Below are 288,358 nucleotides of genomic sequence, written 5' to 3' on the forward strand. Positions count from 1 at the left end.
GTATGAAAGTTAAATGAAATCTGTAGGGTGGGGCCCTGATTTGGTAGGATTAGTTTCCTTATTAAAAGAGGCATTAGAGAGCTTGCTTGCTCTGTCTCCATGTACGTACACTGAGGAAGGGCCACATGAGAAGTTGGCAATTTGCAAGCCAGAAAGAGAGTCCATCCCAGAAACTGACATGCTGACCACTTGATCTTGGACTTCAAGCCTCCAGAACTATGAGGAAACTGTTGTTTAAGCTACCCAGTCTAAATGGGTAGGTCACAATATTAGGATATGAGGATAATGAGGCTCAGAGCCAAATGACTTGCTCAAAGTCTCACAGCTGATGGATTGTAGAAGTAGGAGTTCAATACATGTCTCCCCAATTCCAGATCCCTTTCTTTAACCACTACATTATATTTCTCATGCTTTCATCTTTTGCTCCCAAATGTGTGCTAGAAAACTGGATTTCTGGGGGATGAGGTGTAGAGAAGCTTGATTTATAGTCCTTGGCAATTTCTGTAGTGTAAATACTCCCACATTTTAAGCCACCAATGGTTCAGCAACTGTGAATAGTTTTGTATATTTAATAATTGGCTCTTACAATCCAATGCAAGCTGCCTCCAGCACACCATTGGTTGCTCCCTTCTTTAAGACTCTCTTGAGGGAAGAAAATAAAGGACACTAACAAGAGTAAAGGCTCATGAAGGCAGGAACAATGCTCATATTTTTAATTAGTGCTGTAGATTTTCCGTAAGTATTCGTTAAATATTTATTAGTCACTCAAGAGAGTTCATGTTTGTTATATTTCAGTTAACTAGTGGACTGAGGGGTAGATATTACTATTCTCATTGTAAAGATTAGAAAAATAAGGTTTAGTAGTGTAAGTAACTTGACATCTTTCCGTTCCTATCTTGAAGCAAGGATTTTGCCTTTCCTGTGGTTTCAACAAAAGAAGTTTTAAGTAACAGCTCAGTGAAGACTTGATGCATGACTGTTTGCATCGTCCTGAAAATTCTTCCTCTCAAATCTATGAAACGCACGGTGCCTATTAAAATGGTTATATCTTGTTTTATATAGATGTGTGTGTACATGTACGCATGCACGTACCTAGAACAATATAACAGTAGTTTTCTTAAATCCACATGGAAATATTAAATGTAGAAACAGAACAAGAGGTGTTTTTCTTGGCTTGAGTCTGAGAGTTAAGAATACTCTTCAGTGCCCAAAAGATGAGCCAAATCCGGGGACTGATCTCCTTTTGAGGAGAAAAATAAAAGACAGTGTTAATTGGAACATTTAGTGCTCCTGTGTGGATTTGCCTGGCGTCATTGTTATACTCAACCTGAGACAGACTTCTGTGCCAGACTTGGGGGATCTGGAGAGAAGACATCCAAGTCTGATGAATTTATAGACCTGCATTTAAGTGTGTATCTCCTGGATCCAAAACCAGCGCTGGAAGGGGAAGTGCTGAGCCTCAAAAAGTAGCTCCGTGAGGAACAGCTCAGATCAAAGGGCTGTATGCTGTGTGAGTGGGAAGTCTGATGCAGGAGATAACTACTACATGTGTATTTTACTTGAAATACCATTGGGCTTTCTTGAATTCATTTGATAAATGGAAATTTATTAAAGGCCTAAGGATAAAGTGGGGGAAGACATCCTAATGTCTCAAATTGAGCCATACTGTCTTCTTAATATCTTTGTGTGAAGTAGAAAAAGTTATCTCTGCCTTGAGACACTTTACTGACATTCATTTGGAAATTTTCATAACGAATGAACGTAACTATGATAAACAATATGAATATCACCCCCTAGAGTAGTGCAATGCAGTCATACATTGCGGTCCTGCAGGGATTATCCAAAGTGTATAAACATATGATAGTTTGGAAGACAAAGGAATAATCAGGCAGCATACAAATTTAGTCAAATTAAAAAAGGATTCTTATCCAGAATCCATAATAAGATGTAACTCATATAATCTCCATCATATTCTGAGTGGCGTGAAGAAGTTAAAATCTAATTAACCTCTAATGCACTAATCTGAAGATTATTATATCAATTTTAAATGAATCAAAGTGAATCAGAGAGAGCAAATGCCTGGCCCAAGGCTGTTGAGTGAGTGGCACAGGTAAAATTTAAATGTAACTTTCTCCAGTTCTCTTTGGAAGGGCTTGTTTTTTTTTTTTTTTTCCTCTTGTTTTTCACTAGCCATCCAGATGAGACTTAAAGCAAAACTTGTAAGATATGATGAAAAGTGGCAAAACTGAACCTGAAAATAGGTTTGAAGGTTTAGATAAATTCATAGCTGACAGACCCATAATGGTAACCAAGCGAGATATGGATGCCTGAGAAGCATCCCTAATTATTGCACATAGTAGAAGCACCAAGGATGGCTTTTAAGGGGGCCACTGACAGTTAGAAAACTTAGTTGGGGGTGCGGTGTCTATTTCCTCTCACCATGGGTCACCCAAAAGTTGTGTTTTTTCCCCCCCAAAAGTTCTTATTAGTGGTCTCCTTCCGCCCTTCCCCACCACCTGCCTCTTTCTTTCATTCCTTCTTTTTGTTATTGATTTTAAAATCTCATGTAGATACAGTCTATCCCTGCAAAACAAAACAAAACAACAACAACAACAACAACAAACAGAACAGGGGCTGTATTTCCAAATGCCTCAGAACCACAGAATGATCAGCGGAAAGCTCTCTTCCTGTCTATTTCTTAGAACATCTATGGTGATCCTCGCTTCTACAGTTGGGATATCCTTATTTGGTTGTAGAAGTAGAAAGGCCAGGCCTACTGCAATCCCAGTTTCAATTTCAGCTTCCAAATTTTCTTCATTGATTGACTGCTTTATTAACTGAGTCATTCATTCACTAGAAGTAGCACATAGTTTTGTGTGTATTTGCCTAGGGTCTATAAAGACAAATAAATCACGATTCCCAGTTTAAGAGTTATATACTGATAATGATGATGACAGCCTAATAAAAACAACAACAACAATAACAACAACAGCAGCATATATTGAGGACTTACTACATTTCAGGCACTGAGCTAATTACATTACAGACAGATATTAATCCTACTCAGAATGATTCTGTGAGATAGTTATTATCTCCTTTTTGTAGCTCCAGAAACTGAAGCCTGGAGAGGGGAGGTGACTGTCTCATTACAAAGCTAGTGAGTGAGATAGGGGATATGACATGCAAACTATAAACAAGGAAGAACGTAAGGAGGACTAAAAGAGAAGAATGTACTCTGAAATGGAAGTTCACAGCAAGAGAGATGAGCTCAGGCAACAAAATGATGTCCGAACTAGATCCTGAGGGATGGGTAGAGTTTGGGTAGGTTGAAGTGAACATTCCAGGTGGAGATAATGCGTTGCAGGTATTTGTTGCTTTTGGCTGCCCAACCTCCGTTGATTGTTCTTTTGGTACTAACACTCAGATTTACTTTTGGAGAATTCTCTTCTCCCGTTGGATAAAGTTCACAAAGTTGTCTACCTAGGTGCTCTAATTTTCTCTAACCAAAGCTAGGTCAATTGAATACTCTCTGGAACTGGAATCTGAGTGGGCTGTCAAAACAAAACAAAACAAAACAAAACAAAACAAAACAAAACAAAACAAAACAAAACAAAACAAAACAAAACAAAACCAAAACCTCAAAAAATCTCGGGCTCATGCATTTACTTTGGCTGTGCATTGAAGAGATTGTCCAAAAGTTCCTGCTACTGAGAAACCCGCCTGCTCTGAACAGCTCTGATTTCTGTCCTCTCTGAGCCTTGCTCCTTAGAGTTTCTGAACTTCCAGCATATCCCCTTCTTCCTAAGGCAGCCAGAGTCTGTTTTCTGTGGCTTGCAACAAAGAACTCAAAGTGGCAAGAATAAAGACACGTGTAGGGGACACTGCAGAGTGCCAAACCATCTAGACTGTCAGCAGTGCCGAATGCACGAAAGAGGGTAGTGAGCGATATATCTGAAAAGATAGTTTGGAGCCAGGTTGTATGAAGTTGAATGCCAGGTTCAGGACGTTCAATTTCACTTGGTAAAAAATGAAGAACTATTGAAGCATGTAAGCTGGGGCAATATTATATCTTTCCTTCAATATTAATTTGGCAGCAGTGTGGTTATACAAATTGGAGAATGTGAAATTTGGAGACAAGGTGACCAATTAGGAAGCTCTTGGTCAATGGCCCAGGTAGCGGGTCATGAATGTTCGGGCTTATGGTGTACAGGTAGCAGTGAAAAGGTGGGCATGGAAAGAGCTTCTTGTTTTTCTGGACAGAAGCCAAGGCAAGAGAGTGCTGATCTGTAACAGAGCTGGTGGGGAGCCCATCCCATAGGCATAGAGAGCTGATGAATTCTGCTGCATTGCCCCTTAAGCACCCCAGAGAAGAAGGCTGGGCTCGTAAAGGGGAATGCAGAAACTCAGTCTGGAGAGCAAGTCAGTTGAATTTGAACCAAATTAATATCTTGAGTTGTTGATGCTGAAGCTTCTACCACTCCCTTGACAAATCATTTTTGGTTGAAGCAGCACGCAAGAGAAGTTCCCATTTGCAAGATTTGGTATTTCTGTGGTTTCTTTGCCTGAAAAAATTAAAATACAAGCCTCATTTTTTTCTTAGTGGTTCATAAAATGTTGCAAAAGGGAAAACATTGAGCAATAAAAGGTGTGTTTATGTGTATTCATAAGAAGTGGGCTAGAGGCCAATTCCCATAAATGTGTTCACTTGTACCTTGGATACCGAACAATTATAAGAACGCTTGAGGCTCCTATTTCATTCAGAGGATATAATAGATGCAGCTTTTGCAGCCCTTCCAGGCTAATCAACTTGATAGACTGAATTGGGGAGCCTGCACCTTTAAGTGTTGACAGTAAGCACAATTGTGATACTAGTAAAGATGGTCTTTGGAGCCCATTCTCTCTATTTTCCTCCCTGGCTTGGCAAATGCTTATGTCTAAATGCATCCCCTTGTGTATCCAGCCAGTATCATTTGCTCTGACCCTATCCCAATTGGCAACATCCACTGTTTATCAGGTTTGGGGACACCACTTTCAAGTGACATTTTGTTGTCCAGGCACTATAGCAAGTGTTTTCCATTGTGCAAACTAGATCCTTCATATCCACAGATATAAGATTTCCTTACAGAAAGGGGAGATGGTGCCCTATTCAACAGGCTGTGATATTACTTTCCCTATTCTCTAGGCCCAGTGGGGAATAAGGAGGGACATTTTTGGGACAGTAGATGGGGGACCTTATCCTTCCCCATGAAATCACACTACAGAGACAACTGCTCATTTCATGTAGGAGCAAGGCCAGCTCTGACTTCCACAGTAGTTATTGCCTGAAGCATACAAGTGCCTGGCAGGGGCCAAAGACATGGCCTTGTAGTTGCTTGGTTCCCGTCACTTATAAACTTGCTTGTCACACAGGATTGAAGGCCGTCTTGCAGGCAGAAACTATCAGGAAAAAAAAAGACTTCAATATTAAACTTCCCTTCATTTGCATGTCTTGGATATTGAGTCTATTAGTGTCTTATTATTAGTACTTCTGTAACAAACCTCTATAAATTTGGTGGCTTAGGACAACACAAACGTATTATTTTACAGTTCTGGAAATCAGAACTGAGCTAAATAAAAGCAAAGCATCACCAGGGCCATATCCTGTTCTGGAGGCTCTAGGGAGATTTTTTTTTTCTTTTCCTTTTCCAGGTTCTAGAGGCTGCCCACCTTGCTTAGCCTATGGCCCCCTTCCATCTTCAAAACCAACAATGGCTACTAGTCTTTCTCAGATAGCCTCACTGACACTAACCCTTTTTCTGCTTCCTGCTCCCACTTTAAAGACCTTTGTGATTATATTGGGTCGACTCAGATAATCTAGGAAAATCTCCCTATTTTTAAGGTCCGCTGATTAGCAGCCTTAATTCCATCTGCAACCTTAATTCTCCCTTGCCATGTAACATGACATATTCATGGATGCTGGGTATTAGGATTTGGACATCTTTGGGGGTATTACTATTCTGCCGGTCGCAGTGAGGAAGGATTGAAAAATCTGCCTCCTTCTTGTCTGTATTCCGGTTACTCTTAAAAATTTTAAAACTTCTTAAAATGTATTCCAACTAGTTCACAGTCTTCAGAAGTAGCACACCAAATTTTTCTTCTTTTCAAATGGCTTCAGGGTATGAGGCCCTGTGCTAGGAGCTATTAGAGGTACAAAGGAGAGCGTGTGAGAGTATATTACCTGTAAGGAATTTTTACACACTCTTTGAGTGGATGAGACAGACACACACAGACAGCGCAGCAGAGCAGGACTTGATAAATGTCACGGCCTGGTTCAACCAATTGGTGCCACGGGAGTTCAGAAGACGGAGCATCACTCTGAATCCCATTGACCGAACGTTTCCCCTCCCGACCTACAGTCACTCCTACCAGCGGAGCATTTCAATAGGCTTCACGGGAGCAAATTTTCTCCATTATTTTTTATTACATCAGGTATCCTCCAGCACAGGGGAGGGGGCAGAGGAGAGAAAGACCAAATGCCAATTATTGAGTCAGCTGGCCCTAGACAGCTATAACTTACATGGCCCTCCCTTTATACCACACAACGCTGGAGAGATTTCTTCTCTTCTTTCTAAAGCAGCCAGTTCCTTCAGACTGATAATAAGAGTCGGCAGAAATCTGAGAGCAAGAGTGCAGCTCTTTGGCACAGTAGCCTTGGTAAACAAGGAAAGAGAATCATTTTCTAAAGGGACAGGCGGGAAAGGCAAATTTACTAGAAACCCGTAAGCATTTTCAAATATGACCGCTGGAGAGAAGTAAACAGCAGATATAAATAATTTCTATCACAAATGTTTTGGGGTCTTTTCAGCTGCCTTCATCTTTGAGCCTTCGTGTTCTGGGACTTGACATGGTTGGTGAGGAGATATTTGAAGAGGGGATTGACTGAATATAAGTGTCTTTGCGGATAGCTCATATAACCACTTAAAAATGCAGCCTTTGGGACTTGCTCCTGTCCCTTCTTTATTTGTATAATAGAACAATATACCTACTAATACCAGAAACGTGCTGAAATGACTGCTGTGCTTTACTGGTGTGGTGGTGGGAGCAAGTACACACCTTGCTCCCAAACCTGCCGTCCTCAGCCAGTTTCCTACAGTGGCATCTTCTCCAACAGAACAGGATACAGGAGTGCTTCTCTCTTTCTGAGGCAGCAGCTCCTTCCTTAATCCACCCAAAGGTACATCCTATAGAAATGAAAGTGTGAAGCATGCAGACGTTTCAACCTCAGCAAATACACCTGGCCTTAGTTCAACATTAAAAACATTTCGCAGTGTGTCATTTTAATATGTGAAAATGAAATGATCTCTGAAGAGGCATTCTTTTTCATCCAGAGTGCTTCAGTTTGAGAATTTTTCATTCCTAGTAAATAAACCTGCCAACGGATGAAAAAGCATTCTTGGAGACCTCATCTCCAGCACTGCTGAGGGGAGTCAATAAGAATAAAGCAAGCGAAAGAGGTAATCTCCTAGGTGGCTCCCTTCCCACAGTGACCACCAGCCTCCTAAAGAAGAGCCAAGGCTGAAGGGCTGCCCCCTGATTAATGCCTGTGGTCCAGGGGGAAAGCCTGCTTTCAGGTTGGTTGGGAAATGCAGAGTCAGCAGCAGGTCAGGTTACTGCCCCGTGGCTGCCTTTCAATCTTCTGTGACTTCTTCCTGTGATAGTGCCCTGGTGACACTTGAAGCCAAGAATCTCTTTCCTTGAGTATTCAGAGTGGCAGTAAGCTGTATCAAGGAGGTCAGGTGTGTTACCTAAACCATAACCATACAGGTGATGATTTCCTTTTTACGACTAGCAGAGCTGGCCATGAAAGGGCTGTCGAGGCCAAATGATTTTTGTCATCGGAAAGCAGGCCTATAATCATAGACCTGTCCAGAGGGACGAACTTTAAAGGTTACCAATCTCCCTGCTAAGGGACATATTCCTTCTGCATCCTAGACAGCCTCTATTTGAATATTTCCTATGATGGGAATCTCACAACCGCATTAGTAGCAGACCAGGGGTCAGCGAACTTTTTCTGTAAAGGGCCAGATAGTGAGTATTTTAGGCTTTGCGGGCCTTAGGGTTTTGTTGCAACTACTCAACTATGCCTTTGTGTGTGAAAGCTGCTACGGATAATATGTAAACAAATGTGAGTGGATGTATTACAAGAAATCTTTATTTACAAAAATATGTGGTGGGCTGAATTTGGACCATTCTTTTAGGGGATGGCCTTAGTTGTTAGAAAGTTCTACCTTGAGCCAAACTCTGCTTCCCTTTAAATTGGTCACAATGCTTTATGTCCTTTATCATGCAATACTTTGCTTAAATAATATTTGATTGATTAGCTACCACTCTGCCTTTTGTATCTAAATTATTCATAGCATACATTCTCCAACCTAAAGCACTTTTTTCTGAAGACAGTGTAATTAATTGATTGTTTCATTCGTTCATCCATTTATCAATCATTTATTGAACACTTGCGTAGATGCTGGGGATGTAAAATTTTAAAAAAATCTTTGTCCACCAGGAGTCGGTCTTGTGGGAGAAGATAATAAGTAAATGGAAGAAAAAACTATGGTGGCGATATTCACTGGGAGCACATAGGAGCGGCACCCACCCAGAGGGGTGGACCGTGGGGAGGATGGAGAGGCTTTCTTAAGGAGGTTGCACTTGAGCTGAGTTTTAGGGAGTTGGTCAGATAGAAGCTAGTATTGAAATCTGGGAGTTACACGTGCAAAGGTATGCAACTGAGAGAGACTGCAGCTTTGTGTTTCAAGAACCACAGGTACTTTATTATGACAGGAGTGCAGTGTACTTGAGTGTGAGTGTTAGGGTGGAGGTGAAGACAGAGGTGTGGCTGGAGATGTCGGCAAGGGACCAACCGTGCCGTCCATCTTAAAGTCAAGGAGAGTCAACCAAGGTAAGTGTAACTCTGCTACGGTGGCTGAAAATATTTTAGCAAAGCATTTTCTGAATTGATACACAAAGTTCTGTTTTAAAAGCAAGACATCCTGACCTTAAGCCCGCAGTGGTTTAAAAATACTGTAAGTTTGAAAAACTATGACTGGTTTAAAATATTGTAAAATACTGTCGTTTAAAAATACTGTAAGTAAGTTTGAATAACTATGACAGTAACCTGTATTCATATCCTGCATACACATTTGCAGCATACTTTGTTGGATTCTTAGTTTTGTTCTGGGATGTTGATAATTGATTATCTATAGTCTGCATCTACAAACAAGTGGCAGGGATTTGCCTGGAACTTATCAGAAGACTCTAAGCTAGGTGTTGGATGCGTGCAGGTTCTGTGGTTCCAAGCCATGCCAACTGTGACTGGGTATATGCAACACAGATACACAAGGTTTCCTAACACATTCTCTGACATCCCTGGAAGCTCCTTGTCACAGATTGTACTTTTGACTTTGCTGTAGGTCTTCACACATATTCCTTTTTCTTCCAGGTGTGTTTTCCCTTCCACTTTACAACTGTCCAACTAAACTTTCACTAGGCCTGCAGTGCTCTGAATAATTCCACAGCGCTTTTCTCTTCCTTGCTCATTTCCTGACTTGCCTCTGAGCTCCAAGGCTCCCTGTTGCACATACTGTCAACATATTCAAGGCATTGCATCATTATTGTTTTATTTGTTTCTCTATGACTAGACTCTGAAAGCAGAGACCAAGTCTAATTTTATTTTGTGTTTCCACATGAAGCACATAACTTGACATACAATAATAGTTGTTGAGTCAATGATTTCTAAGTGAATAAATGAATGAATGAATGAACGAATGAATTAAGGATATTTACTATACGTGATAAGCCAGAGTCTTGATTAACTTTGGGTAATCTGTCTGTTATTTGGGGATTACTGTCAATACAGAGTGGTGCAGGGAAGGGAGGCTCACAGTCAGTTCCTTTGGTATGGAGCTATGCTGTCCAATCCCATAGCCACTAGACACCCGTGGCTATTGGGCACTTGCAATGTGGCTAGTTCAAATTGAGATGTGCTTCAGTGGAAAAGACATACGATGTCAAGGACTTAGTATGGAAAAAGAGTAAGATGTCCGGTTAATACTTTTAAAATATTGTTTACATTTTGGAATTATAATATTTTGGACAGATTAAGTTAAATGAAATGCATTCTTAAAATGAATTTCACCTGTATTCTTTTTTCTATGTTTTTAATGTGGCTATAAATAAGTTTGAAATTGTATGTGTGATTGACTTTTGTGAACTGTGTTATGTTTTTATTGGATAGCATTGGTATAGAGAGCAGATCCTCCTCAGAGAAATGGTTGCTGCACCCTTCCATCTCAACAGTTTCCAAGATGGTTTTGCATTGAGATGCCAGGTCCTATTATTCAGATCATGTGTTTTCATTTTGTCTTTAGAAAATATAGTCCCGGTACTACTTCATTGTTGGGGCAGTAACCAGCTCCTTGAGAAGTCATCTGTTCTACAGTCATCTGGTACAAGCCTATTGGAGATGTCCAATTAGACCTGAGAAGGCAGGAACCATGCTCAGCCAGTCCCTGCAGTGCAACTGCACATCAGAGGACATTGTAGCCTGAAATTTTGACTGAACTCCTTGAAAGCTTTTCATGCTCTGCATAAACATTTGTTCCTAACTGCAGGTAGGCCTTAGTCAGCTGGCATATCTCAACAAGGCTGGTTTAATTATTTTCAAAGACTTGTGAGATCAAGGGAGATAGTAATATGAAACAGCATAGTACCCAAGTTAGTTGCTGTCTTTTTTTTTTTTTTTACACTTTATTTATTTATTTTGACATTCAATATTATTTTATATTAATTTCAGGTGTACAGCATACTGATTAGACATTTGTATAATTTCAGAAATGATCCCCCTGACTAGTCTAGTACCCACCTAGTACTATACATGGTTATTACCATATCACTCACCATATTTCCTATGCTTAACTTTACATCTCTGTGACTATTTTGTAACTACCAATTTGTACTTCTTAATCCATTCTCCTTTTTCACCCTGCTCCCCAATCTCCTTCATCTATCACCCTAACAAATCTAGTACCCATCTGACACCATACATAGTTACTACAATATTATTGACTATATTCCTTATGCTATACCCTACATCCCCATGACTACCGTGTAACAACCAATTTGTACTTCTTAATCCCCTTACCTTTTTCATTCACCCTCAAACTGTCTCCCATCTGGCAACCATCAAAATGTTCTCTGTATGTGTGAGTTTGTTTCTGTTTTATTTGTTTATTTTGTTCTTTACTCCACATACTGTATAAGTGAAATCACATTGCATCTGTCTTTCTGTCTCACATACTCCACTCAGCACATTACCCTCCAGGTCCATCCATGCCACTGTAAATGGCAAGAATCCATTCCCTTCCATGGCCAAGCAATATTCCATTGCATATATGTACCACCTCCTCTTTATCCATTCTTCCACTGACAGACACCCAGCTACCTTCACATCTTGACCAAACGATGCTGCAATGAACATATGGATACACACATCCCTCAAAGTAGCATTTTGAGTTTCTTCAGATAAATACCCAGAAGTGGGATTACTGGGTCCTTCTTTGTCTCTTGTTATAGCCTTTGTTTTAAAGTCTGTTTAGTCTGGTATAAGTATTGCTACCTCTGCTTTTTTTCTTTTTTTCCATTTCCATTTTCATGTAATATCTTACTCCATCTCTTTACTTTCAGTCTGTGTGTGTCTTTTGATATGAAGTGAGTCTCTTCTAGGCAGCATATGTATGGGTTTTGTTTTATTATCCATTTAGCCACCCTATGTTTTTGACCGACACATTTAATCCAATTACATTGAGAGTAATTGTTGATAGATGTGTAATTATTGCCATTTTTATTATTCATATTTTGATTTTTTTTCTTTCATCTTAAAGAAGTCCGTCTAAGATTCCTTGTAATACTGGTTTGGTGGTGATGACCTCCTTTAGCTATTTTTTTTTTTTTTTTGGTCTGGGAAGCTTTCTACCTGTCCTTCAGTTTTAAATGATAGCCTTGTTAGGTAGAGTAATCTTGGTTGCAGATCCCGGCTTTTTATCACTTTGAATATTTCCTGCCAATCCCTTTTGGCCTGCAAAGTTTCTGTTGAGACATCAGCTGACAGTGTTTTGGGAGCTCCCTTGTAGGTAACTAACTGCTTTTCTCTGCTGCTTTTAAGAGTCTCGATTTGTCTTTAATCTATGGCATTTTAATTATGGTATGTCAAAGTGTGTACCTGTTTGGGTTCATCTTGTTTGGGATTCTCTGCACTTCCTGGGCTTGTATATCTATTTCTCCTGCCAGATCAGGGAACTTTTCCTTCATTATTTCTTCAAATAGGTTTTCAATTCCTTGCTCTCTCTCTTCTCCTTCTGGTGCCCATATAATGTGAATATTGGTATGCTTGATGTTGTCCCAGAGGCCCTTTAAACTATCCTCAGTTTTTTGGATTCTTTTTTCTTTTTGCTGTTCTGATTAGATGTTTTCTGCTATCTTATCTTCTAAATCATTGATTCAGTCCTCTGCTTCATCTAATCTACTGTTGATTCCCTCTAATGTATTCTTCATTTTAGTTATTGTAGTTTTCATTTCTGAGAGATTCTTATTCTTTTTAATATTTTCTTTCTCCATTTTTGTATTTCCTATTTCTTTGTTAAAGTTCTCCCTGAGATCATTGGACATCCTAATAAGTAGTGTTTGGAACTCTGTGTCTCGTAGATTGCTTGTCTCCATTTTGTTTTGTTCTTTTTTGGAGCTTTGTTCTGTTCTTTTATTTGGAACATGTTTCTTTGTCTCTCCATTTTGGCTGCTTCCCTATGTTTTTTTCTATGTATTAGGTAGGGCTGCTGTGCCTCCAGTCTTAGTAGAGTGCCTTATGCAATAGGTGTCCTGTGGGATCCAGTTGTGCAGTGTCCTTGGTCACCAGAGCTGGGTGCTTCAGCAAGGTCCCTTGTATGGGTTGTGTGTGCCTTCCTGTTGTATTTGAATCTGGTTGCTGTTTGCACATCAATGGGAGGAATTGACTCTCAGGCTGATTGGTTGAGGACTGGCTGTGACTACAGTGGAGGAGCTGTGGTGCAGGGGCTTACTCTACAGAGCAGAGTTCACTTCAATGGGGCCCTGGTGCCTGCCCAGTCTTCCCTTTGGGTGTGTTATGGTCAGGTGATGCTCCTACTTGGTCTGAAGCTGGCCATCAGGTGTGCCATCCCTGGGGCCTCTTGGGAGGGGACCCACTGCAGGCCAAATTGAGCCATAGACTGTGCTCTGCCTGGGTCCACCTGGAATGAGCCGCTAAGCAATCTGCAGATTGCAGCTGCCTTCACTGGGCTTAAAGGTGCCTCAAGAGGCCAGTTTGTGAACTGAGGCCAGCTGTCGCTAGTGTGGGCTTAGGGCTGCTTAGCCAGAGGTACGGGACACTCCAAAGACAGATGCTTCTTGTTTGGGTTTAGTGAAACTTTGAGAGATATTTTGAAAGTTCACAGCATCAGCTAAGACAGGTTATTTATATGGAAAAGCCACTGGAAGCAGCTTAGGTGTGCCCAAAAGTTGGGTGGGGCAGGGCATCAGGGAATCACCAGGAAAGGGCAGACAAAAGATGATAGCCAGTTTGATGGAGACTCAGAAATGGCAGCCACCTGTGTCTGCATGTAGGGAGGGGGAGGGCTCAACAAAGAAACAATGGCTTCCACCAGCTCCTGTGTTCAGAAGAAAGCTGCCCCTCCAGCCCTCATCCTGAAACCAGATAATTCAGTTCCTCCTGTATGTTCCAGACACCTTTTGAGCAGCTGCCCCAGTGCCTGAGCTCAGAATGAGTGAGTACAGACATGTCAGTGAGTAAGTCTGTGTATTGTCTCTTTAAGAGGAATGCCTGGGACCACAGCTGCCTTCTGTCTCACTCAGCCACAATTTCCCGTGGTTTTCACAGTCAGAAGTTATGGAGATTTCTTTCCCCGGCACTGGAACCCTGGACTGGGGAGCCTGATATGGGGTTGGGACCCCTTGCTGCTCCCGGGGGACCTCCGCAACCTGGATATCCCTGCTGATTTTCAGTGGTCACTCACAAGTGTGGGACCAGCCCGTTCCGTGTCTCTGCCCCTCCTATCAGTTACAAGGTGGCTTCTTCTATATGTCTGTAGGTGTGAGACTTCAGTTCTTCTAGACTTCAGGTGATTCTCAATGATGGTTGTTCTGTGGTTTAGTTGTAATTGATGTGGCCCTGAAAGGAGGTTAGCACAGCATTTACCTACTTTGCTATCTTGACCAGAAATCCTAGTTGCTGTCTTTGTGGTTGTTAGTAGCAAAATCTTATCTTTGTTCACAAAAGTAGAGAGAGAAACAGAAGCAAAATTTTACATTATTTGTGTTGTTTGCATGTGTTATGTGATTTAAGGAAGGGGGAAGGGAGGCAACAGAAAGTGGATTTCCTTTACTTAATTACATTTTGCTTAGGCCAGAACTAAAATTGCATTTCCTCGACGCATCTTCTCCATGTCTTTGCTCTTTCTCCTAGCAATGATGTCCTGTGAGCTGTCTCCATTTGGAAATGTCATACTTGTCCCTCAAAATCCAACTCAAATAACATCTCTGTTAAACCTGCCAGTTTGCATCTCCTGACATGGAATTTTATTTGTACCCAAATTCTACCACTTAACAAACAAATGGTACAGATAATTTATCTGTTACTGCTTCTCTTTCCACTAGGCCACATGTTTTTTAAGGGTAGGGACTATCTCCTTATCATTTTTGTATAGTCCATGTCTGTTGCCCTCTTACTCTGCCTAGTGCATAGTAGATGTAGAGTAAATGTTTGTGGAAGAAATGAATGGATGAACAAATGAGTTAATCTGTTGTCTGAGAAGACTAGTGATTGGTAAAAAACAAGTGGGTGACCAGACTTCTATTTTTTAAAATACTGCTTGCCAAATTTACATGCAAATGAAGACAGAGTGTACATATTTACATTTTTATAATGACCACAGTTAGAATAACAAACAACAAGAGGCTGTTTATATATCCAACTGGAATTCCTGAGGCTGCCATATCCATCATAAAACACTGTGTGGAAATGCTTTAATGAGCTCTTAGATTTGCTACACATGGTGGTATAATTTACCTCAAGCTTTGCAGTCTCCAAGGGGAAATTCCCCATAGGTCCCAAATATCACCTGTGTATAAAGCCACCCAAGGGCAGTTGGAGTGTAGGTGATGGGGATAGGGGTGTAATTCTATAAAGTGAGTTCAGCTACTGGCATGCTACCGGTTTCTTATGCTTGATATTTTCTGTGTTATACAAGGCTAGGCAATCTAGCTGGACCAAGAGTGAAAAAACTAATCAATACAGAGAAGAAAAAGTTATTTTTTCCTTTTTAATTTAGAAATTCCTGGATTTTTATGTCATCCTTGCATTTACCCAAATGTGGGATTTGAATAACACGTGAAAAATGTAACTTAACTCATGTCTTTTTAGTTTTTAAATTTTTCTTGCATTGCTGCAGCTATAGTTTTCCAGATGGTTGTACATAGCACAGTAATAGAGGTGGACACACACTGCTATGGTCTTGCTTTAAGCCATAATAGTTACTGGGCAGGTTAGAGCCCAGAGGCACTGGGCCTAAGACTTTTGCATTTGTTTCCTTGAATATGAGCTTTGATATCTTCACACTGTATTTTCTGAATAGTATATTTCTAGAAAAATAGAGAACTTGGGTTGTTATAGAGGTTGTTACCAATGTTATAGAAGTTCTTTTAATACAAATACAATAAACAGATTGAGCTGAAAAAAGTCCCTATGAAGGAATAAAGGATACTCTGTTGCTGTAGATTGTTGTAGGGAAGGGAGGGCAGAAATTTCCCCAGGGTTTATTGACGTATAAACTGCATATGACATGAAAGCATTAGAAGAAGAAAGTCACTTTAAAACGATTCAGGAAGAGCCTTGCTCTGTGCCATTTCTCATGATTACAGGCTGGGGACTTGGAATAAGATATCAGAATTTAATACCTGAGCTAGTTTATGAAAAGCACTAAGCAGCAGGCTTTGTGCTTTAACCTTTTTAATATCCTGGAAGCTAATTGTCCAGACCATCTCCCTTTCCCAAGTTAATGAAGTGGCTAACAGGCCACAATACAAAATGACTACTTAAATTATGACAAACAAGGAAGCAAAACAAAACAAAAAACCAAAACAAAAGAGAGAGAGAGAGAGAACGAGAAAAAGAAAAGAAAAACCAAATGGAAAGGTCTGAAGTTACATAAGCTTTTATTGTCTTCCATTCTGTTGTCTCCTTGTGATGGATTGCAAAAAGAATCAGAAAAGGCCCAACATGAATCTGCTCTCAGGACAATGATTGTAATCAAAATAGGAAATGTTACAAATGTAAGCCATTCTCCTTGCAGTTTAGAGATTATAAATCCCTTATTCATCTGTTATGATCCAGGGCCTACTTGTGATTTTTATAGTTCTTTATACGCTCAGAATTTTAAAACTGTGATGTAAAGGGGCTACAGCTGTTCTCTTTCTGATTTGGATGTTTAATCCCTGCTCGGAGCATTGCTCTCTGGTCTCCCCTCCCTCTGCCCATCTGTAGCCTAAGCCCAGTGCCAAAGCCTTGCACATGAGAAATTCAGCCCACCACAGTCTCTTTCCCTCCAAGTGACTGAAACACGGCACCTACTCCTCCAAGGTTCTCTGGGAAAATTCAGGAGCACTTGCCAAGGGTTTTGCTCTTTCTCAGAGAATCGAACCATTCTCATAATCATTGTGCAATTTAAAATGGTAGTGGGAGATGCAGTAGGTTTGGACCCAGAAGACCTGGATTTTCATCTTTCATGTGCCTCTTTCTAGGAGTATGACCTTCTTTCTCTAAGTCTTCATTTTCTCCCGGAAAATAGTTGCACCACCTACTTACTTCAACACAGGGTTGTTTTGAAGATCAAAGGAGCTAATGCTTTGGGAACTAGGACCAGATTTTCCAATGTAAAGTGCTGTCAGTATTGATAGCTGGCAGTGAGGTGACAAATCCAAAAGGGAGGTAATAATAATAGTGATTTGTGGCCTTGTAGATTTCTTAAGTACATTGAATGCATTGAGCTGGATTTTTCCTGTTTATAAAAGACTCTTAACAGTGAATGGAGTTCCTTGGGAAAGCCAGTTCTTCTAGTAAACCTGAGAGACAGTGGGTATAAGAAAACTGATTTCCTTAGCTGTTAGCTGTGTCGCAGGGAACAATGAGGTGATGCACTCTCCAAGGTGTTCAGCTGATACTCTGGAAGGACCTTGTTCTCATGTTTTTCTTTTTCTTTCCTTCAAATTGAAATTCCTCAAAGATGATCAAGACAAATATTCACCCCCCCCAACTATTTACAAATGCAATGTATGAAGTTTTATGCTTATTATTACAGTGCTTCTAAATTTGAAATGCTCTCTGTTTGTCACCATAGTCTTATTTTTAAAGTGACATCACAGCTCGATTATTGATACAAATTTACCAAATGCATTGTGAATGAAAAAGGGGCTATGTAATAAACCTGGCAAGCTCAGGGGATGCCATGTGGCAGCCTTCACAAGTTCAATGACCAAAAGTAACCACACAAGATGTTCTGATCACAGACTCCTAACTGGGCAGGCCATGGTGGGTACTTATATCCCAGGCCAGCAGCTTGCTTAGCAAAGGCCAGTCTTTACCTGAAGTGAGCCCTGTCTACTGTTCTTATGCATTTAGGACAACTTTGACATGTCAGAGTAATTGTTTTTCTAGACTTCTCAAAGGCACAACCTCAGTCACCAGGAAGCAAGACCACCAGAGCATGAGACCACAGAACCCCTCGTTGTTATCCTGTTCCCCCATACCTTTTCTATATGCTGTAAATGTTAGTTATTAACTATCCTATACTCACCAATGTAAACGAGGTATGTGTTTCTCCATATTGCTTTTTAGTCAATCCTAGAAATTTCCATTTTGCTTTCTCCAACTCCCTTAACCTACCACCAATGGATTTTGTGTAACAGTCTTTAAAATTTCTCCTTTGATTCTAAATTGATAAAAAGAACTGCAAACTTCCATCCCCAGAGCATTTTCTCAGTCCGTTGAGTTCTTGCTTCTGTATATGTCCTCAAAAATTTGGCTCGGATAAACTCTTATAGAACTTTCCTATACGTTTGAACATTGTTTTGTCAACAGCATCCTTTTCCTATTCTTTGAGAAGCCTGCTTTCATCTGGAGTGCCCATCCTTTGAACTTTACTATATTTTTGCCTACTGTGACACTTTCTCCTGGCCTGTACCTTGTTGGCAAGTAGTTCATGTTTTCACCTATGCTGTGATGTCACAATCCTTGTTTTCTAGTCCCACATTGCTCCTCCATTGGCAGCTGTGTCTTCCTGAATAACCCAGGGGGGTCTTTCTACACATGAGGAACTTCTCAATTCCCATGGTCACTGCTGACCAAGAGCCTAACACTCTTACCTATGGGCATCTTTGGGTTGGACGTCCTGATACTTCCACATTTAGGGAGCACATTTTATTCTGTGACTATTTTGGTTTTGCATTTTCTAATTTCATTCACTTCTGTATTTCTTTCATTTCTGATTTCTATAGAGGCAAACATAGTTTTAAGCATTCCTTTTACCAGGTTGTCTTGTGATTTTAAAGAGTCTTCACATATGAAAATTATGTTTTTATGTAATATAATTTTAATAGAAGTGCTCATTTTATGGGGGGGGGAAATGACTGATAAAAATTTGGCTGATTCTTAGGAGCCTCTTATACTCTTTTTATTGCTTTTTGATATGGCTTAATTCGTTAATAAAGGAGGATAAGTTGGAACTGTGGCATGTTTTATCTCCTATCATTATTCAACAAAGGGGAACATTTTTTCCATCAAAATTTTAGAGCAAATTTCTAATTTTCCTTTTCCGAAAAATACATTTAGAAAACAGGAATGACCTTCAACTCGATTCAAAATTGAAAATTTACAGCTGCTCTTTCCATTCATTTACTCCCATAACAGTCCCAGGGAGGTAAGATCTATTACTATTATTTCTCTTTTGCAGATGGGGTGAGTGACATTCAGAGAAACAATGTGGGTTGTTTTTGATCACAGCACAGCCACTTCATCTCTAGGAAGTAGGCTAACAACCAATTGTGATAAATTCTAAACTCAATTGCGAAACATTCCCTTTCTCGTTTCTTCTCTTACCATGCCTGTTTTTCTTTTCTTCTGTGAATATTTTTGGAGAATTTGCTCTATCCTAGACACTTTAAAGAAAGCTTGGGGATAAAAAGAGAAAAAGTCCCTTTTCTCTAAAAGTCCACAATGAATGTAAAGGAGCAAAACGATGTGTATACAATACCTTCTTATAGGATGTGATAGGACTGGAGTTATGCTAATGGTATGAACAAAATGGTCTATGAATGTTGAGAAAGTGGTAAAATCTGCCTGAGGTTGCAGAAGGGAGAAGTGAATGAGTGAAGGCTTTAAAGAATAAGTGACATTTTGTGCTGAGTCTTTGAAGGCCAACGAGAGAAGAAGGGAAAGGGTGTAGGAAGGTAGGCAGTTGTCAGGGTGCAGTGTCATGCTCAGTACCATTGAAATACAGGGTGGTCTGGGATAGGACTACTCAAGAGATGGGCAGGAAGTTCGGCAGGATTGGGAATCAGTCTCAAAGCATCCCAAGTGGTCTAACCTACTCTGAGGAAATGGGTGGCTAATGATTTGAAAAGCAATGCTGTTACCAACACTTGTGATTCTGAAAGACTGCACTGGTCACCACGTGACAGAGGCCTTAGAGGTTGGAGAAACTGGGAGAATGAGGCCCATCAGGAATAATTACAACTCATGGAAGATGATATATGAAGCCTGAGCTACGGCAGTGACCCTGGGAATCAAGAAAGTGGGCAGGACAAATTTGAGATTTTCAGATAGAACAGAAAAAAAAGACAAAAAAAGACACCTAGTTGTAAAGGGAGAAGGGAAGTTTCTGTCTTACCAAGATCTAGAATTCTGGCAAAGCACACATATACTTAGTTTAAAATTGTGATTATTTGAAACACAGCTCATTAAATACCTCAAATAATTGGCTTCTCTGTGCTACACATTTATGAGGATGCCAATGACAAGAAAACAAGCTGAGGGCAATTTTATTTTCAAGGAAGCCATTCCTACTTTTTGTTCTGGGATCACTTCCTCTCAGTTCAGTTTCTTACATCTTCAGTGTCACATTCCTGCACCCTCTTACCTCTGAACATCCGCCTCTGGTTGTCCTGCATTCACACACTCACACACACACAGTCGCACACACACACACTCACACACGCACACACACTCACACACACACACTCACACACACAGACTCACACACACACAGACACACACACACACTCACACACACACACGCACACACACGCAGCAGCCCCTCCTTCCTTTCTGTCACTCTAGAGGTGCACAATTACCCCACTAGCTGTAGCTCTGCCTTAGGTGTCTGTCTCCCCACCAGCTATGGTGTTCACTCTTTCAGTTTTCACTCTTTTATCCCTCAGAGGGAGGGCACTAAGATTGAAAGAATCTCTGGTATGTGTCACACCCTGTCTAGACAATTAAAATACATGATCAACTTAAGACTCTCAACACCCATAGGAGGACTGTTACCCTCGTTTCACAGATTAGGAGACTGAGACCCAGATCACATAATGAAAAACCCAGTGCTTTTTATGTTATTTCACATTACTGTCCCAGTGTCTTTTTTACCTCCTGGCACGTAGTTGGATGTTCCAGTAGATGTTTAATTCACAATACTAAGAGGTGGGTCTTCTCATCAACAGTGGATAGGGAGTCCCTTGTCCCTGGGGTATATGAATAATATTGTGTTTCTGCTTTATTCTGGGTTAAGAGCAGTATTGTGAGTTAGTGCAGGAATTTTGCTTTACTGCCACTTATGTTTTTATAAGATAATGTGACTCAAGGGACTTACAGTGGTTACAAATGTAACCAAGATGTCCTTGACTTCTCCTGGGGTAAGTATACATGTGTCACATTTACAGTAAGATCACAAATTTCAGTGCGCTTTGAGTGTCTCTCTTCCTGTCAGCAGGACGTTTAGTCTTTTCCTTATTTCCTTCTCTCCATGTATTCCCAAGAACCCCTGTTGTGCAAAGTGGGTGGGTCCCATTGTAGTCACCATCTGTCATGAGTCAAAGCAAATCCTACAGTTCTATGGGGTAGAAAGGCTTTATTAGGGAAACTTACAGCAAGGTTCAACAAAGTATGGGGTACATGACTTCTATGAAAGGTGGGCTGGGTGTAGGACACTGCGCTGGATTCATTGGGGGTGTATATTCCATGAGCAGGACCTACCTCCTTGTTGTTTGCTCGTCTTAGAGGCGAGCATGAGAGCAAACTCATCAAGGGGGAACACCAATGAACCAGGGCTCTCACGGTCAGTTGTCTGGGAAAGCAAATTGCTTTGCCTTTGGGGATCTTGGAGGAGCCCATAGTAACTTACAGCTAGGGTAGGAAGGCCAAGTTCCTCTCAGTGCTTCCTGCCAGGAGGAGGGGAGAGCTCCCAGTGCCTGCTGACGTGTTTCCCAGGCCAGTGCTGGTCAGTAGAAATATAATGTGAACCACATATATAATTTTGAGTGTTTTAGTAGCTACAGTAAAAAAAAAAAAAAAAAAGAAAAAGGAAGAAAGAAAGAGAGAAACAGGTTAAATGAGTTTTTAATAATATGTTTTCTTGGAATCACTCTATCCAAAATATTATCATTTCAACGTGTAATCAATATAAAAATTGTTGTTGAGAGATTTCACATTCTCTTTTTAAATAATAACTCTTTGGAATCAGGTGTATATTTTACATTTACAGAAATCTCTCAATTTGGGCGCAAAATTTTTTTTGGAAATACTTGGTCTGTGCTTAAATTTCGTAAAATTTATAGTTGAAAAGTGGATTTTCATGCCCAGGTTGTTCCAAGTATACTTCAAAGTTTTCCAATAACTGAATTGAGTATGAGATTTTAAATTTAACTTTAAAAAGTTAAATTAAAAAAATTGAAGTTTAAATTAGTTCTTGGGTTACCCGAGGCATATTTCTGCAGCTGGATAGTCCTTCGTGACTAGCAGCTACTGAATTGGACAGAGTGAGCTCCTCGGGTCATTTCCGGGCAATCACAGGTATGTGTAAAGCTGATGTTACCTGGGACCCACACGGCCTTAGAAACAGTAACACAAGGATAAAACACAGAGAGGCAGAATACCATGCTTCAACTCTGGGTTTGAACTCTGGCTATGCTACTCTCTAGCTACTTTACCTTCTGGGCCTCAGGTTACTCATCTGTAAAAGGGGATATAATATTTTCCTTCTCAGCTTTGTAATGAGGACTAAATAGGATAATGTCTGGTTTATAGTGAGTTGTCAATAAAGGTAAGGTGTTATTGTTTCAGACTTTAAAAATCATTTCATATTTCATTATCTTATTTGCTCCTTACTGAGACCTCATTAGGTAGGGAAAGAATTATCCAATTTTACAAAAGAGGTAGAACTTGAACTCAGCCCTTCAAACTCTAAGTTCATTTTGCTTTCCACGTTACGATTACCATCATCATGAGCTAACTCGAATTCAGTGGTACCTGTGAGAGGGACTGTTCTTAGGGTTTTACATTTAATAGCTGTGCTACACCAATTTTCCCCTCCCGGTTTTAAGGAAGCAGGGCCTGACATAGCAATTCATAACTGTAAACCTGTTGTACAAGGCTCAGAGAAAAGGCTGACTTGCTGTCAGTACTAGGGTTTCGGTCTTCTCATTTCTCACTAAGTATTTGCCTTTTCCTAAACATTTATTTAGAAAGAAAGTTAAAGTCTGGATTATTAATGCATGTTAGTTCTGCACATTGCCCTGGATCGATAGAAGATCACAACAAAAGAGCATACCCAATATTTAGTTTTCAAGTTTCCATACATTTATTAGAGAATGTACATGGAAAGTGATTTTGAACTCCAGTGACCTCATACAGACTGTTTCAGGCTTCTTTTCATTAAGGCACAAGCAGAATATGCTTACATTGATAACTTTTGGGATATTCTTTGGGTCTGTTTTCTGATTTTTCCTCCCTTTGATGGCTTGTCAAAAATAGGTGCCTACCCCCAGGTGTCATTCCATTCCATGCTGATAATCTGCTACTTGTCAAGATTGCACAATAGTCCTTTGTATCCATGTCCTGGGAGCCCTGGGAACTGCTGAGTGGATCAGGCAACTTGTGAAATATCTGATTGAACTTGGACTCCATCACGCTATCTCAATGAATCAAGCCACTGTAAATCAAAGCTTTGCTCTGGTGGTGGTCTCTCAACTTTCAATACATTTTGATTTAAAGGACTTTGGTGTGTGGTCATATTTTATAAGATGATACCCTGTGAGTACAGGGAAAGTATGAAACAAAACAATCAGAGGGGAAAGCTATGAGGAACAAAAAAAGCAAGGGCGATAGGAAGAACCCATATGTGGTATCAAGTTGCTATTTGTAAAGGCAAGTAAAACACCATAATTGGTGCTCTGTGTAGCAGTCACTTGCATAACCTTTTGGACTGTGTGTCCCAGGGATGTTTGGTGGAGGTAGTCATAAAAAGTTTTATGCCACAAATAATTCTGTCCATAAAATGCTTCTACTAGCCTTTGTCTATGCAACAACAATTATGTGATGCAAATATCAGAATATATATGTATACACTCACACACATGTGTGTGTATGTGTGTGTGTGTATTCTTGTAAATAGGCAAAGAAAAACTGATGTAAATTGGTCTTTCTCTACAGAGTGATACTAAATAATAAAAATATTTTAAAGGATATTTATTCTTATTATCAAAGAACATATACTTATTGCATAATATTAAGGAAAAGATAATAAAATCACCCATAACTGCCTCCACTAAAGATAACCATTTTTAATATCTTATTGTATTTCCTTCCATTCTTTTATATGCATATATTTTATAACCTAGTTATAATTGTGCTGTATATAGTTTTATATCTTACTTTTTTGTTTCAGTATCATAAAAATTTTATGTTATTAGGTTAAACATTAGTTAGACTGTCATAAATCATTTAGTCTATTATGTAAGTTAGGAAATTTTGGTTGAGTTCATTTTATTTTTCTGTTTGAAATAACCCTATGATCAATACCTTTTAACTTTTATCTTTTCACACATATTTGATTATTCCTGCAGCATAGTTTACTAAAAGTGGTATTATTGGGGCAAAAGATATAAACATCTTTAGGGTTCATGAAACATACTGACAAACTGCTTTCTAGACAGGTTTTTGATTTATAAAGTTTTCTGTTCCATCAGAAGCATATAGAAGTGCCTGGCGAGACAGATATTTTTTTAAACAAACATACTGGCATGTAGATACCAGTGTACACGGGTTTCTTTTCAGAGGAGTCACCTTGGAAAGCTGTACCTACTTCAGTGCAGTTGCCTTTGTGTGTGCTGTTACTTCACAGATACACATGATCTTGGACACAGAATAGCATCATTCAGTTGCCCATTGACTTTATTCACCAATTTGAGTTCTGAGTAATTTTTGGCTATTTACGAAAATTGCATCATCTCTTCTCAAAGAATAAAGATGTCACCTTTGGAGATGCACGAAAGTATGAATTACTGGCTCTGAGGTAGTAGCTTGCCTTTGCTACTTGCCTTTTCTTCTTCAAGGACCTAGCCCCTGCTGACTGCTGCTGTGACTATCAAAGAAATGCCATAGAAAGGCCAGCAGTGAAAAAGAGGACAGGGACAGTGTGGTTGGTGTGTGCCAGTCAAAGCCTCTTCCCCAGCAGTTTCTAAGTAACTGTGGCCACTTGGTTAATTTGATGCAGAGGACAAATTGAGACCAGCAAATGGGGATTAGCATAGTATTCATGATAAGGTAATTTAATTAAATGAAACTATTTGGTTTTTCTCTGAAATGTGTTAAATGGATTTTACTTGGGGAGAGAGAAAGAGAGGGAGAGAGAGAAAAAGTGCTATAAGGGGCAGAGAGAAAGCAATGAGGCAAAGGGATTCGATGTGAAGGGTATATCCGTTATATTGTAGTATTCTTTCCACTTTTCCATAGATTTGAAAAGTTTGAAACTGAAAAACTGAGAAAAACAAACATCTGTAGGGGAGGAAAAATAATTTTCCTTCTACCCTTATAGGTTCTTGGCTGAGGTATCCCTGTAATAATAATAATAAAAAAAACCCAGATTAACAGGAGAAAAATTTAATTATTGAATTTTGCCATGTATAATGCACACTTTTTGCCCAAATTTGTGAGGGAAAAATAAGGATGCTCATTATACAGGGATAGTACTAATTCCGTATCTATATAAATGTTTTAAATTCTTTTTTTATACTTATGAATTAAAAGTGTAACTCTAGAAATCAATAATGATATCTGTATGCAAAATAATACCCTGGAAAAATATGATAATCAGTTTTGTTGAACTTTTGATGAACTTGCAACGACGAAGAGTTCTTGGCCTTCTATGATGCATAAATATCATAAATTTGTTGCCAGTACATAAAATTTCTTGTACCTCGTATCTGTTCTTGTGTTTTGTAATTATTTGTTACATAAAATTTCTTGTACCATAAGATCTTAAAAATAAATGATAAAATTCCTTTATAATACAAAAAACAAGTACCTAAATGTAAACAAATAAAATTTTGAATTAAAAAATTAAAACAAAAGATTTTTTCCCTGAAAGTTTGGTCCAAAAATATGGGTGTGCATTTTACATGCGAGTGCATTATATACGGCAAAATACAGTATGTATGTACTTATGAGAGCCCAACAAATATATGAGACTGAGAAATGTGACCAGACCTGGAAGCTTTTTTACCTTAAAGACAAAGAAACAATAAGTCTGCATAGAATTGACAAGGCAGAGGGGTTTGGGTGCGGGGTAGTAGATGGTGAAGGGTTAAGAAGGTTTGTTTATACAGCTTTCTCAGCCCTAAATTCTCTGTCTCTGGTGATAAAAATGTCTTCTATCCTCCTGGTACAGGGAGGGTATGTTTCACATGGGAGATTTATTTCCTGCTCTCAGAGGGATGAAGGAAGATCTGAGTGTCCTTCTTGCACTGGCTGTTTCTCAAGTAACTTTAATTCAAAATAATCAATATGCCAACGTGGCATATTTTAGGGTGACAGATTCTGAACCCCTACACATACAAACTCATAGCACCAAAATGCCCTGAAGAATGATCAAGGAATTGTTGAGAATGATCAAGTGCCTGGCATTAAGGCAGATATTGATCAGCACACATATGATTTTCACGTGGCCATGGGTGGCCTCCTTTGGGATTCCTCCTTTGGGGGTGGGACTTCTGAACTGGAACTATTTCTTACGGAAGAATATCCAGTGGCAGTTCCTCAAGATACATTTTATGGACAGCATTTATCACTTTAATGTAGACAAGTTGGGAAGAATCTGTTTGTATATTTTGAAAGATGCACTAGAGATCAACAGAGCTCGGCTCCCCATCCAGATGCATCAGCAAATGATCCAAGAACGCAGAAGTAGTGGAAGACAAAGGAAGCTGAAATTATAGAAGCATTTAGGGCATGGACTAGCTATATAATTAATCATATTGAAATTGGTCTGCTTATAAAATGTGTATCTTTTCAGCCAATATGTCTTTCTTTTGTTTCAATTAATGTCTTCAAAATATTACAGGATAAAATTCCACATATCTTCAAGAAATGGCTGAAAAAGAGCACATGTCCTATTATCACTGAACTTTAATTTTTTTTTTTTTTGGTGCATAAATCTTTGCAGAAATGATCATATTAGGAGATAATCATTTGGGTCAAAACCTAACAGTGGATACATCATCAGTCTCTGTGTCAGGTTAATTTTGAGCTGACAGAAAAATATTTTGCAATACAGTAAAGAAGCAATTCTCAAATTTTAATGTGCATAAAACTCATCCAGTGATCTCATTAAAATGCAGATTTTGATTCAGTAGATCTGGGGAGGAGCTTAAAATCCTGCATTTCTCACAGATTTCCGGGTGATGCTTATATTGTTCATCCATGGACCATATTTCAAATAGCAAGCAGAGGAAAGAATGAGTCTTGGAGTCATGTAAGGTCTTAACCCTCTTTCTCCAATTGTAATAATGGAGAAAATGTATACACGAAGAAATTGTGAAGCTGAAATAAGATAACCACTCTGAAATTATTTTTGTAAACTTTGCTTTCTCTAGTATTGATTTATTTTATTATTATTATTTTTTATTACTAATATCATATTGCTTTACATGTCCTTCTTGGAAGACAAGTTAAAAACAAGGGATGGGAGTCCAGGTGCAGTAAATTGTGTTGCATTATTGCTCTTCCAGGCTCTTGATGGCAGTGTGGAAACCATGAGCAAAATTAGTTCCTATGGACATTGCTATTGCATCTATTAAGAATTCTTAAGATTTGATACCTTGTTGAAGGGCTATGAATGTCAATTTTTTTTCTGCAAAAATGTTTCAGATTTTGGATCTGAATTCAAAACTTTTGAAAGTTTTGGATTCCTATTTTACATCATCCTTCCTAAAACCAAACTAAAACAGCTCTTTTCCCTACCCAAGCCCCAGCCAAAATAACCAATGGATACTTTGTATTGGATTTGGGGGAAATGATCAAAGAGTGAAGCCATAATTTAAAAATTGTAATTATATCATTTTCAAATATAACATTTAGGTACCGTGGAATGAGAGAAACCTAATTTTCAAAGAAAAAAGGTAAGGCAATTGAACAGCTATTGAATATCAACAGGATTTCAGAAAAGAGCTGCGTAAACAAACAAGCAGTGCTAAGATTCCAATACAATTAAAAAACCCCAAAATTGTTACAGAACGTAGAAATCCATTCGGAAAATAAAATTTGAACACTAAAATTAAAATTCAAAGCTGATAAGCTTCATTTCCTAGAGATATTATGAAGATTTTTTTTTTTTTAATAATGGGAAATATTCCTGGACAATGGTCAGAAGTGATAACAACATCAGTGGTCAGATGACTAGATTTAAGAGCCCATAGAATGAAATTATGAGAACAGAACTGAGATGTGGTGCCAGTGTGAGGTTAGAAGCAAAAAGGAGTTTTTTAAACTCTACAGTCTTTAACTGACTCCAATCGTATTAATAACTTACCTGAGGGAAGTTGATGGCAATGGTGGTGTTCTCTGGGTGGCGCTGGATAGAAAAGAGGGGCTATTTGATTAAAAGAGGGGAGGTGAAGTAAATTGTCCCCAGGGAAACCAAGATCCTATTTTATTTCAGGATTTAAACATATTTATATCTTGAATAATTATGACTATACAAACCTAACATACATTTAAAGCTAAATTATTAACTGATTCCTTTACAATCTCATTGCATAACGAATCATTTAGCACTAAGTGTTTTATTTCTCTTTCCCTTTTCATGTTGTTTATTATCAGTGTACTCTGAGATCCTATTAATTTTTCCACCACTTTTAAAAATTATGGTTTCTTGTCTGTTTTCCTGTGTATCTGACTTCCTCCTCCATAACCTGTCTTCAAACCCCTTTGTTGGTGTCAGCTGAGGTCGTGAGTGATGGCTATTGACTCACTATCTTGTCAAATATGTGCATTGTGTTGAATCATTGAAGGGGAGGGAATATAAAAGATCCAGAGGAAAGAATCAAGATTTTAAAGAGATAACTGATAGCATCAGCCATAACAAATATAACCATCTTTATAAGGATTGAGAAAGTCTATTATCAGTTGTATGATTTTTAAAATTTGCATTTATATTGTTTGTCTATATCTGTATGTAGTACGTGGATAATTCTTAATAACTGCACATGAATATGCAACTATACTATAAGCATACTTGGGTAGTCCTGGCATTCCTTAGTCAATATTGAAGGAATAAGGCAGGTGAAAGAAGCAGCAATGGTTATTTTATAAATGATTTAAGTAAGATGAATTTGAACAAGAGTCGAATCAAATTTGCTGAGAACGTTTATTGCTGCCAGTTGAGATTCATGAATTATAGATCGTCTTTGCTAAAGATGAGCCAAGGGGAGTGCCACCTCATTCCCTTGGTGATAGGCCTTAGTTACTGAACTGCCACTGTTAGGCTGGCAGGATGTCATTGCCCCTTTCTCAGGAATGTCTTGTGGTAGCGCCTGCTCCCCAGTGACTAGCTTTGCTGCACAGTTTGAAGCCGCTTCCTTTTTGTTTTTTGCCTTCGAGCAGTTCTCAGTTTTTTAGTTTTTAAGAAACCATCCTCTAATTGGTATAGAAAGTCTTCAATTCGTCCAACCTAGAAGAAATAAACATAAAGAAGATTTGTTGTTTTTTCTTGGGTTTTGTGTACTTAGGAAAATGGTGATGTATTTAAAATTAAATGGCACATAGAGGTCCATGTTGGAACAGAACTGGCAGAGATGGACACGATTGCACATAAAGGCCTCCTTCTGTTTCCATTTTGAGTCTCCCTGTTTTAGAAACGAAGCAGGCATGAGGGAGTTTTCTTTACCACTCAGTCCTACCTACTGGGTATGGGAATCACTTGCTGTCTTTAATGGTCAGGAAATCTAGGGATTTCAAAAAGAAATGAATGGTGAAACATTAATCTATTATCAAAAAGAATGAAAACAAACAAATCTACCTCCTTCAAGCCAGAGATTCTAGCATTTGTATGGCCCTGGAAAACTTGGAAGAAAAATGAATATTCCACGTTGTCTTAGCAAGAAACATTTCCCTATTAAATCAAAAGCAAATTTTGAAAAAATACATTTTCATAAAAAATGCCACACCTCAGGGAATAAGGTAAACTAATGACAGACAAATCAATAATTCTTAAAAATAAAGTATTAGTCTTTCTCTGAAAAAACTTCTAATTATTCATGAATGTTGGTTGAATGTATTATACAATTTGTCAGAAAGAATTATAGAATAAAACAGTTTACATGTATGCTGAGTTGGGCCCTCATGAAAATCTGTAGATATAACAATTCATACTTAACTCGGATATAGTTAAATTTCTCCAAAATCACATTGCTGTTTATGATGTCTGATCATTGCAGCAATCATCAAAATATTTTGACAGAATATTTTCAGGTCTTGTCAAGAAGTCAATGCATCATTGTATGTATTCCATATATTTATATTATCTAACTTACACCAAAATCATAAGTAAAAAATTAACAGAGCACAATCAAAACAAACATAATAGATGGCACTTTACCATTGCTTCAACTGTTGAATTGATGGCTCACTCATGTTATCCGCACTGAAAATGTATTATTTAAATCAAAGCTCTTTACAATTAGAATGTTTGCAATCAGCCCAAACACAATTTAAAATTACAATCCTAATGCACCAAAAATGCTTCTTTCAGTAATACAAAATAATAATTATTGTGAAATATTCATTAGGTGGCTGCTGTCTTTTTTTAAAATTGTGTTTATTAATAGTAGTGTTGACTAACTGGGTTGCCTTTTATTCCAAACACTAGGGACAAAGGAGAAACACAAAACGTGTTCTTGGAATTGAGAGGACTAATGAATTAAGCTGGGGGGTCTTGAGTACAAATGACAAGTATGTCTCACCTGGCCTGTATTTACTTCCTACCTGGCCTGCTGACATGCTGAATTTTCAATCCATTCTCCTAATGGTACTGGACCGATGTTTTAAAAATTGTAATCCCGATCACATTTTCCCCTTACTTAAAATACTTAAGTAGCTTCCCAAGCCCTTACCATGGCCTGCACAGCTCTGGGTGATCTGGTTCACTTGTCTCTAATTCTGTTTCTATCATTCCATCTGCCTCAGCTGTGTGATACATCGTTCAGATATGTAAGCACAGTGTGCAGTGTTCTCTGCACCCTTGATCTTCCTAATGCTATGCCTTCTGATGGAATACTCCCATCAGAACCCTGACACATCTTCTGGATTTCAGGTTTGACATGTGTGCCTCAGGAAAGTCCTTGACAGCCCAGACCAGATTGGGTCTCTCAGTAACATATTCTCAAAGCAGCCCATGCATCTCTTTGCATATTGTACTTTTTACTTAATTGTTTATAATGATTTGTATCATATCTGTCTTCCCATCTGGGCTGTAAGCTCCATAAGGCAGGAACTAGGTCCGTGTTGTCCACTATTCCCGCGCCTAGGATATGGTAGACCCGCATAATTCTCCTCTCTGATAATAGAGCTGCAGACACTCAGAAACCAATGTGTTTTTCTGTACTCAGAGTGATGCCTGGTGTGGAGCATAGCAAAAGGCTTCCTTTTCTTTTACAAATGAAATAATTACTACTTTCATATGCCACCATTCTATTAGCATTGTTTAGCGTTGTCACTCTTGAGGCAAGGTAATAACAAGGTGTGGTCTCCATGCTTGAAACAGCCAAAGGTAGACAGGGTACTGGATAAGGAGCCAGAGATGTTGAGTTCTGCTCCTGGCCTAGCTTATAACCCTGGCCTGTGACCCCAGAGAAGTAACTTGGACTTTCTGAGCTTCAGCTTTCACCACCCTTTGGTGAGGAAAGGGTTGGCCTGGATAATTTCCAGGGATACACCGAGCCAAAAAATTCCATGACTTGTACTCACATTCAATCGGTTAGTCCAGTCTTAAGATGAGCCCTCACATCTTTTCAAATCAGAGGTTATTCTCTTAGAGTACACCATTAGATGAATGACCCACTATGCAGTAAAGTAAGTCAATTTTAGCTTCTGTACTTACTGAAGTGTAGGAGAGCTGCAATGTGTTTTTAGTAAAGCTCATTCTTTCTTTTCTTTTTTTTTTTAAGTCAAGGAAAGAAAAATGCTGGTTGAAGAGAAAATGGATTCATATAACTAAGATGAACAGATTGCAAATGATATAAATTTCTATAAAGCCCTTAGGGAAATAAAACACAAAGAAATATGTAAGCATGTAAGGAAGGAAATGAGTCAGTTTTTTGGAGCAGAGGCCTTATTAGACTTCCTTTTTGGTACAGAATCTACTCGCTTAACTATATCAGATAGTCTACTCGGTCATTCTGGGTCTACTTTTCCCATTTGGAAAATGGGCAGATACCATTTTCTTGTGTATGTATATGCCAATGCTGACTTGGCATTACAGAGATATGGACAGCTGACCACAGGATCTTGCAGAAAACTTTCGGGTGTCAGATAATCAAGGGGAACTGAAGATCTGAGAAGGAGGGCAGATTCTCACCCACCATATGGCTATCAGTCATAATCCACATCAAAGAGTAAGGAAATTGTTATCAACTAGTTTCTCAGGACATTTCAGTTCTTAATACACAAAAGTCTCTCAGTCATGATTTACTATAGATTCAAAAAGTCCAGAATAAAGATGATTATAAAACCATAAAAGAGAAGATAGCCTGAGGATATAGGAGATCTCAAAACTGAAATTCTAACAGTACAAAAACAAATAATACGAATTAGGAAGAAATGTGGAGGTAACTAAATAGACCAATATATATTACAGGAAAAGTTCTAGTCAGCTCCAATTTCAAAGGAAGTACATTCATCATTTCATGCAAATATTTATTGAACATCTATGTTTTTGGCACTGTACTAAGGTGGAAAGCAAAAATATCAAGACGTTTGTTTATGAAGAAGTCATATTTGTGTAGGAGAGGCAGTTAATGACAAATTATTATAGTAAAGCATGCTGTTTATATAATAATTATGTTCTGTTAACAAAAAGTTCTGTTAACAAAAATGTCAGACCTGTGAATTCTATCTGAAGAAATGCGGAGGTGCACCAAAGGTGATAGGAACTGGGTTTTAACCAGGACAAGAGACACATTCCAGACAGAGAAAATGGCATCCATTAAAGCAAGGTTGTGAGAAAACCTGGGCTACTTGATAGGGATGAGTTGCTGATAGCATAGACATAAGCTTGAGGGCACTGAAACATAGAGACATAGACAGCAGGAAATACAGATTGGGGTCAGCTCATAAAAAGTTGAAAAATACTTAGCTATGTGGCTAGAAAAATCTGATGTCATTATGTGGAGTGGAATGCAGTAAGGGAGACTAAAAGCAGGTGGATCAATTAGGGGGCTAGTGCAATAGGACATGAAAATTACGATGAGGGTCTGAATGAAGGATTTAAGAGACATTAAAGGAAGTAAGAGCTATAGACTTGATGAAGCATTCTGTGTTGGGATAGGAAAGCAGGCAGAATTAGGAATGACTGTGAAGTTTCTAACTTGAAATACTGATCATATCATAACAAGTAAGGAGTACAGGTAGATGAACAGTTTTAGGGAAAAAGAATGAGTTTAATTAGTGACAAACACAAGAGATGGAAAAAAGGCCACAATCAGATATGTATTAAAAAAAATGTACTTGTAATAATAGCCTAGCACTAGGCTAAAAGTCAGAACAATGCAAAACTCCAAATTGAAAAGAAAAAAAAAAGCAACCCACTGTTTTATAGTCTACCATGTGAGAAGCATTCTAGAAGTTAAAAAGTACTAAGAAAAATAAACAAAAAAAGGATGCTTTTCGTTATTCAGAAGAAAAAGGTGGTCATGGCAGAGATATGGCTTACTGTTGAAGTCACATGTGTCTGGGTTGCAATCACAGCTCCAGCATTTTCTTGGTGAATGACTTTGGGCAACCTTATTTAACTTATTGAAATCTAAGTTTCCTCATCTATCAATTGCTTCACTGGGTCCTAGTAAGATTACATTAAACAATTTATTTGCATAGGTGTGATGTATTTGCATAGGTGTGAATTGCTAATATTTAGCAATAGTGTTAATACTTGAATCTGGAAGCGTACACCCCATAAATAGGTAAAATATAAATAAATGGAAAAAATACATACAAAAGTGAAATAAACTAAAAAGCTGAACAATTTTATCTAACGGTCACTGTGTTTTTGGCTTCTGTGTAAGGTATGCTGCCTCACTAACTGTGCTAAGTAGGTATTTGACACACGTTCAAGTCTTGTGATTAGGTCTCAAAATTCCACTACATAAAAGGCAGAATTAGAAGGGGGCAGAAAAGGGAAGGGAGAAAGGTGAGTTTCTGATAGTATATACCGTGTTTCCCCGAAAATAAGACGGGGTCTTATATTAAGTTTCGCTCCAAAAGATGCATTAGGCTTATGTTCAGGGGATGTCCTCCTGAAAAATCATGCTAGGACTTGTTTTCCGGTTAGGTGTTATTTTTGGAAAAACACAATATTAGTTACAAGTTCAATATAAATCAACAGTATTATTACACAAAGCTGATCTGAGTACAGTCTACAATGTTTAAAATACGTCTCTCTCAAAAGAAGCAATGGTTTTCTCTCCTCTGCTGAGTTCTAGATATGTTCAGGGTCTCCACTCCAAACATTATTAAGAAAAGTTGAAGGATACAGAGGTGTTTAATATGGAGAAGAGAAAACACAGCAGGAATCTATGGTACCCTTAGATATATCAAGATTGTTATGTGGAAGAGGTGATGGATTTGTTTGTTAGCATACACACTGGAAAGAGAGTGCTATCTAGAATTAGAGGATGAGTTTGAGTTTCAGTTATGCTACTAGTCATGGGACTTAACTTCTGAATTTTAATTTTCTCATCTCTAGTATAAATAAAAATTAATAATAACAAACATGATCTACTTTACAGGGGTTTTGTGAGGATTTAATGGCTTGATGTTTGTGAAAAGCTCTTCATAAATGACTAATAGCAGTACATTTTGTAGTGCCTGGTGGTTTCATACTAGGTTCTCAATAAAACTTTGTTGAATCAATGAATAACTGAATAATTAGTCAAATGAGTAAAAAAGAAGATAATATATGAATATTAGGTATACCTTTTTCACAACTATATAAAAGTATAAGGGACTTCAGTATGAAGTATGGTGACCCCCCTCCCAGAGACTGGAAATCACACATTAGAGGATGTCTTTGGTGGGAGTGGAGTATTTGTGAGTCGTGTGAGCTGTGGGCTGGATTAAATAAACTTTAAAAATCCATTCCAACTTTAAAGTAGTAATTTTCTGATGTTTAGTTTGGCCTGCATTCATTCTACAGAGATGTGCTCAGTGGAAGGAGGATGCACTGCTCTTTGCCTTGTACCTCACGGAGAAGAAGCACTATGGGAATGAGGGGATCAAACACTTCTGTTGTAATTTTGTCTGTAATGAAAGATACTGAACTGGTTAATATAACCACCCATAGATATCAGGATTCTTGGGCCTCTGCTCTATCCCACTTATAAAATGATCATACCTATAAAACTTACAGATGTATAAGAATTTTATTTTGCATCCAAGGGGTCCTTACAATAGATTAGCTTAACATTCAGAAGGTCATTCGCAGCACATGTTGTTTCTTTCTCATCCTATAACTGCGTTAGATTATTTACTGGTACTAAAATATTTTTCAGTTAATGATTTTATATTTTTCAGCATATCAACACTTAGGATTTTCTACTGGATTCCAAGATAAAAATGCAATGATTTTACAGATTAAAATAATATTTTTCCAACCACTTCATAGTCACTTTTGGTATAGACATGCTAAAGGGTACTTGAATATTTTCTCTGATAATCTTTTACTGTAAAATGGGTTTCTGTCTTATATACCCAACATATTCTTATATGTAGGTGGAAAGTATGGGGGTGGCTTGGGGTCAGGTGAGAGCTTTCTTGTGGGGGAGGATTTCTATTGACTCTCCACAACTTTGTGGTGCTGACTGTAGCTTCATTTGTACATAGATCGAACCTACTTTCATTTGGTAATTGCAGGCCTATGAGCCAGGGGTGAAAGCAACATGACCCCCTTTCATTTATTGTGCGAAGACTGGTCAAGGGCACTGCTGAGCAAGAAACTGAATTTCAGGGCAACAGAGAGTTAGGAAGCTATGGGGCAAGCTAACAAAAGAAATAGCAAGAAACTCAACATGAGCAAAGCTGGTGAGAGGTGATAACAGAAAGGGACAATACAGTAGTGACCTAATAGAGCTTTGAAAGGAGCATAGTTCAGATGTGGCAGATGGGAAGGAGAGCCACTGTGAAGATGTGGTGACCTTCTTCCTTTTCAAGTTATTTAAAATCAAACATTACTGTGATGAGTTGAATTCTGTCTCTCCCAAATTCAGAGGTCGAAATCTTAACTCCCAGTATTTAAAAACGGGGTCTTTACAGAGGTCACCAAGTTAAAGTGAGGTCCTGAGGGTGGACCCTTATCCAAAATGGTGGTGTCCTTATGAGAAGGGGGAATCTGGACACACGAGGAGAATGCCATGTGGACATGGAAAGAGGGATCAGGGTGTTGCTCCTACAAACCAAGGTACAATAAAGATTGTCAGCAAACCACCAGAAGCTATGGGAGAGGCATGGGACTGATTCTTCCTCACGGCCCTCATAATGACATTTTGATCAGATTTCCAGCCTCCAGAACAGTACATTTATGTTGAAGCCACTCAGTTTGTGGTATGTTGTTACAGCAGCTCAAGCAAAATAATATCACTACTAAGCTATAAAATAAAAGGAAGTGCAATTAAGTTCTAATTTTCCCCTCAAACATGACTTGGCTACTTCCTAGAATTCCCTTTGCCCACTGCCTGATGCTCGCTACTTGCTTGGTGTGTCCTGCACAGGTAAGCATATACCTTGGGAACCAGGGTGGTTTCTTTCCAATATTGGCAGTGAGAAGAAGCTGATTTAAAACACAAAAGTATGGGTAGATTTTACACTGAAAAGCAAGGCACTGGGCTTGAATTGGGACTTCCTATTAGATTTCATCTAGTTTGGATCAAGGAGAGAGGATTAGGTATGTTTATAAAGCATTTGCGCATGTTCACGCCTTAGGAATTGGGTCCTCAAAGGATTTTTTTTTTTTTTTTAGTAAAGCTTTTGAAGGCGTCTTTGAAGAAGAAAAACGGTAGATGGAATAAGAATTGGATTCTCTAGGAATAAATATCAGGTTTACATGACTGTAGTGGTGGTTACAGAATGAGAATGTGGTTCCTCTGATTAGCAGCGGGGACCCAAATCCTCTTGGCAAAACAGACATTTCACTCCACCACAGTGGATTTGATACCATTCGTTTCTTTGCTCTGTTCCAGTTTAGTTTCCAGACCAAATGCTTTTAAATATTTATCATCCAAAATGGTTTGAATTTTAATTCTAATTAGAATTACAATTGTTTTCAAACAGGCTTGAAATTAATTTCTAAAGTAAGCTTACTTTCTGAAACGAAATTGTTTCTGCTATTCGTAATACCGTGTTTCCCCGAAAATAAGACCTAGTTGGACATTCACCTCTAATGTGTCTTTTGGAGCAAAAACTAACATAAGACCCAGTCTTGTTTTACTTTATAATATGATATGATATGATATGACATGATACGATATAATATAAAACCGGGTCTTATATTAATTTTTGCTCCAACAGACACATTAGAGCTGATTGTCTGGTAGGTCTTGTTTTCGGGGAAACAGGATATAGCAGTTTTCTTTAGATTTTGGCTAGCATTCAAAACATATAAGCTCCATATTTCTCCTTTTACATTTAGTGAATTTGGCATGTTATTCAGTGTTTTATTTATGAAAGAACAATGTAAACTCTGAGACACCTACTCTGAGATGTTAAAAAGTGTGCAAAAAAACTTCCTGCTAAACTTTATTTCTCTTAACTGCAAATGCCCATAATGATACCACTTTTTATTATCTTTAGTATAAAGAACATTACAAAACCTAGCTATCACTCTGTCTAGGAAACCAGGTATCATGGCTGTTTAAAAATTTATTTTTCAAGGCAAAAATTATTTGAAGGTTTGAATATATATTTTTTAACTTTTTATTTTGAGATTATTATAGGTTCTCAGGCATCAGTAAGTAGTACAGGAAGAACCTATGTACTCTTTATGCAGTTTGCCCAAGGGTAACAATTTGCAAAACTGTGGTAGAACACCACAGCTAGGATATTGACATAGATATACTCAAGATACAGAACAGGGCCGTTACCAGGAAGATCTCTCGTGTTGTCCTTTTATGGCAACGCCCATTTTCCTCCGGGCCCCACCCCCTTTGACTCCTGGCAACCAATAATCTGTCATCCATTTCTATATTTGTCATTTTCAGGTTATATAAATGAAATCATGTAGTATATAACTCCATGTTTCTCTGGAGATTTGGTCAGGTTGTTGCATGTTTCAATAGTTTGTTGCTTAGCAGTATTCCATGGTACGGATGTACCATAGTTTATTGACCTTTGAATGATATCTAGATTACTTCCAATTTTTGGCTATATGAATTAAGTTGCTATAAACATTTGTGTATAAGACTTCATTTCTCTGGGATAAATGCCTAGGAGTGTAAATGCTATGTCATATGGTAGGTGCATTGTATTTTTTTTTTTTTTTTTTTAGAAATTATTGTACTGTTTTCTACAGTGGCTGTACCATTTTCCATTCCTACCATCAATGTATGAGTGATCCAATTTCTCTGCATCTTCACCGGCATTTAGTGTTGCCACTATTTTTTATGCTAGACATTTTGATAGGTGTATAGTGTCTTACCTCATTGTCTTTTTAATTTGTATGATTTCTATTTCTTTCAATTCTGAGGTACGTTTTATGGCCTATTTTGGTGAATAGGCAATAATAATAGCAACAATGCATTTTATTTTATTATTATTATTTTTAGAGATTTTATTGGGGAAGGGGAACAGGACTTTATTGGGGAACAGTGTGTACTTCCAGGCCTTTTTTCCAAGTCAAGTTGTTGTCCTTTCAGTCTTAATTGTGGAGGGCACAGCTCAGCTCCAGGTCCAGTTGCCATTGCTAGTTGCAGGGGGCACAGCCCACCATCCCTTGTGGGAGTTGAACCAGCAACCTTGTGGTTGAGAGGATGCACTCCAACCAACTGAGCCATCTGGGAGCTCAGCGGCAGCTCAGCTCAAGGTGCCGTGTTCAATTTTAGTTGCAGTGGGCGCTGCCCACCATCCCTTGTGGGAGTCGAGGAATTGAACTGGCAACCTTGTGGTTGAGAGCCTGCGCTCCAACCAACTGAGCCATCTGGGAGGCAGCTCAGCTCAAGGTGCTGTGTTCAACCTTAGTTCAGGAGGCGGAGCCCATCATCCCTTGCAGGACTTGAGGAGTTGAACCAGCAACCTTGGTTGAGAGCCCACTGGCCCATGTGGGAATTGAACTGGCAGCCTTCGGAGTTAGGAGCATGGAGCTCTAACCACCTGAGCCACCGGGCCGGCCCATTTGATTTTATATATATGCTTATCTGTAAGTAAAACGAATGACAGCAATGATAGAAGGGGCTAGAAAAATGAATTAAGATTATTTTATTATTATAAGGGACTCACCCTACCTGTGTAGTGGTATAGTGTTATTTGAAAGTGGACTGGAATCAGTTGTAAGTGTATATTGCAAACTTTGGGGCAACCACTACAAAAAGTAAAAAAAAAAACTAAATAAAGTATAATTGATAATGCTAAGAAAGGAGAGAAAATGCAATCATATAAAATGCTTAGTTAAAACTACAAAAGGCAGAAAAAGAGTTGAAGTCTGTCTTTGTTAACGTATTAAGTAGAGCACAGGCTGCTTGAAGTTTATTACTGAGCTCCTGGAGGAAGCACCCGGCCTGCCTTTAGGGGCCACATAGGAGGTCAAGGCGGGTATGAGCTGAGAGACAGAACACGGGGCACAGGCCTTTATTAGGGTCCATGGGTATTGTTCAGATTAGGTCATTTCTATTGTATCTTTATTTCACTGATTCTTTCCTTTGAGCCCTTCATTTTGTTGTTGAGCCCCTCCAATGAATTTTTTATTTTAGTTATTGTATTTTTCAGTTTTAAAATTTTGACTTGTTTCTTCTTATAATGTCTATTCTTTACTGAGACTTTCTATTTCTTTGCTGAGAGTCTACTTTTTCATTTGCTTTAAGGTGTTTGTAAATTGTAGTTCTTCGTGAAAATATTTGTATGATGGCTGCTTGAAAATCTTTGGCAGACAATTCTAGTATCATTGACATCTCTCTGTTGGCCTGTATTGATTATGTTTCTTCGTTCAGTTTGATATCTTCCTGATTCTTGGCATAATGAGTGATCTTTGATTGAAATCTGGACATGTGGGGTCTATATGTTATGACACCTCTGACACCACCCAGTAAGTGCAAAGGGCAAAGGGGGCCTTACCACCCAGTGGGGTTGAAAGTCCAGGTTCCTTATTTGGTCTTCTCTGACACCACCTGTTAGAGTGGGAAGGTTGGGACACCTTGTTATAGCCTTCTGAGAGTAGAAGTATAATTCCTCACGTAACTTTTGCTGACCTGGGTGGGGGTTGGACCTCCATTTTTTTCTGTGGTGTATGGCTGGAGTAGAATGATTATTGTCTAAGAGTTTTCTGTCTTGCTAGGCTGCCCCTTTCCTTGTCCTTTCGCTAGAGAGAGCTGGCTTTTGGTGTGTGCGTGAGTGTGGGGGCTTTTATTTTCTGCACATATAAGTATTTCTCAGTTACCAGCTTATTCAGCAACAAGTGTGAGATGTACAAGACTAAGAAAAGTCCAGTGAACTCACCACTGTGTCATTCCTATGTCATGTCCCAAGGTTGTCTGCCTTTTGCATTCTCTGAAAGGTAGAATGAAAAAGGCAGACAACCTTGGGACATGTTTGTTTTACATATAATGTCCAGGGTTTTTAGTTGTACTTAATGGGAGGAATAGGAAAAGCAAATCTACTCTATATTCCTGGAAGTGGAAATACTCTATTAATGGCTTTGAAAAAAAATGATTTTTGAACCCTGTACCTCAGGAAGATGTACTTTCATTTCTAGAATTACCTTTCCCAACTGCTTCTAAATATCTTCAACAATATAATGAAGTGAATCATTGTGAAGCTGAAGGGGTCTTCTCTCCAACTAAGAGGTCTTGGGACCTTAAAAGCCTCTCAAATTCCTTTTAATTCAATAAGAGAGGGGCCTAACTGTATCTCTAGGGTAGGATCTCTCTAACATAGGTCCATATTCAGCTTTTCACCAGCCATCTCAGACTCCTCTCCACAGTCTTTTCTCCGGCAGAAAGCCATTTCAGCAGTATGCGTAAATTTTATACACACAGAGTTTTGATGATGATAAGAGATATGGGTGTGTTTGTGCTTGTGACACTTGTATGTGCTTTAGATTACAGTCTTGTCCCCTCTTCTACATGCACCATTCTAAGAAAATCATATTCAGAAGGACAAATGACCCATACCTTCCTTTAGGGCTGCATGTCAAGGCACTTTCATTTTTGCCCTTCTCCAAAAGATGCAAGGTACAATGAGTACATTCTAAATGACTGAATGAGCTACAAGTCAATTGCTCTGAACTCTGTATTAATCCCAATTTCAATATAGAATGGAAGATGTCCTATGGTTCATTTAGCTACCAAGTGGTATAAGCTGTTATTCTGTTATTCTCCAGAATTATAAAGGATTGCAAAACTTAATATAAAATATGTGCAATAAAATGCTGGGCCACCAACCAAAGAAGACACATTTTGATAATTTAAAGAGAGTAATTTTTAGAATGAACTGCAAACTTACTCTTCAGTTCAAAACACAATTGAGATATACGCTCTCCTTCCTCGCCCCAGAATATTTTGCTGAACTTCTGAAAGATGCATTTTGAAAAGCTTTTACAAAGATAAAAACACTATTAGGTTTTGAGTAACATGAGCATTTCCAATTTCTGTCCCCTTCCTCTGTTAGCTTATTAGCGAGACAGGCAGGAAGAGATCACGGGAAGTGAAGGAGGTTAATGTGATGTCCAGTCGCAGCCTCCAGGGCTCTGTGCTGTGAGGGTAAAGTTTGGAGGGATTGTGGCAATATGTGCTTCTGAAATTGTGTTTTCATTGAGGCCCTGATGCATTTCAGAACGCTAATTCAGATAACTCACCAGAGAGTGACACTAGTGTGGCAGTAAGTGTACTGTAAGAATGACTAGACTTCCACGCTATGTTCTTGAAGTTCTGATGTTGCAGGAAGAGGAAAAATGGTGAGCTATCAAAGCCAACCTAAACATGATATGTCTACAGAGTGAGGGATGGTGAGAGAGAAGAGAGTAAGAGCAGGATGATCCAGGGGATAGTGTGTGCCAAGGTTTGGGTTTGGTTGGGGAGCTGCTGCAAAGCAGTCTGGGTAAGTCCTCAGCTGGACTGTAAGCTGTGATCTGAAGAAAGACAGAGGATGCCTATGATATCAGCTTCTGAGGCTTCTATCCCACTCACTGCCAAAAAGTAGACTTAAGGATTGTCTCATTGATAGTCTTACAGAGTCTGAGCTTGGGTCAGGCTATGCTTTCTGTGCTATTGATTTTTAGTAGCTGCATTTGGTTTAAGCAAAGCATTCTACCTAAAGTTAAGAACAGAGCCTTGGACCCAACCCATTTGATTCAAAACCAAACCTTGTTACTACAAACTTGGGCTTGTTTCCTTTGTTAATTCTACAAAGTTCTTTTTCCTTTTCTTTCTTTTTTTCCCCCCACTTCTTCCACCTAACCCCCACCCCCACTCTGGTTCAAGCCGTTGTTTCTCAGTCTAGTTGTGTAGGGCACAGCTCCCTGGCCCATGCTGGTATTATGAGCCTTGCGCTCCTCCTGGCTGAGGCAGCTGGTTGATGGCAGCACAGCAGCCCACGTAGCCCACGGCAGCTCATGCCAACCTCCGGCTGCTCACGGGCCAGCCCTTTTCTTTCAAAGGAGAGAGAATTGCATCTCCCTCACAGCTTTGTTGCAATCATTACAATGGTAACTTGTGAAGTGCTTAGCACATACTAAAAGAGCAATAGTAATCATTGATAACATTTATCATCATGACATTATTAACTTAATTATTTAACTGAGATAAGTTTTTCTTTTTTTAGAACATTATTTTTTATTTTTATTTATTTATTTATATTTCTTATTAATTTTATTGGGGCAACATTGGTTAATAAAATGATATAGGTTTCAAGTGTCCAATTCTATAATATATCATCTATCTATGGCTTTGTGAGTTCACCACCCAAAGTCAAATCTCCTTCGTCACTATATATTTGACCCCCTTTACCATCTTCTACCTCCTTTACCCTCTGGTAACTACTAAACTGTTGTCTGTGTCTATGAGTTTTTGCTTATTTGTTTGTCTTGTTCATTTGTTGTGTACAGTTTTGTATCCCATATATGAGCGAAGTCATTATTTATCAGAGATAAACTTTTTTATAGCTTGTTTCAATTGTGATAGCTATTCAAAAGCAAGCTTCAAAAAGACTGACATAGTTTGGTAATTTGTTGAGTAGCAGAATATTTTATTAGGTACAATGGCAATTACCTTTGTCTGCCCCTTGGTAAACTTCTGGTTAAAAATGGCAAAACATTTGGATACATGCTCCCTAGATGAAGGTCACGCTGAGATTCAACTCCTGCCCAGAAATGCTTCTGCTGCAGACATTTCCGACCATATCATCAGAGTTTCAGAAATCATACTTCCAGCCAACAAAGTATATAAAAGAGGTATTTCCAGTTTTGGAGGAAAGGCCAAGTATAGGTGGGAAGTGAGTGATTAGCTAATGTACTTGTTGAAAATGTTTAACAAATTAACCACAGAGTTTTTCCTTTAAGTCAGAGGAGAAAGATACTGTTTGGTTTAAATGATAATTGAAATGTGCCATTTAATTTGGAGTATCTCACAGGGGCTGGGGGAGATGGCCAGAACTAAGGCTGTTGTGTTTCTGCACTTTCCAGGCTAGCCTCAGCTGTGCTGTGGGTGATATTTGAGGATGAGGTCTTCCCCTCATGTCCCACTGCCCCAGGGCTCAGGCTCTGACCACGACAGGAGGTTTGCCAGGGTTTCGGTGGAGACCCCTCTACCACAGCTGCTGGCTTGGACACCTATGGGCACAGACTCATGTATCCCAGGAACTGCAGTGATTTATTCTGTGCACCTGGCCTTTTGGTCCCCTTGAGCCTTGCCTCCCTCCTCATCCTCAGAGCTTCTCCCCTGCGCCCCACCCCCACCCCCAGAGTGGTCATCATCAAGAGCACGTAGGTTGCTCCCCATGGTTTGCGTTGTGCCGTGCACAGAACTGCTTAGCAGTGCTTGGAGCACACACTGTAAAGGAATTTGGGGATATATGAATAGGGAAGCCAATAACTAGAAGCTGAGACGATTCAAAATCAAATTGCAATACATCTGCAATGACTCCTTAAAGAACAAGACACACAGGAAAAGCCTGATTGCTGGAAAAACTGCTTTGCAAATGAGTGGTACGGCTGCTGAATCTTCGGAAAGACAGCAGTACTTTCAGAGAGATGCAGCCGCACGCCCTAACCACATATTTGTCAGCCCAAATGACTGGTGGATGAGTGATACCATAGTGCCGCATGTGCAGTCTCTCTCAGGCGTTTCTGGAAGGATTCAGGAGTTTCTGGAATGCTGATGTGGAAAGTAAATAAAATGTTTCAATTTGCTCTTCTCTCTCCCTCTTCAACCAACTGCCCCTGGCCCATCTCCTGAATTTTTCTCCCTTGCTTGCTTTGCCTACATCAACAGCGTTGAAGAGAGCAGAGCTGCTAAGTGACACACAATTCTATACCATTTTCATCCTAAAAGACCAAATTAGTATACCAATGAATGTCATGCCTGTATGATGACAAGTATGATTTATAAGTTAAGATTTCAAGATAAAAGAAATACAAAAAGGTCAATAATTTTGAGTAAGTCCATATGAGTGGTTTAAAGACACCCACCTATACTCTATTAGTCAGATTCATTGAAGATTATGATGTACTGTTATAATATTTGATGAAATTTAAAAGTAGCATTACTTCTCATGAAAATTCACAGGACAATGATTGTATGCTAGAGTATTTTTCTCATTACTTTAAAAATAACAAAGTGTCATTTCTCTGATTTAGTCTCAAATCAGTGACCCAGGGGCATATCAGAATAAGACATTACTTTATATTGTACCATATTAAATTTTGATCTCAGTGAAAAATTTCAACTTTGTAAATAAAGAACAAGTAACTTTTCTTCTAATTTGCAGACAGAATGTTGCTTAACTCTTTCTTTCAACTGATTCTCTGATGAGAAGAAACAAGAATGTGCCAACTTAACAGTTGGTGCATTTTTTTAAGACTTTTTTTCTAAAGACTCCTTTTTCTATTTATCTTCAGGCCTAGTTTATAAAGCTTCAATGGGCCATAGGATTCAATGCTAAGAAACACAAGATCATAGATTCTGAAGGTGGTAAGGATATAAACGCATTATGTTTCTTAGGAGGGTGTGACTTGCCTAAGGTCCCATGAGTGGGAGCTGAATTAATGGGCAAAGATTTGCAGATTTTGGTGCTGTATTTTTTCCAGTTATAGGTGGAAAACTAAGGAACAACAGAGGAGAAGGATCCTATATAGGTAGATTACATCGGTAGATAAGCAAAAAATTCCTTAGTGACTTCTTTGGCTCAGAGTAAAAGAACTTTATTTTGAGAACTCAAGACAGACAAACTGGGCTAGTTTATGGCCAAATTCCATTTTGATAGGAGGTCACTTTAATTCCCCATTTGGCCTCACACCTATATCTCAGCTATCCATACGACAATGCGGTCAGCCAGGCTTTCTCAGGCAGAACAAAGTGTGGGCTTCTATCAAGAAAGAGTTTAGGCTCCGGGTCCAGATCTAGTCCTGGCTCTGGCACTTGCTGGCTGTGTGACTTTAGGCAAAATGCTAAACTTCTATGTTTAATAAATTATACCTTTTGCCTCATGTGAGGATTAGTGAGTTGGTGTATGTAAATTGAATAGGAGAGTGTTGGCACATATTAAGAGCTCAGTAAACACTGACACTCTTTCAGTTTGAGAGTCTGGTTTTCAAAAGACCCATTCATTGAGAGTTGGGAGGTGGGGAGAACTTTGAATCTTCTAGTTCAATATCTTTATTTTACAGATGAGAAAACTGAGGCCCAGAGACAGGAAGTAGCTTCTGAGTTAATTGTGACAGACCCAGGTCTCTAAATTGCTAGTGTAAGGTGCTTTTTTACTGTACTAGCTTTCATCTAATTAAGCCTTTGTTCTTCTTCTGGATAGAAGACCGTATCTGACCAGCTTCTCACATTGACTGCCATTACCTGGGTGCAGGCTCAAGCCATCCAACCTTGGGTTTAACCCACCTTGGGTTTAAACCACCGTAATTACTCTCCTATCATGCAATAACCTACTAACTAGTCTCCCTGATTCTACCTTTGTCCCCTTCAATCTATTCTCCATTCAGAAGCTTAGATTGTTTCCTTGTTTGACAAAGCATTACATCCTCTACACTCTCACTTCACTTCCTATTACTCGTGTTAATTCTACTCCAGTCACCCTGCCCCCCTGCAGTTCCTTGTACATGCCAGATACGCTCCAATCCTGGGGTTTTGCATTTGTTATTCCTTGGAATGATTTTCACCAGATATTTGCATGGTTTGCATTTCTTTCAGGTTTTTCTTCAAATGTCACCTCCATGAATCCTGCCCTGACTATTCTATTGCAGTTGAAATCATCTGGCATGTTCCATTTTCTTTTCCTGTGTCCTCCACCCATGCCATTTATTACTTACAACATATTCCATATTTCTTTAGGTAGTTTATTTCCTACTTTCCTCTAGTACAGTGTAAACACCACTAGGGCCCTGCTCTTAACAGTGTCTGATGCAGAGGAGGAGCCGGGTAAATGTTTGATGAATGCATGAATGAGTTGTGTGTTAACAGGACCCGTGCGTTATTCAAAAGGGTGTGATTTCCCAGGCATTTTTGTTATAGACTAAAACTAAGCAAAGTGTGATCATCTTAATTAAAGAGTCCTGTGGCATGGGACTTGCTAACACAAGAAAATTTACCTGTTTTTTGACTAACCTACTTAATTTTGTATATGTACGGCAAAATCAAATACATATGCCTTTTTTGAGTTAATTACTGGAAAGAAAATAATACTCTGTAATGTCAAACCAAAACAAAAGCTGACTTCCTAAAAGTCTATAAAGAAGGCTTTTTTTTTTTTTTCAGCATTTAAGAATGTATTTTAGTTCTAGTGAATTAGGAAAAAACACAGTTGCCTCATACTTTCTCTTTCTGGATTCTTAGAGAAATCTCAAAGAAAACAAAATATAGACAGGAGGTCAGCACTCATGAATCAGATTTCATCTTGATAGGCTTTTTATAGACCTATAACAAAGTGGAGCCCTGAAAATTGTGTTAGGTAATGGGGATTCTGACAGTCTCTATAACTACGTGGAACTAGGAGGTACTGCTATAATTCTGCTGCTTCCGACGGAAACTTCAAGTGTTTTCATTAGGTACAACAGCTGTTTCTATTACAGATAACAGATCTCAGAGGTGGTGATACTGATATCAACTTCTAGTAGGCTGAGAACACAGTGTAGCTTGTACAATTAGTTCTTTTTTAGATTATTTTTTTCTGCACACGCAAATTAACTCTGTAGCAATAAAAGAAAATTACTTACTTGCTATGGAATTATCTGAAAGTGATAGGATCATCCTTTGTAGAGTCACATTAACCAAATTAAAAGCCCTTGGGAAAAATTTGGCACCCTGTTCCTTCCCATTCACATCTTCCTAAAGACCTCTCAGGAGCTTCTATTTAGAAAGCTAGGATCATTACGAGGGCTTTTAATTTGGAAAGATTGGCTGCTCACCAGTGAGGCTTTCTAGACACCCAATGGTTGGGTAGAGTGGCTTTGCAATGTTCCGATCTCAGTGGCCTTGAGATGATTATCCTCTTGACTCCTGCTTGCTTGCTAGTAAGTTTTCCAGGCCAGGCAGAGTCACAGCTCTGCTGCTGAAGCTTGTCTCCAAGACGGACACTATCATTTCATTCTGTCACTGAATGCATGTCTACTCCATGGAGAAGTGGAATCTATTCCTCCCACCCTATGAATCTCGGTTGCCCTGTGACTACTTTGACCAGTAGATCTGGTGGAAATTGCTCTGCCAATTCTGGGACTAGCCAATAAAAGGACTGATGGTTTCCACTTTCTTTCTCTTGAAATACTTCCTTTTGGAACCCAGCCTAAGTCACATGGAGAGACCACATTAACGCACTCTAGTCAACTGTCTCAGCTGACTAGTGTCACCTGTCAGCCATCCTGGAGCCCAATGTCCCTAGCCCCATGCACAGAAGGCTTCTGATTGAATGGCATGAGAGACAGCGAGCAAGAACCACCTAACTGAGTATGGTCAGTCCACAGAACTGTGAGAGATAGTATCGAATTGTTGTTTTAAATCACTGTATATTTGGGGGTGATTTGTACCACAGCAATAAGTAACTAAAATAGGGGCAAAGTGGGAAGCCACAGGCTAAGTGCTCCTAAGATTGTGGGCATCAACAACGTAGCCTGTAGGGAGGTGGTATTGCTGGTTGTTTATAAGATGCAGACAGATTTAGATAAATGACCATCTGTCTTCCACTTTTTTGGCTGGTCATCGGAATTTCACAATTGGGCTGTTGTTCTATTATCACTTAGATTTATAAATACAAATATTACTATACAAATGTTGTTTGTATACTGTAAAAACAAAAATATTATTACATTACTGTACAAATGCAAATATTTCTGGGAAGGGTAATGCTCTAAACCAAGGTACAACAAGCTTTTTATGCATAGAGACAGATAGTAAATATTTTAGGCTTTGTGAGCTATACGGTCCTTGTGGAGACTACTCAACTTGGCCAACGTGACATAGATGATATATATAAATAAATGGCATGGATGTGTGACATAAACTTTTTTTTAAATTAAAGTTTATTGGGGTGACCATTGTTAGTAAAGTTGCATAGATTTCAGGTGTGCAATTCTGTAATACATCATCTATATATCACATTGTGTGTTCATCACCCAGAGTCAGTTCTCCTTCCATTACCATATATTTGATCCCCTTACCTTCATCTTCCATCCCCGACTCCCCTTACCCTCTGGTAACCACTAACCTATTGTCTGTGTCTATAAGTTTTTGTTTCTCATTTGTTTGTCTTGTTCTTTTGTTGTTTTCGATTTATATGCCACATATCAGTGAAATCATATGGTTCTCTGCTTTTTCTGTTTGACTTATTTCACTTAGCATTATAATCTCAAGATCCATCCATGTTGTCACAAATGTTCCTATTTCATCTTTTCCTACTACCGAATAGTATTCCATTGTGTACATATACCACAACTTCTTTATCCATTCATTTATCGAAGGACATTTTGGTTGTTTTCATGTCTTGGCCACCATAAATAAAGCTGCAATGAACATTGGAGCACACATGTCTTTATGGATAAAAGTTTTCAGATTTTTTTGGTAGATACCCAGGAGAGGGATTGCTGGGTCATATGGCAATTCTATTCGTAACTTTTTGAGGAACCTCCACACTGCCTTCCATAGCAGCTGCACCAGTCTGCATTCCCACCAACAGTGTATGAGGGTTCCTTTTTCTCCACAGCCTCTCCAACATTTGTTACTATTTGTCTTGTTGATGATAGCCATTCTGACTGGGGTGAGGTGATATCTCATTGTGGCTTTTATTTGCATTTCTCTGATGATTAGTGATGTTGAGCATTTTTTCATATGTCTATTTGCCATTTGTATATCCTCTTTGGAGGGATGTCTCTTCAGGTCCTCTGCCCATTTTTCAACTGGGTTGTTTGTTTTTCTGTTTTTGCCTTGTATGAGTTCCTTGTATATTTTGGATATTAGCCCCATATCAGAGGCGCTGTTTGCAAAAATCTTCTCCCATTCAGTTGGTTGCTTCTTTATTTTTTTGATGGTTTCTTTTGCTGTGCAGAAGCTTTTAAATTTGATATAGTCCCATTTATTTATTTTAGCTTTGACTTCCCTTTCCTTTGGAGTCAAATTCATAAAATGCTCTTTGAACCCAAGATCCATAAGTTTAGTAGCTATGTTTTCTTCTATGCAGTTTATTGTTTCAGGTCTTATGCTTAAGTCTTTGATCCATTTTGAATTAATTTTGGTACACGGTGACAGATAGCAGTCCAGTTTCATTCTTTTGCACATGGCTTTCCAATTCTGCCAGCACCATTTATTGAAGAGACTGTCTTTTCTCCATTGTGTGTTTTTTGCTTATTTGTCAAAAATTATCTGTCCATATTTATGTGGTTTTATTTCTGGGTTTTCAATTCTATTCCACTGGTCTATGTGTCTGATAAACTTTATTTACCAAAATAGATGGTTTGTCAATTTTGACCTGAGGGCTGGAGTTTGCTGACCTTGTTCTAAACAATTATTTCTATATCCAACATAGATATTTGATTATACTGCTCTCATCAGCATTGTATTTGGTTACCTCTAGCTCCTATCTCTCTTGCCATTCCTTCTGAGTCTCCTTTGTAGGTTTCTCTTCCTAAGATGGAAATGTGCTCCTCTAGCCTCTCTTCTTTCCTTATTCTATGCTCTTTCTCAGCCATGTGACCCACTCAAACGATTTTAGTTAATACTAATTTGGCAATGACTGAGAAGTCTTTATTTTTGTTCCGTATTTTATCCAGAACCCTTGAATATCTTGCCAACACTGTACATTCAATGTACTTTTGTGCCAGTTATTAGCTTTAAAGTCTCTCAACTTCAAACTCACCCTTTATAATTAGTTCTTTGATGCTGGGGCTGGAAGTCTGCAAACCCTATTCCTTCTTTACCAGCTCTTAGTCTCTGTCAATAGGGCAACAGAGGGACACTTCAATGCCAAAGGACCAAGGAGGGACTTGCTGCTTCCCCGTTTACTTGCTGCTGACTTCCTGTCTACTTGGGGTTCCTGGGAGCACGTCTTCAGCAAAGCTTCTTCTCTCCAGAAACATGTTATTTTCCGTAATAGCAGTTGAATCTAGGTTTTCCAAAAGTTGCAGAATTACTTGTATTACCACTCCCTCCCCTCTTCATCCCCTACTTCAGCACGAGTGGGTTTGTGCCCTCTCCTCAGAAGTCGGGGGTCTCAGACCTTCAGGACCCCTCCTCCAAGCGCGGAGATACTAGCACCACCAGCTAAGCAGCACCTCCTAGTGGGAGGTCTGAGTGTTGGCCCAGCTGGGTCCCTTTCCTAGTTTCCGTTTTAGTAATTCCAACCTCTTCTCTTTGACTTCCCAGCCCTAATGGATGGTAGATCCTTCCTTTAATTAGTTCCTTTGTGATCAATTATTGTTCTCCTTTGCTTTTTCAGTTACCTAGTTAATAATTTCATACCTAGTTAACGATTCTTTATATTAAATTCCCTTTCAAATATCTGGCATGGTTTCTGCCTCACGACTGGATTCTGAGGGAGTTTATATTCTCCACCAAAAGTGGCTCTTCCAGCAGGGTTTCCTTCCTTAGTAAATGGCACTAGCAAACCTCTCCCTATCCACTGCCCAACAGCTCAAGCCAAATATCTGGGCATTGTTCTTAATTCTTTCTATTCACTACACTCCCATATGCAACCAGTGAACTACAAGGCCTGTTGATTTGGCTTCCCAAATGTTTCTTGTATCTATCTGCTTCTCTCCGTCTCTATGTGCTCTACTGTACATCAAGCCACCACTTCTAACTGAATGTAGCCCCTCCTTCTGTTCTCCCAGTACGACCCTAGAAATGTCTCAAGCACATTTTTCAGTGAAATATTTTCTGAAACATTTCGAATTCTTAACATAACTTAAAAGTCCTTCTGTGATTTGACTTCTGCCTCTGCAGTTCATTTTGAAATATGTTCCTGTGCCTTTGTCAGTTTTTCAGTGTGCCATGCTTTCTTTGCATTCTTGGTAGAAACTCTTCCCTTTGTTTAGAAATCTCCCTTTTCACTTGAATAATGACTACATATCCTTTAAATGTGGTATAAATATCTCTTTCTCAGAGATGGCTTTCCTGGCCTCCCAGACCAAATAATACTCCCGTATTTGCTTCCATAGATTGCTGAACGTCCACTCTTTCACTATAGTATTCAGTAAATGTATAACTAACTGCTTTATTTCCTATATGGTAAGGCCCATCTAGGCAGGCGCCATGCTTGTCTCGCCCAGCACAATGTCCTTAACACCTAGTGTTCTTTCTGGCATAGTAAATATTCAACAAATATTTGCTGAGTTCAGCTGATGTCTGTGTTATACATTTATCATAGGGCCTCTGAATTGATTACAGAAGACACACGTTTCCTCAGATGTACCAGGATCCCTCATGGCTGGCTGACTATTACCTCTTAAACTGAAGGCTTCTTTGATTTGCTTCTCTCAGATCTCCTGACACCAGTTGTCCCTTTGTGGGTTCTTACAATGTTTGGAGGAGACTGAATGGGGAGTGGATTGATCAGAATTTATTACTTTTAGCTGGACTGGAGGCTCAATATTACTCATGTCTATGTTGTCCGAGGGCTGTGTAGTATCACACAAATCTCCTCACACAAGTCTCATGCATACCTGGGGCCAGGTACATTTTGGTGATTGTTTTATTTAAGTTCTGGTAACCATGAAGGGATGTTTCTCTACTTCTAACACCAGTATCTTACTCCTCCCCACAAAACATCGATGTGCTAGTTTCTCTGTTGTTCCCTGAGATGTAGCCATTTTGTAGCCATTTTTTTCTCAAGTGACAGAAAATGGGAGAAAGGGTTGGGGAGTGGACTAAAACACTGATGGAAGGGATTTTTGAAAAAATCTATAATAACCAATAATGAAGAAGCGGATGATGAAAACAGAATACAAAAAAGAGCAAATAGGAAGACCCATGAAAGCATACGACCACAAGCTGTTGGAAAAGAAGCAGACCTGAGGGAATAGGTTTAAAAAATCCATATTTGATTTGGATTCCAGAGAGAGAGCTGCACTTATTTTACAAAAAGAAAACAAATGATAAAACAACCCAAAGGACTTTCTTTTCTTTTTATCTTCTAAACAGATTTCACCAAAGATGGACATTTCTTTAAGACTAAGATATCCTTTCCCTTCAGCTGAAAGTTTTACCTTTTGGATTGTATTCCACACACGTTCTTTATCATTTCTTCTTCCTTCAAGGGTGTCCATAGCATCTGCCATTAGTGACTGCAGCTGTGGCACCAAGATAAAAATTATCAGTGTGGATTTCACACAGAAATAACTTCTCTAAATACACAGATTAAAACCTAATTAAAAAATCATTTGTACGCTGATGATTTTATTACTCATCTTTCCGACAATGAACATTGCTACCTCATCTTTGCTTCAGTCATTACCGAGTATTATTGCAGATATAAAATACTGAAACAATGAAGAGATTCTTCTTGAAAATTTGTAGAAAACATATAGGTTTTAATGCAGTAAATGTTGATGTTTTGTAAAAACAGATTTGGGTTGTAAAGAATGAAGGCGGTAGTTAATTCCCTCAGGAAATGGCAGGCAGTACACGAACACGTTTTTTCTCCTAAGGCTAATGTATCATAATTTTAGGCATCATGCAAAAGCTCACCAGAGGACAATTCTAACATAGTGCTGTTTTATTGGCTCTTAAAGGATCTAGTTCATTTAAGCTCTTTTACTGTTCTTTTCTTCTCTAAAACTTCAAAACAACCAAGTTTTCTTTTTAGGTTCCATTCAAAGGCAAGTTTAAAACATTCTACCCTTTGCCATTTTCCAATTTAAAGCAGTCTTATACACACGCTGCATATGTGGCTGCAAAGTAATGAAGCCGTATCAAGCCATGTGACAGTCGAAACTAAAAAAGAAAGTCCTGTAAAAAAGAACAAATGCCAGTTCAGCTTACTGTGGCATCAAATAGTATGAACCCTCAGATAATCTTTCTGTACTTTAGATACTGCAGAGCTTAAGCAGAAGGGCAGAGAGTTGTCACTCATAACTCTTCTATTGACCAGTCACTGTTTATAAAGCACCATAAAAGGCATTACTAGAATTTATTGTCTAGATTAACCCATGCTTGGAAGTTGAAAAGTGACATCTATTACTTATGGTGATGAAATCTTGCAGGGTACATGATTTAGAAATATTTGACCTGTACATACATATACATCCATATACATTAAATTTTTTTTCTAGTGTGCATATAACATGAAAATATCCTATTAAATCCTATTTTCCAAGGTTTGAGATAGTGGAATATTGCACTAACATATTACTCAGGTTGTCAATAATGCTAGTTTGGCACTCTTTGTGTATATTTTGGAATATAAGTATTTTCAGAAAAAAGAAAGCCGCAGATGTGTGGTTAAGATCTAAGTGCAGATAACTCCCCTGTATTTTTCATTTAAATCTTGCATGTGTTTTTCAGGAAGACAGGATCAACATTGTGCCAGCTTCTTAATTTAACATTTTCTTTTCTTCCTCTTATCTCCGAGGAGCATTAATCATCTAAAATTGGCTGTAATATGCACTTTGAAAGTTCCATACTGACTGCAGTCCTGAACGCCTTATGAATGGTAGGATAAACACTTAGCCTTTTAGAAAAGCATTCTGCTGCACAACCATAAAGGTTTTGAAAGTATTGCTGCCAATTTTGACTTAGTAATTCCTTGATTCATAGACTTTTTCTTTCCCCATAGTTTTTATCTTTAGTAAGCACAGTTTTATTATTTGTCTAGTCAGATGATTTTACAGGCTTACTGTGAATATCAGTATATATTTAATACCCTGTTACAGTTCAGATGAACATTATAAATGTTGGCAGTCCATTTCTTGATGAATTTGTTATAACTTTGAAAATTCAGAGAGGGAGGGTTCCTTAGTTATCTGAAAATTACAGGTGATTGGTTTGGGCTGTTCTCATCCTTGCTATGTGCATTCACTTCAGATCAATAATTAGTTTTATCTACTCAAAGTCAAAAGCCCTTCCCAACAACCCATTAGGATATCCATATAGAATACATGTTGCCTTTCCTCAAATGGCCAGCGCACTGTTTAATAATTGTTTTTCAAACAAGGTGCCATGGTTTCTAGTACTAATTATGGTTATTATATACAAATCTGTTCGAAGATTGTTTGAGACATTCCTTCAACTAGTTTTTGACTGCCTCTGAGTTAATTGGTTAATTCAGTTTAAAACCACAGCTGCTTAACTAACTACATTTTCTCCTCAAATAAGATAACTGTTTTATCTAAAAGTACTAATGTGTGTGTGTATTGGCACTGCCAACTTATCTGTGACACTAGAAATGGCTTTGTAGGCTTGGTTTTCTATACAGAAATTACTTTTTTGCCTCTCAATTTTCCATAGAAAAGAATCATGTATTAACGTATCTTGGAGTTTAAGAAACAATTTATTGAAATTTAACTTTACTCAAAACAAAAAGCCTGACACACAGTATGAGTAATCAGCCCTTTCTTTCGTTTTTACACATCACACAGTTCTTGATATAAAAAATGGAAGCTAGTCAATGTGAGCAAATAAAAAAAAGACATTCACTTTTCTACATTTTCCAGTTTCTTCATTAGAACGCTTCATGAGGGTTGGGGAGTTCACCCTCAGACTACATTTATTATGACAAATTTCTTTCAGATCATATCACTTTGCTGTTGGCTCAGGGCCTATGAAAGCCTTAAACAAAGAAACACAAATGCTTACCAATTCCGCCTCCTGTTGACTGATGTCCTGTAGATAGGGAATGGTTGCTAGCTCTGCCATTACTTGATTGATCACCTGGGACTGCTCCTTTACTCTCTGCAGCTGGCTGAGGAGGCTGGCGTATTGCAACTTCTCCATCACGCCCGAGCACGCATGGAAATTCCCCTAGCCTCCCAGTAAAAGTAAATGTTTTAGAACAAAACCACAGAAATAGACCTTTCTCTGGGGATTAAAGCAAGGGTTTGTTATGTTTACATCCTTTGAAGCAATGGTATCTAGTACAAACAAATGTTTCCTTCTATCATTTTGGAGAATTATCTGTACCTTTCCTTCAAATAGATGAATGTATGTAAGAGGGAACACTTTGCAGGACTATTGACAAGGATTTGCAGGTGGCCCTGCATAAAGAAGTTGGACTGAGGGAAAAAAGGGGACTGAAATTGAACCTGTGCCCCACTCTCCCAGTGGTGATCCCACCGCGCTATGTCTATTCCGAGTGGGGAGACTTTATCTATGTCACCAAGGCATCATAAGAGCTAAGAGTTGCCCACTATCTTGTTTACATAAAATAATATTTGTAAATGCAAGTTGAATCCTGAAAAATGTTATACACACTGAATTCTGTTTACCCCAATGGCTTACATCAAACCTTAGCTCTGCTTTTATCTTTAGATCTCATTTTTGGCCTTGGACACTGGCTCCTCTCCTTGTGGGATTATAGCACTTTATTCTGACTCCTAGGACCATTCCAACAACGGACATGATCTATCTTGAAATAGACCATTGTCTATATTTTTAAGGGCCACCAGCCCCCGCGAATCGACTAGTATTTTGGGCTTTCTTAAAATGGGGCCTACTTATAATAAGGTGGCCCACTTATGTGTTTGCTACTGCCGGTCATGAAAGAGGAAACATTACCTTCCCTAAAAAGTTTAATATACTTTATAATGCTTGATAGGAGAAGCAAAATTTATAATAAAATTCTTACATTTACATTTAGAAAAAAGTATTTCTGACAAAGGGGAATCTCTCAGGGTTAAAAGAAAAGCCTGACTTTCTACTGTTTGGAGGGTGATGAGAAATTGGAAGTCATACGAGAATTTAGTTTGGCAATTTCATGCCACATCCTGGTGCTCAGAAGAGGAAGGCTGGCTGCCCAGTGTCCCTCTATGGCATGGTTCCTCCTGGACCATCTGCACTGGAATCACTAGGCTTTTGTGTTAACTACGAAGAGTCCTGGGCCTTACTCAGTGAATTACAATCTTTCTTTCTTTCTAATTAAATTTATTGTGGTGACATTCGTTAGTAAAATTACGTAGGTTTTACGTGTACATTTTATATAAAACATCATCTATATATTGCACTGTATGTTCACCACCCAGAGTCAGGTCTCCTTCCATCACCATATATTTGACCCCCTTTACCGTCTTCTACTACCCCCACCCTCCTTTACCCTTTGGTAACCACTAAACTGTCCTATGTGGGATAATCTCTTGATATGTGTTTTTAGAAATATGGATTTTAGCTAGGTACCCCAAAATATTCAAATATCGTAAACAAGTTGAAGAACCACCTTAAAGCTTAGTAGTTGAGCAAGGACCATTTTCATTTGTCCATACTTACAAAACAGATTCCTTCCCCCCCAGAAACTGGAGAAAGCAGACATTATTTTTCTTTCTTAAAATAGACTCTCTTCTTAAGAGAAAAATCATTAGAAACCGGCATTACTAAAGAGCATCTGAATTTCAGCTTGAATTTAGAAAACAGTCCTTTCTGAAATGTCATACTCATAGTTTGATTGACACCAACCTCTAGAAGTTGGCACTTTTCTAGAATCTTGGTAATAGAGGAAGGTCGAGCACCGTGGCATTGTGTTTGGCCCTATACCTATCTATGCCATTTGAGTTATAGTCTTCTAGCCCTGCTGATTTGTTCTCTGAAATTAATAATTTATCTGAAAATCTATAAACTTATAGGAGCGATGATTGCAAACTGTGGATTTGGAGTCCTTTTTCTAAATTGACGAAATAGCTAGCCTACCCGTTTAGTTTAAACATGTAACTAAACAATGGATTCTGTCAAATAGAGGAAAGCAAGTTGCAGGAAAAACCGTTTTCTTTCTGAAGAAAAATTGCTTTCTTTGTCTTTTAAAAAAAATAAACAATGGGGCTGCTTGTAGGATAGAGGTGTAGTGACTCAGCTCCAAAGAGCAGAAACAACTGAAGCCTGCTCGGGAACATACTGTATCAGTGTAATTTTCCAAAACATTAGGAAAATAAAACTAGTGGAAGGCAATGGTGCTTTGTTAGCTTGATTGTTGGAGGCATGACAAAACAGGGAGTACGCCATACAAATCAAATACTAGAAAAAAAGAATATAGTTGACTGCTAATAGTCACCCATCCTCCCCCAGCCTCCAGCCAAATGCAATACTGGTTATCAGGAAACTACAGATGAATATTTTACATATACAGGACAATGGTCTTTGAGAGACAAAGTGAAAAAGAAATAAAAATTAATATCTACTGCCAGCAGGAATGTTCTGATGCTGTTGCTTTAAGAAAATAATAAAAAAAAAAAAATGAAGGAATTACCTTAAACATCTAATGCTAGCTAGCAAGGGCTAAATCTAATGGGAAGTAGCCCTCCCAATGAGATTTCACGAGTAATCAAAGGGCTCCTTAGCTGCTGGAGAGAGTGTAATAAAGTGGCAATGATTGAAGCTAAAACCTCACACAGGTACAATGAAGGTTAGGTAAATAGCAAGTTCAAATGAAGGCTTCAAGTTAGAATTGCTAGATTTCATAGCAGGTATGGATAAATGTTTGTCAAGTAAGTGGCACTACATGATAGCACTGAAAAGCACAGCCCAAGTGTTTGGAATATATTTCCATTTAGTATAACATATAGAAATATTCACTGCAAAAAAAGGGGTAGGAAACACATATTATTGTTTATTTCAAATGTGCATGTGTAAACATTTTTTTATGCTTTGCTTGGAAGAAATTAAAAGTAAAGTTAATGAGGCATTAAAATTATGGTTAGTTGGGTCATTTTTTGGCAAGTCAGCCTGTGAAGGAGGTTTCATGCATGGCAAGAGATTTTATTATTTTAACTCTTTAACATTTAGCCTAGGAAGCACGGTACATACGGTTTGAAACTGACAGCAGCCAATAAAGTTAACGAATGGAAAAGCACAGTGCTGTCCGGTAGCATGTGCAATAATTAGGACAAAGATCTAGAGAAGGAAAAGGACCATTAAAGCAGAGTTACGGGTTGAATGGGGCTGAGGTTCAGTGGGATTAAAAGCCACCAGATAGGGAGGTGGTAGAATATTTTAGATTATAACTCTTAAAATGCCAGAATCATTCTTGTTTGGCCATGTGTTGTTGTATGCCTAGCAAAGGAATTTATAAAGATAAGGAGACTGGTGTCAGAGTATAAGGAGAATCATTGCTTAACATGTAGAAACCTCCTTCATACCAGAATGCTCAACTGTGTCTACCACACCTCATGGCAAGAAGTGAAAATTCATGTTCCCAGGAAAGACCTACTGTGTGCAGTAGATCTATGCCTTGAGACGGTACCTCAAATTCTGCTTTTGTGATGCAAAGCACAAAGGTACCTAACTTTTGTGACACTGAACATATCAGTGATCTAAGAAAAAAAATTGGAAATCCACAGGACACTTGCACAATCTTCATTTAGAAGAATATGTGATTTCAAAGTACACAATTTATATAAAGAAAAAGAAAGGTCTGTAAAATAGTCCTCTTGTCAAAGCAAACTAAAACCAATACAAATAACGAAAACTTCTACAGTTTGTAATATTCTACAAAGCGCTTCAACATGGATTATGTACTTTTGGTCTCACAACAACTCTGCAAGGTGGGCCTGGCAGATATCAGCCTATTTTATAAATGAGAAGAAACAGCTCCGAGGTTAAGTGACTTGCCCTCAGATTACACAGCTAGAGCACAAACTTGGACCAAAGCCTTTATCTGCAGGTGCCACAAAATAGGGTAGCAGCTAATAAGGGCAATGCAATGCCTAAGCATTCAAGTGGATGGCATTTGATGTCTGACAAGAAAAAACATACCTCAAGGGATCTGAAAAACACCATTGAGGGCTGCTTGGGTTACAGTTAATGGTACCGCATAGGAATAATTTCTACTCAGCAACTCATTACTTGCTTCATTAAGCTAGGTTACCTTTGCAGACAATTTTATTCGGTCTTGCTTTATGAAGCTATGGTTGGACATATAATAAGAATCTTAAAGGCCAATAGTTGGACATACTTGTGGTCCCTGGGTACTTTCAGGATCACTCACTTCTTTCCATTAAAACTCTCTGAGGCAATCTTTCAAAAACTGTTATTTTCCACAGAGGCAAACATAGGAAAGTTGAAATTCCTTGCAGTTAGCAGAGTGGTACTGACTCATTCTATTGAAGATTGAGTTATTAATTAGATGCTAAAAATCTTAATTACTATAGGGATTTTAAATCTCCTTTATAGACACATAAAGATACATGCATATACAAATTGCAAGTGGTCAGAATGCCATGTGAAAGGTGAGAAGAAAATGAGTTAAGAACATTTTAAAAGTACATAATACCTAGATAGGCACAAGCTGCATTCACTATACACTGTGAGATCTGAGTTGGTAACAGATGATGTGGTCGTTTCCCTGACAAGTGATAAGGTCTGGCAGGTATTCACCCCAAAAGCCAGGGCACAGACAGATCACCTCCACAACGTCCAGCACACTGGCTCCACCAGGCTAAGCATGTGCGGACAAGGTGAAGTAATGCTACATGGTGATGGTTCTTGTTAGCAAAGCTTTCACTGTTTGCAAGGGCCTGATGCTGCCGGTGATATGTGTGTATCTCTAATTAGGGTGGGGAGGTGGGTAAGGGGTTATGTGTGTGTATCTGTGTGTCTGGAGGAGTTTGTGATAGAGGGTGAACTGAAGAACAGTCCCCAAAATTTGTAGTGCAGTCAGAGATAAACTGAATGTTTGTGTCTACCCCAAATTCATATCCTGAAGCCCTAAGCCCAAGTGTGATGATATGTGGAGACGGTGTTTTTTGAAGGTAATTAGATGAGGTCATGAGGTGGGGCCCTTACGATGGGATTAGGGCCCTTATAAGAAGAGACATCTCTGCTAGGTAAGGATACAGCAAAAAAGGTGGCCAATTGCAAACCAGAAAGAGGGCCTTCATCAGAACCTGACCATGCTGGCTCCCTGATGTTGGAATTCTAGCCTCTAGAACTGTGAGTAAATACATGTCTGTTGTTTAAGTCACCCAGTCTGTGGTATTTTGTTAGGACAGCCCAAGATGATTAAGACAGAGATGGATTTCTTATTAACAGAAATATAGAAGAGATAATTGGGTGTAACACAGTTGTGGGGAGGGAGAGATACACAGTAGGAAAATCAGAAAAAATGTACTTTTGTATTTGAAATGCATAGAATTGCAAATAATGCAAACAAATTAAGGGTTTTACAGCTTTTCTAAAATCCTGAATAATGTTATTGAGCAGATAAACTGCTGAACAGATGTTAAGTTGCTATTTGTGATGACCCCCTTGGTTCCACTTGTAAGGTAAGAACATCAAATCACTGATGTAATACAAAATCCACAAAAAGAAAATTCTTTAAAATTTCCTGTTTATAGACCTTTCATAAAATACAGTAGCCCTCACTTATCCTCAGAAGATATGTCCCAGACCCCCAGTGGATGCCTGAAACGACACATATAGAACATTTTTTCCCATACATGCATACCTATGATAAAGTTTAATTTATAAATTAGGCACAGTATGCGATTAACAGTAATAACTAACAATAAAATAGCACAGTTATAACAATATAACAATATACTATAATAAAAATCATGTGAATGTGGTCTCTCTCTCTCAAAATATACTGTAAGTACTGTACTAACCCTTCTTGTAATGATGCGATATGATACAATGCCTACATGATGAGAGGAACTGAGTGACTCAGAATGGTGTGCAATTTAAAATGTATGAATTGCTTATTTCTGGAATGTCAGTTTGATATTTTTGGATCATGGTTGACCTCAGGAAACTGAAACCATGGAAAGAAAAACTGTAGAAAAGGGGCTACTGTATTAAAAAAGAGGAATCTGCAGCCTTTATAGCTTGTGAATGAGAAGATCCCTTTATGTACTTTCAGTACAATGGCTTGAATTTTGTTAAAATAGCAAATTCATTTCTTATTTTGGGCTTTTTAAGACTGAAAAGCCAAAAGGCATATTTTTCCTGGATCAGAAAAAAGGATTAGATCATTTATGTGAAACGTATACAAAGAGTAAGTGTTTAGAGTAGTATTAAGTTTCTCAGTGTGGTGTGGTGGCACTAACTTGAAAAGCTCTGAATTCTCGTGTAGGTAATGGGATGGTTTGAAGGAATGGCCCAATACATGAAATAGGGAAAGCATTGTATTTGCTAAAAATTTTTTATTGATTTGAAATGAGAAATTCACTGCAACCTTGAAGTAGATATCAGGAAGGCACAGCGAAAAGGCTCTTTTAAGAAACACAAGCCTTATAAATGCAGGAAATTGCAACGCATACCATTGGAATATGTTTTAAAATAAAATCATTAGCTAAATTTTGGTTAGTTTTTTGCAAAGGAGGTTTACTATGAAAGTTTCTAAAATCCTCCAATACTTGCAATATTTGCACCATAAACATGCCATACTTCTAGAATTGTCTAATTTTTATACATTGGACAAATATTAAAAGAATTCATATACCTACATTCAACTGGGTGCTTCTAATAAAATCCAATATTGGCAAGATTCTCTTCCCCGTTGTTTCCATTTGTCTCACTGCGTCTTCTCCGGTCAGCAGACCGAAGGGAGTTTTATGTTCTAAAAAATTGTAACAATAAACTTTTGTACTATATTTTCCAGACTTCCATTTCAAAATGCATTCTTTGGCAAGCTATAAACAGATAGCTCCAATGTTAATAGATATAAAATCTTTAGTACAGAAACCAGTCCCATCCCTGGACCACGTGTATAACAATGAAAGATCTATGAGGAGAAAGGCAGAGGAGACATTGCCCTTTAGAGACTATCATTTATTCATTTTGTTGTGTTTTGTGATTGAGAGATCTAAGAGACAGCCTATAACAATTCACCTCTTTCTGCAGAGTATGTTTTCCCTGAGTTGTGAAAAAAATGTTGTCATAAATGTGTCTGATTCTTGTCTTGTTCCTCCCAGGCATTATTCAAGTGTGTAGATCGCATTGACTTTGAATGTAGCTCAAAGTTGAGATAAGCCTCAGAGGATACAGTGCCAAACAAAATACAAATCCTTAATTATGTGGGTAGGGCTGAAGGAATAAATTCAACCTGGTCGTGAATTCAGCCCAGAAGTTTCAGACTTCAACTCCCTGTGACTATTTTCTTGCAAGTTTCAACTAGAATTACAGAACACCATTTAATTAAAGTACTCTTTAGGAGATCTAAGCTCTTGGTTAATTATATAAGAAAAGAGTGGAACTGATATTAATACAATAGCAGATAATCTAAGTGATTTAAGGTTGTCACTGGCTATAGTTTCCATTTCATAAAATAGTTTTATGGCACAATTATCTTCTCCATTTGCTAATTAATGATGACAAAAGCTTGTATTCTTTAAGTGACCTATGAATAGACATTGGTCATAGTATGCTTGGGGTGAGATGGTTGGAATGAGGAAGGTGGATACTCTGAGATTGTGTTTGGTTTTGCAGGAAGCTTTCCTGGAACCAGAATTCCAGGTATTGTTAACTAACCCACAGAAAAGACTGGGAGGAGTTAATTATAACCCAAGAATTTTGGGGGCCCAGGCCTTACTATATGCAAAGCCTTTGTGATGAATAAGACTTAATGAATAACGTACACCTCCTGCCTTATAAAAGTATCGAAAGATAATAACTCCAGGTGATTCACCTGTAAATGTTGGCAGCTTCCTACTTGATACTTTTTCTAAAAATTTCCCATCTTCTTTGTTTTTGAACCCAAGAGTCAAGAGATATTGTTGGGGAGGAAAAGATGACCAGTCAGCTGTCTGAGGCAACACGTGGAATCCTTGAAGGTCTGAAATACAACAGAAAAAGACTAAAGACTGTTATCACATTATTGTTTTCCAAGTATTTTTTTTTTTTTTTCAGATTTCAGGAATTGTACTTGGAAAAAAATGATAAGTACAAACATCAAAGATACAAAGTAAAAGTATGTGCATCAAAGGTCAGTTAGCTGATATATCAAAATCATATTTCATTATTTATATTTTTCTTAAAATATGAATATACACAAGGCATAGTAATAAAATATGGCTAAATTGCATTTCCCTATTTTCAAAATAATAGAAAATTCAGGACCAGCTTGCAGCCTTAATATTTTTATCTGTGACTGTTTTCAAGAAAATCTGATTTTTCTGTTCATGGTTTAAAACTTAAGGAAATAAAGTTACATGAAAGGAAAGAAAAAAATTACCAAGTGAGAATTAAAATATAAGGCTAATGAATTAATTTAGTTTACTATCCTGCCTAGTTGTAAAAGGAAATTTGAAACGATAAATGTACTGACTTGTAATCAGATTAGGAAGTGACTTGAATGTCATGAAAAGGGTTCTTAAAAAAACTCAGCTTTTAATGACTGTAAGCGGTAATGGTTACTGAGTCCTTATTTCCTACCTATGTTGTTCTAAGTATTTTGTGTGCATTGTCTTTATAAATCTTAAAACTTTACAAAATTGGTGATGTTGTCCCTCTGTATAAATATGAAGTTGAGGTACACAGATGGGCAATGATTTGCCTGAGAACACAGCCTGCAAGTGGACAAAGTAGGAGTCACACCGGGCAGTCTGACTCCAGAGACCCAAGGACTAACCGTGGCATGAGGCTTTCAGCGCTCTTGCCTATGGATTGCCTTTGGGGTAGGGATGAATGTCAGCCTTAGGATCTTGAAATGCAGATTCATTTATTTCCTTTCTGAATAATAAGGCTTTGGTTTATTTTAAAAGACTTCTCAAATGAAGGAAGATGAACAGAGAGTTTAACGAGCCCTCCCTACTTGACACTGCCAGAAAGGGGAAAAGATGAAATTTCAAAGATCCTTGAATTATGATTTAGTTAAAGACCCATCTTTAAGGTTGAATCAGAACTCAACTGGTCCAGAGTGTGAGGGGGATGGGGGGTGGGAGATGAGGGTAAGGGGGATCAAATATATGGTGATGGAAGAACTGACTCTGGGTGGTGAACACACAATGGGATTTATAGATGATGTAATACAGAATTGTACACCTGAAATCTATGTAATTTTACTAACAATTGTCACCCCCAATAAATTAAAAAAAAAAAAAAAGAACTCAACTGGTATAGACTTCATGTTTATCTGTAATATTTCTTTAAAAAAAAATGTTGACAGAGTAAACCATGAGTGTTTTTATTGACCCTCCCCGTCCACCCTTCTTTAGCTGTAGAACCCTTTGTTCAGACTAAAATTTACTGAGTAGCCCAATTTAAAGCTGATAACTGTTCCCTGGTTATGGTCAGCTCTTTAATGTGGTTTTGCTCCTTAGCTTAGAAGGTCCCACGATCTTCTCGCCATGCTGGTGATGGTGTCTGGGATTGTCCTATGGGGATGTCCTTGGCTCCCTGGGGAATGCTGCATGACTAGAGGGCCCCTGAATGGGTGTAGGTAGGTTTTACAGCTGTTCTAACCCTCCTCTTCCCCCCCCCCACTGATATATCTAACATATTGACATAGACGTCTGGATCTCAGATGCCCTGAAGCCTCCTGTCAGCACTAAAGAATACTCCAGCTCAGAGAGGACACCTCCAAGACTTTTAGGCCTACATTGAAGTTTTCTTGGAGGCTTGGTGTCCTGAAGCTCAAAATAGATAGTATGTATTATGCATGGACTGGTGTTTGTAGTGGACTGCAGGAAGCATCTGGAGATTTGGTGCAGATTTTCTGGTACAGCTCTATTGCCAGTAACAGCCAGATGTTTGAGGGCTCTATTTTATAAATAACAAAGACTTTGAGAGGTTGATATCTTCTTGCTCTTAAATATTTGATGTGTAAAGATGAGACCAATACTAAGAGTGGTAGTGATTAAATTGATGAGTGAAACTAATATTAGCACTATAGCTAATTTATTATGAAATATGCTTGCAAAAAATAGAAGTATTTTCTGTTCCATTTAATCCTATATGTTTCATCCTATGAGTGTGTATTATTAATTCATTATTAATTTCTAGTCAAAGTATCAAAATATGAGAGGTCCCTGCATACATTCTGTTAAATTGAGGGAAAACAATTTAAAGTATCATTCATATTCCATTTGTATGCAGTGTAAATTGCAGTTGTGTGAACATTTAGCTGAGCAGGTGGTCTATGACCCAAAATGACGAAACACTTACCAGATGTCGAATCTCATGTAACATTAATTTGAGTGCTAATTGTTCTCAATTTTATGCTCATAAACCTCTACCTACGTCCGAAAAGCCCCGTGCCTCTGATGGATAGGAAAGTTAACCAGATTATATTGTCCTTTGGTAGAAAAGTTGAATTGATTAAAAATGTCTTCTTTGCTTCTGTCATGTCAGAAGAAAACTTGGGACAAATAAATCTTTGAATGCACTTCTTCACAATTTATCACATTAGGAGATGAAATTTAGATGACTATGACCAATTTATTATCTAAAAAAAATCTGTTTGTGGGCTGGCCCGGTGGCTCAGGCGGTTAGAGCTCCATGCTCCTAACTCCTAAGGTTGCCAGTTCGATTCCCTCATGGGCCAGTGGGCTCTCAACCACAAGGTTGCCGGTTCGACTCCTATAAGGGATGGTGGGCTGTGCCCCCTGCAACTAGAAAACGGCAACTGGACCTGGAGTTGAGCTGCGCCCTCCACAACTAATACTGAAAGGACAACAACTTGACTTGGGAAAAAGGCCTGGAAGTACACACTGTTCCCCAATGAAGTCCTGTTCCCCTTCCCCAATAAAATCTTAAAAAACAAAAAATAAACAATCAGTTTGCACAGATGATGCAATTCCAAATTTTTACCATGAGGGAAGTGGATGCTTTAAAAAAGAATATCAAAGATAGATTGTGAAGATTAAATTTCTTTCAGAAACATAATATTTCATTTCCCCCGTCCAAATGAAAGATGTCTAAGTTGCAGCCAAAGAGGATAAAGTTTGCACTTTATCGAGAACTTTTATTGTACCACTGAAGTCTGGGACTGACCAGTTTTCAAGTTCCCAAGTTATTCATGGCCTTTGACCTTCTGTCCTTCGCCTTCCTTCTCCTTAAAGTCACCTCCTTAAAGTTCAGTGACAGTCATTTTCTTTGTCTGTCTCTCTGTCTCTCTTTCTCTCTCTGCCTCCTGTCTCTGTCTCTCTGACTGTCTGTCTCCGTCTCCCCCTCTTTCCTACACACATACGTACATACTAGCTCCTCTTTCTCCCTTCTCCTCCTGCCTTCTCATTCAGTGCTCCTCCAAACTGTCTCTGGCTTACTGGTATGTTCTTCACACATACAAATACACTCTTGGGGAATTTCTCCATTCTGTGGCTTTAGCTATTACTTCTAACCAAAAGATTGGGGATCAAAGCTATAGTCTCATCTGAATATTATCACCAAATTCCATCACTGTATTTACAAATGACAACTGGAGACATTCTAATTTGCAAAATTTACTTCAGACACAGCCAATAGATTCCTCAAAAATGATTTTCATAGTCATCACAACTCCCCTCTTCCCTGCTTTTCACAATATGTTATAAGGTAGCTATTATTCACCCTCTTATTGTGGCTTAAAGTTTAGAAGCCACTGTTGATTTTTCTTTCCTCTTATTTCTTGACATTTAGTGAGTCTCAAAAGCTAATTAAACCTGCCCATTGTAATACATCTCACATTAACTCCTTTCTTTGCATAATCAGTGCTACTACCCTGGTCAATTTGTGATCACATAAAATTTGGATTATAGAAAAAGTTTCCTAACCAGCCTCAATGCCATCTGTATCATTTCATGCCAATATATCTCTGAACCATCACCTAATATCTGTAGGATTGCCTTTGTCATTGTCACATCTGCCCTCAGGAACTTCAGTGACTTCTGTCCTGGTAGTCAAGGGTCTCAACTATGTGCATCTGTTGTACAATTGATACCTAATTCCGATGTTTTCTCCGGTATCAACCTTATCCTCAGCTCTGCTGATTCCACTGAGTTGTACCAGCCTTTGCTTATGTTGCTTCTGAACTTTTCTTTGTGCTTTCCACCCAGAAACACCTACATATTCTCCCCATTTTTCCTTTGTTCAATTGATCACTATCATCCTAGATGTACCTAATTTAAGTCCCACCTTATCCATGAAGGGTTTCCTGAATATTTCGTTACCCCCTTCACACTCTATACCATTCACTCCAGAGTGAATTTCCTAATGCTTCATGGGGGTACATCTCATTTCCCCAATACACTTAACCCTCTCAAAGTTCACATCTTCCAGTTATATTCACTCCCTAAGCTCAACCGGTTTTAATGGTCCAAATTAAAATAGAACTTCTGTGAATCAAAACTAGTGAAATGTTCAAAGTTTTGAGACATAATTTATGTCTGTCACTAAATTTAGAAAAGAGTAGCACACAGTCTTTGCTCTTCATTTTGCCTGAACCTTAAATGATTTCTGTTCAATTTATGAAGGGGGAGTGAGGTAAAATAATCTGTAACAGATGACTCAGTGGAGCAGATGCGCAAATGAGCAGAGCAGCTTTGCCTGGATAGAGGCATTAGTTTCATACTCAGGTTGTACCTTTGCTGCCACGTGTTCTCTGGGAACTATGGACTCTTAGTCACAAAGCAAATTGGATTAATAGAGAGTCTGGCATAGTGCAATTGTGGCAGCACCAGAAAAGTATCTGCAAAAATATGAAATATTGACTGTAGATCAGCAGACTCATCTACATATATGAGGGATAGCTTTATTTGTGATGAAGTTAAATATCCATAAGATAAAATTTGAGCTCCCTAGAAGTAAAGTACAAAACATATATGCCATCGTCATCAGTACCTTCAGTTGGACACCTCATCATAACCACAGCCGGCAGATTGTGAATGAATTTTTCAAAGCAATTTTTTTAAAAGAAAAATCATAGAGATTTTAAAACTCTTTTAGAAATATGCAAATTTGATAGTGTTCTATCATCACATTTCTCTAAGTTTCACTTTCTTTTCATTCTTTGGTGTCTATGTCATTTCTCTGCCCTTTGTCCATAACAAAATGTTCTGACATTTTGGGTTAGAGCAAATCTCATTTCTAAAGGTCCCAATTGCTCAGTGTGAGATGGGACCATGTCAGTTTTATATGACTTCTTTTTACTGATCAGTTTCAGAGTTTAGTTTTACAGTGCCTTCATAATGCCAACACTTTGTCATTACTTCTTTCCCAGTTATTTTCTCAGTATTATCTTGTATTCCTTTTAATGCCAATACTTCTATCTTGGAAGTTATCCACCAATTCATGTCAGCAAGAAAAGAGCAAAAGGCAGCAACTTTGCAGCTAAGTTATCATTATTGCTCCCCATAAATAATAAAACAGCTTCTACTTTTAAAAACATAGATAGCATATTTTGATTTTTGCATTTGATGTGTGAGAAAGTTATATGTATAATGAATCTTTGTATAGTAAGTTATATTTTCCTCTGACCTTCATTATAATTTCAGAGTTATAGATACAAGTGGAAAAAATTGGTTTTCGTTCCCAAGATTCCTAATTTTCACTTTGGGCTGCTGGTTCTCCAAAACCAATCTGTGTATTTCCTGTCATAATACATATACAAACTTTGAAAAACAAGTAATTCTCTCAGGACTTTTATGCATAGTGCTTGTTCATTTCAATCTAAATTCTTAGTGATTCCAAAGTTTTATGTATAACCTGCTGTATTATATTTATTCTCGGGCATTTCCTTAATTCCATGTCCACCAAAGTAGATTTGAGATCATTAAACATTGAAGATACTTCTATTTCCTTTAATATTGATTAGGCTCACAGTCAGTGAAATAATACAATGTTACTATAATTCTCATAAATGGCTGTATTAATGCATTATATAAGGGTTGGAATGGGCATTGGTTGGTTGGCTCTCTAGCATGCCTTTTCTTCTCCCCCCCTTTTTTTTCCTTAGAAAATTCTCTCAATCCATACCTGCTCTAAAAGTGAGACTAATTGAATTCAGCCAATCAGACAATGGCATTACCTCAACCTCAGTTTTGGTTCATCGTAAGCATACAATGCAATTTGGGCGAATGAGAAAGTGTGAGTCCCAGTAAATTGCAGGGAAGAGGCACTCACTGTTCCTTAGGACAGTGTGATTTAAGATCTGTAATGACATTTGAGCCTTTTGCTTTTACCAAGAGCTAGCACTTGAGGGCATGGTGCAGGTAGGTAGTAGAACACCAGGTAAATGAGAATAAAGCTGACTGCAGAAAATAGAGCAGTGAGTGAGCTGTTGGATCAAGCTGTATTTAAAGTCAGTCCTGCCTGTGGATCTTTAAGTTATATAAGTCAGTGTATTTCATGCCTCCTACTCCCCCTTTAAAACTTAAAATAGTAAAGTTAGTTTGACCTGTGATTCCTACTACCTGAAACAAAAGATTTCTGATATAGGGATTTAGCTAGTAGTTCAGTATATCTGCAAATACTATAGAATCCCTAGAATATTGTAGCTGAGATGTAAGATAGTTATTAACCTTTCAAGTTGACTATCTGGGAAAAATATTTTCCTCATTTAAGAAACATAACAGTTTAAGGATTAGGAACTACTAATTTTAAAACTAGTACAAAGATTGAATACATCTTGGTGATGCCATTATTATGATATTATTATATAATTACTGATAACTAGAGTCAAATATGAGATGATAATAAAAATAAATGTTTAGAATAATTTTTTTTGATCTTTATCATAATTATTATTTTTCCACTTTTGGTTAGATTCTGCATCTCATTGAAAGTGACTCTTGGGTAGTTAACTAAGAATGCTAACAGAAGTCTTATATAATCTGAAAGCCTTTATTATCCTGACTATCTGAACTGGTCATCTACTTATTTGTTTGTTTATATCCCACTCTAGAAGTGTAATGACTTGCCTTACATAAATACTTATAACATAAGAAAAAGTGTAAAAGAATATTTGGGTAAAACAGACCAAAAGGAGATGTAAGAGACAGGTGATGAAGTCTTAAGTGAGATTAATACACAAAATGTGTTTTATAAGGCTCATATATACTTGTCAGAAGTAAAGAGGATCAGCTATCTTATTCACAATGTTCCTAAGATTAAAATAATAATAGTAATGCCATCCTAGAGATGCACAGCAATTTCTTTTCCTGAGACCAGAGATTTTCTTTTGTTGCTTTCTGTTGAAATTGGCTTCCTACAAATTTTTGTTTAATAAATACAATTATTGAAGACAATTAAAAAAAAGAATCACCATGATTATCATGTACAAAAACTATTATTACTCATGACTTATCATGATTCATGAGCAAATGATCTTATGGTAATAACTCAATAATTTCCTGTAGTGGACATATACAATTTGAAAGTCAGCAGCCTTTGACTTAGGATTTGATAAAATGTTCTTTACATATGGAAATCTAAAAAAAGAGATTTTCTTGATTATTAGGTGTTAGATATTACTTTTCAGTATTCACTATTCATTATTCTTAGTCAGTTTGGTTGTGATAAAATTACTTTTAATTTGTTTTATTCCTATTAAACTCAGAAACAAAATGATTGCCTTTGACCACTATTATTTTATGTTAAAATATTTAAGCGGTCTTTTTTTTTTTTAAATTGGGAACATTGGGGAACAGTGTGTTCTTCCAGGACTCATCAGCTCCAAGTCAAGTTGTTTTTTTTTTTTTTTCAATCTAGTTGGAGAGTCATTGTTTTCAATCTAATTGCGGAGGGCACAGCTCTCTGGTTAATGTGGGAATCAAACTGGTGACCTGGGTACTGTGAGCACTGCGCCCTAACCAACTTTGAGCCAACTGGCTGCCCTGACTACTATTATTAAGACTATTATTACCCTCTACAACTTTGGAATTTCAGGCCAAAGTAATAAGACCTGAAATAATAATGAGAGATGTAAATATTGGAAGTGAGAGACCAAATTAGCATTACATAAGGATAGATGATTATTTACATAGAAAATCCAAGAGAGTAAACTGAAAATCAATTAGTATAGACAAGTGTTCAGTAAAGTATCAAAAAGGAAATACACAAAACTCAAAGTAAACAGATGTAAGATTTAAAAAGTCAGTTAAAATATATAGGTATAATAAAATATACAGTATAATGAGAATATTGGTTTAATTCATAATAGCAACAAAAATGATAAAATATTAGAAATAATCTTGATGAGATATATAACTTAAATGAAGAATTAATGATCTAATTTACCTGACAAATATTTGTAGGCCTTTTTTACTGGAGTTTACATAAATGTGTCAGGTGTTATGATAAAATAGTAGGATAATGAATGCCATCATGTTGCTTACCATTTGGTGCATGCAGTATACAGTCAATAACAATATAGTATGATACGTTCTTAAATAAAGGTGAGACTGGGGAACCAGTAAATGATAGAGATAAAAAAAAATCCAACCATTGATAAAGGAAGTTAAAATAAATTTGTCTGACTTATCTGGGCCTGGGGTAGGATTTTTTCTTTCCTTTAGGAATTTTAGCTCTAGACATGTGGGATAAGATTTGAATTTACTATCTAGGTAGTCCAGAAAATCTCAACTCTAAAAATAAAGGCTCTCTGATTGATAATAGTACTTTCTGGTATTTGGAGAAAGAAATAGAAAATCTTCTCTGGAAGAATGCAAAGTCAACACAGACTGTACAGAATTCTCACAGATAAAAACCACACTGAATAATGGCTTGAACCCAAGAGTAAAAAATACACAGACATATAATTTACCGTAAGTGAGAAATCGTATAGTATCATAGAAAGATGTTTGGCCTTTGTCCCCAGTTCCTGGCACAGAGCTCCTATAACTATGGACTTTTCCTGAGTGATAAAGAATGATAGAAGTGTCTTTTGTTCTAATGAGGAGACTCTTGACAGGACCTTAGATAGCTTTTTTTAGGATGGGTGCTGGTCAAAAAAAAGATCAAGCCTTGATTAGAAGCTTGGAACTTTCAGCCCCATTCCTGGCTCCTGGAAACAAGTGGTTTGGGAAAGGAAAGGATGAAAGGGTTAGGGTTGAAGATCTTTGATCTTGGATAGCCACTCATGGTATAAAATTGCAGCTGTGCTATGATCAGTTATTAAAAGTGAGCGTTACCAATAGTAGAGATGACTCCAACTTTTGGGAAGTTGGTTCACTGGATGCCTAAAAAAAAACCATTAAGAAAAAAAGTGATATATGCAATCCCTTGATTATTATTATCTGTTGCAGCTAAAATAATATCATAAGAGAGTGATGGGTTGGACCTTGAAGCTGGGTCAAGTTCAGATTTTGGTTGGTCTGAGCTTTGACCACTAGCCCCAAAGACTCCTCCAAAGGGAAAAGTTAGGTGGGAACAACACAGAGTAGCTCTAAGATTTCTGATCACCAAATGGAAGTAGGCAACACTATGAAACCATTAAAACTAGAGGATATAGTGTTGTTTAAACAAACAAACAAACAAACAAGCGAACAATCAACAAAGAGAGAGAGACAACAGGCCCCAAATAAATTCACCTATGCTAAGCCCACATCACCAAACCAATAATTAATACCTAATCTAATTGTCATTTCAACCTTTTCCGGGAATGTAAACTTTAACCAGTCAATCTGGGATTACCTGGTCAGCACTAGTGAGGTAATCACCTGATATATCCCTTCCATTCTCCCGCTGCCCCAGAAGGTGACCTTGTCTGGAACAATCCACTCTTTGTTAATAACTTCCTTGTCTCACTTCCTTTCTTCCTATAAAAGCCTTTCACTTTATACTATTCTTTGGACCATTTTTCTATTTGCTAGATGGGATACTGCCTGATTCATGCTTTGCTGAATAAAGCCAATAAGATCTTTAATTTGTTTTACTTTGTAGATCAATATCATTAGCCTCCTGGAGAACCTTTACTAAAATGGATTGTGAAAGTGACTAATTCAGGGACAGTTGTTTTTAAAGGCTGCAGAGTGGAAAAGCATGTTTGGGTTGATGCAGGACCCATAGTTCACTATGAAACAATCACAGATGGTGATGCATGATCTAGACACACAGCCAGTTCTTACCAAGGAAACAGCCAGATTGGTAAGGTCTGTTTACACTGAGAAGGAGGACTTTTTAACTCCCATGTGAATGAGTGGTATGCTTTGTATGTAAGCAATGTGAGACTGGAGTTATGATAATTGAAATACTCACCTACCAAATATGTCCATTACCTAGGTCATGGTCAATGCTAGGGTTAAGGGGCATTCCATGTAACCTTACTGCTGCAAATAGAACAGCAGTTGGGAAAGCCTTACAAATTTATTGTCTCGGCTTCCCATCATGGGTCATACACATGCTAACAACACAGTATAATAATAAGAGAATGGGAAGAGAGAAGAGTCAAGGGACTCATCCCAGAAGGGTAAAAGTTTTTTAATGGTTATTAAGAAATGGGATGAGTAAAGAAAACTGTGATAAGAATGAAACAAAAGGGGAAAAGGGCAGAGGGTCAAGGGACTCTGGTCAAAAGGGTGAAATTTTTAGATGGTTATTAAGGAATGGGAGAAATAAAACAGCACAGAGAGACAAAGAAACAGAAAATGTAATGAATAGTTACAGTAACATGGAGGATAGAATGAGTAGAAGTAACAAATGTTCAGTTAAAATTCTTAAATGAAAAAAATAGTAAGCATTAAGGGACTGGAGTATTTAAAAAAATGGATGATAGTCATTCGGAATTTATGAAAGACATGATTCCTTAGATTATGAAGCACAATGATTTCCAAGTAGATTAAGAAAAAAAATACATGTAACACATTTCAGTTAAACTGTAGAACATCAAATAAAGACATAATTTTAAAAGCACCAGACATAAAAGAAGATTATCCACAAAGATCTGACTTCTCAACAGCAATGACACAAGTCAGAAGACAGTAAAATAATATCATTAAAGTGGTAATTTTTCAGTTTAGAATTTTATACCCAGATGCACTGTTATCCAAGAACCGGGGTGAATTAGAAATATTTTAGACAATCAGAAACCAAGAGTTTACTACCAACAGGGTCTCACTATGAGCACTTCTAAAAGATGTACTTTACAAAGAAGGAAATAAAATCCAGAAAAACTGAAATGTAAGAAAAAATTGATAGATATGTATAGAAGATAACTACAGAAAAAATGTTAACTGTGTAAAACCAATTATGACTATAATAACTAACTTGAGGAGTGACGTAAAAAATCCAAGTTGGAATAAAATATGGTATCTATATTTTAGGCATGTAAGTTTAGTTAAAGTATTTTAAGGCCTGTATCTTGTTCAGTAAAAATAATTATTAAACTTTAATTCTGTAAAGATATCTATGCATATTTGAGTGTCAAAGATAATCCTTGAAAAGAATGGAAACATAATTTGTAATTTACAAACCTGTAAAGAGGAAAAATGAAGAGAAAAAACCTTGAAGAATATATAAGAAGGCAAATTGGGAGAGGGGAAGCCCATGGAATAAAAGCTCATAACATGGTAGAAACAGACTACATCAATAAAGATCTATTTAGCACTCACTATGTGCCAGGCACTATTTAAGACAATGGGATATATCAGTGAGCAAAACAGACAAAGATTTCTGTGTTTCAGAAACTTCTATTGCAGCTGAAAAACTCAAGCAAATCAAAAATTGTTGAAAGACAGAGATTGACTAAATAAATAAATAAATAAATGTTCAGTTATGTATTAATTTTAAGAGAATATTTAAATATAAAGACATAAAATGCTGAAAATAAATACCAGAAAAGTACTAGTCAGAATAAAACTAGTGTTTTTATATTAATATCAGATGAGATACATTTTAATACACAAAACATTAAGTCTAAAGAGTGTGATTGCATAATAACATACAATTCATAAGGAAGTTTAACAATATTAAAAGTGTATGCATGGGTGCTCAGTAAGTATTTGATAAAGGACAGAAGGAAGGAAGCAGCCTGGTAGAAAGGGACGGCAGCATGAGAGGGCTGTAAGTGCAGTGACGGGGCCAAGCATGGAAAGAGGATGGTTTCCTGGAAGAGTGGGATGAGAATGGGTTCAGATTGTGGCTGTGGAGTTGAATAGGCTGGCCCAGTTCCAGTAGCATCACTTATTAGCTGTGTGACCCTAGGCAAGTGACTCACCTTCTCTGTGCCTCATGTTCCTTCTCTCTAAATGACAGTAATAAAAGAACCTACCTCCTAAACTTATGGGGATTAACTGAGTTAATTTGTAGATGTAAAGCCCCTAGGAGAGTGCCTGGCACATGGCATTCACCACAAACGTTAGCAAGTATTTCCCTGGATAGACATCTGTAGCCATTCTCAACACCTATCTTTAGTTAGTCACCACCTTTGATCAATTTTACATTTAAGTATTTCTTAAAGATGGCTTCTCCATCTGGAGGGCCACAGCCTTGGTTTAGAGACTCCTAATCTCTCATTAATTCATTCAATTGCTTCTTTTAGTACAGATTTCCTGAAGTCCATACTGCTTCATATGAACAGTTAATTTTGTAAAGTGCAGATCTTGCCCTGCCACTCTCCTGAAATCCCTTTAGTGGTCCGCTGTTAGCCTTGAGGAACTTGTCATTAATCTCCAGTACTAAGTCATGTGAGGCTCTCCAGAATTTAACCCCTGCTTCGCTTTCCTACCTCATCTCCCAACACATAGTCGGTGAACACATGATTGAACTCTGGCTCCAGCCTTCCAGAGGGGGCAGGCAGCCCTCACTCTGCAGGGCAGCGCAGGACGCACGGCAACAGTGGGAGCCGGCCTCTTAGTGACCATTGGGAAAAAGGACAGTAGTCCCAGGACCTTTAAAAAATTTTGTTAAAACGTGAAAACCTCTCTTCCTGTCATGATAAGTGTGTAGGAAAATAAAACACTGAAACTAATCCTGATTTAGTATGCTGTAATGGAAGACATTAGCAACATTGAGAATTCCAAACTTGTCAAGAGCACTATAATACAGTTTCTCCCTTCTTCATCTTGTTGTGTAACATAATATGGAACATTGTTTCTATACCTTTGTGAATTTGCATACTCCTTTGTAAGTTTGGATCAGCTTCCAACATTATATCCTCTGTGCTTTCAATGTTATGAACTCTCTCCTGGAATTCCTTTACTGTGAAGCTTTTGCCGGCATCAGTTCCTCAGGACATCTTCATCCTTTCGCTCCTTTATGTTGGTAGATGAGTGGATTTCTTCTAAGTCCCTGTGTCTGCACATCTGAAGCCTTTCGAGCAGCAATAGTGTTGACATACCCTTGCTCAGCTGTTTCTTCTATAAACCCCATTTACGCTTGATTCAAGTTTCACTGCCAGTTTTACCAGTTTTCTTTTTTTCATGCTCATCTTTGTTTTGGCCAATACCCTGTTGGGATTACCCATTTTTGTAAGATGTGAAGTGGGTTTATCACTGGAAGACAAGGAGGTAACACAGCGACACACCTTGCTGTCTGTATGTAAACTAACCGATGCACAGTGGCCAATCACCAACAGCTGTGAAAGAAGTGATGCGATTGGTCATGGATCTTGATACACATTTATTACTGATGTAGTGATTTGTGGACTGAAGAGGTAGTGGTGAAGTTTATCTTTTATGTAATTATCCCTGGTTATATACCACAATAACTTACATTTGAGCCCTATTAGTGGGGGAATGGTGTTATATAACTAAAATGTGGTAACTGAAATGTACAAGGTGTGATCACAAAATATGGTGACTCCTGCTGCCAAGTGCCATCCAACGGAAAGGCAGGGATCTTCAATATGGAAGCGGTGCATGGAACAGTGTGTGACAAGTTTCAACTTGTTCAGTACAGTCAGTCAGGTATGAGCTACGGTTGAGAGAAGTTGTGTTTTAAAGTGTGCCATAAATCATCCTCCATCATGACAACGCTCCATGTCACACATCAATTTCTGTCAAATAAAAACATTACGATGTGTCCTCAGCTACCTTATTCACCAGATCTGGCATTGTGTGACTTCTGGCTCTTCCCTAAAGTCAAAATGACCATAAAAGGTAAATATTTTGAATTGATTCAGGACATCGAGGCAGCCACAATAGATCAAATAAAGACACTCATGAAAGAGGATTTCCAGAACTGCTTCAGAAACTGGCAAGAATGATGGAATAAGTGTGTTCAAAGTGAGGGGGCATATTTTGAGGGTGACTAAAGGCAATGTGACTTTTACTGTAATAAATTATTTTTATTTAAAAAAATATAAAAATGTTTATGCACTTGAAGCCAAAGCATAAATAGTAACAATTGGCAAAATTACAAGGATAAACTGAGAAATCCATCAACATTGTGGATTATTTTAATGTTTTTTCTATATATTGATACATTGAACATATAAAAAATTAGTAGCATATCCACAAGATGTGGGTAATTTTCAGGCTTGAACTAATGGACACATAAAAATACTGCTTTTGATAATGAGAACAATACATTCTTCTCAAGAACAAATGGAGTATTAACCATATATTAGGCCATAAACCAAGCCTTAATAATTTCAGGAATTATTATAATTTAGATTATGTTTTTGTATACAATGCAATTAGGTTAAAAATCAATAACAAAGAAGCTAAACATTTCCTTACATCTACCATGTTTCCCCAAAAATAAGACCTAGCTGGACAATCAGCTCTAACTCATCTTTTGGAAAAAAATTAATATAAGACCCGGTCTTATTTTACTATAAGACCGGGTATAATATAGTATAGTAAAGTATAATATAATATAATACAGTATAATGTAATATAATATAATATTGGGTCTTATATTAATTTTTATTCCAAAAGACACATGAGAGCTGATTGTCCGGCTAGGTCTTATTTTTGGGGAAACAGGGTAGGTACTAAGTATGGCATATCTAAGTAAGCCATGGCTCAAACTTTTCATATTAGAGCTTAGAAAATATTTTAAGGTGAAATACAGTAAATTGTTTTTCGAAATTTGTAGGATGCAACCAAAATTATTCTTGGAGAGAAATTTTTTGTCTTTACTAAAAAAGGGGGAAATGCTGAAAATTAATAAGCTCACAATCTAATAAAATAAATTTGGTGATAACAGAATAAGTACCCAAAATATGAACTAAAGAAAATAATAGATATAAGAGTAGAAAGTAGTGAAATAAGAAAAAAATAAATATACCATAGAGAGGGTCAGCAATGCTAAACATCTAGCAAAATCTAAATAAATGGGGACTTCCTTAACCTGATAAAGAATATTTTCACAAACCTACAGTAAACATTATATTTAAAGATTAAATTTTAAAATCTTTTGTTTTAAAATAAAGAACAACATGTGAATACCTGCTATCACTTTCTCTGTTCAATATTGTGTTGTGCTCCTAGCCAGAATGATAGAACAAGAAAGAGAATGAACGAATATCTTTATGTACAAGTAAGGATGCATTCTTAAACAAGACAAAGCCAAAAGTTATTGAAATTTTATAAAATGTAAACTTTTGTTCATCAAAAGACACCATAGAAAATACAGGCCTCTTTTTGGGATAAGATATAAAATTCTCCAATAAATCAATAATGAAACTATTCAGAAAACCAAATGAGCAAAGGATATGAACATACAACTTACATGAATATATAAATAGTAAAAGTGTCATTTTCATAAATTTGAAAAGTTTGAGAACAATTTTGTGTATCCTTTAAGGAAATGTAACCATAGGTCAACAAATGACTTGATAAGATATTCGACTTGATTAATAATCAGGGAAATATGTATTTAAAAAATGTGTGGTATTGTTTTCACTCACTGACTGGCAATTTTTCAAAAGTCTGACAGTACTAGATTGATGATGATTTATATCTGTAGACATACTTATACAGTGTTATTTAGAGGGCTGAAACAAAAATACACTTTAATAAGCAAGTTGGCAGTGTTTAACAAGTTAAAGATGCTTATGCTGTATGACACAGAAATTAATTCTACTCCTTAGTATATACTTCAGAAAATCTCTTTCACACATATACAAAAGGACCAAAAATGTTCATACCACTTTTGTTTGTAATAACAAAATATTGGAAACAACTTAAATGACAAGAATATTTAAATTGCATATATAAATTTTGGTAAATCATACCAACACTGAAGATAAATGAATTAGAGCATATTGTATAAACCTGGATGGATATTATAACATTGAATAAAAGAAACTTGCAGGAATATGAAAATAGTAAAAATAACAATTATATGAATTTCTAAACACCTGGAGGACAATTTTATACATCTTTTAAGGATACATATGTATATCCATATATGTATATAGTAAAACCACAAAAATATGTATAAGCATAATAAACATTGAAAATTAAAAAATGATCCACATACAGTAGCATCAAAAAGAATAAAATACTTAGTAATAAATTTAACCAAGCAGGTGAGAGACTTGTACACTGAAATTTACAAAATGTTGCTAAAAGAAATTAAAGGAAAAATAAATAGATAGAAGAAACCCTGTGTTCATGGATTAGAAGACTTAATATTGTTAAGATGTCAATAATACCTAAAGCAATTTGCAAATTCAATGCAATCCCTATCAAAATCCCGACAGAGTTTTTTCAGAAAGAGAAAAATCCATCTTAAAATTCATATGGAATCTTAATGAACCTTGAAGAGCCAAAACAATCTTGAAAAACAAAAAAGTTGGAAGTCTCACACTTCCTGATTTCAAAACTTACCACAAAGCTACAATAATCAAAACTGTAATGCACTAGCGTAAAGACAGACATATAGACTAATGGGATCGAATAAAAAGTCCAGAAATCAACCCTTACATTGTCAGATGAGTTTTGACAAGGGTGTCAAGATCATTTAATGGAGAAAGGACAGTCTTTACAGCACATGATTCTGGGAAAACTGGATATCCACATGTAAAAGAATGGAGTTGCATATTTACCCTACACCATGTACAAAAATTAACTCAAAATTAACCAAAGACCTGAGTGTAAGAGCTAAAACTATTAAAAGTTTAGAAGAAGACACAGAGACAAAGCTTCATAAGATTGGAATTGGCAATTATTTCTTGAATATGACACCAAAAGCACAGATAACCAAAGAAAAAAGTAGATAAAATGGACATCATCAAAATTTAAAATTTGTACATCAAGAGACACTATCAACAGAGTGAGAAGGCAACCTATGGAATGGGAAAAAATATTTGCAAGTCATTATCTGATAAAAGGTTAATGTCCAGAATACATAAAGAACACTTCCAACCCAACAACAACAAAACAACTCCATTAAAAGGATTCGAATAGACATTTCTACAAAGAAGATATGCAAATGGCCAATAAGCACATAAAAAGATGCTCAACATCACTAATCACTGAGGAAATGCAAATCAAAACCACAATGAGATATTACTTCTTATCCATTAGAATGGCTATTAAAAACATAAAGTAACAGAAAACAACAAATATAGGATATATATATATATATATATATATATATATATATATATATATACTGTATGATTCAGTAATTTTGCTCCCAGATATATTGCAATAGGAAACATATGTAAGAATGTTTATAATAGCAGTTTTTTGTAATAGCCACTAACGGGAAAAAACACACATGTTCATCACCAGCAGAATATGTAGTCCAGAATATAAGTTCTGGACTATATATATAATGGAATATTATATAGCAATAAAAATGAACCAAATAATGCATTTTGCAACACGGATAAATTTCATAAACAAAATATTGAGAAAAAAAAAGCCAGATACAAAAGAATATCTACTCTATGATTTCATATTTATAATGTTTCAAAACAGGCAAATCAAAGTTTAGAGTTTAGAAATGCATAGTTAGGTGCTAACACTATAAAGAAAAGTAAATAAGTCATTATTCTAAGAATCAGGACAGCAGTTACCTTAGTGGAGAGTAAGAAGTGGTTTGGGGTTGGAAAGGGGCCAACTGAGGATCAGGAGAACTGGCAATGTTTTATTTTTTTGACTTGATGTTTCTTCTGTAATAATTAGTTAAGCTGTGTATTTGTTTTATGAAGTTTTATATATGCATAATGTTTCATGATTAAAATGTTTTTAAGAATAAATAAAAGAAAAATACAAATAGCTTAGGTGGGTTCTATTTTAGGTGTGAAATGCAGTGATTATCTGTGGACCATTACTGCCTATAACGTGTAAGTTAACTGTGAGCCAAGTATTAAAACAGAAATAAATAGGATTCAAATGCCGACTATGTGAAACTAAATTTAAAAATTGATAACACTACAAAATAGAAATTTCTAATTCTGTGCAAAATCACCATGTAGAATTAAAAATGGAGAAAGTAGAGATCTTTTTTCATATGATTGGAAGGTCAGTTTTTAGGGATTTTATGCTCAGCTGCATGATTTATTATATGGCAGTGCCCAGTGATTAGCTTTAATATTGCAGAGTGGCTAGGTTAGAGAACATAATAAGTGTTTTGAAAAAAACAAAGTCTTAAATATTTGCCTCACTCCTCCCTTAACCTGCTAAGATGAGCTCTGTTTATTTTGAAATATTTATGGAGCTTTTTTATGCAGATTGGGGTAACTGGTGATGGATAAGAACCTGAGAAACTGGTAAAGCTACCAAGATTGACACTGGAAAGGGACAATTCAATCAATGAAGGATAAATTTGGGGAGTGTATCTGGAAAGCTTAGAGTGGCAAAGGAGACTTGGAGGAAAGCTGCCATGTAAGTGTGTGTGTGTGTGTGTGTGTGTGTATGTGTGTGTGTTTGTGTGTGTGTGTGTTTGCTGAGAGTTATGGATACAATACCTATAATACTTGCTTCCTGTCATGTATTCCATTCCAACTGCTCCTTTTCCCAACCCACTGGTTTTCCTTGAGAAGCTGCAGTAAAAATTTATATTACTTCAACTTACTTTTGGATTATTGTCTGGTATTTATAAAAATGCAACCCTGTCTGTCTTCAGTCAGATCTCATAAGAAAACAGACTAGGCAGGATACATGTTAGTTCGAGGGAGATCCAGGAGAAATGCCGTCACAGAAAGTGAGAAACGCTAGATGATGGAGACCAGAGGCAAACAGTGCTGTAACCTGCTATTGCAGAGGACAATCACACGCTCGCTGAGAAGTGTTTACTTTCATCAAATAGAACAGTGCCAGACCACCACACTTCCCACTGGGGAGACCAACATTTTAATAGTTTAAGGCTAGAGACTTTAGCTCTGTATATGAGGGATTTCTTTACTTTGGGAATGAGTCTCTGTTTATAACAAGAATTCTGTGGTGCAAATATGAGATGATTTATTGTCTTTATAACCAATCTGGCTGTAACACTTTCTAATAATGTTGGGGATGTAGTTTCTTTAATTCTATAGCCTCTTCCATTTGAGAAAGCAAGTTACAAGAGGAAAATAGTCTGATCTTGAAAAGTCTTGATCATGATAAAACTGTGACATTTTAAAGAAGAAGAATAAAATGAGAAATTTTAATTTCATGTTTTAGAGAGCATAAGAATGTATTATCCTTATGGGTGAATGATGACTAAATAAAAGCAAGGTTATAAATTTCAGTGAGAAGCAATTTTTAAAGGTCTATTTTAAAACAATATATTATTCCTCTGAACACACATATTTACTCTTGGGAGTTAAATTGCATTGGAAAGACAAAATATGACTCTATCCACCTAAGTGTTAAAGTAATTGATATCTGATCCAGAAAACTTTTCTATTAAACATTACTAACCACAAATCCATTACTGAATATTTATTTATTTAGCAAATAAATCTTGATATTTTCATCAAGAGGAGACAGGATATGCTTATTGTATTACTTTATTATTATTAAAATACAACCATGCAAGAATAAGTACTATACAGAATTGCATTATTTCATTGGAATATATGAATAAAAATCTCAAGCAAAATCTTTATAAATGAAAACATAATAATTCTGGGGCTGGTGACTTATTATTTGTTTTATATACCCTGACTACTCTGCATGAATCAAACTAGATTTTTCCTTAAATAAGAAAAATGGATAGTTACATCGCTAAAAAATTCAGTAATTTTTTTTCTCCATGAAACATAATACAATACAGCTCTATTATAATATGGATTTAAGATTTTGGTGGTTCTTACCACATCCTCAAAATAGCAAAGGATGAACAATAAGTTCCTGAGGATGGATAAGCCTGGTTGTCCCACAAGGCAGATTTGAATTTTAACCCTCTCCCATCAGTCTTACAGAAGTATTAAGGTCAGTATAGTCCTAGTACTACTGAGGGTGAAGTGGGTTTTTCTCATAATACATCACTAATTTAGTTAGTATATTCAATTTAAAAAATGACAAATAATTAGGGCCCGGTGCATTTTGAAACAAATGTCTTTTTCTTGTTTTTTCCCCTTTGAATTTGCTTTTCATGTGGAAATCCCTGACAAGGGTGACTCTGAATTGGGGCTGGCTAGAGAGAAAATAGTGCCTCGGTGATCTCTATCGTGAATATTCTTCCTGCTCATCACCACCACTTCTGCCAGTTATTGCTGGGCTCAAAGCACTGTCACATGACCAAGGAGTAATGGATTTAATACTATGTAGGCTTGATGAAGGTGACCTGGAGTTGGGCAGAGTTTCTGAGTTGGAGGTTTGTCTGCCAGCCCCTGGTGGGAGAATTAAATGTGTTAGTCTCCAAGTTTTAATGATAATAACTGTTTATCCAGGAAAACTTTGATAGGTAGACTCTTCATCCAAGATCTTCAAGATACAGATATTATGACTTTCATCTGTTGACTGTTTATTTAGAGGATCTCTATAATTTAGAAATTCTCACTACGACTTCAATTTCTCTTGCTGCAATGAAAACTACCTGTTTTCTACGTGTCACGGGGCATCGGTGACTCTCCTGGAATGTTATCTTTCTGGGTGAGTATAAATGCAAAATGCATGTGGATGAGAGCATCCACCTGTAGTTGTCTATAGAAGGATGAGTGAATGTGAAGTAGAAGAGAATGGGCACAAACTCTGAGTGTTTCTGAGGATGGAGTTGGTTGCATATGGAGAAGTGTTTGTTCACTCATTGAGTTCACATGAATTCATTGTGTACGTTGTAGATGGAATGTAAGTGCCTACCTGTTATGATGTAAGGCAGATGTTAGAGTAAATCTACCTGATTTAACAAAGAACCCCTACATGTCAGTGATCTAAAGCAAGAAAATTTTGTTGTTTGCTCATGTGGGTATTTAATGGGGGACCTTCCACATGGCCATTCAGGGACCCAAGCTTCTTTTGTGTCGTGACTTCTTTAGTTCCATGGCAGTGGCTAGGGAAAGAGAGTTCTGGTAGGGTTTTATGGGCCAGGCCTGGAGGTAGCATACATTATTTCTGTCCACATTCCATTGGCCATTATTCAGTCACAGGCCTTACCTAACTATAAGAGAAGCTGGAAATATAGTCTAGTTACAAGCATGAAGGGAAAAAGATAGTTTGGTAAACAACTAGCCAGTCTTTGCCACTTTTGGTGGCAAGGACTTCTACTTCCAAACTGTTCCCTCATTTGCTTTCTCTTCCATCATTCTTTTAATTTGAGTCAGCCTTCCATTCCACAATTAGAGAGTAGGGTTTTAATTAAAAACATTCTCCAGAAGAGAGGGAAAATGTAGTCAAATATTCAGCCAGAAGTATAAATTACAAAGTCAGATTCTTTCTTAGGAACAGGTATATTCTGTCACCACCTAGAATAGCATCTAGAATATACTCGTGTGTGCTCAATAAATGTTTATTGAATATATGAATAGATGAACAAACTACCCATTGTCATTGTAGAGCCTCTTCGTGTCCTGAGGATCTTGGGATTCTGTTACGTGAAGAAAGGTAGAAGAGAAATGGTAGAACAACACAGCAAGTTGGAGAGAGGGCTAAAACTACTTCCAGTCTCTAATGGAGTAGAGAGGATTTCTCTAAGTAAGACTTGGAAGGTGACTGGGTTCACAAGCCAGCGTTCTGGCAAGGAGTGGCTCTAGGCTGGGCAAACTTGTGTGGTAGGGGTGGTTGGGATACATATAAAGAAGCATCTACATTAAGAAGCAGCATGGGCAACTCATATATGTAGGTGTCCTTGAGTCACCTAATATGTCACATAAATGAGCCCATCGTTGGCTCTGCTCAAGCCAAACTGAGCTGATCTCAAGTTGCACTAGCCATGCAATCAGAAGTATCAGCCTGCACCAGACTTTAAAAGAGGACTCTCTCCTCTTGTACCAGTGACCCCTTCGGACACTGGGTACAGTTGAGCTCTGTGAAAGTTGAAAGCAGACCAGAGGATGAAGAAAATCTCATGGAAAGAAAGGGGAAGGAAACTAGTGAATTTGATTAGACAGTTACTGAAGAAAGGCTAAATTTTAGATATGATTGGATAGGACTGAGTCCCCCGAGATGAGATAGAATATATTTTGGCTCTGGGAAGACCAAAGATGAATATGTGTAGGTAAAAAAAAAAAGTCTCATGTTTCAAACATCTGTCATGGCTGTTGCATGACTATTTGTTAAAATAACTGAGTAAATTTTTGTCAGGACAGAAGCTTTTTCATTTCTATCTACAAAGTAGATAGAAGGAGAATCCTGGTTTGGGGCCAGTAAGTACCAACAAAACAAAGTAGCTACTCTTCTAGGCCCTAGCTCTCTTTGTGTGACTCATTTCCAGCTGTTACCTTTGGCTCCTGATGCCTGCCCTAATTGCCACCCTGCACCCCCTGTGAAGGATACCCAGATGCCAAAGATAACATTTCACCTTTTTCCTTCTTTGCTTTGTGCCCTCACTCACCTTGGAATTACCTGGGGGGAAAAAGCCATACCACTAAGACTGTGCACGTACAGTTAGTAACAGTGGTTTCACCATCATTCCAGCAATGGCTTTGGGGAGGACCATTTCATCATTTGCAAAAGAGACAAGTAATGTCATCAATGCAATAGCTTAGTCCAAAGTACAGGTTCTACAGAGCAAAGAATCTAACTGGTTCCAAAGAAATTTAAAATTCTATGCTGCCTTCTTTGCCTCCCCTTCTCCTTCCGGAAGCAGGGTCTTTCCTCTCTAGATTCTCATATAGTACTGTCATACTCCGACAATTAGTAATTATAAAATAATAGAAACTATCATTAGTAACTTATAATTATCTTCTCTACCAAAGTATAAGATCCTTTAGCATGAGCTGTCTTGCCAACAGATCATAATTCATCTAGATAACAGGTTTGATAGAGTTACATGAGACATGAATCTGGCTCATTAATGTTATTATTGTTTTTAAACTATCAGTGGCAACAGTGCTTCCTAAGTATTAATTAATCTTCATGACTTCTCTATAAAGTAGGTTAAATATAACTAAACTCATTCTATCGGTAGAGAGGATTAGCAAACTGGTGATCTCCTTAATGAGTCTCTCTTCATTACGAATAGATCTGAGACTAGAAATGGAAATAGCTGAATTTGATTCATTTTTTATGACACTAGATAGACATGACTTTTGTGTGCTATTGATGCTCCCCTCCAAAACACTTAAGATATCCATAAAAAAAAAAATAAATGCTTTATAACAATTGGCAACTATGTGAGTTCTGAATCATTTGCATCTGTTTCCTTACAAAATGTTCAAACTAGGTAAATAACCATCAATGGTCATTATAGCGTGCATTATATTTTCTTCTCTTCCCTTTCTCTGCCTTCAAATTCTCATTGTTTCTTAGGGATTCATTATTTAATCATCACTAGGTAGATTTATTTACTGTCTTTCTTCTGAAGAGCTTGAGGCATTGTAGGAAAAAAAAAAGACTCCATAGGACCTAAATTTAATGCTTTCATTACATCTCTGTTCCTATCAGATGGAAACTGTAACTCAATGGCAAGGATGTGGGTTCAAATCCAAGGCCTGCTGCCACTCATTTGCTATGCATCTTTGGAAAAGCTATTTGTTTCCTCTGATAGCTGTTTTCTTGTTTCTAAATGAGAATCATCTTACTCACTTCATAAGTTATGGGAGTAGCAAGAGATAACAGATGTAGAATGCTGGGCACATTAACAGTGATCACTAATGGAGTACATTATTTCTGATATAAATCAGTAACTTGGCCTCAAAGCCCTGAAAAAAGGAATGAAGGGGCCTTAAGAGGAAGATGCGATATTAGTTATGTGCCTTTAGAAATTTTACTTAACATGGGAGTCATTGCTAAGTGGCTATTAATTTAGCACAAGAAAATCACTGTCTTAATTCAGAATAACACTTGCCACATACTAGAGAGTAAAAAGGATTTTTGAATGAATGAATAAAAGCAAGTGGCTTCCAAAGACAAAAAGAGGAAAAATACCAGTGTGTGTCCTCTGTGTACACTTGGCTATCTACATCTCATATGAATACCAATGATCCAAGAACATAAAGAAAGAGGGAGGTTTGAGCTGTGCGATAGATGGAGGAAGGAAAGTAGAAATACCAGGCACTGAAGAAAAAAAAAAAATCCATCTCAGGAAAATACTATAATCATCTAGTTTTCTGATGATGGATATAGGGAAAGTTGTTATTTTACCACAATATTATTCCTTCAGTTTTTAAAAATCTTACAGTTCCTAGCTTTTACCCCTCCTCTTAAATATAGAAATATGATGGCACAAGAATATTGTGTTAGGCCTATAGGTCTAGACTTACTTAAAACCTTAAAATAACTTCCCATTTCAACTCCTCAGATGAAAACAATATACCCCTAAAACCGGAACAATAAACAGATAAAGCAGAAATGGCTTTGTATTTGTTTTAATGGAAATAAAGTATCAGCCGATAACTTGAAGACATTGAATCTTACCTGTGTAGATATATTCCACATAAGCAGGATGAGTTTTTGTGAACACCTCTTTTACTTTTTCTACTTTATCAGCTCTGATTTTTGTTGCAAATGGTGTGTACATAACCGAGAAAGATTCCACTCTGGTGATGGCTTCTTCAATCATGGCCTGAGAGGAAACAAACAACACGTGGCATCAATAACAACATATGATTTTTTAAGAATATAAAATAATATAATTACCTTTATGGATGATTTAAATATCTATATACTGTACTGCAAAGATAACATTTTGGTCTTGAATATTCATTAGAATGAAATTTTAATTAGTTCTGGAAATATTATTTCCTATTAAGAAAACCAATTAAATGAAGAAAGTCTATAAACAGACACCTCTACACTGAGCTTGCTTTAAGATAAAAATAAAAGTTCTATTTTCTCATGTGTCATTTTTTACTTGATTTTAAAAATCAAATTCTTAAGTCTAACATAATTATCTTACAGACATTGATGAGCAATTTATACTTTAAAAAACTAATCGAGATAGCTAGATCAAAGCATTTTCTATAAATAACATGACAAACCACACAAACTAGGTTTTTTTCTTCTTCCAATACCTGGGAAAGCCTTTCGGAACAAGAAAAGCCTTTCTCAACTTCCGCCTAGCAAAGCTTCCCTTCTCTCTAGATCACAAGAGCTGTTTGAGATGGATTTGGCTATTTAAGAATTTCTTTAAATTTTCTTTGCTCATATACTATTCTTGATAAAGCCTGGCATCACCCCGAACTTCCTGTTTTAAGTAGGTCGTTTAGTATTTGAAACAGACCAAAAAGAAAGTTATGTGAAGTTTTAAAAGGAATTTATTCCTTTCCTACAACTTTTTCTTCTAATGAAGCTTGAACATTGAATTAAAAGTAGAAGTATCTATAGTTATCTTATTTTTCTGAACATAGCATAAAAGCATATTATAAAAATCTACATTTATTTATAGGAATAAATTTTTTTCCTGACAACTAAGAGTGCCAGCAACCAATAAGGAAAACTAATAGATCTGAACTTTCCAACAACAACAAAACAATTAAACAAACAGCAACTTATATCATTATGGCATAGTATTTTGTACACACGTTTCTGATTAATATTACAAGTAAGAAGAAGTAGATTTTAAACTGAGACGCCTAATTTAACTTGTTCATTGCCTACTCCACACATTTGTGACTTCTAATGGCCTCTATGATCATCTAGATTGCAGGTACAAGAGCAGCTTTGAAAGAATTTTCAGGATGCAAAGGATCCTCCTTTCTCTGAGACTTGAATTAGAAAATTATGTATATTTTCCAATTTACATTTTAAATTCCTTGTGGGGTAAATGTCTGAAAAGCTGAATGAAAGAACTTACACTGCCCACAGCACTGTCCTTTCCAAGTTTGAGGAACTGGAAGGGAAACAAAGAATACGATTGTGATGCCAACCCCAGAGCCAGCACTCAGATGGAGGTAGCGATGGGTTTTGAGTGTGCACCAGGGTTTGGATGCTAAAGCCTGGATGCCAACTTTGGAAGTCTAGCAAGGGTAATACAGGCAGCAGGTTTAGAATTCAGAGATGTGGATTACGAGCTCAGACAAGGTATTTAGGCACCAAATTCTGGTCCTGCAGCAAAAATAAAGATCATTTATATTAAGTGCGAGAATAATTTCTCCAGCTTGGTGCTTACATATGTTCACTGTTGGAACCAATCTTGGGATGGCCTGTCCAGACCAAAAGAGTACGTAGTTGTACATAGATGCATGTGGAGTGATGTGCTGAAGAGGGAAGCTGTTCTAGGCCCCAGTGCTAGGGTCACTCTCTGACATTACAGCCTTTTGTGAACATATTTTACTTATTTATTTATTTATTTATGTATTATTTTAAAAGTAGAGTTCATTGGGGTGACAATTGTTAGTAAAATTACATAGGTTTCAGGTGTACAATTCTGTATTACCTCATCAATATATCCCATTGTGTGTTCACCACCCAGAGTCAGTTCTCTTTCCATCACCATATATTTGATCCCTTTTGCCCTCATCTCCATATTAGTTTTCTAGGGCTGCTATAACAAAGTATTGCACACTGGGTCACTTAAATAACAGAAATTTATATTCTCATAGTTCCAGAGGTTAGAAATCTGAGATCAAGGTGTTTGCAGGGTTGACTCTCACGTCTTTCTCCTTTGTACTCATTGGCTGTGTAGCCAGTTTATCCTCTTTGTGTGTCTGTGATCTCCTCTTGTAAAGACATCAGTCATATTGGATTAAAGTCCACTCAAAGACCTCCTTTTAAGTTACTTTTCCCTTTAAGGACCCTATTTGTAAATATAATCACAATCTTAGCACAGGGTTAGGACTTTAACATATGAATTTGGTGGTAACACATTTAGCCCATAAGAGTTCCTAACACCCAAATAGCTTTTCTGATAGTCTCTCTGAATATCTTGATAAATGATATTTTGCTTTTAATTTTGGATCAAAAAAATTTAGCGAAGGTATTTAATTCTCTAGTTGGCTTCCAGAAAGACACTAATAGTATCCCAGTAAGGCCAGGATAGAAGAGAACACTCTCTCTATCCATTTCTTTTCCAACTGCTGGCAGATCAAGTAACTTCTGCAGGATAGCTTTGCTAAGCCATCTCACAGCATGATCAGTAAGACTCGTGCCCAAGAGCCTACACCAGCTTTTCTGCAAGTGTCAGAAGTGAGGTTTTGTGTGGCAGCTTGATTTGCTCATTTAAGGCATTGTACTCTTGGTATGATGCTCAAGGCATTGCACTCAGGCTTTCCTAGGGCTGTCCACTCAAGAGGGTGTTTTCTGGAGCGCAACCTCTCACTCTCCCCACTCAGAGCCAACAGAAATGGGGTTCTCTTGTGGCTTCTGCCCTCCATCACGAAGATGGGTAAGGAAGTTGGTGAGTGAGCAGTGTGTGTACGTAAGAATAAGAACTGAATTCTCCATGGAGATACTTTCTCAAAGGAAATTATTATAGCCCCAAGAAGAAATAGAGAGGGTGCCAAAAAAAAACACCACATATTTTAAGAAAGGAAAACTATTAAAATTGTAATATTCAATATATACTGATAACAAAACATGAATACAAGTCACAAGAGGTCTCAAAGTGGCTACTGTCAGCATTCAGACACTTCTGATTACTGTGAACTACTGCTTGAGCAACATTGACCATTCTTGCAAACATTCCTCACTCCTCGGGGGAGAACCTCTGCGACTGAGATTCCCTCCCCATTTTTAATGGTTACATGCAGTGTGGGACCAATCCATTTCACATCACCTCCCATCCTACCAATCTTGAAGTGGCTTATTCTATATGTCCTTAGATGTATGGCTTCGGTTCAGCTAGACTTCAGCGCTTCTCAATGATGCTTGTTCTGTAGTTTAGTTGTAATTTTGATACAGTCATGAGAAGAGGTATGCACAGCATTTACCTACTCTGCCATCTTGACCGGATCCACATTTATCGAGTTTTAAAGCTTATAGTAACATTTACCAAGAGTGTATGGGGGCAGCTCATTTGCTATATAAACAGAAACTTAAAATAATTTCTCCTTGTACAAAAAGCCACTTGCTACCTCAGATATCAAGTTGCTCAGGATAATTGTATTATATAGTGAAAGACGATGGGAGAGACAGGGAGAGAGATAGTCCATCAAGAGTAAAGGAAAAGCAATCAAAGCAGAGGGAAAGATGACTAGCAAAAGAGAAACAAAATTTATCTCCCTCTTCCAAACCCAAGAAGGTTGGTTCTTCTTGGTAAAATTTTAAGAGTACTCACGGTGCCCAGAATAAATCCAGCAGAAACTATACATCTCAAACATTTTCAGCATGACAACATTACAAAGTTTTTTTCCTATAATTTTGCTGGAGGATTTGGAGAAATTGTAACCTTTTAACTATGTTTCCAGTGACGGTGGCTCACTAAGTAGAAATCCTGTCGCTTCTAATTAGAAAATGTGATCAAATTATTATAGATTGTTATCAAATTATTCCTTTAATGCTCCCAATATCAGGGTTGACCATAATTGCAGTCAATTGCTTTACATGCAAGATTAGATCTGGAAGGAACCTTGGGAATTTTCCAGCCCGATTCACTGAGTTGGAGATGACTTAAGTGACTTGGAGAGGATTAAGTGACTTTTCTCAGGATGAATAGCTTTTTAACTTTATAGAATTCAAAATTAGGGTCTCAAATATTATATTTTACTTGGTCTTTAGAAAATTATGGTTTTACCTCCTGGGTTAAAAACAGTCATAACAAAATATTTTATCTTCTAAAGTATTTAATTTACTTTAATTTTGCAGTATATTTGAATGCTGTAGAATTTTAGAACACATGTATGTGTATATAATATAGGCACATGGTTAGGCATTTTTCAGACTTCCTTGCAATTAAGTGTGGCCATGTGGCTGAGTGTGGGCCAATGGAATGTGGGCAGGAATGATACTCTTTCCAGGCCTAGCCCATAAACCCTACCTAGTATGATCCTGTATTTTCTTTCTGTATCAGCTGCCTGAAGAGGGAGGACTCAGAGTACAGGGAGAAAGCTGGACCTATGCCTTGGAAGTAGTATGGGTTCCCACGTTCCTGACTGGAGGAGAACCAATCAGGAACACACCCATTGGATTATACTGTGAGTGAGAAATCAACTTCTATTTTTAAGTTACTGAAATTTTGGAGTTGTTTGTCATAGCAGTCAATCTATCCTGATATACAAACAATGATAAAGAAAAATTGGAATCTCTTTCATAATTCTTTTTTCTATTAAGCCTCAAGCATTATAAAAAAGGTAAAGAAAAAAACATGGTATTTTAAGAGGTAAAATAACTTTTCACTTAGTAGTGTGATGAATGCTTTTATATATCTTACTTCCTTGAATCCTCATAAAGTCCATGTAAGAGGTATTACTAATGAATGAATATTATAATTGCATTGTTTTATTTTCAGAGTTAACATTATTAGAGTCAAAGGAAGCAGTGGTATACTTGCAAGATATAAATGACTGAGACGAGAAACTTTAGTCTCTAGTGGCTAATATGTCTGTTATTATATTAATAATGATAGAATTTTGAATGATGACTTGAATTTTCTAGAAAATAAATTTTGTGAGCAACATTTTTCAAATTAATCCCTTTAAATATATATAGGTTTAATTTGAACAATTTTAATTTTCTTTCTCTTTAGGAATTAACCTAAAGAGAAAATTTTCCTAAAGAGCAGACTATCCTACCTTGAAACTTCCTTTGGTTTGCTTATTTATTCTGTTCTTTAGATTCCATATATAAGTGAGATCATATGGTATTTGTCTTTCTGAGTCTGACTTATTTCACTTATCATAATATCCTCTAGGTCCATCCATGTTGTTGCAATGTTAAGATTTTCATTCTTTTTTATGGCAGAGTAATACTCCACAATTTCTGTATCCAACTGTTTATTGATGGGTATTTCAGTTGTTTCCATATCTTGACTATTGTAATGGTGCTGCAGTAAACATAGGGGTGCATATATTTTTTTTTTCAAATTCATGTTTTGGATTTATTTTGATAAATACCCAGGAGTGGAATTGCTGGGTCATAAAGTAGTTCTATTTTTAATTTTTTGAGGAACCTCCATGTTTTTCCCATAGTGGCTACACCAATCTGTAACCCTACCAGCAGTGCACAATATATATATCCATATATTATGTATGTGTGTGTGTACACTGCTATCCATTATCCAATCTGGTTAGCATAGGGTTAAGGTTTTATATGTGATGTTTCAATTAGCTGAATAACTTCAGAATTTAATGCCTAAAATTTACCCTGTATTAATTTGTAATCATTTATATTTTGTAGCAAAATTTTATTTCCATTTCCTTTTAGCACTAAGGAGATGAAAGGCATCTAAGTTATTTTAAAATCACTCAATTTTATAACCAAGGAAGCTGAGGGTGGTGAGTTTCGGTGACTCACCTGAGGTCACAAAATTAGACAGAAGCAAGACAAGAACCTAAGTCTCCTAAACCAACAGTTTCTCTTAACGCCGAGCAACTTTCCATCCTTCTAATTAGATTATAAATTCCTGGGAGCAAAAGGTCAAATATTACTTTCCTTTTTATTTTTCCATGACTGTCTTACTCCTGTCTGAACTATGACAAAGATTTGACTCTAATACTATCAGAGAAACAAATGAATTACATCAAACCTAAACTAGGTCAAGATCCTCTTCACACAATTAATCCTAACACAAAACAGAATATTCATCCTTCAGACCTGCTGGCCACAGTAAGACCATTTTGTCCACTGGCCGCTCATCAGATTTAGGATATGTTATCAATTAGCATGCCTGTCTCAAAGAGAAGCATTTATAAAACTTAAATGACAGTCTTCTTGATAGGGAAACTTAAATAGTGTGCTTGAGATTGTCTAGTTTATTAAAGGCCAAATACATATAATTTATAATTAGAATTTAAAGTACGTTCTTGTTCTAAAGCCGCTGACTAATTTTCTGCTTGCACATTGGAGAAACACCAGTTGATAGAAACTCAGAGTGATAAATGTGGGTTTCAGCAGCCTCCAGACTCTTTAGGATGCCAAAGAGCTTTTATTCTCGATGACTTAAAATGTGTCACCAAAAGGTATCACAGCAATAAATAGCGACATTACTATAATTATTTCATAAGCATAATTGCATATAACGAATGAGTTTTAGCCTCTGTGTTCAGTGGTAAATGTCAACAGAGTTTGGGACCCTTTTTTTGTCATGGTGCATTTCATCTCTATACTTCATTTAGTTTTACGAAAGTAGGTATTCCTTTCCCTAACTGTATGTTGTTTTCCGATTGTATTTCTTGACTGGTGATTTTCAGATTGGAGTATGGCTCACTGGTGCACACAACTGATTAATGGCAGGGTTGGGACAAGAACCTGTGGACCTGGTTCCCAGACTTGTACTGCTTTTTCCATCAAGCATCTGTTTTATCTCTTGAGCTACTATGCAAGGTGATTTTGACTGGAAAAGTCAAGGATGCACTTGAAAAAGTGTATATTGGAGAAGTAAAAAGATTTTAAGGTTGTTTAATTTAGAGACAAGACATAGGTTGCAAGGACTAACTTTCTGTCATCAGAAAGTAACCTGCCCTTATACTCTGCCTACGTAAACTTTGTTTAGTTCATTGATGAGTTTATACAACTCATTTATTAATTAAATGAGTGGTCACGGTGCATTGGCTAAGTGCTATAAATAAATTATTCTGTTTATTTGTTAAGACAACACTGGAAAACAGGCATTGGTATCCCATTTTACAGATGAGGAAAATTCAGTCTTTATATTATACAATATGCAGTAGTTTACATGTGATAGAGCTGGGATTCAAATCAGTTTCATGTCAGTCAGAGCCTGCTGTTCTGAGCTATTTATGCGGTGCAGGTGCATAAATGAGGTCTATACCCCTGTCCAGCACACTAAGATAGGATTCCCAATATAAGAAGGGCTCCTTTATAAAGCTTATTAAATACAGGGCAGAAATGAAATCCTTAGCAGAAAGGAAAAAGTTCTAAATGAGCCTTCCAATGAAGGAACTGTTCGTATTGGAAGCTCGTAGATCTGGGGCCCTGGTGGGGTACAGACCAAGGAAGGTTGATGGTCTAACTGGAGTCCAGTAAAAGGGACTACTATGTCATATAGAAAAGTGTCTCTACAGTGCTAGAGTCTAGTACTCAAAGTTTGTCTTTAGCATAGTCCTATCTCCCCATGATTTCTTTTTTTTCTGAAGTTTAAGCTTTGTTTGGCAACCAGACACCTCTTCTTTTTCTATCTTATTTCTCTTATTTGCTCATAATTAATGCCTTCCAGTCTGTGGTTCGCCCCAGAGGACTTTATATTTTAGAAGACAACAGATTGCAGTAGGATAATATTATGGGGCAGGTGTCCTCCTATGTGTGACTCCCCATCATTAAGGTGTCTCAGAACGGGGATAACCGCATCAGTGAGAAATGTGATGGACTTGCCAAAGTTTATATATACATACTCTGTGATGACAACAACGAACTACAACTTCAAGTGATGTTAAATGAAATGAAGGGCTATCTTCAAGAGACCTGCCACTGTACTTCCAAGTTATCTGTGTCCAGTCTCCAGTCTTATCTCTGATTTGTGTCTTACATGTGAATGTTAAAGCAGGCCAATCCCCACCTGATGGAGAATAAATAAAATGAAGACTTGCCCTGCTTATTATCATGTTTTTCATCTCTTTATGTTTGGCTTGACATAGTGATCCCGTGGTTTTCTTGAGGTTATTATCCCTCAGAGGTTGTTGGCTCCTGGTTGAGGCTGTAGTATATGAAATAGCACCTATGCTGTCTTGGATAAAAACAGATTAGCTTAACGTTACCTTATGATCCTGAGAAAAAGTAAATCATGCCACATGTTAAAGGTTGACATTTAAAATGCCAAGTTCTCATTATGTGGAAAAGCGGAGGTTATAACAAAGAAAATGATTTAAAAACCTACAGTACAGGTAGAATAGGTAGTCTTCAATAATTAGTGAGGAAAATACAATCATCTGACTTCAAGAAAAGAGGAGAATTTATTTTTAATTGGTGTACAACACCATCGAAAGAATGGCTGAATACAAATAAAAACAACAAAAGCTTTGAGTATTACCAATTATCTTATACCTGGGTGAACACAGCTTAAAAAATGTCATGATTTCATGGAATAGTTATTCCATATCTCCAACTGCTTAAAAAAAGTGACCTCAATTTCTCTGTAAGTTTGTAAATCAATAACCCATAAAAATCAATGGGAAATATAAAAGATAACCATAAAAACCTCTAAATTTGGTTTTAACAATTTTTGATTTTGATATGCAAACAAAAACAGAAGGAATCAACATGTTTACAAATATAAACTGGAAGGCAAAGCCTCTATGTAAACAAAAAAACATTATGGCAACTAGCAGAACAGCCACAGGACTCCTGGGAATCAAACAGCTAAAAGAAGGTCCAAATTGCCTTAAATCTCCGAAACCCATATCATTCTCAAATGAGGGAACATGAAAAGAAATTTAGAGGTTACTTTTATCTTCCTTAACAGAAACCCAAAAAGCTTTTCAGGAGGGGGTGGGAGAAGAAGCTGACTGTTTAAATGTGGGCTTCCTCCACCCCTACTGATATTACTGCAAAACCAAAGAGCACCGTTTAGAAAAAGATGTAAATTTTTCTCAGGAGTAGTTGAGGATTAATTTTCTTGCTTTGATATGATGCCACCATTTTCTAAGTAACTTGAATAATCAACTTGCTGATAGTGGGCTGAGGTACAAGTGAAGTATGCTGCCCCCTGCAGGGCATATTCTGAGGCCATGTCTCCAAATTCTTCTGAGATCTGGATGCCTGCCTTTTTTTTCCTTTTTCTTTTTTCTTTTTTTTAAGCAGGAGACAAAGCTGTCTATTTCTCAGTGACAATGGGGCTTCAAAGGCAGATGATCTGAGAAAATGTGGCACTCTGACTAAAATTCACATGGCGGTGAAGTAATTGGATGTTGGACTCATATTTGAAAGAAGGGCTTGGCTCTTTGCATGTACATGTGGGGTTGAAGAGGAGGGACATTGTGGGGAGAAGGAAGGGATGGGTCAGTTAAAAAGCAATCTCACCTGCTTGACAGTTTAGCAAAATCAATGTCACCAAACATATATATGTAATAGTATTGAAATGTACACATGAGTTTAATATGTTTATGGTTCAGATGCCTTCCTCCCTCCTTCCCTCCCTCTCTTCCTCCCTCCTCCCTTTTCTCCCTTTCTTTCTGCCTTCCTAATGCCTGGGGCACTCACAGAACGTCAACAGAAGAACTACACAAAACTATATAAACAGAAAATAATGTCACGGTCACTATCTCCTTCACGGGAACACTCAACCTTGGATCAAATACATGTCTCAATTACATTTTTCATTTAAAAGTGAACCTCCCCTACTGGCATAGTACCCCAAATAGCATCAAAGCAAAATGAAACACAGGCAGCATTTAACAACGCTGTAACCATGGAAACATATCATTAAAGAATATATAAACAGGAATGAATAATTAGATGAGAAATTCATTTCTACGTTTATCTTTACCCAAGACCTAGGAAAGGAAGTTCTCTTTTACCTCTCATCTTAATTTGGACACTTTCTCTCTAGCCTGTCTTTTAACTGAAAAAATATGAGAATTCGTAAAATGAGAATTTTAATATGCCTATCATAATGAACAAATCTCTTTGTAGGCAAGTGACTAAAAATCTTGCAATGCCCTGAATGTAGGAAATGTAACACTGAATGCAGGAAAGAATCCAGAACCAGTCATGGAATTTGTTTTGGGGATGTTAGGTGGGCAGGAAAACCTAATTTACAACATGGTGAGAAGGGGAGAGACATTATTATCCTTTACAAATAGGAAACACAGGTTGCCTCACTTACTGGAGGTATCTACATAATGAGAAGACTGAAGGGATAATCTGGGGCTGATGCATTATATCGGTTGCATTGTCAGGTAGCATCACCTGTGCAGGTCATCTGACACTCTGCCTTTGCATCTAGGGAAGCTCTAAAAAACTCTATGGTAAGCTAAGTTGATCATTAACTTAAAAAAAAATTGTAAATGGCCTTAGAGACCATCTAGCCCAGGATTGTGCATCAGAATCATCTAGTTGGGGGACAGTAGACAAATACAGTGCTCAGTCACCCAATGTTTTCCCAAGTGACTCTGACACAGTTGGTCACTAGACCAGTGTTTCAGAACCACTGACCTAGGCTAACTTCCTCATTATACCGAAGCAGAAACCAAAGTCTAGAGCAGTAGTGGTAGATTGAGTTGATGGTCTCAATTTCCCCCTCGCTATAGCAATAGCACACCTTTGTCATGGCTTTGCAGTGAGCAGATGAATTTTATCCCTTGCCCTTGGGCTTGGTCACATGGCTTGTTTTGGTGAATGGGATGTTAGCAAGCATGGTATGTGCAAAGGCTTGAAATGTGCTTATATGGTTTTGCATTCCCCCTTAGAATCCTGCATCTTGCCACAAGAAGAACAGACATCAGGTAGCCACTGGTCAAGGGAGCATGAGAGACATGTGGATCATACTTGGGTCTATTGGCAACCTAGTCAAGCCCAGCCAAGCCCAGCCTAGATCAGTAAAATCCAAGCCAACTTGCTTATTATTATAAGCCACTGAGTTTTAGAGTGATTTGTTACACAGCAGTATTTGTCATGTGTTATTGTAGCAGTAGCTGACTAATACAGAAAGGAAGTGTCTTATTCAAAATTGAATTCTAGCACTGGAATAAGAAGCTACGTCTTGTGAATCTCAGGCCTGATCTCTGTCTATTGCGCATATTGCCTGTTTCCTTTTGCTTCCTTTCCTTCACAGAGTCAAGCACAGATACCCATTGCCTTCATAAGGTCCTTCTGCTCCACTTACATTCCCTATATTTCAAAACGTTCTGTCACCTCTCCTCACTAGAGCTTGTATTCTGTCACCTTTTGTCATCAGAGTTTACCATTCCTTTCATCTTGTTCTTTCAGGATTATGTTTTCATGTGTCCAAAGAGACTGAGAAGTCTCAAATAAATTAATTCCCACAGTTGTGTTCAGGGGTCACCCATTAATCAGTTAAAAACTTCCCAATAAAATTCTTTTGCATATGACCTAGGGATGGCTAGAGACTCAATGAAAAATGGTGGGACTGTAAGCATGATACATGGCAATTGACAGGGGAAAAAAAAATAAAAAAATAAAATATATATATATATATATTTTTTTTTAAATTAAAGTTTATTGGGGTGACAATTGTTATAAAGTTACACAGATTTCAGGTGTATAATTCTGTAATACATTATCTATATCTCACATTGTGTGTTCATCACCCAGAGTCAGTTCTTTCCATGACCATATATTAAACACTGTTTTCCCTCTTCTAGAGCCTCCCTCCCCCCTTTCCCTCTGGTAACCCCTAAACTATTGTCTATATCTATGAATTTTTGTTCCTTCATTTGTTTGTCTTGTTCTTTTGCTGTTTTCAGTTTTATATACCACATATCAGTGAAATCATATGGTTCTCTACTTTTTCTGTCTGACTTATTTTGCTTAGCATTATAATCTCAAGATCCATCCATGTTGTCACAAATGGTACTATTTCATCTTTTCTTACTGCCGAATACCGTGTTTCCCCCAAAATAAGACCTAGCCAGACCATCAGCTCTAATACGTCTTTTGGAGCAAAAATTAATATAAGACCTGGTCTTATTTTACTATAATGTAAGACCGGGTCATATCTACATAACATAATATAAGACCGGGTCTTATGTTAGTTTTTGCTCCAAAAGACGCATTAGAGCTGATGGTCCATCCAGCTAAGTCTTATTTTCGGGGAAACACAGTAGTATTCCATTGTGTATATATACCACAGCTTCTTTATCCATTCATTTATGGAAGGATATTTTGGTTGTTTCCAGGTCTTGGCCACTGTAAATAAAGCTGCAATAAACACTGGAGCACACATGTCTTTATGGATAAATGTTTTCAGATTTTTTGGGTAGATACCCAGGAGAGGCATTGCTGGGTCATATGGTAATTCTATTCTTAATTTTTTGAGGAACCTCCACACTGCCTTCCATAGCGGCTGCACCAGTCTGCATTCCCACCAACAGTGTATGAGGGTTCCTTTTTCTCCACAGCCTCTCCAACACTTGTTACTATTTGTCTTGTTGATGATAGCCATTCTGACTGGGGTGAGGTGATATCTCATTGTGGTTTTGATTTGCATTTCTCTGATGATTAGTGATGTTGAACATTTTTCATATGTTGATATGCCATTTTTATGTCCTCTTTGGAGAAATGTCTCTTCAGGTTCTCTGCCCACTTTTCAATTGGGTTGTTTGTTTTCTTGTTGTTGAGTTATATGAGTTCCTTGTATATTTTGGATATTAGCCCCTTATTGGAGGCACTGTTTGCAAAAATCTTCTTCCATTCAGTTGGTGGCCTCTTTATTTTGTCAATAGTTTCTTTTGCTGTGCAGAAGCTTTTAAGTTTGATACAGTCATATTCATTTATTTTAGCTTTTACTTCCCTTGCCTTTGGAGTCAAATTCATAAAATGGTCTTTGAACCCAATGTCCATAAATTTAATACCTATGTTTTCTTCTATGAAGTTTATTGTTTCAGGTCTTATGATTAGGTCTTTGATCCATTTTGAATTAACTTTGGTACATGGTGACATACAGCAGCAGTCCACTTTCATTCTTTTTCGCGTGGCTTTCCAATTTTCCCAGCACCATTTATTGAAGAGGCTGTCTTATCTCCATTGCATGTTTTTTGCTTCTTTGTCAAAAATTATCTGTCCATATTTATGTGGGTTTATTTCTGGGTTCTCAATTCTATTCCATCAGTCTGTGTGTCTGTTTTTCTGCCAATACCATGCTGTTTTGATTATTGTTGCCCTGTAGTACAAGCTAACGTCAGGGAGTGTGATACCTCCAGCATTGTTCATTTTTCTTAGGATTGCTTTGGCTATTCGGGGTCTTTTGTGGTTCCATACAAATCTGATGATTTTTTTGTTCTATTTCTTTAAAAAGTGCCATTGGGGTTTTGATGGGGGTTGCATTAAATCTGTATATCGCTTAGGGTAATATGACTATGTGCTGATTCTTCCAATTATTGAGCACGGAATGTCTTTCCATTTCTTTGTGTTTCTTCAATTTCTTTTAAAAATATCTTATAGTTTTCAGCATATAGGTCTTTCACATCCTTGGTTAAGTTTATTCCTAGGTATTTTATTCTTTTTGTTGCAATTGCAAAAGGAATTTGTTTTTAAATTTCTTTTTCTGTGATTTCATTGTTAGCGTACAGGAATGCAATGGACTTTTGCATGTTGATTTTGTAGCCAGCAACTTTACTGTATTTGTTTATTGTTTCTAATAGCTTTTTGGTGGAGACTTTAGGGTTTTCTATATATAGCATCATGTCATCTGCAAAGAGTGATAATTTAACTTCTTCATTCTCAATTTGGATGCCTTTGATTTCTTTCTCTTGCCTGAAAATAGTTTTAGGTGAATGGGCTAGGTGCTTCTCAAATATTATCTAATCTAGATACTACAAGGTCTGGGTTGCTCTTAGGTTCTCCTTGTCCAAATATTTTATAAACTCTCAGCCTGACAGGGACAAATAGACAAATAAATAGACTATAAATGTACGCTGTTAAGAGAAATGCTCATATGATGTTTCTATTTTGTTCCTTTCTGTGAAAATTTTTTTCACATGGAAACAAATCTTTAAAGAGAACACATTTTTATTCTCCAGAATATGTAGGTGTTTTGTTAAAGATAATCAAAATTTTTTTCTGTTTCCTTGACCTTCTGTTGCCTGTAATTTCACATTGAAGATTTATTTTTATTCTGAAGTTGATGTTATAAAATTTAAGCATGTAAATTACTAATATTAGAATGACTTTGCAATATCAAGAAGAAAAACAAAGAACTGGAATGAAAAAGTTAGTCTTCATCATTAGTATGAGGGATCAACTTATATTCAGTGTTCTGGTTAGTACAGAGAAATCCATTAGCTTGCTGCTGCCTTGACTGCCATGTTTGAAAGAAGAAGCTAATAGCTAAGACTGTAGGATTTGTGTGGAGACACCAAGAAGCACAGAAACCAATGAGACAAAAGATTCTTGGTAATCTACAACCTTCTAATATTCTGATGCATCCCAAACTCAACTAAAGCCCAAGAATTGTCCACAGTTGTGAACTTAACACACACACACACACACGCACAACTACTTGTTGAATTCATGTAAGCACTGAATTTTTAAATCACAAACAAAGCAACTATTGCAAAATATTTTCCACATTATTGGCTTAAGCTTCACATCAAGCCAATATTTAATTTGGTTGATTGAATAATTTACCAAATACATATTAAGCCGCTCTTTCAAATTCAGTTGGATGGCACTTAGAAGAAAAACAGACTAAGAATTGGTGTCTAATTTTAGTACCATCTGTTTTTCTTGGTAAATAATTTGTGTTAGAATATATACTCCTTGAAGACAGGGTGATGTCTATCTCGTTTGCTGCTGTATTTCCAACACAGCACAGTGCCTAACACATAGTTACTAATAAGTGCTCAATAAATATTTGATGAATAAGTATGAATGACAAATACAATTTGAGAGTAAAGAAGAAAGGTATCCACTAATTTAAAAGGTGTCTGGAGACGCTAGATTGGAAAGGTTTCAAGCTTGAATGACTACGTTGCATTTTAAGGAGGCACTGCATAACACCAGCATTCTGGGTGCTATTTTTTGCTTTGAGTGCTGGAAGCAAGAAATGGCTCCTGCTAGGCTCAGGACCAAAGAGAAAAAGGGCAGTTGCAAAGAGGAAGGATAGCTCAAGTGTCTTAACCTATGATCTGTGGACCCCTGAAAGCCAAGGAAGGGCTTTAGGGGCCTACAGACTGTGCATCCTCTTCCTTTAATATGTGGCTGGGAAAATCCTCTCAGTGTAGCCAGCTCCTGATCTCGTCCTTTGAGAATAATTACACCAAGGAAATATTCCTTTTTGGTGAGCCCTCTTTGGAAACTGTTTATGCCATTGATATCTCTGAAGTGGTGAACATTTCAATGCCAAGTACAACTTGAATTGGATGGAAAGTCTTGGTATTTTCTGCACAGATGGACGACCTGTGAAGTTGGCACTGCCTCAGCCTTTGCTTCTTCACTAAGGAAAGATGTTCCACATATCAGGCTTTCTACATGGGCCTGTACTGGTGTCAACAGCCCTTCCAACAATCCCAGAAGAGGTCCTTCTACTGCTGTGAAAGTCTTCACCATCCTCAGAGCCAAGAACTCGAATCAGTGCCTCTTCAGTAGATCTCTGTCAAGATACAAGAGCACACACCACGAGGTTCTTTCCTATGAAAAAAGTTTGTTGGCAATCCAGAGAAGAAATTTAGAAGTGATTTGGTTTGGTTAATTCTTTAAAAAGTTTTAAGAGAAAAGAAAACCCCTTCTTAGAACAAATCTATAGTGAGAAGTTCATTCGGGGACTAACTTTATATGGATGCTATCTTAGTAGATAAATGAAGTAAATCTTTTGATTGAAATGCTGAATTTACTATTAGAGATACTGCTGAAAACTGTGAACTTTTTTTGGTCAAGCTGCTACTTGAAATGAAGTAGCTGGAGTCAAATAGCAATAGGAATTTTCCAATACTAGAGGTAAGACTGACAAAGTCGTGTGAGTTTCTAGGTACAAAAGTCTATAGACATTCAGTAAATGGCTTACCTGTTGTACAGGTCACTTTTTGTTCGGGTGGCTTTAACATTGAAACAAATTGCTGACATAGATAGCCTTGATGATATAGATTTAACAAACATAATCTCATTGACATGAGGACAAAGGAAATGTTGTAATATGAATTGGGGTATTTTTTGATGCATGACTACTTATGTATTGTGAGCTATAGGAGATCTGACGCCATTAGATATTCAAGACTGTGAATCAGCATTTTACCTCTTATTGCCATCAAATTGAAAAGTTGACATTGATGAGATGTCAAATATAACATTTCAATTTCTTATTCCAGGAAAATTGCACAACCTTCTCACAAGAGTGAGAAAGCCATAATTCTCTGTAAATGCTGCTTTGGTATCCTGACTATGTGTGGGAGATCAATTTCCAATGCAATGAGATACGAATAAATAGTAAGCACATTTTCCTCTATGTATGTATTTATGAGTATTGTTTCTAGGCGGATGCTTGCAAATTGAATCAGATTCTCAGAAAAGGTTTGTGACTCAAAACGAAAAAAAATTAAAAAAGAACAGTTAAGGTGGGGAATGAGATTATCAGGCAGCTTGCCCATTCAGTAGGGTTCCTTTGCATTTGTTACATGGGATTTCTGCAACAAAATTAGCTGTTACCGCCTTTTCCCACTCCACTGTTGAGTGTTGCATATCAGAGTAGGCTCTGTTACTCACGTTGCAGGAGATAAAGCCACACACAAGACAACCCATATGGCTGAGAGCATGGCTGAAAGTGAAGGTAGGAAAACAGGAATTGGAAACAGGAGTGGAAGAAGAGGAAATCTTGTATGTTTGTTTCCCGATTCCAATTAAATCTAGTCCTGGATCTAAGGGGCAAAGGGTTTGGGAGGTGAACTAGAGTTTACTATAAAATTCTTCTTGGAACTCTATTATTAGTTTAGGAGCAATATAAAATTCTTAAGAGTAGAGGATTCCAAATAGCTAATTCTCAGCCTGACTAGGACTTTCCATTTTGCTAATTCAGAATTGTGATGAGGTCTTGAGGTGTTTGAGAAGAGCAGGGTGGCTGATAACAGAACATGGGTTATAAGGTTGCAGAAGCATGCTTGCAAGTATGATCTGGTGACAAGTCATTTCCAACCCTTTCTAGCTCTGATGAGGTGACACTATAGAATAACATGTGCAAACACTTTTATTCAAAGTGATTATTCCAGGTTTAGCTGTCATATAGTATAGAGTTTATGCCCTTTTTTTTTCTTGCTAGGTTGATGATATGAAAAAATATTCTTAATACCATTGAAAGGTGTTCTTGAGCTCACCAAAGGAAAGGTCTGTTCTTTTGCATATAAGAGTTTGTAAGTCAGTCATCTACGAGAGTGGGTGTAGACTGGTTCTCAAATTATTACATTCTGAAATTTTCCATTCCTGTTTAAAACCTTTAAAAATAATACTTGATCAGGGTTGTAGGGATTTTATGCAGTTGAAAGGAAGATATATAGTAATTTCTCTACTTGCAAAGATAGTAAAGCCAGGCTTTGTCTATTCAGCCTTAATAGATTTCTACAAATATAATGCAAATATAATTCCTAGTTTGTGATTTTGGGGGCAAAATTCAACAGTGTAGTTGCCGTGGTGATTTGGATAGTGAGGCATCCCTGTCTTTAAAGTTGGCATGGGCTGGGCAATCTCCGGCAATGTCCAAGCCTCCTTTTTGATTTAGGGCAGAATAAGGTTTGGGGGAAGATGTATATATTTGAATTAAAATCAAGGAGAAGCTAGCTAGCAGAAGGAAGAATACAACTAGCGAGACAATGGTGTGTGTGCTGATGTTGGGGTTAGTTAGAGGTGTTTAGTTTATAGAGTTTATCTGCAGGATGCAATTTTTAGTTATGTTTCTTCTTTTTTTTTAAAATTTGTGACATCATTTTTGGACATCTGAAAATATGAGATTTTAGTGCTAAAATGGGCTTAAGAATAGACCGTCTCAAACACTTTATACTAGTCATCTCTTATTTTCTATTTGAAGCTGTTCTAGAGACTAACTTGCCTTAGGTGAGATAAGTATTTGGTGTTAGAACTTGGACTGAATCAGACCTGACTTCCAGACAAGGGCTCTTGTTCAATATACCAAGTTGCTTCAAATTAAAGGAGAAAAAAAGAATACAAAGAGAAATATGTTTTTCTTATAATTTGTAAATGTAGACTAGTAAAATAATAGTATTTATTCTCTTTTAATATAGAAAACATTCATGTATTGATTATTGGATATTATTTTCTTAGTTTGAGGTGAATAGTGATATTAGTACTCTTTGGAAGGTAAAGGAAACAAAAATAATATGAAGACAAATTTCACGCTCTTAATCTGTTTTAGGGTGAACCAACCTATTTTTTCTTAGTTCAATGCAGAAAACACAGTAGGTACTCATGTTTATTTAATGAATGAACAAACTAAAATAAACATTCATTTGGGACCTAGTATATGCCAGGCCTGCTAATATATTATCTAATCATCAAGATTTAACTCCTTTCCCACCTCTCTCCAGAAACCTCTGAAATGCTTTAATTAAAAAGTCATCTTTCTTTATCTATAGCCCACATTATTTGCTCATTTGTCACATCTAACAATTCTATACAACTATTTACTTCCATGCCTATAAGCAACTACTAATGTTTTGCATGTTCACGATTCCTGTAGGAAAGTCTTAAATTTAGCAAATTAATAATTAATTTTGAGATTAAAATTTTAATCTCTGTTAACTGTCAATTTTAAAAAAAATCACAGATCTCAATTAGAGTAACACTAATTTAAATTCTTATTTTTTATAGTATGTAAATTGAGCTCCAAATATTTAGAGGGAACTACATTGATTACTGAGCTTTTTATATGGTAAACCTGATACTTTACTGTCTAATGAAGCTAACGTGATAGACAGAAAACTAGTGCAAAGACATAATAGTGAAAATGTGAAAAAAACCAGGAAGCATCAGAAGACTGTTGATTATTTCTCTTTTATATTAGTGTTTTGGCAGACCTTATTCTAGTTGGTTCATATTCAATTAAATTAAACCATCTTGAAATACAAAGAAAAAACAGCCCCACATGGCATGGAGAGCAGAAGATATGGAGGAGGGAGTTGGCCTTTGTAGTTGATTTTCAAATATTTGAAAAATTTCATTTGGAAATGGGTTTCCCTTTGGTCCACGTGGCTCCACTGGGGACCAGTTAATGGAAGTTTTAAGGGAGAAGAAATCCACTTTAATGAGGAAAACCATTTAATAATAAGCAAATTAGATGTTGTTTCTTGGGGCTAAGTGAGTTCATCATTCTGGATATATTTCAGTAGAAAGTCATTGATAGTTTATGTTTGGGGGATGAGAATAGGACAAGAACACATTTGTTTGTGGTGAATGAGATTGAACTAGTAAATGCTAAATTCTCCTTATAATTCTAAGAAATTATGACTCTCTTCTTGACATCTAATTGACCTTTGGTATGACTTCTTGCTGCCATTTTGATAATAAATAAGGAACAGATCTGCACTGTGTTATTGATTAAGTGTTCCAAATACTATATGTTACCCAACAAATATAACTGATCTTTCCATTTTCCTTTATTTTGTAATTGTTATTACTTCTAGTATCGGATTTTACAGGTCACAGATCAAGAAGAATCTATGAAAATACAATGCTGATATTTTAAAGGATCATGTTACTACAGCAGGCCTGGGAAAATAGTTCCTAGGAAGTCTAAAATTTTTATTGGCTTGTAAAACTGAGGTATGTGCCAAGGGTTAACAACCTTGCATTTTGCCCTTAAAATTAGTCTCAGAAAATCTACTCCATTATAAATACATTACTACTGAGTAGTGTCCTTCTTATTGATATTCCCAGAGCTACCTTTTTCAGCAGTTTTTTAAGCACCAATCCTTATTTTGGTTCTAAAAAAGAGATGGGCTCCTCCTTCCTAGTTCGGATATCAATTTTTACCTGCCAATACAGTTTGATGAGCTTGCTTATACCCTGTTCACTTCGTCCACAGAGCCAGAACATGTAGTCAGCAATCATGGCACTCCTAGGAACAAGGACAGATTAAAAAAAAAAAAAAAATTTATAGGAAGAAGATCTTAACAGGAAGTACATATAAATGTTGAGGAAAAAGATTTTGTAAAGTGTAAATTTCACTAGACTAATAGTAAACAAAGCATAAGACACAATTTAGAATGTAGAAAGTGGTTTTTTGTTTGTTTGTGTTTTTTTTTGGTAGCTAAACTAAAACTATAAGAGAAGCAACAAGCCATTTGTTTTCTAGATGGGTTTTTTTCTGTTTGTACACTAAGAATAGTGCTTAAAGACTATGAGAGAATGCTTTGTTTTGGTTGCCTTTTATTAAGCTTCAAAGCATTTATAGAGTAACATATTTCATGTACTCTAAAATGCCTTCAAACCTAGCATAGCATATATAGTTAACTATTAGACTGGTATTTAACATACCTTAGACTTTATGTGAATTAAAGATTATTCACCTCTGATTAAATTAACCTCGTTAAAATTGAAAATAAAAAAATTTCCAATAAAACAAGCACTCCCTTCCCCCCAAACTTTGAGTTTAATTGAATCGGTTTTAGTATCTAATGTATACAACCACTGCATTAGTCTTATAAGCTGAGGGGATATTAAAAACTATTGTGCAATGGATATTAATTCATTGCTTTAGCACCCTTTGGAAAAACAGTTTACTTTTATGACTGTTTCTCTACTAAGCCTCTCTATTTCTTTTCTCTAGAGATTCCAAATCCAATTAAATGTGACTAGAAGTAATTCCAAATTGTCACGTTAGCCAATTAAACATATAATAATCCTGTGTACCTAATCACCAGTACCAAAAGTTTATTTATTTAAGTAGAGCTATCACTGTGTACCCCTGAATGTTTTTCTTATCTTTGCCTGCAGATACGTGTTGTTTCTTAACATCATGGTAAACTGAATTAGAAATTTTCCTTCTCTAAATGTAGGTTGTCTAAGGCGCAGCAGCTATAAACTTACTATAGTACTCTGCTGAAAGAATTAAAATGTTTAGATTCTTGCTCAGAACAGAGACAAATTGGGACTTTAAAAATTAACAATAAAAAATACCACCATTTTGAAAGACTATTCGCAGCTCAATATTTTTATATATGTGGCATTGGAAAGAAGCTGTTCACTGACATTTCAACATACATGACAATAATATAAGGATAACTAATCTTTTAAAAATCCTTTTATATTTTTCAAAGCTCTAGTTTAATAAGATAAAGTGAGGCAGGAGGTTTTGATGTCATGTGAATATTTATAGGGTAGAAACAAGTTATAAAAATCATAGACTAGAGAGGGGCAAATGTGAATTTCAAACATTTGCAGTTTGGTAGAAACACGGGAAAATTTTCTTCCCATGACTACCTAAAAAGGAAGTCTACTTGACATGTATGTGCCTGTTACCTAGTAGAAATCTATTTAATAGATTCTGAATTGAAGAAATCAGTGAAAAGTCGTAATGAAAAAGATCACTCTCAAGGACAGCATATACTGTATTTATAGAAATTGGGTACTCCTAGGTGATGACTGACTCGGCTTTTTGATTCCACCTTCTATTAACATTTGGATATGTACATGTGGCTTAACAAATATTGTTTAATGATGACACCAGGTATTAATTAAACCAGGGGTGGGCAACTTTTTCTTGTAATGGGTTAGATAGAAAATATTTTAGACATTGTGGGTCATGTGGTCTTATAACTACTCAACTTTGTCTTGCGGAAGTAGCTATAGACAATAAGTATACAAATGAAGTGGGGCTGTGTTTCTCTTTTTTTTTTCCTTAAAGTTTATTGGGGTGACAACTGTTAGTAAAGTTATATAGATTTCAGGTATACAATTCTGTAACACATTATTTATATCTCATATTGTGTGTTCACCACCCAGAGTCAGTTCTCTTTCCATCACCATATGTTAGACCTCATTTACCCTCTTCTAGAACCCCCCCCCTTCCCCTTTGCCCTCTGGTAACCACTAAACTATTGTCTATGTCTATGAGTTTTTCTTCTTTCAGTTGCTTGTCTTGTTCTTTTGTTGTTTTTGGTTTATATACCACATATCGGTGAAATCTTATGGTTCTCTAATTTTTCTGTCTGACTTATTTCGCTTAGCATTATAATCTCAAGATCCATCCATGTTGTCACAAATGGTCCTATTTCACCTTTTCCTACTACCGAATAGTATTCCATTGTGTATATATACCACAACTTCTTTATCCATTCATCTATCGAAGGACATTTTGGTTGTTTCCATGTCTTGGCCACCGTAAATAAAGCTGCAATGAACATTGGAGCACATGTCTTTATGGATAAATGTTTTCAGACTTTTTGGGTAGATACCCAGGAGAAGGATTGCTGGGTCATACGGTAATTCTATTTGTAACTTTTTGAGGAACCTCCACACTGCCTTCCATAGCAGCTGCACCAATCTGCATTCCCACCAACAGTGTATGAGGGTTCCTTTTTTCTCCACAGCCTCTCTAACACTTGTTACTATTTGTCTTGTTGATGATAGCCATTCTAACTGGGGTGAGGTGATATCTCATTGTGGTTTTTATTTGCATTTCTCTGATGATTATGATGCTGAGCATTTTTTCATATGTCTATTGGCAATTTGTATGTCCTCTTTGGAGAAATGTCTCTTCAGGTCCTCTGCCCATTTTTCAACTGGGTTGTTTGTTTTTTTGTTGTTGAGTTGTTTGAGTTCTTTGTATATTTTGGGTATTAGCCTCTTATCGGAGGTAATGTTTGCAAAAAACTTCTCCCATTCAGTTTGTGGCCTCTTTATTTTGTCGATGGTTTCTTTTGCTGTGCAGAAGCTTTTAAGTTTGATATAGTCCCATTTATTTATTTTAACTTTGACTTCCCTTGCCCTTGGAGTCAAATTCATAAAATGGTCTTTGAATCCAATGTCCATAAGTTTAGTACCTAAGTTTTCCTCTATGTAGTTTATTGTGTCAGGTCTTATGCTTAAGTCCTTGATCCATTTTGAATTAATTTTGGTACATGGTGACATACAGCAGCAGTCCAGTTTCATTCTTTTGTATGTGGCTTTCCAATTTTCCCAGCACCATTTATTGAAGAGGCTGTCTTTTGTCCATTATATGATTTTTGCTTCTTTGTCAAAAATTTTCTGTCCATATTTACGTGTTTTTATTTCTGGATTCTCAATTCTATTTCATTGCTCTATGTGTCTATTTTTCTGCCAATACCATGCTGTTTTGGTTATTGTTGCCCTGTAGTACAAGCTAACGTCAGGGAGTGTGATACCTCCAGCATTGTTCATATTTCTTAGGATTGCTTTGGCTATTCGGGGTCTTTTGTGGTTCAATGCAAATCTGACGATTTTTTGTTCTATTTCTTTAAAAACTGCCATTGGGGTTTTGATAGGGATTGCATTAAATCTGTGTATTGCTTTGGGTAATACGGCCATGTTAACTGTGTTGATTCTTCCAATTGAGCACGGACTGTCTTTCCATTTCTTTGTGTCTTCTTCAATTTCTTTTAAAAATATCTTATAGTTTCCAGCATATAGGTTTTTCACATCCTTGGTTAAGTTTATTCCTAGGTATTTTATTCTTTTTGTTTGCAATTGCAAAAGGAGTTTTTTTTTAAATTTTTCTGAGATTTCATTGTTAGTATATAGGAATGCGATGGACTTTTGTTGTTGATTTATAGCCTACAACTTTACTGTATTTGTTTATTGTTTCTAATCGCTTTTTGGTGGAGTCTTTAGGATTTTCTCCATATAGCATCGTTATCTGCAAAGAATTACAATTTAACTTCTTCACTCCCAATTTGGATGCGTTTTATTTCTTTGTCTGGCCTGATTGTTCTAGCGAGGACTTCCAACACTGCGTTGAAAGCAGACGTGATAGGGGACAGCCCTTTCATGTTCCTGAACATAGAGCAAAGGGCTTCAGTTTTTCACCGTTAATTATGATATTAGCTGAGGGTTTGTCATATATGGCCTTTATTATGTTAAGCTTTTTTCCTTCTATACCTATTTTATTAAGTGTTTTAATCACAAATGGATGTTGCATCTTGCAAATGCTTTTTCTGCGTCAATTTATATTACCATATGATTTTTGTCCTTGATTTTGTTTATGTGATATATCACATTGATGGATTTGTGTATGTTGAACCATCCTTGTGCCCCTGGGATGAACACCACTTGGTTGTGATGAATAATCTTTTTAGTGCCTTGTTGTATTCGATTTGCTAGAATTTTATTTAGGATTTTTGCATCTGTATTCATGAGAGATATAGGTCTGTAGTTTTATTTTTTTGTTATCCTTACCAGGTTTTGGTATCAGGGTAATGTTGGCCTCATAAAATGAGTTAGGGAGTATTGTCTCTTCTTCAATTTTTTGGAAGACTTTGAGTAGGACAGGTATTAGGTCATCTTTGAAGGTTTGGTAGAATTCACTAGTGAAGCCATCTGGTCCCGGACTTTTGCTTTTGGGAAGGTTATGGATGACTGATTCAATTTCCTTACTGGTGATCGGTCTGTTTAGATTTTCCAGTTCTTCGTGATTCAGCCTAGGAAGGCTATATGTTCCTAAGAACTTGTCTATTTCTTGTAGATTATTGAATTTGGTGGCATATAGTCCCATAGAATTCTTGGATGATCCTTTGTATTTCTGTGGCATCCATGATAACTTCCCCTCTTTCATTTCAATGTTGTTTATTAGTGTCTTTTCTCATTTTCTCTTAGTGAGTACAGTCAAGGGTTTGTCAATTTTATTAATCTTTTCAAAGAACCAGCTCTTTGTCACATTAATTTTTTCTATTGTCTTTTTGTTCTCTATTTCATTTAGTTCTGCTCTGATTTTTATTATTTCCTTTCTTCTGCTGACCTTGGGTTTCATTTGTTCTTCTTTTTCTAGTTCTTTAAGGTGTAACATGAGGCTATTTATCTGGGATTTTTCTTATTTCTTGAGATAGGCCTGAATGATATAAATTTCCCTCTTAAAACTTCTTTTGCTGCATCCCCAAAATTTTGGTAGGATGTAGTTTCATTCTCATCTGTTTCTATGTATCTTTTGATCTCTTCTCTTTTCTTCTTTGACCTGGTCATTCTTTAAAAGTATGTTGTTTAAAAACCCACATATTTGTGGGTTTTTTCCTGCTTTTTCTTTGCAGTTGATATCCAATTTCAAAGCCTGTGATCAGAGAATATGTTTGGTATGATTTCAATCTTCCTAAATTTGCTGAGGCTAGTGTTGTGTCCCAATATATGGTCTATCCTTGAGAATGTTCCATGCACACTAGAAAAAAATGTGTAGTCTGATGTTTTAGGATGAAGTGCTCTATATATGTCAATTATGTCCATTTCATCTAATATGTCATTTAGGGCTGCTATTTCTTTATTTATTTTCTGTTTGGATGATCTGTCCATAGCTGTCAATGATGTATTTAGGTCCCCTAGTATAATTGTGTTTTGGTCAATTTCTCCCTTTAGTTCTGTTAGTAATTGCTTGGTATATTTCAGTGCTCCCTGATTGGGGGCATAAATGTTGATGACTGTTACATCTTCTTGTTGTACATACCCCTTTATCATTATGAAATGTCCATCTTTGTCTCTTGTTACTTTTTTTATCCTGAAGTCTGTTTCATCTGATATCAGTATGGCTACACCTGATTTTCTCTGGGTACCATTTGCTTGGAATGTCAATTTGTGTCCTTTTACTTTGAGTCCATGTTTGTTCTTGTAGCTAAGATGTGTCTCTTGGAGGCAGCATATGGTCGAATTTAGTTTTTTGATTCAATCTGCTACTCTATGCCTTTTTATTGGTGAATTAAGTCCATTTACATTTAGGGTGATTATTGATATATGAGGATTTCCTATCATTCTATCTTTAGTTTTCTGGTAAGACTGTGTCTCCTTTTTGTTGTTGTCTATTATTTCTATGTGGTGGTATTCTATGATTTTTCCCTCTGTTTCTTCTTTTATTACATTATATATTTCAGTTCTGGATTTTTTTGGAGTAGTTACCATTAAGTTTATGTAAAAGAAAGTTTGATATTTAGAGTATTCCATTTTCTTCAGCATGCTTCTTTTCTCCATTCCCATATTCCAGTTCAGGCGTATACTCTACCCCCTTTTATTTTTTGGTTGCCACAAATTATCCCTATTGATGCTGGTTGAATAGTCTCCTTTAGTATTTCTTGTAGTGCAGGTCGTGTGTTAGAAAATTCCCTCAGCTTCTATATGTTTGGAAAGGTCTTTATTCCTCATTCACATCTAAAGGTATCTTTGCTGGATATATTATTCTTGGCTCATAATTTCTGTCTTTCAATAGTTTGAATATTTGGTGCCACTCCCTCTTGGTGTAGAGTATCTGCTGAAATATCTGATGATATTCTAATGGGCTTTCTGCTGTAGGTTACCGTCTTCTTTTCCCTGGCTGACTTGAGGATTCTTTCTTTGTCGTTAATTTTTGACAGCTTGAATACAATGTGCCTTGGAGAAGGCCTGTTGGGGTTGAGGTAATTAGGTGTTCTATTTGCTTCTTGGATTTGCAGATCCAGTTCTTTCCACAAGTTTGGGAAGCTCTTGTTGACTATTTGTTTAATATACTCTGTGTTCCCTTCTCTCTTTTTTCTCCTTCTGGTATGCCCATTATTCTTATATTGCTCTTTCTGATGGAGTCAGGAAGTTCTTATAGAGTTCTTTCATTTTTTTTTTTTTAAGTCTCACCTCTCTTTCTTCCATCCATGTCATTTCAGGTTTCTATCTTTGATGTTAGTGATTTTTTCCTCCATCTGGTCAACTCTACTACCTAAGCTGGCTATTTTATTCTTTTTTCTTTTATTTTCTGAAGTTCTTAATCTCCAGAAATTCTATTTGGTTCTTTTTAAAAATTTCAATCTCTTTGGTAAAATGTTCATATTGTTCTTTGATTGTGTTTCTGAGTTCATTAAACTCACTGAGTTTTTTAAGAATTGAAATCTTGAATTCTCTGTCATTTAAGTCACATATTTCCATATCTTTAAGTTCAGTTTCTGGAGACTTTTCATTTTCTTTCTGAGCTGTCTTGTTGCTGTGGTTATTCATGGCAATTAATGATTTATTATTTCTCTTCCTAGACATCTACAGGAGTGGGTTCTGCAACAGGTTGATAGAAAGAGGTCTTTTTTTTTCCTAGTAGGTGTTTTATTTTCTCTCTGACTGCAGCCTTTTGTTCTCGCTCATACTGTAGTGCTATGCTTTCTCTGCACCATTCCAGCTTCTCACACAATGGGGGGATTCCCTGGAAGGCGGGCTTCTCCTCTGTGAACAGTTTGCCCGGATCATATGGCATCGCCTCTGTGGGGGAATATGGAGAATTTCTGAAGTTCCAAAGCTCTTCCTGCACCAGATTCAGAGCCTGTATATTTCAGCAGCTCTGTTTACTCCTACAGGGATCTGCCCAGGTAGTTGGGGACAGGGCATGGTGGGTTGTGAGAAGTGGCCCAGAGCAATGGCGGCGACCACCAGCACAGCCAGTCTTGCTTCCACAGCTCCCTCCCCTTTGCCAGAACTAGTTGGGGTGCGAGTCCATGTCTGTGGACCACAGTTCTCAGAACTGCAAATATTCTGTTCTTTTGATCTGACACTGCTACTGTTCTGCTTCTAACACTGGGTTGCTGGGGGTGGGGTGAGCTCTGGGAGGGTCAGGAGGGGGCGGCTAGTCTCAGTGCCTAAGGCTTCTATTCTCTGCTCTGAGGTCTCTGCCAGGAGCATTGGGTTTAGCCATGTTATATGCTGTCCCTTTAGCCTTGTGGGCCATAAATGCAGCCCTAGCAATCCGAGTTCTTCCCTCTCCCATAGCTGCAGTAGTTCCGGGATGCAGCGAGCTCGGAGCACTGAGCTAGGTCTGTGTGCTGCGCCAGTGCAGCCCGTCTCCACACTTCTCCCTTTCCTCCTCCCCTGCTTGTGCAATTTGCCCACTTTTAGGTGAATTCAGTAGTGGACCTCTTCGTATTGCCTGTCTGCTGTGCAGGGAGTCCTTTGTGGAGTTGTAGTTGTTCAATTTGTTATAAATTACAGGGAAGATTTCCAAAGGCTCAACTTATGCTACCATTTTTATGACCTGTATATGGGATTGTGTTTAAATAAGACTTTATTTCCAAAAATATGGCTGGGCTGGATTTGGCATCGTTTGCCTAACTAAGATAAACAAATTACTAGGTTGAGCAACAGGTGGCCTGCATTAGTAAAATCATCAGTCAGTAGTCAGATACCAGGCTTCTATGCCTTTTGGCCACAGGCCCCCTTAAAAATTTCCATCTACTGTTTTCTCTTCAGGGACAACATGCACATTATACTAAAAGTACTGTGCAGATTGCAGGAATGAAACTTTACAACTTTGAAACACATTCAACAAATGTAAAAGATAATCCTGGCTTATAGACACAGTGTCTTGAATTAGGTAAAAGCTAAATTGATAGTTTCTATTATGTTAGTCACTGTCACCCTTGTATTGGAACAATTGTGAGAGAAAGGAGATAGACAGATCACCACAGTGGGTTTCTTGGGCTCTTTTGCATTTCTAAATCTTTTGGTGATTTGGTTTTGAGTTCACCTATGTAAATTTAGAAGTTTTAGTATTTTTATTAGTATTTTCCAAAACTTTCTTTTTCTGTAATGATGTGTTGTCAAAATTGCTACATTCTTAACCATGATTTTATTACACTTGGGGACTCAAGTCTTTTCCCAAAGGAGCACATCTCCAGATTTATAATGAAGCAAGTGAGGAATTAAGATTCATTGAAATTTGTTATGTGCCTTCAGTGAAGCACAATGATCATAATAGTAAAAAAGAGACTAGTATTAAATGACAAAATATGATGTCATAAAACTTCGTGTTTATAGAGATATTTTTCTTAAGTATAATGCATTTCTTCCAATACCCAGCACAGAATTGTGTTAATGTTAGGATCACAATCTCGATTGTAGTTGTTCCAATGCCATTTTTTCCCCAGCGGAAATGGGAGTTATGCCTTTACCATCCACCTTCCTTTATCTGGTTCTCTAACATAGCTCTGCCCTACAGCTTAGCCTTTATGACTCAGTATAAAAATCAGTCGAAGAACACGAGAAAAGCATGGAAATAACACACCATGCAATATTTGTGAGGCAAGAGACAGGTGCTTTTCATCATGCTGACTTTATAAAGGGCAAAGACAATTAATCAACTCAGAGTATCTACCAGGAGTTAAGTACCTTGTGGAATCTTGGTTCTGGCTGACGTACCTCATGAATTGAATGTAAACAGTAAGCTATCATTCTTCCTACTTTCCTTCAGGTATCTCTGTTTACCTTTAGACCAATATCCTGGATGCTTATCAATGTGATTCAATGTTGCTTCTAAACGTCTTTGTTTCATTATCATTATTCTAGTCAACTTACTTTCATTAATCTACTGAATGCTATAGCTGCACTGGAACTATATGATCAGATTAGCCAAACCCTTTAATTGACAGCTGGTGTTTTAATATCTGTCAGTTCTGAGCCTTTAACAAGCCCTAAGCACGTTATGCTCTTTGCATAGCAGAATATGAACCCAACCCACCCACACTTCTGTACCAGACCTCATCGTATTGTGCCTACCTGTGGAAACTGCTCCAGCAATATTCTCTCTCTCTCTCTTTCTCTCACCTCTCTCTCATGTTTCCATTCTTTCTTTCAATTTTTCATTTCCTCTTGGAGCTTTTCTACCAGCACACAAAAATGCTGTTCTTTCTACCATCTTAAAATAAAATGCACCAAAACCTTCTCTTGATCCACTTCCCTTCCACTTACCATCTTAATTTTTTTCCTTCTTACCAAACGAAAAAACACTCCTTAAAAACCTGTGTGCATTCTCTCTCTAGCTGTATTTTTTCTCTTCCTGTTCTTGCTAGAATGCACACCAGCAAAGTTCTCTTTCCCACTGCTCCACTGAAACTGCCCTTGTCTACGCTACCAGTGGTCTCAATGCTGCTTAATGCAATGGCTCAATTCTTAGTCTTCATTTTACAATGCTTATTTAGCTTATTTTGTAAGACTAATTTGACCTGGGTCGTCTTTTGCTTACTCCTTTGAAAATCATAAGCAAAACTTCAACTGTTTTTCAAGGTTGATATGTGGTAACCACTAACCAATTCTCTATCATTTAAAAAATTCTAATACGATAACCAATCAGTATAAAGAATAAACAGTCACTACTTTCTCACTACAAAAGCTGCTTTATAACAATACAGCTCTGAGCCCCAGTCCATGTTTTGATTTGCATGTTCCCAGTTTGCAAACTATCTGTTTGGTGTGTGCGCAATAAATTTTTACTAATGACTACTTCAATAATTCATTGGTTTTACTTTGGCTATTTTGACAGATACCTGACAGATATTTCATGCTAAACATTTCCACACCTGAGAGACTGATCCTCTTTACTTCTCATCCCCTAATCTCTAGTCATTTTCTCATCTATCCAATTTCTCAGGCAAAAAATCTTGGTATCGTCATCGACTATTCTCTTTCTCTCACATTTCCTATCCAATCCAAGGTAAAATTCTAGTAGGTTATCTTTAACCTATATCAGCATCCTGCCACTTCTCACCTCCTCCACCATTACTGTCTGGTCCATCATGTTTCACCTGGCTTATTGCAACAGCCTTGAAACTGGATTCCCTGCTTCCTCAGCCTTCTATTCTCAACACAGCAGCCAGAACGATCTCATTAAAATTAGTACGCTGGAGCAGGTCACTGCTGTGCTTAAAACTGCAAAGGCCACTTATCTCACTCAGAGTACAAACCAGTCTTTAAAATGGCATTTGAGTCCTATGCCATCTGGTCACGTGTTACTTCTCTGATCTCATTTCCTACTCACTATGACTCTAGACAAACTCTCTACCTTCCTGTTCCACAAAAAGAACAGGTACACTATCGCCTCTGGGATTTTGCACTTGACAGGCCCTGTCCTAGAATGTTCTTTCTTAGACACCCACGACTCTCTTGTTCACCTTCTTCAGGTCTTTAGTAGGTGTTATTTTCTCAGTGAGGACCACCCCAACACATTCCAACTCTAGCTGTACTGTTCCTTTTTACTTTTCCACAGTATTTGTCACCATTCCACACAGTGTTTATTTTATTATCAGTAGTTTTGGCAGTGTTTATTGCTGTCTTCCTCTATGGCTGGGGTCAGCCAACTATGGCCTGTGGGTCAGATCTAGTCTGCTACCTGTGTTTGCAAATAAAGTGTTAATGGGACACAGCAATGCTCATTCATTTGTGCATTTTTTTATGGATTGCTTATGACTGCTTTTGTGCTACAATGGCAGAATTGAACAGTTACAAGAGACCTTATAGTTCACCAAGCCTAAAATACTTCCTATTGGCCCATTACTGGAATGTTAGCTTCCTAAGGGCAAGGATTTTTGTCGGTTTTATTCATTGCTCTATCCACAGTGCTCAGAATAGTGCCTGGTGTGGCAGTCACACAATAAATATTTGTTGACTTATTGAGTAAACATTATCTTATTTATTTAAACTAAAAAAACTTAAATTCTTGTTACAAAGTACCTGAGGCCTACAGAGTTACACAGCTTTTTAGAATCCCAACATAAACTATCTGACCCTAGGGCCACCTCCCTGTCTATATTTAACAGATACTTTTGCAGTGGAGCTGGCATGGGAATGGAGTGATAGAGTGGGTTTTTTCAAATTAATTTGTCCAATGTAGAATTCAATGCAGCATTTAGCTCATATGAGAGCTTAATAAATGCTAATGGATACTGACATATTTATTACATAAATTAAAGAAGAAAGGTATCATTGACATAATGTGTTGCATCTAAAATTATTTTTGACATGATGTCTTCAGTCATGTGTCAGCAATCTCTGTTTCCTTGCAAGCAAATCTACTATTCTTTTGATACGATATTTGAATTCATTTTACAAAATTGTTTCTGAAGTCACATTTAATTTACTTAATACATCTGTTAAATGTAAAAGGATCAGAATCTGGCTTTTAAATACATATGCATCTAAAATAAAAGATTTTTAGGTCATGAACTTAGCTTATTATGAATCAAATCTCATTCCTATACAATAGCAAATACACAGTAAAAGAATTTGACATGTTATTATTAATAAGTACCAGTTTTGTTTTCCAAATTAATACCATAAAAGAATCATGATGCATAAGGATATTCATGCAGGTGATTTTACACGTTACATATTTCTAAACAGACTGCAATTCTAAGGTTATGAGAATATATTATTGACATTTCTCAAGGCCTATGTTCAGATGCAAAATTTATAACATTTCTACTCAGCGTGGCCACATGGTGGTGTAAAACAATAAGCTATGGGTAAACAAAAGAAAATCACAGCACGCAATCAGCTGTGTGGTCTCATCGGGCTGACTGGCTGGGACCTTGAAAAGTCATTCTGTTGGTCACCTTGCCTTTAGGCAGGATCACACTTATACCTTTCAAATGGGACTGATGAGAATCTATTCTGTTTTAAAGACATCCACAGAAAGACACTGTTTTCTGCTTTCCTCACTGATTCCAGAGTTTCACAGCCATAAATAGCATCTTCTGCAGTTCTAGCCTATGAGCTTCAGTTCTCTCTCCAGTGTTAGTGCAACCCAAGTAGGCCTTCCCCTCTGCTTAGCAGTTCTACATATCCTCACAATAATTTATTAACCTTTGATTTCCTAGGTTAATTAATCAACCCTTCTTGCTTTAGTCTGTTCTAGATATCAGTCAGTTTCACAGTTGTATCTCTTTTTTCTCCCATAGATAATTTTTTTAAATTAAAGTTTATTGGGGTGACAATTGTTAGTAAAGTTACATAGGTTTCAGGTGTAAATGAATGGGACTACATCAGACTAAAAAGCTTCTGCACAGCAAAAGAAACCAAGAAAATAAAGAGGCAACCAATCAAATGGGAGAAGATTTTTGCAAACAACACTTCTGATAAGGGGCTAATATTCAAAATATATAAGGAACTCATACAACTCAACAACAAAAAAACAAACAACCCAGTTGAAAAATGGGCAGAGGACCTGAAGAGACATTTCTCCAAAGAGGACATACAAATGGCTAATAAACATATGAAAAGATGCTCAATGTCACTAATCATTAGTGAAATGCGAATAAAATCCACAATGAGATATCACTTCACCCCAGTTAGAATGGTTATAATCCACAAGACAAATAGTAACAAGTGTTGGAGAGGCTGTGGAGAAAAGGAACCCTCATACACTGTTGGTGGGAATGCAGACTGGTGCAGCTGCTATGGAAGGCAGTGTGGAGGTTCCTCAATAAATTAAGAATAGAATTACCATATGACCCAGCAATCCCTCTCCTGGGTATCTACTCCCAAAATTTGAAAACATTTATCCATAAAGATACAAATGCTCCTATGTTCATGGTTGCCTTTTTTACTTGAATTCCTTTTGATCTTTTTTCTACAACCAGAAATTGACTTCTCTCAAGAATCTAAGGATAATCTTATGTCTTTGTATACAGCTATTTCATTTATGTAACTGGTCTATGCATAGGTACTTTTAAAAAGTGTGTCTGTTGGATAGTTCTAACTACAGAGCCTTTCTTTATTATCAGCATATTTAGGAGATTGTTTTTGTCCTCTTGTATTTAAAAAAAGCTCAAGAAAATATGTATATCATGTCATTAATTTTAGATGAATTAATATTGATGCAAAGTATATATTCTTTTTGAATACAAATACACATTAATATTAAAGAGATTATATTGTGATCAAGAGAGTCAAACTAGCAAATTCACTCAAGCAACACACACACACACACACACACACACACACACACACACACACAAAGCATCTTTCCACAGGCTCACACATTATCCACACAGCAATAAGCCAAACTGATTTTTAAAAAAATTTAAAGGTAAATTACCTTAAATAAAATCCAAGCTCTTACTGTGGCTCACTGCTCTCGTAATAGGTTGCCCTTGTTTTCCTCTCAACACATTTTCCATTACCCTCCAGTTGAGTGGCTTATTTAGTCGCTCAAAGCAAAGAAGAATTTTCCTACCTTTGGGCATTTGTGGATGTGGTTCCTCCTGCCTGGCATCTATTCTTTCAATTTTTCATCTGGCTGCTGCTTCTCAAGATTTGGGCCTTTAGGTTTTGGCTTAAATACTGACAACCTCTTCAGGGCAGGTTTCTCTGACCACTCTATCTAAATAAATCTGCTCTCCCATGCCTCAACCAGAACTTTATCTTTTCCCTGCATATGCCTTATGTTTTAGAATTACTGGTTGGTTTACTTTATTATCTGTTTTCTCTAGACCTCTGTGCTGTCCAACATGGTAATCATTAGCCATATGTATGTGGCTACTTATACTTACATGAATGAAAATTTAAAATTCAGCTTCCCAGGTACACAAGGCACATTTCAAGTGCTCCACAGCCACATGTGTCTAGCAGCTACTCTAGTGAATGCACACGGCCCACCTCCATCAATAGTGTAAATCCCCCTGACAGCACTGCTATAGACTGGAAGCCACAGGCACCCACCATTATGGTGCCTTGTACAAAACCTGGTGCTTGTGGTGGCTGATTGTATGTGTCAACTGGACTAGGCTATAGTTTGCCTACATATTTGATTAAATATTATTCTGGGTGTATCTGTGAGGGTGTTTTTTGGTGAGATTAGCATTTGAATTTATAGACTGAGTAAAGCGTAGTATAGATTGCCCTCCCCGGTGTGGGTGTAGCTCATCCAATTTGATGACGGGCTAAAGAGAACAAAAATTCCCGGGAAAGAACTCGCTTTCTGACCATTTTTGAGGTGGGACATCAGTCTTTTCCTGCTTTTGGATTCAGACTTGGATTGGAACTTATGTCATCGACTCTCCAGCTTCTCAGGCCTTTGGACCCAGACTGGAAGTATAACCCTAGCTCTCCAGCTTGCCAGCTACTGATTTTAGAACTTCTCAGTCCCCATAATTGAGCCAATTGTATGTATGTGATCTCCCATTAGTTCTGTTTCTCTGGAGAACCCTGACTAATACAGAGGTCAATAATTGTATTTGCTTTTGTTTGCAATTTGCCCGGGTCACATCTCTCCCTACTGCACTACCCCCAGTCATTTGATGTCCTCAGGAGGCTGAGCCCCTATATTGCTCTGGATTCATGCATTTCAATAGTGGACAGGCATTGAAAAATTTATAGTGTGGTCTCTGGACCTTTGTAACAAGTCTGTCTCTCTGTCTAACCATATAATTCTCATGGCTGAAAGTTGTCTCTCAGACCGTCTCTCCCTTTTGCAGACCAATCCAGTTAATGTGTTTCTGCCTTGATTGTATTTCCAGATTTTGATTATTACTGGTATTCTAGCCAAGCTTGCTCCTGCAAGACTGTCCAGGAATGGAAGAGAGTTTTTCTTGAAGTTTGTTGCCTACCTACTAGTCTGAAATTTCAAATATTTCTTGTCTCTAGTTCTCAATTGATAACAAGAACAATAATAGTACTATTACTATTTGTAACAGCAACCGATATTTATTGAGTGTATACCATGTATACAGTAAGTGCTTTTACATCTCCTTTGAGTCTTACAACCACGCTATGAAATGACGAAATTGATGTTCCTCAAATTGAGGAAGCTAATTTTCCAAATTTGGTGACATGGTTAGGGTCCAACCAGGTACATTTATCATCAAATTTTGGCCTCTTAACCATGGTGTTGTACTACTTCCATGTTGCCATTTTTTTTCCTGTGTATGTTTTATAAGATTATTATCTTTTGTTGGACTTCCCTAATGCTGATTTCCTGCCAAACTTTTGACTACTGGTGCGCTCTCTAAAAACTGTATTCCTATGGTTGATTAAGAGTGTGTGTGTGTGTGTGTGTGTGTGTGTGTGTGTGTTATTATTGTCTGTTGACACCTGGTCCTCTTCCCCTATCACTATCCCATGCTTGTCCCATTAGCAGACACGTCTTTTTCTTAGTTCTGGCTTATTAATCTGGTAGTCAACTTTTCTTTTCCTGGCCATATCAAAACATGTGTTATTGCTTCTATAGAAAATACATGTCCAGTTGAAGAAGCCTAGGTGAATAGGACTCATTTCAGATTATGTATGAAGGATTGATTTTATTTTTGATTATTATTATTTTTCTATGTGGAGCCCAAAAATGGGTTTATCAACATTATCAACAAATGTTTATTATGTTTATTACAATAGTCACGGTTTGGAGTCATGTCAACATGCAAAAGTAGAAGGACATGATGCTGAGTCTATGAGCTGCCAATCTGACTATTGATATGATGGCCGTATTTGAAAAGAGTAATCAAAATATAAAGCAGTTTGATAGCCATAAGGAACTATGCAAATGCTAAGTAAATAACATTAACTAAAAAGTACAGAGCATACGTGCTATAGAATTTCAAAGGGGAAAATGATTACTTTTGGCTCTAATGGACTTACTTGATGCTGAGACCTGAAGAATGGCTAGCATTATTTTTAAGTGGTAATGAAAGAAAGGGATTTTTTTTTTCTTTCTTTTTTTTTTTTACCAGAGACCTAGCACATGAAATGGCATTAAAGGTTGCAAGTATTAATGCAGGATTTGAGGAGAGCCAAAGGGATTGAGTAAAAGAAGAGAGGGAGCAAAAGCAAGAATAATATGTTGGGGACAGATTACAGTAGGCCGCAGAGTCCAGGCAGATGAGTTTGGACTTTGTCCTGTAGATGTTGGGGAGAAATTGGCAGACTTTTGGCAGGGAGAGTAATATGGAGACTTCTAGTTTTAAAATCTGTCACTGCTGGTCTGGATTCTATGTTGAGGAGGACCTCTTAGGGACCTCTGTCCATCCTGGGAGTATTCTGAGAGTATCTCTACTTTGCGTTTTAAGCCTGAGCTTATAAACAGTGTTCCCTGATATCTGAACTTTGCTTGTTCTCCGGGATGAAGAAGAGGGTCTGGAGAACCGGGGTCCTGACAGGACCATATGGATATAGAAAGGGGTCTGAGTACATTATTTTATTAGGCTGATACTTCATGAATTGTATTAGACTCATATTTCACGAATTGATTCATTCACAAAGATGGAGATTCTAAGATGATCAAGCCATTTCCTATTATTAAGGTCTAATGGGGGAGGCAAACTTGCACAAAAGTAATTACATCACAGTGAGTAAAGTGGAATGGTTGATATATACACTAATGCAGCTGAGAGGGTTGGTGTGTTCAGGGAGGGGGGCCGAGAGAGGTTGAGACCTGGGTCAGCCTAAAATGACGACCAGGAATAAGCCTAGAAAATGGAGAATCAGACTCGGAAGAGCATTTTAGGCATAAGTACAGCTTGAACACAGGTGCAGAGGTTACAAATAGGAGGAAGAATGTGAACCCACTATAGGGCCATCTTGCTGAGTTTCAAGTAGGCAAGGAAGGCGGGGGGAAGTCATGGAGGAGCTTGGATTTTATCCTATAGATTGTAAGCACAGAGTGACATGGACAGTTCTGGGGTTTAGAGAGGGAACCTTGGCAACTCTTTAGAGGCTGCATTAGAGGATGAGAAGACTGGAAGTCATAATAGGAATTCTGGGAAAAAATGGGGGAGCCTAAACTAGGCAGTGACTGTAGGCAAATAGGCATTGAGATACTGGTCCATTCCTATGAACAGAGTCAAATGACAAAGGCATTTTGTCATTGTATAAAAAAAGGCATGTGAGAGGTATGAGTCCTTAAATATGGTAATATTCCAGGGCCTGTGGTAACCTGGTGTCAGACATGAGGCGTAGTTTCCACGGAGGCATATCCTATTGATATTGTGAGAAAAGAAAAACCTAAAACTGAATTGTTTCATTTTCCAAATGAATTAACTAATATCTGATTCTCAAGGAAATCATAAATAATGAGAAAAAAATAATGATCTTGGACTGAAGCCCACAGTATAACTCTTGGGAAGAGATTGACTGGTATCATAGATCAGAATCAAATTAAATAATGTGCTGCCCTGACTCTTTGAAGAGCGTTGATGGAGCCTGTGCTTTCTTAGTGCTCATTCTTGAAGGTTTCCTTCTGGAGCATTCCTCTAGGGAATGTTCCTGCTGGTGACCAGTCTCCTACCCCACCATATCCCAGGTCACTCTCCCTTGACCAAGAATTGAGCCCCCATCCTTGGAACATTCATTTACCAGCAGAGGGTGCCCTCACCTTTTGATTTATGTAAAAATCCAGTACACATGTTTCTCTAATCTTGAACAGGATCCTAAAGTTTACCCAACTTCTCCTGGGATCAAAGGAAGGGGAAAGATTAAGAAAAAAACAAAGAACGTCATGTAGGTCATCCTGAAGAGGGAGAAAAGCTAGAGGAGAGTCTGGCTGTATAAAAACAGGCACTCCTGAATCTATTTTGCTTTCAGAAGTTCATATCAGCAGTTTCTGCAGCCAATATAAAATGTAAAGCAGTTGGAAAGAAGAGACAGAGCAGAAAATAAACCCATTCACAGCAGAGGAACAGTTTAACAGCAAATGTAGCCAGAACTAGCTGTTTTGTTACTCCCTAGAAATAAGGAAAAAGTACAGTCTTACTGCTTGCCATTCCATCTCCTGATCTTTGCTTGGGTAGGAAAACTCTCAGAACATATAAAGATTATACAGTCTGATAAAACATCTTGATTATTTAGCATATCGAGCAACTGATCTACAATCATAAATTCAGCTGCCTATTTCTCAAGAGCCTGAGACCTACCTGTCCTTCAGGTAAAGAAGGGGAGAGTGAGGAGAACAATAATTAGCTGGCATAGGCAGATTCTAGTACGGTAAACTGGTTTTTTGGAACGTCTAATCAATTTTCCAGTAGAACCAAAGTATACATACAGAATGGTGAGGTTTTCAAGGCAGCCTGAGAGACACCCATTTAAATCACAGTTTACTGAAATGATATACATTTAACAGTCACGCAGTGTTTTACTAAAAAAATAAAATGAAATAAAAGCGTAAATAATAATTGAATAACTTAATAATTCTGAATTTTTGGTGAAATACAAGCTGGTTTCATTTTCAGTGTTTCTCAGTAGTGTTCACTCTTGGTAATCTTGGCTGGTTACATTTTGGGTTGTGTGGGATAGCCCTGTGCATTGCTGGAATGCTCAGCAGCCCTGGGCATCCCATTGTACATGCCAATCATGCTTGCCAGTTACTGTGACAACCCAAACACCCTCACTCACTTCCCACGGGATGGAGAGGGGCTGAGCATCACTTGGAGATCTTTACGGAAGTTCTGAAAGTGAATCATAGTCACTTTAAAGGTTAATGGAACAGATTAAAAATTTTTTGGGGGGTTGAGTTTTGTTACAGTTGAGAGTATGTTATCACGAGCATCCTTCTTATCAGTCTTGAGCAGGGTAATTTTTTTGGCTCCCAAATGGAACAAAAAGGACAAGCCATAAGAAGACTGCACAATGCTGAAAGACTATGTATATCTTAGAAAAGTTTCCCTGAGGTGCAATAACCTGAGCACCAAATGGGGAAAGAGAGAAAGAAAGGGGGAAGCATTGTTTGCATGGTCCGATGTGAAGCCTGAACCCAGGTCCTTACTCTTTTATGATATGCTTGACCATGGGCAAGTCCCTTACTCCTAACATTCCATGGTCCATCTGTGGAATGAAGATGATTTTAATCGTACTTAGATTCTGGAGCAGCATGTGTGTGTGTAAGTATTATTATATATAAAATAATTTGAAACCTATGACATAATCAACCACTTCTAGGTTGATAGCATTTTTCTTAATATTATTTTTGTCAACCTGAGAGTGAATGTGGAGATGGCGAGGGTCAGAAATGGAGTCAGATGTTCCCAACTCAGGCAAGCTTTCAGAATAGGAATAATGTGAAAGACGGCCAGAAAGAGCTGGATGTAGGGCTGGCAGAGAGTTACCATATACCTGGGGAATGTCTTTTTACTATCAACATGGCCAAAATTGTACACTTGGCGAATGGATCTTTAAAAGAATGTTATATGTAGCATTCTCAGTTTAATCTAAATAGGAGAACCACCACCACAACAAACCACCATCACCACTAACAACAAAACCTTTTTGTGAAACTCCCATGAAGATACATTAGTCTGTTTCTCAAGTGTTAACAGCTCACTGAGGGAGGACTGGCTCAATCTTCCAAGATAGCAGAAGGCTATAAAAGCAACATATAAGCATTTGATGATTTTCATGAGTGATATATATTCAGGGTAGATATTAGACAAAATGATGATGTGTTCAAATTTGCTTTCTGCACTTCTCTGGATGCCTTTAAAGGGTTCATGCTTCTGTTCTGGCATCTCCTTTCTTTCCAATGTACTCTGCTTGTATTCTGGCCGCCAAAGGTCCCCACAGTGAAACCCACCTGCACCTGGCCTCAGGTCAGCATTACAGGATTCAACGTCTCCCTTTCTCATTACTTTCCTTCATCCAAGCATAACTATTCTACTTCTAAAATTTTCAACGCAACAGTACATCTAGAAGTAAACAGGCAATCTGTAAGGCATCAAAACAATCCCCTGCCCCCACTTAATGTTGCCCTTAATGACTTGAAGTGCCATAAAAGAGCACATTAGTCACTTCTTTAGGTTGCGGTAATAAACAGAATTGCACATTTGTGTTTTCTCTGAAGTAAAGGTGTTATCATTCATTAATAATTTGGAGTAAATTATTTTCATCAGATTAACAGAGAGGCAATACAGGATAGGGATTGAGAACTCAGACATGGGAGCTACACAGCATCTATTTGAATCCTAACTCTACCGTTTTCTATCTGTATGACTTTGGACAAGTTACTTAATCTCTCTGTTCCTCAGTTTCCTTATATTATCATGTAGATAATAATAGTTGCCAACCTCATGGGATTGTCAGAAAAATGATATGTTCTGTTATATGGAATGCATGTCGAGCCACGCTTGTTACTTGGGAACCACTCAGAAAGTGTTAGCTTGCAACTCATTCTTCTGGCTAGGCACTACCACTGATAGTTGGGAAAATGAAATGCACGTTGCTTCACTGAAAAGCTTATACCCAAACAGGCTTCTTTAGACTGTTTCAAAAGTGTATTGATTTTCTCTTAAATGTTATTTATTATTTAAATATTATACTTAAATGTTCTCGTCTTCCACCCAGTCATAACACTTCACTTGTAAGTCTCTGCTGAGAGCCCTTTAACTATCCCTTGTAGATTAGCTGTTGGTATCCTTTAAAGGCATCTCTGATACAGTGTAATTTTGTGGGAGGCAAGGATCTCATCTCACTCATCATTATGAATTCACCAGAGACTTGCATAGTGCAGGCACTGGCTACATAATTATCAAATGAATGAACAATCGAAAGATCCATAGGGACAGATATTTTTGAATGGTTGCTCATTGCTGTATCCCCAAACATCTAATGACTGGCACACAGTAGGTGGTCAATAAATATTTACTGATGATTTTTTTTTAATGCAGGGGGGCACAGATATGCTATTGAAGTTAAAATGGGATTCCATATATGTAATTTCCATTAAATTACATGAGATATTTTAAGATCTATTCCTCCAGAAAAAAATAATGTGCACTGGGGAAGCCAACTATGGTGCATAGACTAGGACTTTTGCTTGCTCTTTGGAGATATTTCTCTGTAGGGAGGGCAGAGTAGTGGTGGTTGTTACGCATTAGCTATACTCTTGTCTCAGGCCATAGCTACTACCTCATTCATTCACTCATTCACTCAACCAAAAGCTGTGGACCACTTGGTACATGAAGGACACTGTGGCTGGAGATGAGTGGCATGAGGCAGGAAGGATACACAAAGTTGCTGACCACAGAGTTTATGTCAGTGGCTAAAGGCAAGTGGAGGCCTCTTGCTCACTGTGAATAAACTGTGATGGTCTCAGCCAGTCCACTTCTAAGAGAAGTGTCTGCCCATGCCTCCTGATGAAGGGGCAGGGGTCGGTGATCGAGATCCTCTGTTCTGTCTGCACCAGGATGGGCAGTTAAGTTTCAGAGACTGATGACATCACCCAGGCCAAACATCTTGGCCAAAGCAGGCTTGATGAGCAATCACAGATGCCATCAGAACTAGGACATTCAGAAGAGAAATGGTGAATAGCAAGAGGAGAATGGGGAAGGAAAACAAAGTGATCTCCATCTCCTCTATGTCTCTTGTTCTTCATGTTCCTCTCCGCAGTAGGCTGCCTGGCTGAACAAGCCCCTTGAAAGTATGTCTGCTGGGACTGTTTTGCTCAGGAGAAAACTTCCGGGCAGAGTGGTCAGCACTGTGAAGCCCACAGCTGACTCCATGCTTACGGTGAGTATAAACCGAGCTTTTCCAAAGACAGTTCTCATCTACGCCTGTTGTCCTAGGGTAATTAATAGGGCCACTTTCACTATCGAAATCCTCATGGTCTAGATAACAAATGATGTGGTTTCCTATTGTTCTCTCAGGGGAGATGTTTTAGAGCACGATGCATGTTGCACAGCCATCCTCCATAGTTAAATATGCCTGTTTAATACTCTGTAAAGAGAATTGTTTATCTTATCTCTGGTAGGATTGTAAACTCTTGAAGGGCAGGAATCTCATTTTCTGCTTCTTTTATTCCTTCTTCCTGGCAAGAGATGATTATATAGCAGGCTGCAATAAATTCTCATTAAATTACATTTAACTTTTTCTCTGACTTCAGATTCTATGGAAAAAATACATACACATGTGCACATTTTCCTCCTAAAAGATAAATATTTTCTTAGAGATGCATGTTTTTATCCTCAGTCAACTTACTGGGTGACTTTCTTATAGAATTTATTAGGAGATGTAATCCATAGGAACCCTGATTTTTATGCAAAAACAGTGCTTTTCAAATTTTGTAGCTTTTAATTTATAGATTGGAATAAAAAAGCCTGGCTAACACACATTAAGTAAGGTGTATTTTCACTACTTCACAGATTATCCAATATACACAACTCTACCAAAGTAAAGTAAATTTTCTATATATTATTTCTTAGATGGAAAGAGAACACAAGGAAGGTTGAAGGAAAACAATGAGGGATTCCAGATATGAACAATGTAAGGAAAGTCAGAGAGTTGGGAATTAAAATGGTATGCATAAAAGCAAACAACTGTTTATTTACTGAGCACTTACTATGTGCAAGTTACAAGTAGTATTTATATTATCAAGCTTTCGGCATAGAATACATGGAAGACTTTAGAAGCCAGATCCTAGATTCTAGCAGTACAATGTTGAATTTACAAGGTAATCACCCTTTCACTCTGAGGAGAAACTTTTCCATCCTTGAACTGGTTCTGGTGTTGATTTTATATTTCTTTTAGGGCAGAGTACAATATCCATCTGTTTATTCAGATGTTTGTTTGAAGGGGGTTTATGGTAGGCAGAGACAAGAATCTTTTTTTATTCTAAACAACAGTTTGCATGATGTTTGTCTTATTTTTTTACTTGTGTTCTTAATTTTGTAAGCAATAACAGCTAGCAAGTATTTTTTCATATCAGTTGTGCGTTTTTTCTGTTTTTGTTTTTTAAGATTTTTATTAAAAATATAGCTAACATAAAATATTATATTAGTTTCAGGGGTACACAATGTTTATTCAACATTTATATACCTAAAGAAGTAATCAACGTAAGTCCAGCAACCATCACAAGTGCCTATTGGACACCCTACAAAATCTTTACAGCATTATTGATTACATTCCCCAAATTGACTTTCATATCCCCGTGGCAATCTTGTGGTTACTGATTGTGCTTTCTAATCCCTTCACTTTCCCCTTTATCCCCAACCCCCCTCCCATCTAGCAACCCTCAGTTTTTCCTCTATGTCTCTGAGACTGTTTCTGATTAGTTCGTTCATTTATTCTTTTCTTTAGATTCCACATATAAGTGAGATCATGCGGTATTTGTCTTTCTCTGTCTGACTTATTTCACTTAGCATAACGTTCTCTAGGTCCATCCATATTTTTGCAAATGGTAAGATTTCATTTTTCTTTATGGCTGCGTAATACTCCATTGCATAAATGTACCACAGTTTCTTAATCCAGTCATCTACCAATGGGCATTTTGGTGTTTCCATATAGTAGCTATTGTGTATAATGCTGCAATAAACATAGGGGTACATACATTTTTTTGAACTAGAGTTTTGGATTTCTCCAGATAGATACCTAGGAGTGGAATTGCTGGTTTATAAGGTAGTTCTATTTTTTAGTTTTTGAGGAAACTCCATATTGTTTTCCACAGGGTCTGCACCAATCTGCAATCCCACCAACAGTGCACAGGGTTCCTTTTTCTCCACATCCTCGCCAGCATTTGTTGTTTGTTGATTTATTGATGATAGCCATTTTGACTGGGGTGAGGTGGTATCTCACTGTGGTTTTTCTTTGCATTTCTCTAATGATTAGTGAGGTTGAACATTTTTTCATATGTCTGTTTGCCATCTGTACGTCCTCTTTAGAAAAATGTCTCTTCATGTCCTCTGCCCATTTTTTAATTGGGTTGTTTGTTTTTTGGAGTTGAGTTGAGTGAGTTTTTAAATAAATTTTGGATATTAACCTCTTATCGGGTATATCATTGGGAAATATCTTCTCCTATTCAGTAGGATCCCTTTTTGTTTTATTGATGGTTTCCTTTGCTGTGAAAAAACTTTAAATTTGGACTTCTTATTCCCTTTCGATTTCCCCCCACCCTTTTTAATTTTTAAATTACAGTTTTCATTCAATATTATTTTACATTAATTTCAGGTGTGCAGCATAGTGGTTAGACATTTATATAGTTTAAGAAGTGTCTTCTCTAACTAGTCTAGCACCCACCTTGCACTATACACAACTATTACCATATTACTATATTCCCTATGCAATACTTTATATCCACATGATTATGTTATAACTACCAATTTGTACTTCTTAATCCCTTCACCTTTTTCAACCAAGCCCCCATCCCCTCCCATCTATCATCCTGATAAATCTAGTACCCATCTGACACCATACATAGTTATTACAATATTACTGATTATATTCCTTATGAAATACACTACGTCCCCATTACTACTTTGTAACAACCAATTTGTACTTTTGAATCCCTCCACTTTTTTCACCCACACCCTTAATCCCCATCTGGCAACCATCAAAATGTTTTCTGTATCATGAGTTTGTTTCTGCTTTTTTTGCTTGTTTATTTTGTTCTTTAAATTCCATATATAAATGAAATCACATTGTGCCTGTCTTTCTCTGTCTGACATACTCCACTCAGCACAATACCTTCTAGGTCCATCCATGCTGCCACAGGTGGCAAAAATCTATTCCCTTCCATGGCCGAGCAATATTCCATAGTACATATGTACCACCTCCTCTTTATCAACTCCTCTTGCATCAACTCCAGGCTGCTCCACCTCTTGACCATTGTAAACAATGCTGCAATGAATACGTGGATGTACAGGTCCTCTCCAAGCAGCATACTGGGTTTCTTCAGATAAATACCCAAAGTGGGATTACTGGGTCCTTCTTGTCTCTTGTTATAACCATTTTTTTGAACTCTGTCTCTGGTAGGTTGCTTGCCTCCATTTCATTTAGTTCTTTTTCTGGAGTTTTCTCCTGTTCTTTCATTTGGTACATATTTCTTTGTTTTCTCATTTTGGCTGCCTCTCTGTGTTTGTTTCTATGTATAAGGTAGATGTTCTATGTCTCCCAGTCTTGGCTGGGTGGCCTTATGTAAGTAGGTGTCCTGTGGGACCCTAGCATAGTCTCTCTGGTCACCTGGGCTGGGTTCTCCAGGAGTGTCCCTTGTGTGGATTGTATGTGCCCTCCGCTTATAGTTCAGCCTTGATTGCTATTGGCATGTCAGTGGATGGCATTGGCCTTAAGGCAGATTGGCTGTGGGGTTTGGCCACATCCACAGCTTACAGGTTGCTATGCAGGGGGCTTACCCCACTGAGTAGAATTTGTCCCAGTGGGCTCTGATGCCTTTTGAGATTTCCCTTTGTGTGTGCCATTTGTGGGTCTAATTGGGTGGTGCTTTACTGTGGTCTTAAGCCAACCTCCAAGTATGTTGGTTCTGGGGCCTCTTGGGACGAGCTCTGGTGCAGGCCCAGGTCAGCCACTGCCTGTGACCAGCTAGGGATTCCCTGGTTGGAGCTACGAAGTGATCATGGTTGTTTACCGCCCGTGCTAAAGTCGGAGGCATGTGGGGGAGGCCACACTGCAAGCTGAGGATGGTGCCACCAGTACCAGGCCTGGGATAGCTCTGCAAAAAGCCAGGACACCCCAATGTCTGCTGCCACCTGCCAGCTCCCTTATGGTTCAGCCACTGATAAAGCCTCACCTGCTATGTGAGTTCAGTGAGGCAGGGTCTCAAGGAGTACTCACCAGGTTAATGTAGACTCTGGTTTGGTGCCAGTGCTGAGCCTGGAGCTGCTCATCAAAAATCTCAGAGCACACCAAGGCCAGTAGCTGCCTGCTTGGGGCCTGCGGGCTGTGATAGTTTTCCAAGAAAGAGTGCAATGGGAGCGGGGTTAACTGTTCATGAGAAAGTGCCTCCAGTGTTGGGGGAGTTAGGTGGGACAGGGTCACAGTGCAGCTCACCAGCCAATCAGATTCAGATTTTGCCTGTGGAGGTGGGCTCAACACAGGAAAGACGGTGCCCACCTGCTGGCTGCATGGGGAAAGGACGCTGCACAGGGAAAATGGTGACTGTCCTTTAGCCCTAGCTGCAAAGCCACGCACTTCAGTCTGTTCCCTGTATGTCTCAGATGTCCCCTCAGTCACTGTCCCTCCGCTGAAGCCCAGGGTGAGTGCCTGGGAGTGAGAGAGTCTGTGTGTGGGCCATTTACAAGGACGTATGGATTTCCTCAGCCTTCATCTCACCTGGATGGTCAGAATCCCCACTGTTTCTCACAGCCAGGTGTTATGGGGGCTCCTCTTCCCACCACCAGTACTCCAAGCTGTGGAAGCCGGTGTGGGGCTGGAGACCCTCACTCCTCTGGGGGGAAACTCCATGGCTGAGATAGCCGTCCTGATTCTCAAATGCCACAGAGGTTTGAGGCCAGACTGTTTTGCATCTCTGCCCCTCCTATCAGTCTCGACATGTCTTCTTCTTTATATCCTTAGTTATAAAACTTCTGTTCAGCGAGACTTCAGATGGTTCTCCAGGTTGATTGTTCTATAATTTAGTTGTAATTTTAATGTGTTCATGGAAAGAAGCATGCATAGTGTTTATCTACTCTGTCATCTTGGATCTCATAGCCATATGAGTTGTTTTTAAGGAAATAAATAAACAGTTCTGTAGGCATGAAGAAACAAACCATACTAGTTCACAGAATAGTCGACTGTACAGCAAGAGCCTCTTAATAAAATTATACCTTTTTTGGAAACTGAGAATAAGTGTATACCTTGATGGAAGGTGTGAGTCTCTAGGCTGTGTCTAGGGTTGCAGGGGTGGGGTGGTGGGATGGGGGAGTGAGGTCTAAGGAGGCTATATCCCTTATACAAATAAATATTCATGCTGAGCGCAGGGGAGACCCTGCTTCTTATTGAATTACTATAATCCACTTGATTCTGGGTAGAAGAGAGTTAATAACAACCATGTTAATATACTTCTGAAATGCTTCTACTGCACTGGGGATGATCAAATGTGAGACACAGGAAGTCTCAAGGCCTTTTACAAATGGGATCCATTTCCGTTCTTTCTACTTCAGGAAATGACTCTTCCCATTAAAGGGCTGGGGCTTGCATCCCTGAAGAGACAATGTAGTCATCTGTGCCCTAGCGGAAAACAGAGATTTTAGAATTGACTGCCATGGCCAGGACTTTACAGAACTTATTGGAAGAAACAAAATCCTCCATGGAAATCAACTAATAGAGACTCATGACTCAAAGATACGCTATTGAGCAATTACACTAGAACACAACAAACCTAGAAGATCCCTAAGAGACTATCCAGATTACACTAGCAGATAGAGAATTCCCTTAACCCCCAGGTTTGGGGGTTGTTCCCAGATCCTTGGTGAGAAAGAGAGACTGAAGGCTGAAATAAAACCCAGTAACAAAAAGGTCATATATGTATGCGTTTAACCTAGTTGGATTTCAAAATATTGATGAAAACACAAAAGGACAATGAAAATTTAAATAGTGCCCAGTGCCAGCTTGCCATTTTGTTCAATAAGCTTAAGCCCAGAGACAATGAATGAACTCAGTCAAATCAGTGATAATCATTGCAAGTTTTAAATCTATTTTTAAAACATGAGAAAAATGTTAGTGTTTTCCCTGATCAATGGCAAAGAAATCAAACATCTGCCAGACAAGTGGATGGTCCTTCAGGCCTTATAGGAACAGCTTTAGGGGTGTCCAAACTGTGGCCCACGAGCCAACTGCGGCCCACGATCCATTTTTTATTGACCCACAGCAAGTTCCAAAAATATATTTAGTTTACTTAAATAAACCAGGTGAGGCAATACGTATTTCACCTCGCGTAAGTGGCCCGGCTGTTTGTGTATTTTACCGCATATGGCCCTTGGTGAAAAACGTTGAAAAAAGTTTGGACACCCCTGGCTTAGATAATTAATTGAGGGCTAAAGAAGAGTTAGATGGACTGATAAAATCATCTATGGAAGACAGAATGATGACAATAAATGGGAAGGGCCAACAGAACAGAATCTTCATTAATTTGCTGAAGTATTCCAAGCAGAGAAATCCTTGAGTGACAGTTTCTGAATATATCATCTCTATTGAATTATATACTGAACATGACAATACACATTATATGTTTTTGTTAGCATATTTGTAAATAGTTTGTATACACCAAACCATGCACATGCTTTAGATGCTGACATTAAAAACTAAACTCTTCATATCATGCTATTCCCCTCTATTCTTTTCTGGAGTGTGTGTGAGACAGTTCCCAGGAATCCCAAGTAAGTTGGGGGAGAGGTGACATATTATGTGCGTGGGAATAGAAACCAGTATATTGATTCGTTGCCATTATTATAATTTTATTTGGATAGGCTTGGGGAAATTTAAATCATATAAGATATAGAGTAAAAATCATAGTTTTCATTACAGAGTCTGGGTCAACTTATTCCCAAGAAATCTTTTTGTTGACTTTTACAAAGTTATAGAATAAGGAACTCCCCTGTTATTCTTTATTTGGATGTATAGACAACTGGTCTAAGGAGATCTTATCTACCTTACTATTAGATACAAGATTTTGACACCTAGGTTATGTTAATTTAGGTAAGGAACTCCCTTTTGAAGAATTTGTTCTTTACAATGCTGACTGAAAATGTCAGTGTGTTACAGTATGAATTTAAATAGCAATATTCTCTTTCATTGCAGAGTATTCTATCTGTGGTATAGTATGTGCTTTCATATGCATTATAATTTCAGTTCCACAAATATTTATACTGTGACTAATGTGATTGAATCATGAAAGCAGGTAGTGAATGTAAAAAGGTGAATAGGTCAGTTCTCCCTCTTCAAGAAACCCATGATAAACAGACATCTGAGGAGATAATTATGACATAGGATGTGCACTATTAACAATAAAGACAAGGCAGAGAAATGGTAAGAAAAAAAAGAGTAATTAATTCAATTGGGAGAACACAGAGCCAGGGAAACCTTAGAAGAAGCGGGCTCCCAGAAGGGCTTTAGAGGTGAACAAAGAGGGAAAAGCTATTCTGAGCAAACAAGATGGTGTATGCAAATATGTATAAGCATGAAAAAGCATCATGTGTTGGCTTGGGCAGTATTTTAGTATTGAAAGTGTGTGTGTGTGTGTGTGTGTGTGTGTGTGTGTGTGTGGTGTGTGTGTGTAGAGGAGGCCAGAGCGATAAACAGGGTCTTAATTATGAGACACCTTTTTATTTTATTGCTGGGATTTATTTTGTAAATTATGGAGAGCCATTTGAAGTAATCAGTCTGGAGAGAGATGTGTTCAAATTTGTTTGGTAAATAAAGCATATCACACATACTGTTTTTTAACCTGCTTTTTAAAATGAACAATATGGTGAGGATATCTTCCATGTTAGCAAATATTCATCTGTGTGTGTCACGTGTCATGGAGTTGGCTTCGTACTCCTGGTGACTCTGTGAATGAGCCACATCCAGAAGTCCTGTCCTCAGCAGCTCTGTACAGCTTCTGTAGACTCCTGCCTATTGCTTCGTTTATGGAGTCAGTCCATTTTATTTTTGGTCTTCCTCCTTTCCTGCTGGCTTATATTTTCCCCAGCATTATATTTATTATAGTCTTTTCCAAAGAACCCTGTCTTCTCATGATGTGCTCGAAGTAGGCACATATGTAGTATTAATTAAGATGGTTGCATTGCATTCTGTGGGTGTTTCATTGTTTAATCACTTTCTTACGTTAGATAATTAAGATATTGTAGAGTTAAGTTTTTGAAAGCATTAAAGAATTCAGTTTAGAACATGTTTTGATTGAGATGCTTATAATGCAGCCACATGGGAATATCCAGAAAGTGTTTGAATATTTAAATGTGGAGATTGAGGGTAAAAGTTGAGAATGTAGACACAAATTTGGGAGTCATTAGTATATTGATTAAAGCCAGGAGAGGGAATTTAATGACCAAGGAAAAGTAAATGCGCAATTAAAAACATGTAAAGGGAATAGAACCTTTGGAAATACTGATTTTTAAGCAGTGGGTTGAGCAATAAGAGATTGGGAAGGAAAAGTCAGAGAGGTTGGACAAAACCCAGACTGTATGATTTTAGGGATTAAGGGGAAAAGAGAATTGATTCTTCTAACAACTTTTAGAGAGATGAGTCTAGGTACTATCATTATCATTATTCTTATTTCACAGAGTCCTCTTGCTATGGCCAACAGAATTTTAAGTGATAAAACTGGATTGCCAATCTTGACCATCTTGCCCAATTTTAATGGAGTTAGTACCAGATTTTATGATTCAGGTAACTAAAGAAGAGTTTAAAAGAATAGCAGAATAAGCTTCAGAAGCTAAAATTAAGATAAATCTGTAGGAGATATAATATATAGAAAAAGAACACGTTCTTAAATTATAGCAGGCAAAGGATATCCCGAAATAGGCTGGGAGAGAAAGAGGATAAAAATGTCTTTAAGATGTTAAGTCTTGGCTTTCAAATTTGGGAATATGGTGGATAGATAAGAGAAGCCATACTCAGAACAGCTGATAATCTTAAACAAGATGGACTGAAAACAAACATAACAAACAGGTATGTGTATATATTTTTTTTTAATTTATTTTGAAAGAATTTTAAATTCACAGAAAATTTGCAAAAATAGATCATTAATGTATAAGCTTCTCCTAGTTTTCTCTAATTTTGACAACTTATATATAACCATAGTACAATTAATAAAACTGGGAAATTAATATTAGCACATTACTATTAAGTAAATTACAGATTTTTTTAATGTTCACCATTTTTTTCCATAATGTCCTTTTTCTGTTCCAGGAACTCATGATAACATTTAGGTGTGTCTCTTTAGTGTCTCCAATTTTTGACATTTCCTCATTCTTTCCTTGTTATTCATGGCCTTGACACTTTTAATGAATACTGACTAGTTATTATGTAGACTATCTCTCAAGTTGAGCTTGTTTTCTTTCGACATTTTCTCCTGATTATATTGAAATGATTACTCTTAGGCAAGATACTATAGAAACAATGTGGTATCCTCACTGCATACTAACATAATGCCAATGTTTTATTACTGGTGATATTAACCTTAATCACTTGATTAAGGTTGTACTTGCTGTATTTTCATCATAAAGTTACCAGGTTTCCCTTTCCAATTGAAAAATATGTGGGGAAGATATTTTGAGATTATGCTGATATATTTCTCCTCAAAGTTTTGCCTACTGATTTTAGCATTTATTAATGGATTATTTTTTAAAATATATTTTAAAAGTTTTTCAATTTTTAAAATTAGTAAACTTTATTTTTCAGAACAGTTTTAGGTTTACACCAAAACTGAGCAGAAAGTAGGGAGATTTCCCATAAATTCTCTGTTACACAAATACACATTCCCCCACCATCAATATCCCACACCACATGGTATATGCGTATTTGTTATGATCAATTAATGAATCTATATTGGCCAATCGTTACCATTCAGTCTACATTAAGGTTAATTCTGGGTGTTGTGCATTGTATGGGTTTTGACAAATGTATAATGACACGTATCCACCATTGTAGTACCATAGAAAATAGTTTCACCACCCTAAAAATCCTTTGTGCTTTGCCTATTAATTTCTTCCTCCCCTCTACCCTCTGGCAATCACTTTTTTTGTTGTTGTTGTTACTTCCATGGTTTTCCCTTTTCCAGAATGTCATGCAGTTGGAATCATACATTCTGTAATCTTTTTAGATTGGCTTCTTTCACTTAGTAATATACATTTAAATTCTTTTCATGGCTTAATAGCTTATTTCTTTTTGGTGCTGTATAATATTCCTTTGTCTTGATGTACCACTGTTTATTTATCCATTCATCTACTGATGGACATCTTGGTTGCTTCCAAGTTTTAGCAATTATTAATAAAGCTGCTATAAACATTGTGTGCAGGTTTTTGTATGAACATAAGTTTTCAATTCATTTGGGTAAATACCAAGGTGTGTGATTGCTGGATCATATGGCAAGAGTATATTTAGTTTTGTAAGAAATTGCCAAACTGTTTTCCAAAGTGGCTGTACCATTTTGCATTCCAACCAGCCATAGATGGGAGCTCCTGTTGCTCCTCTCCAACATTTGTTGTTGTTAATGTGTTGGGTTTTGGCCATTTTAATAGGTACTTAGTGGTATATCATTGCTATTGTAATTTGTGGTTCCCTAATAATGTTGAACATTTTTTCATATGCTTGCTTGCCATGTGTATATCTTCTCTGTGGGGTGTTTGTTCAGGTCTTTTGATCTTTCTTTTTTTTTTTCATTCTGTATTTTTATTTTATTTTATTTTTTTTTATTAAATTTATTGGGGTGACAATTGTTAGTAAAATTACAGAGATTTCAGGTGTACAATTCTGTATTTCATTATCTATAAATACCATTGTGTGTTCATCACCCAGAGTCAGTTCTCCTTCCATCACCATTGATCATTTAAAAAATAAGGTTGTTCATATTTTTATTGTTGAGTTTTAAGAGTTTCTTGTGTAATTTGGATAATAGTCCTTTAACAGATGTGTTTTTTGCAATTATTTTCTCCCAGTCTGTGGCTTGTCTTCTCATTCTTTTCACAATGTTTTTACCAAGCAGAATTTTTAAATTTTATTGTAATCCAGTATATGAATTCTTTCTTTCATGGCTCATGCCTTTGGTGTTGTCTCTAAAAAGTCATCACCATACCTAACATCACCTATATTTTCTCCTATATTGTAGGAGTTCTATAGCTCTGCGGTTTATATTTAGGTCTATGATTCACTTTGAGTTAATCTTTTTGAAGATTTTAAGATCTGTGTCTAGATTCTTCTTCTTTTTTTTTTTTTTTAATGTGTTAAGGCTACTTGTTCCAGTACCACTGTTAAAGACTATCTTTACTCCATTGTATTGCCTTCTTGCCCCTTTTTAAATGATCAGTTGACTGTATTATGTGGGTCTATTTCCAGCCCTCTGTTCTGTTGCATTGATCTATTTGTCTATTCTTTCACCGATACCACACTGTTTTGATAACTGTAGCTTTATAGTAAGTCTTGAAGTCAGGTAATGTCAGTCCTCCAACTTTGTTCTTCTCCTTCAATATTGTGTTGGCTATTATGTGTCATTCACCTCTCTACATAAACTTTAGAATCATTTAGCCTATATCCACAAAATAACTTGCTGGGATTTTGACTGGAAATGAGTTGAACCTATAGATCAAGTAGGAAAGAACTGACATCTTGACAATATTGAGTCTTCCAATCCATGACCATAGAATCTCTTTTCATTTATTTAGTTCTTCTTTGATTTATCTCATAAGAGTTTTGTAGTTTCCCTCATATATATCTTGTACATATATTGTTAGATTTATACCTAAGCATTTCTGTTTTGGGGTGCTAATGTATATGGTAATGTGTTTTTAATTTTAAATTTCACTTCTTCATTGCTGGTGTATAGGAAAGCAATTGATTTTTGTATATTCATTGTGTATCTTGCAATCTTGCTACAATTGCATAATAGTTGCAAGACTTTTTTGGCCAGTTCTTTCAGATTTTCTACACAGATGATCAAATCATCTGCTAACAAGACAGTTTTATTTCTTTCTTCCCAATCTGTGTACCTATTATTTCCTTTTCTTATCTTATTGACTTAGCTAGGAGTTCCAGTATGATGTTGAAAAGGACTGGCAAGAGGGGACATTCTTGCCTTGTTCCTGATCTGAGTGGGGAAGATTTCAATTTCTCACCATTAAGTATGATGTCAGCTGTAGGTCTTTTGTACATGTTCTTAATCAATTTGAGGAAGTTCCTCTCTGTTCCTAGTTTGCTGAGAACTTATATCATGAGTGGTTGTTGGATTTTGTCAAATGCTTTTTCTGCATCTATTAATATGATCATGTCAGTTTTCTTCTTTAGCCTGTTGATGTGATGTGTTACACTAATTGATTTTCAAATGCTGAACCAGACTTGAATACTTAGGATAAATACCACTTGGTCATGATATTTACTTTTTAAAATAAATAATTAGATTCAATTTCTTAATACTTTACTTAGTATTTTGCATCTATGTTCATGAGAAATATTGGTCTGTAGTTTTATTTTCTTGTAATGTCTTTGAGTTATTTTGGGGTTAATGTAATGCTGGCTTCATAGAATGAGTTAGGAAATATTCTCTTTGGTGTGATATTTTGAGATTGTAGAGAATTTGGCATAATTTCTTCCTTAAGTGTTTGGCAGAATTCACCAGTAAACCCATCTGGGCCTAGTCCTTTCTGTCTTAGAAGATTGTTAAATATTGATTCAACTTATTTAACAGATACAGGCCTGATTTTCTATTCCTTCTTATGTGAGTTTCGGCAGATTGTGTCTTTCAAGAAATTGGTCCATTTCATCTAGGTTAACAATTTTCTGTGCATAAAGTTGTTCATAGTATTCCTTTAATATTCTTTTAATATCCATAGGATCTGTAGTGATGTTCTCTCTTCATTTCTGATAATAATAATTTGCGTCTTTGTTCTTCTTCTTTTATTTTCTTTTTCTTAGCCTGGCTAGAAGCTTTTCAATTTTATTGATCTTTTTAGTGAACCAGTTTTTGGTTTTGTTGATTTTCTCTATTAATCTCCTGTTTTAAATTTCATTGATTTTGGCTCTACTTTTTATTATATCTTTTCTTCCACTTACTTGGGATTTAATTTGCTCTTTTTTTTTTTTTTTAAAAAAGTATTTATTATTATTATTATTATTTTTATTTTTTTAATTTGGGCCATTGGTGTGATGGAATGGCTAAGGGAGATTGGAGTTCGGTATTTCCCTTCCCCCATGTGGAAGGCTAGAATGAGCTTGAGTTGGGTATTTCCTTTTCTTCAGGTATGTTAGGCTCTGGTAAAATAGTTTCTCTTGAGGACAAGCCTCCTTAAGAAGAATAGAATACTCTGGTATATTTCACCTTGGTTCCTTTTCTTCTCCTCTTGCTGGAAGCATGGAGATTTTCTTCCCATATTCACAGCAAGGGACTGATAGAATCCTGAAGGTAAAACTCACAAAAGTGTAGTGGTCTCCCTATGACAGGTTCCCCTAGGAAGTTTTAGCTCTCAGAGTTGTCCACATTGAACCTCCAGCAACTTGTTAATTACAGGTTAGATTTTTCCACCACAGCACTGATTCCTGCAGAGTTTTCTGATAAGAGGTTTGTTCTCCAGTAAGTTGCAATTCTCTGTATCTGTTTGTCTGCCTTTCCAATTTGGGGACAGTTGACTTGCCCTGTGACCTCATTTTTCTTATGGATCTAAGAAGAGTTGTTACTTTTTCAGTTTGGTCAGCTACTTACTTGTTAAGGTAGAGTGGTGACTTCTATGCTCCTTACATGTCAGACTCGAAACTGAAAGCCCACTTGTGTATTTTGCTTGTAGCATTTATTACTGTGGTGTTTGCTCATATTGATGTTCTCTCATTTATTCTCCATATATTTACTTATTCAATTATGTTTATACCAGTATAGACTCATAGATATGGATATTCGTTTAATTCTATGGGTTATAATTTGATACTATCGATATTTGTTTTGTTACTCATATTGTTTCAGCTTTGGTCATTAAGAGTACCCTCTGCTTGGCTCTTATGGCAAATGGACGTTTTAAAAAATGCATGCATATTGTCATATAAGTAAAACGGGTTTGGTAAGAAAGCACTGAAGCTGCTTTTTTTTTTCCCCCTCTGAGGATGTCTGTTAGTATTTATTGGTCTAGTAACACTCTTTTAACAGGAATATATACATATATATGTATGTATATATGTATCAGGAAAAGGAGACAAAGCTTGGGGTCTGAGCAGAGTAAAGATTGAATAGAAGCCCAACCACAAACTTTTTTTTTAAGAAATAACATGTTTAGTGAAAGAACTAGGAGGAATTCTTATAGAGAAATGTAGTGGAATTACATGGCAGTCTTGGCTTTGGATCCCGGTAGAGCACAAGAAAAAAATAAGAAAGTCTTCCTTGGGAATTTCTAACTAGAACTTACACTATCCTGATTTCGAATTCAAAGTCACACTTTTTCTACAATTTATGTGGAAGATCAAAAGGCTAAGAATAAACAAGACATTCCTGAAAAAAAGAATCAATTATACTATATATCAAGACATATTATAAAAGCATTCTATATAGAATAGTGTGGTTTTAGCAATGCGACAGATAGATATTTTTATAGATTTAAGACCAGAAATGAACATATTCATATGGAAAACTGATGTAGACAGAGACAACATTGAAGATCAATAGCGAAAGGATTTAATAAGGTGATGTCAAGATAGTTGGCTATCCATTGAAGGAAAAACATGACAATAGATTTCTATCTCATGCCTTCTGTAAAAATCAGTTATTACTGGGTCAAAACTTTAAAGTCAAAGGGAAACTTAAAAACTTTTGAAGACAATATAGAAGGCTGTCTTTTTTTTTTAAATTAAAGTTTATTGGGGTGACAATTGTTAGGAAAGATACACAAATTTCAGGTGTACAATTCTGTAATACATTATCTATATCTCACATTGTGTGTTCACCACCCAGAGTCAGTTCTCTTTCCATCACCACGTATTAGACCCCGTTTACCCTCTTCTAGAGCCCCCCTCTGCCCTTATCCTCTGGTAACCCCTAAACTCTTGTCTATGTCTATGAGCTTTTGTTCCTTTCTTTGTTTCTCTTGTTCTTTTGTTGTTTTCAGTTTTATATACCACACATCAGTGAAATCATACGGGTCTCAATTTTTTCTGTCTGACTTATTTTGCTCAGCATTATAATCTTAAGATCACCAGTCTGCATTCCCACCAACAGTGTATGAGGGTTTCTTTTTCTCCACAGCCTCTCCAACACTTGTCACTATTTGTCTTGTTGATGATAGCCATTCTGACTGGGGTGAGCTGATATCTCATTGTGGTTTTCATTTGCATTTCTCTGATGATTAGTGATGTTGAGCATTTTTTCATATTTCTATTGGCCATTTGTATGGCCTCTTTGGAGAAATGTCTCTTCAGGTCCTCTGCCCAGTTTTTAATTGGAATGTTTGTGTTTTTTGTTGTTGAGTTATATGAGTTCCTTTTATATTTTGGATATTAGCCTCTTATCGGAGGCACTGTTTGCAAAAATCTTCTCCCATTCAGTTGGTTGCTTCTTTATTTTGTCGAAGGTTTCTTTTGCTGTGCAGAAGCTTTTAAGTTTGATATAGTCATATTCATTTATTTTAGCTTTTGCTTCCCTTGCCTTTGGAGTCAAATTCATAAAATGCTCTTTGAACTCAAGGTCCATAAGTTTAGTACCTATGTTTTCTTCTATGCAGTTTATTGTTTCAGGTCTTATGCTTAGGTCTTTGATCCATTTCAAATTAATCATGGTATATGGTGACAGATAGCAGTCCAGTTTCATTCTTTTGCATGTGGCTTTCCAATTCTGCCAGCACCATTTATTGACGAGGCTGTCTTTTCTCCATTGTATGTTTTTTGCTAGAACGCTATCTTGATGAGCTTGGGATAGGAGATTTCTTAAAACTGAAACAATGTAAATCATAAAGGAATTTGACTACATTTAACTAAGCTAAAATAAAGAATTTAGGTATATTATTTATCAAAAGATACTATTAAGAGGGAAATTATATAAATCATAAACTAGAAGAAATTACTCTCAGCATGTATTATCAAAAATTATTACTTTGCAGAATATATAAAGATCCTGTGATTCAATGATAACAAGGGAAACAACCCAATAAAAATGAGCAAAATATAGATACACTAATACACATTTTACAAAAGAGGAAGTAAGATTGGCCAACAAGTATATTAAAGATGCACAGGCTCACTATTAAAAAGAAAATGAAAATGTAAACAATAAGGCAATACAGTTTCAAACGCACCCAAATGGCAAGTATGAAGTCTGACTCATACTTTCATGTATGAGTCAGGGTCATGACAATAAAATTAAGTTTGAATTCTAGATTTGCTATTTATCAGTGTTGTGATTTTTGACAAGTCGTTCAAACTCTCGCTTAAGTTTCCTCACCTACAATATGCAGATTATTACTTCTTTGTAGAGTTGTGAGGAACAATGATAATGCACAATAAGCATCTGCTGTAAAGTTTGGCAAAGAGCAGAGGGTCATATCTGATGGCTGATAAAATTAAGATAAATTTGAGTGGAGCTGAGGAATATGTTTATACCAAAGTTTCACTCAACAGAATTAATTTAATGTATTAGGGTTTTAAACATAATTCTTCAAAGTGTGCAACAGCAATAGTGGCAATAATTAACTGAGGGCTTACTATGTGCCAGCCACTTCGTTTACTGTTTTTCGTTCATTATTTCTTTTAATCCGTATGTTCACTTTGTAAAGTAGTGTTGTTATCTCCATTTTATGGTTGAGGAAATTGAAACTGAAAGAACTTATTTAATTAACTTGCCCAAGGTCCCATGAAGCTAGTCATTTGTAGTCTTGGGAATAGAACACAGGCCTTTCTGACTTGACTATAATTCTCTAGTGTAGATGATTCCTCTTTAGCAGACAGACACAGAAATAGAACTTTTGACTTACAAGCGATTTTTATAATTAGTGGCTCAAGATTAATTTATGTTCATAATAGTGTGATGAACCAATGCCAATATTCTTTAGAAAAAATGTTGAAGAATTTCAGAGTGTCAGGCAATGTGCTGTTAGGATTTCCAGTCTAATCTTTTGTCAGGGTATCGCTACTTTTGACAGAAGTAAGGAAAGGAATAAAAGGGAGAACTAGAGTCAAGACCAGGTTACCTGAACATCTGTCTTTCTCTATGTCTTTTGAAGCTCCACCGCCCATCCCAGGGGATTCCATACTCTAACTCCCTTCAGGAATAATTGGAATATCACCCATAATAAAACCTGATGCTAAAATTCATGATATATTCATACACAAAATTTTAAAAAAATCAAAATCTTGCCCCTTTCAACTGCTTAAACCAATGAAAACCTTGTCCTTCAATCCGTATATTAACACTGGACTTCCTCAAAACAGACATGCTGACTTTCAGAGTGAGACAAGATCCAATAATTCTCTGGTACAATCTTGTAGTGCAATACCTCAGGTAAATGATTGCTCGGCATATTTTGGTTTCAATTCTGAGAAACTCATTGTCTCTTATGGTAGCTTCATCTATCTTCAAAGAGCTGTACTTGTTAACAACAAAAACAATGATAATAGCTTTTTTTTTTTTGAGAGTTTATGATGCGCCAAGTACTGTGCTAAATGCACTACGTAAATTGTCTCATTTATCCTCATAATAACCTCTCTGACACAGGTGTTATTATTATCTCTAATTTACTGATTAAAAACATAGAGGTATTAATCCATTCATCATCATTTTAGCATCTGCAGACTAATCTCTAATTCACTTGGCAACATTTAGATATTAGGAAACAGCACTGAGCACTCAGAGTTAAACTTCAGCTCCTTTGGATTAGACTTTTTCCATGTTTAATTGGTTTTCTACATTCCATTATTGTAGAAAATATGGAATCACATAGACATCTGATTGAGTGGAAGAAGGGAAGGAAGAAAATATCTTTATTTCTTCACCCTTAAAACGTGACATCCAAGGACCTGACTGTTCTCTTTTATGCAGTCTTAACGGCTCCACCAACTTTTTAGAAAAGGTTAGATCCATAGCAAAGAAAAAATGTTTTTCTGTACTCTGTCATAAATTTTGTAGACCAATATTTGCAGAAGTGCACACAGTCCAAGAATTGTGCATTTCTAAACTATTTTAGAAATGTTTACAGGTAATGTAAATGCATAGTGTATCATTTCAAAGAGAATAAGGACAAAAATAATTATCATGATAAATATTAGCAAAGTGGAGGTATTCACAAAGCCAATCAATGTTTCTCTCTAATGAATTTTTAGATGTTCTTTTCAACAGACAGAGTTAAAATTTTTTTCTACATTTGTGTAAAATTCTGTATCTTTGCAAGAATTTACTTATAATTTGGATCATGTCCAAAAGGTTCAACTTTCCTAAGGCAACAGAATTACTTTTAAGCCACCTGATGTCATTGCAACTTCAAGATTAGTATATTTGTTATAAGATTAGATATTTATACACCTGCAATTTTAAATCCTTAAGACGTAAGAGATGGCTAGAAACTTGAAGCTTTAGTATATTTTATCCTTCACTTTTTTCCCTGAAATCACAAGCACTACAACTTACATAAATAAAAATCGGGTGAGTGGTAGACTTATAGTCAGATATTTAGCCTAAACCATGTGAAATGACTAAATGTGTCTTTATTAATGTCTGTTTTAGAAATCATACACTAAGAAGCAACCTTTTTACAACATTTAGGGTTCATACAGCTTTGTCATATCTAGAAAAAGGGATGGACACTTAATGACAGAACGATCATGTCTACCTCCCAACATGCAGCCATATGTTACACATGACTGACTAATGCCAGCCCACACTAAAGCTGTTCTGGCAATGGTGAACTGTCTCCAAGAAAGAGAAAGAAAGCCCTTGAGGCAGATGGCAAGTTTAAGAATAAAAATTAGGCTACAGTCTTCATTTATTCTGTTCATAGGCACCAATGAAAACTTAACCAAAAAAATCTGTGATGTATTTTTAGCATCTTGCATGGTGAGTGAATGGATTTTACACTTGCAGTTGAGTCAGAACTGAGTTAAAATAAACTCCCAACATTACTATCATCTCTTTAGAATCACTTGTCTTGACTCTACCTGTCAGTGTATTCTCCTTTCTTGCAAGATACATAATAATCTCATTTAAAATCATAGAGTTTCGTGGCATCAAAAATGCTGACACAGTTTCTTGCTGCTTGCTGTTGTAGTATTACTTGTGAGTGATTGCTTATCTACAGCAACACCACTGTTTTATGTTACCAGATTTCTGAACGAACACTACAATTTATTTTTGGATCACTCTTTTCTTTTGGCAGATTGTGATTTATGTATGCATTATTTCAAATTTGCACGGATAACTTTTGCAAGAAAACAACAAAACCAAACCCCCAAGGCTCCTGCTGGGTCTCAAGAAACCCCCATCTATTCCCACCCCTAACTTCTACTATCTGGCTTGTCAGTGATGGTAGCCATGAATTAGTGTATCTTAAAGTATGTGTTTTGATTTAGCTAAATAGAAATACTGCTTGGCACACCCCGCCCCCAACACACACGCCAAAAACAACTCTGGGATATTTTGATGCTCATGTACATCCTAGACCCTAAGTGTTCGTATTAATTCTCATTCAGAAATTGGTACTCTAACGTGTCATACTTTAGGCATGGCTGATTATTCATGTCTAAAAGAATCTGTTTTTCAAGGGATTTATTTATTGTTTGAGGTTTACATTGTACATTCATCCAGAGATTAGATTTCCAGAAAATTCAAATATCCCAAGTAGCCTCCAACTCAGAGGATCAAAAATAAAATAAAACCAAAGAAAATGTAATCACTGATATGTTGAATCAATGGCAATCACCAAGGAGGGCCACAGGCTTACAGACTAACTGAGATGCATTGAGAATGGTGTATTAAGGACCAGACGGAAGGGATGCTCACAAGGAAGGGAGACATTTTTGAGAAAAAGGTAAGAGCACAGAACAAGAAAAGAGGCAAGTGCAGAAGGGCAGAGAATGAGGATGAGAGTGGCAGGTACCCACATGGTAAAATAGGAATAAAGAAAAGACACTGTCAGAGATCGAGAATGAGAGAGGCAAAGGTGAGAATTAATTGGAGGGAGGAAATTCTTAATGTAGCAAAAAGCAGACTGATAAACTTGGTCACATCTTACCAATTTGCTTTTTTTTTAAATCCTGGAAGGCACAAGTCATATAATACACCTCCAAAATCCAGTGTGTCATTTAGTGTATTACTTTAAGAAGAGCAAATATAAAAAAAAATTAGATTGCATATTTTATTATTTAATCTATTTTCGCCACATTACGTACATTACATGACATTAAATAACATAGCAAAATAAAAATCAGAACAGACCAGATTTTCTGCAGATAGTTAATTAACTGAACCCATTGCACTCTGTAAAATACCATCTTTTTTTAATAGTGGACTGCTGGTTTTAGACTATAGTCTTTCCCCAAATGACCAGCACAAAATTCACATGGGAAAGGATGCTCTTGCTGGTAGGAGGAAGCTCAGCTTCTATCTGTAAAGGATTAAACTCTAGTATTCACTGAAAACTGAAAGACAGAATTTGATCCAAGCTTCAAATCGGATGCTGTGACCTACCCCACAGCCTTCTGTGGCCTCTAGGTCCATTCATAAGATAATGAGTTTGTCAAATGACCAATTCATCAAATTTGTAAATATATTTATTTCATAAAACTTAATTTATGGTAGCTCTTTAGAAAATTTTTAGCAATCCTACAGAGGAAGTTGAAGGGAGCAGGGCTCCAGGGTGCTGAGGCCTTTAATTTCTCTCTGTTCTTTGGTCTGCCCCTCTGTGGAATCCGCAGCCCAGATTGTGCCGTGACTAGCTTCAGGCACAAAACAAAGAGCTGTTAAAATAATCTCAGATATGAATTGTTGTAAATGCTATCAATAGCTAAAACATATCTTATTAAATAGGTAAATGTGTTCACGCTCCAAAAATTGGGGAATCCTAAAAATGATGATGTTAAAAGTAAAAAAAAAAAAAAAAAAAAGAAGTCACTTTTTAAAATATTAGCAAGAAATCAGTGTAAACTGAATTTGCTGAATATTTCATGAGGGATATGTACATAAGCAAATGTAGTCATATTAATTATTCAAGAAGATTATTTCTTACAATAAGTTTTTAGTAGTCTTTAAATTTGGTGAATTCTGTAAATTGGTCATTTGGCAAATAGATTCTTCAGTGAATTACATCTTCATGAATGGGACTACTTCAGCTTTCTTAAGATGAAAATCTGTTTAAAAACCTCAAAATAATTGCCAACTTTTAAAAGTCCAGAAATTTCATAGAATTATTATACTATCTTGTGACGACTCGAAGATCTGCAACACTGAACCTACATTCCTATACAGCTGCATTAGCTGGACTTGAATATGGACACTCCCTCTGGAAGGACCAGTGGTAGGGTGACAATATGGCCAGGGTGCTCATGACAGCCCTGGTTTATGGGCTGGTTTCCTGGTATAATTTTTAGTAGTGCCCACTTTCATTATCATAAGTGTCCAGTTTGGCAGATGAGTTATATGGTCACTTTACTTAGTGATCCCCAGTTCTCTCTATTTCATACGACACCTTTTATCTGATAATTGGCCTCCTTCACTCATCATCTGCCTGGGCTTTGTAAGCATGTGAGTGTGTTATTCTCGCTCTATTATCCCCTGTCTAGTTCATGTATGTAGAAATAGACAGCTAACTCTTCCTCCATGATGGATAAAAAGACTGTTGTGATTTACCCATTAGTGTTACCTTCTATTTGCTTCCTCTTGCACAGCATGGTCTTCCCTAAAGATTCTGTTCAATGTCATCTATTTTTTGCCTTAAGAATCTTCGCTGCAGGAGGCATGCCACTATCGCATAACTTTACTATACGCATACTCTCATATTTCTCCTTCAACAAATGTTGTACTAACAATTTCATGTAATATGTTCTTACTGATAAAGTGAAATGATTATTAACCACCAACTCCAAAACTAGTTGCTTTAATTTGCAAACCGCAGGCTGGTGCTTGGTACATGCCAAGTCTGCGCTGAACATTGAGCATACCGAGATGAAAGACATTGTGCTATTCAGGTTATCAAGAGTCACTAGTTCTCTTCACAAAATAGTCATGGCTTTTGTTTGTTTGTTTCACGTCTCTCTCACATCTTATATTTTTTTCTTGTCTTGACTTTCTTATGAGGGTAGTGCCAAATATTTGTGTGTGTGTGTGTGTGTGTGTGTGTGTGTGTGTGTGTGTGTGTGTAAATGGCAGTGTTGGGGGAGAAGGGACAGATTTGAGCAAAGACACTCTATTTCAACACATGTACTTTAATATGCATAGAAACAGAGAGATGTTAAAGAGCTAGGGTGCTTGCTATTTCAGATAAGGCCTCAAAGTTTTCTTGTTTCTTGGGTTTGGGGTTACAGCAATTTCAATTTAAGTTTGTGTTTTGAAAATGTGATTTTTTTGTTTTTAAATTTTATTTACATTCTATATCAGCAATATGCATGACAAATTAATTATTCCTTCATTATACAGAATTTTGAATTCTAAAAATATTGAAAATACAAATAAGTTTGGGGATTTTGCTAAATATTCTAGCTTTTGGTTTCACTGGGACTACAGAGAATTCAGTAGAGAATCTTACAAATATGAGTTAGGGAACAGAGTAAGAATATTCTCCTTGAGTTATTTCTCTGTTTGACCGATGGAATACAGGTCTTCTGTTTTAGAAGAAAGAAGCACATTACCTGGCTTTCTGCTCCCTGGACTCTCCCAGTGTTACAGATTTATATTTAGGCAAAGGTGAGAATGGGATGTCCACCCTGGAAGCTAAGCTTTAACTGGTGATTGCTGTGAAGGAGCAAAGCTTTGTATGACTATCAGAAGGTGAAGAGGTTACTGCAAGAAACTCCATAGGGGGCTGCATTCAGATATAGCCTATCCTGCCCCTTTTTGTTGCCTGGGGAGGTCTCAGCTGAGAGCTCAGGTGGAATCTAGGCTGAGTCTATGTGTAGCTGGGGCTAGGAACATTGGCTCATTGCCAAGGGCTGAGCTTGACAGAAGCTGGAGGTCACCCCAAAGGAAAATTGTTCATAAGGAGTCAGAACCCAGGAGCAAACAGAAAAGTAAGGTGGAGTCTGAAAGAAGATTCCATTAGGTGACTCGCAGTAAAAGCCATAGGTGGGTTTCAGAGACAGAGACTGGACGTACCATGCACAGATGTTGCTTCTGTGAAAAAATGTGATTTGATCACTTTAACCAGTGCCAGTTTTACCTCAACGGTGACTTAGCCTCCAAATAAGCCTATTGATCTTCAGTTGTGTGCTGTCTATATATTCTTGCTCTTTCTTCTGGTACAATGTCACCGAAAAGATATTGACACACAAAATAAAAGGACCTGCCCATTGCTGTACACCCAACCGGCGCTTTGCGTTCAGCCATAGGGAGAACCATTTCCTTTAGCCTCTCTGGTTGAGAATCTACACTTTTATGAGGCTGTCCTGGGAATCTTTTCTGGATTATTCATTAGGAATTCATTTTTGAGAAGAGCTAGTTAGGCTCCGAAAACCTTAGACAGACCAATTTCCAGGTACCGGTTATAAGTGCTCTAACTTGGATCAGATAGGACATGATCCATTTTACTAGGAATCATGGTTTAAGACCCCTTAAGTCACAGAAAAATGGCATACTTTTGTGTTTCGTAGGTGTTTTTCAATCTCAGAAACATGAGTACTTGGAATCCTAGAGGAAATAAGCTTGATGTGTTGGCTTTTCTAATGAGTTTTAATATAATGTGCTTGTAAGAGGCCTGAACCAAACTACCCAAATCTCCCAAGAAATTAATCGATAAACAAATGCTTTGTGTATTGATTTATATTTATTGTTTCACATTATAATTCTAATAGCTAAGAGACACTAAGATATTCATGTTCACAGTTCATAGCATGCTTTCCCTTGGGGGGAAAAGGATGACCAGCACTCTATATTGAGGGCTATAAAATTGTGTATTGAAGGTTTACTAAGGAAACCAAAATGAAAAACATTTGTATCTGAATGTAATTGTTTATCTGCTTCTCTGTTGGAAAGTCCACAACAGCATAAGCAACAATTACCAGGAGATTTCTCAGGGAGAATTGTGAGATCGGTCACCAAATGGTATTAAACAGATACGTATACTTATTTCACTGCAGGGATTGTCAAGGACAATGGCTATTCAGTACCAATTTTGCATGAGAAGTGCTAAGAAATTTCTAATTTTCAAATTCTCTTTGTTTATTTGTTTGTTTTACAAAGAGTTTTTCTCACCACTTTAACTCAAATTGGCTGGGCACAATTAAGTTATAATTAATGATAGGGCAGTAACTTGGCTCTCCTCCAAACCTAAAAGGGCTGGATTTGTAGCATTTGCCTATTTCCAGAGTGTAAATTCTCCTTAGATTGCTAGTGTCTCCTACAGCGTTCTAGAGTCTGTACAAGCTGACCCCAGCATACCAACAACAACTTTTACTCGTGGCATTCTAGTTCTGAAGTTGCATTTGCCTTCTCCTATTAGTCTTCTGATTAGATTATGAAGACACCACCCCTTGAGGAAAACTGTTCCATAGAAAACTGTAAAATTGATAAACTGATAAGAAGAAATGGATAAAGACCCATTTTAATTTTTGAAAGTGGACATTAGCACACAGGTAAATGATGTGTCGTATTGGTTGTTTGACTGCAAAGTGAGAGTAGTTGGGATTAATTCTGCCTTCCATATCCGGCATTTAATTGACTTCAGGTAGCCCCGATGACCATCTTACACAAACGGATTTCATGTCAACCTCATGGTATCGATTTTACGGAACCATTTTATTATCTACTTAAATTCCTTAAACTTCATTTTCCAAGAAAGTGTTATTTGTAAATGTTCTAGCAACAGTAGCCGCCTACAACCTAAGCCCCGCTCCTCCAGCCCATTTACTGTGGATTTCTCCACAGGAGTTGTGCTTGGATTAAATGTAGAAACCACCACACTTTCTTGCTAAATTCCTGGTGCGGTAAAGTGGATGAGTGAAAAACAGCATGTGTCTGGACATTGGGAGATGAGGAAAATTCTTTGAGAGAATTCATCAAAGATAAGAGAAGTCAGATATGATGAACTTGACACAAGCAGAAAAAAAGCCTCAGTTGTCACATGTAGGAAGGAATTCTGAACATAGCATTGAGGGTGTTGCACAATTCTTGCAGTTCTTTGTGGTAAGTCTAGGTTCTGGGGATGAGAATATTAAGAGCTATCTCACTACGTTTTTATGAAACATATTTGGATGCAAGAAGCAATACTTCAGGACACCTCTAACAACCCTGAGAGTTATAACTGATGCCATCTCCTCTTGAAATGGGCTTCTGGGGTCCTTTTTATGGGGTTGGATTTCATGTCCAGAACTCAAGAAAGTGATAGCCACAGAATTGTGTCATTACAACTAGGACCAGGAATGTACTTGAGAGCAGGAGGTCAAGTTCATTTCTAATCTTCCGTGGAAGTTTTCCCATCGTTGTTAGTGAGCTCATGGCTGGAAGTTTGAATTTTACTAAGAGCTATGAACACAGAATAGCTTTAATTAAAGAAAAAGAAAAAGATAGTCAATAACTGTTGGTTTGACGTTTATAAAACAATAATTCTGGTAAAATCATATTCCATGAGAGAAATGGAAAGTTCTATTATGCTATTACCAGAAGCTGAGAATAAAATTAATTTAACTTGAAATAAATCTTCACAAAAGTTATAACAAACATACCGGGCAGCTTCTGAATATCTCTCCAGACATCTAAACACTGTTGCCTGACGAAGATGATTTCGAAAATAGGCTGGGTTTAAAACAATGCTCCTGTAAAAACATAAAAGAAACACAAATGTTATTAGGTTTTTAAAAGACAATTACCAGCAGTGTATAGGAATGAAATAACATGCATCCAATTTTATCTATTATATATTTTAAAAGATACTGAATGAAGCCCTTTTCTTCCTGTAATTGTCAGTGAAAACAAATAAACAAGGATTATTGGAAAGATAATTAAGTTTTCATTATAAAAGCAATTTTATTTATAGCACTGAAGATCTTTTATAGATATGACAATGACAAAGAAGTTGATTCCAAGTTATATTACATATAAGACATGATGTTATTTTATTTGCTTAGGTTAATTAATCAGGCAAAAAAAAATCACAGATTATTTATGGTGTGTCTACCTATAACGAAGGAGAAGGTTGTTAGCTGCTGAAGTTCAGTTAAAAGAAAGGAACTACACTTTGAGTGACATGCTAATTTGCAATCCATAATTAGTTTCTGTGTCTTCTCCCAACTGGACGATGTAGTGGAAAGGAAGGAGTGTTATACTGTTATTTAAGGACTCTGATCTTGACCTTGCCACTTTTGGTAAGGCCCTTATTCACTTTGGGTTTCCATTTTCTCTTGAAACAACAAGGCTTGACTTGTGGATAAAATGATCTGTCTATCCTTACTTGCTGATTCCTCCATCATTTTCATAGTGTTCTGGAGCCTCAATCTAAGCCCAGGTGAGATGATGATCACGCCCCAGCTGCCTTCTTCCCTGGAAGATAAACTGGTAGACATTTTTCTTCCTTGCTTCACTGAGAGCAAGGCTCTGTTCAAGGCATTTGATATAATGAGGTGAACTAGACAGATGTAGTCTATGGCCCATCACTGAAAGAGGAGACAGCCATTAGTGAAAGTTTGAAATGTAGCTTATATTAACAGTGTGTGCTGTGTTATCGATGTGAGATACAAAATGTTACAGAACCAATGCAGTATTATTAAGCAAAACTTGTGAGCTTGTTTTTACAAGTTGATGATAATCGCTTGGAATTAGTTCATTATTGACGTAAGTGGTTCTTAATCTTTTTTGAGAGATTCACAGAGCTTTTTGAGAGTCAGATGAAAGCTACAGACTTCTGTCCAGAATAATGTACAAAAACAATTGCCCAAATTTAGGGAATTCATATGACCTGTAAGCCTTTTCATGAACTCCAGATTTTAAAAAATCATGCAGGCAAAAATAGTTCCATTCCCAGAAATAATGCTATGAAAAGAATGAAGTAGAAAAGAAACATCAATCAGACCCATGTAAAATTATAGTTATATGATTATATAAAATTATATGATGAGATAGATTGATTAAATAACTTAGCTCATTTTAAGCACAAGTGAAAAGAAATCGGAGCAGTTAAGTGACCTTTCCAAAATCTTACACAATTAATCAGTTGAAGAATTTCAAGGTCGTTGTGTTTGCCATCTCTAGCCATAGCACTTTGTATTATACCTTCCTGCCTCTCCTATGCTGATTTCTGAATTAGATGGGCCTGAGTTAGTAATGTTTTCTTGTAGTCTATGACTAACAACTTGTACAAATAAATATATCAATCCTCTAAGAATTGGTGTATTTTTTATTAAAATGTTGGAAATTTAAAAAACTATTGTATGAGTTTATTCCATGTCAATAGTGAACTACTAATTCCATGACTAATACTGTATATTAATTCAGAAAAAGAATGTTTACAAAGCATGTTTGTATATTTTTATCCCTGTAAAAATAGTCTTGTAAAAGTAGATCTGAGTGAATAAGAACAGAATTGGTCTAGTGGCCTGGGTTTTTCCAAGCCTAACCAGAATATTTTCTTTCACATAAAAGGTAATTCTTCCCTCTTACTTTGGAATCATTCATTCACTTAAGCATCTACAAATGTGATGGGACAAAATTCATACTGAATGCATGTTTCTAGCCTTCGACATCTCTTGGCCGTGATGTAGTATTCTGGCTTTGCTAAGCTGTTCTCCAAGAATCTCGCTCTGCCAAAGTTCTTTTTCTCAAAATAGATTATACTGGGGAGAAGGATGGGGAGTGGTAGGCAGGAGTAGCAGTGAGGGAAGGGTTTAGTAAAAGAGAGGGAGGAGGAGGAGGAAAAGTCATTAAAGTGGCTTTTGATGTAGATGGAGGAGGAGATTTTTGTGGGTCGTGAGGGTTGGTGAGGTATACACTGTTTCAGTGTGATTTTATAAAAAAGGATAGATTTTTAAAAAATTGCTTGTAAACACAAGGCCTTTGTATGGTGTTGAAGAAATATAAACAGAGGACATGAGTTTAGAAATCACTATTGCTGACTGGGCTAGGTTCTTTTAATTATAACACCACTCTACACTGAACCACATGAGTCACAGCTTTGTAAAAGGGACCCAAGGAAGACCTAGACCCAGTCTACCCTGAGAGGTGGAGGCAATTAAAAAAGTATGTTAGAAATTTGGGGTGAAATGTGTCTGACAATTTATTATTTTTGACTTTGTTATAATTATCACAGCATTCACTGTGTGTTTATAATATGCCTTGTTAGATATTTGGCAAGGAAATGCTAGTGGTGACTGTGAAGCCTAGTTTTTACATTTTTATTAATTTATTTGATGCTTTCTAAAATTTACATATGTACAACTTGTAGAGAAAATGTTCATTTAGCCTTTAAAAAATTCTTTGTCATTTATCATTTGATGCCATTTGGAGAGCTGTGGGAGGCTACCTACAACCAAAATGGATAATCTGACTGGGACTGTAATGAAAACAAAAACAAAACCAAAACCAAAAAACCTACAATTATAATCAGAGAGAGAAGATCCCTGTGCTGATTGGTCTGATTTTATCATAGAGGAAATAACTGATTTAGCTATGCTGCTAGGGCTTTTGGTAACAAACAAGAATCATGTTAGAGAAAATAACTAAATTATAGAAGTCACTGAAATTTTGCCAGAAGAATTGAGATAGTGTTAGTTGTTACAGGCTATGATTGCTGCCTCGATTGATTAACACTATTTTAAGATAATGTAAAATAATAAATATTGTAATAGATAAAAGTTTCTTTTCTTTAAAATATATTTTTTTTAATTTTTCAACTATAGTTGACATACAGTTGACAATATTATATTCGTTTCAGGCATGCGGCACAGTGGTTAGACATTTATATAACTTATGAAGTGATCCTTCTTATAACTCTTAGTACCCACCTGACACTATACGTACTCCTAGTTATTACCATATTGTTGGCTATATTCCCTATGTTGTACTTTACAACTTCATATGTATTTTGTAATAGCCAATTTGCACTTCTTAATCCATTCACCTTTTTCACCCAGACCCCCAATCACCCTCCCACGTGGCAAAAGTTTATTTTCTTTATCAATTTGGTCCCTGTGGTGTACATGTTATGCTTTTTATTATTTCTACTTGTGAATGTCTTAAAATTCATCTTTTATGTTAAAGTTCACATAATTTGATGTCTGTATGCATGCATGGATATGCACTTGTTTTAAGTCCTAAGGTCATAATGTTGTGAAGCCAAAATATGTCTATTTTGGTGGTTATTTGAGGTGTCTCAGTTCAGTTGTTAAATAATATATTCTTCTCTTAGTGATTTGATTTACCACTTTTATTATATACAAAGTTCATATGCATACTTGGATTGATGGCTGGACTTTGTACTCCACGCTTTGAATCTGTCTGTTTCTGCGACAGAAACAAATTGTTTTGATTATTGTCATTTTAAAATACACCTTAATTTCTGGAAGGAAAAGAACTGCCTAATGTCCTCTTTGTGAAAATATTTATCATCTAATATGGCTTATCTATTCTTGCTGATGAACTTTATAATCTTCATTTTTTTAAAGCTGCAAAAAACAGAAACTTAGTGGTTTTCATTGGTGTCAAAATATAGGCATTAGATTCATTTTAGGAAGAAGAGATATTTTTATACTCTTCCTATCCAGGAATGTGACATTCCTCTTCTTAATGCCAGTATTTTTTATGCCTCCTAGTAATATTTTTCCTGTTAATTCTTAAATTTTAAAATTATATGTGAGAATGTAGATTTTACATGTATATGTATATACACCTGGATGCTCATTAGAAATGTAAATATTGGTTCCCCATCAGAAACCTACTGAATCTGCATTTTAACAAGAACTTCTGGTAATTTGTATGTACATTAAAGTTTGAAAAAACTATCTATATGCATAATAAGAATGAGATTTTCTTCATTCTATTTCCTAACTTATTGTTAACAGATGTGTACTTCAAAAATATTTATTTTTCATCCTTATGACTTAATATTGTAAGAATTTCGTTTTATTTATATCATCTGCAAATAATTATGTTGGTATGGCTTTTCAATATTTACATTTTTTTTCTCTTACTGAATAGGCTAAAATTTTTTGAAAAGTAATTTAAATAAAGTAGGCTGTCTAGGAATGTTTCAATATTTCACTGATAATTTTGACTACAAATTGACTTGAGAAAAATTTATTATTTTCCAAGAATTAATATCAGAAATAAATCTTGAAGTTTTCAAATACCCTTTATATCTATCAATATAATCTTATGGACTGTGTCTTTTAGGAATAATTTGAATTGATTACTGATTTAAAAAAAACATTAAAATTAATAAAAAGAATATTGAAGTTAAGGATTAAGAAAGTGAATAATAAAACTACATCCAGGACAAAAGTGAACAAACATAAATTTAAATTTTTTATTATACTGTGATTTTTATAAAATATTATGGAAGAATTGAGTTGCCAGAGACTTTGTATTTTTTTATTTTTTCAACCAAACTAATCTATTCATTCTATTTAGCTACTCATTCTATTGTTCTTTTTGTCTTTCAATTCATTCATTTCTACTTTTATATTTGTTAATCCATTTTTGTTCTCTTTGGATTTTATTTTATTATTTTTCTTCTTTCTGACTTACTATTCAATCCATTTATGTTTCTTTCTAAGTAAACAAAACATTTAAAGCTATGAATTTTTAAAACTCAGCTTTGACAGAATCCTTAAGAATGATAGAGTATGTTTTGTTCTCATAACATTTCCCCTAGTCTCTAATTACAGATTTTCATTCCTCTTTGACTGAAAATTTATTTAGGACAACACTGCTCAAATTCTAGAGGATAGTTTTTCTTATTATAGCTTTTATTGTAAATTTTTTATTTTACTACAATCTAAATAGAGAATATATCTTGTGTGTTCCTGCTTTTCGGATGAATCAAGAATAATAATGGAGTGTTGGAAATATTTTAATGGCATGCGAAAAAATAATATATTCCTCATTTGTAAGGTATTGTTAGTTAGAAACCACTGAAAGTGAACTTAATAAGATTTTCAATCTAAATAAAAACTTCTAGATAGATATGTTTTTTTCACTCAAGTTCCTTGGGAGACTTGAGTTTTCTAGACTTAAATTTTAATGATAATTATTACCATTTCGAAATTCAGTTTGTTTTTAAAGGAAATATTGATTTCATGTTCTTTGTTCTCATCTTTATATTTATTCTCTAATTTTTAGAAAATAAACTTATTTTAATACTTGTATTTAATTCAGTTCTATTGAGGTATTCACCTTTTTAAAGTGTACAGTTTGTTGTGTTTTGACACATTTATAAGTATCACTACAATAAGAATATACAATATTGTCAACCACACCAAAAAGTGGCGATGGAGGCACAAGAGTTTCCTACCTATTACCTCAAAGAGAGATGTGTTTTGTTTCTAATTCTCCACCAGAAGCCATGGATTTTTGCTTGGACTCTGTGAATAAGAATGTTTCTATCATTCCTTCAGGGGCTTAAGGTTTTAGCTCTACATGAGATTAGAGATCAAGGAACCAATTTCTTATTTGGGCAATAATGCTTAAATTCAGTGTCCTTTACCTTGCTTGGTCATTAACAAAGTAAATTAGCATTGTCATCCTCCTGAATGACAGTCACCTTATTCTCCTATAAAAGTGCTGACATGTTGTTTTAGAAATTGTTGGTAGATGTAGATAATGCCAGGAATGTTACCAAAGATGGTAACATTTATGGGGGATAATGGCATCATTTAGTAGATTATAAGTAGTTGAAAAATTGATCAATACTGTTGGGGTATAGTCTAGATTATTATGAAAGAAGAAATTTAATGGCTCATCCTTAGCCCTTTTTATGGATAATATATCCATTAGTGACTAAGATTAAGAGATTGAAAGGATGCCTATGAAATTTTCAGATGGCATATATTTTACTTAACAAGGAACTAGTATTACTGATGATAGAAGCTAAATTCAAAATGATTTGGACTGGTTAAAAATAAAAACTTTATCTTACAAATTTAAAAAATCAGTTTTACAGATATAATCACAGTTTGAGTGTGACCACATGGAAAAGTCTGAATATTTAAACTAGTCACAAGCTAAATATGACAAGACAATATGATAGAGCTACAAAAACTGTACATAAAATTTTACATTAAATCCATCAAAGGTACTGTGTACAAATAATATATGATATTTTCACTGAATTGTGCCTTAGCCATACAGTTTCTTAAATCCTTCTATAGTTCAGAGTATTTGTGAAAATCATCATAATATTGGAATGCGTCTAGCATGTCCAATGGGTCTGAAGAACAGTGTGTGAAGAGTATGGAATGAAAATGATATGTTTAGAGAGTTAAAAAAGATTAGTGGAGACTAAGTAAATATTTTCAAATACAAAGACCTACATGTGGAAAACACAATAATTATTCTACATAATACCAGATGAGTACAGGCAAAAACCAGTATTATAAAGTTATAAGTAGTTTCATTCATCATAAGGAGAAACTTATCAGCCAATGATGCAACACGTTTTGAAGAGAGTTTCTATTACTGGAATCATTTAAGTGATATTTAGAATGCTTTCTGTCAGGATGTACAGAAGAAATTCTTTACTGAGTGGGAGATTAGACTAAATGACTTTCAACTATATTCATGAAAGTCCCTTATAATACATTGTTGAGCACTGTGAAGGGTCTGAGTTTTTCCCTACTTGCTAGTTGACAATTTAGCATGACATAGTTTCATGGATGCTGGTAGAAGACATGAACCTCCAGGGCCAGAGACAAAGTAGGGTTTCTTACTCACAGCTATAGCAGTAGCCAGTGTATCAGTCTTTTGTTGTACTGCTACAATTCCCAGATGGCAATGCAAAGAAGGCCAGGTGACACGTTCACATGAAGCAGGTTGCATTACAGGAGAGGAATGCTGAGCTTAGGGAATGTAAATCTTTTACAGTGGGCTGTAAGCATGCCTGTCCTTAGCTCTAGAGGCTGACATTGACTCCATCTGTATGGCTATAAGTAGACTTGCCTTATCTTCCAAAGCTGTTTACCCCACAATCTTTGAAAAGATACTCTGGATCAAAGGCCAGCCAGTGCCTTTTTCAAAGGACATGCAAAAATGCAGGAAAGCCATAGAGAATTGTCTCCCTACATAGATAACTCTTGTTCAGATATGCAAATACTTTGTTCTGTCCATGCCATTAAGAAATGAAAACAGGTTCATAACAAGGTACAAAATTTAAAATATCATAGGAAAAGGACAAAATACCTAATATTGCAAAGTGAGTGACTATATCAATATCTATTTATATTTGGTTCTAGAAGAGTTTAAGGCAGCCTATCAAATACTTATGAGGCTAAATTAAAATAAAAATAGCTCACAGGCAACAAAAGAAAAAATAGATAAATTGGACTATATCAAAATTAAAAATTTTTGTGTGTCAAAGGACACTATCAACAGAATGAAAAGGCAATGGGAGAAAATATTTGCAAATCATGTATCTGATAAGAGATTAATATCCATAAGATATAAGGAGCTCCTACAACTCAACAATAAAAAAACAAAACAAAACAAAAAACCTCAATTAAAAAACAGGCTCAGAACTAGAACAGACATTTCGCCAATGACAAATAAGCACATAGAAGATGCTCAATATCACTGATCATTAAGGAAAAGCAAATCAAAACCACAGTGAGGTACCACCTCACAATCATTAGAATAATTACTATCAGAAAATAACCAGTGTTGGCAAAGATGTAGAGAAATTGAAACACTTGTGCATGGTTTACAGGAATGTAAACTGGTGCAGCTGCTATGGAAAACACTATGGCAATTCCTCCAAAAATGAAAAATAGAATTACAATATGATTCATCAATTTCACTTTTGTGTATATGCCCAAGAGAACTGAAAGCAGGGTTTTGAAGATGTACCCCCATGTTCATAGCAACAGTATTCACAATAGCCAAAAGATAGAAGCAAGCAACACAAGTGTCCAGCAACAGTTGAGTGGATAAACACAATGTGACATATACATACAATGGAATATCATCAGTCTTAGAAAAAGAAGAAAATTTTGATACATGCTATGACATGGATGAATCTTCAGAACAGTATGCTAAGTTTAATAAGCCAATCACAAAAGGACAAATACTGAATGATTCCACTTATATGAAGTACCAAGGGTAGATCAATTCATAAAAGGAGAAAGTAGAGTGCTAGTTGCCAGTGGCTGGGATGAGAGGGGAATGGAAAGTTGTTTAATGGTATAGAGTTTTAGTTCTGCATGATGAAAAAAGTTCTGGAGATTGATTGTACTACAATGTGAATGTACTTAACATTACTGAACTGTACATTTAAAGTATGAGTAAGATGGTAAATTTTATGATATGTTGTCTTATCATAATTAAAAAGAAAACAAAACATAACTGAAGGAGGAAAGCAAGATTAAAAGTAGGAGAGTTGAGATGAAGCCTGGATGAGATTAGTACACAAAACATATGTCATAAGATCCTAAGAGTTTGGTTGAAAAAGTGACTACACATTTTTTTCTAGGTTTGCTGGTAGTTAATGGAAAGAGGGTCATGTAATTTGTTTTAAACAAGCCAGTTGCTCAATTCAAATATTTTTTATAGTATAATCAGAAAGATCACCTTATCCAAAGATGCCCTATAATGTAGCAATCTGTGTGTCCTCAGTAACAGATTTACAGAAATATCAGTAAGTGTTCCATATGGTTGCTTCTTAGAGCTTCTTTCAGCATGGGTTGTTGGCATAATACTAAATCTCAATTTGGTAACCTAAATTCCAGGGTAGGTGGAAAGAAAGGGAGTGTAAAGGAAACTTATGCAGAAGTGCCATCACCACACAAAGAGTTCGTGAAATCTTAGCGATTGTGTCTTATTTCATTACATAGTTCACTTCAAAAGATTGATGATTAGAATTAAAAGCTCAAATAAAGTATAACAGTCCTCAACTCATTGAGAAGAACTGAGAAATCCATTGCTTACTTTAAGTAACTTACATTGACAAGTGATACAGAACAATAAAATTACTAAATTTAATTTACATGGGAGAAATGGAACTATTAGAGCATAAAATTAGAATTAAAGGCATTGGTTTCTGAAATAAGAAAATTACAGTAGATCATTGTCAAATAAAGCATATTGCTCTGCCAAAACAGTAGCAAAGTATGTTTTTGCAAAAGCATGAAAGTAAAACCTAGCTCTTTAGGGAAACAAGAAGAAGAAATAATTTTCACATATATCTTGAAATCCCAACATGTGCATGGTGTAGACAACAAAGTTAGAGAAGAAGCCAAGCAGGGGAGTAACTCAAATACCATCCCTGATGTTTTGTCCCAAAATTAGAATTGTCACGTGTGGAAAATATTAAATATGGAATTACTCAAGTGAGCAATAAACACCTTATTTCTTGACAGGATCAAGAGTCAATGGGGTAAATAGTTTAAAAATTGCCATATTGTCACAGTGCTGAAAAATGTATAGTGAGAAGGGAGATGTTATATTGTCTGTCTTCTTGATAGCGTTAGTGTAATGAATACACATTAAAGAATGATTAAGATCTATGTTTAAGTATATTTTACTTCAGATTTTTGAGCATGATATTTCTTTGTTTAGAAAAACAGAATGAAGATTAAAGGTTTCAAATAACATGTGTAATAGCTCAATACCAAGAAATAGGAACCTTGAGAAAGAGGCCTCCTAGATATTTCAGTCTTCCATATTCTTCATCAACATGAATATCATCAATTAACATGCAGGAAATAATCATAAAAAATAACGATGGCACACTACTGGATCTTTAGAACTATGCAGTGATATGCCTTTTTGAGCAATGAGGACCATGTCTTTTTCTCCACTTCCTTTTACTTTTTTACTCGGTTAACTACTCTGTATCCTTTGGAGACCTCTCCATAATAGGAAGTAATGCTTACCAATAATATTTATTTTTATATATGCAGTACCTCGCAAATGCCTAACACATAATGGACACTCAATGAATGTTTATGGAATACAGCAATGTTACTTAATGAGTGAACACACCCTTCCAAAGGAGCCACCAAAGACCCTAATCTTATCTAACATTCTCCAATGAGATCTACATTTATTGTGATCCGAATATAGTAAGGTCCTCTCTCCACTGATTTTTGCACCTATATCCCAATTGAATGTCAGGTTTATACAATCTCATAATCCCAAACTGTATGTAGGTGTGATCAAGAATGGAACTCAGTTTATGTAAGTAAAAGATACAGAGATAGAGATAGATAAGTAGGCCCTTTGAAAAAAAACTCTCAATACAAAATTATTTTCATAATTTGAAAACATGAAAAAAAACCACCCACGTTTGGAGCCTGTAATCATGTTTTGCCTTTTGTTTCTCTATCTGTCAAATGCCTGGATAGAGTAAACATGAAAGGAATTCCTATTTATTTTTCATCAACACTGAAATCCAAAGGCTGTCCAGTAAAAGCTGTTAGTAAATCACTTGGTCAGTTCTCCCAACAAAACAGTCTTTAAGTAATACAGTATATCAACTTATCTTTTGACGTTTTCATTTTTTGTTCTTGACATTTTTTCTAAAAAAATAATGGTGTTGGTCCTATTATCTTTTCTTTAGGATCCATGAACCAAATACCAGCTCTCAACTCTCTTGTAGAAAAACTATCAAGTTACAGAAACCAAAGACATAGATGTAAAGCCCTATTCATCTGTCTATGTAGTATTGAGGGGGTGGAAGGTGGGGTAGTAAGGGGTGATTCAAGAACAGCGTGACAAATATCACGTGTTTCTTCTATTCTCTGTGTTACTTGGGTGGGATGCATTTTGGAATGATTACTTTGTAAAGTACAATTAATAAATTCTCCTCTGCTCTAACCTACCAGAAATTACTTATGATTTATTCAGCAACAATTATTGAATATAAAGCATGTTCCAGACACTGTACACTTTCTAAAGAAAAGAGCCAGAAGGATAAATACAAACTTAAATTAATATTTTGAGTAGCTCTATTGTATGGGAGTAAATGTCTCCCTGCATTCTATTATTTTTTTATGCTGCCTTCAACTGGCAATTATGCAGAAATCTTTAAAAAATGAACTGAATTTAATTATAATGAATTCTACCAGATAGTTTCACTGGACAATGAAATGGTATATTTATTTCTCTGTGAACTAGAGGGATTTTGTATATTATCAAGTACTAAAATTCCTCACATTAACATTATTATGTTTTGGTTTGGAGACTAATAAATGACATCCAGATAACAATGTTTTACCTAATATAAAGCCCCATGTAGCCCCTATAGTAAAGGAGAAGTATTAATGTAACTCTGAGGCTTAATGAAGCAATTGGACTTCTGATAATTGTCTGTGATTTTTCCTTGTTGAATTAACAGAATTAACAGGATCGTACCACAATGGGGGCTGTATTTATGTTGATCCTGGCTAAACCACAATATTATGTAATATAGCTTGCAAGTTTAAAGTCAAAGTTTGAATTGCATATAGACTTTGATTATGGAAAAAGCTCTCAATGTTGGATTCAATGTTGAGTTACAGACCAAATTACCATTACTCAAAGTGACCCCAGTTAGGGAAGTCTACTGATTATTCATACTATAAATGAAATGTTCGTGGTTTCTCTTTGAAATACAGAGGGATTTTCTAATGTGTTTATTAATCCTCTCTTTACTGACAAAGATGACTAAATCTCCCATTTTACATCTTATTCTCTTTGGCTCAAAATATTGAGTCTTGTACCAAATAGTGTCATAGCACACTACTTTGGAAAGAATACATTTTCCAGATATCTTTAAAAGTGCTGCCATTTCTGTGAATAGAATGATAACAGCATATATTGTGTTTCTTTTGTTTAAAAAGCTATGTTAGACACTAGACAACTAGCCACCAAATAGAAATATTAACCCAACTGTGAACAATTATAAAAATACATACATAACCAACAATAAATATTCTGAAACTTGAAACAGTTAAATTGTGAGAGGCATACAAAGGAGATGGAAAAAACAAAATGTTTAGGAAAAAGGCGTGCAATGACAGGAAAATAAAAAAACTTGGAAAGAAATCATGAGGACGTGGATATTGAGCTACACACTGAAATGCTCACAATTAGGGGAGAGTAGTAGAAAATCCAAATTGGAAGAGTAGCCCCCAAATGACTTGGTGATAGAGGATGGTAAACCATATTAAAAACTGCCATGTAAATTTGCTTGACTAAAGTAATAAATTGACTCTATAGTGGAATGCAGGAGCCTATTAAGGATCTGTTCGTTAGTTAAAGGATTTTTAATGTCACGGAAGAAATTACTAATGTTTCAGGCATTACTAAGCAAGCGTATGGTGGAAACATTTTTTTTTTTTTTAAAGAAGATAATCATTGCAACTATTTTGAAGAAAGATGAGAGATATAAAAACTGAGAGGAGACTAAGGATACTATGAACTAGTATAGTGGTTCACAAAGTGTGGCCTGCAGATTCCGAAGCATTCCTAGACTCTGTCAGGGAGATTGCATTATTATTATTATTTTCATAACGATATTAACATATTATTTTCCTTTTTCACTGTGTTAACATTTGCACTAATGTTGCAAAAGCTATGGTGGGTAAAACTGCTGGCTCTTTTGTAGGAATCAGATCAGTAATATTAAACTGTTCTAGTCACTGAGTATTTTCTTCGTAGATAGTATGAACTTCCCCCCCCGCCCGATCCCCCAATTATAAATCTCAACCCTTGAGTAAATGTCTTTTTAATATTTGGCATTACGAGATGAGACGTATGCATAAAACCCTTCTCTCTGGCATAACAGAATATGATGGTTGTCTTGAGGAAAGCATTTGTGCCATTGTTTGCATTTGTGAGCTGACTTTAGTGACTGTTTGCATGGAACACTGTGTTTTACTTGGAAGAACAACTAACAGAGTTTGATTATCAGACTTGGAATTTTGCAGACATATCTAGGAAATAAAATAAGTGTGCCAGTCATTTAAAGGAACATAACTGATAGTATTTATTGCTAGTGATAAAAGTTTGAGGTTTCAAGCAAAAATTAGAATTTTAGAAAACATATCTGTCATTTTGAACTTGACAGCCACCCAATGTTTAAAGACTTTTCTGATGAGATTGATGATATTAACATGTGTGATTTTTAGAATTTACTATTGCATAATTGAACTCCACATAATAGGAATCTGCAAGTGATGCGTTATTTTCCCAGTCACCAATGTATGATGTTACTAACTCGTGCATGGGTAAACATCCATTCAAAGTGTAAGGAAGACCAATGGCTTTTAATGTAACAGCGTACAAGTTGGTTTATATGGTTTTAGAATTTACATTGCCATTAATCTTTAAGAAACTACCACTTGTCGAGTCTTGGTGTAGTATCAGAGAAGAATATTCATGATTATCTGGAAAGTCTATAAACATTCTCTTTCCTTTTATAACTATGCATCTGTGTCAGACTCGATTTTCTCCATATAATTCAACCATATTGCAACAGATTGAAGAATCAGATATGAGAACTCAGTTTTCTTTTTTGATGCCGTACATCAAAAGATTTGCAAAAATGTGAAACAATGCTGCTTTATGCATTTTTAAAAAAATAGTTATTTTTCATAAAATATGTATTTTATGTTAACATGTAATATGTTTATTGTTATTTTTAAATGGATGAGTAACTAAATATTTTAAAATTTCTACCTTTTAATTTGGAACATGGTAAATATTTATAGTTATAACCCACACAAAGAAAATTCCCTTTGGGAGCCTCAAGAATGTTTAAAAATAGAATGGGGCCATAAGACAGGTTTGAGGGCCACTGCACAGGTAATAGTCAAAATTTATAAAAAGGCTCTAACTGTAAGGATGAAGATCAAGAGGTACATGGGACATATTTGTTTAATAATTTGCATTATATCACACCATCCTCTTCACCTTTCTTCTCTCATTTTTTGGGCTACGTACACATTATTTTCTTTCCACAAAAACCAAAAACTATTTTCTGTGAACCTCCATGTGTTGAACAGGTTCTACAAGGAAAGCTTACAGGAACTAAAAGTCTTAAAAAGCAAAAAGATTGAGATGATAGTAAAGTTATATATTAGACTTCTTTCATCTGCTGATCTCTTACTGTGAAACATCAGAAAAAAAAATCAAATACTATGTCCTGTGTGAAAGTCGTATGTGCTAATAAAAGCATAATAATTGCTAATATTGTAAGGACATTTATATCCAATTACAAAATTACTTTGCCTCAGATAACCTAGGAAAGGCATATAATCTGCATTTTTTCCAGTGAGGAAGATTCATAAGAAATGTATGTCACAGGTAAAACCTGTGAGCAAAATTACAGGCAGTGCCATCAAGGAGACATTTCTTTTCAAACTAAAGGTGTTGTAACTTAACATATGGCTGCTCTTCAGACTTCTGTGAAAAATGAAGAAAGGTCACAGGACTGAGAGAATGAACAGGAGAAATTCTTGCCGTAGCAACAGAAGAGGAAATGGGGGAGGGTTTAGATAAACACAGCAACAACAGTATAACCCCTGGATTTGCAAAATGCTAGTTGAGGCTAATACTATGTTGTAAAATAAACTATCCATGAAAATATCTATACCCATGAAATGCACATTCATGAATTATGAAAAGTAAAATAGATCGTAGAGTGGTACCTATATTGGTAAAGTAGTCAGCTCTTTTAAAGTAAAGTGTTAAAGTGAGAGCAAATCGGGCACATCCAACAAGAGAATTCTATCTGGAAAATAAGTAAAGAGAAAATTGAAAATATCAAACACAGGATGACAAGAGCTACAAAATGAACAGGGGCTGGCATCAAGGTCATGTTTTTCACCTGCTCCAAAAAATCTGGCCTGCACCAAGTTTCTCTCTTGCTACTTGTAGGCCGATATGTAGTAGCCTATACAGTGATTTCTCCATGCCAAATATCCCAGAAAAGATCCTTAGGACTGAAAGAGTGGGAAAACATTGAGGAAAGTTGCGTTGAGTACAAGACACAAACATAGTTTTACAGTTTAGCCTGGGTGAGGCAGATAGATTCAGTGGGAATAAGCATTAGTCCTCTAAAACAGTGTTGGTTAAATGCGGAGATGTGGGTAGTCCTCCATTTAAGAAACAATTAATTCCTTAGTTATTTCTTAACATTTTTGGACACCCAGTATTCATTAATTCCTTGTGTTTCCCTAGACTTTTTCAGTTTTAGTACTGGTCTTGACCTATTCCATTTTCTAACTACTTGCCTGGAAATCTTTTTTGCACATAGAGGCAGCAAATTAGAATGCTGAAAACAAGCATCTCCATGGGAACCACCAAAATAGTTTTCACTTTGTTGGTAGCATCAGATAGACTGACTGCTCACCGTGATAACCAGAGCAAATGTGTTCCTGAAAAGAAGTTTGTGGAGTCTAGAATTGTGTGAAATTTCAGGTTGGTCACCTGATGTGTTTGAAAATAAAACACAGTGGTGACTTTTAGGTTAAGAGTTGCACAAATATTTTCCATTTGCAAAACACTTTCTCATCTATAGTATCATTTGACTCCTTTTCAAGTGATAAGGAAGATATTGCCATTATCCTGTGTTCACAGGTGCAGAACTGAGGCAAAGAGAAGTTAAGTGACTTGTGAAAGTCAGGGCTAGTCGGTGATGTTGCAGGGAGTCAAACCCAGGCCTTTGCTTACTGAATCTTATCTCAGTATAAGGAAATTTACAGCGCCTCTTCTTTTCTTTATTTGTAATTACAGAATGAATCCTGGAAAATTTAGAACTTTTTAAAATCAATTGACCTCACAGGAAGTAGAAACAAACATACTCTTCTGTTCTCATTATTTGTCCTTACCCCAGGCCAAACAACTTACATGTTTTAGAACATTTCAAGTATGTGAACACTTGAAATATTCCAGTGAGAATTTACAGAGGAAGGGATTGTGGAAAGGCCAAGTGATTTGTTCAAGCCATCAGAATGGATTTTAGAGCTGGTGCATTAGAAAGTGAGAAACAAATATAACAGAATCATCTTAAAATGACACAGGAATAAACCCACTGAGGAGGAGTGTGCGTGCAGTCTTCTTCTCAGCTTCGAGGACCAAAATGAACATTTCCTGAACATTGTACTTAGCAAGGGAGCTGTGCATTGACAACCCCTGGTCTGTTTTTCAAGATCCACAGGGGAGTCAAAAGCAGGGGAACAAATCAGCAGTAACTGGTGGATTTCCATGCTAAAGAGGTCCTGACAGACACGCATTGTTGCATGAGACTATCACTAGATTCCATTAATATACGGCTTCCTCATTTATAAACCATTTTTAGATCAATGAGTTAATGGGAAGGAAAGATAAAAGCCAAGTGGATACTGGCCCGCAGAATTAAGAGTAGGCTAAATTCTTAGAAGAGAAAGAGTGGAAGCTGAGATGAGACATAAAACATCAAGCAAGATGATAATAAACTAAAATGCAGTCAATTTGAATATAAAAGTAGAAGATGACATGTCTGGGTGAAGAGCCATGGAAGGAATGGCAAAGTATAATGGAGGCAATACAGGAATGCTGTAGGCAGAGTTATTTTAATTAATCTATTGCAAGCTCTGTATAATGAAAAATACAAATATAAGCATTACATTTTGTAAATATATTTAATATAAATAGAGTATGACCGTTTTATCACATCTTTTGAAATTTGAACAGGCAATTCAAGGGATCTGATCCATTTTCAGAAACTACCTATTATTGAAAACTCAGGAGGGGGTCAACCTGTCTTCTTCTGCCTTTGCTAAATTTTCAAATTTTCTTCTCTCATCAGACGTAATTATTATCTTCTCTTGCCCCCTCCTCCTCTCCTTGTTCCTCCTCCTCCTCCTTCTTTTTCTTCTTCTTTCTCCTCCTCTTCTTTTCTTCTTCTCATTCTCCTCCCTTTTCTCTCCTCTTTCCCCTCCCCTCTTCACTTTCCAGTTTCTCCTTCTCTTTTCCTTCTTCTCCTCCTTCTTCAGAAAGGAGACTTCTACTGAAATGGCTGGGCCATCAGGGTCCTGTTTTCTTGTGTTCTTACTAAGATAAGTGAATGATGATTCTTAGACACTTAGATATTTATATTCCTTGGATAATATATGACCATATTTAATTATTTTCTGGAATTAATTTGCTTTAATCTTGTTTTCGTTTTGTTTTTAACACATGTAAGGCTATGTATTTACCTTGCAAGACCATTTCATTAATTCGTGTGATAACCACAAAGAAGAGTCAGGGCTTTAGGTAAAAGGAAGGGAGAAAAGTGGTGATGATAGAGTCTTGTGATTTGTATCACAAATCGCAAGCTGTGTTGCATCAATATTGTACAGTAGACTTACTAAATACTATTATTCACAAATCACACATGAAGAAAGGAAGGCTTTTTCAAAACAATCAGTGGAGGGTAGCTGAACCCAGATTTTATGATTTCAAGGACAATGCCCACTACATCCCACTGTTAGCTTAACTGGTATGGGAACCCCTCCAGATTTTAAAGATGCTGTAATTTTGATCATTTTCTGGATGAAATAAGACAGCCAGAATTTTTAGAAGAAAGAATAATGTCTGTAATGTCATAGGTTTCATGGAACATAGTTCCTTTATCTGTAAAATGGTAGTAAGGAAACCTTTTCAGGAAGTTATTAGAAGGATTAACTGAAGTAGCATATGCAGTGCCTAATTCACACCTGCTACACATTAGGTGTTCAATAAAAGCTTGTTCCCATTTTTGCCTGAGAACTATTTCTTAATGTGGTCAGCTTTGCACTGCAGAAAGTCTTGTGGCTGTTCCCTGCAGTATAGTATAGTGAACATAATCTTTGCCCTTCAGCAGAAATTGGCATGTTTATAATCTTTCAGAGTTGAAAAGAAAACTTAGAGTGTTGAATATAATCTTCAGTGGAAGAATGTTTTTCACAGGTAGATATGTTTTCATGGGGATAACATAGTAAGAGACATAAAGGTACTATACAGTACTGCAGCACGCCTAACTTCTCAAGAAGCAAAATGCTTACCTTAAAGTCCAACCAGATAGCTTTAAAATGGCAATGCCATGATTTCCCTTTGTTTTCTCCACATTCGCAAGCTCATACAAATGTACATGCATACACGGGCACACAAATACCTACAGATTGTGCTTATTTCTTTCAATTAGAAGAAATAACCAGTAATCTAGTGATCACAGAAGGCTAGAACTAGGAAGAAACAGGGACTTTCTAACTCAAACCTCTCCTTTAAGTGTTGAGAAAAATGAGTATGGATAATGTAATGTTTTTCTGAAATTAATGGCAATGTCATCAAAATAGTCATCCATGTTTTCCCAAAGTAAGATGCTGTGAAATACTCAGGGTTATATATATTCAGGTAAAATCACAGGTTTTTCTTTTGTGTTTTCCATTATTATCCCCCTATAAGCAGTATCAATACTGACTTTATAGCCTATACATTTGTTTGTATCAGAAACTGGTACTAGCATTGTTCCCTTTTGTTTTACTATTTGTATTGTGGTTTTGTTTAAGTTCATCTAAAATTGTGAGAATTATTTTGTTTTATATAATGTGATTGAACTGTTAAATTTAATGGCCAAATTTTATTTATTTATTTTTTGCTTACTTCTTTTTATTTTAATTTTCCCTTGAGTTTTATTGAGGTACACTTGACAAATAAAAAATATATATATTTAAAGTGTGAAATGTGATATACATTGTAAAATAATTACCACAGGCAAGTTAATTAACACATCTATCATGTCACATATTTACCTTTTTGTTTTATTTTTTTGGTGTGGTAAGTACACTTAAGATTTACTCTCTCAACAAATTTCAAGTACTTAATATAGTATTATTAGCTATAGTCATTTATTCATCTCATAACAAAGCTTATACCCTTTGACTAGTATCTCCCCATTTTCCCTACTCCTCAGGCTCTGGCAACCACCATTCTGCTCTCTGGTTCTATGAGTTAGACTTTTTTAGATCCCACATATAAGTGAGATCATACAGGATTTGTCTCTCTGTGTCTGGCTTATTTCACTTAATGTCATCCAGGTTCATTTATGTTGTCACAAATGGCAGGATTTCCTACATTTTTATGGCTAAATAATATCTCATTGTATACGTGTGTGTGTGTATATATATCACATTTTCTTTATCCATTTATCCATCAGTGGATACTTAGGATGTTTCCACACATTTGACTATTGTGAATAATGTTGCAATGAACACAGGAGTGCAGATATTTTTTCAAGCTACTCACTTCATTTCTTTGAATATATATCCAGTAATGGAATTGCTGAATCATATTGTAGTTCTACTTTTAATTTTTTGAGGGAATACCATACTGTTTTCCATAATGGCTACACCAATGAACATTCCCACTCACAATGTACACATTCCCTTTTCTCTGTACTCTCAGCAACACTTGTTATCTCTTGTCTTTCATATTAGCAACGCTAACTGGTATGAGGTGGTATCTCATTGTTTTGATATGCATTTCCCTGATGATTAGTGATTTGAGACTTATTCATATGCCTGTTGGCTATTTGTATGTCTTCTTTGGAAAAATGTCTATTCAGGACTTCTGTCCATTTTTAAAATCAGGTTATTTGTTTTTTTGCTGTTAAGATATAAATTTGTTGTATGTAAAATATCCCAGTCATGAGATCTTCAAGAAATTTAAAAAATTTCTTTTATTTCCACTATGAATAAGTTCATTCTGAACTCATGAATGTCTGTAATGCTTTAAGCACATATCACCTCTAAGCATTTCAATTATCCTCAAAGTTATGGAAAACGAGACTTCAAAAGTTGTGTATTTATAGAAGTTTTCAAATTTTCTACTTTATAGAGTATCTGTTGGGGTTGAAAAAGGATATTTTAAAAATAATAGTTTCCTCTATGCATATATAGAATTTATTGGTATTATTACCACCACTGAAAATAATCTGAATTTATTATTGATGGTGAAATTAAAATCAAATACAAATATGATATATTTTGAGATTCAGGAATGACTTTAAGCAGTATACTTAAGATGGGAAAACAGGCAAAGAGAAGTTAATTTACTTATGAAAGTCAAAGCTAGTAAGTTATGAAGCAGAGATACAAACCCATGCCTTTGGTTATTTTATTTTCGTATATTTTGATACATGGTTATTTTTATTTCGATGTGTATTTACTAATATGGTTTGGTTCACCTCTACTATCTTGCTATTATTTTCCAGTGTCCTATCCATTATTTGTTCCTTTAGTACTCCTTTCCCACTTATTTTCAGTTAATTAAATATTCTTCAGTATATAGCGTTAAGTTCATTATTGACTTTCTAGCTGTGCCTTTTATATTTTTAATGATTACTCTAAGGATTATAACTTACATCCTTAATTTAACACAGGCTTCTTAGAGTTGATATTATATTACTGCATGTAAAAACTTTAGTAATAAAATTCCATTTGTGTTCCCTCTCACAGCCTTTGTAATATTATAGTAAAATATTTCACATTGAAATATGTAATCTTGTTATTTGTTATTTTTACTTTAGATAATATGACAAAATGTTATTATTTTCCTTTCACTAGTCATTCATCTTTACGTAAATTTTGAGAGGAAAAATAGTGTTTTATATTTACTCACTTATTTACCATTTCTGGTACTAGGCATTCCTTTTTGTAGATCCAAAGTTCACACTATTGTCATTTTCTTCAGTTTGAAACATCTTCTTTATTATTCCCCAAAGTGAAGATCTGCTAAAGATTAATTTTAAAACTTTTATTTATATAAGATATATTTATCTCACTCATTTTTGAAGAATATTTTTGCTTAATATATAATCTGCTTTGACATTATTTATTTTTCTTTCACCACTTTAAAGTTGTTGTTCTGTTGTATTTTGGCCTCTATTATTTCTGATTAAAAGTCACCTATTATTTGTATCATTGTTCATTTGTATGCAATGTGTTGTTTTCCTTTGGCTACTTTAATATTTTCTCTCCATCTTGAGTTTTCAAGAGTTTCTTTATGAGGTTCCTAAATGTGGTTCTCCTTGTATTTATCCTAATTGGAGCTAACTAGATTTTCCTTTAAAAAACAAACAAACAAACAAACAAACAAAAACAAATTTGGGTAATTTCCAGTAATTATTTTATGTCCTATTCTCTCTTTTATTTCCCTTCGAGACTTCAATTACATGTATGCTAGATTGCTTGTTACAGTTCCTGAAAGCAAGTCACTGAAGCATTGGTTAATTTTTCAAAATCTTTTTCTCTCTGTTCTTCATATTGGATAATTTCTATTGATTTTTTTTTTTCAGTTTCACTAACCCTTTCTTTAGGAGTCTCTAATATGATGTTAAGGGTCAATCAGCACATTTTTTAAAATTTCAAATATTTTATTAATCTATGAGAAATCCCCATTTTTTTTCTGTAGTCTTTTTTTAAAAATTTTTTATTCCCTGTTAGATTACCATCATCTCTTCACTTATTATGACTATCTTCACTTCAAGGTACTTGAACCTATTTTTCACAGCTTCTTTATTAAAATCCTCTACTAATTCCAACATCTGGGTATTCCTGGGGTCTGTTTCTATTGACTGTTTATTTTCTTAAGTATGAATCTCATTTTACTACTTCTTTTCATTCGTAGTAATTTTTGATTTTATGCTGGACATTTTGGATAAAATTTTGTAGGAAATCAGATTGGTCCTGCAAACCTGTTGAATTTTTTTTTTTTCCTATCAGGCAATTAAATGATGAATGTTCTTGTTCTTGAAATGCTTGGTTTTAGTCTATATTAGCGCTGGTTTATTTTGGCTTTGAGCTTAACCCTAAGGTGTGGTTCTTTTTGAAGGCATGGTCATTACTATTAAAGCATGGCCTTTCTGGGGTCTCAACTGAATGCGTAAGGTACTCAGTGAGGCTTTTTCACACTGGTACTCCAACATCTTCTATTACTACAGGTACTCTAGTATTTCCATTTAGCAATTAGCCCTGTAGCAGGACATCTGTGCTACATGGAGTCCCACTCCTCATATTGGCCATGACCCTGCCGTAAATCCTCATGCAGACACATATTCCAACTTCCTCACACAGATACCTATTCTTTGGCCTCCTGTTCTGTAAATTATAGCTTTTTTTTTTTTTTTGGCAGACTAATATTTTAATCTCTGCATCCTTAGACTGAAGTTTAACTTGATCTCCACCTTCCTGAATTAAGGCAGAAAAATAACCCCAGACAAAAGCTGAAGAATTTGTGGTGCTCATAATGTACATTTCTCTTCTGTCAAGGATGAAAGCCAATCCTGCTGTGACCATTGTCCAATGTTAGACAACTGTAGTCTCATATATTTCATCCAGTTTTATAGTTGTTTACAGAAGGAAGGCAGGTCCAATACCAGTAACTCTTTCATGGCTGGAATAAAAAAATTGATGGGTTTATACTCAATTTTCACAAAATCTTGTGAGATAGTATTTGCAAAGTAGGTACTATTATTATAATCCAATTTTGTAGAGAATTAAACTCAGGCTAACTAATGAGTAGGGGAGTGAAAATATGGATCTTGGCAATCAGATTTCAGACTCTGTTCTCTGATTCAGTATACTATGCTGCCTCTGTAACATGAAATTATGTTGATTTCCTTCATAGAATGTATCACACTCTTTTTCTCATATATTTGTTAATATTTTGTTTTCTAACTTTGTTTGCTACTTCTTCTACTGTATATAAATACCAGATATTTCCTGTTTGCAACTGCCTCCCCATTACTCTAGGTAGGCATTCAATAAATATTTGTTGAATGAATGAGTGAATTGTAAATGTCACCATTATAAATCAATATTGAAAATAGGATCTTTTCTATATACTTGGTATTTTATACTTCATTTTGCCTGCCACCTTGTGGCATCAAAATTTTTCAACAAAAACAAATAAAAATCTAATGGTGGGAAATATGCAAAAATTAGTGTCATGCCTCATTACAATCTTTACAATTATATACCTCATGATATAATTATATGATAGGAAAAGAGTCATACAAGAATTTCTACTCTTGATAAGATTGCAGTAATTAGAAATCAGTCTTAGGATGTTCAAAACACATACTGATAAACAATGACACTAGTTTGATGAAGTGAGCACAGAGTTGATATGTTTGGTGAATCTAAGCACCATTTTTGGTTGAAGTAAAATGAAATGATATACATGTTTGCCATTTTCAACATGTTATTAGAAAAAAGAAAAAACATTTGTGTTACCGTGTTTCCCCGCAAAAAAGACCTAGCTGGACAATCAGCCAATCAGCTCTAAGGTGTCTTTTGGAGCAAAAATTAACATAAGGCCCAGTCTTGTTTTATTATAATACAAGACCAAGTATAATATAATACAATATAATATAATATAATACTGGGTCTTATATTAATTTTTGCTCCAAAAGATGCATTAGAGCTGATTGTCCAGTTAGGTCTTTTTGGGGGGGAAACACTGTAATAACTATTTCTAGAGCCTTTGTATCACTTATTATCATATTTTAAATGGCAATACTCAGCTGATTATTTTAAAAATGTATCTTTCTTGAACTTAAAACTATAAAGTTTTAGTTCTTGTAGTCTTCTATAGGACAAAACAATATGCACTTATTTTTTTCAGAAACAAAACTACATGATGGTTTTAAGCTAATTTTTGCATTAACAAATCTCTTAGAGATATACAGTAGGTTTCACATTTACATAAAATTAAAGAAAGGATGCTTCAGTAAATGAATATAAATGCAAAAAGGAATATTTTAATTTTGATCCATGATTAGTGTCAACCATCACAATGTAATAATACAAAAGGAAACTTTTTGCATTCTGTGCATAATTAATGGTTGTAGGCTATTTATAGAGTGAGTACCCTGATTAATTAATTTAGAAATATATTTATTGATTATATTTCAGGATCTGCTTTTAAATCTGAAATCCTTGAAAACATTTTAGTATTAGAATCCTATGCAATGACTTCTGCAGTTCTGCACTATGACAAGCCCAGCATAATGATTTATTTCACTTGGTGCATTATTAATTGCATGAATTGACTGTTTAACCTCTATTGATTTGCATTTCTTACTTAATGTTCAATTTAGAAACAGAAGCAAAAATTACTCTACAATGGAATAAAAGGATGCAAAAGTTAATTCTAGCATTATAAGGAAGATCATTTGACTAGTCATCATTATATATGCTCCCTTTAATAATTTTCAAGGTCTTGAAGGAGAACTCTGTTTTTAAACAAAAGTTTTTAAGTCTAAATAGTGAACTCACTAAAAGTTATACTTGCATCCTCAGGAACTGTATAATTTAATTGTTTGTTATATCTGGATTTTAGTGGAATTTCTGATCCATGTTTATTACTTATTTTAAAAGTACTGAATAGAATTTTGACCTGACCATACCAATTGGAACCCTTTTATTATTAGAAGTGATTTGAAAATTCATCAAGCCATTCTGATATGTAGGAGGTATTTTTTTTTTTAAGTGTAGGCCATATTGGTGGCCCTTCTTATGTGTAGTGAAAGCCATGAAGGTGATATATATAATTACTTTTTGCATTTCAATTTATTATTGTTTACATATGCATATAGATTTTCTAGGCTAGTCCCAATTTCAAATATTTCTTCCAAGGTACTCACAAGTCACCCATGTAGCCCAGAAATTCCAGTATGTTGACATACTGAAATACATTTCCAACACTGATTCTTTCAAATGGAAATGGAATATAATTCTTGGACATGCCACATGTCCTGATATTGGGTTTGGAAACTATGGTTGCATAAAATGTTTCCAGAAAATACAGAGAGCTGCATTTTCTTTTGGTGTCAAAAGGAATCTGCCTTAGGTTCTGTAGTTTATTTAAGTCGGAAAATTTCTTTCAAGCGGGTTATCTTGTGAATTTCAAAGTGAGTTTGTTGTCTGCTGGTCCTTGATGTCAAGCTTAAGCCTACAAGCTTGAGGTCTCCTCAGGGCTGTGAAGAACTTTGGGTAGAACTTTTACGTCTTTGTGAGTGTGGAGTTGTAAGTAACTTGAACCATGTTGGCAGATCTCCTGCTTACATAATTGATCTTCATATAACTGATAGTTATGTTTCTCAGTGGTTATTAACAGGGCAGGTATTTTGCTTTCATGTTTGTATTAGTTTTGCTGTTTGTGTCCAAAAGAAGTGTAGGATGGGACATCAGAGAATGGGCGAGACAAATGTTCTAGGTAACTTGCTCTGAGTCAGGAAGGGAGGGATGGAGGCATCATAATTGTAAGGAAAGAGTTATTTGAAAGGGATACACAATCACTTTATCTTTGCTGTAGATTAAACTGATTATTACCTATGAGAAAAGCAAGGCTTTTAAGAAATAGGCCATAAGAGAGGAATATTTTTGTAGAAAAAAAAGACATGCCTGGGTAACCCTGGAGATTCTAGGAAGTCACAAGATATGTAACGATACAGAGTTCTGAAGAGGAATGGAAATATGAAAAAAATCAATATTTAAAGACATAGATAAAGTGTTTCATACCTTTATCTATGCATGACATACTTTGAATCAGCTATGCAACTACCAAATAAGCCACAGACTTTCAAGTCTCCGTTTATGCGTCACAGTTAGAATTCCCTTCCACCATTCTCCAGGTTTTGTGCAATTTTGGAAACCCTCTCATCCTTCAGTATCACCTCCTTTACTTACCTGATTTTCTCCCTTCTTTCTTCCTGCAGTAATTTGCGATGACAGTTATCTGCCTTTTTATTTTGCCCTGAATTATGAAATAGTTGTTTATGTCTATTTCTTTCATTAGGTTTTGAGATGACCTTTTTTGTTTTGTCTTTAAATTTAAACAGACTGGAAGATGATAATACAAGTTCACATAAAACCCTCTGCTTGTATAGATAGTACTTACTTGTGGCTATTAATATTTCATTTTACCTGTGAGCATGATTCAAGGCAAGGTCAGGTTTCCTCATCCGTAGATAGCATGTAACAAGCTTTGTCTCAATAAAACTTGCCACGCTTGCTATATCTTCAGCAGATGCTTCAAATGGCTTTCCCAGAGCTGCTCCTTTGCTGCAAAGCTTAAAAAAAAATACAACACTTTAAATGTCCTAATAATCTTGGGATATAATTGATCTTTTAAATAAGCAAAACATATATATATACACATACTTTTTCTAAACTACAAGTTAAATATTAATATTTTGATTGTAAATTAAATAAATTGTTCCTGCTCACTATTATGTGACTATAATATAAAATAAGTAACACATTTTACTGTAAAATGCTTCCTGTAAAATATTTTAAAAGTATGATATATCTTAAAGGAGTACCATTTGCTAAGAATGTCTGTTTTAAAAATAAAGCACATAATAAGCAAAGATATTAACAGAAAACCAGGTATAAATCATATTAAATACCAGTGCTTTTATGAAAACCCAGCTGAGCAATGATCTAGCGCACTATCAAGTTTGATTTAATATAATAAGGGGTATCGGAAGTAAACTCCTAGGAGCCATTAACATCATCAGTGATTAATTTGAGTCTGAATCATATTCTCTAGGATGTTATTGAAGGAAAAGAAGTAAAAATTTATTAGAATTTATTGGCAGAGGCCACAGTAGCTGAAAAACATGGCAAGAATGTGGAATTCTTAGTAAAAAATTCCAGGAATTTAATGGTTTCTGGGTACTATGGATAAAACTGTAGAAGAAGGAAATAATTATTTTGGATAACCTCAAACATTAAGAAGTGTCCACAATATGACAAGGGTAGATCAGCACATTTTTTTGCCCCCTCAGTCTTTCCTCCTGTTCCTTGGAATCAAGGCTGATGGGTAATAAGAAACTCTATCTTTTCTTTAGTGATCTTATTCAGGATATCTGCATCTTTGCCCTTGTCTGTTTTTATTTGTGTACATACTGGGGGAAATTTTCTCACCGGAGATGGTAATATTTAGAGTTAATACCTATTTACATATACACATTACTCCTCCCAACAACAGCAGAATACATATTTTTCTCAAGCACCCATGAAACGGTTATTGATATAAACCATATTCTGGACCATAAAATAAACCTCAAAAAATTGAAAAAGAAAAAGAAAACATTGAGTATATCCTTTTACTGTAATGGAATCAAAACTCAACAGTAAAAACCTTCAAAACAATCTATATATATATATATATATACACATATATGTATATACATATATCTATACATATATACACATATATATACATATATATATCAATTACATCCTTTTGTTGATTGTGTTGTTCATATCTTCTATATATTTGCTTAGTTTCTTTCCAGTATTTCTATCATTTTATGAGAAGGGGATATTGAAATACCCAACTATAATTATAACATGAGCATATTCAATATATTTTAGATTTTTAATTGAAAACATATAAAAAGAAGCAGAGCATATACAATATACAATTTATTATGATACAAAAACATGAAAAATATAGAAAAATATGCCCAAATTAATGGCAATTATACATGGTAATAGAGTTATGGATAACTTAGTCTCTATCTTTATTATTTTTTTGTAATTTCCAATAACAGTATAAAAATCTCTGATTGGATGGATGATATATATCTTTATTTGTCAAGATTTGATAACTCAAATAATGCCACATTTTCCAAGATTTATTGTTTTGTCTTAGATCTTAAGGGATCACTCAAAATTATGTACAAGAAATATACTAGGTGAACTATATAAGGAGAACCTATTAGTAATATCACTCTTGCTAATGATAATCCTAATTAAAGAAAAATGTGTGGTTGCATTTTTAATAATGAGGCCCACAACATAAATTAATATTGGTTATTTCTACTTTTAATGGGTTATATGTTGTTTTTATTTGTGCTTTTAAACAAACTTGAAATTCCTATGTGCACAATTTCTAAGAATAGGTTTGATATTTACTTCTTTAAAAACTTTGAGATACCTTAGAAAAAGTATTTTTAAAAGCATTATCATCTTGTTTTCAGAAAATTATCAAATATATTTGTAAAATAAGTATTTTCTTATTAAAATTTGAGCTTGTGATTTTAATTTACTATTTCAATCTCATTTAATACCTAGCTTCTCATCAAAACAACTATACCCATAAGGGTTTTCAGCGTATTTTCCCTTAAGTATTATGCTTTTAATTTGTGCATGCTTCATTAAAAAATACAAATATTTTAGACTTCACTTTGAAATAAAAAATTAACACCTAATATACTTTTTCCTAATTCAAAATCTTCTCACTGATATACTCTATCAGGTAGCTTAAAAGTTTCTATTCCCTTACCTCCATGACTTATTCCATCAATGACTTAGTGTATAGTTTTAAACAAATATAACTTGTACGAAGTCACTCTTTCTACATTCAAACAAATTCATGCCATATTAAAAAGTCCTTCACCTTCTGGAGCATTAACTGTTCTGTCTTCACAAATGTTTGTGTAGAAGTTTAAAAATTCAGTAAAGTATCTGGAATGTTTATTATAATCTTGACATCAGTATTTTGTGTACATTTACCTATAATTCTACCTTTATATTCAATATATTTCATAAATATTAGTTTTGTTGCAAAGATTATTTCAAAGATGTACAGGAACAAGTAAAGCAATCTTTGATAAAAGTAAGAGATTTCTCTAACTACAATACTTGACTGATAAACCAAGATTACCACAAATATACATAGAACCTATCCCATAAGCTGCCTGTTTTGCATTTTAATATGAATTTAAAAAATTATCTTTGTCTTTCACTGCTCTCTTATAGTTTGGTTTGATGAAGTATTCTTTTTAGTGCTAAGATTTATTATTTTTATTTCTTTTCTGGCCTTGCATCTCATAGAAGTAGGGAATATTGCAGACGTTAGAAGAGCAGGCATTTATTCTTCACTTTATCTTCATGTTGCGATTTTAATTTACTATTTTAATTTACTACTCCTCCCAACAACAGCAGAATACATATTTTTCTCAAGCACCCATGAAAAGGTTATTGATAGAAACCATATTCTGGACCATAAAATAAACCTCAAAAAATTGAAAAAAAAAAAGAAAACATTGAGTATATCCTTTTACTGTAATGGAATCAAGACTCAACAGTAAAAAACCTCCAAAACAATCTATTTTGAAAATGAGTAAAAGACATGAATAGACATTTCACTGAAGAGGACATGCAGATGGCAAATAAGCACATAAAAAGATGTTCGACGTGATTATTGTTTGACATCATTAGTCATTACAGAAATGCAAATTAAAAATACAGTGAGATATCACTATCAGAATGACTAAAATGAAATATAGTGAAACACCAAAAACCGAGAATCATAAGGAATCGGATCAATCACACATTGCTGCTAGAAATGTGAAATGGTACAGCCACTGGAGAAAACAGTTTCTTAAAATACCAAATACACAACTACCACAAAACTCAACAGTTGCACTCCTGGGCACTTATTCCAGAGACGTGAAGACATGGTTACACACAAATCCACACGTGAATGTTTATAGCAACTAAATTCGTAATAGCCCCAAACTGGAAGCAATCTAAATGTCCTTCAATGGGTGAATATTTAAACTGTAGTAAATCCATATTACTCAGCAATAAGAAGAAACAAATGAGTGATACATGCAACAACTTAAATGAATCTTTAGGGAATTATGTGCCGTGAAAAAAAACCAATCCAAAAAGATTACATACTTTATGATTACATGACAGAATTACAGGCATAAAGAAGCAATCAGTGATTGTGAGATGGGTGTTGTGGTTATAAAAGGACAAGAGGAAGGAATCCTTGTAATGATAGAACTGTACTGTATCTTGACTTTGGTGGGTGGATACATCAATCTACACATTGTAAAACTGAACAGAACTAAATACACCACAGTGCAAATAAAGCTGGAGAAATGTAAGATTGGTGGATTGTATCAATGATAATATTCTGGTGTTGCTACTGTACTATAGTTTTGCCAGATCTTACCGTGGGAAGAAATGGCATAAAGAGTATATGAAATCTCCCTGTTTATTTCTTACAACTATATATGAATCTACAATTATATCAAAGGAAAGTTTAATTAAAAAATAATCATGCTAAGATTGAGATGTATTTCATTTTATCCTCCTCCCCTTTTTAAAAAAGCACAATTATAATCATCTTTAACTGAGGTTTTAGATGAGAAGCTAAATCCTGTAGGAAGGAAAATTTTTTCTCATAGGTATTTCTTGTCAAATCATAGACTGATTTCTATAGTAAGAGCTAACAACTCATAATGAGGCTTGCTCTGAAGTTATAGTCAGAAGCCATTGTGAAAGGATGCATCAGTCCCCCCATATTCTCATTATGTGGTCTCTTGTCTGAGCACATTTGCTGTAAGATGAGGGTAGTGTTTAATGGTATTCACAGAGGAAAATTGGTAAGTCTTTTTGTAAAATGATTTCTGTATAATTGATTTTTTTCATCGTCTTTCAGTTTGCTAACATCCACTAGAAATTTTTTCGGGAGGGGATCTGGGGATGGTAACTTTTTTCTTGTGCATAGTTGAGAATATATGAGTATTTTTGTTGACCTTACACATGTAAATGAATGTGGCTGAGTATACATTTCTTGAGACATAACTATTTCTCTGTAAATACATAGTTCTACATTTACATTATTTTATTTAGCATTCAGAAAAGAAGAAACATAATACTTTTTTGATGAAATCGTACACAATTTAAAAACACTTCCAGAGCTGAAATTTCTTCCTTTTCCCCAACATGTAGTATTTTTTTCCCTATCTTCTTGAAATTCAGATTATTACCGTGAATCCTGATATGTTCTATTGGTTGGTGCAAAAGTAATCGCGATTTAAAAGGTTAAGCACAATTGCAAAAACCGCAATTACTTTTGCACCAATCTACTATATTCATCTATTTTGCATGGAGAGAGGTAAGTTGTTTGTTTTTCCTGTGTTTCCATACTCAGACATTTTTTTTAAGCTTAGAAAAGTTTTCTCCAGTTACATCTAATTATTGGTCCCATTCCAACTGCCACATTTTCTTTCTTAAGAAAGTGATTCTTAAGTTGCTATTCCATCTCTATTCTTTAGGTTTCCTGATTCTTATTTTTATTTTTTTACCTTTGCATTCTAGGAGAGTGTCTTAAGATTATCTGCTGCATTGTCAGTTTTATTTTCCCCCATTGGTTACTATATTTTTAATAAAAGCAATATCAGTGATAAGAAATGAAAACATTTAAATAGTTAAATATGTTGTTACTAGCAATGTTCTGAGTGTCCTACCATGTTTCTCCAAAAATAAGACCGGGTCTTATATTAATTTTTACTCCAAAAGATGAATTAGGGCTTATGTTCAGGGGATATCATTCTGAAAAGTCATGCTAGGGCTTATTTCCAGTTAGGTCTTATTTTGGGGGAAACACAGTACATCAGTTACCTCATTTAATAATCACAATGTGAAGCACTATTTTTATGCACATTATCTTAGTTCAGACTGCTATAACAAACTACCATAGACTGGGTGGCTTATAAAGCAAACCTTTATTTCTCACAGTTCTGGAGGCTGGGAAATCCAAGAGCAGGGTGCCAGTTTGGTCAAGTTCTGGTGAGGGCCCTCTTTCAGGTTGCAGACTACTGACCTCTCAGTGTAACCTCATATGGCAGAAAGAGAGTGAGAGTGCTCGCTGGAGGTCCTCTTCAAGAACAATAATGCCATTCACGAGGGCTTCAACCTCATGATTTAATAACTTCTCAAACGCCCACCTCCAAACATCACTGCATTGGGGATTAGGCTTCAACATAAGAATTTTGGGGGGACACAAGCATTCAGTCCATAACACTCATTTTACAGAGGAAACAAGCTCAGAGAGTTTAAGCAATCTGTTCAAGTCACCGAATAGGTATTTGGGATTTATACCTAGATGTCTGCTTTAGAGTCTGTCTTTAGTCACTACATCAGTGCTACACAGTGTCATTCCCTGAACTACTGATCCATGATGAGATAAGTACGGAAAAAGAGAGTAAACATTTAGAAACTTTTAAGAAATTCTACAGAGAAATGTGATGTCTGTTGACTCTCAAGGTAAAAAATTAGGTTTTATATATCTATATCTATCTATCTATATCTATCTATATCTATCTATCTATCTATCTATCTATCTATCTATCTATCTATCTATCTATCAAGATTTTATTGGGGAAGGGGAACAGGACTTTATTGGGAAACAGTGTGTACTTCTAGGACTTTTTTCCAAGACAACTTGTCCTTTCAATCTTAGTTGTGGAGGGTGCAGCTCAGCTCCAGGTCCAGTTGCTGTTGCTAGTTGCAGGGGGCGTTGCCCACCATCCCTTGCAGGACTTGAGGAATCGAACTGGCAAACTTGTGGTTGAGAACCCGCGCGTGCTCCAACCAACTGAGCCATCTGGGAGGCAGCTCAGCTCAAGGTGCTGTGTTCAATCTTAGTTAGGTTTTATATTTTGATGTTTTATTTTTACTTACTTTTTTCTAGTAATTTTTTTTTTTTTTTACTGTGTTTAATAAAGTATCACTCCATAACAAATTGGGACAAAAACAAACAAAACAGGTTCTTCACCATGGGTAATGAAAAGAACTCTACTGCCCTGTTAGAAATTTAGATAATTAAGAAATTATATGGAAGCAAAAATATTCACAACTTTATTATTAAAAATGACCACTGTTGATTTTGGTATGAGTCTATCTATCTATCTATCTATCTATCTATCTATCTATCTATCTATCTATCTATCTATCTATCTTCTATCTATGTCTATCTACCTGTCTATCTATCTATCTAGTTATCATCTATCTTTATCCTTCCATTTACAAAAATTATATTATTCATTATCCATACTATTATGTAAACTTATTTTTTTATTTCTTTGAATATATAATGGAGATTTCCATGTTAATAAATGTAGATATACATTTAAATAACTGCATAATTTTACTAGATCCCCATTTAATGTTATCCCTAGTGAGAATTTCTCTAGTAACATTGAAAGTTCTCAATGTCATAATGTCCATAGAACAGACTTGCAAATACATCCTTACCCACATATTTGAACATTTTCAAGTTGTTATAGCTATCTGTTATAATGAATTCTTACATATTGGAATTGCTGAGTTAGGAGAATACAATTCAAAAAAATATTTTAGAATATACATCATGAAAATGCGCTCCAGAAAAGTTTTACACTTTTACCAGTAAGTTATTTAAGTTCTTATTTCTCTATACCCTCATCCATACTAGGTCTTAGCAATGTTTTATCTAATTATTCTTTGCTAATCAGATGGGCTCAACCTTGCAGGTTTATTGGCCATATATATGTGTATAATGTTTGTTTGAGAATTTTATTCATTTCTAAACTAGGCTGTTCTCATTTTTATTTACTTATTTTCATTTAGTAAATATATAATTAGATTTTTTTGCCAAATATGCAATTTATTTTGAGTTATGTTTATCACATTTTTGTATCAGGCTTATGCTAGCTTTATTAAGCAAATTGGAAATATTTCCACCTTTTGCAATACTCTGGAACATTTTGAAATAAATAGATGAAAAATATTTGACACTGGCTCCTTTCAGCTTTTTTTTTTTTTCTTATTTGATTATTGTTCTGTTCTGGTTTTCAAAGTTTTGCATCAATTTTGTTAATTTATATTTTCCTAGAATATTATCAGTTTCACTCAGATTTTAAAATTTGTCATGACAATCGAGAATATTGTAGTTTCACATTTTAAATGCCTGTGTACTAGTGGTGTCATTCCCTTCTTCACTCTCGGTACTATGCAGTTTTTTTGTTTTGGTTTTGTTTTCCTGTTTATTTCTTAATTAGAATTACCAGCTTGATTATTTTGTTTTGTCTAAAAACAACAAATTCTTAGATTGATTTATTAATTCTGCATCATGCTTTCTAAATCACTAATTTTCTGGGTTTAATGCTGGCCTTTTCTTTTTTTTTTCCCTCCTGTAGTTCTTTTACTAATATCTTAGTTGAATTCTTAGCTCATTTATTTTAGTTTGTCTTATATATATGTATGCTTCTGTATTTTACACAGGAAAAAAATAGCTTTTAAGAAAGTATGGGTTTACTATTATTCTTTAAAACTTTACCGCCTGCTTTTCTTAGCTACTTGTAAGACCAGACTGTTTTTTTGCATATGTGTTAGTCATTTATATTTCATCATTTAAAGGTTGTGTGCTCAGATCCTTTAGCATTTGTCTTCTGTTTTTTTTACTATTTTTCCTGCTAATTTCTATCAGCTCAGTCATGGAAGATTGATGTTTTGGCATGTTCTGCATTTCTGACCCCATCCTACAGAACTGAACTCCTCAAGAGAACTGCCTTTACCTGATGTGCTAGACTTTTTCAAGATATGGATATCATGACAGCAGAAACTTAGTGTTGAGGAATCCTTCTTTGCTACAGGAGACAAATTTCTGTCTGAGAATGAAGCCAGTATAAAAGGAATGAAGCCAAATATGGAGAAGATAGAAAACTCAACACTTAATCCTGAAGTTCTCTTGAATTAAAAGATGAACGATTTTCAAATAATTTTTAAAAAAGACTTTAAAATAGGAAATATGAAAAGGGAGTATTCTTTTGGTTATTTTGAAAAAGTGAGATGAGGGAATTGGAGGAAATAAAGAAAATTATAAAGAAATTAAAAATTAAATTGCAGAAGAAATTTTAAACTGGAAGCAATAAGTAAAGAATGAATCAGTGATAAAATCAAATGAGAAATGTGGAGGACAATCCATCAAAAGTGAAAGATATTAAAACTCTATTACTAATGAATTTTTATAATTTCTAAGACTTTTTCTTTGATCTATTTACATTTAACTTCTTAGTATCTCCATGAAGTAGATAAACCAATTTGTCCAATTTGATAGGTATTAAAACCTACACTAAAAATGGTCTAATAATTTGCTAAAAATGGTCTAATAGTAGCAGAGGCTAGAACTAATGAATTTATTTTTAATAAAAAGTTCTCTTTTTTCTACATCAGACTCATTGTCCTAAATTATTCTATGCATTAAAATTTTATTTTAAATCTTAGTACATAACACCTCTGTTAGACTTTCAGTAGGCCTTCTCATTATAACTTGCAATAATTTTCTTTTGGAAAATATGACTTCTGGATTCCACTTAAGTTTAATGCTTTTTTTTGTTTTCCCCACCATGTAGGCTCTTTCAAAAGCCCATCTTTCTGTAAGAGACTGGTATATGCCAAATTTTTGCTAGAAATTGGCTTGGTGGTTTCTTCTTGGTCCTCCTTGCAGCGACCTCAGTGCTGTTAGACTTTTCTTATAGAATGTTCTTTGCCAGGAGAATTGGAAGGGAAAAATACCAACCCCAAACAAACTTCAACCTCCAGAGTTCACTGCTCTTTCTTTCACCACCTCTTCAACTTCATATCTCAAGGTGAAGTAAATCACTGCTAGTCTAGTTTATTTCCCAAATGTTAAAGGGATTAACATTTATGCATAGATATAAAAAGAGAGGTACTAATAGTAGAATTAGGGGATGAACTAGCACTGAGAGTCCTAGAAATGAGTCTGAACAAAGGGGGAGTGCTGCATTCTAGTTGCAAAAGGTCAGTGTCTCTGAATTGAGCATGCAATAGAGATAGGTAATAATCTACTTTTATCCTCTGTTCTTCCTTGGGGATTTGTTTTTTGGAAATTCCACCTGGTCTTTGGCAGATCTTTGCAGTTATCCCAGTTTTCAGAAATTTCTTCATGTCTGTTAATGCATGTAGTGGATGGCAATTAGGCACAACAGATAGCATCATGCTAAAATTTTCAATGGCATCTTTAAAATTCCTTTTTAGATACCAAACTAAATATTCAGACTGTAAGGGTCTCAAAATTAGTAGTTTTCAATTTCAATAAATATCTTTTCCTATTCCCTTATCAGAACGGAAAGAAGCTCTACACTATAGAATAACACCTATTGGTTTTAAGATTTCTATCATCTTGTTGCACGAAAGAGGAATGAATAGAGAGCTCATCACTTGTAGCTTTCCACAAGTGAGCTACAAGTGGGAGAGACAGAGTATGTGAGGCTAAGAGATACAGAGAATTATGTTCACACATCAACGGACTTAAAAGTACCATCAGGGTTTCAGAAACAATGCTTTTCAGCCAGGTAGGGCACGATGTGACCTCTGTTAAATTTATGGGAATTTGAGATATGAGGTTACTCCATGGGTGACAAGCAGTTGAATGACAGTAAAAAGTAATTAATCACTCCTACTCCTGTTTGTTAAAATAGCTGTGCTTCAGTTTTTTTTCCAGGTAGCCTTCAAATAGAGGTGTGGCCACAGTGAGTTCATTCCACTGTATTTCACCTTGATATGAAGAGCCAGTAATTTGCTTATGCTCTGAAGCATGTAGATGATACACATTAACCTTCAGTTTTTTTTCCAGGACACCCCTAAACTCCAGCTATCTGATGTGTAAAGAAGATTAGAAACATGGCAGGAGTGAGATGAATACAATAAATCTTCCTTTCTTCTTGCCCTGCATTTCAGCACATAAAGGCAGTGATTTTAAAATAAAGACAAGGTTAATTGCATGCTTATTTGAAGGTAGTTATTTGTATTACAAAGTAAATATCACATACAAAGTTAGCTCTTGTACAGTAATTATAATAGCTAGCATTTATTGAGTGCAGGCTATGTGTTTGGCATTGTGCTAAGCTCTTTATATATACTCATAGTATCCCATTAGACATTGTCCTTTATAGATGGTACCTTATTAAATATTATTACTTCCAATTCTCAGATTTAGTTTAAGAGAGGGTAGTAACTTACAGGACAGGAAGTGCTAGAGCTAAGATTTGAAACCAGATCTGCTGTCTCACCCTTACCTAGATCCTGTATTCTTTAGATAGTGTGCTCTTCAGCTGGCCATTGATGTTAGTCATAGTTAGATACCAGAAGGACCAATGTGAATCCCAACAGCTATCATTAACACTGGTTTCTTATTTATGACCACTTTATTCATATTCATGTACTCAGTGATATATATATGTATATATACATATACGTATATATATAATGTTTGTATATATAAAATGTTTATATATGGAATACACACATATACAGGTATTTATATCTCACTGGGCTATCATTAAGGAACTAGTAGTTTAGGTAGAAGAGGCAGACAAAGAGACAGGTCAACATTTATTGGGCAAACAGCTAAGGCGTTTTTACATACATTAATCACTTAATTCTTACAATCATCCATTTTATACACAGAGCTGACTAGAGCAGAAGAAGCTAGAACATGTAGAAATGGAGAGACGGACTAGATGGTACATAGGGATGAGGAAAAGAACAGATGGTGGAGGTGCTATAGGGAGAAAGGGAGGATAGTTTTTGTCAAGATCACAGGGGTCCTTGTCTGGGGTCCAGTGATGAAGGCCTGGGCTGGCAGCAGTGAGCAGCTTGGTGGGCCAATGATTGTCAAGCCAGAAGTACCAGTTCCCTAGGCAAGGGAGTTTCTGAGCTACTCCTCCATCCCCTTTACTGAAGAGCAGTAAAATTAAAATTAATATTTTGAGGGAATTTGATAATAATTAGGATTTTCTGGGACTCTTGGTCATAATATATAAACTGCAGATTTTTCTTTTCCAATTTATATTCATGTTAATTGAATGTTTTTCATAGCCTCATTTTGTTTACATGGGGAGAGATGGGCTGTCCGAGACAGTATCTTTTCTTTAGAAATATTGGGATAAACATACTGAGACAAGTGAGATATCAAAAAATTACACACTTTTGACAGGACATAGTTTTCAAGAACTTAAGAATTAAGGGAATTAAAAAAACAACAACATTCCACAAATTCATTGCCCTATGATATATCACTTGATTTTATTTCCATGTTCTCTTTCAGTTTCTAGCAGTATTAATCATTTTGGAGAAACTCCTATGGAACAATACATAAGTCAGCAATTACCATGAAAACACTGCAAACGCACTGCATATACAAATATGCAATTATTTCTTATCCACTCATCTGCAGGTTGGCAAAGTTTGGCCAATCTAGGTTACATTCAGTTAGGATTCGGTTTAAGATGATAATTAACTCTAATTAATCTAGGACTTCTAACAATAGCTATCTGAGACATGTTTTTCTTATCAAAAGGATGAGACAACTGGGCAAACATATGTAAAGCCTTGCTCATTTCAGTCCCACTAACATCCCATTGGTCAAAGCAAGTCATATGGCCAAGCCCAACGTCAAAGGCTGAGACCATGTCTGGGGTGAAAATGTATAATACATTCTATGACTGGGTGGGGGTGGGGGTAAAGAATTAGGACCAACAACTTAAGTTACTACAAGCAAAGAGATAGATCTATCTCTCCAAGAATTTCTTTTCCAAATTCCTTGTGATGTACTATGTGGGTTATGACACAGGATAAAAGTTTAGATCTCTACTCTTACTGTCCTTCCTTTTCTTTTAGTACCACAGGTTTCTTTAGGACAGAAACAGTTTCAAAATTGTTATGTTCTACAGGATGTTAAGGAGTTATATAAAAAAAAAATTTCTCAGATCAAATAATCTTGTGATATGCTTGACTGTAGGGCTACTAAAACTATTTAACATACTAATGCATATTGCAAATATCTAAGAGGAAGATATGGCATACAATATTTCACAGACTTATTTGACCATAGAATCCCATTCCTGCAACAAATTCTTTTTTTAAAGAATATCTTGAGGGCCTAGAGTTTTGTGGATTTCATTTTGCAAAATGTTGTCCTAAGGTAACTTCCATCTTTCTTACTTCTTAGTTCAAATGGGGTTGACATCTGGTTAATACCCAATTTTGAGATAAATGTTTCTAAAAAGAATTTGAGGAGAGAAAGAAGCAAGCTTAGCACATCTGATTACAAGGCAATATAATTATATTATTGATATGAGCTGGTGTACTCTATTTCAATTTATATATTACCCATGCTATTTTTGAGTTGGTCAAATCCACACGTTTCACTTTCTTTTAAAATTCCCCCTATAAACATTTCAGAGACAATTAATGTGCTTATTTAAAGTATATAAGAAATTAATGTTTGCAAATGTCAAGAGATTTCTATTTCTAGTCCCAGAAAGAATGGAGTTTTGGGGTCATTTAATCCATACGGTGACATCAGGTGTAAAATTCAGGTTAATATGAGGCATGACCAACAATTATGGTTAATATTTAAATTAAAAAAATTATTATAGTAAAAGACACATTGCTATTAACCCCCCTCAAAATACTCCCCCTTGTTTGGAACACATTAATCCACTTCCTGAACACATTGCCACTTCCTGAAGCAGTTCTGGAAGTCCTTTTTTCTGACTGTCTTTAGTTGTACTGTCATGGCTGCCTCAATGTCCTGAATCATTTAGACTTTGGGGAAGAGCCAGAAGTCGCAAGGTGCCAGATCTGGTGAATAAGGTGGGTGAGGACACACTGTAATTTTTTTTGTTTTTGACAGAAATTACCGTATACCAGAAACGATGTGCGAAATGGAATGTTGTCATGATGGAGGGTGATTTACTGCACACTTTAAAACACACTTTCTCTGAACCGTAGCTCACACCCAATTGACTGCACCAAACAAGTTGAAATTTGTTACACACTGTTACTAAGGTTTGACCCGCCACTTCCTGTATTGAAGATCCCTGTCTTTCCATTGGATGGAACTCAGTAGCAGCATTCACTGTATTTTGTGATCACACCTCGTATAATTTTTTTTTAATTAGCAATACCAATGGATATTTTTCTTCTCAGAGTACATGTTTAAATTAACACCTTGTTGTTATACTATGAAGAATAACACCTTTTTAAAAAGAAACACCCATGAGGCTGGGACAGTTTTAGCTCAGTAGAAAATATTTTTTACACCTAAAATTTTTATAGAATGTTATAAATCTGTAAAAAAAAAAAAAAAGATTTTAAACAGCTGAGATTTTATAGCCGCTCAGGGAGAGTAAAAAGTTTGAAGAATATATTATATGATGTAGATGAGAGGAATATATTCATCAACATTGTGACTTTTTAAGAGTTTGCTCTTAAAAATAGATAAAGGAAAATTATTCACTAATCTTTTAGGTAAAATGTCAGTATGTTTTTGCATAATTCCTCTTATAAATATATCCTAATGTTCAAAGAAAGAATATGTGGTATAGGACGTTCTGGCAGGAGTGAACACCATGCCCTTCAACCTGGCAGGACAGTTCAAGGTCCCATTATAAACGGCAGCAAACTCTTCAGAACCCTCAAAGAGTTTCTGAAGAGCAGCTGAGTAGTTAATTCTGTATTGCTAACAATATTTGAATGGGGACTTGGAATATATATAACAATTCTGTACATTATCTTATTTTTTCTTCACTAAAGCTCAAAGAGGGAAGTCATGGAGGTGCTGACTCCCATTTTGTGGGTAATAAAACTGAAATTCAGAGAGATCTCGTGACTTGTTGAAGGTCACACAGTTCATAAAATAGCAGAGGAAACAACTAAAAATATTTCTTCAAATTTCAAATTTAGTGCTTTCCCCTTATCTTTTTACATTTCTTTCTGAAATATTTTGTTCACAATGTTGGTTTTCTGACTCTAAGTATACAGTCCATATTATAAATTAGACTTCATCTCTCTCTCATGAGTTTAGTTGAAAAACGGTAGAAGTTATTTTTTTGTTTTTTTAAGGTATTGTTTTCAAATGTAAATATTTTAGGAGAAAAGAGACATAAAAGAAATGATCAGAGGATCAGAATTCCCGAAAGGGACTTTAGAACAATATTTATGGATCTATACAGACAAAAATAAGTTTTTATAGTACATGCAAGTCATTTCTTCATACAAGGATAAAACTTTATTTAAAGCACTATCATTGAAGTTCAATGTAAAAGCAAGCATGCTGTTTTCAAGAGTTGGTGGCGAGACATCACAGAAAGGAATACTTTTGCTAGAGAACTAATCAGGATTTTAAGGGATGTGAGATCACAGGTGATAACTTACTTTGATGGCTCTTAGTCCAAATGCACAAGAAGAGAACGATTACTTTCTCTCTCACCAACTAATACGCTCATATCAGAGTCTCCTAAAGACTCTGTGAAAATGTTTTCTATTTCTGAAAGAAAGGGAAATATTCACCGAGACAAATAGAAAGTGAGTTTCTATACTGACCTTGCTTAGGAAATACAGATTTAACATGAAGACATCCCTTTCCATCTCCTGTTTGCCTAACACAGCAGCCGCTAGGAGAAAGTGTATAAAGGAAAGAAAAAAATTCTACCTCAATATTTTGACTAGTTATATGTGAAGGGAGAAAACTCATGAGGAAATGTGATAATTATAACATTTCTATAGTAAATTATACTATAATTTCTATTATAACTATTATACTATAATTTCTATACTATAAGTTCTATTAGAACTTAAATTTGTTAATATTTTTCATAGTAATAATAGCAATTATGTATTGAATATTTACATATGCCATGAATTGTGCTAAGCCCTTTACTTCTATTACCATATAAGATAGGTACTAATATCATTTTCACTTTATAGATGATAGGACTTAGGCTTTGGCAGTTTTAATAACTCCCTTAAGGTCACAAAGCTATAGCAAACAACTGCCCTTTCATTCAGATTCACATATTTCAGAGCTTAGAGGATATCTCTTAACCATTGCACTTTTAAATGGTCTGGTATTTGAATACTGGCTCCTACAGTATTGGCTCCCAGACAGGAAATGTATACATCTTTCTACAGGACTCTATCCCTTATCAGTCATGGCTGTTGGTTCACGTATTGGCCCTGGTACACAAAGGGCAAGGAGAGACCCAAGAAAGAGACAGGTCACTCTAGATAGGGAAGTGGCAGGTTTAATAAACAAGGGAACTTACATACAAGTTTTGTCTTAGGTGACCGCAAAATGAGTGAATCTCCACACCCACCTACCAGAATCTTAGAAGTTTATATATGTAGGCCTTAATGGGGTTCAGTTACATATTCAGTCCAGATAGTTTCAACAATGCATCAATTTCTGAAGGTTGCATTCTTGAAATGGCTCTAGCTGTAGGAATAGTGGGCATAATGTACATTCTATGTTCCAAGGACAGGGAAAGGGGTTAGGATTCTCTGATTATCTGGGTCCAGCTTCCAGTTCAACTGGTATTCACATCTTCTTGATGATCTCCGACACGGCAAAGTTAAAAGGGCAAATGTAATGAGAAAAAAGGAGTTGAAAGCATTTTTAGGATGGGGAATTCTCTGGATAAAAACATACCAGTTGGTTAAATATAGTTTACGGCTAAACCAGCTAAGAAACATGCTTAATTCTGATGTTAGTTGCTGCCACCTCATAGTTACTGTGAACCATACCTGCGTGATTCTGACTATATAAATCATTTCAATCATATTCAAAATAGCACAAATGCCTGATGACCAGAAAAGAGAGATGATATCAAGTATGGACTTTAACTCATCAACTTCCCAACTGTCAGATTTGCATAGTATCTTAGACTCTTTTTACTGCCAAGAAGTGATATCAGAACAAGCCAAACGAGTAAGAACTGCTTTCCCTTAGTTAGTATTGCAGATCTTCCTTCAGGCTCTTTGGGAGCCCGGATGTCATGTCACTTTCCATAAACACCCAATGAGCAGCTGCAGATTCTTTCCATTGCCCAACTTTTACAATAGTCTTTGGTGATGATGAATAGAAGGAAATGGGTCTGCAAATAAGTAGAAGAAAATCTTCCTGCCATTATTTTCTATTCGTATGGTTACACTAACTACAAGAACTTGGAAAAGTTTTCAGTACAAATCCATTTTGTCATTCTTGCCTGCCTTTGATACCTAAACACGTCTATTGTTAAAGTCACCTTCAAAATGTTTTAGTTTATTAAGGAATTTCTGTGGGTGCCTAAATTTATAAAGTTACCATCTGAAATATGATACTGTCAAAAGATTGACAGTGAGTTGATATTGATAGTTGACACAGTTCAGGTGCAATTCTCTGTATTTCTTGTGAGCTTGACAAGTCACAAATGTTTTATATGCAGTTTTCATTGTGACGTGAAATCACTTGTAGGTTCAAGGAGTACGTTGTTGAGAATATTTTGGTGAACATAAATAAGAAGACCCATGTCCACGATGAGGTCATCATTTAAAAGAAACCAAAAAGTTTCAAATTAATAAAATAAAACAATCTGCAATCTCTTTCCCCAAAACAAAACCCCATGATCATTTAAAAAAATAACATTTTTTTTCTTTTTACAGTGTTACAAAAATTGCATTTCTCATTTTTTTTATGCATTAGGGAACAAAAAGCAATGATATTGTTATGTATTTTCCACATGAGTTTACTCTATCTCCTCTTCATAAGATTTTAGTCTGCGAACTGTACCTTTTATTTAATTTTAAATAAAAATTTTTAATCATTTAGTACACAGAGTCAACTAAAATAATTGGTATACACTGATCAGCTATTTAGTACATATTGAAGCGATCACTCTCAGTCAATAGCACAAACATGTAAATTAAAACCACCCTCATTTTCTTCATTAATGTACTACCAATCAATAAAGGAGATAATTTTTCCACCCAGTGCACGAGTAGCCAGATGTTATCAATTTCCTAAGCAAAATTATTCCTGAAACTCTATTTTACTTGTTCTTGATTTTTGAAATTGTGAGATTATTTGTGAAGGTATATGTAAAGGACAATAAGCCTGTTGGGACTAGAGATATTTTAGGGTTGCCAGACTTAGAAAATAAGAATACAGGAAACCCAGCTAAAACTGAATTTTATATAAACAATAAATAATTGTTTAGTATGATTATGTCCAATGTATTACTTATACTATACCATACCACACTATATCATGCCATGCCATGCCATTCTATACCCTAAAGTATCAACCATGTTTATCATTGTTGAGTCTTGGGATTATTTGCAATTTTAATTTTCTTCATTTTGATTACCCACTCATTGTGTGGGGTTGTCTGTGACTTGATATTCTAGAACAGAAGTCTGGGAGGAGACAGAACACAAGTCTTGCATTTTGACACTGTCCTAAGTAAAAAATTTCCTAGGTCCAGACCAGGGCCATCTTTTACCAGAATCCACTGAAGTACCCTTCAGCAGGGAGGAGTCAAAGAAGAGTGGAGAAATTCCTCAGAGGACCAAGTAGTTACAGACCAGGAAAGACTGGAGAGAGTCAGAAAACAGGCAAGCAAATAGCAGAGCAAAGTGCTGTTCTTCAAGGAGAAACCAAGGATGGTCTTTTCATGTTGAAACTCCAAATACTAGATGAAGCCATCTCAGTGCCCTTCACCTGTCATTTGGTTATTCTTTCTGAGACTAGAGCTGTGGGTATAACAGGAATGGAGAAGAAAGGAGAGACTAGGGTGCTAGAAAGTGAGGTCCAGCAGAGACAGATGGGAAAGCTACTGAGGAGAATTTCGTTATTTTATGAAAGTAGAATCTTAGAGATCACTTTCATTGTCAAAATTATACTTGATAAATAATGGAAGAATCAATTTTAGGCAATTTCTGATCTGGCCAAGGCTTTGAATTTAAGTGAATAGGGCCCCACTAGACAAATTCTGAATGGAATCCCTGATTTATGAACTTATAAAATGGTACTGCAGGGAGGATCAAAAACACACATCTTAAAGTCCTGCCTTCTAGTTAATGTAGGAGAGTTCAGCATAAGTATGCTTGATGTCCAAAAAATTACCACTGGTCCTAAATTGTTGGGGAGAAAAGACTTATATCTTATACAAGCTTGGAATGAGATATTTTTTCTGAAAACATACTGTGAAAACAGGCAGCATCCCAGTTCTCAAGTGTTCTATTATAAAATTTGAGAAGGAGCCAGAGAGCAACCTCAAAACTACTTTTTCATAAAGATGTCTTGCCTTTCCATTACTCATTGTTTAATAACAGTCCTTTATCAAATGTCAAATATCAAAATCTTATCTGGGAATTTCTAGTTTAGAAATGAGAGAGCGAGAGAAAGAAAGAGAGCGAGAGAGAGAGGGAGAGAGAGAGAGAAGGAATCTGCAAACACAGTAGCTAACAGATGCCTGGCAGTGACCAGACAAACAACTTTAAAATAGACTCGTATTCTTACTCAAATTAAAAATGCCATATGACTTGTTTATATTCGATTAACTGCTTGTTCCTCATAGCCAGCCAGGCCAGAACTTCCACCACCACTCTCTTCCTTTGCCAAGTTCCTGATTATGTGTTAGGGCTGGAGGGTATAGGGATGCTATTTGCCTCCAGCTGATACAGATTAATAATCAAGACACAGGAACCATTTGGGAGAATAATGAGTTGCTTCCTGATCTAAACACCAGCTCCAGGCAATGGTTGACCAAACAAATAAAAGATCATAAAGAGGAAAATGGAGGCTTCCACTGAATCTTGAAAGAGAAAAATTTGAGATAAATAGAAGTTCATTTTAACGAGCAGGTAGTAATTTTATGGAACTCATGCCTTCAAGACAGGGTAGAGACCAGCAACCATGACAACAAACCAGAATGTGGTAAAGGACTTTTAAAAAGTGGTGAAGTAAATGAAAACATAGTTTTTCTCACTTAAAACTATGCATTAAATCACCAAAAAAGGAAAAAGAAATTAACATTTGCCAAAATGAACTGGCTGGAAATTTAAGGTCTATGTTAAATAATTGAATAATACTTTGATACTTGTTTTCTTGTCTTTGGTTAAATTTAAAGGCAACATTGCTAGTACTTATAATTTAAGTATGATATCAGTATATAGTTTCATATAAATACCACTTATTATGCTAAGTATATAGTTATTCTATAATCTTAAAAGTTAATTGAACACAACTGTTTCCTGGATTCCATCAAATGCATTTTTGGCATCTATTAAGAGGAGCATATGACTTTTTCACCTTTAGCCTACAAATGTAGTAGATTACGTAAGTAGCACATCCTATGGCTCAGCCTACTCTGCTGAACTTACTCTGCCAAATCATGATTTACTCTGAGAAGTCTTCTATACACCCTCATATAATCTTAGATCTCTCTGTTAGGTGTCCCTATAGCACCTTGCACCAGGCCTACCTGCCCCAATATTTGTAGGACCTAGGGGAAGAATACAAATGAAGGCCCACATTCCATATGTCTAAATATTTTAAAGCTATAAATCAAGCTAACAAACCATTAAATAAAATATGTTCCATCCTCCTACCTTGACAAATATATCCTCAAAACCACCTGGAAAACTAGGTTCAAATTAGAATTTTCAGAATCATCGGAGTTCTGTGCTAGAACATGACTTTGGAAAGAAGTGGCTCCAGCCCCTTTTCCTCAGTCTGTAGCCACTCCTCTTTTCTTTTCCATTTCTGCCTTTGTCCAGAATAGTGAGGAGTTTTTCCTACATGTGTGGGGACAACCCAGATCATACATTCAACCCTTGTTCACAACCTCGCCAATTTTTGAATTTGTATTTCCACAAATGGAAACATAAATACAACCTCCATCTTCAGGAGGATGGATCAAGAAAAGACTTCTCTGGCCCTAGAAGTGGGTTTGACCATTTCATCAAAGAATCCTGGCATTCCTGCTACGCACAGATGGGTGTCATGGTGGCTGGAGGTTCCAGATGGGCGTGCCCAGGATGCCCATAGTCTTTTCACGTGGTGAGAAGGGGAATAGGTGAAGGAGGGCCACAGTAGGGTTCTCAGAAACCTGGGACCAAGGTGCAAGGGCCTCTTTTTGCCTGGGTTCAATCATAACACATCACAGTTTATTTTCTTTATTCCTTGCTAGACTTTAAATCCTCTAAGGACAGGGATCTGCCTTGTTCATTCTTGCATCACCAGTTCCTAGCATAGTACCTGGCATCAGCTAGGTATTTATAAATATTTTGGGAATGAGAAAAATGCTAGTCATTTAAAAATGAAACTACATCTTTTAAAGTATACCTGTGATGTGGTCACCCCCCAGATTTCCAGCTCAAACATAGGCAGTGACCAATTGCATATAGCTTTGTAGCTCCTGCCAGGTAGTACTGGGCCAGTCACAGGCAAGGCTGAAATTCAACTGTACAGGAGCCCCTCCCAAGAGGCATCAGGAACAACACACCCAGTAGCCGGCTTCAGAGCACAGCAGAGCACTGCCTGATTAGCCCCGCAAGTGGCACACCCAAAGGGTGGTCTCAACAGGCACAAGAGCCCAGTCAGGCAAATCCCCCTCTGAAGGGTCTGCCCCCACACAGCAGCTTGTATGCTGTGGGCGTCGCCAGTCCTCACAGCCAGTCAGCCTGGGAGTCAGTCCCACCCACTGACATGCCAATAGCAATCAAATCTCAACTACAACAGGAGGATACACATAACACACACAAGAGACTCCTGGAATACACACACAGATGACCAGGGAGACTGCATCACTGGACCACACAAGACACCTACTACATAAGGCCACCTCGTGAAGAATGAGAGACATAGGAGAGCTACCTAATACATAGAAGCAAACACAGGCCACCAGAATAAGGAAACAAAGAAACATGTCCCAAATAAAAGAACAGGAGAAAACTCCAGAAAAAGAACTAAACAAAATGGAAGCAAGCAACCTACCAGAAACAGAGTTTAAAACACTGGCTATAGGAATGCTGAAGGAACTTAGTGAGAACTTCAACAAAGAGATAGTAAACATAAAGGAAGATATAGAAACCATAAAAAAGAACCAGTCAGAAATAAAGAATACAATAACTGAAATGAAGAGTACAGTAGAAAGAATCAGCAGCCGATTAGATGAAGAAGAGGATCAATTCAGGGATTTAGAAGACAAGGTAGCAGAATACACCCAATCAGAACAAAAAACAAGAAAAAGAAAAAGAAAAAAAGACAGTTTAAGGGACCGCTGGGACAACATCAAGCATAGCAACGTATTTATCATAAGAGTACCAGAAGGAGAAGAGAGGGACAAGGGATCGAGAACCTATTTGAAGAAATAATGACTTAAAACTTCCCTAATCTGGGAAGAAAATAGACATACAAGCCGAGGAATCACAGAGTCCCAAACAAGATGAACTCAAACAGACCCACGCCAAGACACATTATAATTATTAATACAATGGCAAAGTTAAAAAAAAAAAAAAAAGAATCTTAAAAGCAGCAAGAGAAAGACAACTAGTTAATTACAAGGGAGCTCACATAAGATTGTCAGCTGATTTCTCAACAGAAACTTTGCAGGCCAGAAGGGAGTGGCAGAAAATATTCAAAGTGATAAAAAGCAAGGGCCTACAACCAAGATTACTCTACCCAGCAAGGCTATCATTTAAAATTAAAGCAGAGATAAAGAGCTTTCAAGAGAAGAAAAGCTAAAGGAATTCATTACCACCAAGCCAGTATTATAATAAATATGAAAGGGACGTCTTTAAGAAGAAGAAGGGGGAAAGCAAACAAACAAAAGATAAAAAATATGAATAATAAAATGGCAATAACTATGTACCTATCAATAATCACTTTAAATGTAAATGGATTAAATGCTGCAATCAAAAGACACAGGGTAGCTGATTGGATAAGAAAACAAGACCTATACATATATTGTTTACCTCAGATTGAGAGACACTTATAGACTAAAAATAAAGGGATGGCAAAAGATATTTCATGCAAATGGAAACAAGAAAAAACCTAGGGTAGCAATATTAAATATCAGACAAAAGAGGCTTTAAAACAAAAAGTATAATAAACAACAAAGAAAGACATTACGTAATAATACAGGGATCAATGCAACAAGAGGACATAATCCCAGTAAACATCTATACACCCAACAAAGGAGCACCTAAATATATAAAACAAATATTGACAGACATAAAGGGAGAGATCAACAGTAGCACAATCATAGTAGGGGACTTTAACACCCCACTGACACCAACAGACAGTCTTCCAGGTAGAAAATAAAAAAGGAAATGGTGCCCTTAAGTGATACACCAGACCAGATGGATTTAATTGATATTTTTAGAGCATTTCACCCCAAAACAGCAGAATATACTTTCTTTCAAGTGCATAAAGAACACTTCCCAAGAGAGACCTCATGTTAGGCCACAGAACAAGTCTCAAAACATTTAAGAAGACTGAAATCACATCAAGCATCTTCTCTGACCACAATTCTATAAAACTAGAAATCAATTACAAAAAAACAAACAAAAAAAATTGTAAAACACACAAAGACATGGAAGCTAAATAAGATGCACCTAAAAAATGATAGGGTTAATGATGAGATCAAGAAAGAAATCAAAAGATACCTTGAAATAAAAAAATATGAAAACACAATGACCTAAAATCTATGGGAAACCTTGAAAGCAGTTCTCCTTGGGAAATTTATAGCAATGCAGGCCTACCTTAAGAAACAAGAAAAATCACAAATAAAAAAATCTAACTTTACACCTAAGGGAACTGGAAAAAGAACAGCAAACAACACCCAAAGTGAGCAGAAGGAAGGAAATGAAGATCAGAGTGGAAATAAACAAAATGAAGGCTAGCAAAATAATGCAAAATATTAATAAAACCAAGAGCTGTTTCTTTGAACAGAGACACATAATGGATAAACCTTTAACCAGAATCATCAAGGAAAAAGAGGACCCAAATAAGTTAAATCAGAAATGAAAGAAGAGAAGTGACATGGGACACCACAGAAATACAAAAAAAAAAAAAATAAAATAAAATAAAATACTGTGAGCAATTATATGCTAACAAACTGGACAATCTTGAAGAAATGGATAAATTCCTAGAAGCATACATTCTTCCATGGATGAATCAAGAGGAAACAGAAAATCTGAACCATTTCTCCAAAGACGACATATAAATGGCCAATAAACATATGAAAACATTTTCAACGTCACTAATTAACAGAGAAAATGCAAATTAAAACCACAAAGAGATATCACCCCACACCTGTCAGAAATGCTATCATCAATAAATCAACAAACAACAAATGTTGGAGAGGATGTGGAGAAAAGAGAGATCTTGTGCACTCTTGGTGGGATTGCAAATTGGTGCAGTCACTATAGAAAACAGTATGGAGGTTCCTCAAAAAATTAAACATAAAACTACCTTATGGCCCAACAATTCCTCTTCTGGGTATTTATTCAAGAAATCCAAAACACTAATTTGAAAAGATATATGCACCCCTATGTTTACTGCAGCACTATCTACAATAGCCAAGGTATGGAAACAAATCAAATGCCCATCAATAGATGATTAAACAAATTTTAAAAAGTGAGGTACATATATACGTGTACATTGAAATAATATCCTGCCATAAAAAAAGAATGAAATCTTACCATTTATGACAACATGGGTGGACCTAGCGGGTATTATGTTTAGTGAAGTCAGTCAGGCTGAGAAAGAGAAATACCATATAATCTCACTTATGTGTGGAGTCTAAAGAACAAAATAAAGTAACAAAGAGAACAGAAACGGACCCACAGATGCAGGGAACAAACTGATGTTTGCTAGGTGGGAGGGAAGATGAAGGGATTAAGAAGTGCAAATTGGTAGTTACAAAAGAGTCATGGGGATGTAAAGTACATGGGGAATATAGTCAATAATATTGTAAGAACTATGTATGGTGTCACATAGGTACTAGATTTATCAAGGGGATTACTTCATAAATTATATAAATGTCTAACCATTACGTTGTACTCCTAAAACCAATATAAAATAATATTGAATGTCAAGTATAATTTTAAAAAATAGTCATGGAGATACATAGTACCGCATAGGGAATATAGTAAATAATATTCTAATAATTATGTACAGTGTCAGATGGATAATAGACTTATTGGGGTTATTACTTTGTGAGGTATATAAATGTCTAATCACTATGCTGTTTTGTTTACTTGAAACAAATATACAAAGACAAATAAATAAATAAAGTACACTTGTGACATTTATAAAAATTATCACGTTTTAGGGCTTAATAAACAATTCTAATTAAAAGTCAAAGTTTTGTAGGCCCCAACCTTTTACTACATTGATATAACACTAGAAATAAATAGCATACATATAAATAAAACTCATACAAATAGAAACTGAAAAATCCTTTTAAATGATAATAGAGAGAAGGGAATATTTTTAAATATGGCAAGATATATAGGAAGAATATATATATATATGTATATAATATTCCTAACACCATTTTCTGTAAGAAAAAAAATTGAAAAGAGTTTAAATAAGTACTAAGTGAGAAATGGTTATGGTATATCAAATTGATGGAGTACTATTAAGCCAATGAAATAATAATAAAGATTAGTTGCTGCTATGGAAAACATGTATGATATAATTTTAAGTAAAAGAAGTACAATGCAAAATCTATGCCATATACTTACAATAACTGAAAGTTATTTTTATATATGAACAAATTGGGGAAAAACAAAAAATGTTAACAGTTGCAGCAGGTTGATAGAATTATGGTCCAAATTTTCCTTTAAAAATAGTTTAATGATATTATAACAAAGCCTCTGTCCAAAAATAAAAATTAATAATACTAAATAAAACCATTTAGCTGTGAGTAGATTTTGCGTGCCAAAGTATATTTCTTATAAGTTAACGACTGCTTTTAATTAGTTTTTGTTTACTGTTGCTCTATACTTTGTAGCTTTATGTAAGTAGCTTTATTTAGAAAAGTAGATTAACTGAATTATATATGTAGGTATATATATATACATATATATATACTTATATATATGCAATCTATGTTTAATATCCTTTTTTGATGTTTACCTAGGTGAATTTAGATACATTGGAGTAAGATCAGAGGAAGGGAACTGTATTGAACTTGAAACTTTCCTTACGAGAACTAAGGACTTCTAGCTTGGAAAAGACTCGGATTATATTTCATAAAGGTCTTAGATACAAAGTGCTGTCCTGTAGAAGAGACCACAGACACACAAACAAACATTCATTCATTCATTGAGTCATTCACTCACTCACAAGTATTTCTTAAGAGCCTACTATGTTTTAGGGGTGATGGAGAAGCAGTGATGAATGGTATCAGACAGTAGAGTGTCTGACCACAGAAGCTGTTGGAGCATCCTGATGGGAGAGAGAGTAAAGAGAAGATAGGATATTCAGGAAGGCAGGTTTCAATGAATTCAGGTGAAACATGTCTCCTGGTCAGAGATGTTCAGGGATGGACAGACCACCTATGATGAAATGCATTCCCTTTCAGGCTGCACAACCCACTGGAGGTGATGGCATTTTAAAAAGCAGATGTGTATTGGGACCAGCTGAATTTTGAACTTTGAGATTCCCTCTAATCATTGACTACTTCTCCAGAGGAGATCAAAGAGGAAAAATAAGACTCAAACACCTCAATAGTGAATTTGTTTGGACATAGGGGAAGAACTTACTTTCAGAGTAATAATTCACTGTAGGTTGTGACTAGAAGTTAGAGGAAATTCTGAGAGAGGAAGTGAAAACACACATCTTGTGTGGCACATTCTCTCTTCCTCCAGAGGCAGGAGGCCACATCAGATGGTCCCTATTTCATTCCGCACAATACCCTCTAGTGCCCCCCATCTTGTTGCAAATGGTAAGATTCCATTCTTTTTTATGGCAGAGTATTATTCCAATGTATCTATGTACCACAATTTCTTGATCCGATTGTTGATGGGCATTTCAGTTGTTTCTGTATCTCGGCTATTGTAAAGTAGTTTAGCTATTGAAATGTTCCTATCTATGGATAGCTGAGAAAATTAGCACTTAAAAGAAGCTGCAGGAAAGAACTGGGAGGCAGAAGAGGCTGTGGGGTTAACAGCTATGATGGAGAGCAGGATTGTCTATATCAGTGACAGCTGTCAATGAAGAAAAGGATTAGGACCCATTCGTTTCTGCAGGAAGTGAGCCAGCAGAGGCTCTGAAGAGGGGAGTCTCTGTGACTTGAGGGGACCTGAAAACATGGTGGTGGCAGTTTGTGTTGGGAATGTGAAAGGTAAGGATGAGGAGCTGTCACGTCAGGAACATATTGTGGTAAGCCTCATTGAAATGGGGAGTGAGAGAGGCACTAAAGGGAAAATGAGCAGGAGGGGAGAGATTGGGACAGCAGGCAGGAGGAAATGGGAAAGTGGCAATAAATTGCAGAAGTGACTTCCTCCTGGAGTCCCCAGTGCAGCACTTTCTGCAGCGCGGGGCCCAAGGCGTGGCTGGGGTTGAGATTTCTGACCCGATCAGGTCACAAATTGCGGACTGTAATCACACTCCTTGTTTTTTAACTTCACCTACTAAAAAGCCTGCTGTTAACAGGCGCTGAGGAACTCCCTTAAAGAAAATTCCCAAACAAAAATAAAATTAAAAGGATGAAATCCAGATTAAAAAACAACAAAAAAAATTACACTTATGAGTTAAGGTGCTTCCACAAATACTGCATCATGTCACCTTGAGATCAGAGCTAGAACAACACGCTTTCATTCTTTCCTGGCAAATGAGAAAACTGAGGCTTAGAGCACACCGAGATTGGATGGGGGAGGAGCTAGACTTAAAACGCAGGTTTTCTGACTGCAATTCCTAAATGCCTTCCACTGAATAGCTGCAGCATTTTACCTGTGGAAGAAAGCCACTGCAGTTTGTCATGCTCGTTGGCAATTTGTAAGTGCTTCTTTTGTCAATACATTCAAATTGATAAATTTAACATAAGAGCAATAACTTATTACAGCACAAAGGTATGGTAATAGTAGGGGTAGTGCTTTACCTCCCGTGGGATAAAACATTATGAGTGGCAAGATTGTAATCACTGTGTATGTAGAGTATAAATACAATCCTGTTGGTTTCTGAGCAGCTCTCTTTTATGAATAAAGTCTGCCACCTTTCCCTTGGTCTGACACCACAATGTTGGTCTCAGGATTATTAGATGGAAAGACATTGACAGTTCACCTTACATGGTACCACTTCTAGGGGAATAGTTGCTCAAAGAATATCTTATTGGTATGTATCTATTACCACCACTTCTGTACATGGAGGCTAGAACATATTTCTTTTTACTTCTGACCTAGCTCATTTTTATCGTTAGATAGTATAATATTTTCCTTGTAGTCTTCTTTGCCTTAAAACTGGGAACATAAATAATCAGCAGCTTTAACTTAGGAGAATGTCAGGAAAAACTCATAAATGTTGATACTTCTAATGTCAAATGCAATCATTTATTTATATAATCATTTGTTTCTTTAACTTGTTGCAGCCATTACTTGCTCTCAGACTGGGGTTGGATTTAATATGTAGAAATGAATTTAGCTGCTTTCCACTTCTTAGTGAAGGCCTTCTCTCAGTCATTGTTTTCAGAGACTGACATTTCACATCAAGGGAAGATTAGCACCTGAGTTTTCTTCATAATTACCTGTTTGTATCAGGGCCCTAATTAGAAAATTTGCTAATATTTGTTTTCTCATTATGAACTGTGGTCAAGTTGTCTTTTTTATGTTAGTCATTAGTTTATTAAATTAGCCAAAAAACTCAATATGTTTTCACATAGAATTATCTGATAAGACAGTAACAAGAAATAGATTAGGCACTAGAAAAATACTTAAAAGCAATGTATAAATAAATGGAGGTGCAGTAGAACAAGTAAAGAAGTTAAAAAAAATGGTATTCCAAAATGAGAAAACCAAATCTTTTAACTTAAAACTAACTGATTTTAAAATGATTTTCAAAGAACTAGCCCTATATTTGAGAAACTGTAGACCAGGTTATTAAATGCATATGCAGCATAAAGATATTGGAGGATAATTTTCCAAGGGTCTCTAGTTTTTCTGCATGTCTTGCAAACAAAGTGGTAACCACCCTTTGTTCTGGATTATCTTTTCAAGGAAGTTTGTATAATGAGCAGACTTGGAGAAGGGAGGTCGTGTCTCCCTTTGGAAAAAAAGGGAAAGCATGCTTACTGACCATTATAAATGATTCGGGTTCCTCTCCTGCAACACAGTCCAGGATGTGTGTCGGCATCCATCAGGCCTCACCTGTATCACTCCCGTGGGGCGTGGAGATGAGGGGAACTGTTGCAAATGTGATCATGGTTATGCTGCTTGCTGTGCCATGAATAAAGAAATCCTTTGTTTGACCCAGGCATCTCATGCCTTCTACTGCCATCCATGAACTCTGGCAGGCCATCCTTTTAGCTTGCAAATAAAGTAATATCTCACAGACTTCCCAGTTCTTAACAAACCAGTAGTTCAGAAGGAAGCAATTTAGCACATACAGTTTTCTCCATTAGTCAGAGAGTGTGGCAGGCAGAATAATTGCTTCCCAAAGATGTCTACATCCTACTCCCTGGGATCTGTGAATACGTTGTGTAACATGGCAAGGAGGAATTAAAGTTGCAGATGGAATGGAAGTTGCTAATCAGCTGCTTTTAGGATAAGGAAATTATTCTGGATTATAATATATGGTTGGGCTTAATGTACTCACAAGCTTTCTTTGAATGTGGAAATGGGAGACAAAAGAGTCAATGTCAGAGTCGGGGAGAGATGTAAAGATGCTACACTGTGATTTGAAGATGGAGAAAGAGGGCCATAAGCTAAGGAATGCAGGCAACCTCTAAAAGCTAGAAAATGCAAGGAAACAGATTCTCCAATAGAGCCTCCAGAAGGAAGGCAGCCCTGCAAACACCTTGATTTTAGTCCAGTGAATATCTAGTCAGTGAGACTGAGATAATACATTGTGTTGATTATGCCACTAAGTTTGTGGTAACTTTTTACAGCAACCAGAGCACACTCATACAGAGGGGAAAATGTTAAACATTTTTGACAGGGAAAGTTTTAGTTTATTTTTTGTTGCATGACTGGTTTATGCTTATCCTTTGGGCCTCATTATAAATGTTCTACCTGTTCTAATTAGAGTTCCCTGTTCCCTTTTTCTGAAGTAGCCCTCTCCTGTTATCTGTCATAACACTATATTTTTTGTAACACTTTCTACAAATTGTAATTAAAATTGGGTTTTGATGTAATTTTTCTGCAGCTAAAACATTACATATATTTCAGGTTAAGATTGACTGCTATCTTTGTCTATTGTCTTTCTTGGTGAAGAAAGACATTCTAAACTATCATACATTTTAAAATTAAAACATCCTTTAAATGAAACGATATTGTTAGAAGGCAGTGGTTGCTCCTTTTTTCTCGTTCAATTATCTTTCCTCTGCTAATAAAATGTTGGCAACCTATGTAAATGCCCATTTAAAAAAATTATACTGATTCATGAAATAAAAAATCTGGGAACCACAGCTCTGGAAGCTGTGAAATGTTATGTACTGTCATAGCCTCTTATTCTTCCTTCACTGAAGCACACACCACATGTTCTTTTCATTTCTGAACTAGGATCCCCCTAAAGGGAGAGAACGTGACTACTTTGAGTTACATCCCAGAGCCTAACACAGTGCCTGACACAGAAGAGGCAACAATTTGCTGAATGTTATTGAATTAGGAAACAAAAATTTCCAAGAGAGTAATATGGATATGATGATACTATAAGCATTATGATCATATTCACCATGCAAGCACAAGATAAAACTTGCAAAAGTTATGCATTTGAGACAAAAACAGTCACTGATTTTGCAAATACCATACTCTCCAAATTATACTTATATTATACCTAGAGATTTGAACCTCTTTTTCCCTTTCACCTTCCCCTCACTTTAAAATTTTTCAATCACACTTGTCATTCAATATTATTTTATATTAAGTTCAAGTGTACATCATTGTGGTTAGACATTTGTATAATTTAAGAAATGACCTCCCTGTTGAGACTAGTACCCACCTGGCACTATATATAGTTATTAAAATATTGTTGACTATGTTCTCTATGGTTTACTTTACATGCCCATGACTAGTTTGTAACTATCAGTTTGTACTTCTTACTCCTTTCCCTTTTACACCCTGCCCCTCAACACCCTCCCATCTATTACCCCAACAATCTAGTACCCATCTGACACCATACACAGTTATTACAATATTATTGACTATATTCCTTATGCTATAACCTACATCCCCATGATTACTGTGTAACAACCAATTTGTACTTCTTAATCCCTTACCTTTTTCACTCATCCCCAACCTCCCATCTGGCAATCATCAAAATGTTCTCTGTATTTCTGAGTTTGTTTGTGTTTTCTTTGTTTATTTTGTTCTTTAGATTCCACATATAAGTGAAATCTCATTGCCTCTGCCTTTCTCTGTCTTACATACTCCATTCAGCCCAACATCCTTCAGGTCCATTCATGCTGCTGAAGACGGCAAGAACCCATTCCCTTCCCTGGCTAAGCAATACTCCACTGTATATATGTACCACCTCCTCTTTATCCATTCTTCCATTGACAGACACCCAGGCTGCCTCCACATCTTGGCCATTGTAAAAAATAGTGCAATGAACATATGGGTGTATATGTCCACTCAAAGTAGCATTTGGGTTTCTTCAGATAAATACCCTGAAGTGAGATTACTGGGTCCTTGTCTCTTGTTATAGCCTTTGTTTTAAAGTCTATTTTGTCTGGTATAAGTATTGCTAGCACAGCTGTTATTGTTTTTTGTTTTGTTTTGTTTTTTCCCATTTTCATGAAATATCTTTTTCCATCCCTTTCCTTTCTGTCTGTGTGTGTCTTTCAATCTGAAGTAGACAGCATATGTAAGGGTCTTTTCTTATGCATTCAGCCCTCCTATGTCTTTTGATTGGAGCATTTAATCCATTTATATTGAAAGTAATGTTGATAGATATGTAGCTATTGCCATTTTATTATTGATAATTTTGATATTTTTTTCCATCTTAAAAAAGTCCCTCTAACATTCTTTGTAATACTGGTTTGGTGATGATGAATTCCTTTAGCTTTTTATTGTCTGTGAAGTTCTTTATTTGTCTTCTGATTCTAAGTGATAGCTTTGCTGGGTAGAGTACCTTTGGTTGTAGGTCCTTGCTTTTCATCACATTGAGTATTTTGTGCCAGTCCCTTCTGGCACTATATATAGTTATTAAAATATTGTTGACTATGTTCTCTATGGTTTACTTTACATGCCCATGACTAGTTTGTAACTATCAGTTTGTACTTCTTACTCCTTTCCCTTTTACACCCTGCCCCTCAACACCCTCCCATCTATTACCCCAACAATCTAGTACCAATCTGACACCATACACAGTTATTACAATATTATTGATTATATTCCTTATGCTATAACCTACATCCCCATGATTACTGTGTAACAACCAATTTGTACTTCTTAATCCCTTCCCTTTTTCACTCATCCCCAACCCCTCTCCCATCTGGCAATCATCAAAGTGTTCTCTGTATTTCTGAGTTTGTTTGTGTTTTCTTCGTTTATTTTGTTCTTTAGATTCCACATATAAGTGAAATCTCATTGCCTCTGCCTTTCTCTGTCTTACATACTCCATTCAGCCCAATACCCTTCAGGTCCATTCATGCTGCTGAAGACGGCAAGAACCCATTCCCTTCCCTGGCTAAGCAATATTCCACTGTATATATGTACCACCTCCTCTTTATCCATTCTTCCATTGACAGACACCCAGGCTGCCTCCACATCTTGGCCATTGTAAAAAATAGTGCAATGAACATATGGATGTATATGTCCACTCAAAGTAGCATTTGGGTTTCTTCAGATAAATACCCTGAAGTGAGATTACTGGGTCCTTGTCTCTTGTTATAGCCTTTGTTTTAAAGTCTATTTTGTCTGGTATAAGTATTGCTAGCACAGCTGTTTTTTGTTTTTTTTTTTCGTTTTGTTTTTTCCCATTTTCATGAAATATCTTTTTCCATCCCTTTCCTTTCCGTCTGTGTGTGTCTTTCAATCTGAAGTAGACAGCATATTTCTTATGCATTCAGCCCTCCTATGTCTTTTGATTGGAGCATTTAATCCATTTATATTGAAAGTAATGTTGATAGATATGTAGCTATTGCCATTTTATTATTCATAATTTTGATATTTTTTTCCATCTTAAAAAAGTCCCTCTAACATTCTTTGTAATACTGGTTTGGTGATGATGAATTCCTTTAGCTTTTTATTGTCTGTGAAGTTCTTTATCTGTCTTCTGATTCTAAGTGATAGCTTTGCTGGGTAGAGTACCTTTGGTTGTAGGTCCTTGCTTTTCATCACATTGAGTATTTTGTGCCAGTCCCTTCTGGCTGCAAAGTTTCTATTGAGAAATCAGCTGACGATTTTATGGAAGCTCCCTTATAAGTTATTAGCTGCCTTTCTCTTGCTTTTAAGATTCTCTCTTTGTCTTTAACCTCTGCCATTTTTATTATGATGTGTTGTGGTGTGGGCGTATATGGGTTCATCCTGTTTGGGACTCTCTGTGCTTCCTGGGCTTCTATGTCTCTTTCCTTTGCCGTGTTAGGAAAGATTTCAGCCATTATTTTTTCAAATAGGTAGTCAATCCCTTGTTTTCTCTCTTTTCCATCTGTTTTCCATCTTTTAACCCTATGTTGTTTCACTCAATGTTGTCTCAGAAGTCTTTTAAACTATCCTCATTTTTTGGATCTTTTTTCTTTTTGCTGTTCTCATTGGGTGTTTTCTGCCACCTTATCTTCCAAATCATTAATTCAATCCTCTGCTTCATCTAATCTGCTGGTGATTCCTTCTAGTGCATTCTTCATTTCAGTTACTGTATTCTTCTCTTCTGACTGGTTCTTTTGTATGGTTTCTATGTCCCTTTTTATGTTTGCCATCTCTTTGCTGAAGTTCTCATTAAGTTCCTTGAGCATCCTTATAACCATTGCTTTTAACACTGTATCTGGTAAGTTGCCTGCCTCCATTTTGCTTAGTTTTTTCTCTGGAGTTTTCTCCTGTTCTTTCACTTGGGATGTGTTTCTTTGTTTCCTCATTTGGCTGCCTCTCTGATTGTTTCTATGTATTAGGTGGTCTGCTCTGTGCCCCAGTCTTGGCCGGGTGACATTATATAGTAGATACCCTGTGGGGCCCATAGGAGTCTCCCTGGTCACCTGAGCTGGGTGCTCCAGGAATGTACCTTGTGTGGGTTGTATGTGTCCTTCTGTTATAGCTAAGCTTGAGCTTTGGTTGCTATTGGCATGTCAGTAGGTGGGAGTGACCCTCAGGCTGATTGGCTATGGAGTTTGGCCATGTCCACCATTTACAGGCTGCTGTGAGGAGGGCTTACTTCACTGAGTGGGATTTGCCCCAGTGGGCTCTGGTGCCTGTTGAGACTGCCCTTTGTGTGTACCATTTGTGGAGCTAATTGGGTGGTGCTTTGCTGTGCTCTGAGCCATCCTTCAAGTATGTTCTCTGAGGCCTCTTGCCAGGGACTCCAGTGCAGGCCCAGGTCACCCAATGCCTGTGATGAGCCAAGGACTACCTGGTAAGAGCAGCAACATAATATGCTGTTGTTTGCTGCCTGTGTTAACCCTGGAGGTGTGTGGGAGAGGCCATGCTGCAAACCAAGGACATCTGCCACCAGTACTGGGCCTGGGAGCCATGCTATCATCTGCCAGCTCCTTTAAGGTTCAGCTACTGATAAAGCCTCATGTGGTATGCAAGTTGGTTGCATGAGGCAGGATCTCAGGGAATCACTAGAGTTGTGGCCACCAGGTTAATGTAAACTCTGGTTTGGTGCCAGTGCTGAGTCTGAAGCTACTCAGCAAAATGTCTCAGAGCGCATGGAGGCCAGTCGTCACCCACCTGGGTCTCATGGACTCTGATAGTTTTCCATGAAATTGTGCAATGTGGGCTGGGCTGGCTGCTGTTGGAGAAAGTGCTTCTGATGTGGGGGTGTTGGGTGGGGCGGGGTCCCAATGAGTCAGCAGAGTGGAGCAGCGGAGCTCACCAGACCAATCAGACTCAGATGTGGTCTTAAGTATAGGGATGAGCTCAACACAGGGAATATGGCTCCCACCTGCTGGCTGCACAGGAGAAGACCCCTGACAGGAAAACTCAGACTGTCCTTGTGGGGACAGAGTTCCAGAGAGCAATTTCCAGGCTCTCAGCCTCACATGGAAAGGTTCTAGCTCGGTTATTAGATGGTCATCAGCTCTAATCAGATAGACATCCACTGTGGCTGATTGGTCATCAGCTGTTACCAGTTAGCCACTAGCCAGTAATATAACTGCCATAGCTACACTAGGGGGTTGGTTGGTTGGTTGTCAGAAAAGCAAGTGGATTGTAGCTAGCATGTGGGGGTTAGTTGGTTGGCAGAGAAGCGGTCAGGGGATTGCACATTGTGTGGAGTCTGCTTCTTATATCTCCAACCCAGCCGCCAGTGAGAATATAGTGGTATGACTCCCTATCTATGGCTCCGTTGCTGTTCCTTTTTGGCTTCACCATATCCTGCATTCTTATGCGGGGAACGGGGCCAGAGTCCCTGCATGACAGTCCTCCAGACCTTGTCTCAAAGCCACACACCTCAATCTGCCCTCTGTATGACTCCGACACCCCCTGAGTTACTGTCTCTCCGCTGGAGCCCAAGGTGAGTGCCTGGGAGTGACAGAATCTGTGTACTGGCCCTTTAAGACAATGTCTGGGTTTCCTGCTGCCTTCCATTGCCCTCCCCCCATCCATGGTTAAAATCCCCACTGTTTTTCACAGCCAGATGTTGTGGGGGCTCCTCTTCCCAGTACCACTACTCTAGGATGGGGAGAACTGTGTGAGGCTGGGGTCCCTCGCTCCTCTGGGGGGAAACTTTGCAGCTGAGGTATCCCTCCTGGTTCTCAACTGCCACAGGGAGGTTTGAGGTTAGCTAGTTCCGTATCTCTGCCCCTCTTACCAATCTCAACAAGGCTTCTTCTTTATATTGTTAGTTATAAAACTTTTGTTCAGGCAGACTTCAGATGGTTCTCCAGGTTGATTGCTCTGTAATTTAGTTGTAATTTTAACTTGTTCGTGGAAGGAAGCAGGCACAGTGTTTATCTACTCAAACCTCTTGGATCTCCCTCCTTTATATATTCAATATTGATACTCTTTCTACAGATTCCTCTCTACCAAATTTCTTTTAGAGCTCAATAGTAATAAAAAGACTGTATCTTCTCATGGATCAGTATTATTTAAAATTAGTATATGTGAACTAGCTAAATGAATTCCATCTCTCTTTTCACCTTGGCTCCCAGTAAGCACAAACTACCACTTTGTACTCATTTGGAGTACCAGGGAGCACAGACTAGGCTTTGTGATTTATTCTTTTTCCTTTTGTCCATCATACTCCCTCTATCCCTACTCTATTTAATTCCCTTTTTATCTGTGTTCCTCTGCTCTTATTTTAGCTATGTTTCTTTGTCTAGTAAGCCACAAGTACTTTCTGAAAAAAAAAATTCAAATACTAACTGGCTCAATCACTGATGTATTGTGGCCCCAATATATGAGTTTTCACAATTGGTAGGCTTGTCCTCTACTCTTTTCTCCAGACCTTGTCTGATTTTCTTATGGTAAGAGCAACATCCAAGGGTCATCTTCCCACTGTGAAGTTTACCTGGTAACTATTTAAATAAATGAATCATAAATGTTTAAAGTGAATTCCTCTTTTGGACATTGTATTCTCTATTTTAAACAGGAAAGCAATTTTGAGCCAATGGGCAATTGTAAGCATATAGTTGTGAACATATAGTAAATGGCCATAAAGCACAGACAAATATTTCCCGGCAGGGATAGGCTAAAACATACAAGGATGGGTTTCCTCATGAAACAATACTAAAAAGAATTAGAAGTAGTTCTAATCAAAATATATTTTAAAAGGGTTTGAATGAATCTGTATTTTTATCTCCAATTACTCAGGAAGAGTACAAATATGAGAAATATGAGCTCTTACATTAGATCATGGATTAATACAAGCAGTATGAGGCTTTATGAGAACTTTTTTCCCCTCTTTTAATATCAAACCTCAGTTTCTGTGAGGGGGTAGAAAGGGGAAATGAGGATAGAATGAGCTTCCTCCAAAAGACTGTGATGGGCAGACAACAGGGTGAGTCACTGGTCCTCCACAGTAGCCTCAGAACTGTTTCATTTTATCTTTCTAAATTTACTGAGCTCATTTTCAGCCATTGATTGTAGGCATCTCTTCAGATTAATGTGTGACCTTTTTATGATTGTTTAGTGATTTGGCTAGGTTGCTTATAACATATTTTGAATATGACTCATGGTTCTATGTAAGATTTTCTTTGAAAAAGGGCTCCACTGCTAAGTAGGTCGTAAGTGTCGTGGTTATAGTTACTATGTATTTGAAATCACATAGGCCTAAGTTCAAGCTCTAACTCTGCTACTTACTGGTAGGGTGATCTTAAGTAAATTATTTGACTTCCTATAACCTTAGTATCCTTAGCTGCAAAATGGGCCTAATGATAGTCCTACTTCTTTGGGTGGTTATTAGACTTGAAGGAGGTATAGTAAGAAAACTGCTGGCACACACTAACATGTAATAAATGCTGACTTAAGTGCACAAACAATAAAGCAAACTAAAGTTCAGACCATACCTGTAAGTATTTAAATGGAAGCGATTTCGGGACAATAATAGAAAACTATTTTGTTTGTTTGTTTTTGCTGGGTATGAAAGTGAAGGGAAAAAAAAAGATGTTTCTTCTCTCCTTTATATTTTAGAGATTAGGAATGAATAAAAACAATTTAAAAATCTCCCTGTGTATCTGTAAGTATATAAATTTCAGGTTAAAAAGAACAGTATTACTGGAGGCAATTGATACTCAAAGTTCAGCACTGATCTTCTGATGCCCTGGAAGAAAAAGAGCCTTTCTATCAAATCACTGCCACCAGTCAGAGAGCATTGCAAGTTGGGTAGCATGGTCGACTTAGCCATTATTGACAGTCTTTATATTTCTTGTTCTAGAGTAAATATGTGATAAAAGGAATCAAATTGTTTTCCTATTTGAAATCAGTGGTTTATACCAGACACTAATTAAAATGTAACACTTTCAACAAAATTTAACAAGGAAAAATTCACCCAGAATGAATATAACTGGGCTGCCATATGCTACCTATAAAACACATTATTAGATAAACAATCCAAGTGAAATCTACCTTTAGCTAGCTATTAACCTTTACCATATTTTTCCTCTCAGAATTTTTCTAGGAGAAATAACAATGCTAGACTTGGTGCATTAGAAGCAACATCAAAATATAAGATGGCACAATCTCAAATAATAAACAATTCCTAAAGTGCCAAAGATTTTATAATCTCCCAATATATGAAAAATAACACTTTCTTACAAGAACCTTACTACTAATAAAGAGCTTTCTGATTTTTACAGACTAGCAATAATTTTTTTCTACATGTTATTGTTAACTAGTATCCCATTTCTTGAAAATATAATCATGCACTTCATTTTAGAGATGTTTACATCACACTGTAAGGAATGGCCACTCAGGTTAGTCCTGGCACTACCAAGGGATGGTAATTGGGTTCAATGCAAGTTAATCACCCAACACAAATTAAACGGAGAAGTCATTTTCTTCTACTCTTCAGAGAATTACAATTATATAGGAAAAATATTATTTGCCCAAAAGGAACTTTTCAGACTTGTTTTGAATTTCAAACCACTGCATTCCTAAGAAAAACTTGGGGTGATATAGATGTGAAAATGGAAACACACAGAAACAAACATCTAAATGACTCTTAAACATAGGAAAAGATGCTCAACTTACTCAAAATAAGAGAAATGTAAATTTGTCTTATACTCTGACTTTTTACCTGTTATTTTAGAAAATATTTTTAAAAATTTGATAATACACTGGTTTGGTGAGAGTAAAAGAGAATGCAATGTGATAGTATTTATGAAAGTTTCAAATGTTTAAACTCTTGGATTCTAATTCAAAGAATATGTCCTCAAGTATGCCTGCATTCATGCAAAATGACATGTATACAAAGTTATTAATTGCAGCACTATTCCTAAGAGGAAAATACTGGAGACAACTCAAAGGTTCATCAGTGGAGAATAAACATATCTTTAGTATAGTGGAATATTATTCAATAAGAAAGAGGAGGAAGTATGTTATATGCGGATATAGAATAGTCTCTAAGACATACATTAAAGTAAAAAATCAGTTGCAGAAATAATATTATATGCTACTACATTGCTTATAATTATTAACTTAAAGGATAAACAATGGTCGCCCATTTGGAGGGAAAACTGGGTGGCTGGAAGAGGTGGAAAGGAGACTTTTTACCGCATACTATTTTGTATCTCTTGAATTTTGAACTGTGTGAATGCATTACCTTTGTATTAAAAAAATAAGTGATAAATTTAAAATATATAAAACAAAAGCAGGGAGTGGCACAGAACAGCTCCCACTGGTGTTAGTCACGCTGTGTGTGTGTGAACTGATGAGTGAGCTGAGGGTTTCACTGTACATGTTACTGTCACCAGGAGGCACGTACGTGGAGGTCAAAACCCTATCACAGCCACCCACACTTCTCTCCAGTTTCAGCTACGGCTTTTGGCATTCGTTTTCATTTTTTCATATTCCTCCTTTGACAGTCTAAATTAACAAGTGGTGGTGGCAGCAACTGTGTGAAGCCTTAAATGGACATCCCCATGTGTAAGATCGTGTTCTCTGGCCACCCCCTCTGAGAACTCTGCCTAAATCCATCACTTAGCAGTTGGGACCTGCTTTAGAATGCAGCCTCAGCGTTCATGACACCATGGTGGAGGGAAATACACAATAACTCAGTTTTAAAGTATCTGTGAAAAAAAACTCTCTGTGGGAGCCAGAAATGCTGAGCAGGCCCCTGAGTGCCAGCAATGGCTTCCTGTACTCAAAGATGACATATGTTCCCAGTGTTGGAGAGCATCATATTTTACTTACTTCTCTTGCTTAAGTGGCTACTTGACTGCTGCTCCCATAACCCGTACAAATGGTAGGACATTCTGTTCATTACTAATTTGAGATTAGTATCAGGCCTGAGTTACTTTAAACTACTTTGGGCATCTTACTTTGATCCATTGCTGGGTGAAGTTTTAAAGTTATAAAATGATTAAAATAAAAACAAAAGAACCAACTAGTATGAGGTTACCACTTTCAGCATTCACACCTTATGAGGGCATCAGAAAGTGTGAATAGTTGTTGTTTCATTAATTTTCATCATTTTGCTTGGCATTTAAAAACACTTTTTTGTTGTATTTAAAACTTTACATGCCAACAAATAATTATCATCATATCTATAATAAAACCTGGCTCTAGGAAATATCCCAAATAGAGTGTACTAAAAGCAAAGAGCACATAAACAGCATACACACGTTGTATGTTAACAGAGCCATTGAGAATTCTTATTTATTAATATTTTAAATTAATTTCTAAACACCCTAGGTAAATTAGGATAATTTTTTTCATTAAAAAGGCGTGATTACCACTGTACTATGTATTGGTATGTTTCCTTCTAGGTAGTCATAAACAATTATTCACTAATATTTCAAATAGCAAAAGCAAGAAAAATACAATAAATATAAATAAACATGCCAAAATATAAGCAACCTTGCTGACTAACTTTAAAGGTGTATTATAAAACCAATTTATCATTGTGGCAGTTTACATAATTCTAATAACTCTTAGTCTTTTTTGATTAGTGCTTACATACATAGGAAGAAAGGACACAGGGAGGTATAAGTAACAAAAAGAAGAAAATTAGCCCACCCTTTGCTGGGTATGAAGGACTCTTTTCTCTTTCCTGCCTTGAGACTAAGGCTTGCTGAGCTTTCTAAGAAGATTAAGCACAAGTAGATTACATACTGACCTTCACCTGGGCTAGACAACTGACCAGTCAGAATGGAGGAGAAGGATGATTAATACTTGCTGCCCCTAGCATGTTTCAACCCATCTTTGAATGAGGTGCTCCCAAATCTCATTCCAATTGTGCTCTCTGGCTTCCCGTCTGAAACTTGTTCTCCCATTGCTGCCACTCTCATGTAAACTATCCCTTCCATTGTAAACCAATTACCACATACAACTGATCAAGAGGTTGAAGAGTGTCTCCACATTCTTCAATTTAAGCTTACCCTCCTGTAAGCCCACATTTATGATAGCCTCTGTCACATGGATGTCTTTGTCTTTCCTGTTCCTTAGCACAGTATTGTAGAACACCATACCATCTAGCTATTCTACCCTAACCCTGTCATCTACCAACTCTTGATTGTTTCCCTACATTTACTCTTTGCTTTTTGTCCCGACATTATCCTGAGTGACTTCAGATACCCAGCTAGGGATGACTCAGCAGTCATCCACTTATATCCTAGCCTGTCACTTTTTTTTTTTTTAACTCCTCAACTTTTCTAATTTACCATTCCAATCCCATGGGATTTAACCTCCTTATATTTCAGCACTACTCCTTAACCAAACTTTGCCTTTCAGTTCTTTTAATCTCTTATACTCAAACCCCTTTCGTTTAACCTTCAGTCCCTGAAGCACTACATGCTCTCTCAGTCTGACAGCTCCTTCTGTCCTTTCTTACACCGCCCAGACCCACAATCTACCACTACCATTCTTTCCTCATTAAAGACAATGGTTTTGTCCTCTTATCTGTCTCCTCAAAACCTCAAGTCTGAATCAAAACTTTTGGATTCTCAGAGACACATTGTAGAAAATCACAGAACTTTGCATGCAGTTTGCTGCCATTACAGATCCGTGGGTCCCTCTCCTCAGAGAGTCCCGGAATCCCCTGCCTTAATCCTGGTTAGCCCTTGTCTAAATTTTCTCTGTTGTCTGTCCAGTCTTCAGTTTCAAGTCTCAAATTCCTCAGCTGCTTCCAACTTGATTAAAAACTCTAGGTTAAGAATTCTCCTAACTTACCCTCTATCCATAAAAACTCCTCCTTCTTATCTTACTGGAACAGGTAGGTTTCCACCCAGTGTTCAACTCTAACCTTTCCGTCTTTCTCCAGACCCTGATTCTTTATATTTCCTTGGGGCTCTCACTCCTGCATTCACTGTTTCATTACTTTTGTTCCCCTCTCTTTGTGGGCATTTGCAACTAAACATTGTTCAAATTCTTTTAAAAAACGTGAAAATAAGCTCATCACCACATTTCTTTAGAACTACTGTCCCATTTTCCTTTTCTTTTCAAAGTAAATACTTTGGATACTGTGCCCACTTCTTCCCTTTTCAATCTCACGTGTGCTTCTGGCAGTTGACTTTGTTCTGGCAGAAAGGTTATATCCTGCGAGCACAGTTTCCCCTTGATAACAAGCAAGGGAATCAGGTGTTAGTTGCAGAGGATGTTTATTCTTTTAATAGAGGTCACTGACATTATATCATAAGCTCAACCATATAATGAGTACAAAGACTAATTGTGCCAGTGTGTGAAATTTCTAGGTACAAATTATGTTTACTAAATTTTAGTTCACATCCTAAACGTGGGATATGAACATGGTTAGTCTAACTTTTCAGGTCAAAACTATTTCATTCCCGGGCTTGCTAAACCAGAGTGTGTCCTGTCCCAGATTTGCAGCAATAACCATCCAAATTGTTCTATCCATAGACCTTTAACAGACAAACAGATTATTTTTCACTCTTAATGTTACCTTTAGAAACTCTGTAACTAGGTATTTTCCCAAAGCCTCCAGTCCATAAGAAGTAACTTCTTCTAGGTCCCTCTTGATTAATTTAATCTCATCATTTCTTAATCTGAGACATAGTCTTTTCTTAATTGTCCACATTCTCCAGGATTCTTTCCTCATACCTTTTTCTTATTATACTTCAGGTGGCATCACTTTCTGGTTCTCTCATTGAGGATAATTCCTCAATGTCTAGTTTTGGTCATGAACTCTCCTCTGCTTTCCACATGCCTCTGGCCAACAAATATGCTGCTCCAACTAACCTAGCTGTCAGCCTTCACACAAAGCACAGCCAAAATTGCATTCATCCACTGTACCTCTAAATGTGCCCATGTTCCCAAGTTGATGGCTCTGTGATCCTTAGGAAATGCTTCTTTGTTTCTCATCTGTCACCAAGGCATGAAAACTTTCCTTCATTCCCTCTCTTCTCCCTCCCTCCCTCCTTTATTTTGGTTTCTCCTCTTTATACTTATTATTATTCATCTGGTTCTGCCCTTTACTTTTCTCATCTAGATTATCACAGGTATAACCTAATGACCTCTAGTCTTTTCCCTGTCAAATCTGCCTCTAAACCTGATACTTTTGGTGTTTTTGACCATGATCTATAATAAGAAATATATTTTACTTCACAACCAGGACACACACACACACACACACACACACACACACACACACACAGAGCTAGAGAACACACATAATTAATTTATTTCTCTCTCTTTTCCCATCTGTATTTCTATTTATAGATAAATATAGATATATTGGAATACATAACAGAAAGTTCCCACAAAGTAAAGCTTACCTCCCAATACTCCATGAACTCTAATATTTTCTATTGTATTATAGTTCTATTCTATTCTATTCTATTCTATTCTATTCTATTCTATTCTATTCTATTCTATTCTATTCTATTCTATTCTATTCTATTCTATTCTATTCTATTCTATTCTCCCATCCTTTCGATTTCAATTAAACACAATGCTGGCCACAACCCATTAAATTCATTTGACAGCCCACTAATAGGTTATAACCCAGAGATTGAGCATTGTTTTTACTCTCTATATACGCTAGAGTGATATAGCAGAAACAAAAATCTGACTTTACCATTTGTCATATTAATCCTTTTGGGAGGCCTCCTGTTGCTTACTGGGTAATGTTCAAAATTGTGAGTAGACATGCGTGGCCACCTGACAACCTGCCAGCTCCTCCAGCTTCATTTCTCCCCATTTTGCCCTGCACTTTTTACCCTACGCACTCCTTCCTATTTTACCTTGGAGTTTTCTCTTTCTGGTTCTCTCATACTTGCATCTCCCTGGCTGTTCTCTCTTAAAATCAATACTTGAACCATGGAAAATAAAATGTCTACTATAAGAAGAGTATAATTCTATTTCACATGCAACTGAAGAAAGGATAAAGAGCTATAATTTTGGGATCGGAATCTTATACTTCCTTGTAGCTCTTGTAATAACCATTATAGTGATAAAGTAGTAACTACTCAATATTTCCTTCATTGAGTCTCAATCCCCTTTTTGTTTTTTACATTGTTACTTTCCTATCCAAGAACACTGCTATTGCCTTCACTACAAATCCCAATTGACTCTACCTGGTTTTTAAGACCATTTGGAATCTGGCTTTATTTAATCTACCCTTATTTGATAATAATGCTCTCCTCTGGCCTACCATCTCTTTGCTGTCCTTCTTATGTTTCATGCTTCTTCCTCAAATTCTCTATCCTGCTAGTAATGTTCCTTCCACATATCATACTCATTTTCCATCCCCTCTAGCCAGTCTACTTTTCCATTCCATTATTTATTTTTGAGGTCCAGTCAAATCCCTAAATTCACCCAAAATCCTCTCATCATTTTCCTGAATACATTTTTATCTCTTATTAATAAGTAATAATAATAGTTCCCAGCCCACTAGGTTGTGAGGATTAGAGGAGTTAATATAAAGTGCCTGCCACAGAGTTCATGCTCATAAATGTGTATCACAAAGTCCATCAAACTCTCCCATCCTAAACCTTTGTCCTACACAGCCACTGCCCATCACTGGACACGTGAGAGATACCGAATTACCTTACAGTTATAGGACTTCTGTCTAAACCTTGAGTCTAAATTCCTTGAGACCCAAAGCCCCGTTATATAATGTGTTCTTACCCCCATGTCACACAACAAGTTGATAGAAAGTAATGAGAAAGTGGTCACTTAATAATTTGTGGTTGATTTCTTGGGATACCTTATCCCCCAAATCAATGATTAATTCCTAGATTAGTAGCATCCTCTTCCTCTTCCTCCTCAGCATCACAGACCAAAGCAAGTTCTCCAGAAGTTATTTATTTCTGGGTATAAAATATACTTTGGTAATGGCGTTCAAGTTTGTATGGATCTAATGTTCTAGGCACTCATCACAATGCAATAAGGGACCCACAGAGAGTGTACGATAATAATCTGTCTGTTTCCCTTTTTCATCATCTCCTGCCTAACTGCATCCTATTCTCTCATAGGAATAGAATCATGTCCCAGGTGAAAACAGACTCCTTTATTTTAGTGAGTGTCAAATGAGGCAACAAGAGAGTTAAATAACTAGATGTTGAAATAAAAGTTTCCTCTTAACTTTCTTCTAAATCATCTGAATCAGAAAAGTAACCACAGCCGCACTCTGTGCTGCATTTCTGTGAATACGTTCAAGTAGATCTCATCCATATTACCTGTAGGGTCTGTTTGAACATCACACTATTTTGTGTATGAGGGCTGGAAAGGGGTGGAGGAAAGAGAGAGGATTACTGTTTTTAACTTTATGTAGCTTTGGAAACCATGTAATAAATTTGGAAAGTTGGGTAGTGGGAGAAATATGGGGCAACATTACCCAATATTTTGATAAGAATCATCTTTTTGTGTGTGTGTGTTTGTTGGGTTTTGATTCAGAACAATGTATTCAGAACTACTACATTTAAAGCTATTCTAATATTTACTGTCCTTTGAATCAAACCCATCATGACCACCTGTAAACTATGAAAATAATCCTGCTCATGAAAAAGATCTTGCTCAGCTTCCTCTGGATTAATAATTCATTTTTTGTGTGAATTATTAATAAAACAAACAGTATTTCAGAGACACATGCTAACTAACCACTGACTGGAGTTTAGTAACAATCTATTTCTTAGTGTTAATAGGAAAGCAGTCATTAAGTTAATTTGGTTTTTAAGTGAATATGATATTAATTTAAGTGTAAATTTCCAAAGAATATATTTCTATGACAATGACATTTACATTTTTCTTAATGCTTTTTAATAGCTTTAGCATGTTTAGATATTGGTTCTCTTAATTCCCTTTAAAAGGGCACATGTGGTTTAATACCAATTGCAGGTGATTTTAAAGGAGAGGGAAGGTATGAGCATCTTCTGTGCTAGCAGTTCTCAGCTGTTAGCGGCTCAATAAAATGACCTATGAACTTAAAAATACCAGTGCCCCAGGCATGGTCATTGTTTGGACCCGATACAATTGTTTCAGACCCTCTGAGGGTGAATTTGGGTATCCGTATATATATAATTTAATAGCCCCTCTAGGTGACTGTAATTATGTCAAGAATTTATGAATTTCATAATATTTTTATATAAAATGTAATTCTTTCATTTGTAAAGTGATACATATTAGAGTATATAGTCTTATTTCTTGAAAATTCTCCTACTCATCCCTCCCCCACACTTGACCACTACGGGAAAACTCAGTTCTCCTCAGGACAGTAATGCCTGCCTTGTAACCCTCACTCAGTTGACCCCCTTTTCCACTCTTCCCCTCCTTTTGATTCTCCCCACATCCATCTCCACAAGCTCTCCCATGTTATGGGTGCTGTGTACAAATAAGAATTGTTGTTCTTTTCTTGCTGTGTCAATGGCTGCTCACATGCAGGAAAGGGAGAGGGCTTAACAGGAGTCAGATGAGTCAGAGGGTGGGCATGCGGGGGACCCAGGCCATCTGGGTAAAAAGCCTCGATACTAACAGGGTCCATCAAATTCAGGAATCACCGCAGACATTCTTCCATCACTTTTTTAATAATGGCCTGGAAAAATAGTGTTCCTTTAACTGATAATCAGCTCTCCTTTGTGTAGCTTAAATCTTTTAATCTTTTTTATTTCACCGGGGTCGGGATGATGGCCACTGAAGTTAATTAAATGACACTGAAATATGTTGGAAGTCCCTCTAAATGTCCACTTAAAGGATATAGTTAAGAAAGAAAAACTTTTAAGATATAAACAATAATAACACACTAAATTAAAAATAAATGAAAATACATAACCTGAAAATGCAAACGAAGTCTTGGAACACAGGCAGCAGAACCCTATTGTTTGTCTTTAGTCTCTGGCTTTTTGAGGGCAGGACCTAGGTTTTATTTATATTTGTGTTCCCTGAATCTAGCACTATGTCAGGCTGAAACAGGCAATAAATGTTAGTGATTGTAACATACTTTTTTTCTTATAATGGCAAATCCTGCTTTTCTAGAGATTTGTCTTATTTAACTAGTATTTAATTATAGGGGTATATCTAATTTTGTTATTTTAGTTTTGAGGGTAATAGAAGAGTTTATTTTGTATTTTCTTGATATGTAAATTTGCTAGCATTGCAAAAAAATCTTTTATCATTAAATATTTATTAGATATATTGTCTCTGGATAGAACAAAGATGGCAACAATCAAGTTATAAACTGAAATGTTTAGCCCTGAAACATGAAGAGTTCAACAATCAGTTTATACATGGCAAATAAAAAAATTGAACTATTTCTAGCATAACAATTTGTGCATTAAAGTGAAAGCTTATATTTTTGTCAAAAGCAGTTAATAGTTCAAAATAGTGTTTGATTTAGACAACTGCTTCTGAAAGAGGGTGATAGAGTAGAAAGCAATGTATTGTTTTGACTGAATTTCAAATATCATTAAAAGGTGATAAATTTTTAATGTTAATCGAAGGGGAAAAGACATGGATTAAAACAATGATCGACACTGAATTGGGCAAAATCCTTTGGGGTGCTAAAGTTTTAAGTTAAATACATACTGTACAGGGAAATGTGGTACTTGAGAAGTACAGTGGCAACTTGTACATGAATTTAGAGTTCATCATGCTTTTAAACAAGCAATCCTATGTAAAAGTGCCTTGAAGTTGGGCATTAGTTATTATCATTCCTATTTAACAGTGTTCTAAAGGGTTAAGAAAGTTGCTCACATAGCAATTAAGTACCAGAAGCAAGGTCAAACACAGATCATCTGATTCCAAATTTGGTGCATCATCTGTCACAGCTCTGGGCCTACATGGCCAACTAGGGCTCTGTGAGCTAGATGCTATATGGAAGTGCTACTGCTAACTCACTAGAGGGACAATGGCAGGCAGGCATTGGCCAAGCCACCAGTGGTGTGGCACACGTCATTGTTACTCAGAGGGTCCCTGCACCAGCAGTATGAACAGTATTTGGGAGCTTATTTGAAATGAGGCATGTTGTGCTCTATCACAGATCTAATGCATGAGAATCTCCATTTTTAACAATATTCTTATACAAATTTTACACACTTTAAGGTATGAAAAGCAATAGTGTAAGAATTCCAGATGTGAAATCAGGGCATCTGAATTCAGTCTCAGCCCTGCCGCAAACTAGCTGTGGCACTTTAAGCTTTTTGTTTAACATTTTGGAACATAAGTTTCCTTATCTGTAAAATGAGGATGATAATATCTGTTTTTGAGGGTTATAGTGATGATTATCTGAATAAAAGGGCCTGGACCCCATACTAAGTCCAAATGTAAATTCACAGATGTGTAAAAAGACTGCTAGGGTACTCAGAATTTGGTGAACTCTTGATTTCTTGATTATGTTGCACTAAGAACTATCTGTGTTAGAATTCATTTAAATTAAGCTTTCTGGGATGTCCACATTTTCGTGCCCTAGAGATTTGCTACAGAATTATTCTCAGCAGAGCAATTATAGGTGAGGCTGCCCTATAATGAGATATCTTTGCTACTTCATTAAATAAACCCCCTTGGATGGGCTCCAAAATGGACCTGCCTCATCCCAAATTCCATTACACTGGAAGTAATCTCATAAGAAGGCCCTGTGTAAGTTCAGTGGTCCTGGATACCTAACGTTTTACCATAAAGGGAATGTGTTCTAGAACAGTGATTCCTAAAAGCTGGTTCTCAAACCGATGCTTTACTGATCCAAGGGGAAATTAAAAAAAAATAAAGACAATTTAGCCAACTTGTAATAAAATTAAAATATAATCTATTTAAAAAATATCCTTCGTTCTGAGAATATGCTGTTTCTATTTTCTTTGTCTCATTCGTCTGAAACTGCACCATATTTTTGTGAAATAATAATGGTAGTTTTTATAATGTTCTTGCACAATAAAAGTACAATGTTAATCCTCCTCCACTTTTTTATTTTTTTTTAATTTTACGGGTCCTTGAAATCTAAAAATTCTAAACCTTTGTTATAGAAGAAAAAAAAAAAAAACTGCTTAAAAGGAAATTCTTTCCTATGAAATCAGTGAGGGGCATTTTCAATTAGGGACCAAGCGGCAAAGTTTTAATAGGGGGGCAAATCTGTTCTGTGTTGGCACATAACAGAGTGCCTCGCTCCTCACACTGCAGTGTGCGCAGGGACCAGTTGGGATCTTGTTAAAATGCACGTCCTGATTCTGCACGGCTGGCACAGTCCAAAATTCTGCATTTCCAACAAACTCACACTTAGAGTAGCTGGTGAGCTCTGAACCAGATCACCCTGGTTCAGCTCCTGGCTTTAGCACTTCTAGGGGCTGACCCATGAGCAAGTTACATAACCTGTATATTCCTTTGATTTCTCATTAGTAACACAAGAATAATAATCATCCCATCTCATAAGCTTGTGAGAATAAAATGGAATCATAAATGTAAATATGCCCAGAATGTAAAATATAGTATCTGACCTGTAGGAAGAGTTCCATAACTGTGAGTTATTACTCTCACTACACAGATCAGTGACTGGAGAGCCAAGATATTAAAAAAAAAGATTAGCACCTCAAGGGGTTCCTACGTCGTGAAATCAGAATTGAACGTTCCATTTGGAAAGGGGTGAGCTGTGTTCTGTCTTCTTTGGCTGGCTCAATGGGACTGTTGGAAGCTGTGTGTTTTGAAGGGTGTGTATAGAGCTATTCTAATTCAGAAGGTGGAAACCTCTTAATTACTAAGGTCCTATGAGTAAAGCTGAAATGATAATAGTGTTTAGGTTGCATGCCACAAACTTAGAAAAACCTTTTATCATTTCTTTGAGTGTTTTGCCTCTAGGTGACAGGAAAAATTCGATGAGTACATTCCCAAACCTTCAAGTTTTCCTATAGGTCTGTTCGTTATTAATAATTATTTTTCTTCCTATGAAAGCACAGCTAGAATGTTTATTAATTTCTTCCTACTTTTTATTGACAGCTAAGCAATTTATTAAAAGTAGTATGGATTGCCTAATATGTTAATACAAATACATGAGGCCGGTGTCTTACATATTCCTTATACCGTAGAGGACCCCTACTGTTTTTACAGTGGGTGAATACTTGCCCTTTAAAAAGTCCAGGGAATAGCATCTAGGCATGAAAATGTGATTTAATATGAATTTATGTGTTTGTCTTTAGCTTATACCTTTTGCCCTACTAGTGTCATTTCTGATGTGAATACAAACACAAGAGCAAATGATGACTCGTTTTAATAAAACTTAACAAAGATTGATGAGTGGTCACAGAGCTAAGGACTAAGCTTACCTACATAATTGGTTCAACTTTATACAGTCAAGAGAAAGCATAGCAAAATAAGTGTCATCAAGCACATTTAATACCTGCCTCCAGTGTTCTGAAATCCTAAAAGATTAAAGTTGACTACTTTTTGGAAGCTAAACTTTGTCTTCTCGATCATTGCATACCACTTTATCTTCATCATTATAAAATGCTATTATAAGGTTACCTATCTAGTTAGTGACTATTATGAAAATGAAGTAAGTGAACACTTTCTCCACAGCACAAGAAAACTAACATATAAATAGAATGTTCATAATGGGATTATTATATGCATTGGAAATTATCATGCCAATTAATAAATAGTCACAAATCTCTGGGCTCTTTCCCCAGTTTTTATTTTTCTGTTTCTTTTCTGTGGTTTATCTTTATTCACAACCAGTTTTCTATATATTCCTACAGCTGATTTTGTACCACCTATTTGGCAAGCATTTTGCATGTCTCACAATGTCTCCCAAATAACAAGCGTCTATGGGAAAGTTGCTAGTTATCCTCCAATATCTGTTCTCCTTTTCTTCCTCAGTAATAGGACCACTGAATGGTAAAACCATTGGGAATAAAGACCATATTTTTCAGCCTCCCTTGTATGTTTGTGTGGCCACAAGATTAAATTTGGGGCAATGGAGAAAAAAATGGAAACTACTGGGAAGTGTGCTTATAGGGACACAATGTGCCTTTGGTCCTTCCTTTTCCCCCTTCTGGATGGCTAGAATGTGGATGCGATGATACTAACAGGAGCTACCGTTTTGGACCATGAGATCAAAGCCACATCTTGAAGAACAAAATAGAATCTGGCACCCTGATGATCTTCCCATACCAGCACTTTTCTACCTACGTTTATCTGAAAGAAAAATGTACTTCTCTCTTGCTTTAAACACTATTATTTTGGGTTTCCTGTCACTTGCAGCCAAAGCTAATCTTAACTTACACACACTCAAATATTCATTGATGCATCTTTCAGGTATGATTCTTAACATTATGCTTCGGTCTTTGTCATCCATCCTATCTTACTCAAAGCCAGGCTAGAGCCTAAGAAAAGGGGACACTCAGTATTGAGAACACTCAGTATTGAAGGAGTTAAATTTAGGAGGCATTAAATTCAGGAGAAGAAAGGGTTAAATAAGTTAAAAAATCTTTTCTATTCCCAGTAGCTTTGGTTTATTAAGAGACATTCTAGGTAAGATTTTAAAGTTAACTCCCAAGATAATGAGACAAAAGCTAGGCCAGATGTCTAAGCTAAGTTTTGGTCTCAAAATAATTACCTTTGTTAATTACCAGTAATTAGTGTCAGGATCCAATACTTTCCTAAAAACTCTGGGGGGGGGGGGTGTGGAGGGGGAGAGAGAGAGAGAGAGAGAGAGAGAGAGAGAGAGAGAGAGAGAGAGAGAACACAATAATTTTCCAGTACAATGACATCATGGGGTCGTTAAAACCTGATTCAAATTTTACAATTTTGAACTCTAGATTTTATGGAACAACTGGATATTTTCTTCCAGTTAATGGAGATAACTCTTCTTTTTGCCTCGGCTTAATTTGAAGTTTATATCCTTTCTTATTTTATGCCTCTCTTTTTTCATTGCCAAAATGATTATTTTTCTTTATCTATAAAATTACACATTTAACCCTGCCCTCTGACCTCCCTAAAAAATTTCAGCGGCAATGGCCTTAGAGAGGTGCCTAGGATTCTTCCCAGAGTTTTTCTTTAGCAGCCTTTCCTCAGCCAGAGGCTTCTGGTCTTTAGCTCAAAGGACAGCAGAGGATTCTCAGGGTTTGTGGATAACTTCATTTTGGGGGGAGCCCTTTTTACATAGTTCAGAAACTTACGTGGTGCATCACTCTTCCCTTCTTTGTGTAGATGACCCTTTACAAGGACAGAAATATTTAGAGATGCATCTATTTGTGCTCTTCCTCACCATTTCATTTTTCTTTGGACCTTGCTTTTTGTGCTTAGATTTCCTTTTAAATATTTAGGGACACCATTGTCTAGTATTGTCCATTAATAAGTCATTGTGGGTATAGTCATTTTAATCTGCAATTAACAGTGGAAATAATACTTTCCTCTTTAAATCTCCATCACAAACATCTCACATTTGACTCCTGCCCATGTCCCCTGTGCCATTGTGGATCAATCACTACTCATTTATGGCATCTCTATTTAACTGTTTACTGGTTTGTCTCCCTCACCGTACTGCTAGAGGGAAAGAACCATGTCTTAACTCATTTTTTATATCTCCAGTGGCCACCAGGCATAGATTTTTGTAATTATTAAATATGCAGTTATCCATACTGCCAGGCCAATGGGACTTCTACTTACACATTTTGACCCTGTATAGGTTCAGTGAGTCATGGGATGAAAATTTTCCCTACTGCCTATTGTGTGTTTTAGTGGTAATTCTCAAATTCATTTCAGTCCATGGGCTAGTGTTTCCTTATATCAAGATATTGACCAACTTACCTGCTTGCAGAGAGAAAAATAATTATTCATAAAGCTCACTAGCCTGGGAAGGAAAGTGAAGTTTGAAGATAAAGTAAATGGTATTATTTTGTTTTTAATAAATGTCATGTATAAACTATGAACCATGCTAAAAAGTAAAGATGGTTACATTTAATCAGGAAAACTACATAACAAAAGGGGACAATTCATATCCTCTTTAACTGCCTATTTCTAGAGAATCTGTATTTTATCCACCACCATTGTACTAAAACTTGATGGCTTTTATAGGTGTATATCTAAATTACAAAACCAAATGCATTTTTATATATGTATCGTTCACTTCAAGGTTTGTTAACAGAAAAAGCATCAGGTATGCTTTTGCGGTGATTTCTATATGTCAAGTGCACACAGGCATTTTAATTTGCAGGCACATCTTATTTGCTTTACGCGAACTGAGAACCACATTATCCTCACATCATTCAATGTTTTGACCCCATGATCACGATTCATTACAGTAGGTCAGAGCTGCTCAATGCAATCACACCTTTTCATTTCTCAGCTTCCTCTCACCAATCTATGTTTTCTTTAATCCCATACCTCCAGTGCTGTTCTGAACTGTCCTGCCGCCACGGCGTATTTCTTTTGTCTGTAGCAAGCGCTGGCATCCTTTAAGGCTACCTGAAGCCATTTGTCAATCTGAGGCAGAAAGCTGACATTAGGTGCACGCAAAGGGTCTACTGTTTCAGCCGCTCCGCATGTTGGCCGAGTCCCAGCGGATGTGAAGGACTCCATGAACTCATAGTTCACGTCCTCTTCATTGACGTAGACCAGCTTCACCTCCACATCCATGATGTTCTTTAAGGGGATGTGAGGCAGAGGCAGGGTGATCAACGGGCTGTCAAGTTCCATGATCTTTGCCTCTTTCTTTCCTGCTGGCTTTTCTTCACCTTCTGCCTTCCTTTTAAAGGCCGATTTCTCTAAGTCATTGCTTTGTTTTTCTTTGATGCTCTTTGCCATTTTTATTCTTTCGACTGTGCTTTCTACTTGTTTGTCTCCACAGCTTTTCTTCATCTCTTGTGGCATTTCCAGAATGCCAGGTGCATTTGCCAAGGTGGACATTTTCTCGCTTGTATTTATCTTTAGAACAAGCTGATCAGGATAGACCCTATTCACTGTATTCTCCAAGTACCTACTGCTTCCTGAATCCACTGATTCCCCCCTGAAACTCCTGCAGGGGTGAGAAGAAGGAAAATAATTAAAACAATATTTTGAAATTCCAATGGTTTAAGACTATGGCCAAATTCATTTAAAATACTGTTTTATTCATCATAGGTATTTATCTCCATAAAGTAAAACTGTATGTATTTCATCTGCTGACTGTTTTACTAAGGAAGTGTATGTTTCAATCTCAAAAACTCACCAAGAATCTGTTGAAAACACATTTAGACAATGTCTTAAAAATAATCATCTATAGCTGAACAACATTGAATGAGCATTTTTATGGGGTGCCCAAACTCATTGAATAGGAAAACCTTATAGATAGCCACTGAGGACAAAAAAGACAAAAAAAAAATCCATCCCGATATTAATTTCCTGAGAAAGGCAGGTGGTCTAGAACTCATTATAAAATATGCTGCTAACCTGCATAATAGACTTGGGAGTCTAAAGAAACCACAGCTGCTTCCTCTGAAAAGCTTCCAGAAACGTTGTGTTTTCTCCATTTGTTTCTTCTATTAGTAATGAAAAATCTCAAGTTTAAACAGCTTTAAAGATAACTATTCCTCACAACTGACTTGAAAGCAGAAGAACATGACCTTCAACCTTTCATTAATGTGGATTCACATATTCCTCTTCATATTTTTGCAGCAGTGGTATCAATACTGTGTATTATATGAAGACAAAGCATTTTCTTGAATGACTAATGTTCAAAAAATACAACTGTCTTTTGATCCAAAGGTTTCTGCATACTATCTCTGCTTTTAGATAAGTTTCAAAATATGAAATGTCCTAAGACCTAATTATTATGTAGTAAGTTTGGTTCCTATTTTTGAAGACTTTCACCTATCATATTCTGCTCTGGAAGCAACTCCATAGGGTAAAGAATAAGAACCGCATTTTTCAAAGAAACTAAGGGACAGAGAGGTTAAGCTGCTTATCCAAGTCATGCTGTTGGTCAGTAGCAGAACCGGAATTGGTATGTCCTCCCTGGGACTTCCACTCACTACCTCTGAGCCTGGGGTGCTGCCTCATTCTATAGAATGCTGTTCTTTAGGATATCTAATAGCAGGCTTACATCAGAAGGCAACGAGAAGAGGAAATGCAAGAAAGAAGGGCTGAGTCTAATAACCACGAGAAAAGAGCTTTTCTTCTTGCTTCTTTTCATCTACCTCGAGGACAGTGCCTCACACCAGATAAAGTATTGAATAGCTTCTCAAAACTTATGTTTTTGTTAATATTGCTGATTATTTTCATTTGTTTATTTGAAAACCAGCAGCAGTTTGCCTGTGGAAAATCTTTAAAACACCCTGAACTTTGACCCAGTAATTCTTTTTTTTCCCTTTCTTTTTATTTTCAATTACATTTGACAATTCAATATTATATTAGTTCCAGGTGTGCAGCATAGTGGTTAGACATTTATATACTTTATGAAGTGATCCTCCTGATAAGTATGCACCATACCACTAAACTGGCACCATACAGTTTTACAATATTGTTGACTATATTCTTTATGCTGACTATGCTGTATTTTACATCCCCATAACTATTTTGTAACAACCAATTTGTACTTCTTAATTCTTTCACCTTTTTCACCTAGTCCCCCAAACTCCCTCCCTCTGGCAACCCTCATTTTGTTCTCTGTATCTATGAGTCTGCTTCTGTTTTGTTTGTTCATTTATTTTGTTTTTTAGATTCCACATATAAGTGAGATCATATGGTATTTGTCTTTCTTGGCAAGGGAAACAAAAGAAAAATAATGAAAAGAGATTATATCAAACTAAAAAGGTTTTGTACAGCAAAGGAAAACATCCACAAAACAAAATGACACCCTACCAAGTGGGTGAAGATATTTACCAATGATACATCTGATAAGAGGTTAATATCCAAAATTTATAAAGACTTCATATAAATTAAAACCAAAAACTCTCAGATAATCCAATTGAAAAATGGGCAGAGGACCTGAATAACATTTCTCCTAAGAGAACATACAGATGACCAATAAACATATGAAAAGGTGGTCAATGTCACTAATCATCCTAGAAAATGCAAATTAAAACCACAAAGAGATATGGCCATCATCAATAAATCAACAAACAACAAGTGATGGTGAGGATGTAGAGAAAAGGGAACCCTCATGCACTGTTGGTGGGATTGCAAATTGGTGCAACCACTATCGAAAACGGTATGGAGATTCCTCAAAAAATTAAAAATAGAACTATATTCTGACCCAGCAACTCCACATCTGGATATTTATCTGAATAAATCCAAAACACTAATTTGAAAAAATATATGCACGCCTATGTTCATTGCAGCATTATTTACAATAGCTTAGATATGGAATCAGCCTAAGACTTCATCAACAGATGACTGGATAAAGAAATTGTTGTACGTATTAATATATACAATGGAATATTACTTGGCAATTAAAAAGAATGAAATATTACCATTTGTGACAGCATGGATGGACCTAGAGGATATTATGCTAAATGAAATACGTCATACCCAGTAATTCTTAAGGACAGTAAAGGAAGAAACAAAACTGTACATGTGGCTCTAACCTTTGAGGCACTTTCTTCCTACCATCAGAAAAGGTTTAGGTCAAATGTGGACACATCAATAGATCTACTGTGAGGGTCTATATTCCAATAAGATCAAGTTCCAGTAATTCCAATAATAGCCATCTTGGATGTTAATTTGCAAAGTTTAATACTGGAATAATATTGCCCTAGTGATTTATACAGACATATTAGAGTTGTGTGTCTGTGGGGGGACAATACCTAAAAGAGTAAAAGTTTTGGCAGGCTGTGTGATGCTCACTAATGAAGGAGCTCACCACGGCTGGGAATCATGGGTCCCATCCATACAGTTTTACTTTGAGCAAGGCCCTGTTTTCTTTCCTTTCTTGGAATCATTGCTGGCATCCAATATATCTCTTGGACCATTGATGTGGCTAGTCAGAGTGGTGAGGGGAAAACTGTTTTGGCCATCACTCTATCTTATGTTTGCTCTTGTGCTACATGTGATTTGAGTTGAGTAAAATAAAAGCTTCAGTGTTTGAATTAAGATCTTTAGTGGATGGATACTCAGGATATGCATCTATCCCAATAAGTTTCTTTCAGTGTCAGAGATGCAGAAATGAAAGTACCCATGCACTGAATGGTTTTTTTAAGTGTCATGAAATTTTGAGTAAAATTTATAGACTACAGTGTGCTAAGTTCCAAATAAAGCTGCATTCTGATGAATACTATAGAAATTATATATATCTATGTTCCCCTCTTGGTTTAATGCAATCTGTAAAGCAAAAGAAATGTGAAGCTTTTGAAACTTGTTTAAAGCTCAAAATATCTGATTTTAAGAATCTCTGATCCATATTTATTCTCATAATAGACTGTAAAAATATAAACAGGAAATGCTGGTGGGTGTACTATTCCAAAATGTTCTTGGTATCTCCCAAGTATCTTTTCTACGCTCTCTCTCTACTTCAATCACCAGTGGCTAAACTGTGTCAGAAATACTGTAGGTTGTAGTAAGTAACATATTTAGCATCTATGGCAGCATTACCTATCTCTTACGCATTTATTCTACATTTTTTGAACACATAAACATGTATAAACTTATCTTTATAAACTACTTCTTCTAGAAAGTAATTGTTCTCTCTCCCCTCCATCCCTCCCTCCTATCTTCTGCCTATTTTTCCTTCAAACTCTCCCACATGTCTTCCTTCCCAGCTGTCTCCCACCCTTCCCCTCATCTTTTTTCTTTGCAAGAAGGAAGGTTTTATTGTTTTTGTGAAACACCCTTCTGAGTATTTCTGCATCAGTCCTTAAACATCTCTATAGAAATCATAATTCTGGTCTTTATTGCAGTTTTGTACAAGAAATAATAATGGGGGGGGCGGAAGTGTACATGGTAAATAGAGTGCTCAGAGGGAATACATTTGTAAGCAAATATTTCATTTCAAACATCTGGAAGATCAATTACTCCAAATTTATCCAAGAAAAAGTAATTTAGGCCTGCTCAATAACCCAGAATAAATATCCTAATGTCTAAAAGTGGCCTAAATGTGCAGGCTGTAAAAAACATGGCCAAATCCAACTAGTATTTTTCAGTGTTGGTTACAAATCAAGTGACTTCAGCTTCAGATTTAGAACCTGTTTTTTATAAAAATTGTTGCATGCACGTCTACATAAGACTTATGTTTTTTTAACTTAGTGTTGTTGTTTTTTAAATTATAAAACTCCATTTAAATAATCTAGGATTCAGGGTCTTTCACCACCTAGCCCAATATGTGTTTCCAGACTTATTCAGCATTCCCTCTGTAAACTACTCTGAAGTCAATTTGAAATTCTTGTTACTTCCAAAAGATACTCGTTTCCATTCTGTCTACTAACAATTCTCCATCTTCCTGTTCCCACCTCATTCTACCTGTCCGAATCTAGCCAGAAGTTATCCATCTTTCTCTCCTCAGGATACCAATGGCATTTATAGCACTTATTTTGTGTATTGCAGTTATGTGCAAATGACATATCCTCCAATAAACTCCCTAAAAGCTGAAATATGCTTTACTGACCTTGACATTAGTCCAGGGGTTTGCATAGAGTAGGCAGTTGATAAATGTGGATCAATATGGATGCTGTGAATCAAAGGCTAATTTACACAATTTAAGAGAAGCAACATTGAATTTTTCTAAAAGTATGGCCTTTACATTTGTAAAAGTTGTTTCTGAGGTGTTTTGCTAGATTTTTAAAAATTGTTTGTTTTAAATTTCATTCTGGGTAAAGTATATTTTCTTCTTAGTTCAAATAAATCATGTACCAACTAGATTTAAACTATCAACCTCTTCATTTCTTTTTTAGCAGTCAAGTTGATTAACATGACATTAGTCAGTGTTCCTGAGGCACTGAGTTACACTTTAGTCATTACTTCCATAAAAATACTTTTAGAAAAGAACTATTAGACCGTATTCACTGATAGCATTCTGTAAAAAGACCCATTCTTCGAAGTAGAAGACAGCACTATAAAACTGATTTCCTCATAGAGACATGCCTTAAAAAAAGATCTCCAGCAAATATTGATATGAAACATTAGAACAATCTCCAAGGCTTTATAATAAATACAGGTACAAGAAACAAAGAAAGGTTAATGTTCAGTCATTTCCAGGGGGTAACATTTAAAATATATTCAGTGGATTTTCAACACATTAATTTTTTTCCTCAAGCATTTCATCAAGCATTCTGTTCTATGTGGGAGTTTCTATTGCTTCATAGATACAATCAGTGGTCTATGTGGCTATTAGTATCACAAATTATTTATTAGAATTTCAATTGAAACAGGCAGCTCAAACATGGGAAATTCAGAAAAAGAGAATCCTTTAAAAATGTGCTCTCTGAAACATTCAACATCACAGTTGCTATGGTTTTCTTTCTTAAAAAAAAAAAAAAAAAGAAAAGGATCTAATTTTAACTTGCTGTTAAATGTAACCAGAGAGACATTATAAGGAAAAACATCTCGCTTGTTAGTCCCCTAGTACACCTTGATATTTTTAAAAACACACTGCAAAACATTTCTTCAATCCAACAATTATTTATGGAACGCCTACTATGAGCAATGTATTGTGCTAGGTATTATGAAGGAAACTAAAGACGACCAACATGGGGTCTTGGCATTCTAGAGCTAATAGTTGGGGGTAGGGGTGGAGGGTGAGGAGGGGAGATGTCTAGATAAACAACTTTATAGAGGGAAGGCACTCTCTTACTAGATAGACTGTGACCTGCTGGAGAGGCAGAAATGTATCACAATCCTTCTTCAATGCCGATGTCTAGTGCTTTCAGAGACTGGAATGTAATGGGCCCTCAGTGCACATTTGTTACTGAGTAAGTGTATGACTGATGTGAGTACTGTGGTAGCAATAACGGATGGGCTTCTGTGGGAACACAGGACTGATGCAGTTTCAAGAGATTTGCTTTTTAGAAGAGGCCAACTGAGAGGTGTCCTATACAGGCAATTTTTCTTCTCTTTCCTCCAAGTATCCGTAAGGTTATCAGAAAGGAGAGTGAATATGGCCCACACTGCTCATTAAGAAATACAAAATTAAATATACCATGTAGTATTATATGAATAATAACAACAACCAACAGGTACTCCTAATTTATCTCACTGGATTATCCCATTTGTTTCTGAGAACAACACTTCTGCACAGACACCATTACCCTCATTTTACTAATGAGGAAATCAAGAGATGAAACAACTTGAACGTGATCACCAAGAGAATGTACCAGACCCAAGACTTGAACCTGGGACATTTGATGTCAAATTCCACACCTTTTACGCCATAGGATAATAAATTCCTCTGTACTCTACTACCATAGATTGGGATTTACACTTTCCCTACCTTACTTTTTTAAAAATTAATTTATTAACCAGGTATTTAGCTTCACTGTTATTTTATTGGGTGGGATTCCTTTTAAAATTGTAACAAAATGAATTGGCATTTTATGGTTAGCAAGTATACAAACTAAATTTGTTGAGAAAGGCACTAGGTTTTAGGTGCTTTTGTAAGATCTTTAGTTTTAAGTGTAAGTATGGCCCTGTCTTATTCCAGCAGTAATTAAATCTAGAAAAAAGTGATGTGGACATTAAACTTCCACATGAGTGGATTCCAGGGATTTCAAACTTGAAATTGCCAAACGTTTTGTTTGGGAATAATGGCATTAAAGCAACTGTGCTTCTTTGTACCTGATACACTGTGAACATTTGCCATGTTGCATCAGAGAGAGCATTAGAAAGGCAGTTTCATCACAGTATTAGGTAGTGCAAAGAGTATTCCATTTGGAGTTTCAAGAAAGCTTTGAATTCTAGACATACTATTAACTATATTTTCTAGGAGAAATTATCCAACCTCTCTAAACTTTATTTCCTCCTCTGGAAATGGGAATGATCGAGTACACGAGAATTATGTGAGAATCAAATGAGACAACTGATGTAATGGCACGTAAATTAAAGGGAGAGGTGAGGTAATTACACAAACAGCCTCCTTGAACATCCCTCCGCTCTTCCAAAAGCTAAATTCTTTTATCTGTGTCCCATCTCTCCATTCTCTCAATGATTGTGCTCCTGCAATACTCACTTTTCCATATCACTCGTTCCTCTCTTGCTTGATCCTGTTATTGCGCACACTGATTTAGCATCATTTTTAAGAAAAACAAACAAGCGAACAAACTCCCTTGCCTCCACTTCTCCTTCCTGCTGCTAGCCTATATCACTGTTCCCTCCACTGTAAAATGACTGAAAATAATTTTTCATATTCTCTGTCTCCACTTTTTCATCACATATTCTCTTCCCAATCCACTCTCTTCAGGCTTTAGTCCCTACCATTCATTCCATTAAGACTGCTTGTATACAGGTCATGGATAACTTTCCTGTTGCAACCCCTCATCTGCTAGACCTCTTGGCAGCCATCTTCACAAGTGACACTGTCTTTATCGTAACACTTTCTTCTTGCCTTCTATGGCACCGTGGTCTTCCAATTTTTCTATTATTTCACTAGACACTCATTTTCAGTCTTCTGCATTGGCTCTCCCTCTTCTGTTCCACCCAAGACCTGGAGCCACTTCTTCTCTCCAACTGCATTCTCTCCTTAGGTAATTCGTCCAGCCATACTCTTAAGGCTTTAAATACCATCATATGCTCTCAACTCCCAGTGTTACAACTCTAGCCCTCATATACTCCCAGAGCTTCAAAATTGTATACCTAACTGTCTATGTGGCATATCTACTTGGAAAGCCTGAATATGCATCTTAAAATTAACAAGCCCAAAACAGATTTCTTATCTCCCATTCCCTCAAATTGCCCCTCTCCCAACCTTCTCCATTCCAGTACATGCCCCCATATCAATGCAGTTGGCCGAGACAGAAATTTATAAAAGTTATCTTCGATTCCTTTCTTTCACTTAACCCTCATCCTCTAATCCATCATTAGACCCTGTTGACTCTTTCTTCCAAAGGTCCACCTTTTTCATATCTATGACAATACCCCCATGAGGCCACATGATCTCCTGCAGAGATAATTGCAATTGCTTACTGACACACAACAGTCCAAGTCAACCTTTTAAATGAAAATCAGATCCCGCCAAGTTCTTGCTTAAAATCTTTCAATGGCTGCCCATGAAACTAGAATAGAGTGCAAATCCCTTATGCCTCTGTTTCCTCTAAAAATTCATCATGTCTTTCCTCCCTTATCTACTACGTCCCATCCACCTGACTTTCATTGTGTTCTGCTTAACACATGCCTTCTGACCTTGGAGACTGCGTAAGTTGGGCTGGAACGTTCTCTCTACTGTTTTTCATGGTTATTCAGATCATAGCTTTAATATCTGCTCCCAAAGTAAACTGATGAATTAAAGTAACCACCCCTCAGTCATATATCTTTTTTTAAATTATTATTAGTTTCAGGTGTACAAAGAAATGCATTTTAAAAATCTCTCTAGCACAGCAATATTTACTTATGTATATTTCATTCATATCTATCTTCCTCCACCAGAATTTAAGCTCTGTGGCAGAACGTACCTTGTATTCCTCGTTCACTGCTACATCTTCAGAATGTACTCAACATAGAGTAGGTACACAATAAATATTTGTTGACTGGACAAATAAAATGAGTGTATCTTATTGTACACCTGATGAACAATTCAAAAGTATCCTTTTTTCTTGCTATACATTACAAAAGCTTATTAGACAGGTTAGTTGGAACTCACCTAAATATAAGTTAGCTTTTTACAAATCAGTTTCATAATGGAAAGTGTCTCCAGGCAATGTGGTCTCCCTTCCTTCCTTCCTTCCTTCCTTCCTTCCTTCCTTCCTTCCTTCCTTCCTTCCTTCCTTCCTTCCTTCCGCTCTCTTTTCTTCCCTCCCTCTCTCTCTCTTTTTCCCTCCCTCCCTCCTTTCCTCCCTCTTTCCTTCCCCTTCCTTCCTTCTTTCCTTCCTTCCTTCATTTTTATTATATGCTATTTTAAGTTAACAATATTCATGATGCACCTACCCTGGTCTCTTTTATTTTAGTCTTTGTTAGGGAGTAAATAATTTTCCTACTTCTTTGTTGACATAAAGTATGGCTCATTCAGAACCAAAAATATCAGAAAAATGAGACCTTTTGGGAGAAGTGATAATGGTATAACTTGGTATATTTACAAGTATGGTCCATGAGGACACAACTGTACTTCTCTAAAATCCTTAATCTAATTTGATTGTACAAACAATAAGTCATTTGCTGTGGCAGGAATATGAGGGCTGGGGAAGTAACGTTTCAGTGTTCTTCTGAGAACTCTGGCTACATTTCTTCTTGAAACATAAATGCAATCAGCCTGCCAAATGCAAGAGCATCCTGAGAGAAAGTTTTAATCTTGTTCTGTTCCTTTGTAAACATTGCTCTGTCTTTCTATAAAAGTGATCCAAGTTTCTATTTACTTATGAGGCTGACACTGTACAGATATGTAAAGAAAAAAAACAACTGGTTAGCTTTTTAATTCTGTTGATACAGTTCTTAAGTCTTAGTCATTCTTATTTTATTTATCAGCGCTTATGAACACATCTTACAGCTCTCAGGATTCTTTCTACCTCACTCCACTGCCTCCAACCACAATACACAATGGTTATCACAATTACCATTTTCAAATGAAGAAACGCATATTGGGTGACACAGCACTTTGTTTGCAGAGTCACAAAATTAATGAACAGTAACCATGAAGATGTCTTATCTTTTGAGCTACCCTTTAAATTACTTAATTAAATGTTCGCAAACATGTTTAAAAGTTAAATTCTACCCAGAGGTGGAAAATGTATCTTTGAAAAAAACAGAAAAGTTGTTTAAGAATAGTATCAAGAATTCTCAGTTGCCTTTTACCCATATCTACTAATTTTAAACATTTTGGCCACAGTTATAATTCTCTCTCTAGTGTGTGTGTGTGTGTGTGTGTGTGTGGTGTACTGTAGTATAGTGTAGACAGGTATAAACACACACACACACACATATATATGTATGTATATATATTATATATATATATATATATATATATATATATATATATATATATAATATATATACTCGTACATTTATAATATATAATTTTTTGGTGTCATTTGTTTAGCTACATACATCAAGCCTCATTACCCCTTACTACTCCAGTGCATATTTCTTAAGATCAAGGATAGTTCTCTTATGCAACACAATACAGTTATCAAATCCACTGATGTTGGCATTGATACAATACTATAATCTAATCTACAGTCTCTATTCCAATTGTGTTAGTTGTCTTTTGTCAATGTCCTTTTAGTATTTTTTCCTCCAGCATAAGATTCAATCTAGGATAATGTATTGCATATAGTTGTCATGTCTTGTTAGTCCCTTTTACTCTGGAAGTTTCTCATCCTTCCTCTGTCTTCCATACGCTGGCATTTTTGAAGAGTGTAAGCCAGCTATTTTATAGAACCTACCTTGTTTTGGGTTTGTGTGATGTTTCCCCAGGATTAGACTCTGGTTAAACGTACCCAGTCAGACTACTACAGAATGATGTTGTGTCTTTCTCAAGTGATCACATTGGGAGGAATACAACGTCCACTTGCCTTTTTTGGCGATGTCAATTTTAATCATGTTCAAGATGCTGTCTAGTTTCTCCAGAGTATAAAGATTTCCCCATTGCTACTTGTAAGCAGTCATTGGGGAGATACTTTGGGACCATGCAATTACTATGCTCCTCAATAAATTCCCCTCTCTCCATTTAGCATCTACTGATGATTCTTGTCTGAAGCAATCTTAACTATGATGAGTGCAAATGGTGATTTTCCCTTCCCAATACACAGTATTATGAGAATGCTCAGACAGAGGATTGGCCACTACTAAAGTATCTGATAAAAACACGTTTAGCCTGTCTTTTTCTGCAATACTCTGCTGTTTCTTGACTTCATGCATTCTCATTTTTTTTAAAGTAAAACCTGTGCTTTTGAGAAACAGAAGATAAGTAACAGTATACTAAAACATTTAACTAACAGGCACTGCTTTATTTTAAAAGAAACACTTTTAAATATGAAAGATGACTTTTTAGCAATGGAAGGGAACAACAGGACACATCTACTCCAATTATTTCATTTTACAGAGGAGGGACAGAGAGGAAATATCCCTGTTTAGTGGCAATAGCAGGACTTGAAGTTGGTCTATAGGCTTTGGTTCTAGGCTTCCATCCAACCCGCATGACTTTAAGTGTAATCAGAACTTATCTGTTAAAAACATAATGTCCTCGTTAGTAAGAAGCAAACCTTGTGGTATAACGTAGGCAAGATAAGGGTGGCTTCTACAGTAGTGACTTTAAAAATCCACCTTTTCTTAAGAATTCATTAATTCACTCAATTATTCATTCATGATTGACCAAGTAACTTCTCTATGTCATGACCTGTGTCAGCACTGGGATGCAATGTTGAACCAAAGATCACCTCTGCTCTCAAGGGTTTACGTTTAGTGGGAAGTCCTACCTTTGTATGCATCTGAATTTCCTGAGGCCTCTTAGGTTCCAAGCCCCACAGATTTTGATTCACTAGGTCTGGAGTGATGCATACAAATTTGCATGTTTATTAAGCACTGGAGGGCTGTAGTAGAAATACAAGAGGTCCAAAGCATTAAAACTGGTTATAGTATATGCACCACCTCCTGACTCTTCCACTCCAAACCCTTACAACTTGAAATTAAAAGTATTAGTAAAGATAATATCAAAGTATGCATTTAAAAAAATGTTCAGCAAGGTTTGTTATTATAATTAGTTTTTTCAAATATTAAATGCTAGACCAAATTTTTCCAGAAAAATTATTTTTTGGTGATGTTACTTTGTTGGTACCTTAAACACGTTCATGATTGGTCTACTCCAAAACAGTCTGATATAGTGGTCTTGTGACCATGCATGGCCATGGGCCAATGCATTTATATGCTTTATTTTGCTGAGGTAAAACTGGTACTTGGATTGACACTGATGAAGGAGTCTTCCAGGAAGACAGAGGCTCATTACCTACTGATGCTAAAAAACCATTTTAAGGTCTTCCTGCTTACCTTCCCAAAAAGAAGGATGCATTATTGGTAGACATTCATTTATCCATTTAGTCAACAAATAGTTGTTGAGTTCCTACTAGGTGAAAATATCAGGCTCCTTTCTGGGGAATTCCAAAGATGAATAAAATGGATCATGCTTTATAGGAGTTTGGGAGCAAGAGATCAGAGCTGCTATCCATCTTTCCTAGAGTGGTTTTCCAAACTCAGCAATTAAAGTACCATCAAAGACAGGATATGCATTTTGGACTTAGAGAGATATGTGTACAAATCCTAACTCTATTTCTTCTTTGCTGAAGAAACTGTTTGTAAGTTACTTAACTTTGACAGTCTTGATTTCCTCATCCATAAAACACAAAATCTCACTCCTCATAGGGATGATTGAAGGATTAACAAAATGCCATGTGTAGGAATTAATGCATTATCTGTCACATAGTAAGTTTTCCACAAGGGTAGCTATTATGGTGTTATATATACTATACCTTGGATAAATTATGAACATAGTCATATTTATACATAAAGCATACTAATTAAATATTGGTGATTTGCTTTACATTGTGAAACTTTGTTTATATGCATATAGACACACAACATCCACACATATATGTGTCATTTTTCTCCCTAAACTTCAATAAGTTGGCAACTACCATGTTTCCCTGAAAATAAGACCTAGCCGGACGATCAGCTCTAATGTGTCTTTTGGAGCAAAAATTAATATGAGACCTGATTTTATTTTACTATAAGACTGAGCCTATAATATAATATAATATATAATATGATATAATATAATACTGGGTCTTACATTAATTTTTGCTCCAAAAAATGCATTAGAGCTGATTGTCTGGCTAGGTCTTATTTTCGGGGCAACAGGGTAATATTTACATAAAAATTGAATCTTGCATAAAAATTGACGTTTGTTCTCTGAGGAGTTTGTTTCCTGAAGAGCAGTCAGTAGAATAAGAGAATATCCATCAGAAACAAGAATCGCTGATCTATTTTCCGCAGTTTTCATACATACCCACCCAAATAGTGCATAGTTAATAAAATGGGTACACCACAGGTAATGCATGAATAATTAATATTTGCCACTCTTACCTCACAGATGGAATGTGAGGCATGAAAATGATACTCCTTCTAAATTATTTTCCCCGAAACTGAATTGGATGTTTATTTTCACATAAGATCATTAGAAATCTCTGTAAACTATCTTATGGAGTGGGGTGGAGATAGATAGAGAATGAACATAGAAATCCCCTAATCTCCAAACATATTATGCAATAAAATGACCATTGTAGTCATTTTAGTATTTTCTAATATGTTTATAATATATTTTAACTTAACAATCCCTAACTCTACTTCCCTTTAAGTCAAAGAGTAAAGGGTCATTTTTAACACCTGAGAAACTGTTGGATAAGGTTTTTTTATATGATTTGCCTGAGAATTAATAGCACATTATTGAATACACTTACCACAGAACTGGAGGGGGAGTGGTGAAGAGAGAGAGAAAGAGAAAGAGAGAGAGAGAGAAGAAAGATAAAACAAAACAAACAAACAAACAAACAAACAAATGACCTATTTATCTACCTACCTATTCATGCCAAGCCACAAGTGGGTTTACCTGTTCTTTGTAAGATTTTCAGTTTGCTGTATTACCAAAGGTAATATAATTATGGCATGTTTTCAAACAAGTATTTAGGTTGTATATACTTCTCTTATATATTTATTTGTTTAAGTTATTTTTGCACAAATGTCTCATATTTAATTTGATTTCACCGCATCCCTTCTTGAAGAAGCAGGGTCAGTTTACAAACCCATGAGCTACTGTTGGCTGCTGCCCTCCTTCCCAGTGAAAGGTACAAAGCAATAAGCAGCATGTATCCTTCCCGCACTCCTCCAAAACCCCTCTGCCTCTGGCTCAGGTTGCTCAAAGCACAGATCGGCTTTTACCCCATTCCCAGGTTTGAAATACCTGGCCTCATTTCAAGGTACGAGTACAGCCAGTGGCCCTCTATCTACCTCTGAGATATAAAAAAGGGGGTAAAGAGACAAAAGGAGCCCCAGGCCTCTCCTCCTATCCACATTACACTGCCCCTTCTCCCTGCATCAAAAATATAATAGGAAAAGAAAAATAATTTAATTTCTTGGTATAGTTTTTTTAGTGCTATTATTTGAAGATTTCTTCTGAATCATTTTCTAGTACAGGTAATGATATTTATTTTGCAGGAATGCATCTGTCTGTGGGAGACATTAATTTTGGAATTAAGATAGAGGAGATATCAATATAGTTTAGAAATTTTTGTATTTTTACTTTTCAATCAGGTTTCAATGACATTTAATGAAGATTTACAGGTTTATGGAATTGAAAAATATTTGAAAACTGATTGTATATTAATCATCCATTAATATTTCCCAACTAATCTCAGAAAAAAAGAACATGAAGTGAAAGAATCACTTGGAAAAAAAGTTTTGATATGTTTCAAACTTTAAAACAAAGCTATACTTTTAAAGTTACAATTTTGACAATTTGAACCTGCCAAAATATACCGTTCCAACTATTTGGTTACTTGTTAGCTTCTGCTTGTGTAGAGTGGAGTTGTCTGTAGCACATCAGGAATTCTGTTGAGAACAAGTACAAAAGCAGGAGAAAATACCAGATCACCTGTTTGAGGGTGCTAGAGAGCTGGGGAGGCAATGAGAAAGGAAGAGGATATACTTCCTTCATTGAAATAAGGTGACTTTTGCAGCCATTTGTATCCTTGGGGTATCCACCAGATCACTTGTGCCGGGTGCTCCTTTGTGTGGGTTGTGTGTGCCTTCCTGTTGTAGTTGTGTTTTGATTGCTATTGGCACATCAGTGGGTGGGATTGACCCTCAGGCTGACTGGCTGTGGCGTTTGGCCACATCCACAGCTTATGGGCTGCTGTGGAAGGGATTTACCCCACTGAGAGGAATTTGTCTCAGTGGACTCTGGTGCCTGCTTTGGGTGTGCTGCTTGTGGGGCTAATTGGGTGGTGCTTTGTTGTAGTCTGAAGCCAGACTGGGTATTTTGGTTCTGGGGCCTCTTGCAAGGGGCTTCAGTGCAGGGTGCAGGCCTAGTTCAGCTACTGCCTGTGACCAGCCTGGGGTTTCCGGGTAGCAGCTCCAAAGCAATCCGTATTGGGTCACTGCCTGTGCTGGACCTGGAGGCCTGTGTGAGTGGCCATGCTTCCTATTGAGAATGGCTGCCATCAATTCTGGGCCTGGGGTAGCTCTGCAAAAAGGCCTGCTGCTGCCTTCCAGCTGCCCTTAAGGCTCATCCACGGATAGAGCATTGAGTGGTGTGCAAGTTTGGTGGGGGCAGGGTCCCAGGGAGACACCAGGGTGGAGCCAATGGAGTTCACTAGGCCAATGCTGATTCATTTGGCCAGGTTGGGGAGCGTTCAACATAGGAAAGATGGTGCCTACCTGCTGGCTGCACAGGAAGATGGTTGTACCCCAGGAAAATGGAAAATCCCTCTAATCCCATCTCTGAAGCCACACAGTGCAGTCTCTCCCTGCAGTCTCTAGAGCCTCTGAAGTTGCTGTCACTCTGCTGGAGCCCAGGGTGAGTGCCAGTGAGCAAGTGAGTTTCTTTGCTGGCACTTTAAGAGGATGTCTTGGTTTGCAGAAGCCTTCCATCTCAGCCAGATTGTCGGAATCCTCACTGTTTGTCACAGTCAGATGTTGTGGGGGTTTTTCTTCCTGGCCATTACTCAGGTTGGGGAGTCTGGTGTGGGGCTGAGAGCCCTTGCTCCTCAGGGGGACCTCTGTCACTGACATATCCCTCCTGATTCTCAATCACCAGACCCAGATGTGAGGGTGGCCTGTTTTGCATCTATGCTCCTTCTACTAGTCTGGTCAGGGCATTTTCTTTATATTCTTAATTATAAGACTCCTTTTTAGTTAGTCTTATATGACTCTCTGGGTTGATATGTAATTTAGTTGTAATTTTAATGTGGTCATGGGAGGAAACAAGCACAGCATTTATGTACTCTGACATCTTGCCCCTGTCATAACTGGAAATTTTAATATTAACTTATTTTTCCCAATAGCTGATAGAATTTCAGAGAATGAAAAAAGAAAGGAAGGAAGGAAGGAAGGAAGGAAGGAAGGAAGGAAGGAAGGAAGGAAGGAAGGAAGGAAGGAAGGAAAAAGAAAGAAAGACTAAAACCTTTAAGGACAGAGAAACTCTGGGCAATAAACAGGTAATAAACTTGACCTAATTGATATATGTAGAATACTACACTAAAGAACATCAGAATGTATGCTACTTTTCAAGTACACCTGAAACCTTCATCAAAACTGACCACAGATCAATCATAAGTCAAACCACAACAAATTTTACATTTTATATGGAAATACAGAGAACTTGCCAAGTTAAACTTGAAGAGAACAAAGCTGGAGGACTTAAACAGTCAGATAGTGAGAATAATTATAATGCTATAATAATTCAGTCTGGTTTTGATGCAAGAATAAACAATTAAACCACTTGATGTGAATAAAAAGCCCAGAAATAGACCCACATATAAATTGTCATTTAAGAGTGGCCCTACCATGCAATGGGGGAAATTATAGCCTTTTAAATAAATGGTGCTTAACTAAATCAAATAAAAGAAATGAATTTGACTCCTACCTTACATAATGCAAAAAAATTAATTCCAAATGCATTGCAAAACTCAATTTAAAAAATAAAGTATTTAGAAGAAAACATGGAATATTTTCATAAATTTGAGGTAAGCAAAGATTTCTTAGTCAGGACATAAAACATAATTAATTGGATCACAAATAATAACTCCTGTTCATCAAAATATACAATGAAAAAAAATGAAGAGGCAATTCATGGAATGGGAGAAAATATTTATAATGCATATGCTGGACATGGGCTCATATCAAGAATATATAAAGGATCCTATAAATCAATATGAAAATGGTAGATAACACAGTAGAAATGTCAAAAATATTAGTAAACATGTCACAAAGAGGATCTCCAAAGGGCCAGTAAAATTATGAAAAAATTATGAACTTCATTAGTCATTAAAGGAATGCAAATTGAAACGTTGATACAATCAAAAATCCATCAGAATGACTATAATTAAAAAGATACGAGGTATGATCAAACAATACAGTGAATGTTTAAATAAATAAAAAATTACAGTAAAATACACTAATTGCCATTAATCCCCCTCAAAATAGTCCCCCTCACTTTGAACACGCTTATCCCATCATTCTTGCCACTTTTTGAAGCAGTTCTGGAAGTCCTCTTTTGTGAGTGTCTTTAGATGTGCTGTCATGGCTGCCTCCATGCCTTGAATCAATTCAAGACATTTATTTTTCATGGTCATTTTGACTTTGGGGAAGAGCCAGAAATTGTACAGTGCCAGATTTGGTGAATAAGGTGGATGAGGACACACCGTGAGGTTTTTGACAGAAATTGCCATACCAGAAGTGATGTGTGACATGGAGTCTTTCTGTTGTAATCAAAAATATGGTGAATGCTGCTGCCAAGTGCCATCCAATAGAAAGGCAGGGATCTTTAATATGGGAGGAAGTGGAGTGTCGACACTTAGTAACAGTGTGTGACAAGTGTCAACTTGTTTGATACAGTCAGTCAGGTGTGAGACAATTGAGAGGTGTGTTTTAAAGTGTGCCATAAAGCATGGGTCACGAATAATGCATTAACATGAAATGGGCAAAGAGTTTCATCCTCCATCATGACAATGCTCCATGTCACACATAGCTTCTGGTACGGCAACTTCTGTCAAATAAAAACATTATGGTGTATCATCAGCCACCTTATTCATCCACCTATTCACCACTTCTGGTAATATATATATATATATATATATATATATATATATATATATATATATATATATATAGAGAGAGAGAGAGAGAGAGAGAGAGAGTTTTACATTTACAATTTGTGTATTTGTTAAACATATGTTGTACAGCAACATATATTTCGTACATTAAGAAAATTACAGGTAAGGACAGCTTGCAATTTCACATATCAAAAACTTTGAGTTTACCTAAGGGAAGACTTTCCTAAATACGTGTCCTCTACTCCCCTCCCTATAATCTCTGTATTTTCTGAAAATAGGAGTGATACGGCAGGGGAAGAATTTGACAGTAAGTCAGGAGTTCAAAACCACACAAAACAAATGAAATACAGTTCATGCAAGTGGCTTGGAAATTATTAGACTCATGTGGATAGAGTGGGAGAGATTTTCTGCCTGTGTTTGTTTCTGAAGGCTCCAAAGACCTAAACAACCTGCACTGGACATGCAGAAGTTGCTAGCTACCATTGTAATTTTTTTCTAGTTAGACTAAGGAGGGGAAGGGGGACCTCTGTGCTTGCTCTCTCATGACCCAACTGTTCGTTATGTTAATTGGTAAATATGACAACCCGATGACCAAATCAATGATCTCAGGATCAACCCTACTTCAGTCCTGGGGAAAAGATGGGAAGAATGATGTCTTAATAGAGATTAAGGAGGCCAGCGAAGTCATTGACATAAGGACCCTTCCCATTTCTGTTGCTATGAGTAAGCTTTTCCTGTTCTCTGTCTTGGGAAAGAGGAAGAAAAGGGTAACTACCTGAGTTGGAGAAATAGACATGAAAGAGACTTTAAGCTTCAATTTTATTAACTATTAACCAACGAAGCTATTGTCAATCATTACTGAGTTATCTCTGATTGGCAAGTTTAAGTAGTCCCTCTCTCCATCCTCACATTCCAACATTAGCAGAAATGAGGTCTCAAGAGTTCACTCAATGAATTCTGCTATAAAAATAAATCTTGATCTTCCTCTGCTCTCACTTTATACCTGTACCGGCATAGGGAAACTTCTCCTGGTATAAATTTCCCAGACTGAAGCAGTGTTCTTAAGCCTAGAGGAACAGATGAATTGGGTTCCTGGAAGGACTGTTTCAAACTACATCTCCCTCCCACTGAACCCCAAATCCATTCCATTATTTTTGAGAGTATATTGTAGAGATGAAAGATCTGGAAAAACAAAAAGCTACTGAGAATTAGGACGATGGAGATATAAGTGGAAAATAGAGATAGTCACCTGTCATTAGAAGATAAGACCAAGGCCAGATGACTGGTTTAGTGTGGGTCCTACTTGAACACATTCTGAGACAACAGAGTAACAAAAAGGTCCATGGAAGACAGAATCTCTGGGAGAAAAATGGGAAGAAATGGCAACTGCATGAGAAGATAAAGCGTCTATGAACTGCAAATCATCCTTCCTTTTTTACATACATAGAATTGGCCAACAAGTGTATGGGTAACCTTTGAAGGGATTCTGTACATAGGTTGAAACTCTTAAATTCATAAATAAAGTCATTTTGAATGTATAGCAAGTCTTACACCTCATTCCCATAATGAACCCTAATGTTTCACATGATGTTCCCTTCACTGTTAACTGCGTTCGTAAGTATAATAGATGGGGGAATTAACATGGGTCTGAAACTTTGAGTCTTTAATTAAGCCTTGCCCCCCAGTACCTAAGGAGATTTAGATACGTGTACCTTCTATATATTCCGTCCTCCATTATCCTCCTTTTCCAAGTAGTCCCCAGGGGACTCAACAGACACACACACACACACACACACACACACACACACACACACATTCCTAAAGTAGAGATTAAATATGTTAAGCTGAGATCTGACAGTGGAGGCCTTCCCCCCACAGCTTTATTGATACACAAACATTACAAAGTAATTACCACAGTAAGGTTAGTTAACACCTCCATTGCCTCACATAATTACCATTTCCTTTTTGTGGTGAGAACATTTAAGATCTACTCTCTTAGCAACTTCCAAGTATATAATACAGTATTGTTAACTATAATCATCATGCTGGACATTAGATTCCCAGAACTTATTCATCTTATAACTGGAAGTCTGTACCCTTTGACCAACATCTCTTCACTTGCCCCACCCACCATTCAAACATCGATGCAGACAACAGAATGGTGATGATCCTTTTTTTCTACAATTTAAGCTTAAGTTTCCAAATGTCTGTCCAAGAGGGATGTGAAGTAGTCATGTCATAGTTTTTGCTCTTTATACCTTCAAGTTAGCAAAACTGAGCTGTATTCCAATGTGTTAAATGCACACTGTTTTTTGGAAGAGGGTGACAATACCATCTCTTCTCAAGCTATAACTTAGGTGATCTTTAAAGACAGCATTGAATTCTTCTGCTTGAATTATGCTGGCTAATAGGAATTTAAGTGATAACTGGTGGGAGAGCACTGAAGCATTCATGCATGTGAAATCAGATGAACACCCACAGTGCGGAATTTTCTAAGGGAAGTTATTGTAGCAGAGAAACAGGGGCCAGGTTGAGTGCCAGTAATTTTTAAACTCATGTGTGGGGCTATCATCCTAAGTAAAAACTAAAGGTGCCTGAAGAAAAGCAAGATCAACATTTTCAAGTCTATATTTTCAAACACATTTTAAAAACACCAGCTCAAATAGAGTTATATATAATTCCCTTCCTCTGCTGAAGGGAATTTAATCTTACTTTCTTACTTTTGAGTCCTTATAGTAATGCTCACTCTTGAAAGGCACACATAAAACTTATTTAAGTAAATCTTCAGTAAATAAATCTTATCATTTTAACTTTAATAAACATTTATTTATTAAGATTTAACTTACTTATCAATAATGAATTATTCATGTTTTATCATGTATTATGATTTAATGTATCTTATTTAAGTAAATAGCCAGCTAGAACAACTAATTCATCTATGAAAAGGAATTCGAATCAAGAGTTCTGTTTTCTATTAGTAATTTTTATTTCTGTTCAGTGATTATAATACTAGTCTTCCTAAAACATTTCCTCTTAAATGATCTACTGAAAATCACATCAATTTTCCACTTGTCACGTAATTCTAGAGTGCAGTGTGACTTCAGCTTCAACTCGTTAAGGTTAAAGGAACACATGATAATACTTATTATCCTCTGTCAAATCAGTTCCATTATCTTTCAACATTGCCTAAAATTTGTGAAATATTAGTAGTTCAAATACAAGAATCCTGAACATATTTATATTTATAGGTGTACACAGATATATATCACATCAAATAATATGTAAACACATTTACTCTTTAAGGCTTTCTAAAATGTAGAGGTAAAGCTGAATCTTTGCCATTACACTTATTTCACAACAGTTTTCCCATTATAAAGAGAATTTGGAATGTTGATAAGAGTCACAGCCACTGCGTTCTCACTTTCCTAATTTACAAAAAAGTGGTTAATGATAACATCTGCCTCTTGTCGTTGTTGAGAAGAGTAATAGAAGATGGTTGCTTGATAATAGTAAGTGCGCGATAAACGTTAACTATTCTACTGCTATCATTTTTAGTACTACTGTTATTATTGCTCAGCAATTTTTAAACATTGGACAATTCGAAAAATGTTCTTTCTATTGGACACATGCCTCATGCTCATTCATCATGTATATTTTGAAATTTAGCCAGAACTTTGATAGCTTCTCCTTCAGTGATCTTTAAGTTAGACCGCTATTTTTTATTTTATTAATATCCCTAAAAAAATTTCAACAAGGCTCTTCATGGGTACAAAATGTTACCACTTGAATGTTACTTTCCAGGAAGATGACTCAATATATTTTGCAGTGGTTGAGAGACAATATTCTGGGCTCCCTGTTGTAAAAGGATTTAAAAACCCTTGAGCATATGGTGTTTGTATGTCTTTTGTTATCATAGCCTTCCATTGTTGGGGTACCTAGTCATCTATTTCCAACTAATGTGTCACATAAAGAAAAAAAGAGAAAGAAACTGCAGTCAAATTCTTTGTAGAAAAATGTGGCTTTAATCATTGTGTGTCTTAATTAGAAAATATTCTCTTGCAGTAAGGAATAAACTGTGGGTTTATGCCTAGAGATCATTTTAAGGTTCTGTATCTCATGATTATGACTGATGCTCGTTTGTTTTCTTTTAAGTTGCAATCAATTTCCAATGTGCTAGTTTCACTGCTCAGAAGATGAATAACTATGAATTTAGGGCAGTTTCTGTTACAAGTAGTTATTTTCCATTCTGAACAGTGGCAAAAAAAAAAAAGGTGTTTTTCTTGAATGGCTTTTAAAATGATTTCTCTTTGGAAATATCTTTGAAAATGACCAGATTGGAAGTTTTAGCCATTTGGTTATAATAACACTGATGAGTAACAGACTGAATGGGTACTTCAATGAAAAGTCCATTTTGGAAACAAAAAAATCCCAGTTCTATCTTGATTATGTACTTGTGTTACACACCATGACAACTCACCAGCTTAGGTTGATTGTATGCACTTGAAAAAGAGGCTTAAAATGTATTTTAAACCTCTCTGAAACACTACGCAACACAGTGTTGCCTCCAGTTGAATCCCTTTCTTCCATATCAGAATCAGTGTTTCATTCCTTTCTCAAATTAAGACAATGAAGAAAACTACAGGCTGTGTGCAGAAAGGCAGTTGGAAGGATTCTGGCCCATCTCTTGCTTCCATTGCATTCTTTCTTTTCTTCCTTTATTTACCTTTCCCTTTAACAAAATCCTTGAGCTCTTTTCATACATGAAGAACACAAAACCCTACAAAATATTGTTGGATCATAAGTGAAGTTAGTTTTTCATTTGGAGGAAAGCAGTCCATCCATCCTGCAATCTTTAAAATAGCACCTGTATGGCATTCAAGGTCTTATTGTTGAAATTTGAAAGATCCAAAGCCCTTTGGTGCGTATAACATTATTAACACATTAAATCTAATCATAAGGGGTTAAACAAAAATACTTATCAGTAAAAACATCAATTTTCATTCATTTATTTCCAATTAGTGGCTTACTAAAACTGGCAAACACTTTGCTAGTGTTTCAAAAACTGAGATCCTTACTGATACCTGTAAATACTTTATGGACAAAGAATGTGAAATTTTATACAAGCTTGACAGCTATTTTTTATTGCTCATGCTGAACCACCTTTGAATGGTAGGCCTCTTGTGAAAGACATTCATTCACTCACTCACTCACTCTCTCACTCAATCACTCATACATCAAACATCTCAGGGAACACATTTTATGCCAGGCATAGTGTAGAATACACACACTTGAAGATATGGTCTGTGTCTTAGAGAAAGAGCTCAGATTGTCTCTCTATCTTATTCAGTGACATTCAATATCTACAGCCCACAGTAATATCACGAATTAAGGAGACAGCACAAATCGCATAGGATTAAAAAAAAAAAAACGTGGACTCTGAAATAGTCATCATATTTCTCTTGACCAGAGGCAGATGTCTTGAAATTACATTAAGGAACAGGAGTTAGGATAAAACAAAACAAAAACAAACTTCTGTTACTCGGAAACCAAGTAGGATCATGGCCTTTCTTTTCTCATCAAAGTGGAAATGGGATAGGGTGTAAATGTGTAGGGGACAGGGAACCACTTTGCAACACCCTCTCTTCTAACTGCCTGCAGGAAATGATTTCTTGGTTTACTTCCTAGGCTTATCTATAAGCAACGTTCCTCATTCCTCAAGAAAGAAAGGAGCTCCTGTTTTCCCCCAACTTACTGGAGCTTTACCGTGAAGCTCAGCCTCCTTCCCATCCAGCCTGTGAAAGTGAAAATTTTTAACTGAGACCTCAATCTTTTCCTACCTCCCCAGTTGTGGCTCAGTGGGGATGGAGCGAAGCTCTGGACACCTCCTAACTGCAGCGTCTGCCTACTCCAGGGTCCAAACGTCCCAACCTGAGGTCACAATGATCTGTGAGCTCGAGGGGGCACCCAGGTTTGAAACGTCACATTCCACGAGACTCTGCCCCGCCCCTTCCCGCGGGGCCCACCCACAAACTGAGCGAGACACTGGCCCCTCCAGTGACTTTTCTCTGCGTTGGCCCATTTCTTTTTTTTTTTAAATCATAAAAGAAGTTTGTATTTTTCCTTTCAGATTCTAAAAGCAATTATGATCGTTAATAATTTGGAAAATACAAAAAGATGCTCATAAAATACAAATTATCCATATTCTAAAGGGAAACGCTGAGAGCGTTTCAGTGTGTATCTTTGCAGTCTCTTTACTATGCATAGATAAATAAAAATAAATAAATATAATAGATCATGGCTCTTCTCAACCCCTTTTACACACACACAAATACACAGATCTGATGTACATAAATACAGCTTTATAGAGTTTTATGTAGCTTTTCTTTTTAAAAGAAAAGATGTTTTAAACTTCTTTTTTACTCCAAAATAGACATACATAGCAGTTCAAATCCTGTTTGTATATGTTAAGGAGAATAGACGTGTCTCTTCCACACATTTTAGTAAGTATATCATTGTCAATACATTTGAAGAAACCTGTGTACCTCTAAGGATTGCATCATTCTCCTGACCAGTGTCGTGAACTGTATGACAATCAATCATTTACTTTTCTTTATAGTTTAACAAGTCATTTATGTATCACTTTTATTGAAAGAAATATGGCACATCTACAAAAAAATGAAGTGTGTTCGATTAGTTACCACAAAGTGAACCCAGCAGCTTAACTATCACCCAAATAAAAGAATTAAAACATTCCTTACATCCCAGAAGCCCCTCCTTATCACACCCCTTTTCTAGTCCCCAGAGGTAATGACTGTCCTGGCTTCCAACACCATAGTTTAGTTTTACCTATTTCTGTCCTTCATGAAAATACTCCAGTCATGGTTTTACTGCTCTATACAGCTATTGACTATAGTTACCTTTCACATAGTGCACTTAATATGATGAATGTTTAAATTGGAAGTCTACTCTGCCTAACTCACTTAACACTATATAGGGTGTATTTTGCATGCCATTTAACATCCTGCTAAAAATTGTTTTGTTTCTGCATATTCTATTGAATGAATGTACCATAGTTTTATTGGAGGTATAGGTTCTTTTTTGCCAATTTTTTTCCAAGCATATGTATCCTCATGCGTATCTTTTTGTGTACATCTCTGGGTTATTTCTTTAGGATTCTTCCTGTAAACAGGATTTCTAAGTCAAAGAACACTAACTTTTTTAATGGTCCATTGTCCTGCTGTCATATCGCTTTACTAAAAAATGACGCCAATGTATAGTCTTGACAGTGGTGTGTGATGGAATCTCATTTCAGCTACCTCAACATCAATTTTTTTAAATCTTTGTTAACTTGATAGGTGTGAAATATGTTCCCATTGATGTTTACATTTCCATCTCCATGATTCCAAGTGAGGTTTATTACATATGTCTATTATTAATTTATATTTCTCTTATTATGATTTATTTATACATGCTTTTTCCCAGTCTCTTCGGGTTTTTACACTGTTTTTTTAATGAGTTGGCAGCCTGCTCTTCTTAATTCCCTTAGGTTCATATGAATGAATGAATGAATGAATAGTAGTCCTTAAATCAACACAAGTGGGCTGAATCTCAGGGATACCTGAATTTCTTCAGGGTTCTTTAATACCCATGAAGCCCCTGCCCCCTCCCATAGATGGCAGAATTGTGCTGGATCATTTTAATTTCTTTACCTCACTGCATTAACTTAGATAAGTCAGATTCTACTACACTCATATTGCAGCTGAAGAAAATGGGGCCGAGTCTATAAATGATTTATTCAGGTTGCTCAATGGGGATTTGAACCGTATCTTCCCACTCAGAGCTCTACTTTTGGTAGTGTTGAGCTGAAAGTTCAGTAGATGAGATTTTGTTATTTATGGAGTCTGTATATTTGAGACTCAGGGACAGAGTTTGCAAAACAGAGCAAAAGAGTAAGTAGATGCTGGAGAGTGCAAAACACATGAGATTGCCACTGATACTCCACAAATAATGATAGGCAGATCAGCCCTCAAGGAGATGATGATGCCACCATGCATAGCCATGCAGGCACCATCCTCATCCATTATGATGTGAATGGCATCCTTTGGAATTGTGCAGAGTCACATCTACATTTCTTCTCGATATTTATTTAATTTTTGTAATCACAAGTGGTTTTCAGGCATAGGTCCATATAAACTAAAAATGCAATAAGTAATGTTAGATTACAAACCTCTTTCTGAATTTTGCTTTTAGTTGTCATTACAATTGACAAAAATTTCATGCACCAAGGGTCATAGTTCCAGAAAGCATAAAATAGTGTCAAGGGCAGGAAATTTAAAGCAACGTTGTCCCTGTAGAAATAGAGTTAAGTCATTTTCTGTTGGTGTGTATAAAGACCTCTTATGCACCAAAGACAATAGGATATTTTCTTGTAAGTATCAGACAAATGCAATGCAGATTCTCTAATGCCCATCAGTTGGTGATTCAATGAACAGGAAAGTATTCACATGGATAAGAAAGTGACTGTGCAGTTAGCAGTGAATGTTTTATAGTAGAAGCCATTTTAGAGTCAAAATAACTCAACCTGAATTTAGGAAGAAGGAATAGAGATTGCAGATGGCCCTCCCTGAAACTACTAGCTAAGGTTGTCTTGCGTTGCTGAACATAGGAGTCAGAATAATCAAGGCATCATGGTGTTTTGCTTTTGGTTAACCTGCTTTGCGCTCACTCCACCTGAATTGTTAAATATATATCACATACTTTTTAATATTTTATACACGTCAGTCAATAAGTATTAGGTTATTTCTTTTCAGAGAAGCAGTCTATCATAGTCCTAGAAAGAACACTGATTCAGAGCCAGAAGGTTGGACTTGAGCTCTTCTATCAGTAAACCAGCTAAATGTCCTCATCTGTAGGGTTTAGGCTTTGAATTAATTGAGTACCAAGATAATTTTTCTGCTCTAAAACTGTTTACAGATACAGAGGGCGCCAAAATATGTATACACATTTTAAGAAAGGAAAACTGTATTAAAATTGTAATACTCAATATATACTGATAACAAAAGATGAACACAAGTCACGTTTCACTTCTGCAATTACAAGAAGTGCTCAAAGTGGTTACTGTCAGCATCCAGACCCTTTTCTATCTTTAATTAAGGTTTATGGGGTTGACAATTGTTAGTAAAATTACATAGGATTCAGGTGTACAATTTTGTAATACACTTCTGATTATGGTGAACTACTGCTTCAGCACCATTGACCAAAGTGTCCACCTGTATACCTTTTTTTGGCACCCCAGTATGTCTACTTTAAAAATGGAGATTTTCTTAAATTATAATTTAAGTATTAACTTTTAAAAAGAAGCATCAAAGAAGGCTTTCACATGAGCTCAAAGTAGAAAAACCAACACACACACACACAAATATACCACATTTATTTCTGATATTATCCCTGTCATTCTTTTATATGTCCTTTGTAAAATGACTGTAATATTTTCAATAGTAAATAAAATAATTTATCAAAGCCAAAGAGATGAATGCTGTCTATAGCACCTATGGGGCAATTTCATAATCAATTGTCTATAAATTTCTTTATGAGAGTTGGCAAAACTTTTGGTACAGATAATACAAGAAATGTGTTTCTTTCCTGTTCTTTGGAATAAGCTTAGCAGTGACCTCCTGCTAAAGTGCAAAAGCAATTATCTGCTTGCCCATGCAAACCCAGATTGCTTAAGGTTTGTCCTTGTCTTGAAGTTTTAGGAGAAGCAAATTAATGGATAATTTTGATACTGTTGAGTAAATTCAGGGGCTGTTCCTGTGGATGCAGGCTGAGGCCTTGTTATTACATTTGGGGCCTTCCCTAGTGGGGGGCTGTCTTGTGGAGCTTCTGGAGGAAGTTTTGCAAATTCCAGGTATAGCTTGGTCAAATAACTATTAGTTTCTGTTTGGAAATGGGCAAAGTTTAACTTTATATCTTTCTTGGCTGTTTTGGCATCTCTTTCCCATTCTCTGCTCCAGCTCTAGCAACCTCATTTGGGAATATCAAGACTAAGGTTTAGAAACAATACTCTTCAGAACAGGAAACAAAGCATTCGGATTTTTCAAAAGAAAATTCAGGAAGAAAACAATAAAAATGTACATGTTTAAAGAGCATTAATTTCTAGATATTAAAGTTCATATGTTCTCTCTTTCCTCTGAGTCAACATAATTTGAGATACACTTCTTAGATTCCAATTCTGAGTTAGATTTGGATAGATAGGGTTTCTAGGTCTGGGGAAATTATGGCAGACTCTTCTTTCCATTTCTACTCCTGGGTTTGCATCTTCTGCTCCAGTGAACACGTCCTCTGGTCCAGGTCATTTTCTTTGGAGACATCTTGGGCCTGTTGGCCCCTGTCATGTTTCCTCTGCTGGGTTTTAGGGAGTGGGTGATGCTATGCTTGTAAACTGGCCCTTAGCAAAACAAACACACAATGATTAGTAGTGTTTGTCAATTTCCATGTATAAATGTGGCTACCGTGGCCACTTTCAAGCTACCACCCTTGTCACTGCACATGGTGCTGGGAAGAGAGGTGCCCCATTGTCTCCAGCACATCGTGTATGCTATCTTTACAAACAGCTTCTGAGTTTCAGTCCTAAATGTTTCTGTGCCTTTCAACCCATAATCCGTTTCTCTCTGTCTTCTTTAATTTTACCAATTATGTTACAGGATCTTCTTTATGCTTGGCTGGTTAGTTCCAAAGCAGGTTCTCCTGCATAGTCTGCAGAGTCGCTGAGTCCCTCTGGTTATGCACACTGCCTTTCTCTTGTGCCTTTCTACATCACATCATTCCAGCCACCAGCAACACGTAACCCTGCTCTTCCTTCCTGTTCCAAAGCACGTGGCTACCTGCTAAATTCTCACTTATCGATTATGGAAAGCTGCCCGTTTTCAACCTACATGTAGGATAGACAGCAGCCAGGGTCTGAGCTTTATGCATAATGAGGGCTTTCTCTGCTCAGAAGAGTATTTCCATTTATTTGTTTGATGACTGCATCCTTCAGGAGCCTGGGGGCAAAGGAAGGTATCTTCAGAATTATATGCTTGAGATTTTATAGTATTAAAATTACATTGCATATTAGGAAATTGTAACCTATGTCACATAGATGGAGGGAGTAGTGTGAGGTGAGAGTTCATGGCAAGAACAGACTTGGACCTTACAGAGGCAGTGTCTTCAGGCATAAATCAGTTGAATGTGTTCAGATGTACATGTATCATTTCATGTTGGTTGTTTTCTGATGTGCCTGCACCTTGATAGGTATCAACTGTGCCTCACATAGCCCATTGCTGGGATAGAACGTCTCCTGTGCAGTTCTGAAGAGAAACTATCAGGATCTCCAGGGTCTTCTCTGTTTCCAGGGACATGGAGACACCTGCAGCTGTGCACTCCCTATCGACATCCTCTTGCTGCACCTACATCCTCATATCTTTATTCCTGGGTTACCATCGGTTTGCTTAGCATGATATTGTGTGCAATAAATTAGGAGGTATTTATATGACCTTTAGACTTTCTTAGAGAGGATCAATAACCATCTCCCACCCAACCGAGGTTACCTGCTTTTTATTAGTGGCATCCCGAAGAAAATGACTTTTTTATTTTTTAAATTAAGAGTTTAGAACACAAGGCTTCTAGCTAGTAACGACAACAACAGCAACAACAATAACAACAATAATGACAATGACAAAACTGGGACTCCTCCCAGCTCCACTATCCTATTACTATGTGTCCTTTTTCCAGCCACTAAACTCTGAACCTCTGTTCTCTCAACCGAAAATAAGGAGGCTGGGCTTGGACTTGGCTGGCGAAGTCCTTCCTGCTGCATCTGTGAGTAGTAACTTTCATGGTAGGGTTTTTCTGGTAAAGAGATGAGATGGTGATGAGAGTGGGTGGTTAGAAAATAGAAAGTGACTTTTGAGATAGTCTTTTCCTGGCTAAAGCCTTCACAGCTACGGTTGCCGGAGTTAGCAAATAAAATTAGAAGATGTGCAGTTAAATTTCAATTTTAAATAATCAATAAATACTTTTTAGTATAAGTATATTCCAAAACCTGTATGGGATATACTTGCACTAAGAGTTATTCATTGTTTATCTGAAATTAAAATTTAATTTGGTTTCCTGTATTTTATCTGGCAACTCTACATAATGGTAGATAATAACTTACTCTGCCTCAACAAGTTGGGCAGGGCATATAGGGCAATTTAGCAAAAACAGAATATCAGCTTATAGAGACAGAGGCTGGATAGTCATTTGGCATCTGCAGCAGGGGGTGGAGAAGGTGTCATTTTATTTATTTTTTCCCTTTTGTGCCCAGATTGTAATACCACTTCTATGAGGGAAAAACAAAACAAAAAAAAACACAAAAACTGTGACACTTTCATACTGATGCAAGTAGTCACCAGGCTAATCCTTGACTAGACCTAAAAACTCTATATAAAGTTGTTGATAGGAAAAATCAGTTACCAGAAGAAGAGAAAGATGGAGGGAAAGACTATTAAGGGCTATTAGACTTTTTACTTAAAGTAAAAAATGCTAACATATCTGGCTTAGAAGTTCAGTTGAATAACTTTGTAATTTGCATATTAAAATGGAGAAAGAAAACCGATAATAGAGGAATTTAAAAGATTTAATAAGTGTTAAATGAGTATAACATTTAATTAGGGTGCTATCCCAGTATATTTTTAATCTTCAGCTGCCTGCAAAAGATGATGGTCATACTTTTGTGCAGAAGATTATTGCATTGCCCTTTTATTAATCAAATGTATATTTAGTAGATAGAGTCTATACATTAGATAACAGGAGCCACACATTAGTGCATCGTGATGGCTGACATTTCTAATGTCATCCCACTGGTAGCGGGGCCTATTACTGATGGCAGCAAGAGATACCCCAGCTCCTGACCCGCCTGAGTACAGTAGTCTTAAATCGCATCCAGGTTCCATATACACTCTGTCTGCCCTTCATGCTGAGAGATTATCACGATTCTCTATTTTTAAATGGTATACTACTTATTTGTCTAAGAAGGACACAAAACTTGCCTGTTCTTCTGTATTTTCTTGAAAATTATGTATAAATATAAACACTTGTAAAACAAATGCCTATCTGTGGGATGATTTCATTATGTATTCATTCAAAACTGTTTACTTAGCACTTACTCTGGCTTTGCCATGACACTAGTGGGAGAAAAAACAAGTTAATGTAAAATGATGCTGTAGCATGTGTGCTAATAAACAGATAAAGGATAGGGTACTGAGAGACTGCTGTGGAGGGCAAATACCCTATGTCAGGGAGTGGAGCAGAAAGGTTTTCTGCAGGTGGTAACTTCAAATTAAGACTGGGGAGGTAAGAGGAGGGCCTACACAGAGGAAAATGCTGAGTAGGTAGACACGGGCAATCTAGACAGAGCGATCCACATGCGCTAAGGCTTGAGAAAGAAAACATGACACTTGTGGGGCATTTCAAGGAATTCAGTTTGATTGGGATAGTGGGTGACAGAGGTAGCAGCGGCAGGGAGGAGACACAGCTGAGCAAGGACCACCCTGTGATGGTCTTGATGTCATGCTCAGGAGGTTAGAAATTCCTGAGACCTGTGGGAAGGGGGTGGAGTATTTTAAAAGGAGATTTGTGTTTTAAAGCAATCACTCTGGCTGCAGTGTATACAGTATGTAAAGACCATGTAGGAGGCAGGGAGACAAGCTAGAAGCTATAACAGTAATCTGGCAGAGGATTTCCCTAGGCACCCTCTCTCACTGTCTCTAATTGGCAATTTCAAAAATCACCCCTCTCCTCACATCTCCTACTCTGTCTCCTGATCTATCACTCCCAACACAAGACCCTTCCTATTCAGAGAGAGAGGGAGGGAGGAAATGGAAGAACAGGGGAGGGGAAAGTAGAGGGGAGGAGAGGAGAGGGCGAGAGGTGGGGAGAAGAGCTGCCCCTGCTCCCACGCCTAGCTGGGCCTACCTGTGTCCTGGACCCCATACATCTGTCTTCCTCAGAGAAGTTATTCTCACACTCAGGCTCTCTTCCTCCTGCTTCTTCATTTCAATACCCCTCTTCTTCTTACAGCTTCCTTCCCACCAGCCCTTACCCTCCGAAGTCTCACCCAAGTTAAAATAAACTTTCTTGACCTTTCCTATATCAGTTACTTCCACCCACTCTCCTCCCATGCATTTCTCAATTTCTTGCATCTGCCCAGCCACCAAATAATTCCTTCTTTTTGATCCAATAAATGCTTCTTAATCCTACTCTTTCTTGACCTTTTGCATTTGTGTGATACTTTTTATTCCTCCTTCCTTCCCTAAAATTTCTCTTTTGCATCTCCTTTGACACCACAATCTTCTGATTTTCCTCTTCCAGTGTCCAGTGCTTCCTTGGTCTCTAATCAGGGATCCACCCTCAGCCTGCTTCTCTTCTTATGTTTAATATTTTTCCTGTATGACTTAATGGATGAACATTGCCTCATTTACCATCTCTATGGTGATAAATTCCAGAATTGTAGCCCAGCTTTCTCTGCTGAAACTCAGACCCATATAACCAACTATTCCCTAGATATTTCCTCTGGGGCATGCAATAGAGTCCTCAACTTCACATGGTCAAAACATAACTCATCAGGGGCTCATGTGGCCTGTTGTAAAGCCAGCTAGTCCTCTCCTGGTTCTCTGTGAATTTCCCTGGCTTAATAACTGGCATCCCAAACTTTCCCAGTTTTTGAAGCCAGAACATATATATGTACAAATTAAGAATGATTATATATATATATATATATATATATATATATATATATATATGCCTATATATAATTAAGATAGAGACTATACATATTCCATATATAATTTATATATATGATTTTTATGACATCATTTCACATTAAGCACAACATTTGTGTAATTCTTCCTTCTCAGTATACCTTGAATCCATTACTTTCTTCCCATGCCCACTGCTTTTTGCCTAGTTCATGCCATCAGCATCCCAGGGTAAGTGCTAGCGGGAAGGAAGCTGGTAAGAAAGAGGCAGAGCAGTGTTGCAAAAGCAGGAAGGAGCGGGCCTGAGTATGAGAGCACATTCTCGGAGGAGGCCAGATGTCTGGGGTCCAGAGCACAGGACTGGCCAGCTAAGGGAGGAGGGACAGCTCAGCAACAAGGAGGGTATAAAGACTCTCTCTGTCTTTGTCTCTCTGCGAATAGGAGGAGCAGTCTTGTATTAAGAGCAACAGATCAGCAGGTGGGTAAAGAGGGAGGAGCTTGAAATTGCCAATTAAAGACTGGGAGAGAGGGTGCCAAGGGAAACACTGTTTGCCAAGCAGATGTGAGTGCGCAGTAGATGTGGAAGCCATACATTGGAATTGGAATAAATTGAAATCTGAGCAGCTGTGTGATTTTCTCCCCCAGAGCTCAGAAGTGCTGATGTAGAAGCTAAAACAGCAGGAAGTGAAATTTATTCAAAGCTGGGGTGTGCCAGACAGTGTGAAGGAATGGCAAAGGACTCCTGGCCAGAGATGCAAAATTGAGGGATATGGAGATAAGGAACTTCACATCTTCAAATGAAGAACCGGGGACTGAAGGACATAGAGGATTAAGGATTGAGGGATTGAACGTCACATCTTTCAATAAAATGTTCACATAGGAATTTTAGTTTGCAAAAACAGGTGCTTGCCAAGACTTTCTTAAGAAATTTGTAAAACTAGAAATAAATTAATTATAATTGTAAACAATTAACTATGTTCGAAACACTACATGAGTAGAAAAATGGTGGAATATTACACGAAAATGAAAGTTGCCATAATGTCAATGGGAATTTATTGTACATAAACATATTTTAGGAGGTGGGTAGATGTAGCACATTCCTAGTGAAGGGGCATATATTACAAGCAAAAGAAAATAGATTTAAAAAAAAATTGCTATAACTATTGAAAGTCAGCAAATTATAGTCACTGACATAATTTGTAAAGTCCTTTATCACTTATAAACTTTAGTTATGAGCATACACATTTGTTAGGACTTGTGGAGTTGGAGAAAAATAGGATTACATATGGCACATGAAAAAATTTAACATATTGACAATATTAAAATGTATGATATTAATAGCAATCCACCTCTCAAGCAGTTTCACTAATGTTAAAATTATGATATTTCAGGTTAGAAGCAAGTAGTTTTGGAAATAACATATATGAGATAGGAAAAAATTGCTGCATCCTCTAGAGTCTCTATAAATTCTACTAATTAAATTTCTTGGTTTAAGAACAGTATAGAAGGCTTAGTTGTAGTGTGTAATTTTCTTACTAAAATGCATTTTAAATGGTAATCAGAAAAATACTGGAGACTCTAAAATTGCTTAAACCTCATAGCATCACCAGGACTGGTCACTTAGATAATGGGCTGTTTTTAACTGTTTCACTGAATTTTTTTGCATATTGTTGAAAAAGTTGTTCTTTCTACATTTAGAATGTCCGCAGGACAAAAATAAAAGTGAAAATATACCTTTCAATCATTCAACCTATGAATGTAAATCTGGCTGAGCTATATTTTAATTCAAATTGTTGCTTAATACCACTTGGAGTTCCATATTTAAAAATGAATACTGTTCATACTGGGCAACTTTGTTTCATAAACACCTTAGTGGTTCAAGTGTTGAACTCCATCAATATCAATTGGAGCCTTACATGTATTCCAAAATTATCTTTAAGCAGTTCAGAAAAGTAAAATAGACAGTAGATGTAAGGCATATACTAGTGGTTGGTGTCTTACTCTGTGAGCAGTGCTATAAAAACTTTTACTTTCCCTCATCACTCCTGTTCTTCTGTGACATGTCTTCTATTTCACATGGCCCATGACCTGCATCATAGCCGCAAATTTTCTGGGATATAAAAGGGGACACTATCATTTGGAGCCCACTGATGTACTGCTACCAGGAGAAAGGAAAATCTTATCTTCTTCTTCCATAAGCCTTTGTCCCTATATGGCTATATAGGAATACGGATATACAGATACGGAAATCTTCTGATCAGTTGAGTGTAGAAAAGGGAGATGATAGAAGGGGAGAGGGCATTTGAGTTTCCACAGTAACAGCAGACGTGGGTGAGAATGAAAAAGGTGAAACATGGAAAATGGTGCAGCAATGAAATCTAATTTGGTTCATTTTATAGTTTTGCCTAGAGCTTGCTCCTATTCTTTCATGTGTTAAGGGAAAAAATGTAAAATCTTGGAGCCAAACATGGCTTAATGCTTATGTAGAATTTAGAATTTACAAAGGATTTTTATGAATGATATCTCTATTGGGCTGCATGGTAACCTAAATTAAAGACCTTGAACCTCATTTATGATAGCCAAGACATGGAAACAACCTAAATGTCCATCAACAGATGAATGAATAATGAAAATGTGGTATATATACCAAAATATGGGTCATTCATTTTATATATGATATAAATATATATGATATATTTAAGTAAGCATTTGCAAAAACGTTATGCTAAATAAGATGGTAGTATTAATCTCAGGATACAGAAGTTTTAAATATAGAGGGCTAAAGGAGAAGATATATATATATATATATATATATATATATATATATATATATATTAGGTTAGTGCAAAAGTAATTGTAGTTTAAAAGGGTAAAAATAATTGTGAAAACTGCAATTACTTTTGCAACTACCTAATATACATATATATGGTTTATATATATGATTCTTCCATAAAAAAGAATGAAATATTGCCATTTTCGACAACATAGTTGGAGCTTGAGGGCATTATACTAAGTGAAATAAGTCAGAGAGACAAAGACAAATACCATATGCTCTCACTGATATGTGGAATCTAATAAAACAAAATAAAATAAAACAAAAATGCAAACAAACAACAAAACACAGCTTATGGATGTAGAGAACAGACTGATGGTTGCCTGAGGTTGGGAGTGGGCTTGTGGGTGAAATGGGTGAAGTGGGTCAAAAGGCATAAATTTCCAGTTATAAAATAAATAAGTCAGGGATGTAATGTACAGCACAGTGACTATGGTTAATAATAATGTATTTCATATTTGAAAGTAGCAGAAGAGTAGATCCTGAACATTTTCATCATGAGAAAAAAATTTATAGCTGTATATGGTTTATAACTGTGTATTGACGGATGTTAACTGGACTTATTGTGGTGATCATTTTGCGATACATACAAGTATCGAATCATGTTGTACACATGAAACTAATATAATGTTAGGTTAATTATACCTAAAAACAAACAAACAAACAAAAAAACCCTTGAACTTCAAAAAAAGTGATTTAACCAGCTCTCATAGGACAGAACAGTCATTTGAACTCATATTTTCTGATCTTAGAATTTACTCTTTTTATACTACCTGATAATGTCCTCTAAAATAAATGCCTATTAGAGTAAGTAGTCCAACTGTATCAGAATTATAAATGTTAAATTCATTTAATTCTCCCTCCCCACTTTCATTTCTTCTCCTTTTAGACTTCTATATTTAAAGCTTCTATATCCTGAGATTAATACCATATTATTCAGCATACCATTTTTGAAAATGCTTACCTTAAATCTAAAGAGGGAGAAAGAGAGCTGAACTTTTCAGTGAAACACTTCGAAATTTATAAGAATGCATTTTAAATTACACATAGGTTTAAAATTTGTATTCTAAATAAAAGTTTTCTAGGGTGCAAAACCCATGTTTTATTCTTAGCCTTGCCATGACTCATTCTCTGTCCTTGGACAACTCAACACATTTTAACCTAGTAAGGTTTCTGTTTTTCAAAACTAGGCTGTATTTGAAAAGAGAAAACTTTACTTTTTTCTTATTGTGCTATTCCTCTGTTTTCTTAAAGTACTTGAGGTCCTGAGGTCCTGCTGTGACTTCTTCAGGAATAATTTGCATCAGAAATAATATTGAAAGATTTCTAGACATTGTGAGGGTCTCTTCAAAAAGGAGTCTTTAAAGTTGAAGTATGGCTAACCTATCATTTCCTTTTTATTGCCTTGCTTTGGGTCATCTTAAACAAGGTAACATGGAAACCATCCACTGCCCATGCCCCTGTGAGACGGTAACAGGGCTTACTATGAAACAAAGAGAACTTGACTACCAGCATTTTAACCTGATCTTTGCTTCAGGAGTGGGAATAGGATTAAACTTTGTTTTTCCTTTTTAAGGTTATTTAATAATTTAGACTCCTCTATGGCTATTTTCCTACTCATGTTCCACGTCCTTTATGATTAGCTCCTTTATTTCCCTCCCTCATATCTTTAGCGATGTCTATACTTAGAAAATTTTAGCCACTCACAGTTGTGAAAACTAAGATCACAAAGTTGATCATTAAATTTGATTTCCCTAAAGCTTCTAATTCCATGTGAACTTTTAATTCCATGTGAACTTTGCAACATAGCCATTGTTGATTTTTATTCATTATTGATTTTAATTGGTGTTTTGGTTTTGATACAATTATTCATATTTTTGAGTGTCCAGTAAATGTTTTGTTTTGTTGGAATAAAAAAAAGTTTCATTAATATATTGTATAGATTAGACCTCAGATGGCTGTAGGTTAAAGTAGATTTAAAGGTGAAAGTTTTGATTTTATTTATTATAAATCAATGTTTCAGATGTTTGTTTGTTTTTGAGTGACATCTATATGCTAGGTACACTTTGAATGATATAAGTCTTCTAGAAAACCAGTTCCTACTTTTGAGGTACTAATAATCTTGCTGAGGAAATATTATATTTACATGAAATATCAGTGAGCATTGAAAGCAATATTCATGAAAAAGCTATCACAAAATAGTGTGTGATTAACTATCAAATGAGTGATGTAGGTAATAAAACATCGCTCTATGATATGGGAAGCAGAGAAACCCTAGGTAGAAGAAATGGGATGAACCAGATCTTGAAACATTATGAGAATATTTGGTAAGAAGCTAGAAATAGGAAAAGCCAAGCAGGCATATGAAATAACCTGTATAAAGGCAAGGAAGTGGCAAGGAATAGACCAGTTTAAGGAGAAAATGCTTCTTAGGGAGAAGAGGAAATAAGGTAGATCAAGTAGGATAGATCAGGGAAACAGAGGAGAGATTAGAAATCAAGAGCCAAAAAAAAAAAAAAAGCTTTGTGGAAGAGGCAGTGCATGATTAAAATACAACTTATCGATGAAAGGTAATATTAAAGGCATACAGAATAAAATAGATAGAAGAGATTCATGGAGAGCAATTCAGTTAAGTAGCAGTAATAAAAACTCAAGGAAAGATGTGTCTACAATAGTGGCAAAGGATTTATATAAATACCAAATTTACTCCCTTAAAAATTATGTGTTTTTGACATTGTGGTAGGCAGCCGGTGACTTCTGCCTCCTAATTCTTGTGTAATCCTTTTGTGTGGGCTAGACTTAGTGACTGTCTCCTAATGAATAGACTACAGCCAAAGTTGTGGTGCCATTTCCACGATTAGGTTACAAAGAGACTGTGGCTCCCATTTTACCCTCGTTTGCTCTTTCTCTCTGGTTTGCTCTGAGGGAAGCCTGTTGTCATGTGGAAAAGTCCATATGGCAAGGAACTGACGACATTGGCCAACAGCCAACAAGACCTCAGTCAGTTAGTGAGTGTGGAGGAGTATTCTCCTTCAGTCCAGGCTTGAAAGGACTGATGCTACATCCAACACCTTGATTGCAGCCTTTTGAGCCGGAGGCACCTGGCAAAGCCATGCTGAGATTCTTGACTCATAGAAACTATAATAAATATTTGTTGTTTTAAGACACCGAGTTTGGGGATAAGTTGTCAACACAGTAATAGATAACTAATAAATCACTACACAATTAAATAGTTTTCTGTCTCTACTGGTACAACTGACTGAATACTATGAAGGACCTTCCCACCATAATACAACAAAATTCAAGCTAAAATATACTTTTTAATGTACTACTTGAACCACTGGAATCACAGAAAATAAGAGATATTTCCAAGGATAAAATAAACTGAAGCCTGTGAGTGGAAATCTTATCCCAGGATATATAATGAATTATTTCTGAAAATAGGAGACCAAGGCTGAGTTTCACTGTAAGACAGGAGATCAGAAAAAATCCTTAAGTGGCCTACAAAAAGTCCATGTCAATAGTGCCCCTCAAAAGAACACCCAATTCAGATGTTTAGGACAATTTCCTCTAAAATGTAGATAGAAAAATATGAACTCACAATTAAAATAGAACCAATAACAACCAAAGGCAAACAAGTAACCACAAATTAGATATAGATCTCCAAGGACTTTAGTGACTGGAATTATCAGATAAAGTGCAAAGTTAAATGTTTATGGAATTTGTAAAGAAATAAAAAATAGAATATAAAATGAGCAAACAATAAGTGATCATTAAAAACAATCAGTTATTCTTGAAAAAGGATGAAAAAGAACTTTAAAAATTTGATCACTTAAATTAAAAAGTTTAAAAAAATTCAAAACCACAGAGGTTATACAATGAAAAATAAAAAGTTCTTTTTCTCTCTTTTCTCACCTAATCCCTAGAATGTTTTATGCTGTGTCTGTTGGTTCCCCATCTTTAAAAATGAAGAATTCAGGTCACTTGGTCTATACTTTCTCTTCTCCCTTTGTTCCATGGCCATATTTCTGCTAGTTATGTTTTTCTTTTTTGGTCTGCTGATTAAATTTAAAGATTCATTTAACACAGTAAGCCTTTATCATCTGCCAATGTTAGATAGCATTTTCACATAGTAAACTGCAGGATTTAGTGACCTTAAACATTCTTTCATTTTTTTATTGCCCCATCCAATTCTCAACTGCTGATTACCACGTTTCTATTTTTTCTGTCAAGGGTATTATTTATTTTCTGTTCTATTACTATATATCAGCTTTTCTCTCTATGCTTATAGGTGGCATCTAAAATAGAAACAATGGCCAACAGATATAAAATCAAAATTATGGAAATATTCACTGCAAGGCAAAAGTGAATCTGAACCTTTTAAAAGAAGATGGTGTGTTCCTCCTTCACAAAACCTGTGCTGCTCAAAAAGGAGCATAGCTAACAAAAATGAATGGAGGTGGGGAGATGGATAGTGGGAGAGCACATATTGTACCTTATAATTACTGTATTCATTCATTTGAAGATGAACTTTTTGTTTTTAACATTTGAACACCTGTAAGTTTGGGATGTACCTTATAATCATGGTTGTCCAGAAAGTGGTAGTGATCTAGTAGTTATTGACTGTTCATGTGAAAACTTGACCACAGCTGCTCATCATATCATCATTTCAATTGAATGATTCACATTGTTGGTAGTACATACATTGAATTTAACTGGCTTTTAAAATATCATCAGGAAGAATGTACTATGAGTCAGCATTAATAGGAAGACTTATTATATACATAGAGAGACAGGAAATATAACAGCAGATGTACTAAAATGTCTATATAAAAAAATCTAGAAGAGTTATTGCAGTGAGTATAAAATAAAAATTCTAAACAATAAGAAATCATTTTGCCATAGTTTAGTTAAGAACATTTTTTCCCTAGTCGTTATAAGATAGTAGTAGTACATCATTGAATTGATAGTTTTTTGAAAGGCAATGAAATATGAATTTAAAATATGTATATAATAATATGCCTTTACCTTTTCAGTAAGATCCTTCAGCTTCCTTATTTTAGTATTTGTTATAGGGAATCACTTTCTTCTTCTTTTTTTTTTTTCCAGAAGCTTCTAATAGCCTGATTGAATTTGCTTTGCAACTCTCTATGACAGAGGCAGCAGCTGTTCCACCCCTCTTATCCCCCACATCTATTATCCCTTTCTAGAGTAACAGAAGTTTTGGCTGGACACATTTCCAATCTCCCTTACAGCCATGAAAACATGACTAGGTTTTGCTCAAGTGATGGGAATAAAAGTGGTTTGTGTAATTTCTGGCTTGTACCTCAAAAAAAAAAAAGGAACTTTCTCCACCTCTCTCCCTTGCCTTCTTCTTGCTTTCACTCTTCCCTGAGGCTGGAGTGTGGATATGGGGGGAGCCATCTTTGACAATTAACCTAGTAATGAAAAACAAGGATTGCAAAATAAGATGAAGAAAGAGAAAGCCCTACCACCACTGACCTATCCTACTAGCATTGGATCATCAACGCTTACTGACTTACAAGGAAAAACATATTTTGTTTAAGTCAATGTGTTTTAAGGCACAATAAGATTGCTATTTTAGCCTAAGGTAGGTTCACAAAAGTTTGGAGGATCAATCTTAGAGAACAGATGAGATATACCAATGTCTAAGTTCATCTTTTTATAGTTTTTTCCTGGAGATATTTACTGAAGATTAATCCCCAAATTACATTACCTGAAAAATATTACTGAACTCTAATTTTAGCTATCAGAAAACATTTGTACAAAAATAATTATTCCACACATGAGTATATAGACCCAAGAATTATAAGGCATGAGAGAAGCAGGAAGGTACCTGTATTAGTTAAGGTAAGTGTTAGATATTGTAGCAGATGCACCCTGAAAGCTCAGAAATTAATAAATGTTTAATTTCTTGCTCATGTCAAAATATAATGTATTCCAGTTGGGTAAGGACTATTCCCTTCAGGTCCTCCCAGCCCTTTCAGCTCAGCAGAAGAAGGAGGAAGGAGTGAGGATAATACATGGGAAGTTTTAATGGAAATGGCACTCATCGCTTCTGCTCATATTACCTTGATCATAAACTGAAAATATGGTATTATCAGTCAGAGTCCAACCAGATAGAGAGAAACTACTCCAAGGATCCCAAATAAAGAGCTGGTTATAAGAAACTTAATATAGGAAATTACACAGGTGGTAAAAGAGCTGAGAAGCCAAACAATGGACAATACGGCACCATGAGGGATTAGCAATAGCATCAAACCGTTACATCCTCTGTTTGGAGTAGGCAATGTTACCAGAACCTAGGTCATGTTACATATGGGAAGCTGAAATTATGATTGGGGCTGTCTGGTGGGATCTAGAGCTTTGCAGGGGATGTAGCCACTGGTGTAAATGCCATCCTGATCTTTCCTTTCTTCCCACCTGTAATATTCCTCGAGGGTTTCTCATTTTTCAAATTCAGCTTGAAACCACTACTGCAAGCCTGTGAAAGACAGGCTGCAGGGATCTGTGCTCTGCAATGTAGAGCTGATGAGGGAAAAGGGGAAGGTCTGAGAGCAAACAGGTCACAGATGGACAGCTTAGCCTAACCTTACTACAAGGAGGCTACAGACTCTAGCTTTGTACCCAGAGCAGAATACTGATGTTGGTGAGCCAGGAAAGCCCAAATTGAAGGGAGACTTTGAGGATTTCTAAAGTCCTGGTGAATTCTTATTATAAGGTAGAAAATCACTATTGATGGTTTCTATAAGCCGGCTTCTTATTATATGATTTAGTCTGCCCAAGTCAGCAGAGTTTAACGTCTCCTGCATTTTAAATAAATTTGACAGATTTTTAGAGTATTTTTAATAAGCTTACTAATTTTGCAGAAAATGCTAGGCTATCAAAAAAGGTTTCCATTTGAATTGAATTGTTTGTGTTAAGATTCAATTTGTAGCGAATGGGGCAAAATAAGTCTAGAAATATTAATTTCTCTAATCTTAGTACATTTCAATCTCTTAAATTTTTGATTCTATAGCTAAAATCTTATTTCATTTTTTTTTTTTTTTAGTTTCAGCTAACAAAAAACTTCTGTTAATATTTCTCAGAGAATATAAGAAGAGAATTCCTTCGTTCTCTTGCTTGGGTGTTACTGCAACAATTTTTTAAAGTATACAAATGGCCAATATACTCTTCCTTCCTTTATTGCTTTCTTTGACTCTATTCCATTTTATCTACACAGACAACCATTGCATTTTTATTTAACAATTGTTGGTATCAGTAACTGATCAGCAACAAGGAATGTTTCTACTCAAGAAGACCTGAGGGCTGTTATAGTCTACTAAATCAGTCACCTCAGACAAAACACAGTCTGTTTCAAAATGGCAAGGAATTAGACTAGAGATGATTAATTTGTCACACAAGTAATAATTTTTGTTCTAAAAGTTGAGTTTTCTATATTAGCAATACATATTAACATTGTGAATTAGGGGTGGGACTATTAGAAGAACTATCTCTAAGGAAGAGATAGTGCTTTGGAAATAATTGTTAAAAAACAGAATTCTTTAATATTACAAACAAGGTTGTTTGTTTTAATTTGATTCCAGATATTTCAAGAGCCATAGAATTTGTATTATTTTAGGAAATCTGCCTGTTTTTTTCCCCCAATTTGCTAGAGGAGGGCAAATAAATATGTTTTGAAAATAATAATGCATCACTGTTCACATTTAGCCTAGTTCACCAAATACACTAAAAAAAAACCCTAGTAAATAGTCATTTGTTTTAGCTCACATGGAATCAGTGTCATTTGAAGCTAGAAGATGCTATGATGGTTTTAGTACTGTACTCCTGACTCCTTGATTTAAATAATAAATATTAAGCTCCTCACTTTATAGCTATGGGATCTTGATCAAGCAAGGTCACACTAATGGAAATTCAGAACAGGGATGGTAAATAGTTTCTCACCATGATGGTAGTGGCTATTTCAAGTGCTCTGATGAAACAGATTCTGAGGCCATGCCTGGCTCTGCACGGTGGAGTATGGTGATTAATACTGATGTCTTCCACGAGCATGGGATGGGAAAAGATTTGCCATTCCTGAGATATCTGAATCTCTGTTCTAGGAAGATAATAAGACTAAGTTGGAGCAGATTTTCAGTGGGTAGTCTTATATGGATAGTTTTCAAATTAGTCAAGAAGTATTTATTGAATGTAAAGGCAACAGAATTCTTTTTACTTTTCTAGCGTAGTATAATGGCTTTTCTTCTTTCCTCACTGCTCCGCAAATGATTCTCCTAAAAATAAACTCTAGGTGAGAAAGGATAACTTTCCACCTGTGAAGGAGTGCTCTTTAGTCACAAGTGTGCAAGTATCTGTACACCGGTCGATAAGGCCAATGAAGAATGTATTGGATTGCTACTCTGCGTTTGTTCTCTCTTTTTGTTGTCTGAGTTGAAACTCAAATCAAAATTTTGTTTCATCTTTTGCAGAGTTATTAAAAATATCTGATGCGAAAGGAAATATACATAATGGAAAATGTGGAAGTTAAAATTTTGACTTCTGGCAAAATGTGATTTTAATACTTTCTGCGAGCTGGAATTATTTCTAACTCCAGCTATTTTAGTGTACAGCTTATACTTCCTTATTTTAATATAAATGTCCTTAATAAGCATTTATTGAATAAATAATTTGTGTCACCCACTAGGTACAATAGAATATTCACAAATTCTGTGTTTCTGCTGAGCTTTTTAATTTTGTTATAGTGCTGGAGATAAGCATATAAAGGCATTTGGGGTTTAAGCAAACATCAGTCAAAGACAAGTTTTACAATATTCTAACTGAATGCCTTTGATTCCTTGGTCAAGTTACTTTCTCTTCTACAAGAATTATGGTTTCCCACTAATAATAATAATGTTCCTATAGAAATATTTATCTATCTATCATCTATTTATCATCTATCTATCTATCTATCTATCTATCTATCTATCTATCTATCTATCTATCTATCATCATCTATTCTATTCCATTGTGGAATAGTCATGCAATCAAATGCCTATATCTTAATTGTTTGGCTCAATTACTTTGATAATTGGTTTCATCATTGTAATCACCATTCAAAACAAGGTATAGAACATTTTTATCTCTCATAGTAAGTTTCCAATCTTTTTTCCCAATCAATTCTATCCCCCATCCTCCTTTCCCTGACCAGTCACCTTTTGATTTAATTACCTATTGTAGGTTTTGCTTTCTCATTTTTCCTATAAATGCAAATATTTAACATGTACACTTCTCTATGTCTGTCTTCTTTTGCCCAATAGATTTTAAGAGTCATCCATGTTTTTACATATATCAGTACTATATTATTTTTTATTGCTGAGTAGTAGCCTATTATATGAATATACCAGTGTTTGTTTTTTCATTCTCCTGTGGGTTTGTTTCTAGTTTTTGGCTGTTATGAACAAGATGACTATAATAATTCTTATACAACTATTTTGGTGGTCACATATTTTTATTTCTCTTAGCTAATATTTAGGAGTGAAATATCTAGATCATAGGGTATGTATATTATAAAAAGTCAAAAATGATTCTCCAAAGTGATAGTATCGTTTTACATACTCGTTATCTCTTGTAGTCATTTATTTGCCCCCTTCATTCTTTAATCTTTTTTTGATAGCCCAGTTACATATATATTATACTGTTTGATACTATACTTCATATGTCAGATATGTTCTTTTTAATTCCTATTTTTACTAATTTTTTGTGTGTGTCTGTTAGAGTTTTCTATTGCTCTGCTTTCAAGTTCATTGATACCGTCCTCTGCTTTGTCCAGTTTGCTGTGAAGTCCATCCTTTATCATGCTTTTCACATGTAACATTTCTAGTTAGATCTTTTCTATAATGATCATGTCTTTGCTGAAACTCGACAATTCTTCATACTTGTTATCCACCATTTTCACTATATTCTTTAACTTTTTTTTATAATGGTTATTTTAAATTCTATTTAATAATTTCAACGTTTGAGCTATCTCTGGTCTACTTTTATTGACTATTTCCTTTCTTCTCTGTTGTTTATATAGTTTGCTCTTTTTATTTGTCTTATAATCTTTTATTGTTTGCCAGACATTTTGTATAAAAGAATAGAAGAAACTGCAGTAAATAATATTTGCTGTTAGAAAGAGGTGCACCTTTTAATCAGGCTATTAGAGCAACAATTGAGTCAATATGACCTCATATTGGTTGGCTTTATTTCAATATTAGTTTAATTTTGGTTTGGATTTATTTCAACATTAGTTTAATTTTGTTTTCCACTGTCTTCAAAGTTTTGAAAATAGAATCAGGACTTTCTCTTCTGTTGTGTTTGGGGTCAGTGCACTGCTAAGACTTCAGAGACCTGTCTCGTCTGCTTCAGAGCTGAGCCACCAGCTTTTGAAACTGTGGAATATCTCTCCCTACTTTACAAACTAGTTGCCAGGTTATTAGATCTTTGGAGAGTTATTGTTCCTCTGCCGTCCTGCCCCATGATTTTTGCACTTGATCTCAGCCTAAAGGGCAAGAAGCATTTGCTCCATGATTTCCAAACATGTGGAAGATCTTTTAACACCTGTGACCCCACTTCCAGCTTTTGGAGGACTGTGGCCCTATACTCCATGAAGATGTAGAATAATGTGAAGAAGTTTACTTTTAGCTTTGGTAATTGAAAATTAAATTGTAATTGTGTGTGAGTGTGTGTGTGTGTGTGTGTGTGTGTGTGTGTGTGTGTTTCTCTCAGCTCTTAGATGTCTCTCACCCTCCTTAGATGATACATTTTTCTCCGCTTTCTTCTCATAATACCCCTCCTCTGGGGGAGATTTGAACTAGAAAGAGCCTCTGCAAATCTTAATGGGGCTGTTTTTTAGTTCTCATTCTTTGATATTTAGTGATTACTCCTTCCACTTGGTGAATACTCATGAGTGAGAATTGGCAGGTGGGTGTAAATTTGATCTGTGGGTGAGGTTCTTCCAAATTCTAATCTGCTATGCCAGCCTACAAGTGACTTTTAATGATTCATTAAATCATATCTAATATCTACTTACTTCTCCCCCTCTATCCCATCTCACTCTCATGGTATATTTTCTTCCTCAGCAGCCATGAGTCTCTTCTTTTGTTTGAAGGACTAGGCATTTTGTGGCTATTAGTTTAAGTTTTATTGTGTCCTCAACTCTTCAATGAGTTTTAAAAACTATGATTTTTTGTGGTTTATCAAGCTTTGTCTTGTTGTTATTTTTAGGATAGGAGTAGCAGTCTCTCATTACTTTCTTATCTGATTGGAAAAGAAACTTCATTTATATTATTATTACCATTACTGTTATTATTATTTATTTTTAAATTTGAAATGCCCTCATTACAAATGGGATCTCTGGTATAGGTGCAAATGAGACATACAACAGAGGACTCAATTACAACTCCCCATTCTCACTAGAAAATGCTTATAGGAAATTAGATGTTTTTGTTCTCATTTGAGTTTAGCAATCCGGATTTTGTAGTGCAGCAGGTCCTTGAATAATATGTCATTCACTTTTGTTTCATTACAACGTTGATGAGAAAAAAAATCAATTACCATATGGGGCCACTGTCTACATGGAGTTTGCACGCCATCCCCATGTCTGTGTGGGTTTCCTATGCATGTTCCAGTTTCCCCCCACATCCGAAAGATGTGCATGTGAGGTAAATTATTGTGTCTAGATTGTCCCAGGGAGTGAGTGTGTGTATGTGTGTGAGTGCTCCCTGTGATGGAATGGCATCTTGTCCTGTTTGGGCTCCTGCTTTAAGCCTTGTATTACTTCGGTCCCCCACCATTCTGAACTGGAATGAGCAGGTTGGAAAATAATTATTTTACTTGTTTTTATTAATCTTTCTTAAATGTATGTACAGTCACATTAATTTCAATGTTTAACATTAGAAGTGTTATGGGTCTTTAATAAGAAGTTTGGTGACTTTTATGTTACCAGAAATATGTTGTAGGAACTTAACTCTTGTTTATACCAATTACCCTTTGGGAAAATTGTTTTCATTATATTTCCTTCACAGTTTTCAAGAACCTATCATGATGTTAAGTGAAGACTTATTGTACTTAAAACATGAGGGAATTCTAAAGCAGGGGATCTCAATGACTCATGCTCTCCCTCTGGTTTCTTGACATTCAAATTTGGAAACATGTAGAGGAAATATTTTGGTGTTTCAAACTGGTGATGGTATATATAAGACCTTAATTGTCGCTAACTCATTTCACAAAAGACTTTTTCCCTGCTTTCTATTTCCTACTCCTCTAACTTCCAAAAAGTATTATTGATAATTAAGGAAGACCTATCATTTCATATATTGCTCTTATTTTACTTTACAAATTAATCTTGCATATTCATGGCTACAATTTTTTTCAAATATTGCATAATGTACTTATGCTATTAATCTTTTTATTTCCAAAATTCATATATTTACATATTTAAGTCTTTCCTTATAAATTGGTGCCTTTATCTGCTTAATTACTTTCACTGTTACTTGAATATAACTCAGGTTGTTTATATAAGATTTCTGGAGCACTTAACCAAACATACCTAAACATAGTCCTCTGTGTGTGTGTGTGTGTGTGTGTGTGTGTGTGTGTGTGTGTGTTAATACATCCATGATATTATACGTGCACACATTTTAACAGAATTTCTGTATCAACATAAAGCTTTTCTTGTTACATTATTATGATGTAGACTCTGAAATAGAATACAGTTTTGTAACTTGTTTCTCCCATTCAATATCCATATACTCATATATATATTGATAGCCCATTTTTCTTTCTGTGGTGAGAATTGTCATATTTATAACTTCAATAGATCATCATGGCAATTCGATCAGGCACCTTGCCCTGATTGAATTCTGCCTGGACAAGGATTAAGTAGCAATTTGACACACATTTGTTTTCCTTTGGTGAACTATAAATCTCTCACTCTTGGAATGGAAATTGGTGTCTTTTTAAATTTATTTTTTATTTTTTAAGCATTTGCTTGCAAAATCTTCAGAGTAATTCCCATTCCTAAAATCCATTTTATTGGTTTTGTATTGATTAATTTTCTTGGTATAATGGAAAACAAAATTGCATAGAAGCAGTGATGAACAGCTTTCTTTTCTTTTTTTTACAAGTATATTTTAGTCTGATTGTCCAGTGTTGGATAGGACCCAATGGACACTAATCCAGAGTTGATTTACTCTTCTGAGATAGCTAAGTACAGATAGGGTTTGAAATATCATATACCATTGCCAAGCATATTGGACAAAACTAAATCACATATGGAAATATTGATTCGATTAAACGTGAAACAGTATGGAGAGACTTTTTCAAGCTTTTGTAATTGGCTGTTTCTTCAACAGATGCTCCTCTGACACTGAAAATAACCTATGTCCCCTAAATTCTTGACTTGGACAAAAGAGTCTCCTTTCTTAGGCCAGCAAATTACATATTTCTGCATAACACAAACATACACAAAATACAAGCCACAAGAAACAAAGAAAAAAACAAAATCAGAAATCTGGCTTGAGATCTGAGATCTGGCACTTAGCACTGGTACAATAGGACCTATAGTCCTCAATATCTGTTCTTGTACCAACTCTATTCAGGCCCAGGGAAAAGCTCCTCCGTGTCTTTAGTCTTATATTCCAAAATCATATAATAGAAAACAGTGTTTAAACGTGGTGAAGTTTTGAGGATTATGACTGCATGAACATCAGAAATTGACATGGCTTTGTATTACAGGAAGGATTTGAGAGGCAGAAGTGCTTCATTGGCAGAAAGGACATGTTAATTAACTTGTCAAATGCTTCCTTCCAGATAGCATGACTGCAATAGATTTTGCAATACAATGAAGAATTGTTTCTCAGCAGTTATGAGAGTCCTTTATTTTGCTTATTTTCCTGTTCTAATTCGTGGTTCTGGAGGTATTAATGAAATAGTGTGAGGTTTAAAACAGTTGCATTTGATGACTGAGAAATTTTTAAAATAAGAAACCATTGGTATTTACTCTGAAACTTGATATATGTAGATCTAGAGGTAATTTCAGTGAAGTATGACACCATTTTGTACACTAATAAGTAGATATTGAACGCAAGAACTGAGAATAGTTGTGGTTTTATCAAAAAGTAATGACTTAATTAAATTTTCAAGAAATTAAGCACAAATATCAGACTTTAAATAATGAATTTAAATTTTAATGTTCAATTAATTTTAATATGCATTTTATAATTTTAATAGTTGACAGAATATTTTACGAAAAATAACTTCTTTAGAAGACATGAAAATAATTTTGATTTTAAAATTTGATAGCACTTGATAAAGTATATTCAAGTTCTATATATGTTTGAAAATAATGACATTGCCTTATTTAAATCATTCCCATCAATAGAAAACAAATTATGTTAATTCATAATCAGAATGATAAAAAAATCAGTATTTCTGTTGATGTAAAATTAAGAAAAATAAACTTTAAGTAACAATTATCTAACTTATAAATTATGTACATCTGCACTTTATTATACATTCACACAATACCAGATAATCAAGGAACATGCAGATATATATATAGTAATAATTACATTTAGTCATCTTTTGATATTTTTTAAACTTTCAGTCATGTGAAAACCATAGCTGTACTCATATTTTTCAAGGTTTGTTATATAGAGGTATACTTGTCAAGCTAGAAGGATAAATGTAATATATCTAATAATTTATTAGGTTGATATATAGTTTTTAAATTATTAATTATTTAGTGGTAAAATTTTAAATATTTAATTACGGTACATGTGCCTCATTTGGCCTCTGGTTCTGCTAATGTTAGGGGTAGAATTACTCCTAATTTCAAATATGGACCAGTTATTATATGAGTGTATTAAAAGTTATCATTTTCTTTGATTGAATAATAGTGTTATGCAATTAAATGTCTATATTTTTAGATATACTTACAGAATTATTCAACAATTGAAATGATGTAGTGTCAGAAGTTTGCTTTAAGATATGACCCAAAAAATCATTGTAATTTTCCTTGTTTTTATTATCTCTATGGAGCTATTTCAAAAGAAAAAAAAGTCGATTATTTCTTTTGATCAATAATTTAATTTTCATCTTTACCTCAAAATATATTTTGAAAGTTAAAAAAAAAAAAGTCCCGAAGGCATTAGACTCTAGGGGTTTAAACTATGTGTTTTAAAATGAGTCCGACCTGGGTTTCAATTCTACATTTTTACCAGCTTTTTG

General features: G+C 36.3%; 1 protein-coding gene and 1 pseudogene across 1 annotated transcript; one reads left to right on the forward strand and one right to left on the reverse strand.

Moving 5' to 3' along the window:
- The first annotated feature begins 26,103 nt into the window (after positions 1-26,103).
- LOC141571538 (ubiquitin-conjugating enzyme E2 N-like) lies at positions 26,104-26,798 on the forward strand (annotated as a pseudogene).
- Positions 26,799-29,213: 2,415 nt separating this feature from the next.
- Positions 29,214-238,501, reverse strand: SPATA16 (spermatogenesis associated 16). Its single transcript, XM_019734941.2, has 11 exons — positions 238,398-238,501; positions 236,934-237,564; positions 183,480-183,625; positions 157,092-157,181; positions 108,951-109,035; positions 88,668-88,815; positions 63,542-63,688; positions 62,361-62,473; positions 55,573-55,737; positions 52,986-53,069; positions 29,214-29,336 (listed from the first exon to the last, which is right to left on the reverse strand). Exons 1-11 carry the CDS (start codon positions 238,499-238,501, stop codon positions 29,214-29,216), a joined length of 1,836 nt encoding a protein of 611 aa, XP_019590500.2.
- Between the last annotated feature and the right edge of the window lie 49,857 nt (positions 238,502-288,358).

Source organism: Rhinolophus sinicus, linkage group LG01 (genome assembly GCF_036562045.2).
Source record: "Rhinolophus sinicus isolate RSC01 linkage group LG01, ASM3656204v1, whole genome shotgun sequence".
Classification (NCBI taxonomy): Eukaryota; Metazoa; Chordata; class Mammalia; order Chiroptera; family Rhinolophidae; genus Rhinolophus; species Rhinolophus sinicus.

Coding starts and splice junctions, on each gene's coding strand:
- SPATA16 (XM_019734941.2), bottom strand. CDS start 238,501: ATGACTTGGATAAGCAGCTTAACCTCTCTGTCCCTTAGTTTCTTTGAA. Junction 109,036..157,091: donor AGATATTCAGAAGCTGCCCG/GTATGTTTGTTA, acceptor CCTTGTTCCTAG/GAGTGCCATGATTGCTGACT. Junction 88,816..108,950: donor TCATCAAACTGTATTGGCAG/GTAAAAATTGAT, acceptor GTTTCCTCTCAG/GCCATGATTGAAGAAGCCAT.